The 288358-nt window shown below is 43.2% G+C and overlaps 5 protein-coding genes across 17 annotated transcripts; 4 read left to right on the top strand and 1 right to left on the bottom strand.

Annotated features, from left to right (window-relative positions):
- Positions 1-32667: 32667 nt before the first annotated feature.
- On the bottom strand, positions 32668-38870 carry LOC139165814 (flavin-containing monooxygenase 5-like). Its single transcript, XM_070749045.1, has 5 exons — positions 38739-38870; positions 37880-38068; positions 36555-36717; positions 33374-33516; positions 32668-32871 (listed from the first exon to the last, which is right to left on the bottom strand). The coding sequence occupies exons 1-5, from the start codon at positions 38868-38870 to the stop codon at positions 32668-32670; spliced, it is 831 nt and encodes a 276-aa protein (XP_070605146.1).
- Positions 38871-89006: 50136 nt separating this feature from the next.
- On the top strand, positions 89007-120958 carry LOC139164508 (flavin-containing monooxygenase 3-like). Its single transcript, XM_070746721.1, has 9 exons — positions 89007-89265; positions 90042-90179; positions 99321-99509; positions 106704-106866; positions 107712-107854; positions 109199-109398; positions 116322-116680; positions 117144-117216; positions 119967-120958. Exons 2-9 carry the CDS (start codon positions 90048-90050, stop codon positions 120307-120309), a joined length of 1602 nt encoding a protein of 533 aa, XP_070602822.1. The 5' UTR covers positions 89007-89265; positions 90042-90047; the 3' UTR covers positions 120310-120958.
- Positions 120959-136253: 15295 nt separating this feature from the next.
- LOC139164536 (dimethylaniline monooxygenase [N-oxide-forming] 2-like) lies at positions 136254-193884 on the top strand. Of its 5 annotated transcripts, XM_070746806.1 has the most exons (11): positions 136254-136287; positions 144186-144254; positions 145511-145647; positions 149347-149535; positions 152503-152603; positions 153800-153962; positions 166043-166185; positions 170397-170596; positions 172987-173342; positions 174382-174454; positions 175373-175982. In XM_070746806.1, the coding sequence occupies exons 5-11, from the start codon at positions 152520-152522 to the stop codon at positions 175722-175724; spliced, it is 1371 nt and encodes a 456-aa protein (XP_070602907.1). In that variant the 5' UTR covers positions 136254-136287; positions 144186-144254; positions 145511-145647; positions 149347-149535; positions 152503-152519; the 3' UTR covers positions 175725-175982. The 5 variants fall into 5 exon arrangements, with proteins under 5 accessions (XP_070602907.1, XP_070602905.1, XP_070602903.1 ...); XM_070746802.1 differs by lacking the exons at positions 136254-136287; positions 152503-152603 and adding an exon at positions 143858-144032; XM_070746804.1 differs by lacking the exons at positions 144186-144254; positions 152503-152603 and having other exon boundaries at positions 136271-136287.
- On the top strand, positions 193857-237237 carry LOC139164537 (flavin-containing monooxygenase 1-like). Its single transcript, XM_070746808.1, is given in 10 exon segments — positions 193857-193937; positions 201956-202092; positions 203165-203353; positions 203618-203696; positions 203699-203779; positions 208094-208236; positions 213561-213760; positions 215963-216318; positions 225383-225455; positions 233868-237237. Coding segments are annotated over 9 exon segments (1596 nt in total). The 5' UTR covers positions 193857-193937; positions 201956-201960; the 3' UTR covers positions 234211-237237.
- A 4158-nt stretch (positions 237238-241395) lies between these two features.
- On the top strand, positions 241396-288002 carry LOC139164521 (dimethylaniline monooxygenase [N-oxide-forming] 4-like). 9 transcript variants are annotated; one of them, XM_070746773.1, is made up of 9 exons: positions 241396-241506; positions 249862-250031; positions 252816-253004; positions 254049-254211; positions 268583-268725; positions 271073-271272; positions 273132-273484; positions 276562-276634; positions 287170-288002. In XM_070746773.1, exons 2-9 carry the CDS (start codon positions 249900-249902, stop codon positions 287555-287557), a joined length of 1641 nt encoding a protein of 546 aa, XP_070602874.1. In that variant the 5' UTR covers positions 241396-241506; positions 249862-249899; the 3' UTR covers positions 287558-288002. The 9 variants fall into 9 exon arrangements, 8 of the variants coding, with proteins under 8 accessions (XP_070602874.1, XP_070602877.1, XP_070602878.1 ...); XM_070746777.1 differs by lacking the exon at positions 241396-241506 and adding an exon at positions 241933-242084 and having other exon boundaries at positions 287276-287371; XM_070746769.1 differs by lacking the exon at positions 241396-241506 and adding an exon at positions 241935-242084.
- The last annotated feature ends 356 nt before the right edge of the window (positions 288003-288358 follow it).

The raw sequence follows: 288358 nt of genomic DNA, 5'->3' as shown, positions 1-288358 counted from the left end.
CCTCCCCACTCCTGGGGGAAGGATATTGCAAAATCTCCATTCCCTCCCCACTCCTGGGGGAAGGATATTGCAAAATCCACATTCCCTCCCCACTCCTGGAGGAAAGATATTGCAAAATCTCCATTCCCTCCCCACTCCTGGGGGAAGGATATTGCAAAATCCACATTCCCTCCCCACTCCTGGAGGAAAGATATTGCAAAATCTCCATTCCCTCCCCACTCCTGGGGGAAGGATATTGCAAAATCCGCATTTCCTCCCCACTCCTAGGGGAAGGATATTGCAAAATCCACATTCCTTCCCCACTCCTGGGGGAAGGATATTGCAAAATCTCCATTCCCTCCCCACTCCTGGAGGAAGGATATTGCAAAATCCGCATTCCCTCCCCACTCCTGGAGGAAGGATATTGCAAAATCCACATTCCATCCCCACTCCTGGGGGAAGGATATTGCAAAATCTCCATTCCCTCCCCACTCCTGGAGGAAGGATATTGCAAAATCCGCATTCCCTCCCCACTCCTGGAGGAAGGATATTGCAAAATCCACATTCCATCCCCACTCCTGGGGGAAGGATATTGCAAAATCCACATTCCCTCCCCACTCCTGGGGGAAGGATATTGCAAAATCTCCATTCACTCCCCACTCATGGAGGAAGGATATTGCAAAATCCGCATTCCCTCCCCACTCCTGGAGGAAGGATATTGCAAAATCCACATTCCATCCCCACTCCTGGGGGAAGGATATTGCAAAATCCACATTCCCTCCCCACTCCTGGGGGAAGGATATTGCAAAATCTCCATTCACTCCCCACTCCTGGAGGAAGGATATTGCAAAATCCACATTTCCTCCCCACTCCTAGGGGAAGGATATTGCAAAATCCGCATTTCCTCCCCACTCCTAGGGGAAGGATATTGCAAAATCCGCATTCCCTCCCCACTCCTGGAGGAAGGATATTGCAAAATCCACATTCTCTCCCCACTCCTGGAGGAAGGATATTGCAAAATCCACATTCCCTCCCCACTCCTGGGGGAAGGATATTGCAAAATCCACATTCCCTCCCCACTCCTGGAGGAAGGATATTGCAAAATCCGCATTCCCTCCCCACTCCTGGGGGAAGGATATTGCAAAATCCACATTCCCTCCCCACTCCTGGGGGAAGGATATTGCAAAATCCACATTCCATCCCCACTCCTGGGGGAAGGATATTGCAAAATCCACATTCCCTCCCCACTCCTGGGGGAAGGATATTGCAAAATCTCCATTCACTCCCCACTCATGGAGGAAGGATATTGCAAAATCCGCATTCCCTCCCCACTCCTGGAGGAAGGATATTGCAAAATCCACATTCCATCCCCACTCCTGGGGGAAGGATATTGCAAAATCCACATTCCCTCCCCACTCCTGGGGGAAGGATATTGCAAAATCTCCATTCACTCCCCACTCCTGGAGGAAGGATATTGCAAAATCCACATTTCCTCCCCACTCCTAGGGGAAGGATATTGCAAAATCCGCATTTCCTCCCCACTCCTAGGGGAAGGATATTGCAAAATCCGCATTCCCTCCCCACTCCTGGAGGAAGGATATTGCAAAATCCACATTCTCTCCCCACTCCTGGAGGAAGGATATTGCAAAATCCCCATTCCCTCCCCACTCCTGGGGGAAGGATATTGCAAAATCCACATTCCCTCCCCACTCCTGGAGGAAGGATATTGCAAAATCCGCATTCCCTCCCCACTCCTGGAGGAAGGATATTGCAAAATCTGCATTCCCTCCCCACTCCTCGAGGAAGGATATTGCAAAATCCCCATTCCCTCCCCACTCCTGGAGGAAGGATATTGCAAAATCCACATTCCCTCCCCACTCCTGGGGGAAGGATATTGCAAAATCTCCATTCACTCCCCACTCATGGAGGAAGGATATTGCAAAATCCGCATTCCCTCCCCACTCCTGGGGGAAGGATATTGCAAAATCTCCATTCACTCCCCACTCATGGAGGAAGGATATTGCAAAATCCGCATTCCCTCCCCACTCCTGGAGGAAGGATATTGCAAAATCCACATTTCCTCCCCACTCCTAGGGGAAGGATATTGCAAAATCCGCATTTCCTCCCCACTCCTAGGGGAAGGATATTGCAAAATCCACATTCCTTCCCCACTCCTGGAGGAAGGATATTGCAAAATCTCCATTCCCTCCCCACTCCTGGGGGAAGGATATTGCAAAATCTCCATTCCCTCCCCACTCCTGGGGGAAGGATATTGCAAAATCCACATTCCCTCCCCACTCCTGGAGGAAAGATATTGCAAAATCTCCATTCCCTCCCCACTCCTGGGGGAAGGATATTGCAAAATCCACATTCCCTCCCCACTCCTGGAGGAAAGATATTGCAAAATCTCCATTCCCTCCCCACTCCTGGGGGAAGGATATTGCAAAATCCGCATTTCCTCCCCACTCCTAGGGGAAGGATATTGCAAAATCCACATTCCTTCCCCACTCCTGGGGGAAGGATATTGCAAAATCTCCATTCCCTCCCCACTCCTGGAGGAAGGATATTGCAAAATCCGCATTCCCTCCCCACTCCTGGAGGAAGGATATTGCAAAATCCACATTCCATCCCCACTCCTGGGGGAAGGATATTGCAAAATCTCCATTCCCTCCCCACTCCTGGAGGAACGATATTGCAAAATCCGCATTCCCTCCCCACTCCTGGAGGAAGGATATTGCAAAATCCACATTCCATCCCCACTCCTGGGGGAAGGATATTGCAAAATCCACATTCCCTCCCCACTCCTGGGGGAAGGATATTGCAAAATCTCCATTCACTCCCCACTCATGGAGGAAGGATATTGCAAAATCCGCATTCCCTCCCCACTCCTGGAGGAAGGATATTGCAAAATCCACATTCCATCCCCACTCCTGGGGGAAGGATATTGCAAAATCCACATTCCCTCCCCACTCCTGGGGGAAGGATATTGCAAAATCTCCATTCACTCCCCACTCCTGGAGGAAGGATATTGCAAAATCCACATTTCCTCCCCACTCCTAGGGGAAGGATATTGCAAAATCCGCATTTCCTCCCCACTCCTAGGGGAAGGATATTGCAAAATCCGCATTCCCTCCCCACTCCTGGAGGAAGGATATTGCAAAATCCACATTCTCTCCCCACTCCTGGAGGAAGGATATTGCAAAATCCCCATTCCCTCCCCACTCCTGGGGGAAGGATATTGCAAAATCCACATTCCCTCCCCACTCCTGGAGGAAGGATATTGCAAAATCCGCATTCCCTCCCCACTCCTGGAGGAAGGATATTGCAAAATCTGCATTCCCTCCCCACTCCTCGAGGAAGGATATTGCAAAATCCCCATTCCCTCCCCACTCCTGGAGGAAGGATATTGCAAAATCCACATTCCCTCCCCACTCCTGGGGGAAGGATATTGCAAAATCTCCATTCACTCCCCACTCATGGAGGAAGGATATTGCAAAATCCGCATTCCCTCCCCACTCCTGGGGGAAGGATATTGCAAAATCTCCATTCACTCCCCACTCATGGAGGAAGGATATTGCAAAATCCGCATTCCCTCCCCACTCCTGGAGGAAGGATATTGCAAAATCCACATTTCCTCCCCACTCCTAGGGGAAGGATATTGCAAAATCCGCATTTCCTCCCCACTCCTAGGGGAAGGATATTGCAAAATCCGCATTCCCTCCCCACTCCTGGAGGAAGGATATTGCAAAATCCACATTCTCTCCCCACTCCTGGAGGAAGGATATTGCAAAATCCCCATTCCCTCCCCACTCCTGGGGGAAGGATATTGCAAAATCCACATTCCCTCCCCACTCCTGGAGGAAGGATATTGCAAAATCCGCATTCCCTCCCCACTCCTGGAGGAAGGATATTGCAAAATCTGCATTCCCTCCCCACTCCTCGAGGAAGGATATTGCAAAATCCCCATTCCCTCCCCACTCCTGGAGGAAGGATATTGCAAAATCCGCATTCCCTCCCCACTCCTGGAGGAAGGATATTGCAAAATCTCCATTCCCTCTCCACTTCTGGGGGAAGGATATTGCAAAATCCGCATTCCCTCCCCACTCCTGGGGGAAGGATATTGCAAAATCCACATTCCCTCCCCACTCCTGGGGGAAGGATATTGCAAAATCCACATTCCCTCCCCACTCCTGGAGGAAGGATATTGCAAAATCCCCATTCCCTCCCCACTCCTGGAGGAAGGATATTGCAAAATCTGCATTCCCTCCCCACTCCTGGGGGAAGGATATTGCAAAATCAGCATTCCCTCCCCACTCCTGGGGGAAGGATATTGCAAAATATCCGAGTCTTCGGAGTGGGGCGGCATACAAATCTAAGTAATAAAATAAATAAATAAAATAAAAATAAAAATCCGCATTCCCTCCCCACTCCTGGGGGAAGGATATTGGAAAATCTGCATTCCCTCCCCACTCCTGGGGGAAGGATATTGCAAAATCCGCATTCCCTCCCCACTCCTGGAGGAAGGATATGGCAAAATCCGCATTCCCTCCCCACTCCTGGAGGAAGGATATTGCAAAATCTCCATTCCCGCCCCACTCCTGGGGGAAGGATATTTTAAAATCCGCATTCCTTCCCCACTCCGGGGGAAGGACATTGCAAAATCTCCATTTCCTCCCCACTCCTGGAGGAAGGATATTGCAAAATCCGCATTTCCTCCCCACTCCTGGGGGAAGGATATTGCAAAATCCTCATTCCCTCCCCACTCCTGGGGGAAGGATATTGCAAAATCCACATTCCCTCCCCACTCCTGGAGGAAGGATATTGCAAAATCCACATTCCCTTCCCACTCCTGGAGGAAGGATATTGCAAAATCCGCATTCCCTCCCCACTCCTGGGGGAAGGATATTGCAAAATCCACATTTCCTCCCCACTCCTGGGGGAAGGATATTGCAAAATCTGCATTCCTTCCCCACTCCTGGGGGAAGGATATTGCAAAATCTGCATTTCCTCCCCACTCCTGGGGGAAGGATATTGCAAAATCCGCATTCCCTCCCCAGTCCTGGGGGAAGGATATTGCAAAATCAGCATTCCCTCCCCACTCCTGGAGGAAGGATATTGCAAAATCCACATTTCCTCCCCACTCCTGGGGGAAGGATATTGCAAAATCCACATTCCCTCCCCACTCCTGGGGGAAGGATATTGCAAAATCTGCATTCCCTCCCCACTCCTGAAGGAAGGATATTGCAAAATCTGCATTCCCTCCCCACTCCTGGAGGAAGGATATTGCAAAATCCGCATTCCCCACTCCTGGGGGAAGAATATTTCAAAATCCGCATTCCCTCCCCACTCCTGGGGGAAGGATATTGCAAAATCCGCATTCCCTCCCCACTCCTGGAGGAAGGATATGGCAAAATCCGCATTCCCTCCCCACTCCTGGGGGAAGGATATTGCAAAATCTGCATACCCTCCCCACTCCTGGAGGAAGGATATTGCAAAATCTCCATTCCCTCCCCACTCCTGGGGGAAGGATATTGCAAAATACGCATTCCTTCCCCACTCCGGGGGAAGGATATTGCAAAATCCACATTCCCTCCCCACTCCTGGAGGAAGGATATTGCAAAATCTCCATTTCCTCCCCACTCCTGGGGGAAGGATATTGCAAAATCCGCATTCCCTCCCCTCTCCTGGGGGAAGGATATTGCAAAATCCACATTCCCTCCCCACTCCTGGAGGAAGGATATTGCAAAATCCGCATTCCCTCCCCACTCCTGGGGGAAGGATATTGCAAAATCCACATTTCATCCCCACTCTTGGGGGAAGGATATTGCAAAATCCACATTCCCTCCCCACTCCTGGGGGAAGGATATTGCAAAATCCGCATTCCCTCCCTAATCCTGGGGGAAGGATAGTGCAAAATCTCCATTCCCACCCCACTCTGGGGCCAACCAGAGTTGGCATTTGCCAATTCTCTGAACTACTCAACATTTCTGCTACCAGTTCTCTAAACTGCTCAAAATTTCTACTACTAGTTCTCCTGAATCTTTAAGAACCTGCTGGATTTCACCTCTGATTCAGATATATATGATGGGTAGGGATGCAGATATCAATGAGATTTCCCATGCCCAATTTTATCGTTCTCTAATGGCAGCCAAACTTTATCGCCCAAGGAGCCATTTCCCTTTCCCTTAAGATAGAAGGAAGGGTGTCCTGGCCAGCTAGTTTATTAAATTAAGGGTAAACGAAATGGATTAGTCAGGATTGATATCAGATGGCTTTAATTTAATTTCCACTGAACAAAAAAGACTGGGAAAGTGAAGTCCTTTTATAGAAAGATTTGCTGAGAACTACGCTACCAAGGCAAATCACATTCTTTCCCCAGCCAATCAAACTAAACGCAGTTTATAGAAATTGCAATCCTTTTGTCCAAAGATTGTTTAAGACCTAATTTGAAACAAAATGTATTTCTGTAGTGGTCTTGTTTAAAATATTTATCCTTATATTATGTGAATTGCACTAATTAAAAACATTATTGGATGAAGCAGCCACATATCTTTTTAATTTGTGCATCTCTCTCTCTCTCTGTGTGTGTGTGTGTGTTCTCACAACTAACTGTAAATATATGATCCCACGCTCTCTACTTCCAAATGAAAAAACCCTTTCTTCTTCCAGTTACTAATTGTTTAAAAACAGATTGAAATCAAAGTTAGTAAACATTTTTTCATGATGGAGCAAGTTGGCTTTACAAATGTATCCTTTTTTTTTAACATTTAGGCTCTGTAGACATAACTAGCATTAGATTGACACAAAACAGGAAAGAAGCAATTATCTTTCGAGATATTTCTTTTCCCATCTTATGTCCACAGTATCTATTCTGATTCCTGTTGCTTCCTAGCTTATGTATTTATTCCAGATATTTAGTCCCTCCCCATCCCTGATCAGCAATTTTTTGGGGGGAGATTCTCTCAAAACAGAACATTTATGTACTGGGAGGGAGGATCTGAATTAGAGAACCCTGAAAATAACTCCAGTATTGAAATTAAGCATTACATACAAATAGGACCCAATTGTACAATGAATAAATAATAATGAATATTAAATGAATTGTAGAAAAAAAAATAGCACAATTTTAGCTCACTGTTCAACTTGGATTCTTCAGTTTTAGCTCTTTGCTTTCAAATTTAGCTTAGCAAATTGCTCTTTCCAAAGCATAGCAGATGGGCTGCATTCAGTGATGGGCTGCCAAATATTTTACTGCCACCCATGGCTTATTTTGTTGGTGTGGCTTAATGGTCACGTGACCGGGTAGGAATGGCTTGCCGGCCATATGTCCGGGTGGGAGTGGCTTGACAATCATGTGGCTTAAAGGACATGTGACTGGTGGGAGTGGCTTACTGACCAGGATAAGTTTTAAAATAGGTGTTTGGACTCTTTTTCAGTTGATTAAGTCATTGTATTTGAATAGCCACAAAATGGACAAATGATAGACAGCATTATTTATTTAGGAGCACAGTAACATTTTAAGGTTTTGTACTGAACCCACAAAGTTCAGTATAATAACAGATTAGGCAAGTAGCTCAGTTTTCTTTAATTGCTATAAAAGTTCAGTTCTGGATAATGATTAAAATGATTAAATATTTTATGAGTAAAACATACTGTATTTAATTATTTCCTATGTTAAAAGTAATTAAGGATCATAGTAAGGTACTAGAGAAGGAAGGACAATAAAAAAACCTATTACATATTCAATAAATAGTGCATAAACTTACTACCCCCACTGCGCCCCCTCCCATGGGGGCAGCAGCCCATTATTGGCTGCATTACTACTCCTTCATTATCCATTTGCTTTGTTGCCACATAAATTATTTTTCCTTATTGCACACTTAGAGAAAAGTCCTATAGGAGTGTCACAGAAGGAGAACAGACCAAGACTTCTGATCCAAGTATTCTAGTCATGTACAGCAATCCACCAAGATCTTAGTGAACTTTCCATTTTTACTGTCTGCTGAGGACACCACATCCCAGGGAGTGAGTACCTGTGAGCTTGAATTCCTCTATTGGCTCTGTGGGCAAGCTAGTTTTAACCGTCTATACGTGGTAGTCTGCAACTTGCCAAAGCAACCTGACCTCACCAGATAATGGAACATGGAAGGGAGGGAAAGCAAGACTTTTTCAGATGTTATCTAGAAGATATTGGAGGGCAAGAAGAATTGAGCTATTTCTAGGATGAAGGCAACTTGCCAAAGCAGAGGGGTCTATCTGTTTACATTATCATCACAGTCCCTAATGCTTATATAGAAAACTTATTTCACACTAGGTTCTTTAAAAAATTGATTTAAAATCTGATTTAAGGGGATTTATATGGCTATCTGCTGCTGCTGCTCCTGCTTCCACTGGGCCCCTTCCCAAATTCAGCCTGGAAAAGTCCACCCGGGAGACGGCGGACTCTTCCGGGCACCTCAGAATTTCCCAAAATCCCCTTTAGGATTTTCATCCAAGGAATCTCTCCCAAGTTCTCTCTGAGTTTATTAAAATCAGCTCTTTTAAAACTAAGACTCTGGTATCATTGTGTTCTATCGTTGTGTTTGTGTTACGTTGAATTCTAATATGACATGCTCACTCTCACCCAAGGTTCCTACAGTTTCAACTCCCTCTCTCACTTCTTCTCTGTTTGTAAGTATTAAGCCCAGTATGGCTGTCCCTCTAGTGCAGTGTTTCCCAACCTTGGCAACTTGAAGATATTTGAACTTCAATTCCCAGAATTCCCCAGCCAGCGAATGCACACCTCCCTCATTCACCCCATTCCCTGCACGTGTGTGGCAGAGACCCCAAAACCAGCTGGTCAGTGAGAGGCTTGTTCAAGTGCACGATGGAGCTGAACTGAAGCGACAGCTTGTGTGCCCGCAGAGAGGACTCTGCCTGCCACCAAAGTTGTCAGCTAGGTTGGTTAGGAACCTATTTGATCTCTCATTTGGTGCAGATTTCATTTTCCAATTGATATCGGATTGATTCATTTTCACTCATTTTATCAATTTGATTTGGTAAATCAAACTGATTACATTTTGGCCAAACATATTTTATTAATTCTTGTGAGATGTAACCCATCTGAGGTATCATCCATTCATCATCTAATGTCTTCCCTATAATTTAGACAAACTAAAATATGCATACCTACAGTTACTTTTATTAGAACAGCTACTGAAATATAGTCTTGCAAATCTGAATACAGTGATGCCTCGTCTTATGAACCCCTCATCATACGAACTTTTCGAGATACAAACCCGGGGTTTAAGATTTTTTTGCCTCTTCTTCCAAACTATTTTCGCTTTACAAACCTGCTGCCGCTGCTGGGATGCCCCACCTCCGGACTTCCGTTGCCAGCTGAAGCGTCCGTTTTCACACTGGTGGGATTCCCCTGAAGCTCCCCTCCATGGGAAACCCCACCCCACCTTTTGCGATGCTGCAAGGGAATCTCAGCAGGGGAATCCCACCAGTGCGAAAATGGGTACTTTGGCTGGCAATAGAAGTCCGGAGGTGGGGTTTCCCAGCGAGGGAAGCCTCAGCAAAATCGCAGCATCGCAAATGCTGCGATATTGCTGAGGCTTCCCTTGCTGGGAAACCCCACCTCTGGACTTCTATTGCCAGCCAAAGGACCCGTTTTTCTGCTGATGGGATTCCCCTGAGGCTCCCCTGCATGGGAAACTCCACCTCTGGGCTTCCATATTTTTGCGATGCTGCAGGGGAATCCCAGCATCGCAAAAACGGGCACTTCGCTGGCAAAAGGGGTGAATTTTGAGCTTTCACGCATTAATCGCTTTTCCATTGATTCCTACGGGAAACATTGTTTCGTCTTACAAACTTTTCACCTTACAAACCTTGTCCTGGAACCAATTAAGTTTGTAAGACAAGGTATCACTGTATAGTTATTTCTTCATGAGGATTTGGGGTGGAAGTGTCTGAGGCATTTTCACAAAATAGTTTCTTGGCTTGGGCTTGAGTTTCATTTATCTGATTGTTGTCTGGGTAGAGAATCTTCCCTCTGTCCTTCAAAGCCAACCTCTTTATTCGAACCTAAAATTATTCAGACTTTGATCTCAGAAACTAAAATCTTCCCACCAATACCATCAATGTTGCCTATCACTGATTTACTAAATAGCAAACTCCCAGGGGCAATCCATAAGAAAAGAATATTAACTAACAAATAAGATTTCTAAAATTTATTTATTTATGTCATGGATCTTTTGTTTTTATAAACAATTCAAAGTGATGGACATTTTATATGTGTAAAATGTACACAAAATTACCCCTCCATGTGACCTCTGTGCATGTGCCCCCAACCCATGCCCCCAACCCATGCAAGTGGCCTCCCACACGTACTTGCATGCACAACTTCCGCATTCACCCCACCCCACCCATGTGCGGCAGAGACCCAAAAACCAGCTGGCCAGTGAGAGGCACATGCAAATGCATGGTGGAGCTGAGCTGGGGTGACAGCTTGCGTGCCCACAGTGAGGGCTCTGCGTGCTACTTGTGGCACATGTGCCATAGGTTCGCCATCTTGGCTCTAGATTATATTCAGCTTGCAAGCCAAATCATATTTATCAGGATTGCCATAACTAAGGGCTTGTCATTAGCATTGGGCAAACCGAACTTGCAAAGTCCGGGCTTGTGCTGAACTTTGCAGTGTTCGGCATGCCGAACCCAAACCCGAACTTTTGAAAAAAGTTCGGGTAAAGTTCGGGTTCGGCGTTCGCTCGAACACCGCAAAATGCCGTCGCCCAGGAGGAGAGTGGGGAATCCCATCGTGGGATTTCCCACCTCCTTTTGCTTACGGTGCTTGCGGCGGCATTTTGCGCTGCAAGCAAAAGGAGGTGGGAAATCCCATGATGGGATTCCGTGGGCAGGGCTTTGATGTCATGGAGACTACTTCCTGGCCGGCTGAAACGAAGAGGAAGGAGTCTCCGTGATGTCAAAGCCCCGCCCCCAGAATCCCATCGTGGGATTCCCCACCTACTTTTGCTTGCAGCGCTGCTGCAGCATCCTTTTCTGTAAAAATAAAAGGAAGCAAAAGGAGGTGGGGAATTCTCCACCTCCTTGTTTATTTTTACAGAAAAGGACACCGCAGTGGCTTGCTGCTGCTCGGGTTTGGGTTCCAGTTTGGCAAACTCACCCGAACTTCACGACAAAGTTCGGGTGAGTTCGCCGAACTTGAACTTCGTTGGGTTCGCCAATCACTACTTGTCATAACTAATATGTACCAGATACAAGAAGTAGAAAACAAGGAAACCTTTCATATCATAGATATATACTGTTTACAATTCTTCTACCATGTAAGGGAAATACCACTCAAAACAACTTCATTTGCAGGAGAAGAAGCAGTTTTCAGACTGTTACAGGTTTAAATTAGAGAAATGTTAAGATAATAGTGAGAAGTCCCAAACAGATGAATGCTTTAATGAAGAAAGAAGGGACCAGAGTTACTTTAGTGTTGGTAGAAGACTGCAGAAGCCGTGTCTTTGTAGGCTTGATAATCCTTTCTCTCTGGGTCAAGATGGTGTTTCTGGCTCCCTCCCACTTCCCAGGACCAGTGAGACGGAACTGAGTAGCTGTACAAGGTCCAAAATATACCTCCCAGGCCAGCTTTGGATCGGTCAGAAGAAGATTCAGCAGCTTGGGCTTCACTCCTAATATGGAAGCCAGTTCATCCATGTAATCAATATACTGCACTATTAAGGAATTGATGTTGCTCGCTGCATACCTAAGAGCAAAATATAAGTTATCCTGTTGAAGACCAGATCATAGAATCATAGAATTATAGATTAGAAGAGCTCATGGAGGTCTTCTAGTCCATCCCAGTTCCTACCTGAGATCTTGCTTCCTCTCCCCTCTGTCAATTTACAGCCACATATTTAGTATTCTAGTTGAACTGCAGTGGTAAGTGGTTTGTTGTTCTACATATCAATTAATATGTTAAATTCTTTGTTCTATATAATATGTTTAATCTTTCTTCAACTGTATGTAGTGTTAACATTACTATTGTAAAATATTAACTACTAATACTTTAATTATTGTCTTTATTTTATAATCTAAAATTAGATCATTTATGAATTTTAAACTTCAGAGTTTTTGTTCTCTAATGATAGAAGCAATGGCTGAAATAAAGCATTTACAACATAACTTGAATGTTTTTAATTTTAGGATATGTCACACACGCACACGCTAACACTAATCTAATCTATTCTAATTATAGTTGTTGGTCTTTGATGAGATGGATAGCCATACAAATTTCAGTAATAAACAAATAGAATAAAAATCTAATCTAATCTAACCCAATCTATATCCCATTCCTTTCAGCAAGCAGTAAAAAGTTTATAAAATATAAATATAAACTTATAAAATAAATTTAATATGTAGCCTTACTACATTTGTATCCTATGAGTGAATTTGTAACTGTAATTTTGAAATTTATTCACACAGGCATTTTATATACAAGAATAGAATATTTTCAATTCCAACATTTTGTAGAAATAAGCACATTATACAGTATGTACATAGTTTTTTCCTACCATTTTTCATTGTATTGGATCTTCGCAGCAATATCAGTCATCATATCATTTTCTGAAGGTAACTTGTTGAGGCCTGAAAAGCAACATCAGTTTAATTTTCTGGTGCCCCCTGTAGCCTGAGAAATGCAGAACAGTTTGATGACAGGTAATGCAGATATGCAGAACATATTGCGGACTGAACAGAGAAACGTATGTAGACAGTGTCATGCCCCAGCATATAACATATATTGTTGTTGCCATCTAACCCCATCTAGTGGCCAGAGAGACAAATACCAAGTACAGTCATACCTCTACCTAAGAACATCTCTACTTAAGAACTTTTCTAGATAAGAACCAGGTGTTCAAGGTTTTTTTTTGCCTCTTCTTAAGAACCATTTTCTACTTAAGAACCTGAGCCCGGAAAAATTTCCCAGGAAATTTGAGAGCGGCGTGAAGACCTGGCCAGTTTCCTGCCACTCCCCCTTTAATCCTGGCCATCTTGGGCTTTTCTAGGCTAACAGAGGAGCCTTTCAGTGGCACTTAAGGAGGCTTTGGCAGTCCAGAGCGAATGAAGCATTTTCTTTTCTCTGGGCTCTTGGAGAGGGAATAAACCACTTCGCTGTGGTGACTCCCTCGCGCTGCCTCCCATAAACCCGGCACGAGGTTGCCTCCCAGAGCATCTGGGCACGGAAAGGTAAAAGGGGGCATTTTGCCCCAGCCAGATCAACTTGGCTTCAGCCAAACCAAGGAGTCACCACAATGAAGGAAAGTCACTGGCTCCAAAGCGAGTGAGAGGAGAGGGGAACCCTTCAGCATCGGAAGGAAGAGGAAGCCGGTAGCAGCAGCAGCAGCAGTAGCAGCCGCCGCCTTTCAGTTAAAGGAGTGGGAGATTCCCCCCTCTTGCCCACCTGGGTTTCTCTCTCTGGTGCAGTGTATGGGAGGCACTGGGTGTATGGGAGGTGGGTGCTCCTCCTCACTGCCTCAGAGTCCCTCTTTATTTTTAAGCCTTAAAGTTTTGAATATTTTTGATTCCCCTCACCTCACCTTCTTCCTTCAGGACTGACTGTCCTTCTCCTCTTCTTCCTCCTCCTCCTCCCACCCAAATTCCGAGCTTTTATTTCTTTCCTGATAGGTTTGCATGCATTATTTGCTTTTACATTGATTTCTATGGGGAAAATTGCTTCTACTTACAAACTTTTCTAGTTAAGAACCTGGTCACGGAATGAATTAAGTTCTTAAGTAGAGGTACCACTGTATATTATTTGAAGTTGACCCTATCCCTTTACTCATCAGCCTGCACTCTCAAAACAAATATACACTGGGAAACCAGGCTTTATTTCCTTTACCAGTTGGAAAAGGCAAAGCCACAAAGAAGAATCCATCTTAATCTGTGGCACATCCCACACATCACTGGTGAGATTTAAATTGCTTGTATTTATTAATTGTTATGTTCAGCAGTAAGTCTTTGGAGAGGGGCGGCATAGAAATATAAATAAATAAATAAATAAATAAATAAATAAATAAATAAATAAATAAATAAATAAATAAATAAATAAATAAATAAATAAATAAATAAATAAATAAATAAATAAACAAACAAACAAACAAACAAACAAACGAATGAACGAACGAATAAATAAATAAGTAAATAGATAAATAGATAAATAAATAATAGATAAATAAATAAATAAAAATAAATAAATAAATAAAACAAACAAACAAACAAACAAACAAATAAATAAAACAAATAAAACAAATAAAACAAATAAAACAAATAAAACAAATAAAACAAATAAAACAAATAAAACAAATAAAACAAATAAAACAAATAAAATAAATAAAATAAATAAAACAAATAAAACAAATAAAATAAATAAAATAAATAAAATAAATAAAATAAATAAAATAAATAAAATAAATAAAATAAATAAAATAAACAAACAAACAAACAAATAAATAAATAAATAAATTCAGTACTGTCTATCTTGTATTTAGTTCTCATAGTATGTATCCCCTTTCCCCAGTTTCACCATTTCCTGTTCTTTCAATAAAGCATTCAGTTCTGCGAAGGAGGTAGGCAGTGGGGTACCACAGGGTTCAGTCCTGGGCCCTGTGCTCTTCAACATTTTCATTAATGGACTAAATGGGGGAATAGAGGGGGAACAAATCAAATCTGCAGACGACACCAAGCTGGCAGGGGTAGCCAACACCCAAGAGGATAGGTTCAAAATACAGAAGGACCGAAATAGATTAACACTGTGGGCCCAAATTAACAAAATGATGTTCAATGTCGAGAAAAGTAAAGTCCTTCACCTAGGCAAAAAATCCAAAAACCCCTAGACACACATACAGACTGGGAGGAACCTCACTTAGCAATAGTGACTGTGAAAGAGATCGCGAAGTCTTGGTGGATAACCAACCAAATATGAGCCAGCAATTTGCAGCAGCGGCTAAAAAAGCCAACATAATCTTAAACTGCATCAACAGGGGGATACACTCCAAGACCAGGGAGGTATTAATACCACTCTATAATGCCCTGGTCAGACCTGGTCAGTATTGCATTCATTTCTGGTCACCACACTTCAAAAGAGACATAGGAACCCCGGAAAAAGGTACAGAAAAGAGCAACCAAGTGATAAGGGGACTAGAAACCAAACGATACAAAGAGAGATTGCTGGAACTGAGCATGGATAGTCTAGTGAAAATAAGGGCAAGGGGGGACATGATAGCAGTATACAGATACTTGAGGGGTTGCCACAGAGAGGAGGGGGCCACACTATTTTCCAGGGCACCAGAGGGCCAGACGAGGAAAACTGCCTGTTGGTGGCAATAAAAACATGTTGTTGTTGTTGTTGTTGTTGTTCCAACCTTTTTATATATTTTAGTCAACTCAAGATGATGAGCATACCTAATATCCATTCTTCCTATTTCCCTCACAACAACTCTGTATGGTGGGAACAGAACTGGGAACTGAGCAACTGTTTCCTGAACAATATGCAAGCTGTTGGGTGGACATTTGCTGATAACTGGGGGATAGCCAGGGGGAGGAAGAGGGAACTTTCATTTGTGTAGTTTGCATAGAGAAAACTCAGATCCAGCTTTACTACTACTGTAGCCATTTTAGCTTCAGTAAAATATCCTCTTGGCAAAACAATTGACCAGAAATCTTTCTTTGCAAGATGACTGAGTAGTTGACAACTAGGTTTCATGCTAAAGGAATCCTAGAATTCATATTCTCCTGGTTTCCAAACTAGCACCTTCACCACTACATCAAGCTGCTATTGGATTGGATGAATAATAACATTATGATGGGGATAATTCCAAGAAGTTTCCTTGTTAGACTTTTTGCTCTACATATATATTATGTTACACTGCGGGTAGGGAACTATGACTTTTTAAATAATTGTGGACTTCAATCTCAGAATTCCTGAACCAATATTGCTGGCTCAGGAATTCTGGGAGCTGAAGTCTACAAGTCATAAAAGGACCATAGTTCCCTATCTCTGTGTTACATGAACAATAGAATTGGTCACATGCAAAAGTTAGTACAGCTGGTGATTACCTTCATGCAGGCAATGGTTCCCCATCATCAGTACTATCGGTGCTCTCCCGGTGATCAGCGTGGGTGTGTGCACATTCAGCAGGCAGTCAGGCATGCATTGGCATGAGATTAGGCTTCTGTGCAGGTGCTGGAAGCCAAATCTTGCATGAGGATGTTTGCACGTGTGAGATTTTGGCGATTTTCGGCGATTGCTTCCGCACATACGCAGAAGAAAAAGAATGCCAAAAATCAGCAAAATCTCACTCGAGCAGGCATCCTCACACAAGATTTGGCTTCTTCCATATGCACAGAAGCCAAATCTCATGCAGGTGTGCGCACCCACCTGTGGTCATGCAGCTCCATTTTCTCTACCACTCTATAGAGTAGCCCATACCGGCTGCAACCCATTACTGCCTTTATGGACACACAAAGATATATTAGATGGATTTCTTGTTCTTATACAATAGAGGGAGTTGATTATATTAACCAGCAATGCAACCTTTCAACCTTCAAACAAGCAAAACATCAATCATTTCTTTATTTTTTATATTCTCTCTTATCCTTGAAAATTCTTGTGGCCCAGCAAACTTGGAATTCAAATATAGGTATAATGGCTCCTATAGGTTTGATGAAGTCAATCACATCTAATGTGAGCTTCTCCAATTGTTCTGCCAGGCTCATGGCACGAACCCCCAATTAAGTGCAAAGGTAGAAAGTCAGACACACACACGTGAAAAGTCAAGAACACTGTTTTTATCCAAAGTAAAATAGAAGCAAAACACCCTTTTGGTAGTCAAAGGGCTCACCTTCAAAGCAACAGACTTGAATGCGGTGAAAAACAATAAACAAATGCAAATTAACAAGCAGCTGTGAAGACATCACAGCCACTCTCCTTCAAACGTTTTCAAACTCACACATTTGACTATGGTTTAGTTTCAGAGTCCTGGTATCAATGCAAAGAGAGTCCTTGGAGAATCCTGAGACGAAAGCCACTTTCTCTGTCACTGAATGGATAAACTTCCACACTCTGAGGCCAAAACGCTACCAATTTAACGGCAGCCCCAATTAGTTGAACCACACCCAACCACAAGTGAAAATTCCTATATCTCCTGTAGTATTTACGCAGCTGCTCTTTCCTAGTGATTGCCATGCAGCTGCGTACGTCAATGAATGTCTCTTCATCTGAATCCAGCAAAGATAATGAGGATGATGAGTTACTCCCTAATGAACTGTCTACCATGAAGCAGTCGGCAGTAAAACTGGCCTCTGACACTGGGAGGATTCACCCACATCCACCCCCACAGTCCTTGGGGCAGGAGCTGGCCCAGAGCCAACCACAACACCAATTATGGTGGGAAAACATATTTATATAGTGGGAGTTTATTTGTTTGGGTCCTGAGGATAGTATCCTGAGTTTAGAAGAAGTTATTATATTAATCAGCAGTGCAACCTTCAAACCAAGCAAAACATCAATCTTTAAAAAAAAATATTCTCTCTTACCCTTGAAGATTCTTGTGGCCCAGCGAACTTGGAGCTCAGATATAGGCATAATGGCTCCTACAGGTTTGATGAAGCCAATCATAGCTAATGTGTGCTTTTCCAATTGTGGTGGGAAAATATATTTATATAGTGGGGGTTTATTTGTTGGGGTCCTGAGGATAGTGTCCTGGGTGTAGGAGAAGTTGTATCCTGTAGCAAAAATTACCACATCAATATTTTCTTCTGTGCTGCTATCTTCAAAGATCACACCTCTTTCAGTGAACTTCTTCACAAGTGGTTTTATTAGCACCCTGCCAGCAATTATAGCACTTGGTAGATCATCGGCCAGAATTGGTGCCCTTTTTAGGATCCTGCAAAATGAAGGGGGGAAAGCTACACTGTCCATACTCCAGAAAATGTGCTTATTAATTTTAAATATTTTTTATTATTTTCAAAAAGGACAGACAAAAACATACAACATTAAACATTTAAGGAGCTACCATTGCTCCGCTTATCGTAGAAGTCTAACTAATACAGAATATAAAAAAACTCTAGCTGTTACCAGATCTAAGCAGAAATGCCACACTTGCAAAATACATTATCATTAAACTTAATTCTATGTTTTTAGGATTAAAATTATTGATCAAATTTCTTTATGTTTTTTTTTAAAAGAAAAAGATACACTTGTATGTATATATATATATATAAATAAAGAGCAATAAACAAATTATTGGTAGTACAAAAAGAAAACAAAATAAAAGCTTCTAGGTTAGTTTTCATATAAAATATTTAATTCTATCTTATAATTTTTCAAATAATCATTTATTCTTATATATTTAATTTTTAATACTATTTTTAACATTCCACCAATCATATACTTTATCCCATATTTTGTAAAATTCCGTTTCGGTTTGGTTATTCAAACGTTTAGTCATCATGTCTAATTCTGCACATTCTATAATTTTTTTGAATACCTCCGTATCTTTCAGTATCGTCTTTTCTTTCCATTTCTGTGCAAATACTATTCGTGCCGCCACCAATATGTGTATTATTAAATAGTAATATTTTTTTTTATACTTTATATTTGAAATACCCAATAGGAAAAATTCAGGAGATTTTTTAATCTTCTCCTTTGTTATTTCATTTATCCAATTCTCTACTTTATTCCAAAATATTTTTGTCTCTGAACAAGTCCACCATGCATGATAATATGTGCCAACCTCTTTTTTACAACAAATAGGTGATACAGATGGAAACATTTTAGAAATTCTATATGGTGGAAGGTGCCATCTATAAAACATCTTAATTTGGTTTTCTTTAAAAGAAATTGATTTTGTTATTTTCCAGTTATACATCCATATCTTTTCCCAAGTATCTAAATCAATCTCTTTGCCAAAATTTTTGCACCAACTGATCATATTGTCTTTCAATATCCAACCTATCGTTCTATGATTTAATAAATATTTATAAACATTTCCAATTGTCTTTGTTGGATTTTGGAATAATAATTTGCTCAATACATTGTTTTCCTTTTTAAAGATATAAGTCTTTACGTCTCTTTGATATCTAGAACTAATCTGTATATAATGCCACCAATCTAAATCTATACCTAACTCGTGTAACTCTTGTTTTGTTCTTAATTTTAATTGATTATCTAACAAGTCACTATATTTCCAAATCTTACCTTTTCCTTTAAGATTCGGGTGTACAATGGCTTCAAGGGGTGAAACCCATTCTGGCATTACTAAAAAGTGATTTTTCTTTATTTCATTCCACACTTCTATTAATGATTTTCTAATAACATTATTTTTAAAGTATGAGTGAGTTTTTAATTTATCATACCATACAAATGCATGCCAACCGACCATCAAATCGTGCCCTTCTAAATTAAGCAATCTTTGATTTTCTAGTGTGAGCCATTCTTTTATCCATGTCAGGGCCGTGGCATGATAATATAGTTTCCAATTTGGGAGACCTAGGCCTCCTCTTTCCTTACGATCTTCTAATGAGTTTTGTTTTATTCTTGATTTTTTACCTTGCCAAATAAATTTTCTTATTATCTTATTCAATTCGATAAAAAATTTCGTTCCTGGATTTATTGGAATCACTTGGAAAAGAAACAATATTTTTGGAAGGATATTCATTTTAACTGTGGAGATTCTTCCTACAAGTGATAATTGTAGATTACTCCATATTTCTAAGTCTTTTTTAATCTGACTTAATAATTTTAAATAATTGTCATTTTTTAAAGATACGGCTTTGGAGGTCATCCATATCCCTAAATATTTCACTTTTTTCGTGATCTTCATGTTTGATAGGTCTCCTAAATATTTTCTCTGTATTTCAGTCATATTTTTTGTTAATATCTGTGTCTTTTCCTTATTTATTTTCAATCCTGCAACTTTCCCGTATTCTTCAATCACATTTATTAAATTTAAAATAGATTCTATTGGGTCGTCCAAAACAAACACTACGTCGTCAGCGAATGCTTGTGTTTTGTAGATTTCTTTTCTAATTTTCAATCCTTTTATTTCTTTATCTGCTCTTATTTTTATCAACAATGCTTCTAAGGTTAAAATAAATAACAATGGTGATATTGGACAACCTTGTCTTACTCCTCTTTGTATAACTACTTTTTCTGTTTGTTCACTATTTATTATAATTTTAGCAGTTTGTTCAGAATATATAGCGTCTATTATATTAAAGAATTTTGTTCCTACTTGCATCTTATTTAATTGTATTTTCATAAAATTCCAATCCACGTTGTCAAACGCTTTTTGGGCATCCAGAAATATAAGTGCCATTTGCTTTTCAGGATGCTGCTCATAATATTCCAAAGTATTAACTATTATTCTTAAATTATTTTTAATTTGTCTTCCTGGTAAAAATCCATTTTGATCACTATGTATCATATTATTTATAATACTTTTAAGTCTATTGGCAAATATTGATATAAAAATTTTGTAATCGACATTCAACAATGAAATAGGTCTGTAATTTTCAATTTTTTCTTTCTTGGTATCCGCCTTATGTATTAAGGTTATTAAAGTTTCTGACCACGTTTTTGGTAATTTACCTATTGTCAATATTTGATTATATATCTCAAGCATATTGGAAAAAAATATTTCTAGTTCTAATTTATAAAATTCAGCTGGTATTGCATCTGGACCAGTTGCTTTATTATTTTTTTGATTCTTTATAGTTTGTTTTAATTCTATATCTGTAATAGGTCTATTTAATCTTTGCTGTTGTGTTTCGGTTAAAACTGGAAGTTCTATTTTTTCCAGATATTTAAAAATTAAATCCTCACTTATCTCTTCTTTCTTATATAATTGTTTATAAAATTCCGATACTATTTCCTTTTTATCTTCTATTCTATGTTTTATTATACCTTTTGAATCTGTCAAATTTTTTATAATTTTATTTTCCCTCTCTTTTCTTAGTTTGTATGCCAGCCATCTTCCAGGTTTATTCGCATATTCAAAATGGTTTTGTTTTGCTCTCTTTATCTTTTCTACAATTGGTTCTTGTTCTATTAATCTCAGTTTGTGTCTTATTAATTCTCTCTGATTTTTTAATTTGTCATCCTTATCCTCTTTTTGCATTAAAATTTCTAATTTTCTTAATTCTTCTACTAGTGTTCCTTGATATTTTCTCTTTTCTTTATTCTTTTTTGCTATAAATGATATTGTTAATCCGCGTATATATGCTTTAGTTGTGTCCCATAAATTTTGAGGAGTGGTATCTGTATTTTTGTTTATTTTTAAAAAAATCTCTAATTCCTTCTCTATCCATTTCTTATATTCAGGATCTTTTATTATAGTTCTATTCATTGACCAATTCTTTATTCTCCTTTTACCTTTCCAATTGTTGTGATTCCGTCTGAGGCCCCTCAGGGAACGGCTGATCCTCTGCCGGTTTCCTGCTCAGAGGGGGAGGATGAGGAACAGGAGGTTCAGGCAGACGGGGAGGAGGAATCTCAGGCTGAGGGAGAGGGAGGACAGCCAGAGTCCCCCGAGGGGGAGCTCTCCCCAGCAAGCAGCCTGGATTCCTTAGATGAAAATGCACAAGCAATCATCGATCTCCGGCAGAGAAGAGCAACACAACGAAGGGGACAATTAGCCAGGTACTTTCAGCACTAAAGAGGCAACAGCTGGGTTTGGGTGTGGTGCTCTCTGGAAAGGCTGAAAAGGCAGACCCACCCTTCCTGGCTTGTGGAGTATTATCTTTGGGAGTCCTGGGACCTGGCTGTGATCTTTGGTGTCTTGGAATTCTGGTTTGTGACTTTGAATACTGAAACCTTGGGGGGAAAAGGTGTGGGTCTTATTCTCTACAGTGGTGGGTGTGCCAGCAAGAAGTCTGCTGTATTGTCTGGCCATCAGGACTCTGCTGTGAAGTCTCATAGCCTGCCTGTTGGGAAGAACAGGTTTTTCTCTGTGTTTATTTTTCAAACTATAAAGTGCTTTTGCTTTTACTAGCGTGTCTGGCTGCTTTTTCCAGTTGGTGTTGAAGTCTGGGGGCACCCAGACAGAACAGTATAATACTCCACCAACCACCAGACACCTGGTTCTCATTTTGGAGGGGTGGTTTGGTTGTTTATTTTTCTTGCTCTCTGCGGCTGGTTCCTTGTTGGGCATTTTTTGCTTTTTGGCTTCCTGTTTTTGCCTGCCACCATGGACGTTTCTGCAGCTGACATGCAGGCTGTCTTTGCAGAGTTGCGAGGGGACATTGCCCAGTTGACCCAGACGGTCCTGATGTTACAACGCCAGGTGGAGGTTTTGTCCCAGCCGGCCCCACCCCAGGCGGCCCCTGTGGTACCTCCTCCAGCACCTTTGCCCAGAAGGAAATGTTTTGTGGCGATGCCGGAAAAGTTCTGGGGGGACCGGCGGCTGTTTTCTGCATTTCAGAGCCAGGTGCAGCTCTTTATCAACGCCCAGATGATGCACTTCCCGGGGGATGACCACGAGGTGGCGTTTCTGTGTAGCCTGTTGGCTGGCCCTGCAGTGTCGTGGGTGGCTCCTTACCTGGCTCGGGATGACCCGCTACTTCAGAACTATGCTGCTTTCTGTGACCTGCTGCGGCACCAATTTGCGGACCCGGTGCAGGAGCAGACGGCCACGCGGGCGCTGAAGCAACTGCACCAGGGTTCGTGTCCCCTGGCGGACTACATGGCTGACTTTCGGTCTCTGGCCGGGCAAGTCCAGTGGAATGAGGCTGCCCTGATCGAGGCCTTTCAGGACGGACTATCGGACACTATGTTAGATGAACTAGTGCATGAGGTGCTGCCCGGCACTTTGGACGCTTTGGAGCGGCATTGCTTGGCCATAGAGGCCAGGCTGTTGGCCAGGGAAGTCCGTCGAGCGGGACGGTCCAACCCCCCTGCGTCAGGCGTCCCGCCGACACCTGTTCCGCGGCAGGGGTTGTCGACCGTAGGCACCCCGGCTCCGGTCCCTGCGCCCCGATGTTTTTCACCAGCGCTGCCTCCACGCCTGATGGATCGTGTTGCCGCCGGGGAGCCGATGGATGTGAGTTACGCACGACCCCGACAGACCCCGGAGGAACGAGGGTGTCGGCGGGCAGCAGGGTTGTGTTTTTATTGCTGTCGTTTGTCCCCACAAGAGGCAGAGCACGGTGGCTGCCGTCGTTCCCGTACCCTCCAGCTCTCCCGTGCTTCCCATGGCGTCCCCCGTGCAGTTCCAGGAGACAACCCCTTGTGTCCCCGTCCCTGTCATGAACTCTCTGATGGCGGGGCCTTCATCTGGACGTACTCCGTCGCCGGAACGATCGGGAAACGAGGGAGGCCCGGCTTGGTGGCAACACTAGGTCAGGCGGGGATCCCACTTTCTCCTGACTCCATGGCTACCGACTCCGGACCGTTTCGACACCTGACGCTTGCGGTGACTCTGCATATTGCGCAACGGACTCGGACTTATCCAGCGTTGGCCCTTGTGGATTCAGGGGCGACGACGAATTTCTTGGACGAAGCCTTTGCCCAACGCCATTCCTTGCCCCTTTGTCCTGTCATCCCACCATTAACTGTGGAGACCATCGATGGGCGGGTATTGCTGGCTGGTCCCATCTGTTTCCAGACCCTGCCGGTGCGGATGTGCATTGGAACTCATGAGGAGGCCCTGCAATTTTATGTTACCAAGGGGCTTCATTTTCCCCTCGTGCTGGGGTTGTCGTGGCTGCGCGCGCATGACCCGCATGTGGTGTGGTCCCAGAACCTGGTCACATTCTCCAGTTTGCAGTGCGTGGACCACCACCGACATGTGTGCGCAGCCCACGGCCCAGTAGTTCCCGTGATCCAGTTACCCCGTTGCCTCGAGGAGTTCGCCGATGTGTTTAACGAGAAGGAGGCGGATCGGCTACGTACGACTGTGCCATAGACCTGCTCCCTGACGCCAAGCTCCCGGCTGGTCGTTTGTACTCCATGTCAGAGCTGGAGCTTGTGGCTCTCAAGGAGTTTGTTGAGAAGAATTTGGCCAAGGGATTTATTCGGCCATCCAAGTCCCTTTTGTCTGCCCCTGTTTTGCTCGTGAAAAAGAAAACGGGCGATCTTCGCCTCTGCTGTGACTATCGGCGCCTTAACGCCATCACGGTGCGGAATAGGTACCCCTTGCCCTTGATCCCTGAACTCATGGACCAGTTGCAGACGGCAACAGTGTTCACCAAAATCGATTTGCGCAGTGCGTACAATTTGGTCCGGATGCGGGCCGGAAATGAGTGGAAGACAGCGTTTGGCACGCGTTACGGCCACTTTGAATACACTGTGATGCCATTTGGCCTCACCAACGCCCCGGCCGTGTTTCAACATCTGATGAATGACGTGTTCCGGGACATGTTGGACCATTTCGTGGTGATTTACCTTGATGACATTTTAGTGTATTCCCCGAACCATGCCTTGCATTTGGACCATTTGCGCCGGGTCCTGCTCCGGTTGCAGGAGCAGCATTTGTATGCCAAGCTGGAGAAGTGCCAATTCTTCCAGACTACCGTAGAATTCCTTGGGCACATTTTGTCTCCAGGTGGCATTTCCATGGACCCGGGCAAAGTGGCCGCACTTCAGTCTTGGCAACCTCCATGACGGGTGAAAGACGTACAACGTCTTTTGGGGTTTGCAAACTACTATCGGGCTTTTGTTCCGGGGTATGCCACGTTAACCACGCCCTTGACTCGGTTGTTACAAAAACAAGTCCTGTTTGGTTGGGGGGAGGCGGAACAGCGGGCTTTTGATGCCCTGAAAGCGGCGTTCATGGCGGAACCGCTTCTGCGCCATCCTGATCCCGCTTGGCTGTTTGTGTTGGAAACAGACGCCTCAGATGTAGCGGTTGGCGCAGTGCTCCTCCAAGCCCATCGTCCCGGTGACATGCTGTTTCCGTGTGCCTACTTCTCCCGCAAATTGTCTCCCTTGGAAAGGAATTATACTATTTGAGAGAAGGAACTCTTAGCGGTGAAGGCTGCCTTTGAGCATTGGCGGCATTACCTGGAGGAGGCCTGTCACCAAATCGAGGTACGGACGGACCACCGGAACCTCGAGTATCTGCAGACGGCTCGGAAATTGAACCAGAGACAGATCCGCTGGTCCTTCTTTTTCGCGCGGTTCAATTTCCGCATCAGGTACACTCCCAGCGCCCAGAACCCTCGAGCAGATGCCTTGTCGCGCAAGCCAGAGTACATGCACCTGAAGGAGCCAGCTCCTCTGCAGACGATTCTACCCCCTGCAGCTTTGGCTGCGACTCAGGACCCAGTGGACTTGCGTCGCCGTTTACGGGAGGCGCAGCGGGAGGATGGGTTTGTAGCGCAGAGGGTGCGGGAGTTAACACCCAATTCCCCCTGGACATTTCAAGACGGTCTGCTTCGGTACCGGGGGCAGCTGTATGTTCCCGCTGGCCCAGTGAGAGGGTTGATTATGACCCAGTGTCATGACTGTCCAGTGGCGGGGCATTTTGGCCTGTTCAAAACATTGGAGCTGGTCTCTCGGACATTCTGGTGGCCACGCATCCAAGATGATGTGCGTTCCTATGTGGCCACCTGTGTCCAGTGTCGTACGGCCAAGGGGGTGACTGGAGCCCCGCCAGGATTACTGCAACCTTTGCCCACGCCTGAGAGACCCTGGGGTGCCATGTCCATTGACTTCGTAACTCATTTGCCTTCCTCTGCTCGCTTCACGGTAGTCATGGTGGTGATGGACATGCTCACCAAGATGGTCCATTTTGTACCTTGCACTAGGGTGCCCACTGCCCAACTCACGACCCAAATGTTTATCAGCCACGTGTTTAGGTTACATGGGCTTCCGGATCGGGTGGTCTCTGACAGGGGAACACAATTCACAGCCCGGTTTTGGCGGGAATTGATGTCGGCCCTGAATGTGTCCGTGTGCCTCGCATCGACGCAGCACCCCCAGACCGATGGAGGCACAGAAAAGGTCATAGGGATACTGGAGCAATACCTGAGGTGTGTAGTGGCGGATCGCCAGACTGATTGGTCCAGGTTCCTCCCTGTAGCGGAGTTTGCTTTCAACAACTCCCGCCACTCATCGACCCGGGTCACGCCCTTTTTCGCCAATTATGGCTTCCATCCTCGCTTCTTTCCCTTGACCCTCCTAGATTCCCCGGTGCCTGCTGCCGAGGACTTTCTCTCGGAGCTGCAGGCGGTCCACGAGATGGTGAAGAGGTACCTGAATAAAGCCAAGGAGGACTATAAGAGGGTGGCTGACCGCTCCAGCCGCCCCGAGTCTTCGGAGAGGGGCGGCATACAAATCTAAGTAATAAATAAATAATAAATAAATAAAATGTGCCCACCTTGGTGGTGGGGGATCAGGTGTGGCTGTCCACGAAATACGTAGCTTCCGAATTACCCAGACACAAATTAGATCCCCGGTTCCTGGGTCCTTTTCCCATTGAACGGGTGATCAATCCGGTGGCCTACCGGCTCACCCTGCCGGCCAACTTGCGGGTTCACCCTGTGTTTCACCGTTCGCTGTTAGTCCCTGTCCCTCCCGATTGTCCGCTCCGTCCTAACGTTCCCGTGTTTCCTGCCCGGTGTGTTCGTGACCACCTCCCTGAAGCTATGGTACATGACATTTTGGATTCCCGTTGGGTGGACGGTTGCTTCCAGTACAAGGTGCAATGGGTGGAGGGGGACCCTGATGATTGCTCCTGGGGGGAAGCGGCGTTGTTGGACGCTCCCGACCTTATTCGGGATTTTCACGCCCAGTTCCCTCAGAAACCACGTCCTCTCCGCTGGCAGATGGGGAGGGGCCTTCCGCGGGGGGATGGTGTTGTGATTCCGTCTGAGGCCCCTCAGGAAACGGCTGATCCTCTGCCGGCTTCCTGCTCAGAGGGGGAGGATGAGGAACAGGAGGTTCAGGCAGACGGGGAGGAGGAATCTCAGGCTGAGGGAGAGGGAGGACAGCCAGAGTCCCCCGAGGGGGAGCTCTCCCCAGCAAGCAGCCTGGATTCCTTAGATGAAAATGCACAAGCAATCATTGATCTCCGGCAGAGAAGAGCAACACAACGAAGGGGACAATTAGCCAGGTACTTTCAGCACTAAAGAGGCAACAGCTGGGTTTGGGTGTGGTGCTCTCTGGAAAGGCTGAAAAGGCAGACCCACCCTTCCTGGCTTGTGGAGTATTATCTTTGGGAGTCCTGGTACCTGGCTGTGATCTTTGCCGTCTTGGAATTCTGGTTTGTGACTTTGAATACTGAAACCTTGGGGGAAAAAGGTGTGGGTCTTATTCTCTACAGTGGTGGGTGTGCCAGCAAGAAGTCTGCTGTATTCTCTGGCCATCAGGACTCTGCTGTGAAGTCTCATAGCCTGCCTGTTGGGAAGGTTTTTCTCTGTGTTTATTTTTCAAACTATAAAGTGCTTTTGCTTTTACTAGCGTGTCTGGCTGCTTTTTCCAGTTGGTGTTGAAGTTTGGGGGCACCCAGACAGAACACCAATATATGGATATAGGGTTATGGTCCGCCCAAGTATTTGTCTCTATTTCTATTTCACTTATTTGTTCCATTATGTGAATAGGGGCCCAAGCCATATCAATTCTAGACCATGTCTTATGTGGGTTGGAATAAAAAGTATACTGTTTATCTTTTAAATGCTGTTCTCGCCATACATCTTTTAATGATAATTCTGAACTCATTTTCCAAAATGATGCCGGTAAGATTACCTTTTTCTTCTTTTCTTTTCTTTTTCCATTATAATCCATTTGGTCATCTGAAATTGCATTGAAGTCTCCTATTATTATCATATTTTCAATTGATAACTCATTAATTTTTTCATGTAAATCTTTATAGAATTGTTTTTGATTATCATTTGGTGCATAAATTGAGACAATTGTTAATGGTTTTGTTTCTGAATCTAATTGTACTATCAAAATCCTTCCATCCCCATCATTGTATATTTCTTTTGATTCAATTAATTCATCAATATACATTGCTACACCTCTTTTCTTTTGATTGGCCAAACTAGTGTATAATTTTCCCAATTTTGAGTTTTTAAGGAGACTTCTTTTTGATTTCTTGATATGGACTTCTTGTAGAATGTTTATCTGGGCTTTTTGTTTCGTGAGTTTAGTTAATACTTGGTTTCTCTTCCTTGGGTTATTCAATCCATTTACATTGACTGAAAATATTTTCAGATCATGCGTCATCTTTATTTGTAGTACCTTTTAGGTTCTTTTGGTTCTCGGAGTCGGGTGTCCAAAATTAGGTCCTGTGAGATCTGCAGTTGTTTGTGCCTCACCACCAACGCTTCTTCCCCTCCACCACCTGTGGCTCCCATCGTTTCGTCACTAGGCTTTGGTTGAATCTGAATTTGTGCGATGCTGTCCAGCCCACTGCGTGCTAAAAAAGATCGTGCTTGTTCTACGCTTTCTATTTTCACTCTCGTTGATTGCCATGTTAGGGTCAAACCTTCTGGTATCAGCCATCTGAAAGCAATGCTCTTGCTGATTAAAATACTTGTAAGAAAGTAATATTGTCTTCTAGTCTCTCGGACTCTCCTCGGAACTTGTTTCAGAATCGTGATTTCTTTTCCATTACGTTGAAAGGACTCGTTTTTTGTGTATCTCAGTATCGCGTCTTTGACAATTCTTCTTGTGAACTTAATGTGGACTTCTCTAGGTAAATTGTGCTTATTAATTTTAAAAGATCATTTGAGAGGAAGGGACATGGCCAACAGCATAGCAGCATGGAATCCCCTGCGCTCCGTGGGGAACACCAAATCCCAGCTGCTTGGAGACCTGGAACCAATTGATTTTAGGTTAGAGCCACCTTAGAGGGCAAAGAGAGGCAGCTGTTGGTGGACTGGGGGTGTGTGTTGCAAACCCCCCAGGGAGCCAGCGCTAGCCGCTTGGCCAGGAGCTGAAGAAGATAACTTAAATGTCATCATTAGCTGTGCTGACTACAAATAGAATGATTGATTGATTGATTGATTGATTGATTGATTGATTGAAGAGATTGTGGATCGCCAGGGTAACAATATCAAAGCATACATGCTAGAGACAGGTGGAGAAGTACCGAAGCTAGTGAGTGTGTGGCAAATTTTAATGATTAAAAAAAGAAAACTGAAAATTTAAAGGGGGACAAAAAATTTCAAAATGGAGTGAGTGACTATCTAGCAATAGGGAAAAGACCACAGAGAGAGTTAAAGGAGCTTGACTAAAAGCCCAATTTTGAGGACATTTTTACAATAGATTTGGTGGAAATTAAAGTGACTGGAAAATAAGAAGTTGAAGAGAACATTTTACAATTATTAAGTGAATTTAAAATACAGAGAAATGTTTTCTCAAGAAAAGAATTGATTTGTGATATTGGGAATTGACAACGCCATCTGCTGGTTAAAAGAAATATCACAATGGACTGTGGAAGCAGGTTTATGTTAGCAGCTGAGACTGACCTTGACCAGAAAGGGTTATCTAAGAGTCTGCAAGAACTAAAAGTCTTGTTATTGTGCCTGGTGATATATTTTAAACTGGATTGGACTGGACTGGGCTGCAATATAAGGAGACTATATGGATTCAAGACTCAAATAGAAAATTTGTGAACTTTATGAATTGGACTAGACTGAAACATAGAAAGACTATATGGATGTGAGCTTCACTTTGTGAAAATGCTACTTAAATGGATTTAAAATACAGAGATTTATTTGCGTAAGAGACTAGCCTCTTCACAGTGGGAATTAATAATGCTATTTGTTGCCTAAAAGAAAATACCACAAAAGATTGCAGAAGCAGGCCCATGAAAACTGTGAATGGTGATCTTGACAATATGGAGATGTGTGATTATGAGGAATTGGTTGGGATCTTAAAGTATATTGGTTAAGATTTTTGTGTTTTTTGGAAATTAAACGTGGAAAGAAAATGGAAAAGAAGCTTAACTAACATCTAGAAATAACAACGGTAGGGGGGAAAATGTAAAAAATGAAGAACAAGAAGACTACAAAGAGGAAAGGAAACTTGAAAAGAACAAACAGATTGATGATTAGATTGGGATTTACAGTGACAAGAAAAAAGAAAAGGAAATTGAAAATAAAGGACTGACTGATGATTATGATGGGATTTATAATGATTACACTGGGATTTACAGTGACAAGAAAAAAACAAGAGAAATATTGGTATCAGAAGAAACAATTTAAAAACGGGGGTGTAACAGGGAGAATTAAAAGGAATTGAGAGTAGATCTACACAAATAATATACTTAAAGGGAAGAAAGGAGTCTGGGAAAAAATAAGTTATTGGTACAAAAATAAAAGAAAAAAGAAGAAACTAAGAAAATGGGGATGGAAAAGAAACATTTATAAGAATGGAATAATTGAGGGATTAAAAGAGAATGGATGATTGATGGCTGAGTGTTACATATTTTTAAAGAATTACTCTATTATATTTAATTGTGATAATAATAATGTATAAGTTTTGTATAATTAATCAATATAATTATTTAGCTAAAAGGTTTTTTCTATATGTTAGATCAGTACATGATTGGTTGCATTAAATTAAATATTGATGCTGATAAAATAGGTCAACTGCTAGAAGAACACATAGTTTGAACAATTATAACCCTCCTCTATAAGAATTGTTTGATATAAGATTTGTATAATTTACAAATTTTATGTAATATTGAAAGGATTTAATAATTATTGATGATGCTGGAATGATATAAGATTTTAATAATTAATACTAGTACTAGGTTTTTATATAAGATTATGTAATTAATAAGTTGGATTTTTCATTGTGGGGAAGTTAGAATGTTTTTAACCAATGAATGGAATAGTAATGAAAAGGATTGTATTGGTTTAAATATAGAGAATGAGTCAAAATAGAAAAAAATGAGTAAGAAAGTTGGAAGGGATATATGTAAATAAAAAGAAATTAGAAATTTAGGGCATTTAGAAATGATAGCACTTAAAAAAAGAAAATTATGAGCAAAGATCTTAATTGAGGAGAGGAAGCATTACGAGATAATGAATATTTTTTGAAAATAAGCTAAAGCGGTTAATTTGGAATTTTTTTTTGAAAATTAGAGGTGGTAGGAGGAATGGGAGGAAGAAATAGGAGGAAGGAGGCAGCATTAGAATAATAGTAGATATACCTGGCATAATATATTAAATATATAAATATAGATAAAGGGAAAGATATAAGTTTAAGAAATAGTTCCGATGTTAGAATGGAGTTAGGATTTTTTAATTTCTGGTCTGCTAACCATGAAATGGATTATGATAAGATGTACTCAGGGACGGATAAGAGGGAGAAAGAGAAAGTAGAAAGGAAGGTGGAGGGAGAAGAGGTAGGTAGGAAAGAGGTAGAGAGGGAGAAAGAAGATAGAGGGAAAAGAGGGAGATTGAGAAGAGTAGTATGAAATACAGGAGGAAAGCAGACTGGAGATAAAAGGATAAAAGGAGCAAACTGAGGATAGTGATGGCGAACTAGGGCACAGGTGTCACAAGCTGTTGCCCTAGCTCAGCTCCAATGTGCATGTGTGTGCTGGCAGCTGGTTTTTGGTTTGCACACAGGCTCTAGGAGGGCATTTTTGGCATCCAGAAAGCCTCCGGGGGGATGAGGGAGGGCATTTTTACCTTCCCCTCGCTCCAGGGATGCCTTTGGAGCCTGGAAAGAGTGAAACACGACCCTACTGGGCCCACCAGAAATTGAGAAACAGGCTGTTTTTGGCCTCCAGAGGGCCTTCAGGAAGCTGTTTTCACTCTCCCCAGGCATTGTATTATGATTGTGGGCACTCACTCACGCATGCGTGATAGCACACACTTACACTCTTTCGGCACCCAAGGAAAAAAAGCTTTGCCATCAATTATATATGTTTCTGATATTTTGGGTAGCAATATATTACTATGGACATTTTGATGATGTAATTGGTGAAAAATCTTTTAAAAAAAAGATTAGATGAAAAAAAAAAGGGGGAGTTAAGTAAGCTACTGTAAATAATCATCTTAGATGTTTTTCAAACAGGCTAAGAAAGCACAGCCTTGGTAAAGCAAAGCTCATTTATGTCAGAGTTGTAATTCAGTGTATGATGTATTTTTTACCCATGTATTTATACCAAGTATAAAGTATATTATTTTTGGCTTTCCATTTTTATAACAGTTTTGTCCAATTGTTTTCTGTTTTTACATTCTTGTTGACTTCTTTTTTGCATGCAATGCCACATTTTGGGAATATATTTTACTGCAAAATAATGAAATGACAGGTACAAAATGGCCGAAAATGAAGCTTCAGTCTAGAGATCCTGTAAGTGCATTTTTCTCACGGAACCTCTGAATAACATCAACTTTATCTTCATAACCACCATAGCTAGAATCAGAAGAGCTGAAACTGGCAGAGTAATTTCTATGCAGGCTTTCAGCTTTTTTGTAAAAGGCATAAAGTTTTTAAAAAATTATGACTGAAGAAAAATCACAAGATGCAGAATTAGGTACAGAAACCAGAATGGCAGGCTTCAATTTAAAAAAAAAATGTTTCTAATCTTTGAGGCTATAACTAAATATTGAAATATATGTGGGAAAGGGGACATTACAGATGCGACAGGAGCTACAGGATATTTCCAGATTTCATAGCTGAGACTATTACTTTTTCTCCACTTTTAAGTTGCTCTTAAAATAGAGTTATTCCTCTTACCTGTGCTGGGACTTTACACCATAGTTCTCGTGGTTAAATTTCATATTCACCTTATTTTCTCCCCATTGGTTTATCAGTGCCGCAGGAAGTTTATGGAAAAGGAGATTTCTGAAACGTGTAAAATGCACTACATCGAAAGGATACCCACCATCAGAGACTCGATTGATCACCCAAGCACCAGATCTAGTGCTCAGAAAGACCTGGGGGAGGAGAAAGGGAAATCAGCACTAACTTCTTCCCCAGCCTTGTAATACAAAAGATAAACCTAGCGAAAAAAGAAAAGAAGACTGAACCCCTTTCCTGCCATCTTTTGGATATAACCAAGGTCATATCCAGTTCTTCACTTTGCCTAATCCCATGAGAACCAAATCGAACTGAATCTCATTCTCAACCTTTGATGTTGCTTTTCTCCCTGGTTTCCAAGCCACTAGGACTACCTTTCAGTAAGGAAAGCATATTTGATGAAAAGTATTGCAAAGCCTTCCAGTCTCACTGACAAAAGTTTCACTTTCATTCATAGATATTACTAACAATTTAATTATTTAATAAATAATTTAATAATGAATTCATGTGCATTACTAATTGATAGAATTAGTCTCTGAAATGCTATCCCAAAACAACAAATGAACCCCAGTAATATTTGAGCTCAGAACCTGAAAAAAATCATCAGATTCAAACAAAACTTATTTAAACACACTATACCTGTTTTGTACTACGGCTGAGGTCAATAGCAATTTCTGTTCCAGAATTTCCAAAGCCTATGATGAGGATTCGTTGGTCCTGGTATTTTTCAGGATTCTTATATGCTGAACTGTGAATAATTTCCCCCTTAAATTTCTCAACACCTGGAAAAAAAAAGAAACCATATTCGCAATACTGAGCAAAGCAAATCTTTGTTGGAAGACTGAAAAAATATCAATATAGGTGCTGGATCTGGGATGAACTTTACGAATTGTCATGATTAGATGATTAGATTATTATTACTGTCACATTGTTGCCTGAGAAGTCCTATTCTTGATACTTGCTCATACAATTGCCAGAAATAACCCACAGATATTGGACAGAATTACGATGATTCTTGTAGCTTTAAAATAATAACGAAGGATTACTTTCAAGGTTGAGATGAGAAATATACTAAAGCCCAACTATTTTTGCATTCTTGTTATCACTATATGATGTTAATATGGGTGCTCTATCTAGGCTGTAGTAATCTGGATTCAGAAATCCTAAATAATATATACTAAATAAAATATCTCTCTCCCTCTCCCTCCCCCCTCACATCTTGTGCCAAAAATTAGCACTCTAAGTCAAATCAATAATGCTTTTCTGAATGCCACAAAGATTGAACTGGCCTACAAGAAAGTCAACATTGCTGTGTGGATGAAGAGCCCTAACCCGGCCTCTAGGAAAAAAAACTACCATATTTTTTGGTGTACAAGACACAGTGGTGTATAAGATGCACCTAGATTTTAGAGGAAGAAGACAAGGAAAAAAGTATTCTGAACCAAGTGGTGTAGTATTAAATAGTAATAGTAATAGTAACCTCTCCAGCCATGAGGGGCTGGGTTTGTGGCTCCCGGTGTTTTCTGTGGGAAATGTTTCCCTTCCTTCTTTCCTTCCTTCCTCTCCTCCCTCCCTCTTTCCTTCCTTCCTCTCCACTTCTCTCTTTCCCTCCCTCTTTCCCTTTTCTTTCTTTCTTTCCACTTCTCTGTCTCTCTTTTCCATCTCTCTCATTCTCTCCCTCCAGGTCTCTCTCATTTCTGTGTACCTCTCACTCTCTCTCCCCCTTTTCTCTCTCATTTGTTTCTTTCTCTTCCCTTTTTTCTCTCATTTATCTTCCTTTCATTTCTGTTTTTCGCTCTTTCCTCTCCCTCTCTCTTTTTCTTTCTTTCCCCTTCTCTCTCTCATTTGTTTCCCTCTTCTCCCTTTCTTATTCTCTTCCCACCTTCATCTTCACGATTATCAAAAGACAAAGGGTGTTAAAAGCATGGTCTTCTCAAGACCTCGATGCAGGATACATCTCAGAGCAAGATGCACCAAATTGTGCTTTCATAATCTTAACTCCCCTCCTCCATCGCCGCCTACACCCCCCCGCAAGGTCTCTGTTGGGGTGTTATTCAGGGAAATCTGAGCTTTGCTGTCTGTGCAGGGCACTCTTCTCTCAGCCCCCATTGTAGGATGTAGTAGTGCCTGGCCAACCAAAGGTCAGTTCCCACCAGGAGAGAAGGCCCATGGCTGGCAGCCTGGAAGAGGAGTCCAGAGGCTGGCCGTCCACCCGCCCATGGGGAAGGAGTCGGGTGTTCTGCCAAGGGCAGAAAGGCCAGCCAAACTGATGCCAGGAGGCAGAAAGGGAGGGAATGAGTTCCTTCTGGCGACAGCTGCCGAAAGCTCCTTCCACAGGGGACGGGCAGGGATTGCGGGAAAGTGATTTTCCCAGGAGCAGATCAGCCCGGGTTGGAGGGGATGGGGAAAGGGCGCCGTATGGGATTTGGAAAAAGGAATGAAAGTTATAGTCAGGCACCTTGGCCTGCCAGCAGCCTACCCCACTTCTAAGCTTATCCTCTGGTTTCACGCAGAACTGCACCACTTCTGGGTTTTACAGCCAGCCATCAGCTCTGTGCTCCAATCTCTCTCTGGCTGGGCTCCACCCCACAGGTCTGGCTGAGGGGACGCCCTGCCTGGTTCTCTGCACCTACATGCGGGGAATCTTCATGAGGGGCTCCCAGAGGCTCCACTTCACACCCAGCAATGCGTCACATTCCAGACGGCTGCACAGGGCCTCCGGGTGGCAGGGACAAGGTGGGCATGCCACTGAGTTAGCCAGTCCCAGCGGAGACAGTGGCAGTGGTGGTGGCAGCGGGGACTTAAGGCATAGACGTGACATTCCCGCGCTGCTGCTCCTTGAAGAGAAGCCGCTGGAGTCACCTTAGCAGTTGCCGCCGCCGCCTCTGTCACTGTCTCCAGCACGACTGGCAAACTCAGCAGCATGCCCGCCTTGTCCCTGCCACCTGGAAGCCTCGTGCAGCCACCTGGAAGGTGACACTTTGCTGCTGGGTATGGAGTGGAACTTCCAGGAGCCCCTTGTGAAGATTCCCCATATGCAGCTGCGGAGAACTGGGCAGGGCATCCCCTTGGCGCATCCAGCCGCAGAGGAGGCCTGCGGTGCAGCACTGATCGTCCCATGGGAGGGGGCTCGGCTCCTTCAGCCCCCACTCCAATTTCCCATCTTTCAGGGCATCCCCAGGGCCGAGTTGTCAGCCTCCCGCTGAGGGCTGCGGGGGGGGGGCAACATTCGGTGTATATAATGCAACCAGTTTTTGACACACTTTTTTGAAGTAAAAAGATGGGTCTTATACACCGAAAAATACAGTAGGTTTTTAAAAAATGATATAGGTGCAAGATTAATTAGACATATTTATACAAAAACAAGAAAGTTAATGACCATGCATTATGCTTTTCACTCAAGAAGTGATATTGGCAGCCTCACTTTGCTAGAAGTAAAGATGAGAGGAAATTACTCTAAGTAAAACAAACAAGGTAAGAAAAAAAATACTGCTTGAGTTATTATACTCACTGCATCAAGCGTAGTAAGATGTTTGTAGAAATAAACACACAAATTAAGACTACAAAATTTTTAAAACATTTTTTATGTCATGCCATATATACTTTTATATATGTATACATTGAAAATCAGAAAAACCAAGCCAGGAAGACAATACAAAACTCTGAGTATATGTCCAGGAAAATACTAAGTGTTGAACTCAATTTAAAAGAGTTCTGAGTTTACTCCTAATGAATAATGGAATGAAACATATTATTGTTTTACAAATTATGCTTGAATCAGGATTCTCAATTAGCTTATAAGAAAATCACAATTGCCTACCTAGAAATGAATCCAGAGGAAAATAAGGTTGCATATAGAGGCCTGTGCAAAGTAGAACAGCATCAAAGACAGATGATTCTTTCCTCCCGTTTATTTCTGTTACAATTTCCCATTGTCCAGTGATGGGGAAATCTGTGTGTTTCCTTAAATGGCAGACTTGAGCCTTAAAATAAAATAGATACTTCTTTTTAGATTCAGATTTATGATTTGTTTGATTTTAAACAGTGATAAGTGAAACACTTGAAGTGAAGATAAGATAGAGATCAAGGCTAGTTCAGAATATGCAGAAATAGAGTTGCTTAATTCTCACTGCTAATGCCCCGAGTCTGCGGAGAGGGGCAGCATACAAATCCAATAAATAATAATAATAATAATAACTCCTCTTTGGACTTCATCAGTTCTAGAATAGAGACCAGCTTGATGCACATTCTCAAATGGAGCATGGAATCAGGTGCCCCTTAGGAATCAAGCCTATAAATATTTGGATGATCTAGTAACCAAAAACTGAAAGTCACTGTTATCTCTGATATCTACTACAAGGTCTCTTGGTGACTCCTGGATGATCTGTATCTTTTGGCCTGCTTGATCACATCTGTCGCCTTGCACATAATTATAGTGGTTCAATGGTTCTTAAACCGGGGATTAATTACCGAAGGGTTTAATTTGAGTATATCATGGGGATAATGGAACAGTTTATAATAGCTTATTTGTGAATTGGGCTATTGAGATGCTTATATAAAACAACAAAGGCTGAGTTACTTTTGCTTTTTAACAAATAATGTTATTCAGACCAGAAAAAGAGTAATTTGATCAAACAATTTAAGGACCCCTTCTCTAGAAGCATTGTGATAATGGCTTGTGTTGTTACTTACTTGTTAATGATTAATTATAAATAATTGCAAATGAACTTCTTATAGTAAGTTTACAGGTAAGAGAAAACTCTAGATCAGGGCTGTCAAAGTTGCGGTCCATGGCTTGGATGTGTCATGTGCTGGCCACAGCCATGCCCAATTTATCAAAGGAGAGAAAAGTCCCAATACATTACGTGATGATGCCATGACAACGTGAGTTTGACACTCCTGCTCCAGAAACAAATGACTGCAGGTTCAATCTTTTTCTCTTGGGTTTACCAAAATCTGCGTTAGGATTAGACAGAGTTTTATCTTCTGAATTTTCACTGTTACACTTCACTAATTCCATTTTATATGACATAGCTGATTGAAGGACTCTTTATAGTTACCTCTGCATTTTGTATTCTGCAACTACATTTACTACCAAAATGTTCACTCATCCTCCCAGCAAAATCTTGATTCTCAGTTTCTTACCTTGAAATGTATGTACTTAATTAAATCAAACTGCTTTGCATACATCTTAAAGTACTCCATCATTTTACTATGATGCATGTAGTTTGGGTATTCCTCAGGAATAGGACAATCACTAAAACCCATCAACTCCTTTGAACTATTTGAAGTCAATGATTTATAAATGCTGCTGTGGCCTTCAGTGACATGTTCCTGTAAAAAATTTGTCGTATTAATAATAGGGGCTTTACAGGCAAGATTTTTGAAATATTTATCTTGTAGGCAGATCAATATGGCCATGGCCTAAATTTTTAAAAAAGGAAATACATTTGATCAAATAGCATTGTGTTAAAATAATCCGAAGAAGCTGCTGAAAACTGTTTACTTAAAATTTAGAATGAGATTTGGGGCACAAAAGGTTTTCTTTAGGAAAGGTTCTGAAACTTCCAGTTTTCATGCTAAATATAGTAGTGAAAAATGCACACAATCTGAGCACAAATAGTTAAAACAGTCAAAAGCTCCTCAACTATACAAATCTTACATCAATGTTTCCTTTTCATCTTATTGATGTTGCACCGATGATCAATTGGTAGCCCAGCGCTACCTCATATTTGGATATTACAAGGTAGATAATTGTTTTTTATTTACAATCTATCTATTTCTTTTCTCTCCCATCCATATAATTAATAATTAATCAACCAATGAGATATCTCTTGATAAAAAGGGAAAATGGCACCCTGATGAGCAGAGTCCAAAGTAGGAGATTCTTGAAGAAACAGTTCTTTGCTGAGAGAAAAAGGAATACTGTACTTGGTTGTATTGTATTGAGGCTAGTATATAGGTTAGTTACAGAACAATCAGTACTGCCTATGAGAAAACATACCTGGAATCTCCATAGCCCCCCTATAGAGTCACTTCTCTCAAAACATGATGGCTGAAGACCCTCATCCAAACAGCATTTAATGGCCGTAAGGCCACTTGCACCAGCTCCGATGATGGCTACTCTTTTGACCATTCTGTTCTGCCAGAGAGAGGAACAAACCATTATATACAGTATATATATACAGTAATACCTCATGATACGAACTTGATTGGTGCCAGGAGGAGGTTCGTAAGGTGAAAAGTTCGTAAGACGAAACAAAGTTTCCCATAGGAATCAATGGAAAAGCGATTAATGCGTGCAAGCCCAAAATTCACCCCTTTTGCCTCATTTCCGCCGGCATTTGGATTTTGTTTGGGTGTGGGTGGAGGGGGGGAGATGGGGGAGACAGCGCAGGCTGCCCGGAGGGAGCCTCGTGGGTGGATTAACGGAAAAGTCAACAGTTACTGTCCGGCTTGCAATGACTGGAAGGGAAGGGAGGGAAATGCACGGGCGGTTTGTACGTGCCTCTTCTCTGATTTCCTCCCTCCCTCCTTCCCCCTCTCCCTCCTGGCCTCCCTCCTCCTCCTCCTCCTCCTGTATTTCGCCTCCCTCCCAGCCTCCGGGCCACATTCTCCACGCCGCCGGCCGGCTGTCATCTTCTAAAGAAGCAAGAAGAGGAGGAGAAGCTGGGCGCCTTCCTCCACCACCACCGGCGCCCAGCTCCTCCTCCTCTTCTTGCTTCTTTAGAAGATGACAGCCAACCGGCGGCGCAGAGGCTGGGGATGGTGTGCGTGTGTGGAAAGGGTCAGCAGGAGAACTGGGGGGAGCCATGGCCACTGCCCCGTGGAAGGGACCCGGCTGGGAAGCTCCCGAAGGTGTGGGCTGGGGTCTTTCCGGGAGAGCAAGCAGCAGGCATGGGCTGGGGTCCCCCCAGTTCTCGCACGGATCTCTCCCACACATCCCGACTCCTGCAGCCTCCGTGTTTTTCTTTCAGCTTCGGGCTGGACAGGAGGAGCTAAGCCAGCCCAGCGGCTTTTTACATTGGGGAGATGTTGCCAGCCCAGCGGCATTGATTACTCCGGCTGCTTAGCTCCTCCCATCCACCCAGAAGCCGAAAGTTCTGGCCTTTGTTCACCAACCTCCACATTTTTCAGGTCTGCATCCTGGGCGGGCGGCGACTCGGGGCTGGCGGCACCCAACGCAGCGGGGAAAGGGGCCGTGGCTGGATCCGCTGAGCCTGGCCGGCCCGGGACATAGCAGCGCACGTTGCCTGCAGTGCGCTGCTCCCGGCTTGGCTTCCCTGGCCGCCTTGGCTTCCCTGGCTTCCCTGGCCGCTTCCCTGGCCGCCTGGCGCTGCGATCTTCCGATCTTCCTTTGGCGATCTTCCGATCTTCCCTTGGCTTCCCTGGCCGCTTCCCTGGCCACCTGGCACTGTGATCGGAAAATCGCAGCGCCAGGCGGCCAGGGAAGCGACTAGGGAAGCCAGGGAAGATTGGAAGATCGCCAAGGGAAGATCAGAAGATCGCAGCGCCAGGCGGCCAGGGAAGCCAGGGAAGCCAAGGCGGCCAGGGAAGCCAAGCCGGGAGCGGCGGCAACGCTGCTCCAGTTGCCTGGTCCTCTCCTGCCTCCCACGCTGATGTTCCCCGCTGCGTCAGGTGCCGCCAGTCCCGAGTCGGATGCACTCTCGCCGCCGTGCCCAGCCGCTGCCCGCCCCGTCCTAGCCGGAGCCTGAGCCGGCCCGCTCGGTCGCGCCTCCTCGCCCGCTGCCCGCCCACCCGCCCAGGATGCAGACCTGCTGCCTCTCCCTGCGCCCGCCACCAGCCCGATCCTGCGCCTCCTGCTTCCCCCCCCAGCCAAAAATACAAAGGCGGTCTGCCGCTGCCCGCGGAGCAATGGGAAGCTGAAGCCGCTGGCGGTTTCAGACTCCCTTTGCTCCACGCTGCTCCGCCCTGCCTGTCATGCGGCGGCAGACCGTCTTTGTGTTTTTCGCTGAGGGGGGGAGCAGGAGGACCTTCCTGACTCCCTCCCAGCCAAAAAGCCAAAGCGGCCTCTTGAACGTTTTCCGTCTTACGTACCTGCCGCCGCCGCCGAGAAGCCCCGCAGCCCGGCTGTCACATTTTAAAACAGCCGGGTGGCTTCCCAGCAGCCTCCCGAAGCTGAACGCCAAACCCAAACTTCCGGGTTTGGTTTTGGGAGGCAACTGGGAAGCCCCCTGGCTGTTTTAAAAGGTGACAGCCGGGCTGCGGGGCTTCCCAGCAGCCTCCGGAATGCCGAACCCGGAAGTTCAGGTTTGGCGTTCGTAACACGAAAAAAGTTCATAAGAAGAGGCAAAATTTTTCTGAACCCCGAGTTCGTATCTCGGGTTGTTCATAAGACGAGGGGTTCGTATCTTGAGGTACCACTGTATTTACAGATTCTTAAAGGTTATATAAATTTGACCAAGTCAAATAAATACACAGCGAACAACATATAACCACAGCCTGTTCAACTAACATATGTAATACAAATGGGAAAATTATTATTTATTTATTTATTTATTTATTTATTTATTTATTTATTTATTTATTACTTAGATTTGTATGCCGCCCCTCTCCGAAGACTCGGGGCGGCTCACAACACGTGGAAACAAATCATAAATAATCTAACAATTTAAAATATTAAAGATTTTAAAAAAGACCCCATATACTAACAGACATACACACAAGCATACCATATATAAATTAAACATGCCCAGGGGGAGATGTTTCAGTTCCCCCATGCCTGACGGCAAAGGTGGGTTTTAAGGAGTTTACGGAAGGCAGGAAGAGTAGGGGCAGTTCTAATCTCCGGGGGGAGTTGGTTCCAGAGGGCCGGTGCTGCCACAGAGAAGGCTCTTCCCCTGGGGCCCGCCAACCGACATTGTTTAGTTGACGGGACCCGGAGAAGGCCCATTCTGTGGGACCTAATCGGTCGCTGGGATTCGTGCGGCAGGAGGCGGTCTCGGAGATATTCTGGTCCAATGCCATGAAGGGCTTTAAAGGTCATAACCAACACTTTGAATTGTGACCGGAAACTGATCGGCAGCCAATGCAGACTGCGGAGTGATGGTGAAACATGGGCATACCTAGGTAAGCCCATGACTGCTCTCGCAGCTGCATTCTGCACGATCTGAAGTTTCCGAACACTTTTCAAAGGTAGCCCCATGTAGAGAGCATTATGTTTCCAAAATAGATTACAGCTGTATTTCCATTAGTGAAAGTCTGGAAAAATCATGCACGATTCTATTTTTAATCAATGCACACACTTGGAAAATTCTTCATTTTGATTTAGGAGCAGCAGTGGCACATTTGGGTGGCTCTGTAAAAATAAAATCAGTCTATATTTAAATCAGCTTAAAGTTTTGCTGCCATATTTGTCATATTCTCAACTTACAACCACAATTGAGACCAGAATTCCATTGTTAAGTAAGACAGTTGTTAGCGAGTCACACCCAATTTTACAAACTTTTTCACCATGATTATTAAGAAAATCACTTGTAGTTAAATTAATAATACTGTTGTTAAATGAATCTGGCTTCCCCCATTAACTGCTTGTTGAAAAGTGCCTTGGAAGGTCACAATGACTATCCCATGAGTCTGGGACACTGCAGTAGTCACAAATATCTGCCAATTGCCAAGTGTCCAAATTTTGATCATGTGACTGTGGGGATGCTGCAATGGATGTAAGCGTGAGTGCCAGTTGTAAGTCCATTTATCTAGCAGTATGTAACTTCAAACAGTCACTAAATGAATGGTTGTAACTGAAGTCAAGGCTATTTATATATTGATCTTTTCCCCTAAGAGAGTGTTTTCTACACTCTCCAAGCAAGCAGATTGGAGCAAATCAATTGTCTTCCTTCAGCTTCAGTGGCGCAGTGGTTAGAGTGCAGTACTTCAAGCTACTTTTGCTGATCACCGGCTGCCAGCAGTTTGGCAGATACAATCTCAGTAGGCTCAGGGTTCACTCAGCCTTCCATCCTTCCAAGGCCAATAAAACGAGGATCAAGATTGTTGGGAGCAATATGCTGACTCTCTGTAAACCGCTTAGAGAGGGCTGTAAAGCATTGTGAAGTGGTATATAAATCTAAATGCTAATGCTATTGCTATTCTTTTAATTCAATAAGAGCAACCTCTGAGAAAGATTCAGAGCTTTGCTTAACCTCAAATCTCTGGGAGAAACAGAATGTTGAATTCTTACTGTTGCTTTGCAACTGCTCCCAACTGGTCCTTCCTATGTTGCTTCCCAAAAAACAGTTTTTTCACAAATATAAATCCTTAACTCCTCAGTCTCAGCAAGCTTACTTATATGGTATATGGGTATCACACAGGCATTTCCTGGCTTATAGAAAAGGTATAAGAATGTGACTTTGGATAATACAAGTGGAAACACAGGGTGCAATGGTCAAAGGTGTTTTTAACCAGGATTGATAGGCTTTAGTACCCAGCCGACTGATTCTGTATATTCCATCCAGAAACAAAATCAAGTTGAACCAGAAAACAGGTAAATATATTCACATTTCTTGCCAATGTTTTCAAACCAATTCAGCAATTACCCCCTGCCCCCATACTATTAGCTCACTTGTGTAGGATATTTTGCCCAACATCCCACCTCCCCAGCTCCTAAATCTCAATTTCTGCATGCAGAAAAATATCCAAGCCCATCTTTCCCTTGGGTGAGACACCAGTGATCGGTGCAGGGAATTCCAAATTCTAAAGTTTGTACAATATTTTATATTTTTTCATATTATCTTTCTACCATTTTATATATGATTATTCCGTTTATTATAATATATTTTACTGATTACCCATTTTCCAGAGAACTCCTGGTATTCAAATATAATATAGATCACGAAGGAAAGGAAGGCATAATGGAGGGAAAAGACACATAGCTTCTCTGCAATAAGTAAGGCAGAGGAAGGGAATACGACAGCAAGTCATGGAAAACACATTACCATACATACATGCAGTGATAGAAGGAGTCTCCAACAGCTCTGATGGTGTTCCTCAGGAAGAATGAACCAGTCAGAAGAAATCCAAGGACTTTTGTTAAGTTGTATTTATGAAGTAAGACGCAAAGAACTTCAGAATCTGCTGTAAACAGGATGAATCAGCATATGTTTTTGTCTCTTCCAAGTTGGGACAGAAATGAAAATCCCTTGCAGAGTTTTGCATACATTATATTGCATTTTGTAGTGTCCATTTTACAAATTGCTTTGGGAAGAAATATAACTAGTTTCCATTCTTTCCTTCCTTTTATAACGAAGTACAATTGTTTATACCTGTGATGACAAACCTATGGCAGTATGCCACAGATGGCACAAGGAGCCATATCTGCTGGCATGCAAGCCATTGCCGTAGCTCAGTGATGGCGGACCTTTTTTTCCTCGGGTGCCGAAAGAGCATGGGTGCATACTATTGCACATTCGTGAATGCCCACACCCATAATTGAATGCCTGGGGAGGGCAAAAACAGTTTTCCTCAACCCCCGGAGGCCCTCTGTAAGCCCTTTGGATGTTGGAAATGGCCTGTTTTCCAACTTATGCTGGGGCCAGTAATGATCTGAGATTAAGGGGCTTAGAAGTGTTGCCTTTGTCGTGGTCAGATCATTTCCTACTGCGGCTTAACTTCCTGGCTCCAATCCTTCCCCGCAGGGAGGCGGAACCAATTAGGAGGTTCCGCCCCAGACGCCTGATGGATCCAGAAGGCTTCCAGATGGTGCTTGGGATTATTCCAGATACACTTGTCCACAGTTCGGCAGAGTCTCTTGCTGAGGCCTGGAACAAGGCTGCAGGGGAGGCTCTTGACCGGATTGCGCCCTTGCGACCTCTCCGCAGCACTAGACCCCGTAGAGCTCCATGGTTCAACGAGGAGCTCCGGGTGTTGAAGCGCCAGAAGAGACGTCTGGAGAAGCGATGGAGGAAGAGTAAGTCCGAATCCGATCGAACACTTGTAAGAGCTCATATTAAGACTTACAAAGTGGCACTCAAGGCGGCAAGATGCGCGTATCATGTCGCCTTGATTGCATCAGCGGAATCCCACCCAGCCACTCTGTTTAGGGTAACCTGCTCCCTTCTTAATCAGAGGGGAGTTGGGGAGCCCTTGCAGAGTAGTGCCGAGGATTTTAACACGTTTTTCGCTGATAAAATCGCCCGGATCCGAGCGGACCTCGACTCCAATTGTGAAACAGAGTCGACTGACAATGAGTCAGTCGAGGTAACTGGGGCTAAACGTCTTTGTCCATCTGTCTGGGGGGAGTTTGACTTGGTGACACCTGATGAAGTGGACAAGGCCATTGGAGCTGTGAGTTCTGCCACCTGTTTACTGGATCCGTGTCCTTCTTGGCTGGTTTCGGCCAGTCGAGGGGTGACACGGAGCTGGGTCCAGGAGATTGTCAATGCCTCCTTGGGGAGGGGGTCCTTTCCGCCCCTTTATAAGGAGGCAGTTGTGCGCCCCCTCCTCAAGAAGCCTTCCCTGGACCCAGCCGTGCTTAATAACTACCGTCCAGTCTCCAACCTTCCCTTCATGGGGAAGGTTGTCGAGAAGGTGGTGGCACTTCAACTCCAGCGGTCCTTGGATGAAGCCGATTATCTAGCTCCTCAGCAGTCTGGATTCAGGCCCGGCTACAGCACGAAAACTGCTTTGGTCGCGTTGATGGATGATCTCTGGCGGGCCCGGGACAGGGGCTTGTCCTCTGTCTTGGTGCTCTTTGGCCTCTCAGCGGCTTTCGATACCATCGACCATGGTATCCTTCTGCACCGGCTGGAGGGGTTGGGAGTGGGAGGCTCTGTTCTTCAGTGGTTCTCCTCCTACCTCTCTGGTCGGTCGCAGTCGGTGTTAGTGGGGGGTCAGAGGTCGACCCCGAGGTTTCTCCCTCAGGGGTCGGTCCTCTCCCCCCTGCTATTTAATATCTACATGAAACCGCTGGGTGAGATCATCCAAGGGCATGGGGTGAGGTATCATCAATATGCCGATGATACCCAGTTGTACATCTCCACCCCATGTCCAGTCAACAAAGCAGTGGAAGTGATGTGCCGGTGCCTGGAGGCTGTTGGGGCCTGGATGGGTGTCAACAAACTCAAACTCAACCCAGACAAGACGGAGTGGCTGTGGGTTTTGCCTCCCAAGGACAATTCTATCTGTCCGTCCATTACCCTGGGGGGGGGAATTATTGACCCCCTCAGAGAGGGTCCGCAACTTGGGCGTCCTCCTCGATCCACAGCTCACATTAGAAAAACACCTTTCAGCTGTGGCGAGGGGGGCGTTTGCCCAGGTTCGCCTGGTGCGCCAGTTGGGGCCCTATTTGGACCGGGAGTCATTGCTCACAGTCACTCATGCCCTCATCACTTCGAGGCTCGACTACTGTAACGCTCTCTACATGGGGCTACCTTTGAAAAGTGTTCGGAAACTTCAGATCGTGCAGAATGCAGCTGCGAGAGCAATTATGGGCTTCTCCAAGTATGCCCATATCACTCCAACACTCCGCAGTCTGCATTGGCTGCTGATCAGTTTCCGTTCACAATTCAAAGTGTTGGTTATGACCTTTAAAGCCCTTCATGGCACCGGACCAGAATATCTTCGGGACCGCCTCCTGCCGCACGAATCCCAGCGACCGGTTAGGTCCCACAGAGTTGGCCTTCTCCGGGTCCCGTCGACTAAACAATGTCGTCTGGCGGGACCCAGGGGAAGAGCCTTCTCTGTGGGGGCCCCGACCCTCTGGAACCAGCTCCCCCCTGAGATTAGGATTGCCCCCACCCTCCCTGCCTTTCATAAACTCCTTAAGACCCACCTTTGCCATCAGGCATGGAGGAACTAAAACACCTCCCCCTTGCCCATGTTGTTTTGTTGATTGATTGACTGTGTGCCTGTTTTTTATATATACTGTTTTTATGAGATTATTAATTTTAAATTGTAACTAGATGGGTGGGCATTGGATTTGGTATTATGTACTGTACTGTTTTTTATTATTGTTGTGAGCCGCCCCGAGTTTGCGGAGAGGGGCAGCATATAAATCCAATAAACCTAACCTAACCTACTGGCTTTGGTTTTGGTTTTGGCCTCCCCATGCTCTAAAGGCTTCCCTGCAGCCGGGGGAAGGTAAAAGCACCCTCCCCCATCCCCCAGAGGCTCTCTGGAAATCAAAAACGCCCTCCCAGAGCCTCTGGTCCAGCCAAAAATAAGCTGAAAAACACAGTATTTAAAGAAAGCTAATAAACTGGCAATTTATTATCTTATACATTATTAAGAGAACAATAGAAAATGATTTTTACTGCAATTGGAATGGAAAGTGGTATATACCAACTACAAAAGAAATTATAAATCTATTTACTACAATACAATAGAATATATTTTATTGACTAGTAAATTGACCATATCAAGCAAGAGAATCAGCCACACCAAAATACAATAAATTGAGTTAAGATAGGATATACAAGAGGCCTTCCCTGGATCCAGCTGTATTCAATAGCTATTGTCCAGTCTCCAACCTTCCCTTTATAGGGAAGGTTATTGAGAAGGTTGTGTCGCTCCAGCTCCAACAGTCCTTGGATGAAGCCAATTATCTGGGCCCTCAACAGTCAGGATTCAGAACCAGCTACAGCACGAAAACTACTTTGGTTGTGCTGATAAATGATCTCTGGTGGGCCTGGGATAGGGGTTTACCCTCTATCCTGGTGCTTTTATTATTATTTATTAGATTTGTATGCCGCCCCTCTCCGAAGACTCGGAGCGGCTCACAACAACAGAACAGTACAAATCCAATGATTAAAACAATTTAAAGCCCTTAATATAAAAACAATCATATATCTCATGCAAACCATACATAAAGGGGAAACGGCCTAGGGGAATCAATTTCCCCATGCCTGATGACAGAGGTGGGTTTTAAGAAGTTTGCGATAGGCAAGGAGGGTGAGGACAGTCCTAATCTCTGGGGGGGGGGAGTTGATTCCAGACGGTCGGGGCTGCCACAGAGAAGGCTCTTCCCTTGGGTCCCGCCAGGTGACATTGTTTCGTCGATGGGACCCAGAGATGGCCAACTGGGATTCATGTGGCAGAAGGCAGTCCCAGAAGGCAGTCCCAGAGATATTCTGGTCCAATGCCATGAAGGGCTTTATAGGTCATAACCAACACTTTGAATTGTGACCGGAAACTGATCAGCAACCAATGCAGACTGCGGAGTGTTGGTGTAACATGGGCATACCTGGGGAAGCCCATGATTGCTCTTGCAGCTGCATTCTGCATGATCTGAAGTTTCTGAACACTCTTCAAAGGTAGCCCCATGTAGAGAGCAGTAGTCAAACCATGAGGTGATGAGGGCATCAGTGACTGTGAGCAGTGACTCCTGGTCCAGATAGGGCCGCAACTGGTGCACCAGGCAAACCTGGGCAAATGCCCCCCTTTGCCACAGCTGAAAGATGGTTCTCTAATGTTAGCTGTGGATTGAGGAGGATGCCCAAGTTGCGGACCCTCTCTGAGGGGCTCAATAATTCCCCCCCCCAGGGTAATGGACGGACAGATGGAGTTGTCCTTGGGAGGCAAAACCCACAGCCACTCCATCTTATCAGGGTTGAGTTTGAATCTGTTAACATCCATCCAGACCCTAACAGCCTCCAGGTACCAGCACATCACTTCCACTGCTTCGTTGACTGGACATGGAGTGGTAATGTATAACTGGGTATTATCAGCGTATTAATGATACCTTACCCCATGCCTCTGGATGATCTCACCCATCGGTTTCATGTAGATATTAAATAGCAGGGGAGAGAGGATCAACCCCTGAGGCACCCCACAAGGGACAAACCTAAAGGTCGACCTCTGACCCCCCACTAACACCGACTGTGACCGATTGAAGAGGTAGGAGGAGAACCACTGGAGAACAGTGCCTCCCACTCCCAATCCCTCCAGCCGGTGCAGAAGGATACCATGGTCAATGGTATCGAAAGCTGCTGAGAGGTCAGGAAGCACCAGGACAGAGGATAAACCCTGTCCCGGGCCCGCTAGAGATCATCCATCCATGCAACCAAAGCAGTTTCCATGCTGTAGCCGGGCTTGAAACCTGATTGTTGAGGGCCTAGATAACTGGCTTCTTCCAAGGACCACTGGAGCTGGAGCTTCCTGATCTCTCAGCACCTTTCGATACCATTGACCATGGTATCCTTCTGTGCTGGCTGACTAGGAATGGGAGGCAATGTTTTACGGTTTACCTCCTACCTCTCGCATTGGCAGGGGGTAAGAGATCGATTTCTAGGTCCCTCCCTTGCAGGGTTCCTCAGGGGTCAGTCCTCTCCCCCCTGCTATTCAATATCTACATGAAACTGTTGGGTGAGATCATCCAAGGGCACAGGGTAAGTCATCATCAATATGCTGATGATACTCAGCTTTACATCTCTATCCGGTGTCCACTCAATGAAGCAGTGGGAGTGATGTGGCGGTGTCTGGAAGTTGTTAGGGTCTGAATGGGTATTAACAGGCTCAGATTCAACCCTGACAAGAGGGAGTGGCTGTGGGTTCTGCCTCTCACGGACACCTCCATCTGTCTTTCCACTTCCCTGGGGGGGATTTGACCCCCTCAGAGACGGTCTGCAACTTGGGCGTCCTCCTTGATACACAGCTGACTTTGGAACATCATATTTTGGCTGTGGCAAAGGAAGCATTTTCCCAGGACCACCTGGTGCACCAGTTGTGGCCCTATTTGAACAGGGAGTCTCTACTCACAGTCACTCATGCCCTTATCACCTCGAAGTTTGACTATTGTAATGCTCTCTACATGGGGCTAACTTTGAAGAGTGTTCAGAAACTTCAAATCATCCAGAATGCAGCCACGTGAGTGGTTACGGGTCTTCCAAGGCATACCCATATTTCTCCAGCACTCTGTGGATTGCATTGGCTGCCAATTGGTTTCCAGATGCAATTCAAAGTGTTGCTTATGGCCTATAAAGCCCTACATGGCATTGGACCAGATTATCTCTGGGACCGCCTTCTGCCACACGAGTCCCAGTGACCAGTTAAGTCCCACAGAGTCGGCCTTCTCCATGTCCCTTCAACTAGACAATGTTGTTTGGTGGGACCTAGGAGAAGAGCCTTCTCTGTGGGGGCCTCAGCTCTCTCCAGAGATTTGCAGTGCCCCCACCCTCACATAAAAGTTTAAAGACCTATCTGTGCCGCCAGGCTTGGGGCCATTAGACCCCTAGACCCCTGGCTGACAAGTGTAAGTCTGTCTTGCTGTGTGAATGGAAATGAATGATTTTAAATGTTATTAGGATTTTTAAAGATTATTTAGCTATACTAATTGGATTTTTAGATATGTATACTGTATGTTGTTTTTTATATGTTGTGAGCTGCCCTGAGTCCTTGGAGAGGGGTGGCATACAAATCCAATCAATCAATCAATCAATAAACAAACAAACAAACAAACAAACAATCTAATCTAATCTAATCTAATCTAATCTAATCTAATCTAATCTAATCTAATCTAATCTAATCTAATCTAATCTAATCTAATCTAATCTAATCTAATCTAATCTAATCTAATCTAATCTAATCTAATCTAATCTAATCTAATCTAATCTAATCTAATCTAATCTAATCTAATCTAATCTAATCTAATCTAATCTAATCTAATCTAATCTAATCTAATCTAATCTAATCTAATCTAATCTAATCTAATCTAATCATTAGATTTATATGCTGCCCCTCTCCGGAGACTTGGAGCAGCTCACAACAATAGATTTATATGCTGCCCCTCTCCGGAGACTTGGAGCAGCTCACAACAATTACAATATAACAAATCCAATAATAAAAAGACATCTAAAAACCCTTCATTAAAACCATACAACACAATCATACCATACATAAACTATGTGGGTCCAGGGGTGTCTCAGTTACCCCATGCCTGGCGACAAAGGTGAGTCTTCAGTAACTTACGAAAGGCAAGGAGGGTGGGGATGGCTCTAATCTCCAGGGGGAGTTGATTCCAGAGGGCCAGGGCTACCAGAGAGAAGGCTCTTCCCCTGGTCGACAGGACCCGAAGAAGGCCAACTCTGTGGGACCTTATCGGTCACTGGGATTCGTGCGGCAGAAGATGGTTCTGAAGGCATTCTGGTTTGATGCCATGTAGGGCTTTATAGGTCATTACCAAGACTTTGAATTGTGACAGGAAACTGATCGGCAGCCAGTGCAAGCCGGTGCAGTCGATGCAATGCATAAATATAATGAGATAAAATACCTATGGTGAGATAAAATAGAATAAGTTATAGTAGGTAAGATATAGTAGGCAAGTGAAAGTGAAATAGGAGGATAAAAGAGTATAAGGTAAAATAGAAGAATACTATGGTTGATTACAGGGACAAAGGTATCACATTTGGAAAAGAAGAATTTTTTTTTAAATGCACACAGATCATAAAAAGAAGCTCTCAAGAAATCATTCACATAAATTTAACCAAAGTAGCAATACAGAAATTGATATCAAACAAATTCCCAGAAGCAGATATGGTGGAATTTATTTCTGATTAGATAATGCTCTTAATTATACATTTACTAAAACTCTTTCATGATGTTAAATGCTGCTATTTTAGGAATTCTCTTTGCATCCAAATATTTCTTGGTATCCCTACTTATTTCGGCATTCTAAAAAATAAAGTTTCCCTAGTAAGACAATACTTTTTTTAATCTCTTTTAAAAAATAAAAATCCCAGATGTGCCCATCAAATAAGAATTTTGTCTTTAAATCCTATCAGGGGACACTTTAGATTATCAACAGGAATCAGAATAGGATCAAACATGGTAAAACAATTCTACTTGAAGACGTGGAGGGAAAATCCATTAAGCCCGGAGACGTGCAGAAGGGGCTCCCCCTTCAAATGCAAGTATTCTTGGACAATATTTGCTGTTTGTCAAAGATAATCAGTCTGTATTTCAAGGACAGTTGCTGATCAGAGGGCAGTGTGTGAAGTGGAAGCAATATGCATGACAACAGTAGCAAAACTAGGTAGTGAATACAATATGGAAACTGAAGGAAAAAATGTCCTTTGAGGAATTAAAAAAGCAACATGTATTACAAACCAAAATCATAGGCTTTTGCAGAAGAGTAACTAAACTATTGAGTGAAAGCAAAGTGGCAGTAGTGACTAAGGCATCAGGCTAGAAACTAGGATACTGTGAGTTCTAGTTCTGTCTTAAACACGAAGCCATTCTCTGCATCTTAGGAAAGAAGCAAGCACAAGCCATTTGACAAAAAATCTTTGCCAAATAAACTGCAGAGAATGCAGTAGTCCAGGTAATTGCCAGATGTCAAAACTTGACCTGATCATCTATTTATTTATTTATTTATTTATTCATTTATTCATTCATTCATTCATTCATTCATTCATTCATTCATTCATTCATTTATTTATATTGTCCAGTTATTTTGTACATTAAGCCCAAGGAAAAATCAGGTCATGAAAGAATAAAACAAGAAAGTTGTGCATTATATATATGAGTTTATAAAGAACAATTAAATAGAGAACTCAGCTGGATAGTGTAGTGGTCAGAGCATCAGCCTTTGGTGTGGAAGACCAGGGTTCAAAACCTTGCTGGTACCTACTTTACCAGTAGAGTTCCTTGGATAAAGTCTTATTAACACTTCTGCTCAAAAACAAGAGTGACAAGTATTAGGAAAGTCATATCAACTCATCTGGATTAACAAGTTCTATATCAGCTGTTGGAGAACCAGGACAACCTAACAATAAACGGGCTATTAGAACAAGCAATGCATGGATAAGACAAGAGAACCTGGAAGTGATGGAATAGCAGGTCTAATGAGAAGAGATATGGTTGAACCAAAGTCGTATGTCCACACTAAATGAGAAACAGCTACTTATGCAATGCTTCAACATTGTAAAGAGGAACCTGTCCTCACATGAGATAGAACAATTACTATGTGAATGCCTAGTGCTATACAAAGTTAACAACATATAAAGCACCCTCCTCAATAACTCAATGAGATTATAGAAGACAAGTTTGGGAATCAATTCAAGACAGTTCATATAAGTGGCCATCGAGTGTGGTGTATATCATGGTGATGAATTTTCCCTGCCACATAGTCAGCCAATTACAAGGACGAGATGCAGATACAAGTTCAAAAGTGGAATTACCATCAGACACTTCCTCTAAATGGAGGAAGTGTATACTAAAGGTGAATGAGACATCAACTTACTGATTCATATGGGTCTGCAATGAGGACATTGGGATGAGCATTCAGAGACTTCAGCTAATCCAGAATACAGTCATACAAGCTGCTGTGGATGCTGCCAAGTACACCCACATCACACCAATGCTCCATGAGCTGTACTGTTTTGCAATTGGTCTTCAGATGCAATTCAAGGGGTTGGTTATCACCTATAAAGCCCTACATGGCTTAGGGCCAGACTATCTGCCGCATAGCTCCAAGCTCAAAGGTTTGGCCTTCTCTCGTCAACTAAGCAGTATTGGTTGGTGGGGCCATGTGGAAATAGGCCATGTGGAAATAGGAACTGGAATTTCAAAGCTTCTCATTGTCCTTGTGCAATGAGATAGTCATAAAGCCCTGTCTGGACAGATTATGCTGAATCAGGCGGGCTCCATGTTAGCAAACCTGTGAGGTAGGACTGTATCAGTAGTGGGCATATGCACAGAAGCATCCCCAGGCAGGTGGGTGGAGCCTCCTGCCTCCGGCGCTACTGGTTCTTAGAACCGAGCTGAACTGGGAGCAACCCACCACTGAACTGTATGGTCTCCCCTTATTTATTCAACCGAAATGCAAGATATAAAGTATATTTAGGAAAGGTGGATTAGTAAAAGATTAGCATGATTTTAAAATTAGAACCCTTAATAACCTGCACCATGTTGATAGCTGAAAATACAAATTACCTCCAAGCTCTAGTAATGAAAGTGAAAAAGCATAATTGAAAAATGAGACTATGATTAAATATAAACATGGTCAAATTAATGACAAAAGATACAGCAACCAGCTTCAAAATTGACAATGAAGATTATTTTTTTAATAAAAGGTTTTTTTTAATATATAAACATTTCATCTTCCCTTAAACAGTGTGTTGCCTGGGTACAAATATCTCTGTGCAATAACTATCAAAATTTACAACAGTATTCAGAATACATTTTCTTTCAGCTGAGAGGAAATAGATGAAACTAGCTTACTCTATTTCAACTCCTAATAAAATTCCAATTCCACTGTTTTTCTACACAGACCTGTCAAACGGGCAGCCACCCCAGCTCCATAAAGGCAAAGATATGTCATGATACATCACATGACACGATTGAGTTTGACACCCATGTTCTACAGCTTTAGTGTGCTAAAAATAGTGACATCATAGGAGCTGTACCTAAATGAAGAGATCAGGATCCCTTCAGGGTTATGGTAAAATACCAGTTATACTAATGTATGAATATATGTAGGTCAGGGCCAAATTGTCCTTGGTGCTCTCTGAGTTCAGTTGTTTACTGGCAGGTGTTCCATTACTCAATTGAGTAACATCTTCAGTGCTAGAAGGAAATGGATTTTGCCCTCTCTCTATATATACAATAGCTTGCCCTTTTAGTACTACATCTTGGCAGTTTATTCATTAGACAAACTGCTTGATTGTTTGTCTAGTATTAATCCCTAAAGTAACTTATTAAATCCTTTAATCAGCGGTCCCCAAACTACGGCCCGCGCGACGGATGCGGCCTGCTGAGGCCATTTACCCAGCCCGCGGCAGCGTACAAGATTTTACCATCTATATATTAAGCTCCTGAATCTCCCGTCCACTCTGCTGCTGAGCAGCAACAGAGCAGCTGTTGAGCAGCAACAGAGCAGCAACAGAGCAGCTATGGCAGAGCAGCAACAGTTCCTCTCCCTAAAGGCAAGAAAGAAAGGGGCCAATTGCAGGCCCGCTTTCCTCCCTGCCCCCTGGCTTTCCTCCTCCTCCAGACACTCAGCTGCAGACCGTCTTGGTCCTTCCAGTGCCGCTTTTTTGCTTTTTTTTTTTCTTCAGGGATTTTGCACTAGTGAGGTTTGCGTGCGTTTGGGCACTTTTGCTGTTGGGGGGGGTCTGCTACAGAGAGGGAGAGAGAGAGAGAAAGAGGGAGAGATAGAAAGGGAGTGAGTGAGAGAGAGAGAAATAAAGCAAGAAAGAGAGGGAGGGAGAGAGCGGGAAAGTGCTGCTTTTTTGCTTCTTCGCCGCCCTGCGGGGAGCCTGGAAACCCTGCAAGAGCGACTGGAGGGGGCCATAAGCAAACCATCAGGACCCCCCACGCACTAACTTGTTGACGGCCATGCCGTCCCGGATCGCAGGGAGGGGAGCTCTTCCCCGGCCAGGCGACGGCGAGGCCCTCCTGATGCTTGCCCGCCACCCAGGCCCCGCGCTTGGAGCCGGGGGCAACGGGCCTAGCCTTGGCTTACTTGGCCCCGGCACAGTCAAAGCGCGGGGTGGAGTAGGTGGCGGCGGCAGCTGCTCCAGGCCTGCCCCCAAGCTGAGCTTCCTTTGGCTTCCTTCGAGGCAAAGCTGCAAAGCTCACCTGCCGCCTCGAAGGAAGCCAAAGGAAGCTCAGCTCAACGAGGACCGGCTGTTGGTCCCTTGAAGCCACCGCCGCCCACTGCGGAGATTCCTTCACCCGAATGGAGGTGGTGGCGGCGGCTTCAATGGACCAACAGCCGGTCCTTTTTGGGGCTGCGTTGCTGCAGCCTCCAAGGCCGCCCACTGAGGAGATCCCTTCGCCCGGAGGCGGAGGCGGTCTCAGAGGCTGCAACAACGCAGCCCTGAGAAAGACCGGCTCTTGGTCCTTTGAACCCGCTGCCGCCGCCTCCGTTCAGGTGAAGGAATCTCCGCAGTGGGCGGCGGCAGCAGCAGCTTCAAGGGACCAACAGCCGGTCCTCGTTGAGCTGAGATTCCTTTGGCTTCCTTCGAGGTGGCAGGTGAGCTTTGCAGCTTTGCCTCGAAGGAAGCCAAAGGAAGCTCAGCTCGGGGGCGGGCCTGGAGCAGCCGCAGCTGCCGCCTACTCCGCCCCATGCTTTGGCCACACCGGGCAGCTCTGGCAGGTGTGGAGCAGCAGGGCAAGCCACAAAGGTGGTGCAGCCAAGCATGGGTCAAGCGGGAGGGCACTGAGCAGTAGCCGATGGGGCGGCAGCAGGGCAGTTGGCTGCAAGGCACCGGCGGCGGCTGGATGTGTTGCAGGATGCCGTACATTGCTGGTGCTGCACTGGGCATGGGGCTGGCACCTCCATCCCAGCCCAGCCAGCAGGCCAGTGCCAGCCCCATGCCCAGCGCAGCGCCAGCAATGTACTGCGACCCGACGTCGGTGCCACCGTCTTGGAGCTCCTGCTTGCAGCCAACTGCCCCGGGGCATGTTGCAGGCCAGAAAAAAAAAGAAGAGAGGAAGGAAGAGAGAAGAAAAGGAGAGAGAGAGAGAGAGAAAGAAAGCAAGCAAGAGAGAGAGGGAGAGAAAAAAGAAGTGAGAGGGGGAGGGAATGTGAGAGAGAAAAAGAGAAAAATGAGAAAATGATGGAGGGAAAGAACGAGAGAGAGGGAAACAAAACAAATGAGAAAGAAGGAAAAAAAGGAGAGGGAAGAGAGAAGTGGAAAGGAGGGAAGGAGGGAGGGAGGGAAGGAAGGAGAAATGGAGGGAAAAGGAAGGAAGGAAGTAAAGAAAGAAAGAAGGAAGGAAGGAAGGAAGAAGAAATGGAGGGAACAAGGAAGGAAGGTAGAATGAAATAAATGGAAGGGCGGAGGAAGGAAGGACTTTTTTTGGGGGGGGTAAATTTTTTTAAATTTTTCTCTCAACATACATTCAAACAATACAATGTACCAACTAATTTTCCCTGAATAAAATGCGGTATTTTGTCAGTAACTAATATCAATCATCAAAAAAATGTCTAATGTTGTAATCCAGATACATTTCTTTTAATTAAATTCCCTCCTTAATGTTCCTTCAAAAAGTACAACACCAATTATATTTCTAACTTATTAATCATTATGCCAAAGTGCTTCCTTCTTTATATATTTTTCTATAAATATTTTATACATTTTTCTATAAACCAAGAAAACCTTGTATAGCCAATCAGATGTTAACAAAAGAAAATGAAAAACAAAACATAAACATATATGAATTTCAGACTTCTTCCCCTCCTCTAAATAGTACATTCCCATTTTGTTTTTTACGTTAAAAGAAGGTATGTGCAGTTTGCATAGGGATTTGTTCATAGTTTTTTTTAATAGTCCGGCCCTCCAACAGTCTGAGAGACAGTGAACTGGCCCCCTGTGTAAAAAGTTTGGGGACCCCTGCCTTTAATAGTAAGAAAGAAACTTATTAAATCCTTTAATAGTAAGAAAGAAACCCTACTAGATATTTGTTCTTAGTAAATCAATTTGATATGCAGATGCTGAGAAATTAGTGGATTAAAGAATTATAAATTCCTATACACATAGTCCTTGATTTACAACCATTCATTTAGCGATTATTCCAAGTATTGGCACTAAAAATGACTTATATTGTTTTTGACACAACCACTGCAGAATCCCCATGATCATGTGATCAAAATTTGGATTCTTCGCAACTGGCATGTATTTATGGCAGTTGCAATGTCCTACGATCATGGAACATCTGGCTTTTGACAAATAAAATCAAAGGGGGAAGCCAGATTTGCTTAATGACTGCATGATTTATTTAACAACTGTAGTAACTTAATAATGCTGAACAACAGAAATTTTGGGCTTAACTACAGTATGTTCATAAGTCAAAAACCACCTATATGCACTTGTTTTGTAAGAACAGGATGAGTTCAGTTTTCAGCTTTTTGCAAATTATTGGTGATGAAATAAAATATAGAATACTGTACTTTTCTGAGTATAAGACACATCTTCCCTCACCCAAAAGAGGCTGAAAATAGTCCAGAGTCTTATACTTCAAATGTAACTTTTTTGAAGCTTCCCCACCCCCACCTTAATGAGGTGCTAATGATCTTCCTGGCTCTTCCCTGCTTGCAGGCTTGTTTTCATTGCTACTCCCTCTGAGAAAGGTATTTTCAACCCTAACGAGGTGCTAATGATCTTCCCACCTTCCCAGGATTTTTTCATTGCTACTCCAAAGAAGTTTTTTCCTAGTCCTAAGTCTTTGCAGGCTTGTTTTCATTGCTATCCCCGCATCCTCTGACCATTGAAAGTTATGTGTGGTTATGGTTGTGTAGTATCGATTGTTTTTAAGGTAATGGGTTTTAGTTACAGTTTAGATTTGTATCTGTATTGTTCCATTGTTGTTGTGAACAGCCACGAGTCTTCAGAGAGGGGCGGCATACAAGTCTAATAAATTATTATTATTATTATTATTATTATTATTATTATTATTATTATTATTATCTCCAAAGAAGATTTTTTTTCAGCCCTAACCAGGGGATAAAATAATGTGCTGAAACTGACCAGATTAAGGACACTAGCCAGATGAACACCTAATAGGTAGGTTTCCTCCCTATTTTCCTCCCCCAAAACTAAGGTGCGTCTTATACTCCAAAATATGGTATATGTTTGAAGATAATGTTCAATTAATATATGTAGTTAAGCCACCAGGCTAGAAAGCAGGACATGTGAATTCTAGCCATGCATTACACATTAAAGCTTACTGGGTGATTTGGGGCCAGTCACTCTATCTCAGTCTAACTCACATCGCAGGATTGTTATTGTGGAGAAAATAGGAGGAGGAAGGTGTGCTGGATATGTTCTCTACCATGAGTTATTTGTTAAATGGCTTATTTGTAATAAGGTAGGATATACATACATACATACATACATATTCACTCATTATCAGGACTTACTTCAGCAACAACAGTTTTTTCAATCTTCAAAATGTAATCGCTGTTACTCCCATTTTTGCATTCCCTTTATGATTAAGTATCATTTGAATAGTGTCAGTGATCAGATAAATAGATTTACCCAACCTCTGCAAACTGTTCTTTCAGGCCTTTCAATGGATCCTATGAAAGCTGTAACTGAACCAATCCATCTAGCTACTCATTATTTTATTCTCTTCTTGTTCCACCTTTCCCAGTATTATGCCTCTATGCAACGTGTCCAAAATGTGATAATTTGAGCTGTGATATTTGTGCATTGAATAAGAAGTATTTTCATTTCATTCTTTTAATCAGTTGTTGCTTTTGTAAAATTCTTGGCAAATCCTAATTCAGATACAGGCAATTCCACTGAAATAAGCGACACGGGCTGCTTTCTTTCAATGGTCTTCAGAGGTGGACCAGTGACATAGAACATAAAACACTAGAGTTGGAAGGGACCTCAGAGGTTTCCTACTCAAGCAGGAGACCCTACACCATTTCAGACAAATGGTTATTCAGTCTCTTTTTGAAAGCCTCCAGTGATGGACCACCCACAACTTCTGAAGGCAAGCTTTTCATTGGCTGATATTGTCATTGTTAGTATTAACAGATTAAAAGAGTTGGAAGGGACCTTGTAGATCATCTAGTCCAACCCCCTGCTTAAGCAGGAGACCGTAACCCATTTCTGACAAATGACAGTCCAATCTCTTCTTCAAAGACTCAAGTGATGAAGATCCCACAACTTCCAAGAGCAAGCTGTTCCCTTGGTTGATTGTTCTCATGGTCATAACACGCCTCCTTGTTTCTAGATTGAATCTCTCCTTGATCAGTTTTCAACCATTATTACTCTTTGTGGCAGCCCCTCAAATATTGGAAGACTGCTATCATGTCTCCCCTAGTCATTCTCTTTGCTAGACTATCCCATGCTCAGTTCCTACAACTGCTCTTCATATGTTTTAGTCTCCAGTCCCCTGATTGTCCTGGTTGCTCTCTTCTGCACTTTTTAAAGAGTCTCAATATCCTTTTTGTAGTGTGGTGACCAAAACTGGATGTGATACTCCAGGGGCGGTCTATCTAAGGCTTTGTAGAGTGGTGATAGTATCACCCTTGATCTAGGATTGCTTTAGCTTTTTTGGCTGCTGCTGCTCACTGCTGACTCATGTTTAGCTGGTCCACTAGGACTATTTCTCCTTAGTTCCAGGTTGTTTCTCTACTTGATTGTCTCCAACCATTGTCTTGTCTTTTAGTGGTTTGGAAAATAGTTTGACCCTCCCTCATCTTTTAAGAGCCCCTCAAATATCAGAACACTGCAATTATGTCATTCTTAGTCCTTTTTTTCATTAGACTAAACATATCCAATTTCTGTAACTGTTCTTCATATGTTTTAGTCTCCAGCCCCTTAATTACTTTTGTTGCTCTTCACTGCACTCTTTCCAGAGTCTCAACATCTTTTTTGTATTGTGGTGACCAGAATTGGATGCAGTATTCCAAGTATGGTCTTACTAAGGCTTTGTAAAGCAATACTAGAACTTCATGTGATCTTGATTCCATCCCTCTGTTAATGTAGCCTAGGATTGCATTGGCTGTTTTGACTGCTGTCACACATTATTGGCTCATATTTAAGTGATTGTCCATTAGGATTCCAAGATCTCTCTCATAATTACTGGCATTAAGCCATTTTTCACTTAAACTTAGACTATATATTTGACGTTTATGTCTATATTCCTACAGTATAGACCACCTCGCATCTATCTGCCTGCCTGCCTGCCTAGGAGTTTAAAGCCTCTTTGCTTGACAGAGATAGTTTGCTCTGAGGTGACTGAAGACGGCATACCTACAGGATTTTCCAGTGGAATTACCAATAAGATTTGAACCTGTCTGTTAGACAGGAATGCTGTTAACCAATTGTGTAGTAGTCCATGGAAACTCCAGGATTTGAGTTTCAGAAGAAGTTTGTTGTGGACAACTGAGTCAAAGGCTTTACAAAAGTCAATATAGATCACATCAATTGGATTACCTTGGTCAAGTTGAGTGGTCCAAATGTTTTTACAGTGTAAGAGTTGTAGATTACAGGATATTTTTTTTCTGAAACCAAATTGTTTATTGGAAAGTAGGTTATTTGTTTCAAGGTGGAGTGTAATGGATTGGTTTATGATTGATTTCATAACTTTGCAATTGACACAACACAAAGTGATAGGTCTGTAATTTTCAATGTTGCTTTGATCTCCTTTTTTGAAGATAGGAATGACTGTGGCAAGTGACCATAGTGTGGGTAGGGAGCTAGTACTGAAAGATTTATTAAAAATTATGCTCAGAGGTTCAGCCAAGGTGGAGGAGAGCTTTTTTAAGAAGTGTGCACATAGTCCATCTGGTCCAATAGATAAAGATGGTTTTAGGTTGTGTAATGCCTTTCTAACATTATCTTCTGTAAAATCAATTTGTGTAAGATCATTGAGGTGATTTGTGGTGCGGTTAGGAAATGTTGGGCATGAGCCATTGTTGTTAACAAAGATTGCAACACTACCTCCTCTGCGGGATTCACAGCCAGAATGGTAAACTTGATAGTCACTTACTGTGATACTGTCATCTAACCATATTTCACAGATAAATATGATGTCGAATTTAGCAGTTTGTAGTAAGAGAAGTAGTTCAGGTATTTTATTAACAATGCTTCTTGAATTCATCAGTTTACATTTGAGAATAGAAATAGATGTTGTTGAGGAAGTAAGGGGCATGCATACCTAGTCTTGGTTTATTGAGAGTTGGTTTTGAGTAGTGATGGATTGGAAGTTAGGTTGGTTGTGGGTGATGGTGGTTTGAAGGTAGTGGTTAATGAGGGGTTGATATTGGTTGACGGTAGATTGGAGGTTGGGGTGGTTTTGGTTGATGATGGTTTGGGGGTTGGTTAGTGTTCTGTCTGGGTGCCCCCAGACTTCAACACCAACTGGAAAAAGCAGCCAGACACGCTGGTAAAAGCAAAAGCACTTTATAGTTTGAAAAATAAACACAGAGAAAAACCTGTTCTTCCCAACAGGCAGGCTATGAGACTTCACAGCAGAGTCCTGATGGCCAGACAATACAGCAGACTTCTTGCTGGCACACCCACCACTGTAGAGAATAAGACCCACACCTTTTCCCCCCAAGGTTTCAGTATTCAAAGTCACAAACCAGAATTCCAAGACGCCAAAGATCACAGCCAGGTCCCAGGACTCCCAAAGATAATACTCCACAAGCCAGGAATGGTGGGTCTGCCTTTTCAGCCTTTCCAGAGAGCACCACACCCAAACCCAGCTGTTGCCTCTTTAGTGCTGAAAGTACCTGGCTAATTGTCCCCTTCGTTGTGTTGCTCTTCTCTGCCGGAGATCGATTATTGCTTGTGCATTTTCATCTAAGGAATCCAGGCTGCTTGCTGGGGAGAGCTCCCTCTCGGGGGACTCTGGCTGTCCTCCCTCTCCCTCAGCCTGAGATTCCTCCTCCCCGTCTGCCTGAACCTCCTGTTCCTCATCCTCCCCCTCTGAGCAGGAAGCCGGCAGAGGATCAGCCATTCCCTGAGGGGCCTCAGACGGAATCACAACACCATCCCCCCGCGGAAGGCCCCTCCCCATCTGCCAGCGGAGAGGACGTGGTTTCTGAGGGAACTGGGCGTGAAAATCCCGAATAAGGTCGGGAGCGTCCAACAACGCCGCTTCCACCCAGGAGCAATCATCAGGGTCCCCCTCCACCCATTGCAACTTGTACTGGAAGCAACTGTCCACCCAACGGGAATCCAAAATGTCATGTACCATAGCTTCAGGGAGGTGGTCACAAACACACGGGGCAGGAAACATGGGAACATTGGGACGGAGCGGACAATCGGGAGGGACAGGGACTAACAGCGAACGGTGAAACACAGGGTGAACCCGCAAGTTGGCCGGCAGGGTGAGCCGGCAGGCCACCGGATTGATCACCCATTCAACGGGAAAAGGACCCAGGAACCGGGGATCTAATTTGTGTCTGGGTAATTCGGAGGCTACGTATTTCGTGGACAGCCACACCTGATCCCCCACCACCAAGGGGGGCACATCCCGTATGAAGCGGTCAGCCACCCTCTTATAGGCCTCCTTAGCTTTATTCAGGTACCTCTTCACCATCTCGTGGACCGCCTGCAGCTTCGAGAGAAAGTCCTCGGCAGCAGGCACCAGGGAATCTAGGAGGGTCAAGGGAAAGAAGCGAGGATGGAAGCCATAATTGGCGAAAAAGGGCGTGAGCCGGGCCGCTACAGGGAGGAACCTGGACCAATCAGTCTGGCGATCCGCCACTACACACCTCAGGTATTGCTCCAGTATCCCTATGACCTTTTCTGTGCCTCCATCGGTCTGGGGGTGCTGCGTCGATGTGAGGCACATGGACACATTCAGGGCCGACATCAATTCCCGCCAAAACCGAGCTGTGAATTGTGTTCCCCTGTCAGAGACCACCCGATCCGGAAGCCCATGTAACCTAAACACGTGGCTGATAAACATTTGGGCCGTGAGTTGGGCAGTGGGCACCCTAGTGCAAGGTACAAAATGGACCATCTTGGTGAGCATGTCCATCACCACCATGACTACCATGAAGCGAGCAGAGGAAGGCAAATGAGTTACAAAGTCAATGGACACGGCACCCCAGGGTCTCTCAGGCGTGGGCAAAGGTTGCAGTAATCCTGGTGGGGCTCCAGTCACCCCCTTGGCCGTACGACACCGGACACAGGTGGCCACATAGGAACGCACATCATCTTGGATGCGTGGCCACCAGAATGTCCGAGAGACCAGCTCCAATGTTTTGAACAGGCCAAAATGCCCCGCCACTGGACAGTCATGACACTGGGTCATAATCAACCCTCTCACTGGGCCAGCGGGAACATACAGCTGCCCCCAGTACCGAAGCAGACCGTCTTGAAATGTCCAGGGGGAATTGGGTGTTAACTCCCGCACCCTCTGCGCTACAAACCCATCCTCCCGCTGCGCCTCCCGTAAATGGCGACGCAAGTCCACTGGGTCCTGAGTCGCAGCCAAAGCTGCAGGGGGTAGAACCGTCTGCAGAGGAGCCGGCTCCTTCGGGTGCGTGTACTCCGGCTTGTGCGACAAGGCGTCTGCTCGAGGGTTCTGGGTGCTGGGAGTGTACCTGATGCGGAAATTGAACCGTGCGAAAAAGAAGGACCAGCGGATCTGTCTCTGGTTCAATTTCCGAGCCGTCTGCAGATACTCGAGGTTCCGGTGGTCCGTCCGTACCTCGATTTGGTGACGGGCCCCCTTCAGGTAATGCCGCCAATGTTCAAAGGCGGCCTTCACCGCTAAGAGTTCCTTCTCCCAAATAGTAAAATTCCTTTCCGAGGGAGACAATTTGCGGGAGAAGTAGGCACACGGAAACAGCATGTCACCGGGACGATGGGCTTGGAGGAGCACTGCGCCAACCGCTACATCTGAGGCGTCTGTTTCCAACACAAACGGCCGAGCGGGATCAGGATGGCGCAGAAGCGGTTCCGCCATGAACACCGCTTTCAGGGCATCAAAAGCCCGCTGTTCCGCCTCCCCCCAACCAAACGGGACTTGTTTTTGTAATAACCGAGTCAAGGGCGTGGTTAACGTGGCATACCCCGGAACAAAAGCCCGATAGTAGTTCACAAACCCCAAAAGATGTTGTACGTCTTTCACCCGTCGTGGAGGTTGCCAAGACTGAAGTGCGGCCACTTTGCCCGGGTCCATGGAAATGCCACCTGGAGACAAAATGTGCCCAAGGAATTCTACGGTAGTCTGGAAGAATTGGCACTTCTCCAGCTTGGCATACAAATGCTGCTCCCGCAACCGGAGCAGGACCCGGCGCAAATGGTCCAAATGCAAGGCATGGTTCGGGGAATACAGTAAAATGTCATCAAGGTAAATCACCACGAAATGGTCCAACATGTCCCGGAACACGTCATTCATCAGATTTTGAAACACGGCCGGGGCATTGGTGAGGCCAAATGGCATCACAGTGTATTCAAAGTGGCCGTAACGCGTGCCAAACGCTGTCTTCCACTCATCCCCAGCCCGCATCCGGACCAAATTGTACGCACTGCGCAAATCAATTTTGGTGAACACCGTTGCCGTCCGCAACCGGTCCATGAGTTCAGGGATCAAGGGCAAGGGGTACCTATTCCGCACCGTGATGGCGTTAAGGCGCCGATAGTCACAGCAGAGGCGAAGATCGCCCGTTTTCTTTTTCACGAACAAAACAGGGGCAGACAAAGGGGACTTGGATGGCCGAATAAATCCCTTGGCCAAATTCTTTTCCACAAACTCCTTGAGGGCCACAAGCTCCGGCTCTGACATGGAGTACAAACGACCAGCCGGGAGCTTGGCGTCAGGGATCAGGTCGATGGCACAGTTGTACGTCCGATGCGGTGGTAGCCGATCCGGTTCCTTCTCGTTAAACACATCGGCGAACTCCTCGAGGCAACGGGGTAACTGGATCGTGGGAACTACTGGGCCGTGGGCTGTGCACACATGTCGGTGGTGGTCCACGCACTGCAAACTGGAGAATGTGACCAGGTTCTGGGACCACACCACATGCGGGTCATGCGCGCGCAGCCACGACAACCCCAGCATGAGGGGAAAATGAAGCCCCTTGGTAACATAAAACTGCAGGGCCTCCTCATGAGTTCCGATGCACATCCGCACCGGCAGGGTCTGGAAACGGATGGGACCAGCCAGCAATACCCGCCCATCGATGGTCTCCACAGTTAACGGCGGGATGACAGGACAAAGGGGCAAGGAATGCCGTTGGGCAAAGGCTTCGTCCAAGAAATTCGTCGTCGCCCCCGAATCCACGAGGACCAACGCTGGATAAGTCCGAGTCCGTTGCGCAATATGCAGAGTCACCGCAAGCATCAGGTGTCGAAACGGTCTGGAGTCGGTAGCCGTGGAGTCAGGAGAAAGTGGGATCCCCGCCCGACCTAGTGTTGCCACCAAGCCGGGCCTCCCTCGTTTCCCGATCGTTCCGGCGATGGAGTACGTCCAGACGAAGGCCCCGCCATCAGAGAGTTCATGACAGGGACGGGGACACAAGGGGTTGTCTCCTGGAACTGCACGGGGGATGCCATGGGAAGCAAGGGAGAGCTGGAGCGTACGGGAACGACGGCAGCCACCGTGCTCCGCCTCTTGTGGGGACAAACGACAGCAAAATGTCCTGGGGCCCCGCAATAAAAACACAACCCTGCCGCCAGCCGACGCCCTCGTTCCTCCGGGGTCTGTCGGGGTTTTGCGTAACTCACGTCCATCGGCTCCCCGGCGGCAACATGATCCATCAGGCGTGGAGGCAGCGCTGGTGAAAAACATCGGGGTGCAGGGACTGGAGCCGAGGTGCCTGCGGTCGACAACCCCCGCCGCGGAACAGGTGTCGGCGGGACGCCTGACGAACGGGGGTTGGACCGTCCCGCTCGACGGACTTCCCTGGCCAACAGCCTGGCCTCTATGGCCAAGCAATGCCGCTCCAAAGTGTCCAAAGTGCCGGGCAGCACCTCATGCACTAGTTCATCTAACATAGTGTCCGATAGTCCGTCCTGAAAGGCCTCGATCAGGGCAGCCTCATTCCACTGGACTTGCCCGGCCAGAGACCGAAAGTCAGCCATGTAGTCCGCCAGGGGACGCGAACCCTGGCGCAGTTGCTTCAGCGCCCGCGTGGCCGTCTGCTCCTGCACTGGGTCCGCAAATTGGTGCCGCAGCAGGTCACAGAAAGCAGCATAGTTCTGAAGTAGCGGGTCATCCCGAGCCAGGTAAGGAGCCACCCATGACGCTGCAGGGCCAGCCGACAGGCTACACAGAAACGCCACCTTGTGGTCATCCCCCGGGAAGTGCATCATCTGGGCATTGATAAAGAGCTGCACCTGGCTCTGGAACGCAGAAAACAGCCGCCGGTCCCCCCCAGAACTTTTCCGGCATCGCCACAAAACATTTCCTTCTGGGCAAAGGTGCTGGAGGAGGTACCACAGGGTCCGCCTGGGGTGGGGCCGGCTGGGACAAAACCTTCACCTGGCGTTGTAACATCAGGACCGTCTGGGTCAACTGGACAACGTCCCCTCGCAACTCTGCAAAGACAGCCTGCATGTCAGCTGCAGAAACGTCCATGGTGGCAGGCAAAAACAGGAAGCCAAAAAGCAAAAAATGCCCAACAAGGAACCAGCAGCAGAGAGCAAGAAAAATAAACAACCAAACCACCCCTCCAAAATGAGAACCAGGTGTCTGGTGGTTGGTGGAGTATTATACTGTTCTGTCTGGGTGCCCCCAGACTTCAACACCAACTGGAAAAAGCAGCCAGACATGCTGGTAAAAGCAAAAGCACTTTATAGTTTGAAAAATAAACACAGAGAAAAACCTGTTCTTCCCAACAGGCAGGCTATGAGACTTCACAGCAGAGTCCTGACGGCCAGACAATACAGCAGACTTCTTGCTGGCACACTCACCACTGTAGAGAATAAGACCCACACCTTTTCCCCCCAAGGTTTCAGTATTCAAAGTCACAAACCAGAATTCCAAGACGCCAAAGATCACAGCCAGGTCCCAGGACTCCCAAAGATAATACTCCACAAGCCAGGAAGGGTGGGTCTGCCTTTTCAGCCTTTCCAGAGAGCACCACACCCAAACCCAGCTGTTGCCTCTTTAGTGCTGAAAGTACCTGGCTAATTGTCCCCTTCGTTGTGTTGCTCTTCTCTGCCGGAGATCGATTATTGCTTGTGCATTTTCATCTAAGGAATCCAGGCTGCTTGCTGGGGAGAGCTCCCTCTCGGGGGACTCTGGCTGTCCTCCCTCTCCCTCAGCCTGAGATTCCTCCTCCCCGTCTGCCTGAACCTCCTGTTCCTCATCCTCCCCCTCTGAGCAGGAAGCCGGCAGAGGATCAGCCGTTCCCTGAGGGGCCTCAGACGGAATCACAACAGTTGGTGGATTGCGTAACTTGGTTTTGATGCAGCAGGCGCGGTAGTCGATATAAAGGTCAGTTTGGCCTTGGTCTTGATGTTTTTTTAGATCTGCTTGTAATTCACGGGATTGGATACGCTGGCAGAGGTTTATTCCCTCTCCAAGTGCCCATAGAAAGGAAAATGCTTTGTTTTCTCTGGACTGCCAAAGCCTCCTTAAGCACCACCAAAAGGCTCCTCTGGCAGCCCAGAAAAGCCCAAGGTGGCCAGGCTTCTTTTGCCCTCAATCTTTCCCAGCATTAGGCTCTTCTCCAGTGAGTCCTTCCTTCTCATTAGTTGGCCAAAGTATTTGAGTTTCATCTTCAGGATCTGGGTTGGTCTCCTCTAGGACTGACCAGTTTGATCACCTTGCAGTCCAAGAGACTTGCAGGAATCTTGTCCAACATCATACGTCAAAGGTCTCCATTTTTTGGTGCTCAGTCTTTCTTATAGTTCAAATTTCACAACCATACATTGCAAGTGGGAAAACCATAGCCATGACTATATGCACCTTTGTTGGCAGGGTGATGTTGCTGCTTTTTAATATGCTATCTAGATTTGCCATAGCTTTCCTCCTTAGGAGCAAGTGTCTTTTAATTTCTTGGCTGCAGTCCCAATCTGTGGTGATCTTGGAGCCAAGGAAAATAAAACCTATCACTACCTCCATTTGTTCCCCATCTATTTGCCAGAAATTGAGAGGGCCTGATGTTATGATCTTAATTTTCTTAATCTTGAGTTTCAAGCCAACTTTTGCACTCTCCTTCTTCACCGGCATCAAGAGGCTCTTTAGTTCCTCTTCACTTTCTGCCATTAGAGTGGTATCATCTGCATAGCTGAGGTTGTTAATATTTCTCCCAGTAATCTTAATTCCAACTTTTTTTTCATCTAGTCCCACCTTTCTCATGATGTGCTTTACATATACGTTAAATAGCCAGAGTGTCAGTATGCAGCCTTGCTGAACCCCTTTCCCAATTTTGAACCAATCAGTGGTTCCATGTTCAGTATTCACTGTTGCTTCTTGACCTGCATATAGGTTTCTCAAGAGACAAATAAGATGGTGTGGTATTACCATTTCTTTAAGAACTGGCCACAATTTGTTGTGAGCCACACAATCAAAAGGCTTTAGCCTAGTCAATGAAGCAGAAGTAGATGTTTTTCTGGCATTCCCTAGCTTTCTCCATGATCCAGCATATATGTTGGCAATTTGATATCTAGTTTCTCTGCCTCTTTGAAATCCTGACTGTCCTTCTGATACTTCTTGATCCCCATATTGCTGGAGCCTAGCTTATAGGATTTTGAACATAACTTTACTAGCATGTGAAATGAGTGCATTGGTGCAGTAGTTTGAACATTCTTTGTCATTGCCTTTCTTAGGAATTGGAATGTAAACTGACCTTTTCCAATCCTGTGGCCACTGTGGAGTTTTCCAAATTTGCTGGCAAATTGTGTGTAGCATTTTTACTGCATCATCTTTTAAGATTTTGAATAGCTCAGCTGGAATACTTTCACCTCCACTAGCTTTGTTGTTGCTCAGATTTCCTAAGGCCCATTTGACTTCACATTCTAGGATGTCTGTCTCAAGGTCAGTGATCACCCCATTGTGGTTATCAGGGATGTTAAGCTGGTTTTTGTACAGTTCTTCTGTGTCATGGTGGAGATGAGCTGTGCCAATGGCTTGTATGCCATCAGAGAAGGGTCCTATGTGCCATGGGTTTGCCATCAATGGTACAGAGATTCTTAAGCGTTGGCTCCCATAAGCATAGAATAGCTAGTGTTCCTTATTTATTTATTTATTTACTTACTTACTTACTTACTTACTTACTTACTTACTATTTAGATTTGTATGCCGCCCCTCTCCGAAGACTCCATAAATATCCATTTGTGAGCTGGAATTTTCAGGGAGGAGCACTCTCAGAATTCTGTGACAGCTGTGCTCTCTTCACAGAATGCTGGTTCCTAGAATTGGGAGAGGGCGGTGAAAGTTAATCCAGGGTATTAGTGAAAATAGAATGCATTCCCAAACATTTTTCTGTCCTCCATAAGGTGGCGACAGATATCTACATTGGACCCATTTAGTTTATATTTTCAACCAGACTCTGAAAGTAGCTCTACCTAATTGTGCAACATATGGCAGGCAGAGATCCAGCCAAATAGCTGTTAAATAAAGCAACACCTTCAGGACGGATTTTTATATGCAGCCACCACCCCATTTGAATGTCTATGCCAGATAATGAGAGCCTCATCAGGATTTATAACCATTTGTACTTGGTGGATATTTCTGAGAGACACATTTGATAGCAATAACAGTATTTAGACCTATATGCCACCCCACAGTGCTTTACAATCCTCTCTAAGTGGTTTACAGTGTCAGCATATTGCCCTTGACAATCTGGGTCATTGACCTCAAAAGGATGGAAGATTGACTCAACTTGAGTCAGTGAGACTCTAACTTCAGAACTGCTGGCAATCAGCAGTCAGCAGAATTAACCTTCATTACTGCATTCTAAGCACTGTGCTACCATATCTCTTAAGTCTCTGTAATGGGATACTTGGAAAATTCTTAAATGGACTTTGAACAATCTAATTCCAACAGCGTGATTAAATATTCTTGGACAAAACTCACTGTGTCTAATTGAAAATGTGGAAATAACTGAACATGAACAGGGCATTTTCCATTCACAATTCATCATCATCATTTAGCTGTCCATCCACTACAGCCCACAACCTATTAGATGTCAAGGTCCTCTTCGAACATGATGGATGAACATCATCCACTGCAGGGTGAAGGCCTCTTCCACATGTTTCCAGCAAATACGATCCTGAGCTTTCTTTTGCCAATTGGGCCCACAATACTTGCTGATGTAATCGATCCATCTTGTTTTAGGACTCTTTTGTGGACACTTTATATCAAGACGGAATGGAAATGAAAATGGGTTGGTCACATAGCAAGAAGAACTGATGGCAGGTGGACCAAGGTAGTAATGGAAAGGATCCCATTCACAGTTGAGTAGCCATAATTCACCCAGTTTTTAATAAATCTAAGAAGTGCAGATTTCTCAGCAGATGGCATGTATATCCAGAAGGTTTGATCCAAAAGAGTTTACTTGTACTTTCCCCTTAAAAATATAAGACCCTGCCCATAAAGGATGTTTAAATGGCTCTTGGGGGTGGGGCATAGTGAGAGCAGCACACTGCTATCATGTAGGAGATTTTGCAAGAGTTGGTTTGGATAACACCTCCTGCATTCATTTCACAGTTGAGATGTACTCCGTGAGAATATTCATAGACTTCCTGGATCTAGCAATTAAACTTCTATACTTTATTATGTTTACCTGGTAAAATCCATAATTAAGTAATTTGATCTCTGGTGAAGTAATAAAGCCTCTTTTTGCAGCAAGCCCTTAATAATTCTTTCTTCAGCTGTAAAGATTCTTATTTTACAAGACAAATACTCTATGAGTCCCATGATCTTACATGGTTCAGAGCACTAATTGCTGGCAGGAATGGTTTTAGAGAGTTTATGCCTTCCACCAATGATGACAGATTAAATATAGAACACATCATTGTTTTAGGGCCTTAACATATTATATTTCTTTCAAAGAGTATTAAAATGTGGTTGTGAATCTATTGAAAGCTAATTGAACAGTGACTTCAGACATTTGAATGTAAGCATTTTATCTATATCAATGAGGATACTTGAATAAGTTGTCTAAATACTGTATTCACCAGATGAATGGAAAATAACAACCTTAATCTGATTTTATAATTCGTATAAACAAGAAAAACCACCTGGAAAGATTATGCATTTACAGTGTTCAATGAATTTGGAGAGCAAATTGGGAATTTACAATGGAGTACTAGTGCTTTGGTGTACTTAGGAGGGTGCTGAGTTTTTGATCCTGCCCTATCTCTATTTCTTGGGGAAATATATGGGAAAATCCCATTGAGGTACAAATCTATTGAGAAGTAAATATAATTGGAGTTAGGGTTAGATCTCTAATAATTCTGGATAGCAAAACAGACATCACCAATGGCTTTGCAGCACAGTATATTTAGGGGGGCACAGACTTTTCAAACCTGTCTTATCTACATTTCCTGGGAAAATCCCACTGGATGGTAAATTAACATAGAGTTAGGAATAGGTCTGCAGGAATTTGAAATGAAAAAGGTACATAGTAGTTGTATGTTAGAATGTACAACTATGACATCCTAATCAATATCGCAAGCTTCCTAACAGACAGAAAGCAGCAGGTGAAGCTAGGAAAAATCACATCAGATACATGTACAATTAGCACAGGTGCCCCCCAAGGCTGTGTACTCTCACCATTTCTCTTCTCTCTATACACTAATGACTGCATCTCAAACAATCCGTCTGTTAAACTACTGAAGTTTTCAGATGATACAACAGTGATCGGACTCATTCGCGACAATGATGAATCTGCATACAGACGGGAAGTTGAACAGCTATCCTTGTGGTGTGACCAGAACAATCTAGAACTGAACACACTCAAAACCGTAGAAATGGTGGTAGACTTTAGGAGAAACCCTTCGACCCTTCCACCTCTCGCAATACTAGACAACACAGTATCAACAATAGAGACCTTCAAATTTCTAGGTTCTATCATCTCAAGACCTAAAATGGTCACCTAACATCAAAAACATCATCAAAAAAGCACAACAAAGAATGTTCTTTCTGCGCCATCTCAGGAAGCTCAAACTGCCCAAGGAGCTACTGATACAGTTCTACAGAGGAATCATTGAGTCTGTCATCTGCACTTCTGTAACTGTCTGGTTTGGTGCTGCAACCCAACAGGACCGACACAGACTTCAGAGGATAATCAGAACTGCAGAAAAAACAATTGCTGCCAACCTGCCTTCTATTGAGGACCTGTATACTGCATGAGTCAAAAAGAGGGCGGGGAAAATATTTACTGACCCCTCACATCCTGGACACGAACTGTTTCACCTCCTACCCTCAAAACATTGCTACAGAGCACTGCACACCAAGACAACTAGACACAAGAACAGTTTTTTCCCGAACGCCATCACTCTACTAAACAAATAATTCCCTCAACACTGTCAGACTTTTTACTAAATCTGCACTTCTGTTCTACTAGTTTTTCTCATCATTCCTATCATCCTTTTCCTTCCACTTAGAACTATATGACTGTAACTTGTTGCTTGTATCCTAAGATTTTTATTAATATTGTTTCTTCATTGCTTGTTTGACCCCTATGACAATCATTAAGTGTTGTACCACATGATTCTTGACAAATGTATCTTTTTCTTTTATGTATGCTGAGATCATATGCACCAAGAGCATATGCACCAAGACAAATTCCTTGTGTGTCCCATAAAATTCTATACTATTCTATTCTAATATATCCTGAATATTCTACAAATACAGTGATCCCTCGAGTTTCGCGATCTCGATCTTCACGAAACGTTATATCGCGATTTTTCAAAAAATAATAAATTAAAAATACGTGCGCGTGCGCGGTTTTTCCCGCCCGATGACGTCACGCGTCATCACCAAACTGACGTCTACCATTGCTGGTTGGCCGAAATCTCGGCCAATCAGCTTTGCCATTGCAATAAGTTTGCCCGGCAACGGTGATACAGCAAAATTTCAGCCAATCAGCGTTGTCATTGCAAACATTTCGCCCAACAATGCTGATGGACAGAAATCTCGGCCAATCAGTGTTGTTTGCTCAGCGTGCTTTGCTTTGAAACTTTTGGAACTTTTGGAGCTGTTTGTTGGAGCTGTTTGTTGGAGCTGTTTGTTGGAGCTGTTTGTTGGAGCTGTTTCTTGGAGATGTTTCTTGGAGATGTTTCTTGGAGATGTTTCTTGGAAGGAGGGAGGGAAGGAAGGAGGGATGGAAGGAGGGAGGGAAGGAGGGAGGGAGGGAAGGAGGGAAGGAAGGAGGGAGGGAAGGATGGAGGTAGGGAAGGAAGGAGGGATGGAAGGAGGGAGGGAAGGAGGGAGGGAGGGAAGAAAGGAGGGAAGGAAGGAGGGAAGGAAGGAAGGACGGATGGAAGGAGGGAGGGATGGAAGGAGGGAGGGATGGATGGAAGGAAGGAGGGAAGGAAGGAGGGAGGGAGGGAAGGAGAGAAGGGAAGGAGAGAAGGGAAGGAAGGAGGGAGGGAGGGAAGGAGAGAAGGGAAGGAGAGAAGGGAAGGAGGGAGGGAGGGAGGGAAGGAGAGAAGGGAAGGAAGGAGGGAAGGAAGGAGGGATGGAAGGAAGGAGGGAAGGAAGGAGGGAGGGAAGGAAGGAAGGAGGGAGGGAAGGAGGGAAGGAAGGACTGTATGCTTTCATTCAAGTCACTTCTCTCTCCCTTTCCTGTCATTCTCTGTAGATGAAGGTGCTGGTGACTCTGAAGACCCCCAGCCATCAACATCTTCTGCTTCTTCAGCCCCAACCACATTCACAGCAAGCAAAGGGTGGTTTGAGAAATTTCAACGGCGCTATGGCCTGAAGAGTGATACAGGTGCAGCCGAAAACTTTGTCCAGCGCACGTTTAAAGATCTAATTGCAGAAGGGGGCTACCTTCCAGAACAGGTGTTCAACATGGACGAAACAGGCCTGTTCTGGAAGAGGATGCCTTCACGGACTTTCTTGATGCAAGATGAAGCCAAAGCCCCTGGCTTTAAGGCCATGAAAGATAGAGTGACTTTGATCATGTGTGGGAATGCAGCAGGCTTTTTGATGAAGCCAGGGCTAATTTATAAGTCACGAAATCCAAGAGCACTCAAGAACAGAAATAAGAATGCATTGCCAGTGTACTGGATGCATAATCCTAAAGCATGGATTACAAAACCCCTCACGCGGGACTGGTTTCATCAGTGCTTCATCCCACAGGTGAAGGATTATTTGGCTGCCAAAGGACTCAATTTCAAAGTGCTTCTCCTAATGGACAATGCTGGAGGCCATGATGACCTGGCACATGAACATGATGGGGTGCAAGTCGAATTCTTGCCACCAAACACCACATCGCTTATCCAGCCGATGGATCAAGGTGTTATCCGCGCATTTAAGGCACTGTACACGTGCAATTCTCTTGGAAGCATCGTGGAAGCAATGGATGCTGATGAAAACTTCACATTGAAGGCCTACTGGCATCAGTACACAATTGCATCTTGTCTGAAGAACATTCAGAATGCCTTAATGGATATGAAGTCACAGACAATAAATGCCTGCTGGAGGAAATTGTGGCCAGAAGTGGTGCCTGATTACAGGGGATTTGCTCCCGAAGAAATTCAAGATGCTGCAGTCCAGAACTCTGTGAAGCTGGCACAGGCACTGGGTGGAGAAGGCTTCGTTGATATGACACCAGAGGAAGTCAATGGTTTGCTTGATGAGCATGGCCTACCGCTGACAGACAGAGATCTGGAGGAGCTGACCAGGTCAGCGAGTGAAGAAGATGAGGAAGAGGAAGCTGAAGAAGCTGAGGAAGAAGAAGATGTTGGCCTAACGCTTGAGCGGCTTTTAGAAATGAACAGAGCTGCTGCAAATGTACAACGCATGGTGGAACTTTGGGATCCCAACATGACTCGCTCTATACAATTTAAGGCCTCCCTTGACAACACCTTTGCACCATACAGAGCCATGTTAGCCAAGAAAAAGAAAATGCGCCAACAACTGCCCATAACTATGTTTGTCACAAAAACCATGAAGTCTGTCACACCATCACCTGCAGCGTCCATTGTAGACATGGTGATAGAAGAAGATCCCGATTTATCCTAGTTATGCTAACCCCCCCCCCAAAATGTAAAAATGTAAATAAATATTGTTATTGTTTCTATCAGGATGACTAAGTGTGTTATTCAATGTGTACAGTACAGGTACAGGTAGAGGTACAGTACAGTACATTAAGGGGATGGGAAATGGTAATTTGTGGGTTGAAAGTGTTGGGACTGAGTGGCATACAGAAGAATGAATGAATGACTGAGTGAATGAAATTCAAACACAGGTGAGGGCTGGGGGTTTTTATTCTGTCATTGTTTAAGTGCTTTTTACGAAAGGAAGGAAGGAGGGAAGGAAGGAGGGAAGGAGAGAAGGGAAGGAAGGAGGGAAGGAAGGAGGGAGGGAAGGAGGGAGGGATGGAAGGAGGGAGGGATGGAAGGAAGGAGGGAGGGAGGGAAGGAGGGAGGGATGGAAGGAAGGAGGGATGGAAGGAGGGAAGGAGGGAAGGAGGGAAGGAAGGAGGGAAGGAGGGAGGGAGGGAAGGAGGGAGGGATGGAAGGAGGGAGGGAAGGAGGGAGGGAAGGAGGGAAGGAGGGAAGGAAGGAAGGAGGGAGGGAGGGAAGGAGGGAGGGAAGGAGGGAGGGATGGAAGGAAGGAGGCGGGCATTGTAAAAGCCGAGAAGCCGTTGCCACAAGCGCTGCTGAAGGAGGACTCGTGCCCCAAGAAAGCCGGTGAGAGGGGCGAATCGGGCGGGCGGGTGGTAGCGGCGAGGAGCCCGGAGGCGCTGGGGGGGGTGGCCGGCATGAAAAACAACCATTGCCAGCCTCCAAACTGTCGTCGCTCCACCATCTGCGCATGCGCAGCCATGGAAAAAGGGCGCGCATGCGCAGATGGTGTTTTTACTTCCGCACTGCTATATCGCGAAAAATCGATTATCGCGAGGGGTCTTGGAACGGAACCCCCGCGATAATCGAGGGATCACTGTACTTTATAATTTGAAAGTATGTCAATTATTGCTTTGCTATTTGTTACAGCACTTGGAGTCAACTAGATTTGATTGATTAATTGATTGACTGGCTGACTGACTGGCTGACTGATTGATTGATTGATTGATTAGACTAACAACTAGCCTCTTTGTTCAAGAGCTAAAGATGATGCATGGGGTCCTGTGATTTCCACCCATTTGCCATTCAGGCAGATTTAGTGTATTTCAGGTCCCCTTTATTTAGCGTTATCATCATCTAGAAAAGTACTCTTTTGTGTCACAAGACCTGTCCTCTGGATTCACCTGACCCAAGAATTCAAAAGCTCCTATCCAACACTCCTTCAAGTAATACATGAATATTGGCCTATTCCTCAAGCCATAGGCAACCTTATGAATATGAATATATAGGGAAATGTTCCTCCCTCCTATTTTTTTTTCACAACACCCATATTCATTAAGTTGGATTGAAAGAGGAAGACTTGGGATGGATGAAGATGAGGTAGAACCAATGTCAATCCAGAATTTTGACCACTATGACACAGTGGCTCTCAGTCACAATTGACTCTAGAGTCAACAGAGGGAAGACCCAATACTTGGTTGCTTGGAAACATTTGCCCTCATTGTTAATATACTATAATGGACTTTTGTTTATATCTTTCATAGGTGAACCCTTTTTTTTCTAAGAGGGCAGTATGTCAGAGTCCCAAAGAGTGACTCTGCCATTCAGTCAAGAGAAGGGGGGGGGTCTTGGGTTTGGTTTATTAGCATTGCCTGTATAAAATAATGTTTTACAACGTATATCCTGGCACCAAGCTTTTCACCTTGGGGGAATGGGGTTGGGATATTTCCATGGGGGGTGGGGTTGGGATATTTCACTTGAATGGAAAATGGAAAATGCTTAGGGAAATGTTTGTTCTTCTGGTTCCCAGGGTTGTGGATTAAAGGGAATTTTTCACACTTGTATATTGCTGGCTTCTGCATTCTAATGGACTAATGGGAAGGGGTCTCTACGCCTTTAAATCTACTTGTTTTCCTTAAGGGCATTCAGACTTTGCTTTGAATGGAATGCTTTCACTACCTACCTAGCTCAGAGGTTTGTCCTTTCTTAATGCCCATCTTTCAACATTAACCTGGAAAACTTTATTCTCTAATTGCAATTCTATGGATGACCTCTACAACACATTCTTGCTTGAGATGAAAATAATCATCAGACTTTATGTACCATTTGCGTCTGCCTCAACCAAGAAAAATAACCTCCCCATCTCAATAAGAAAATTACCAAAAAAAAAAAATCTCTGGCGTAAAAACAAAAAAGGACAAGTAGTAAACTTCAAAAGCCATTATAAAAGCATATGCAAACAAATAAAAGCAGAATGTCTCAACTACCACAGCATACAAGAGGAAAACCTTCTACGCACCAAATCCAATCGTGCCTTCTACAACTTTGTCAACAACAAACTCAAAGACTCTAAACCTATCCCACCTCTCAAAGGACCCAACAACAAAGAATACCATGATGATTCATCTAAAGCTAACCTTCTCAATTCATTCTTTGGCTCTGTCTTTGTCAACAGCAACGGCTCATCCCCCAAATTCATCACTCACACCTCAAACACTCTCAATGACCTAACCCAAATAGACTTCACTGAAGATGGAGTCGAAAAAGCATTACATGACCTTAAACCTTCCCTATCAGTCGGTCCAGATGGTCTATGTGCATACTTCCTAAAAAATCTCTCTTCTTCTATAGCTAGACCACTAAGCATAATTTTTGAAAAATCCTTCAGTACCAGCAAACTTCCTAAGATATGGTCAAAAGCAATGGTCATCCCCGTTTTCAAAAAAGGAGACCCCTCTCTTGTCGATAACTACAGACCAATATCACTATGATGCGTCCCATGTAAAGTTATGGAATCAATTATAAACCAATCAATTATCTAGAAACTAATAATCTGCTCTCTAACAAACAATTTGGATTCAGAAAAAAACTATCCTGCAATCTACAGCTCCTTCACTGCAAAAACATATGGAAAACTCACCTTGATCAAGAAAAATCTATAGATGCAATCTATAGCCTTTGATTCAGTGGTCCATGACAAACTACTTCAAAAACTTAAATCCTATGGCATCTCAGGATCCCTCCACGCTGGATTACTGCATTTCTGTCTAACAGGCAATAAGTGGTCAAAATAGGAAGCTCCATAACAACACCCGTCCCTGTTAAAAGCGGTGTCCCCCAAGGTAGCGTACTGGAACCTACACTCTTCATTCTCTACATCAACGACCTTTGCAACATCATCACAAGCAACTGTGTTCTTTTTGCAGATGATGTAAAACTCTTCTACACCACTGATAACACAACTACCCTACAAAAAGACCTAGACTCAGTTTCTGATTGGTCCAACACATGGCAACTCCAAATCTCAACCAGCAAATGCTCTGTCCTACACATCGGCAAAAAGAATCAGAACTTCAAATACAAACTTAAACAAATTATCACAGATAATCCCCACTCGGTCAAGGACCTCGGGATACTAATAATTAAAGATATAAGTGCCAAAGCCCACTGCAACAACATTGCTAAGAAGGCCTCAAGAGTTGTTAATTTAATCCTACCTAGCTTCTGCTCTGGAAATCTCACACTACTTACCAGAGCTTACAAAACTTTCACCAGACCCATCCTCGAATACAGCTCATCTGTTTGGAACCCATATCACATCTCAGACATTAACATCTCAGACATTAAGAGCCCTTCATTCCTACACTAGAAACAGAATACCCTACGAAACTAGACTTACAATCCTGGGTCTTGAAAGCTTAGAACTACAACGCTTTAAACATGATCTAAGTATTGCCCACAAGATCATATGTTGCAATTTCCTGCCTGTTGGTGACTACTTCAGTTTCAACCACAACAACACAAGAGCACACAACAGATTCAAGCTTAACATTAACCGCTCCAAACTTGACTGTAAAAAATATGACTTTAGTAATCGTGTTGTTGAAGCGTGGAACTCATTACCAGACTCCATAGTATCATCCCCTAACCCCCAACATTTTACCCTTAGACTATCCATGGTTGACCTCTCCAGATTCCTAAGAGGTCAGTAAGAGGCGTACATAAGCGCACTAGAGTGCCTTCCGTCCCCTGTCCTATAGTTTCTCTTATATCTCGTATTTCTTCTCTACTATATCCTCTATAACCTTCATTGTGCATTATTGTGTATTGGACAAAATAAATAAATAAAAAATAAAATAAAAAGCTAGATGGAGAGGTAATCTTTACAGAATGCCTGCCTTGCAAAGTAGTCATTAGGTTAGAGAGCCTAGTTTATGAAGTATAGTGTGAACAACTTTAGGGTATAACTTTAGGGTAATATTGATCTGATTGTGCTTGTGAAATCCTGGCCAAAATGTTCTAGAATAGATTGGTACTGTCCTAACCATTTGCTACAAGTGATGGGACCATTTTTGTTTACTAAATCTGATGCAATTGGAACTAGTGGTTTAAAGCTACTTATTTCAAGTTAGTCTGATTCTCAAAGAGTACTGCAGTATCTATCTGTCTATTGAGTATTTCAGCTACTGACCCTCAACACTTTTAGGTTTTTATACATTATATTTAGACATATTGAAGTTTCCTTACTTGAAAATTAAGTAACAAGGATAGAACAAAACTAGAAACAATGATAAAATCATCTACCAAGTCAAAAATTTAGTGCTCTAAGGCTTCAAAGAGGATTGGATTAATATGTAATACAATTCAAAGTAAAGGTCAAATTCCCAGCACATTTTCCCTTGAGCAAGAATCAATCAATTCCTCTGTGCTAATCAAAACATTACACAAATCTGCTTTAAGTGCAGGAAGATCTTGCTATCAAAACCAGTGTTTTATTTTCAAGATTTCCTTCATAGCTGAAACTAAACAATTTAACTAAATTAAATTTGTTTATGTGTTATTTAAATAAATGCATAATTGATTTATCCTCACTTTATCCAAGGAAAACATCCAAAGAATAATTTTGCACTGGGTTACCTGCCCTAGTGAAAGGATGGGGGCCGACTTCCCATTACCCCTTGCCTCTGCCTTTTTCTGAGTGTCCTCTCACAGCCATGACAGGGCAAAGTTAACTTAAGGTAAGCCTTCCTCAGCAAATGTCGCTTTTTGCTCATAACCTGCCTCAAGACCCTGTATGCAGGCAATGAGCACTGAATTAAATTGGTGAGGCAATTTGAAAAGAAGGACTCCATGCCAGCACTTTTGTGGCTCTATTTGGTTCTGCTGGTTTCTTGGGAGAACTGCCCCTTCCTCTGAGTCCTGAATAGTTCAGATATTTAGTTTTAGTTTAGTTTTATTAGATTTGTATGCCGCCCCTCTCTGAAGACTCAGGGCGGTTCACAACAACAGCAATACAATATACAAAGTACAAATCCAATATAAGTTAAAAGCAATTTAAAACCCCTAAATTTATTTGTTTGTTTGTTTGTTTGTTTGTTTGTTTGTTTATTTATTTATTTATTTATTATTTAGATTTGTATGCCGCCCCTCTCCGCAGACTCGGGGCGGCTCACAGCAACATACAGCAAATCATGACAAATCCAAATAAATTTAAAATATTTAAAAAGATTTAAAAAGAACCCCATTTATTAACAAACACACACACAAACATACCATGCATAAATTGTACATCCCCGGGGGAGGTGTTTCAGTTCCCCCATGTCTGATGGCAAAGGTGGGTTTTAAGGAGTTTACGGAAGGCAGGGAGAGTAGGGGCAGTTCTAATCTCTGGGGGGAGTTGGTTCCAGAGAGTCGGGGCCGCCACAGAGAAGGCTCTTACCCTGGGGCCCGCCAACCGACATTGTTTAGTTGACGGGACCTGGAGAAGGCCCACTCTGTGGGACCTAATCGGTCGCTGGGATTCGTGCGGCAGAAGGCGGTCTCGGAGATATTCTGGTCCAGTGCCATGAAGGGCTTTAAAGGTCATAACCAACACTTTGAATTGTGACCGGAAATTGATCGGCAGCCAATGCAGACTGCGGAGTGATGGCGAAACATGGGCATATCTAGGTAAGCCCATGACTGCTCTCGCAGCTGCATTCTGCATGATCTGAAGTTTCTGAACACTTTTCAAAGGTAGCCCCATGTAGAGAGCATTACAGTAGTCGAACCTCGAGGTGATGAGGGCATGAGTGACTGTGAGCAATGAGTCCCGGTCCAGATAGGGCCGCAACTGGTGCACCAGGTGAACCTGGGCAAATGCCCCCCTCGCCACAGCTGAAAGATGATTCTCTAAGCTGTGGATCGAGGAGGATGCCCAAGTTGCGGACCCTCTCCGAGGGGGTCAATAATTCCCCCCCAGGGTAATGGACGGACAGATGGAATTGTCCTTGGGAGGCAAAACCCACAGCCACTCCGTCTTATCCGGGTTGAGTTTGAGTCTGTTGACACCCATCCAGGCCCCAACAGCCTCCAGACACCGGCACATCACTTCCACTGCTTTGTTGACTGGACATGGGGTGGAGATGTAAAGCTGGGTATCATCAGTGTACTGATGATACCTCACCCCATGCCCTTGGATGATCTCACCCAGCGGTTTCATGTATATATTAAATAGCAGGGGGGAGAGGACCGACCCCCGAGGCACCCCACAAGGGAGAGACCTCGGAGTCGATAAACCCCTGTCCCGGGCCCACCAGAGATCATCCATCAATGCGACCAAAGCAGTTTCCGTGCTGTAACCGGGCCTGAAACCCGACTGCTGGGGACCAAACAGTAGTAACAATCATTACTACACAATCATACCATTCTCATATATTACAGTCAGAAAAGGGTGGTGCTGTGGGGACAAGATAGTTATTCCCGCCATGCCTGGTGACATAGATAGGTCTTCAACATCTTGCGGAACGCGGGAAGAGTAGGGGCAGTTCGAATCTCTGGGGGAGTTGATTCCAGAGGGCCGGGGCCGCCACAGAGAAGACTCTTCCCCTGGGTCCTGCCAAATAGCATTGTTTAATCAACGGGACCCGGAGAAGGCCAACTCTGTGGGACTAGATTGGCCACTGGGATTCGTGTGGCAGAAGGCGGTCCCGGAGGTATTCTGGTCCGATGCCATGTAGAGTTTTATAGGTTATTACCAGCATTTTGAATTGTGACCGGAAACTGATCGGCAACCAGTGCAGGCCACGGAGTGTTGGCGAAATGTGGGCAGATCTTGGAAGCACCACAATAGGTCTCGCGGCCGCATTCTGCATGATCTGAAGTTTCCGAACACTTTTCAAAGGAAGCCCCATGTAGAGAGCATTGCAGTAGTCAAACCTCGAGGTGACGAGTGTGTGAGTGACTGTGATCAGTGACTCCCGGTCCAAATAGGGCTGCAACTGGTGCACCAGGCGGACCTGGGCAAATGCCCCCCTCACCACAGCTGAATGATGGTGCTCTAATGTTAGCTGTGGATCGAGGAAGATGCCCAAGTTGCGGACCCTCTATGAGGGGGGGTTAATAACCCCCTCCAGGGTAATGGACGGATAGATGGAATTGTTCTTGGGAGGCAAGACCCACAGTCACTCCATCTTGTCGGGGTTGAGTTTGAGCCTGTTGACACCCATCCAGACCCCAACAGCCTCCAGGCACTGGCACATCACTTCTACTGCTTCGCTGACTGGACATGGGGTGGAGATGTACAACTGGGTATCATCATATAGTTCTGCTTTATTTAAAGAGAATTTTGTATCTCATAAGCAACATTCAATACACTCTCCTCATTTTACTATGAAATGTTGCAGTTTGAGGTTGTTTGTTTATGATGCAGAAAACATCATTTGTATTCTCAGGAACTTTTTTAAGCATCTAGAAGTCACATATAAATTCATTCCTGCAGAATATATGTAGTTTGTGGATCAAACGGTTCTTCAAATTATGGTTCTTGATATAATATCAGGCAGAAACGAAGAGTATACTAAAACCTACATATGCTTACTATATATAATTTAGATGAGTTATCTGTTTCTTTCGCTTTGTGGCATTTTGGTGGAATGCAGCCATTTTATCAAGGCCAACTGTGTCAGCCTTGGATGTGTTACATCCTTCAACTGCGCTTCAGCTGTCATAAGAAATGGGGGGTGAGGTGGGGTGTAGGTGTTGGGATTTGCGAAGGGGAGGTTTGCTGGAGGAGCCCAAGTAAGTTTCGTTTCTTCTGGTGAAAGCCAGGGGAGTTTCATTTCTCCTGAGCAGAGGTGATAAGGGCTATGTTAGTGGCATGCATTCCAAAAGCATGATGCAATGGTGAAGATGCGTCCACCAGATACAGATGGACAATGGGAATTGGTTGTCTTGCCAAGGGGGGCATTGGGGTTACTTTGATATGGGCAACTATCGCGCCTTTTTCCTCAGACTTTGCTTTGCTTTCGATGCATTCACTTCTGATTTAGTAAAGTGCACTTTTGAAGTTCAAAATGGACTCTACGTTTTACTTTTCCTAAATTCTGAGTGTAGCCACCCTGACAGACCGGATCTGGACAGTAAAAATCTGGATAGCCACAGATTCACAAAATCACAGGAACTTTTGCTGCTATCTTAGTGAGACTCTAGATTGCTGCAGTCCAGATTTGATTACGTTTACATTATAATCACCATAACCAGGGGTGTCAAACTGGCTTTTATATCTCAAAATGGCAAAGATATTTAATACTCCTTCTTCTTATTTTTCCCACAATAGGCATTTTTAGAATGTGAATCCTAACTGAATATTGAGAATCTTCAAAGGTGACAAGTACTAAAAAAACATGTTATCTGTCAGATCCGTGATCTGCCATTCTTCAGGAAAGGGGAAGATTCAATTCCTGGTACTCTATAACTGTATTATCCTTCCCAGGTATCCCATATCCTGCCTTGCATTCTTTTATAACCTTTAACCTGATTTATAACTGTTGCCTGGCACCTAACTGCCAGATACTTTCTCACCTGTTGGGGAATATGAGGGGAAAGTGGCCATGTGGGCTGTAGCACTGGAGATGGCCCCGGGAAAGGCTTCTTATCTCTTCCTTGGAGTGACCAGTAAAATAACATACCCACACCAGTGGATTGGTTGAATCACATTGGACTGTTGGGAGGGATCTCTAATTTCCTTTATCCTCTGCCTTGATTTTGCCTTGTTTTCACCTCTTTCCAATAAAAGGTTTCTTTTGAGATAACAAGTTTCAAGAGTCTTTACTTTCTTGGATAAGGGGGAAAGGCCGGACCTTACATTATCTTTATGAGAATTGCTGTACATATTCAATGAAAAGGGACTGTTTTTGCTTTGATTACTAGAATTTTGTGATAATTGCTTTTGCACACATACTCTGGCTTGTTGGGGAGGGGGTGCAGAGAAGGAGATAACATTTTACGCATGAAATGTGTATTCATATTTCTTATATCTTCATTCCTTGCAAATTTTTCTTATCAGTGACCTGTAATGCACAAAAATGTCCAAGTGATGGTGGAAGGTGGGTTTAAAAACAACAACAACAACCTGTTCTGTACTTTTAAAAGCAGTTCTGTCTTTGTATCTTCTTCTGTCACAAGATAACATGGATTGGACCAACAGCTGATAAGAATTCAAGAGGATTTTCAATTCTGTTGACCTTCTGCTATACATGACAGCAATTATACACCCCTTTACTTTCATCGATCCTTCCAAGGGATGTGAAAAACCAGAAGGGGATATAACAAAAGGGAGGAAAAATCAATCACTCTCCACTAAATGTGAAGAATTTGAGGTAGTTGCACAATGTTCTTGGATTTCTGGAACAGTATGTTTTCTTTCCTTATAAGGTTGGGAAATACTATGCATTAAGTATTATTTCAGCTTCATTGAAGTAGTACAGATATTGTAAAGGCTCTCCTGTGCAGCTGCACAGGAACTGTGTAAAAGCATCACCATTTATTATTAACTTTTGTGCTTTATTTTGCATGCTTTCACAGAATTGAATCCAGGTAATACCTGCTATTTCATGTACGTTGTGTAATGCTCTCCCCCTCAACTTCTGTCACAAAAAACTCTTCTCCAGCTTCTTCTGTGCTTCTTTCTTTGACTTAGTTCACTGCTTCAGGTTTTTTAGGCACATTTCTATATACTGTTTCCACCACTGCAATTCCACATCTTGGACAGCTAAAGCTATTTTCCTTTCTCTTATCTTTCCTAGCAGAGAATGGAGCAATAGAAACTCTGGACAATTTTCCTGATGGTATTTGCGTCAATTATAGTAGAAACTAAGGGCTTCAGCAGAAATAAGCTCTGACAAAACCTCTCGGGTACATGCTGATACAAATCACCTCCTTTATACAGAGGGAAGTACTAGAGGCTTGTAGATTAAAGAAATAAATAATGGTGGCTGCAGCATTTGTAGCTTTTAAGAAGGAATTTCAGCATGCTGTCTAAAGTTCCCACTGAAATTTGCCTTGATGCCACCTAGTTTCTTAGATCTCTCTACTTTGCAATTGTCTTTCAGTTTTGATTTTGATTTTGAATGCAGTTCTGAAGGATGCTGGCATGCCACAAAAGCAAAGGCCACTTTCTAGAATTACATTGGTTTTTAACTACCTGATTTTTCGGTGTACAGTATAAGACGCACCCTTTTACCTTTAAAAAGTGTCTCAAAAACTGGGTGCATCTTATACACCAAATGTTGCTGAGGCTGCCTGGCAGCCCTCAGTGGGAGGCTGGCGGCTTGGCCCTGGGGATGCCCCCGAAGGCAGGAGATTGAGGTGGGGTCTGATGGAGCTGATGATCAGGGCCGCACCGTGTGCCTCCTCCACCAGCTGGATGGACTGAGAGGATGCCCTGCCTGGTTCTCCACAGTTGCATGTGGGGATTCCTCCTCGTGAGGGGCTCCCAGAGGCTCTGCTCCACACCAGGTTAAGCCCCAGCAGCCAAGCGCCTTATTCCAGGCAGCTGCCGGGGCTTCCAGGTGGCAGGGACAAGGCGGGCATGTCGCTGAGTTAGCCGGTCCTGGCGAAGACAGCAGTGGTGCTGAGGCAGCTCTGGTGGCTTCCCTTCAAGGAGCAGCAGCACCAGGAATGTCACGTCCAGGCCCCCGTTGCCACCAATGTCTCCGCCAGGACCGGCTAACTCAGCAGCGCACCTGTCTTGTCCCTGCCACCTGGAAGCCCCAGCAGTCACCTGGAAAGCAATGCTTTGCTGCTGGGGCTTAACTTGGTGTGGAGCAGAGCCTCTGGGAGCCCCTCACGAGGAGGATTCCCCACATGCAGCTGTGGAGAACTGGGCAGGGCTTTCCCTTGGTGCATCTTGGGAATCCCAGTAGCAGTGGCTGAAATTAGAGCCATAGGGCAGAGCCAGGCCAGTGAGAGATCAGAGCGTAGAGCACAGGAAAGGAGCCAATCCTGCTCGGCCAGCTGTAAAACCAGGAAGCAGTGCAGTTCTGTGTGAAACCAGAGGATAAGCTCAGAAGAAGTGGGGTAGGCTGCTGGCTGGTCCCCAGAGACACAGAGACAGAGGGAAAGAGGGAGGGATGTGAGAGGGGGAGGGAATGTGAGAGAAAAGGAAAAAGAGAAAAATGAGCAAATGATGGAGGGAATGAACAAGGGAGAGGAAGAACAAACAAATGAAATAGAGAAGGGGAGAGAAGGGATAAGAGAGGGAAAGGGAAGAGAAAAACAGAAATGAAAGGGAGAGAGTGTGAGAGAAATGAGAGCAAAAAGGGGAGAAAAAGAGAGAAATGAGAGCAAAAAGGGGAGGAAAAGAGAGAAATGAGAAAATGATGGAGGTAGAGAATAAGAGGAAAGATTGGGAAACAAAAGAGAGAGAGAAGTGACTCTTGATTTAAATCATATGGTAAAAAGCACCCAAAAAAGAAGAGGAGAGAAAAAAACCCCAGCCCTCACCTGTTTTTATAAATGTAAACACACACAAAGGGGGGAGGAGACAGGGATGGGAAAAGAGAGGGGGGAATTAAGAAGGGGGGAATGAGAGAGAATAAGGGAGAAAGAGACAGAAATGAGAAAGTGATAAAGAATGAGGTAGAGGAAATAGAGGCAATTGAGAGAGAAGGGAGAGAGAAATGGGAGAAAGATTAAGAGAGAGGGAGAAGAGGGAAACAAATGAGAGAGAGAAGGGGAGAGAAAGAAAAAGGGAGAGGGAGAGGAAAGAGAGAGAAAAACAGAAATGAAAGTGAGAGAAATGAGAGCAAAAGTGGGGAAGAGAAACAAATGAGAGAGAAAAGGGGGAGAAGGAGAAGTACACAGAAATGAGAGAGACCTGGAGGGAGAGAATGAGAGAATGGGAAAAGAGAGAGAGAGAGAAGTGGTGAGAAAGAAAGAAAAGGGAAAGAGGGAGGGAAAGAGAGAAGTGGAGAGGAAGGAAGGAAGGAGGGAGGGAAAGAAGGAAGGCAGGAAAAAAGGAAGGAAGGGAGACATTTCCCACAGAAAACACCGGGAGCCACAAACCCACACACTCGTGGCTAGAGAGGTTACTATTACTATTACTATTTAATACTACACAATTTGGTGCAGAATACCTTTTTCCTTGTTTTCCTCCTGTAAAATCTAGATGCGTTTTATACACCAGTGCGTCTTATACATCGAAAAATACAGTTAGTTAGAAAATAAAAATGTTGCAGGTGTTACAGCTCAGTTTGTAAATGGCCTCTTCTCTGCCAAGAAAGACTGTTCAAGGGGAATTAGCTACAGGAGTTTTCTATAAACCTTGCCTTACATTTGCCTTACATTTTCTTTCACCCAGATTGTCACACGAGATCCCAATTTTTTCAAATTTGCATCAGTGTTCAAGTTGCTGAAGCAACTTGCTTATCATGCAACCTGTTCAAACATTTTGAATTCAGTGCCCCTTTGCCCCTTTCTCTGCATATATCTCTTGGCTAATAATCATATAATGCTGCCTTAAATTCTAGTTGCAATGGAACTACCTTCTATTTGCTAAGTGGGAATAAAAATCTGCCATTTAGCAATTTCTTTCATTATAACCTTTCTCAGAATAATTACCTTTAAGTAACTTGAATTATAGACAGTGGATTCAAGAGGTCAGGCATTGAAGAACTTCACTATATCAAACCTTATTTGGGCCAGCATTCTGCTGAATTGAAGCCAGCCAGATGCCAAACCCTTTATTGCTGCCACAGCTTGTAGTAAGAGTTACACAATTGACCCTGAGGTCATATGCTTGCATAACTGTCTCTCCCCCCCCCCCCATTCACATTTGAACCATTCCAAGTTGGCCATCCCTTCATGTTCTTCTAGCAGATTCCATAGTTTGGCCCTGCATTTTTAAAAAATGTAGTGCCTGAATTTCTCATTGAAATCTGAACATGAGAAATTTTCCCATTTCCTTTTTGAAGCTTGTTTTCCTTTCCCTGCTATTTTTTAAAAAATACTTAAATGGATGCAAACAGCATATTCCTTTTCTAATTAAAAGTTGCTCTGGGTTTTCAATAACATTAAGTTCTACTTTCTGACATTTCACTAGCTGTATAGTAGGCTTCTGGAGGTACATTGATTAAAAAGGTTTGCAGTATTTGAAATGTGCGAACTTTGGAAGCTTTCCTAATGATTCCTATCATGGGATATATTTTTTTGGTAACAACCAGTAACTTAAATGTTTTTAATCATATAGTGATCACAACACACAACTCCTTTATGAGTTTCAGTCATTATCACCTGAACATCAGTATATCAGATCTAAACTGATTTGACATTTAACTGTCCTAGCTTAGTTAGTAGCCATTTCTTAACAAACCTGACCAGCTCATTCCTAACTCTAATAATTTAGCAAGTTAAGTTGATAAAAGTCGGAAATAAGTTAAAAATCAACCATCCACAAACAGACACCTGAGGAGTCAAGTAGTTCGCTGTTCATTTCCCCTTTGTGTAGTGCATTGCACTTTCCCAAGGGCTGCAAACACTTAGGAACCACAATCAATTCACAAGTTATGTAATCTTGCTCTAAAGGAACTCCTCCTATCTTTCAGAGCCAACCTCCAAAACAAATACATTTGGTTTTTCTTGCCGGGGTCACTTGTGGACTATAAAGAAGCTGCCAGAACAAGAAGGGCGACAGCTGAAAGAAATAAGGTGATGTGTGTGTGTATTGTGTGCAAACAGAATGCCAAATATAAGAATAACTGGTCAAGAGCTGAAAAGGAGGGGGTGGTGGTGGTGAAAAACTATACCAATATTTCTGTTTCTGATTCTTGTTCTGTATTCCTTGGAAAAACATTCCTGAAACTGGAGAGTATAGGAAGGGATGGGCATGCAAGATCTAAACTTCGGGACAATGCCAAACATATTTTTCAAAAAGATTCTTCTTTGCAGAGGCATTTTCCAACTGAAAATTCCAGGTGTATCTATTTGAATTATGAGGCTCTTAAAAGATTATTGATCCTTATTACCTTAGAGGCTAAGGTAAATGACTCACAAGGTGTAAATTGGCATCATTGCTGAGGAATTAAAGGGCAACAGTGGATATCTAGCTGTAATCAGTGTTTGGTTGCTGTGATTTTGTTGTACCATTTTCATTTTTTAACAGCAATAGCACTTAGATTTATCTATTGCTGTGATTTTGTTGTACCATTTTCATTTTTAACAGCAATAGCACTTAGATTTATCTATTGCTTCACAATGCTCTACAGTGCTAATCAGTTTACAGGGTTAGCATATCACCCCCAACAATCTGGGTTCTCATTTTACCGACCTCAGAAGGATGGAAGGCTGTGTCAACCTTGAGCCGGTCAGAATTGAGCTCCTGGCAAAGAACAATGAGGTAGCCTGCAATCCTGCATTCTGACCACTGTACCACCATGGCTCTTAATATAAAATAAGGTTGGTTCAAACAATTCCTTTTCTACTAGGTAACCATGGTACGCCGTATAGCCATTATCGGAGCAGGAGTGAGTGGCCTCGGATCCATCAAATGCTGCCTGGATGAAGGACTGGAACCAACATGCTTTGAGAGGAGTGAGAACATTGGTGGATTGTGGCACTTCATGGTGAGATCCAAATATTCTGCTTGTGTGACAAATGTACTGGGCTTGAAACCTGCTTAGGCATGCTGGAGTTCTTATACCTGGTGCATCTCTAGTCTGTTTCCTTGATTGGCAAAATATTTGCCATCTTTTTTGATCTTACTTCCAGATTTATTTTTATTTATTTATTTATTTAGTCCAATACACAATGAGGGTTTTAGTGGGTATATATATATACATACACATACACATAGTAAAATACATGATGAAGGTTATAGGGGAGATAGTCATAGTAAAATATATATAAGAAAGAATAGAAAATAAGATATAGTAATAGAACATATCAATGAAAGAATAGAAGAAGAGATATAGGAATAGAAAAAAGGAATAGGAGATATAGGAGAGCAATAGGACAGGGGACGGAAGGCACTCTAGTGAACTTGTACTCGCCCCTTACTGACCTCTTAGGAATCTGGAGAGGTCAACCATAGATAATCTAAGGGTAAATTGTATGGGGTTTGGGGATGACACTATGGAGTCCAGTAATGAGTTCCATGCTTTGACAACTTGGTTACTGAAGTCATATTTTTTACAGTCAAGTTTGGAGCGGTTAATATTAAGTTTAAATCTGTTGCGTGCTCTTGTGTTGTTGTGGTTGAAGCTGAAGTAGTCACCAACAGGTAGGACATTGCAGCATATGATCTTGTGGGCAATACTTAGATCTTGTTTAAGGCGTCTTAGTTCTAGTCTTTCTAGGACCAGGATTGAAAGTCTAGTCTCGTAGGGTATTCTGTTTTGAGTGGAGGAGTGAAGGGCTCTTCTGGTGAAGTATCTTTGGACATTTTCAAGGGTGTTGATGTTTGAGATGTGATATGGGTTCCAAACGGATGAGCTGTATTCGAGGATGGGTCTGGCGAAAGTTTTGTAAGCTCTGGTAAGCAGTGTGAGATTGCCAGAGCAGAAGCTACGTAGGATTAGGTTTACAACTCTAGAAGCCTTCTTGGCTATGTTGTTGCAGTGGGCTTTGGCACTTAAATCTTTTGTTGTTAGTATACCGAGGTCTTTAACCGAGTGGGCATTATCTGTGATAATTTGATTATTCAGTTCGTATTTGGAGTTCAGATTCTTTTCCCCAATGTATAGGACAGAGCATTTGCTAGTTGAGATTTGGAGTTGCCATGTGTTGGACCACTCAGAAACAGAATTCAGGTCTTTTTGGAGAGTAGTTGTGTTATCGGTGGTGTTGAAGAGTTTTACATTGTTGGCGAAGAGGACACAGTTGCTTGTGATGTAATCGCAAAGGTCATTGATGTAGAGAATGAAGAGCGTTGGTCCCAGTACACTACCTTGGGGAACACCACTTTTAACTGGGATGGGGGTGGGTATGATGCTTCCTATTTTGACCACTTGTTGTCTGTTTGACAGGAATGCTGTAATCCAGCTGTGGAGGGATCCTGAGATGCCATAGGATTTGAGTTTTAGGAGTAGTTTGTCATGGACCACTGAATCAAAGGCTTTGCCGAAGTCGATATAAATTGCATCTATAGATTTCCCTTGATCTAGATGAGTTGTTCATATATTTTTCCAGTGGAGGAGCTGCAGGTTGCAGGATAGTTTTTTTTCTGAGAGCAAATTATTAGTTTCTAGATGGAGAGTAATTGATTGGTTTATAATTGATTCCATGACTTTGCATGGGACGCAGCATAGTGAAATTGGTCTGTAGTTATCGACAAGAGAGGGGTGTCCTTTTTTGAAGATAGGGATGACTATTGCTTTCGACCATAGCTTAGGAAGTGTGCTGGTTCTGAAGGATTTTTTGAAAATTATGCTTAGTGGTTTAGCTATGGCAGAAGAGAGCTTTTTTAGGAAGTAAGCACAAAGACCATCTGGTTCGACTGATAGAGAAGGTTTAAGTTCACGCGATGCTTTTTCAACTCGGTCTTCAGAGAAGTCTGCTTGGGTTAGGTTGTTGAGGGAGTTTGAGGTGCGATTGATGAAATTGTGGGATGAGCCATTGCTGTTAACAAAGACAGCCAAATAAAGTGTTGAGGAGGTTGGCTTTGGATGAATCATCGTGGTATTCTTTGTTGTTGGGTCCTTTGAGAGGTGAGATGGGTCTAGAGTCTTTGAGTTTATGATTGACAAAGTTGTAGAAAGCTCTATTAGATTTGTTGCGTAGGAGATTTTCCTCTTGTTTGTTGTATTAGTTCAGGCATTTTGCTTTTATTTGATTGCAAATGCTTTTATATCGGCTTTTGAAGTAGGAAACTTGTCATTTTTTGTTTTTCCTCCAGAGATATTTTTTTCTTGTTTGTAATTTTCTTATTGAGATGAGGAGGTTATTTTTTTTTTTTATGGTACATGTTAGAGGTACATGAAGTCTGATGATAATTTTCATTTTGAGTAGGAATGTATTATAGAGGTCATCAGTAGTGTAGCATTCAGAGAATAGAGTTTTCCAGTTTAATGTTGAGAGTTGGGCTTCAATGAGTTTGTGGTTCGCTTTTTTGAAATTGAATTTTGGTGTTGTATTATTTTGGTGGTTCATAGTGTGGCTTAAGTTGAGACTGAAGTTTATCATGCTGTGGTCGCTGTTGGAAAATGGTTCTGTTATTTGTAAGCCATATATTGCACTTTTGCTATTGGTCGAGTCCCAGATAGTTGACGGTATTATATATAGTAGAATGGATGGGTTCCGTGCTGCATTCATTTAAGGACCAGTTAATGTGTGGTAGGTTGAGGTCTCCGAGGAAGATAATGGGATATAGGCAGTTGGTTGCCCATGTTAGTAATGTGGATAATTTGTTAGCATGTTCGATGTCATAGTCCGGGGCTCTATAGCAGAGTAAGAAGCGAATTGTGGTATTTAGGGATAAATCACAGACAATAGTTTCAGGTACTGATAGATCCTGTGCAACTTTGAGGATTTTTAAGTTCAGCTATTTTTTGTAGAATATAGCTACTCCGCCTCCTTTGCGGGATTCACGGTCAGAGCGGAAAACATGGTAGTTTTTGATGTGATAATGGAGTCTGGGTAGGAAGCATTTAGCCATGTTTCACATATAAAAATCATATCGAAGTTGGAGGTGTCAAGTAGAAGGAGGAATTCAGACATCTTGTTGACTAAACTTCTAGCATTTAATAGTTTACATTTGACACTGGTCTTGTGTTGGGGATTGGTTTTGGGGTGGTTAGACTAAGTAAGCGGCATGCTTTCCTATTCTTTGTTTGAGGTGGTAGGGATGTCCATTTGTTGCTGTGGGATGGTGGTCTGGCAGGTGTCAGTTTGATGTTGTGAGATGGTAGATTGGGAGAAGTTAGACCGGAAGATCTAGGGAGGATTATGGGGTTTTGGTTTGATGCATTCTGTGTGGTAATATATGTAAAGGTTTGTTTCACCAAGTTCATAGTGTCTCTTGAGTTCTGCCCGTAGTTCGCGAGAGCGAATACGTTGGAGGAGAGAACGATCTGGTCTGGATCTGAGTTTCTTGAAAGACTTGTTATTTCTGGCAATGTGGTTAATGGTCTTGATGAATTTCTGTTTTATTTGTTCATTTTTGCATACCACTTTGCAGAAGCGGGGAGCTATTGAGCCATCGTGCTCTTGGATTTTGCAAGGATATATTTGCAAATCTTGAATTTGCAAGGATATTTGAGGTGTTTATAGTGGGTAGTGAAACACTTATATAATCTTATGTTGGAGTTTATGCAGAAGTACTGACTGGAGTTTTATTCAGTTTGTGGTATATTTTAAATAGGTAGAGTAGTGTTTTTCAGCCATGGCGGCTTGAAGATGTATAGACCTCAATTCCCAGAGTTCACCAGACTTGCTGGCTGGGGAATTCTGGGAGTCAAAATCTACATATCTTTAGGTTGCCAAGGCTAGGAAACTGATGTAGAGTATAGGTGTCATTTTTGCTGTATTTCTTTACTCCATCTCTACTCTTTACATTGAGCAGTCTCAGATCACACAGAGCTATAGTAGAATTTAAGAAAAAATGGCACAGTTCCTCTTCAGACTTACAGCTTCAATGTATGTATGGAATTGATAGATAGATGACTTGGTCAGTCCTGGAATATGAAAGAAAGAAGGGGTGAGGGAGATTAGTACTTAAAAATTCACAGTCAAATATGAGGTAGTGTCATCAAAGGATGATGATGTCATGGTTTTGCAAAAATACTCCCTACTCCAGTGATGGCAAATATATGGCATGTGTGCCACACGTGGCAAGTGGAATGATATTTATTAATTGGATTTGTGTGCCTTCCCTCTCTGATATCTCAGGGCACATGAGACGTTGCCCTATGTCAGCTCCAAAGTACATGTGTAAACTGGGCAGCTGATTTTCGGCCTTCTTTTCAACCATTTTGGCTCTCCCCAGGTTTCAGGAAGTTCAGGTTTCCAAATTTCCATTTGGCCCATTGGGGCCATTTTTTGCTGTCCCCAGGCTTCAGGAGGCTTTCCTGAAGCCGATAAATGGCCCCACGGGTCTACCTGAAATCCAGAGGCTTCAGCGAGGCCTGTACGCACATACAGGGGGTTGTACACATGTGGTCGTTGTACACATGCACAGAGGGAGGGCATTGCATTATGGGTGCAGGCACACGCTTGTGCGGTATTGCACGCATGCATACCCTTCTGGCACCCGAGCCAAAAAAGGTTTGCCATCATTGCCCTACTCCAATGTGTAAGATATTGCAATTAGAGATTTTTGGGGTATGATTTGAAATGCTAGCCCATGAGATTACTCCCTAGTACCTACCTACGTACCCTTCCTTCCTTCCTTTCTGTTTACCAAATAGGTCCTTTGTATTTTTAATAAACCTAATTACATATTGCAGTGAAAGCACATTGGGCTGACTCCAAATACCCTTCATCAGATTTCTCTCCAAATGGAATACAATTGTATGAGATATTAAAGCAGACTTTGAAAATGGAAAAGGAGTAATATTTCACATAGTTTATTTCTCTTGAGTTGGCTCTTAAAATTAGTTGACTGGCTAATGGATTGACAAATTTGATTGTATGATTTATAGTGTGAACAATTTCATCTGATTAAGTGAAAATATTCATAAATCTTGGTCCCACTGGGTGAGCCATAAATCTCTTGTTCTAGGATTCAGCAAGAGCATAAACAAAAATTATCTCCACCTTCAACATTTTTTTTCAAATTTTGTGGAGTTGTGGAATTGTATAATTACCATTCTTTTATATAAGATATGTTTGATATAGAATTGTTTAATCCAAAAACTTGATATAATACTGAAAGAATTTACATGATTATGGATGTCATTGGAGTAATATAAGATGTTAAATGTTATATGTTAAATATAAGATGTTAAATGAATAATTATTATGACTATGAGATCTTAACATAAATTGGCAATTGCAATGTCGACTTTTTATTGGGCGTTTAGAAATTTTGGTCCGGGTCTATATGACCCGAAACAGAGTCAACGTGATTTTTTTTTTGCCCAGAAAATTTTTTTCCCCACCCCCACAAATATTTTTATGATGATCAGGCATGTTAAAATGAGTAAATGAATGCCTAAGATATTTAAAATATTTCAGATTTGAAGCATGCGTAAATATAAAGTGAAAATGTTTGCAAGCAGCCAAGGGGGGGGGGGGAAGGGCTTATTTATGATTGTAAACAACCAATAAGAAACATTTATTTCAGTTCATTTATATTTTTCTTATATTCAGAAATGTTCAAACTACCAATCCCACACCAACTTTAGTAAAATTGAACACATTTTGCAAGCAAAACTATCCATAAATTGAAAAATATTTCACAAAAACGGGGGGGGGGCATGCATTCTATCAGCAAAATAAACCAATAAGAATTACTTTTTTCATTTCAATTTTCATATCATTGTGTGCAGAAATGTTCAGACTACTTTCCAAGTGAAAAAAGTATTCAAATTGACCAAACATAAGCACTTCAAATGAAGAGTTTTCGGTCCGGGTCAGGGTGACCCGGGAACATAACAAGTGTGACTTTTTTGTTTTCAGCAAGAAACCCCCCACCCCCCCAAAAAAAATTCTCATAGAGAGAACCCCTGAAATGATGAAAAGTCATGAAATTTCAAGTTTCAGATATGCAGGGAAATTTTTTTACAGGGACTCAAACTTGGCTTCGGGTCACATACGACCCGAACAGAACAGCAGGGTTAAGTGGCAGCGTTAGATTGATAACATATACCTAGACAAAGGAGTAATATACATAGAAATGATATAAAAATAATAATTTTAGGAAAGGCACTATTAGTTTAAAAGTTTGGCATATATCTTCAGTCTGTAAAATATGAGAAGAGTTGGGATAAGAAGCACTCGGAAAGGTTAAGAGGGAGGAAGAGAGAGTAGAAAGATGAAGGGAGAGGGGAAGGAGTGGAAAGAAATAGAAAGAGGAGAGAAGGATAAGAAGGTAGAAGGAAGAGACAGATTTTGTGGAGTTCTTGGTGCTGTTTCTGCTTGGTTGTTCACTTTCATGTATTTCATTACCTGATTAGGTAACTTCAGCACTGATTATATCTGTAAACAAACAATTGAGTTCAGAGAGCAGTGAGGACTCCACAGTTCAACCCAGAGCTGCATATACAGTACTCTGTTCATTGGGTCCATCAGGCTTTATCTCCTATCCCCTTCCCACCTCCCACCTGTCATACAGCTATCTCTCCCTCTGGCTCTAGTAAAAGAAGGCATAAGGGACTTCGCTTAACTGAGAAATCATTTATGGCTCTTGTTGTAGCCTAGATTAAGAAGTGGCCATCATGAAAAATGTAGGAAATCCCTAGGAGTCAAGCTTAACTTTAAAAAAAATGTTATTATATTATCATCTCTTTGAACAGTTTCCATTTCCAATTTGCAAAAGCATGAAATGTTACAGTTAAAATTTTAAGATGTTTAAATAATTGGGTATCTGAATGTTCATGTTCCACTTCGCTTTGCTTCCACTAACTTGTTTGGTTGTATATTTTATATTGCGAATGTGTGAGTAAGGATTCCAAAGGTGGAAGATTAAAGCAAATTATAAATACATCTGGTAAATATTTTTCAAGAAACTACTATTACTACAAATAGTATTGTAGCTTGCAACTGCTATTATATATACTTACATTACATGTATGCTTGCAAAATGTAATGCAGTAGTTAATGCAGAAAATAAGTATTCAAGTTAATAAGTGTTATTTGATAGGACTTTGACATCTGTCTTTTTTTGTTGCCTGGAAATAAGCTGTTGTTTTTTGTCATGGTTATACAATCTTTCATAGCCCTCTGCAGAATATTAATCCAAGTGAAAACATGTTGTGTAATGTGAAGGGTTACTCAAGGGTTTTGGAAACTTCACAGGCTGCTTGACTGAATATTGAGCCTTCTTATTCTTTTGGATTGCATTGAAGCCAGCAAGGTCTTTGTGAAGTCTGTAGCGTTAAACTGAAGGACTCCTAAAAGTAAACCAGCTGGAAATGAAGTTTTAAGAAGTCCATATCCAGATTTCAGCTGATTTGTCCTTTGGGCAGATATTCTGTCTGGATTGCATTTTCCACAGCTTCTGATTGTAGAATTTCCTGGTTTTTTAAATACCTCCTGGTGGAGCAGGAAAAGAAAAAGACAAAAACACAAGTGTTATTGTTTTTCCTGCCACTCAGGCTACAGGGGGAAAGTGGCTGAAATCTTGTCAATCTGGAAATAAACTGTGCTCTAAACTTTGAAATTTGACATTCCATGGTAGTTAGGTGGCTCACATGTCACTGATTGCTGATCCCTCTTCTGACATTTGAAAATGTTTTTGATAGAATTGCAAGTATAATCCCCATCCCTATTAAGAACAATTTGTACTCTCAAGAACCTGCCTGAGGCAAGTGCAGTTAAGTATTTCCCAGCCTCACCAAAGAGTCTTCTTAAACAAAAGAGGCTTATTCTATTAAATAGAATCTGTAAGAGGAAACTGCCACATTTCCTCCTGTCTTGACAAAATATCATTTTGGGTGTGTGTGTGATGGAGCCAATACTAATGGCAATCACAAGGATGAGACAAATAGGAACAGTTGCAGGAGCCAATTTGGGTCAGTCACTAGGACCAGAGGTTTAGTCTTCTGACTCGTGCTGGAGCCCATCCTCAGGAAACTACTCTCTTACCAGAATGTGTGCTTTGGGCTATTCTATACATAAGTGGACACCTCATGTGCTGTGAAGGATTCCCAAAGCCGAACTGTTTGAAGCACTAGTATCGTCCCAATCCAATTGACTGTCAGGCCAAAGCCTTCATGTGGAGTTAGAAAGTTCAGCCTGTCACAGCATAAGGAGGGTTGGGATGGGTAGTGAGTAGTCAGGGGGAAAATTACTAGACACAACCAAAGATTCCTTTCTCCAAGCCAAGGTCACCATTTGTTCTGCCTCAACTGAAGAGAAGAGGAAGTTGATACCCCTGCACATGGACTGGCTCTTGTGATGAACTTGTGGGTGTGGGGATGTAAGATGAACCTTAACCTAGGTGGGATTCTGGGAACTATTCAGAATTGGAATGCCTATGGCGTAGCCAACATGGTTCTGTAAATTGAGCTCTGATTGAGAGAATTGGACTGGGACTTGATTTATTTCTCAGGTGCTATTTGGAACGCTGACATTGACATTCTAATTTCCATTTCTATTTGGCTACTGGCACATACATACTATGTTTAAGCTGCAACAATGAAAGACTGCTCCTCTTGGAGCTTTCCATACTAATTATCTACAGTATTATTTACAATGGCTCTAGAAAGTTCTGTCCTTTTTGATAGAGATAGATATCTTGTTTCATGAGTATTGCTTGCTTCATGAATAATGCATTTCATTTGTGTCAATCAGCTGTTTTAATTGCTTCTGGTACACCTTTTATTTGGGTGTCCTTATGGCTGATCTAAGAACTTTTTCCTTGCCATGTTGTTGCAAACAAATAAAATTGGGATCGGAAGTCTAGACTTTATGGACAAGTTCAAAATGATCCATCAGTTCTCTCAATGGAAAATACCACCTACCCTGCCACTTTTTATTTGTACGATAAATAGAGCTGAGAAAAATCTAGCACCTCAAATTTCAAGTTAACTGAAAATATTTCCACTTTTTGCAGCCCTGTAAGAAATTTCAAATATCATTCATCTTTGATTTGCTTTCTCTGCCAGGAGTCACCAGAGGAAGGCAGGGCCAGCATTTACAGATCTGTTTTTACGAACTCAAGTAAAGAAATGATGTGCTATATGGACTTCCCTTTCCCAGAGAATTTTCCTAACTATATGCACAACTCCAAACTTCAGGAGTATATTGAACTATATGCAAAGCATTTTGATCTTGTTAAATACATACAGTTTAAGGTAAGTGATTATAAGCTGATTGAGAAGGGATTTTCAACAATTGTCTTTCGTTGCTGGTATGTGGACCCCCAAAATACTGATAGGTGTTGCTTCTTATGGCTTGTGGATAACTATCAAAAAAGACATTTTATTATTTATTGATTCATCAAATTTATATGGCCAGGAAGTGATTCTGGACAGTGCAGAGCAAAAACAGTGTAAAACAATATGCATGTTATACACAGTCATATTAAAAAGTTACAAAAAACTAAACTTCACACAAAAGCTTTGATTAGCAATGGAGACATCTCAAGATCTCACTAGTTCCTTGGGGCAAAGCTAGGTCTTGAGAGACTTATAGATGGAAAATTGATGGAAGAAGAGAAAAATAATGAGAAGATAACAAATGAAAGGGGGAAAGTATATCTAGGATTCTCATAAAATTCTGTGAGTAAGGCAGGGCGATAGGATTAGAAGAACAAACAAAAATGGCTGCTGTTGACTCAGTTCTTGTTTGAACCAGCATAAATAAACTTCAAGACTTGTCAATTTCAACTCCCAGAATTCTCCAGCCAGCTATGAAGACCTCTAGAGCAGTGTTTCCCAACCTTTTTTGAGCCGCGGCACATTATTCATATTTTCAAAATCCTGGGGAACACTGAACTGGGGGGGAGGGGGGGGGGCTAAAGAAAAGTTTGGACAAAAAAATCTCTTCCTCCCTTTCGCTCTATTTCTCCCTCTTTCTCTCTCTTCCTTCCTTCCCTTCTTTCTCTCTCTCCATCCCTCTTTCTTTCTTTCTTCCTCTCTTTTTTGCTCTCTTTCTCTCTCCCTCCCTCCTTCCCTCCCTCTATGTCTTTCTCTCTCCCTTGCTCTCTCTCTCTTTCTGTCTCTCTTGCTATCTCTCTCTTGCTTTTTTCTCTCTCTTGCTCTCTCTCTCTCTTTCTCTGCCTCTCTTGCTGTCTCTCTCTCTCTGTCTCTCTTGCTATGTCTCTCTTTCTTTCTCTGCCTCTCTTGCTATCTCTCTTTCTCTCTCTTTCTCTGTCTCTCTTGCTAACTCTTTCTTTCTCTCTGTCTCTCTTTCTCTTGCTATCTCTCTTTCTTTCTCTCTCTCTCTTTCTCTCTCTCTCTGTCTCCCTTTCTCTCTCTCTGCCTCTCTTGCCATGTCTCTCTTTCTCTCTCTCCTTCTGTGTCTCTCTTGCTATGTCTCTCTCTCTCTCTGCCTCTCTTGCTATGTCTCTCTCTCTGCCTCTTGCTGTCTCTCTTTCTCTCTCTTTCTCTCTTGTTATGTCTCTCTTTCTCTCTCTTTCTCTCTCTGTCTCTCTTGCTATGTCTCTCTTTCTTTCTCTCTCTCTGCCTCTCTTGCCATGTCTCTCTCTCTGCCTCTTGCTGTCTCTCTTTCTCTCTCTCTCTTTCTCTCTTGCTATGTCTCTCTTTCTCTCTCTGTCTCTTTTGCTATGTCTCTCTTTCTCTCTCTCTCTCTGCCTCTCTTGCTATCTCTCTCTCTCTCTTTCTCTGTCTCTCTTGCTGTTTCTCTTTTTCTCTCTCTTTCTCTCTCTCTGTCTCTGCCTCTCTTGCTATGTCTCTCTTTCTCTCTCTCTTTCTCTTTCTCTGTCTCTCTCTCTCTGTATCTCTTGCTATGTCTCTCTTTCTTTCTCTCTCTCTGCCTCTCTTGCTATGTCTCTCTTTCTCTCTCTCTCTCTGCCTCTCTTGCTATGTCTCTCTTTCTTTCCCTGTCTCTCTTTCTCTCTCTCTCTCTCTGTCTCTCTTTCTCTGTCTCTCTTTCTCTCTCTGTTTCTCTTGCAGCACGTACAACTGCCACTGTCAGGGCCTCCACCCTGGAGCTCCCTCTCGCCACCGCCATCTCTCTGCAACTGCCTGGGGCCGCTGCAGCTGGCACCCTCCCGCTCCCACTGCCAGTGCCCTCCCGCCGGGCTCCAAAGGACACTTGCCGCCGACACCAGGGAAGCTCCAGCTGGGCGGGGCGCTGCCGGTGCCGGTGCCTCCGACCTGGAGCTCCCATTCACAACTGTCCCCCGGCTAGTGCCCGATGCCGCTGTTGCCAGCGCTCTCCTGCTGGGCCCCAAAGAAGGAAGGCAGGAAAAAGGAGGCGCAAAGAATGAAGCTCTCCTTTTTCTCACCTTCCTTCTTTGGGGCCCAGCAGGAGAGCACTGGCAACAGTGGCATCGGGCAGTAGCCGGGGGACAGTTGCGAGTGGGAGCTCCAGGTTGGAGGCACCGGCACTGGCAGTGCCCCGCCCAGCTGGAGCTTCCCTAGGAGCTTCGTGGCACACCTGACCGTGTATCGCGGCACACTAGTGTGCCGCGGCTCACTGGTTGGGAAACACTGCTCTAGAGAATACTATATGACCACTGGAGAATACTATGAAGACCTCTAGAGAATACTATAGCCATTCGGAAAGGAGGGGGAGGCAGAAAACTAGATCACATAGAATTAATTCCAGATCTTATCTCCTTATACTTTTCATAGACACTTTTGTTTATAGCAGAATTGCTGGCTTTGAGGTTTTTAAATGCTTTCAGGAAGAACGCAGAAGCTGCCTAAAGAAGACACCCTGCGTTTTCTTTCAACATCTTTCAGTGCAAATTGGGTGCTCTGAGGTGGAGCTCCATTTTTACTACCCCACTGCGTGCACACACACACACCCCATCCAGGCAACAGCCCACCCCTGTCACTATTTTGATACAGCTTTGCCCCCATTTTTTAAAAAAAGAACTTGCCTGAAATATCATCCCTAAAATCTCATAATTCTTTACTGTTTTCAGCAGATAACCTGCAAGGGTTACAAATCTTACAATAATTTTTGCCACTTAAAATAAAATTTAAGAATAATTTGGAGATATTTATACATGATCTGAAGCATCATGGGTACTTTAGCATTATTGAGTGCTGCATTGTCAATGATTGATTTAACATATTGCACAGATTAAGACATAGACATTACAGGTTGCAATCCTACATTCATTTATTGGGGATTGATTGATTAATCAAGTCACTTTCAATTCTTAACAATCACATGGATAGATATTAGGGATAAATTTTATTACATAACTAAACTTGTATAGGATTGGATTACATGGTTCTTTTGTCAATTTTTTTAATTCCACTGAGAAGAATTATAGATATATACCCATACATAATATCTATGTATCTCAGTGGTCGATTCTTCCTGGTTCGGATTGGTTCACCTGAACCAGTAGCAACCCACTAGTGATGTCATGATGCCAATCTGTAGGCACCACCATCTTTTTTGAATTTCTTTTGATGGTTTTTTGGGGAAATTTTTAAACTTTTTTTCTTCTGAGCATGCGCAGAAGCTGAATTCCTGGCACTGTTCACATGGTTGCCATATTGTTTTTGGCTTTTAAAAATTATTATTATTATTGGATACTGTGCATGCACAAGCACCCACATGGCATGGCCACGCAGTGTGGGAGGAAGCGAATCAGCAGCGAGATAAGTTAGAACCTACCCCTCTCCTTTGCTTGTGTTTTGCATTTGGAACAGATTTCTTTTCAGGTGCATAGTGGGAGTAGCATCAGAGGGCTGAGCACCTAGAAGCCAAGAGAAACTTCAAGTTTGTAAGCCTTTAATAGATTAACAGAGTTGAAAGGGACCTTGTAGTCTAACCTCTGACTCAAGCAGGAGACCTGACGTCATTTTGTACAAATGGCAGTCCAATCTCTTCTGAAAGTCTCAAGTGGGGTAACAACCTGTTGTCTCTGCTATGAAGAACAATGTCTCTCTTCTCAAATCTTGAGAAAATACTATGAAAATACCCACATCTGTAGTCGTGGGGGCTTTGAAACAACCTCAGTGATCTCCAGAAGGCTTCCTATTGGCATTAATTACCACTTGGAAGTCCTTGTGGCCCTTAGGAACAGAATCAATAGCAGTCTTAAGTTCCAGAATATACTTGTTGTATTCACAAAGCAATTTCCGCAGTTAGCTAAACAGTTGTGGATTAATGCCTGGGTATATTCCACAATGGATATCCCTCTCATTGTCATTATCGCCAACAAAGTAGTATATCTAGAGAAATAAGGCTGCTGCTGAAGCCATGCCATGATACTCTATCCTGTGGTAGACTTGCCCCTGCACTTTGAATGTTGGCATAAACTTTCCCTCCTTCACCTCTCTGGCTCCAAAATATGTCATTTGGAAGCATCCATTGTACTTCTGGAAAGAAAGTGCTTTGCCATTGGATGCTGGTGGGTAAGAAGGCTGTATAAGGGTTCAGGGGTGGACTGAAGGGGAGAGAGGGAGTCTCATCCTGCCACTTTAGAGCATGGCAACAGATACAGGAAACCAGGGTCTGAGATCAACAACCTTGTCCCTGGAGTAATCAATCTGAGATTCATATTTTAACCCTGGTGCCCTGTTCGATAACACTATTCACTTGTACTGTTTTCAAGTCTGTGTGACTCGAACCGAAAATTCTTTATTTTAAGTGCTTATATTTGGTCAATTTGAAAACTTCTTTCCCCTGGAAACTAGGTTGAACATTTCTGCATACAATGAAATGAAAATTGAAATGAAAGAATTAATGCTTATATTTTTATTTTGCTCATAAAAGCCCCCCCCCCCATTTTTGTGAATTTGTTTTCAATTTATAGATAGTTTTGCCTGCAAACAATGTACAATTTTACTACATTTGGTGTGGAATTACTAGTTTGAACATTTCTGAACATAATGATATGAAAATTGAACTGAAAAAATGATGCTTATTTGTTTATTTTGTTCATAAAAGGGCCACCCCCCGTTTTTGTGAATTTGTTTTCAATGTATAGATAGTTTTGCCTGCAAACAATGTACAATTTTACTACATTTGGTGTGGAATTACTAGTTTGAACATTTCTGAACATAATGATATGAAAATTGAACTGAAAAAATTATGCTTATTTGTTTATTTTGCTCATAAAAGGGCCACCCCCTGTTTCTTCAAGCATGTCACTTTATAAATTTTTCTAGGCCCCTAATTCCAAATATTTTCAATAACTTTGGCATTGAATTACCAGTTTGAACATTTCTGAACATAATGAAATGAAAATTGAACTGAAAACATTGATGCTTATTTGTTTATTTTGCACATAAAAGCCCCCCGCTGTGTTCAATTATTTCAATTTATATACAAATTATGCTGTTACTTTCAAAATTACATACTTGTTTTTAGTAAAATGGTTTTCTTTCATAAAATTAGTTGTCTGGCTATCATTTGCTTGCTTTTCAAAAACATATTCCCAATATTTCTAGCCAAATCTATATAAAAAGTGAAAATAATGGCACACAGCAAGGCCGAGGGGGGTGGCCCATTTGTGAGCAAAATAAACAAATAAGCATAGTTTTCTTCAGTTCATTTCTATTTTTCTTATGATCAGGAATGTTCAATTTAGTATATCAAAACTTTTGTGGGAAAATTCCTTAGAGATTTGTAGCCTAAAAAAAATATAAACTGACACAAAATGCTAAAAAATGGGGGGGGGGGCTTTTTGATCAAAATAAAAATATAAGCATCAATCCTTTCAGTTCAATTTTCATATCATTATATTCAGAAATGTTCAAACTAGTTTCCCAGTGAAAACAGTTTTCAAAAAGACCAAATTTAAGTACCTAAACTCTCTATAAATTGAAAATAATTCACAAAAAAAAAGGGGGGGTATTTATTTTATTTATTTATTTATTTATTATTTAGATTTGTATGCCGCCCCTCTCCGCAGACTTTATGAGCAAAATAAACCAATAAGCATTATTTTTTAATTTCAATTTTTATTTCATTGTGTGCAGAAATGTTTAACCTAGTTTCCAGTAGAAGAAACAAATTCATCTGAACCGAGGAGGAAAATAAATGAAAAAATTCTGCCTCTGCTTACCAGCATCCATCAGTATTCCTGTGGCTAGTGTTCTGTTAGTGTGTGAGAGAGTTGAGGGGTGTTTGGAAACTCAAACAATATTTGCTGTGTGAGCAAGGAGACAAGAAACAGCTGTGGTGTGGCTTAGCTTAGCTGTTCTGTAGTAAAGGTGCTTGCTACTATGAAAACAAAAGCAAAACCGAAACTCCTCTGCTTGTGTTTTGAATTTGGATCAGATTTCTTTTCAGGTGGGGAGGGGAAGTAGTATTCCTTAGCATCAGAGCATGTTAATAATAATATAAGAAATACTGATGCTCCAATTGTCCTTTTGAAAAACCCTTTCTTGATTTGCACCTAGAAAGCAAGAAGAACACACGTGAGAAATTTCAAATTTTTAGACTTTATGATCCTGGAGATTTTGTGATTAATGCATGAGTTTTATATATACATACAGTGATCCCTCAATTATCGTGAGGGTTCCGTTCCAAGACCCCTTGCGATAATCGATTTTTCGCGATGTAGGGTTGCGGAAGTAAAAACACCATCTGCGCATGCGCGCCCTTTTTTCATGGCCGCGCATGCGCAGATGATGGAGTTTGCGTGGGTGGCGGGGAAGACCCAGGGAAGGTTCCTTCGGCCGCCCAGCAGCTGATCTGCTCGGCAGCGCAGCGAGGAGCCGAATCGGGGTTTCCCCTTTGCGTGGGCGGCGGGGAAACCCCGATCTTCGTCTGCTCGCTGCTGCTGTGGCCGCCCAGCAGCTGATCTGCTCAGCAGCGCAGCAGCAGCGAGCAGACGAAGATTGGGGTTTCCCCGCCGCCCACGCAAAGGGGAAACCCCGATTCGGCTCCTCACTGCGCTGCCGAGCAGATCAGCTGCTGGGCGGCCGCAGCAGCAGCGAGCAGACGAAGATCGGGGTTTCCCCGCCGCCCACGCAAAGAGGAAACCCCGATTCGGCTCCTCGCTGCGCTGCTGAGCAGATCAGCTGCTGGGCGGCCGAAGGAACCTTCCCTGGGTCTTCCTCGCTGATGCCCCTGCTCGCCCGCCCGCCCACCGCCCGCCCGCCGCCCGCCAGCAAGAGGGGGAGAGATAGAGAAAGAGAGAGAAGGAAAGAAAGAGATGAGAGAGGGAGGAAGAGAGTGTGAGAGAGGAAGAAGCAAGATAGAGAAAGAGAGAGAGAAAGAAAGATGAGAAAGGACGGAAGAGAGTGACGTCATCGGGTGGGAAAAATCACGATATAGCGTTTCGCGAAGAACGAGATCGCGAAAATCGAGGGATCACTGTATATATAATGTATATATACATTATTATAATGACATAAATAAATGTATCATTGAATGTTTCTTCAAAGACACATGTGATCAATATTAAGAAGCATTCAGATTTCCGTGTTTCTGGCCAATGGGATATTGAGATACAGAAAGATGGCAAGCTGGAATCAATTACTTTTGATGCTGTCATGGTTTGCTCAGGACATCATGTGTATCCAAGTATTCCAGTTGATAGCTTTCCTGGTAAGTGACAAATATATTAAATAGATATGGAAAAATAGCAAGGAGACATGTTCTACTTAGGATTTATTAAAATCAATGGAAGCTATTATCTGACTTGTACATAAATGTGTTATTTTCCATGCTAACCCTGATCCTGCATATCAGGTTTTGTGCTCACATGAAATCCAATTCACATACAATAGTAGATGTAAGGTATTTGCTGTACAAGCATCTATATTGTGGTAAACATGCCTGTCTCTGATTGAATCAGCACAGCTTAAAAGGGACACCACTTTTCCACTCTTAATATGGAGAGTTTTATATTTTTCATAGTGACTAAACAGAACAACCTTTGATAAATCACAAATGATGAACGTAAATTGTTTCTATGAGTGATACAAGAGATTCTCATACTCTTTTTGGTGCAGCCAAAGTGCACTGTATCTTCTTCCTTATTTCAAAGCAAAACTGAGCTTAAAAATGCATGACTACATTAATATATCAGCTTTACTTTTAACAGTAGTTGCTAGCAGTGGGAAACTGAACTAGAATATGGCAGATGAAAAAGAATTTTAAAACCATTTTCTCCTATGCCACTATCCTGTTTAAAATCCTTCCCTCCGAAGCTATAAAGAAAATCCCATTAGCTAACAGTCAGCTTCATTTTTAGGGGCAGTGGGGCATTCAGACCAATTACTCTAGAAAACAGTAATAGTAGATAGCTGAGATGATAAGAACAGTATCAGTGGGAAACTCAAGATGTACATCCATATCAGATCTCCATGTGCATCAGTGGTTTTGCTTTGATGTGCTGGAAAATTTCAATTGTTACAATCATAATTTGTTTTCAAACTTTTTTTACACAGGGTTTGATAAATTTCAGGGGGCCTTTTTCCACAGCCGGGAATACAAAGGCCCTGAAAAGTTCAGAGGAAAGAAAGTTCTGGTAATTGGCCTAGGCAACTCTGGGAGCGACATTGCTGTTGAGCTCAGTCACATAGCCTCTCAGGTATTCCCTCTATCCTGATAGTCTTCAGTTCTAGTTCTAGTTGTTCTAGTTTTCAGAGTAACCTGTCCAAAGCTGTGCCATTTCCTAGAGCAGTGGCTCTCAATCTTTCTAATGCTGTGACCCCTGAATACAGTTCCTCATGTTGAGCTGACCCCCCAACCATAAATCTAGTGCCAATTCTCCCAAAAGAGCTTTAAGCTGATTGGCAGGAAGGTCAAAGGGACACCCTACTGTAAACACCTGATTGGTCGGATTGTAAAAATATGTTCTAAAGCACCAGAATAGAAGCTTTAGTTCCTAACACCATGGGAAATTTGTCTTGGTCTTAGGCGACCTCAGTAAAACGGTCGATCGACCCCCTCCCCAAAGGCATCCTAACCCCCAAGTTGAGAATCGCTGTCCTAGAGAGTATATTTCAAAAAATCTTACAAATCTTATAATGTTTACACTGATATGCACATAGTGTAATGAGAAAATATAGGGATTATAATGAGCTAAATTAGGGATTATACAGATGAATTACAGGCAGAAGGATTCAAGTTCAATTTCTAATACATTCATGTGGAGAAATTTTTCCTTAGTACAATATGGACACTTTGTTTTAAAGCAGCGGTGGATTGCTCCCAGTTCAGCCTGGTTCTATGAACTGGTAGTGTCAGTGGTGGGGGGGCTCTGCCTATCTGTGCAGAACACTTCTGCGCATACACAAAAGCGCATACAAAACACTTCTGCGCATACACAAAAGCGCATACAAAACACTTCTGGGCATGCACAGAAGCGTTGCAAGCATGAGTGCAAACCAGTAGCAACAGGTTTTAAAACCCACTACTATTCTAAAGCGTTGCAACACCTTTACCAATCTGTCATAGTGATCTAAGTGTGTTAAACCATTGTGTTAAACCATATCTTAACTGGAGGTATACATCCAATATTAATCTATAGTCAGTGAAGGGCTACCAAACCTTTTACTACCACACTGTGGGCGTGGCTTATGCAGGATGCCCTGCATTTTTCTTTCAACATCTTTCAATGAAAATTGGGTGCTCTGGGGTGGAGCTCCATTTTTGCTACCCCACTGTGTCCCCCCCCATCCAGCCAGTTGCCCACTCCTGTCTGTAGTTGATAGTTACAATAACAGAGGCTGAGTTCACATAATATATTAAGTCATAATGAAACCTAATTGTTCTGCAAACAGAAAATGTTTGTACACTCTGGTTTTTCACAATGTCAGAAGCCTCTCACCATGATTAAAAATACCTGTACACGGAAGGGAGTTGAGATGGTGGCATGCATGGCCCCAGAACATGGATTTTATACTTTAATATCCTTTCCTTGTTTTTAAAGGTTTGCATCAGTTCTAGAAGTGGATCCTGGATAATGAGTCGTGTCTGGGACAAAGGCTACCCTTGGGACATGCTGATCATAACTCGCTTTAAAACATTGCTCAAAAACACCCTCCCAACAGCCATTTCTGACTGGCTGTATGTGAGGAAAATGAACAGCCGGTTTAAACATGAGAACTATGGCCTGATACCTGTGAATGGGTAATGTATGAACAAGAGCTTATACTGAGATCCTGTGAAAACACATTTCTTTCTGCCAGATCCACACTGAGGCAAATTTATTTATATTCATCTTTTGAGTGATTTTTAATACAGCTTTCATAACATTATAATAAACAAACTAATATAATAATCCAAAGCTCATGCAACAAAAAGCTTTAGCTAATTCCTAATGAAGTCAGAGTAGATAAGCTGGTGGAAAAAAATAGAAATAATTCTAATATATCTGATGATGGATCCAAGAATGGGGAAACTGCCTTAGCATATTAATAAGCCATTTGTAAAATGATACTAGGAGACAATTGTTTAAATGTATGACTAGAGTAACAGTATTGAATATATTTTATTTAATTCTAATCTTGATGTAAATACAACTAAATCAAATTCAATTTTCTTCTGTCCTCTGATTCTGGTAGTGTAAACTTGGCCACTTAAAAACCAAAAAGCTTTTGGCCATAAAAAAGTTGTACACTCTTGATACAGACATTTCTCTCTTTTTTGGGGTGGGGATGAGAAACACCTAAAATCAGAAAAATTCCACTCCTATAATGACACCATTTTGTTCAATGCTAATAATAAAACACTAACATTGGTGTCCTCATATCATTTTATACATGATATCTACAGAGGCGTAGAGGGATCCTCCTTTTTGATGGTACTGAAGTAAATTAACTTTTAATAAATTTGTGCTTTGGATTACAGTGATCTCTCGATTAGCACGGGGGTTACGTTCCAAGACCTCCCGCGCTAATCGATTTCCACGTTATAGTGGTGCGGAAGTAAAAAACACCATCTGCGCATGCGCGCCATTTTTTTCATGGCCGCACATGCGCAGAAGGTGGAGCGACGCAAGTTCGGAGGCTGGCAATGCAATGGTGATTTTTCCGGGCTCCTTGCCGCTACCCCCCGCCCGCCCGATTCGCCCCGCTCACCGGCTTTCTTGGGGCAGCGCTGGCGCCAATGGCAACCTTCCCTCCTTCCCTCCTTCCTTCCTCTCACCGGCTTTCTTGGGGCAGCGCTGGCAGCAATGGCAACCCTCCCTCCTTCCCTCCCTCCCCCCTTCCTTCCTTCCTTCCTCTCACCGGCTTTCTTGGGGCAGCGCTGGCGGCAATGGCAACCCTCCCTCCTTCCCTCCCTCCCTCCCTCCTTCCTTCCTCTCACCGGCTTTCTTGGGGCAGCGCTGGCGGCAATGGCAACCCTCCCTCCTTCCCTCCCTCCCTCCTTCCTTCCCTCCTTCCCTTCTCTCCCTCCCTCCTTCCCTCCTTCCCTTTTCTCCCTCCTTTCTCAAAAAGCACTTAAATAACTATGTACTGTGTAATGACAGAATAAAACCCCCCAGCCCTCACCTGTGTTTGAATTTCATTCACTCAGTCATTCATTCATTCATTCATTCTTCTGTACAGTATGTACAGTACCTGTATGCCACTCAGTCCCAACACTTTTAACCCATAAATTACCATTTCCCATCCCCTTAATTACCATTACTGTACACATTGAATAAGACTCTTAAGTTATGAACAATAACATATTTATTTACATTTTTTGGGGTGGGGTGGGGGTTAGCATAACTGGGATAACTAGGGATCTTCTTCTATCACCATTTCTACAATGGACGCTGCAGGTGATGGTGTGACAGACCTCTTGGTTTTTGTGACAAACATGGTCATGGGCAGTTGTTGGCGCCGTTTCTTTTTCTGGCCTAACATGGATCTGTATGGTGCAAAGATGTTGTCAAGGGAGGCGTTAAACTGTATAGAGCGAGTCATGTTGGGATCCCAAAGTTCCGCCATGCGTTGCAGATGTGCAGCAGTTCTGTTCATTTCTGCAAGCCGCTCAAGCGTTAGGCCTATATCTTCTTCTTCCTCAGCTTCTTCAGCTCCCTCTTCCTCCTCTTCTTCACTCGCTGACCTGGTCAGCTCCTCCAGATCTTTGTCTGTCAGCGGTAGGCCATGCTCATCAAGCAAACCATTGACTTCATCTGGTGTCATATCAACGAAGCCTTCTCCACCCAGTGCCTGTGCCAGCTTCACAGAGGTCTGGACTGCAGCATCTTGGATTTCTTCGGGAGCAAATCCCTTGTAATCATGCACCACTTCTGGCCACAATTTCCTCCAGCAGGCATTCATTGTCTGTGTCTTCATATCCATTAAGGCATTCTGAATGTTCTTCAGACAAGATGCAATTGTGTACTGACGCCAGTAGGCCTTCAATGTGAAGTTTTCATCAGCATCCATTGCTTCCACGATGCTTCCAAGAGAATTGCGCGTGTACAGTGCCTTAAATGCACGGATAATACCTTGATCCATCGGCTGGATAAGCGATGTGGTGTTTGGTGGCAAGAATTCGACTTGCACTCCATCATGTTCATGGTCCAGGTGATCATGGCCTCCACCATTGTCCATTAGGAGAAGCACTTTGAAATCGAGTCCTTTGCGAGCCAAATACACCTCCACCTGTGGGATGAAGCACTGATGAAACCAGTCCCGCGTGAGGGGTTTTGTAATCCATGCTTTAGGATTATGCATCCAGTACACTGGCAATGAATTCTTGTTTCTGTTCTTGAGGGCTCTTGGATTTCGTGACTTATAGATTAGCCCTGGCTTCATCAAAAAGCCTGCTGCATTCCCACACATGATCAAAGTCACTCGATCTTTCATGGCCTTAAAGCCAGGGGCTTTGGCTTCATCTTGCATCAAGAAAGTCCTTGAAGGCATCCTCTTCCAGAACAGGCCTGTTTCGTCCATGTTGAACACCTGTTCTGGAAGGTAGCCCCCTTCTGCAATTAGGTCTTTAAACGTGCCCTGGACAAAGTTTTCTGCTGCACCTGTATCTGCTGAGGCAGCTTCTCCATGCAATGACACACTCTTCAGGCCATAGCGCCGTTGAAATTTCTCAAACCACCCTTTGCTTGCTGTGAATGTGGCTGGGGCTGAAGAAGCAGAAGAATGACAGGAAAGGGAGAGAGAAGTGACTTGAATGAAAGCATACAGAGTAAATGCCCACCTCCTTCCCTCCCTCCTTCCCTCCTTCCTTCCTTCCTTCCCTCCCTCCTTCCCTCCCTCCCTCCTTCCCTCCCTCCTTCCCTCCTTCCTTCCCTCCTTCCCTGCTCCTTCCTTAAAAAACACTTAAATACAGTATGTAATGACAGAATAAAAAACCCCAGCCCTTACCTGCGTTTCCCTCATCTGCATCGCCTTCTTCTGTGTCTTCAAGACGGTTGTACAATTGTTGTGCCTTGGTTCTTATGGTGTTGGTATCCAAAGCAATGCTCTTTCTGCGGCAGTCTTGTACCCACAGGGACAAAGCAGCTTCCATCTTCATAAGGCGCTTGTTTCTAGGCGTCACCATTCTTTTTGCAGCCTTGTTGAATGCCATCAGAGTACTTTGCCTTATCTTTTTCTCGTCGTTCCGAATGGTTCGCACACTCGATTCGTTGATCCCATACTGCCGACCAACATCTGCATAAGAGCGTCCCTCTTTCAGCATGTCCAAAATGTCAATTTTCTCTTTAATTGTGAGTATCCTCCTGCTCTTTTTAGCGTCGCCGCCTCCACTCCGTGTGCAACGTTTAGGAGGCATCTTCCAACAAGTCTGAACAAGTTCCAACAGTTGCAAAGCTTTTTTTTGTGTTTGCAACGATTGGTCGAGATTTTGGCCAATCAGCAATCAGTATGACGTCATCGGGCGGGAAAAACCGTGGTGTAGAGAAAAAAACGCGGACTTATTTTTTAATTAATATTTTTTGAAAAACCGCGTTGCAGCGTTTCGCGCTAATCGAGACCGTGCTAATCGAGGGATCACTGTATATGAAATAACAAATATAATAGAATTTTTTATAATTCTAATAACATTAGGATTAATATAAGTAAAGATGTATTCTTACAAACTGAATTTGTAAAGCTGAACAAATTATGTTCCATTCCTTGAAGCAGAATAAAAAAATTGCCAAATCAACAATACTAATGGGCAAGAAAAAAAGCCAAGTACGGTATGTACTTTGGATGCAACAGTACCCTTTCATAATCTCTGGGGGGAAAGCCTTAAAATGTCAATCTGGTATCCTGCTGGAAAGAAATTAACTTTTTAACTAAAACTATTTCTAGATAAAATAACTATAACAGCAATAATTTGACTTTTCTAAGAAAGATACCATAAACTGCAAGAAGAAATCTATAAATAAATCACAGTCTCTCTGAATTGTGAAATAGTTTAAATATTCTTCTGAAGTGAGTTTGATTTGTTCAAGACACACACTTCACTTAATACAAACACTGAGATTAGAAGAAAGTGGTCAAAGTTCAGAAAAACTATTATTTTCTCATTCATATCAATTCAAAGCTAAAATCCAATCCAGAAAATGTTTAATTAAATATAAACTTTTGTGTCAATCCCAATAAGCTAACATTATTTCATTCCTTAACTTTTTCTTTAGGAGTTGGTTTTGAAAGCTTCAGAATTTTTAGCAAAAACTTGAAGAATTTTAAACATTTTTTCTGGGGAGTGTAAGTCTGTTCAATATAATAATCCCTAGTACAGCTTTGTACTATGATGACTGTTTTGTAACAGTCATGAACTGTGATATAGGGCTGATTTAAAGAATTTGGAATACAAGATTTGGAGACTTCCCAGATACAACCCTAATTAACACTATATATTGATTCCTATAAAACAAGGTGAGGGGGGGATGAAGAGACAGTCTGTATTGGAAGAAAGGATCATGATTCGGGAAGAGAATAGTATCACTATGCAGGTCAATCTAGTTAGGATGATCAGTTGATCTAATTTACTGGCAGTACCTAAAAGGATGGACTAGTGTAAAAAAAACCCATTGGCCTGATTTTTCTACAGTAATGGCTAATATGGAGAGGCATTAGCCAGGTGATAAACGTGCCTTCTCATAAATCTGTTGGCCTGATCTGTCCATTGGTTCATTCAAAGCTGTGTTAATACCTGCTTGCCTGAAAATCCCGTTCATAGGAAGCCAATATCTTTTTACCATTTAAGCTGCTGTTGTCCCATGCTGCTTGTCCAGATTGTGTCACTTGGTGACATAAACTTAGTCCAAACTGCAGACTACTACAATACCCCATTGGACAATTTTCTTGATGTTGGCTATATCTATATATCTACATACTTTACACACACACACACACACACCTCTCTTAAAAATCCAAACACCAAAATAAATATAAATGAACAATGAAAACAATACAATGGAACATTGAGAAAGATGCGTTTATTATAATAATGCACAACTAAAAAGTTTTTCACACTTCTCCTGGACAATGCCTGCACTTCCCCAAGAGAGGTAAAACTTATAATTTGAGAAATCTTCTAAGAGAAGCTGTCAAGAATGCAGAATATGGATGTCCAACCTTTTGCCTTGCATGGGCCATATGTAAAATATTTAATGTTAAAAGTTTATGATCTTGTGGGGAGCCACAGTATTAGTTGTCCAGGGCAGCATGAGGCACAAGGCCTGCAGGTTGGACATGCCTGCTATAGATCCTGAAGTGAGCAGATTTACATATTTACCAAAATCCAATCTTATAACTAAGAACAAAAAATGTTTCATGCAAGGTGGCTGAACCATAAGATGGAAATGGCTGCAAATATGGATCGGTTGAATCTGAAGGGCAAGACAGAACTATGAGGGAACTCCCTGGATTTGGTCCACCACCCAAATATTCCTCATTACTGTTTTAAGATATGACATATTCTTTGATGCCTTTTTTTCTCATGAGCTGGTTTTTATTCATATTACAAATTATTTATGCTTAAGTGGCTTCAATGGCAAGTCAAATACATATATATATAGCTTTTCAGGACCAAAAGCCACACTTGGCCATACAGTGGTGTGATAAGTCATATCCCAAAAGTGATGAGGCTAAGACAGGAATTGAAACTCCGTCTCATTAAAATTGTAATTTGGTAGGAACACTTGGAGGTGCCCTAGGACCATATTTACAAAAGACTTCCGAGCCTGTGGTTTTCCACTTTGGCCCAGGTAACACTTAGCATCATTCATGAATGTACTTAGGTAAACATATGCACAATTTTAAAAGTAACAACTGGCTAAGAAAATCAACACGGACAATTTCTCTTGAAGCTAAGATGAAATTCCAGGTGGAAGTCTTTTTCTTTCAAATCTGCTCTGCTGAATAAAAAATGAAGTTTGTATGTTTGAATGGGTATCAAACAGTAGAACAGTGCAATGTAAATAAACATGAAAAAAAGAAAACTGGGGAAGAATAAAATGGCTGAGAATTTATATCATAAATCCATGTATCATAAAACATGCAAATGCATTTGATAAAATTGTTTAAAAAGAACAATAATGTTGATAAAGAGCATGTATCAACATTCTGTTGCTGCAGATCAGATAGAAAGGATGAAGCAGAAAAAAATGAAGAATGGTCCCCCTACTTTCTTTCTGTAGGAGAGAGAGTGGCAGAGTCAGGGTGATGAGTTAAATGAGACATCGGTTTAGAACCCTTATAAGTCCAAACTTCCTTGAAAACTGTTGACCCTTATCTAGTTATTTTCAGGTGCAGAATGTTAATCTAAAACACGGGTTTCAAACTTATGTCATCATGGTGGCATCATGTGATGTATTTGGACTCCCCCTCCTTTGCTAAACAGGGCATGTGTGTGGCCCATGTGTGACACTCCAGTCTGCGGGCTGGGAATTTGACAGCTGGTATAAAAGATCCCTGGTCATAAGCTTTAATAATAAATCAGTAGTTCAGAAATTTGACATACAGACCTTGTTTTTTATACCTGACATATCCTGAGACAGTAACTATATAATATACACTATATGTTATATAAATATACGGTATAAGCCTTTTTAAAAAGTGATATATGCCAACTTAAAGGTCACCCTCTCTTCTCTTTCTATCTAGGACTCTGCGAAAGGAGCCTGTCTTCAATGATGACCTCCCGAGCCGCATTATCTGTGGCACTGTTGTGGTTAAACCCAATGTGAAACAATTTACGGAAACCTCTGCAATATTTCAAGATGGGACTGTGATGGATGGCCTTGATTATGTCATCTTTGCTACAGGCTACACCTTTGACTACCCTTTCATGGATGATGAATCCATTATAAAGAGTAGAAATAATGAAGTCACCCTATACAAAAGTATCCTCCCGCCTCTATCGGAGAAACCAACCATGGCAGTTATTGGCTTAGTCCAATCTCTTGGATCAGCTATCACAACTGCTGAGCTCCAGGCTCGCTGGGCTACAAGAGTATTTAAGGGTTAGTGATAACACTGTACATCAGGATGTCCCCTGTTTCACATCTTACTTGACATTTTCATGTCTTCAAATTAATATAATTACTAGTCCTAATTTTACATGAATCATACAGAGCTGGCTTTTAGTCAGAATAAAATGTAACATCTGATATGAATGATCCACGACCAGAATCTGAATTTTTGCTTGGGTAACTGCAGTTACCTTGTCAGACCAGGGTCAAAATATTCTGAATGATCATCCATATATAATATTTTATTTTGTTTTTTAAAAGTTCTTTTTGATAATTCTTTGCCTATATCCTGCTTCTCAAATCATATTGAAAATCCAGGTGGTATATTCTGAAGCCATTTCACTTAAAATAAAGCAGAATGTATGGATAAAGAGATGGGTAGAAGGATAAACTTATCGTATCTGTGAAAAAGTGATTATCAAGAAATCATAGTCAATTCTTCCTTCTTCTACAGGATTATGTAAATTGCCTTCAAAGACCACCATGATGGATGATATAGATGAGAAAATGGGGAAAAAGCTCAAATGGTATGTATTAATTGCAGATATGATCTTTTAAATCTCTACCCATGTAAGAAATTTTAATACCATCACTTCAAGTCCTAAAAGTCTTTTTAACTTTTGGGACGATTTACTAAAATAGTAAAAGTACTTTAGAGACAATCTATTACTATCTTTGTCTTTAGTCTATTTTATTTTATTCAAAAGAAAGTTGAAATACAAATCACTTTTACTGCACTTGTATCAAGAGTGCAGTGCAGAAACCACAGGCTGCCCGCAAATAGCTGAGGAGATTTTTCTATCCTTATATGAAGAGACTCCAAACTTAAAACAATATATTCTTAAAGAAGAGAATCTGCTCTCTCTAATGGTGCTAAATTGAGAGAATCCCACAGGATCAAACAGGGCATCAAAGATAGCCAAAATGTGGCAAATATCCGTTAAGTACCAACTTTGAACTCTTATATATTTTCTACAACTTGAAGGAAAGTGCTGCAAATTGGAAGTCCTCATTGCAGCTGTGTACTTAGTACATCTGCCAAAAAGCAACCTGAAAGGCCAAGTAGTTTTGAAACTACAGCAGCCTGAAGTTTGCTGTAAATTCATTTTTCAGGGTTTTTTTTTTTTTGCAAAGTTTGAGCCTGAACTATGTAAAAAGTAAGAGAGCTAGGTACATGGGTTTTTTCAGTTTATAAAGCCATACAAGGTGTGCAGGTTGTCCAAATGTCTCCAACATACTACTGAAACTGCCGTGTTTACAGCTTCTAGAATGGCCCAAAATGTCATTTTTGCTGACTCGGCATTTTGCAACCCTTTATTTGAGGTCTCCTAGAACTCCCAAGTTTTAGTCTTTTGAACTAAACTTTTGCACAGCATAGTTTTATATCATAAAGAATCTATGTGCCAAATTTCATCAAAATCTGAGATGGTAAGGTGGGGACCACTGGTCCACTCTACACGGAATGACCCATATACTGTCTGGATATTTCAATCCAAGGTTAAAAGAAAAAATTAAAAGAGATAAACTTCAAATATTTTGTGAATTCAAAAAGTACAAAAATCCTGTGGTGAGAAGCCAGTATTAATGCAAATCAAATAATAGCACTCTACCATCCAGAAATATGCCATGCTTCCTTAAAGAGAGAACAAAGATTGTTCAAAACAACAGAGCTCCTATTCAAATCCAGAGAGCAGCATTGTCAGAGAACCAGCTTTGGCAGCAAAAACACCAGATTTTCAGTAAGAATGAAAAAGCCTCTTAACGTTCAGTAGCCACCTTAGGGAGCAGTCTTTTGTCTTGATGCTCTTACATTTGAAAAGGAACAGAAAATAAAATCTCTGCTTCTTGTAAAAATTCTAGAGGAGTCTGGTAGCATTTTTCTACTACAATGTTTTATTTAAAAGACATAAGCTGTCATGACCTACATTTTGCTTCATCATAATGAAAAATGACAGAGTTGAAAGCGATCTTAAAAGTCTTCTAGTCCAATCCCCTAATTCAGTGATTTTCAACCTTTTTTGAGCCGCAGCACTTTTTTTACAATTACAAAATCCTGGGGCACACCACCAACCAAAATGACACAAAATGTATATCACCACTACGGGGGCCTCTTATAAAAGGAAAAAAGGTCAAATATCTATATATACCATCAGGATAGACATAACCAGCTGAGGCTGAGGCTTCATCTAGTGGGGGCAACATTTACCTCCAGTCCTGACCAGGATTAGAAATCGGAACCATGGGGAGGAGTAGCAGCTTCAACTACTTGCCACGGCCACACAATGACAAGTGTGCGGGCAGCCCGAGTGGGGACCTTCCTGGGTGTGGATGAGAGGCGGCCTGCTATTGGTTCATCACTAGTGGTCGGGATGAATCCTAGAAGGTGATTGGTCAGTGAGCATTCCCTGTGCCTCCACTCTTCCTGTCGCTGATAACTGGAGGGATTGTGAGGGAAATGTTTATGTTCGGATGGAGGCGGCTGCCAGCAGGTTGGATAAATGGCCTCCGCGGGCCATATCCAACACGCGGGCCATAGTTTGGGGACCCATGTTTAATTTCCCCATGGCACACCTGACCATGTCACACAGCACACTAGTGTGCCAGGGCACACTGGTTGAAAAACACTGCCCTAATTCAGTGGTTCCCAACATGGGGCCCATGCCCCACAGGAGGGACAATTTGATTTTTAATGGGGGCAATTGGAACCTTGTTTAAACCAAGTTATTGGCCTTTTTAGCTTGCTCTACATGAGTAGGATTTACTTTTTAAATAATAAGAATTCTATGTCACGGTGTGTGTGTGTGTCAGGATTTTAGAGATGCTTAGGTGGGGAACCACTGCCCTAATTCAAGCAGAAGATCCTATATACCCGTGATGGCAAATCTATGGCATACAGGTGGCATACAGAGCCTTCTCCCCAGCTCAGCTCAATTGCGCATGTGCATGGCCTCCCCCCAGCCAACTGATTTTTGGGACTGCCGTGCATATGGGGGAAGGGGGGCAGGGTGAGCATGGGGGTCACATATGTACAGGGAGGCATGGCATGTGGGGGGTTGCATTGCGTGCATTGCATTATGGGATGGCTTTTGGCACACTGTGACAAAAATGTTAGTCATCACTTCTATATTCCATATTATATTGTAATATTATTTCCTTGCATATATTTCACTCGTGACTTTAAACCAACATTAAATAAAGGAGAGTGAGGCTTTTTTTAGTTTTTCCTGGTTTTCAGCAATGCTTCTACTAAACTTTCTCCTTTCTTTTTTCTTTGAAGGTTTGGCCAGACTGACACCCTGCAAACAGATTACATTGTCTATATGGATGAACTCTCCTCCGACATAGGTGTCAAACCCAACATCCCACTTCTCTTTTTGACAGATCCCTGGCTGGCACTGAAAGTCTTCTTTGGTCCCTGCAGCCCATATCAGTTTCGCCTCACTGGGCCAGGAAAGTGGGATGGAGCAAGAGATGCCATCCTAACCCAGTGGAACCGAACATTGAAGGTCACAAGGGCACGAACTGTACCAAACTCTCAGAAGTGTTTCTCCTTCTCTGTTTTGCTCAAAATCCTTGTAATTCCATTTCTCCTGGCTGCTATTTTTATAGTGTTGAACTAGTAACTTCAATGTCAAATTAAATAATGTCATGGGATTCTAAACTATGTTTTATTGGAAAGCAAAATAATCTCAGGTTTTATAATAAAGTCTTCAAAAGAGTGCTGAAAACCTGCATATACAGAGTCCACATAAAATTTGACAAACATTTTAAGAGATCATCAGCCAAGTATTACATCTGCAGATTCCTGTGCAGAAGCCAGATGTCTGGCCTCTCCTACAGCCTAAGCCGGAAATATCCTGGAGAATTGTGGCCAGTGGCCCAAAGGGTTCTACATGACAGCACTTCAGATATTGAAGGTAGTTGCTATCCCTCTGTAATCTTCTCCAGTCTAAACTTCTCAATGCCTCCATCCATGCCCTTTATTCAGCTTGGCATTTTTTTTTCTTTAAAAGTATTCCAGTAGTAATGTTGGGATTGGTCTGGGTTCTTTTCTTTCCAATTATGGGGGTATCGGGTTAAGCCAGAAGTAGTAAGGTCTGTTGCCAACCAGGAGCATATTTTAAAATCTGCTAATGTATTGCTATTTTGGCTCCTCCAAGTATCCTGCAATTACAAGAGTTTTGTCATTCTATCGGGAAAGAATGCATATTTTGTACTATTCCACTTTAATAGTATTCTGAAAAATAAATGTATCTTTAGTTGCAGCAATTCAACTTTCCGCAATTTTACTGTCCAGAAAATAATGAGAGATGTTGAATCCAGGTTTTGTTGTTTATTTTTCAGTGTTAATCACTACCACAATCTTGTAAGGGACAAAATTTATTTTTATTTCTCCCTGAGTCAGTAGAAATGAACAAAAGGGAAACAGACATCTAGACCTTAATAGGAACTCCCCCACATACAAATATTTATAACGACAAAAGGAGTATGCATTTTTCCAGTTCAGAGATGAGGACTGTACAAGGAAAGTAGAAAAGTAGTTTTCCATAGGTGTCCAAAGACCTGGGTGTTTCTTTGTTTGCTCAAATTATCCACTGGTTTGCTCTTTACACTGTGCAGCCAGCAGAGTTACATATAACATCAGAAATGTGGTCAAAGCATTGGGTTATATTGCATAATTTACATAGGGTCAGAGTTGGCTCACTGTCGGGATTCCAATGGATGCCCTAAATAAATCATGGGTTTTGAGTCACGCTTCAAAAGAAATCCAGTTATTTATTAGGAGCTTCCTGTTGGTACATTCCCAAGTGGAGCCAACTCTGACCCTACATAGTTTATACTCCAATATGACCCTATTTTCCCCTCCTCCCAGGGCGTATCATTAATCACATTCACTAATGGAGCAGTTTCACGGGTTGTAAAGTCCACTCTGCTCACACTGCTGTATGTAACCCTGAAATACAATCTTGAGTGAGATAAGGGTGAAATGTGCTTCAGTCTTTGGCTGCTTTGCCATTTCACTGGTTTCCCATCCCCTCTGGCCTATGGCAATCCAGGGATGCTTGTGAGTTGACACAGCACTCTATAACAGCAAGGATGAGGGTCCAGAGGACCTGATGGTAAGCCAGCCCACTCATTGTTCCTGTAACTATAGTGGAGTTCCGCTTGGGATGGCGTGGGATGTACCGGGTGATGATTGACTCAGGATGTACCCATTGCCTAGTCAGTCAAGCGATAGTCATTGCCTTAGGACTCCTGGTACAGGAGATGGCCAAGCCTATATATTCAAGCAGGCTGATAGCTCATTGTTGGGCGGGACCCTAGCAACCCATGTCACAGAGCCTATATGACTAGAGATGGGACAGAATTGGGAAGTCATTTGGTTCATAACTGTGGCAAAGATGACTGAGTCCATTATCCTGGGTTTAACTTGGTTAGATAAGTGGGGCCCCACAATATGGTGGGAAGGTGGGTATCGAAAGCTGAAGATAGTTATCAGACCCAGACCATCTCTGGATGAATAGGTACAGGGAGGGGCCAAGAAGGAAATGTGGGGGGAAGTCTGGAGAGGCTCCAGAGCTGGGGATTACTCCTTTCTCCCAGTCTATGCAGATCTAGTGGGTATCTTTAGTGAGAAAGATTGTGAGATACTACCTTCTCACTGCCACAGATTGTGCCATCAAAATTACCCCCAGAGGCAAACTACCAAACCAAAGTTGTACTCTACAACACCAAAGGAGATGGGAGACCTGCAATAGTATATTGACAAAAACCTGGTTAAGATTGGCTTGCTTGCGGATTGCAGCTCCAATACTCTTCAGGGAAAAGAAGGATGGAACACTGCGTTTGTATGTTGATTCCCAGGGGACTAATGGGTTTTGTGTGGATAATATGTACCCCTTCTCTGTTATGAAAGACATGCTTGCCCACTTAGTGAAGGTCCAGTTTTTCAGCAAATTGGATTTGTGGAAGGCTTATTGCCAGGTCCCTATTATACCAGAAGATGAGTGGAAGATGGAGTTCAACTGTCCTTTAGGGAGCTATCAGTTTTAGGTGATGCCATTCAGTCTCCAGGGAGCCCCAGATGTATTCATGCAGCTGATTAACAATGTGCTACATGACCACTGTACCCAGGAATAATGGTGTACATGAATGACATATTTATCTTCACCACCACTATGGAGGAGCATACCCAACTGGTACAGCAAGTGTTAAAGAAACTCTTGGCATCAAATTTATACTCTCCAAGTGTGAATTCCACCGGATCTACCTGGACTATTTGGGCTACCACATATCCAACACAGGGGTGGAAATGGATCCACATAAAATCCAACTGCAATGGCAGGCACCAAAGACATACCAGCAATTACAAAGCTTCCTCAGCTTTGTGAACTTTTATAGACAGTTTATCCCGGCATTCATTAGTGTGGCATTGCCATTGACCAACTTTCTAAAAACTATGATTAAGCCTTGTCCTTGCCAGTCCCTCCAGTGTATGATAGACTGCCAATGAGCATTCAAACTGCTAAAGGGATTGTTTGCCAGGAAGCCTGCCTTGAAACAAACAGACCCTGGATGGCTGATTGTCATACGGTGATTGATACCAGTGACATGGCTGTGAGTGCCATCCTACTGCAATTAAATAAGCAAGACCAGATGCAATCTTGCACATACACTTTCCTCAAGCCCTCTAGGGGTCTTGCACCTATGGCTGACCCCACCTGACTATGGGAAGATATAGCCAATGACTTCATCATGGAATTGACAGGAAGCAATGACCACACTGAAATAAACCCAGAGGCAGGGTTAGGTGAGAACGGTACCTTTATTCAGCTCAGAAAAGGTAAGTGACTTTCAGCTAGTACTGTCTGCTCTACCTGGGAGAAACAGCTCCTTTTATACATTTGCGGTTCCCGCCAAAGCAAGAGCAGCCGCGTCTGAGCCAATCAGGAGCGACTTCCTGATTCTAGCTCAGACAGCGCTTTAACAAGGAACAAACTATTTACAGAGATACAAGGTAGCCATTACAGGATATAACACCCCTCCCTCCCTAGTTTGGATACATCCATCACGAAAGCCATGTGACAAAGTCGTCCAATCTGCCGGGTCTCCGCAAGGCTCGCTCCGACCTGCGCAGTTCAGTTGCGTCCTCGCTACCGACGGTGGAGGTCGGCTCGCTGTTGCTCCCCCGGCGCGGCTGGAGCCTATTTTGGGCTCCGGCCTGCTGATTTGGCCTGGTAGGCACAACGATGACTTCGGAGGAGGAAGATGGTTCGGCGTCGCTGGAGGATTCTCTCTGACCCGATAAGTCCATTTGAATGTCTAGTAAATCGGGTTGCGTGTTAAAGTCTGTTGAAATGGGAGAGTCTGTGTCATCGGTTTGCTCCAGGGAGTTTTCCATGCGTTTCCTTACGTGGTCAATGTGCCTCTTCCACATTCGACCATCCTCCAATTTTACAATACAGTGGTCCCTCGATTATCGCGAGGGTTCCGTTCCAGGACCCCTCGCGATAATCGATTTTTCGCGAAGTAGCGGCGCGGAAGTAAAAACATCATCTGCGCATGCGCGCCATTTTTTTTCATGGCCGCACTGTGCAGATGGTGGGGTTTGCGTGTGGGAGGTGGGGAAGACCCTGGGAAGGTTCCTTCGGCCGCCTAGCAGCTGATCTGCTCGGTAGCGCAGCAGCAGCGAGGAGCCGAAGATTGGAGTTTCCCAGCCGCCCACGCAAAGGGGAAACCCCATCTTCGGCTCCTTGAGCTACCGAGCAGATCAGCTGCTAGGCGGCCGAAGGAACCTTCCCTGGGTCTTCCCCGTGGCCTCGGATCCTCGCTGATGCCCGCCCGCCGTTTGCCGCTCGCCTCGTTCGCCGCTCGCCTCGTTCGCCGCTCGCCTCGTTCACCCGCCTCGTTCACCCCCCGCTCGCCTCGTTCACCCCCGCTCGCCTCGTTCGCCCGCCTCGTTCACCCCCCCGCTCGCCTCGTTCGCCCGCCTCGTTCGCCAATCGCCTCGTTCACCCCCCCGCTCGCCTCGTTTGCCCGCCTCGTTCGCCACTCGCCTCGTTCACCCCCCCGCTCGCCTCGTTTGCCCACCTCGTTCGCCACTCGCCTCGTTCACCCCCCGCTCGCCTCGTTTGCCCGCCTCGTTCGCCACTCGCCTCGTTCACCCCCCGCTCGCCTCGTTTGCCCGCCTCGTTCGCCCCCACCGCTCGCCTCGTTTGCCCGCCTCGTTCACCCCCCGCTCGCCTCGTTCACCCGCCTCGTTCGCCACTCGCCTCGTTCACACCCCCCGCTCGCCTCGTTTGCCCGCCTCGTTCGCCACTCGCCTCGTTCACCCCCCGCTCGCCTCGTTTGCCCGCCTCGTTCGCCACTCGCCTCGTTCACCCCCCGCTCGCCTCGTTTGCCCGCCTCGTTCGCCCCCCCCCCGCTCGCCTCGTTTGCCCGCCTCGTTCACCCCCCGCTCGCCTCGTTCACCCGCCTCGTTCGCCACTCGCCTCGTTCACCCCCCCCGCTCGCCTCGTTTGCCCGCCTCGTTCGCCACTCGCCTCGTTCACACCCCCCGCTCGCCTCGTTTGCCCACCTCGTTCGCCACTCGCCTCGTTCACCCCCCGCTCGCCTCGTTTGCCCGCCTCGTTCGCCACTCGCCTCGTTCACCCCCCGCTCGCCTCGTTTGCCCGCCTCGTTCGCCCCCCCCGCTCGCCTCGTTTGCCCGCCTCGTTCGCTCGCCCCGTTCACCCGCCGCTGTCGGGACACCCCCCACCCCAGTACTTTGAATCCCGCCGCTTCTGCTGGATACGGGCGATGGGGGGGCGAGCTGCCACAGCCCTGGCTTCCGCGCCGCTGGTCCCACCCACCGCCCGTATCCAGCAGAAGCGGCGGGATTCAAAGTGCTGCAGTGGGGGCGGCTTTCGGGACAAGCCGTGCACAAAGGCCGAGGCGAGGCTGAGCAGGAGAAGCCAACCAGCGAGGCGGTGGGCTAGGAGCCGCAGGCGAAAGGAGCTCGGGCATCGGAGCGCGGCGCCAGGCATTGTTCTCCGGACCCCGCCCGCTTAGCCCGGCTGCTGGATTCAAAGTGCTGGGGTGGGGTGGGGCTGTCAGGACAAGGAGCGAGGGGGCTGCGAAGGGGCGCACGCGGCAGAGCTCCGGCGGAGGAGAGGTGGCGGGGAGAAGCTCTCTCTCCCTCCCCCCCCCGGAAAAAATAAAGCAGCCCCAGCCAAAGACGCCCAGCGAGAAAGAGACCTCCGAGCCGGACTTGTTGCTTCTGCCTGCCAAGAGAGCCGGGCGTGGGCAGCAGCCGAGAAAAGTCGGCGCGGAGGTCTCTTTCTCGCTGGGCGTCTTTGGCTGGGGCTGCTTTATTTTTTCCGGGGGGGGGAGGGAGAGAGAGCTTCTCCCCGCCACCTCTCCTCCGCCGGAGCTCTGCCGCGTGCGCCCCTTCGCAGCCCCCTCGCTCCTTGTCCTGACAGCCCCACCCCACCCCAGCACTTTGAATCCAGCAGCCGGGCTGAGCGGGAGGGGTCCGGAGAACAATGATTCAAAGTGCTGGGGTGGGGTGGGGCTGTCAGGACAAGGAGCGAGGGGGCTGCGAAGGGGCGCACGCGGCAGAGCTCCGGCGGAGGAGAGGTGGCGGGGAGAAGCTCTCTCTCCCTCCCCCCCCCCGGAAAAAATAAAGCAGCCCCAGCCAAAGACGCCCAGCGAGAAAGAGACCTCCGCGCCGACTTTTCTCGGCTGCTGCCCACGCCCGGCTCTCTTGGCAGGCAGAAGCAACAAGTCCGGCTCGGAGGCCTCTTTCTCGCTGGGCGTCTTTGGCTGGGGCTGCTTTATTTTTTCCGGGGGGGGGGAGGGAGAGAGAGCTTCTCCCCGCCACCTCTCCTCCGCCGGAGCTCTGCCGCGTGCGCCCCTTCGCAGCCCCCTCGCTCCTTGTCCTGACAGCCCCACCCCACCCCAGCACTTTGAATCCAGCAGCCGGGCTGAGCGGGAGGGGTCCGGAGAACAATGATTCAAAGTGCTGGGGTGGGGTGGGGCTGTCAGGACAAGGAGCGAGGGGGCTGCGAAGGGGCGCACGCGGCAGAGCTCCGGCGGAGGAGAGGTGGCGGGGAGAAGCTCTCTCTCCCTCCCCCCCCCCCGGAAAAAATAAAGCAGCCCCAGCCAAAGACGCCCAGCGAGAAAGAGACCTCCGCGCCGACTTTTCTCGGCTGCTGCCCACGCCCGGCTCTCTTGGCAGGCAGAAGCAACAAGTCCGGCTCGGAGGCCTCTTTCTCGCTGGGCGTCTTTGGCTGGGGCTGCTTTATTTTTTCCGTGGGTGGGGGAAGAGGGAGAGAGAGGTTCTACCCACCACCTCTCCCCACCGCCTCACGGGGGTCGCGTGAACGTGCTACATACATACAGTACTGTATTGCATAGGAAGCCTAGGAAGACGAGGCGACACCGGCCGCCGTCGAGATAGAGGAGGAAGCGGATCGGCGCTCCGCCCCGCCAGGGTTCCTCTCCATGAGGGTGTTCGCCGAGCTGCCCGTCTTCAATTCGCCGTCTCACCCGGGCTCCCGATCCTGCTAGGCGGCGGGGAGACTCGGCGGGGAGCGCGCGCGTCAGGGACCCAGAGCGCCCTTGTGGCCGCCCATTCATGCTGCTCCGTCGCTCGCCATGCCGGTTTCCCCTCAGAAGACGCGCCTGAGTGGCCTTTTTGCTGTTCCTCTCAAGAGTTCTTGCGGGGGAAAAGCCGCTAGCCGGCTTTCGGAGCTCCTCCGCCATCACCCGGCTTCTGGTAGAAAAAAAAGAGAGAAGGCTTCTACCAGAAGCCGGGTGATGGCGGAGGAGCTCCGAAAGCCGGCTAGCGGCTTTTCCCCCGCAAGAACTCTTGAGAGGAACAGCAAAAAGGCCACTCAGGCGCGTCTCCTGAGGGGAAACCGGCATGGCGAGCGACGGAGCGGCATGAATGGGCGGCCACAAGGGCGCTCTGGGTCCCTGACGCGCGTGCTCCCCGCCGAGTCTCCCCGCCGCCTAGCAGGATCGGGAGCCCGGGTGAGACGGCGAATTGAAGACGGGCAGCTCGGCGAACGCCCTCATGGAGAGGAACCCTGGCGGGGCGGAGCGCCAATCCGCTTCCTCCTCTATCTCGACGGCGGCCGGTGTCGCCTGGTCTTCCTAGGCTCGCCACCCTCCCACGCGCTCCCGAGGCCGGCGGGGAGATCCTTCATGCCCCTGCCCGCCGTCCCCGGCTTCTGGTAGAAGCCTTCTCTCTTTTTTTTTGTGCGCTTGGCGAGGAAAGGCAGGCGGGGAGGAGGCAACGGGGCCAAAGGTGGCCGAGGGAAGCTCGGCTGCGGTCGAGAGAGGAACGGCTTGGGCTCGCCGCAAGAAAAAAAAGAGACAGGCTTTGAGTTTTGGCTGCGGGGGGAGGGAGTTAGGAAAGTCCTACGTACTTCTCCCCCCGCAGCCAAAAACTCAAAGTCTGTCTCCTGCCGCCCGGTTTAGCCAGGACACGAGCGGCGAAGTGACACCCCGCCCGCCCACGCTGTTGCCAGCTCCGCTTCCCAGCTGGGAAGCTGCCCCAGCAACGCGCGCGGGCTTGGGGACACCCCACCTCCGCTTCCCAGCTGGGAAACGAAGCTGGGGTGTCCCCAAGTGCGCGCGCGTCGCCCGCCCGCCCACGCCTTTGCTGGGGCCGCTTCCCAGCTGGGAAGCGGAGCTGGGGTTTCCCTGCGCGCGTGCCGCCCGCCCACGCAGTTGCTCGCGCCGCCGACCCAGGGAAGCCTCTGCCCGGCGGGGAAACTCCACCATCTACGCATGCGTGGAAGGGCACGCATGCGCAGATGGTGGAGTTTACTTCCGGGTTGAAAACTCGCGATATAGCGTTTCGCGATGATCGAGATCGCGAAAATCGAGGGATCACTGTATATGTTTTAGGAGCAGTTTGTTTAACAATAATTCCCTTCATCCAGTTTACACCCCCATCAAAATTTTTTACAAACACATTTTGTCCCAAATACATTTGTCTTTCAGGGTTTACATGCATTGGTTTATTTGTACAAAACCTTGGGTGTAACCTATCTAGTGGGGACCTTAGTTTCCTTCCCATTAGTAACTCAGCAGGGCTTACGTGCGTGTGAGTGTTTGGGGTAATGTGCTGGGTTAGCAAAAACTGGTCCAAATTCTGTTGTACATCTCCAGGGCCTGACCTGCTCAATGCTTCCTTTGCCACGCGAACGTAGCGTTCTACCAAACCATTAGCCCAGGGCGAGTAAGGCGAGATGAGTGCATGTCTGACTCCTAGATTATCTAAGAACAATTCAAACTGCCTGGCCGTTAATTGTGGCCCATTGTCAGACACTAGGATATCAGGGCAACCATGGGTAGCAAACAACCTGCGCAGCACCTTAATGGTGGCACTTGTGGTTATGTTGTTCATTGCTATGATTTCCACCCATTTGGAAAATGCATCAACTACAATTAAGAAGTATTGTGACCCCACTGGCCCTGCAAAATCAATATGGACCCTGGACCATGGCCCCGCAGGTTGCTCCCACTCTGCTGGAGTTGTTTTGGGGGGTTTAGGCCGTGATTCTTGGCATGGATCACATTTGGCTACCCAGTTTTCAATATCAGCATCCAAACCTGGCCACCATAAGTGCCCTCTAGCTAGGCCCTTCATCCTGACAATCCCAGGATGGCCCACATGTAACATTTCGAGTACCTTTACCCTTAGGCTTTTAGGAATGATCACTCTATCCCCCCACAACAGACAACCTTTTACATATGACAATTCTAGTCTTTTGGTTTTGAAGTCACACAATTCAGGTTTCACAGAGTCATTTTGCCATCCCTTAAGTACACAGTTTACCACCTGTTTTAGGATTGGATCTTGCTGCATGTGTGCAGCCACCTCCTTTGCAGTAGTTAGTGGGTTGTCTTCGAGCTCTATTATTAAGACATCAGCAGATGGGGCAGGGTCCTCCACTAACTCTGCCATGGGGCACCTACTGAGACCATCTGCGTGGTTGATGGTTTTACCCCCTTTATGGATGAGCTCGTACTGGTATCCTGAGAGGAAAAGAGCCCATCTGATTAGTCTTGGGGACATGAATGGAGGAGTGGGCTTGTTTGGGGCTAAGAGACCTAGCAAAGGCTTGTGGTCGGTAACCAATTCAAAACTTCTCCCAAAAAGGTAATTATGAAACTTCTTCACCCCTGCCACTAAAGCTAGAGCCTCCTTATCTAGTTGGCTATAATTTCTTTCTGCATTGGTCATCGTTCTGGAAAAGAAAGCAATTGGGGCCTCAGTATTATTAGGCAAAACGTGAGCTAAGACTCCTCCCACGCCGTAAGGGGAAGCGTCGCACGTCAGCCTGATGGGTAGCGAAGTACTATACTGGACTACCACACTTTTAGACGTTAATAATTGTTTAATTTGTACAAAGGCTTCGTGTTCAGTTTTCCCCCATGTCCAAGGGGTTTCTTTCTGGAGTAAGCGGTGTAGAGGCTCTGCTGCTGTTGCCTTCTGTTTTAAAAAGACGGAGTAAAAGTTAAGAAGGCCTAAAAAAGCTTGCAATTCTGTCTTATTTTGTGGCTCTGGGGCTTCTCTAATGGCTCTCAGTTTCTCAGTCGTGGGGTGGATGCCTTCCTTATCGATTTTATAACCCAGGAATTCTACACTGTTGGTTCCCCAGACGCATTTATCAGGCTTAATTCTTAACCCTTTGTCCTGAAGTCTCTGAAGTACTTCCCTTATTCTGTTGTTGAGCTGTTCTTGGTTTTCCCCTGCAATTAAGATGTCATCAAAATAGGGAATGGCCCCCTTTATCCCAGATAACAAACGTTCCATTATGCTTTGGAATATCCCTGGGGCTATGCTTACTCCAAACTGTAATCTGGTACATTTAAAGGCACCCCTGTGGGTCACAATTGTTTGCGCGTTTGCTGTCGGTTCATCGACAGGTAACTGTTGATAAGCTTGCGCGAGATCGATCTTTGCAAACCTTTTTCCTTCCCCCAGGGAGTGCAGGAGTTGTTGTACCACCGGAATGGGGTAAGGGTGATGTTGGAGGGCTTTATTTAGTGTAGATTTATAGTCAGTGCAAACTCTTAAGGAGCCATCTGGTTTTAGAGGCGTGACTATGGGTGTTTCCCATGGTCCCTGCTCCACAGGAACTAAAATGCCTTGGCTTATGAGCTTATCCAGCTGCAGGTCAAGTTTGGGGAGGAGTGGAAGGGGTACCCTGCGAGGTTTGAGCCGGACAGGCGGGACCTTGGGGTCAATAGAAAACGAGATAGGGGGCCCTTTATACGATCCCAGGGTGGGGCTAAATACAAGGGAACTCTTGTAAAAAGTTAGGCATGCTATCAGAGTTAACAGTACAAATACCAGAAATTTCAATTCCCAAAGGTTCCATCCAAGCCAACCCCAGGAGAGAGTGCTTAGCCCCTGTAACAACAATCATAGGCAGGGTACATTTAACATTCTTACACACGATAGGTACATTCACTTTGCCCAGAACAGAGATTATCCCCCCTTGAAAATCTCTAATTACCAATGAGGTTTGCAATAGCTCAGATTTAGATAGGCTAGGCATGTACAATTTAAGCTTTTCCCACGGCATAATGGTGTATTTAGACCCCGTGTCAAGCTCCATAGAACATGGCTTGTTGTTTAGTAGTAGTGAAATTACAATCTTGCCCCCATTTTTTGTTGCCGTGTTATTCACGGAAAATTGAGTGTTACCTCTTGAGTAGTCATGGTTAGCGGCGGAGTAGTTCTTTCGGCCCGAAAAATGGAAAGGTCAGTTTTCTCGTGGTTGAGGTGTTTGATTCTGGGGTTGTTGATGGCGCGGAGTGGAGAAGGTTTCCTCCGGTTCAAATGCTCTGCAGGCTTCGGCGATGTGGCCGCGTCGGTTGCAGCGGCGGCATATGGCATCCCGGAAGGGGCATCGTTGGCGCTGATGGTTTCCTCGGCAGGGGGCAGTGGGGTGAGGAAATCTGTGTTGTCTCGGCTGGTCTTGCAGCAGGAAACAGCTGTCCTCGTTGCGAGCTGGTGGGCTGAGGTCGTCTGGGTCCTCGGCGCGGGAAAACGTGGAGTCTATCTTGGCGATGACTTCTTTCCTTTCGTGTTCAATCAGCTCTTTAGCAGCGGTGTCGGCGACCTCTGCGGTTTGTGCTAGCTTAATCACTGTTTGTAGGGTCGGTTCGTCTTCGGTGAGGAGTTTGTTCCTGACCGAGGCGTTTCTCATGCCAAAGACTAAGGCATCGGTGAGGCGAGCTTCCAGGTTGTCAAACTTGCATTTCGCAAGCACCGTTCGAAGTCGCGTTGCAAATTGGTTGATTGATTCCGCTTCGCGCTGAGCCATTCAGGAGAACTGGTGCCGGAAAACCATGGCTGGTTTTGTTGGCTTGAAATGGCTCACGAGCTTGGCTTGCAGGACGTCCCAAGCGACGGATCTTGCTGGCAGTGGGTCGGTGAGAGTCTGGGCGAGGGCGCAGATTTCTGGACCGCAGTAGTTTAGGAAGATGGCCCGTCTCCGATCGGCGTCGGCGTCCCGTATTCCTGCTGCCTCGAGGAAGATCTCGAAGTTGGCTAAGTAGTCGTCCCAGGAAGTCTTCTCGGGATCGAAGAACTCAGGAGCCCGGCCGATTTGGAGGTTGTTCATGTTGCACGCGTGGTTTCTTTCGTCCGTCGTCGCCAGTGAAATAAACCCAGAGGCAGGGTTAGGTGAGAACGGTACCTTTATTCAGCTCAGAAAAGGTAAGTGACTTTCAGCTAGTACCGTCTGCTCTACCTGGGAGAAACCGCTCCTTTTATACATTTGCGGTTCCCGCCAAAGCAAGAGCAGCCGCGTCTGAGCCAATCAGGAGCGACTTCCTGATTCTAGCTCAGACAGCGCTTTAACAAGGAACAAACTATTTACAGAGATACAAGGTAGCCATTACAGGATACAACACACACCATGATATGAACAGTTGTTGACCTTTTCTCCAAACATGCCTATTTTGTGCCACCCCCTGGACTCCCATTAGCATGACAATTGGTTAAAATGTTTTTATGCACATATACCACCTCCATTGAGTGCCATGGTGGATCATTTCAGATTGAGAGGTACAGTTCACCACAAAGATTTGGTGGAAGTATTTCCACATGATTGGCTCCTCCCAAGGCCTTAGCTCAGCTTTTCACCCAAGCACAAACAATGAAGTGGAGAAAGTGCAGTGGTATCTTAGATGTTATATCACCTATCAGCAAAACAACTGGGCAGAACTTCTGTGGTGGCAAACAATTCGCTGAGGGGTCATACAAGAATGCAGTGCACAGCAGCACTGGTTTCACCCCCTTCTGGGTGGTTAAGGGGGGGGGAGTTCATGCCCATTCCTGAGTGCTCCAAGGACTCCCCTATTCTGAGCAGCCCAAACAAGTGGATTAATCCAGTTACTGTGGAGCTGAAACTTCCCTGGCTACTGGACCAGGTTCATTCATTGTTTCACAGCAGCCTACTTAAGCCACTGGAAGAGGCCCATATCTGCCCCCCTCTCCTCCCCAGGTCCTATGGTGTGGGACTATTATGAAATTGACTGAGTTTTAGATTCCCGACTCCATAGGGGCAGGTTACAATCCCCAGTATAGTGGAAGAGATACCTCTCTACAGATGCTTCAAGGGTAGGGGACAAGGACACAAGGGCAGCAGGACTCCATAAGAGGTTCCATCAGTAGTATCTCCACAAACCTGGGGGAAGGTAGCTGGCTGCACACACCGGAGGAGTGCCCAGCCAGCTAGAGGGCATGGGCGTATGCCATTTCCCCTTGTCTCTTGCATGCTTTTATTTCCAAAGGCCCTCCCCCAACTCCAGTCTCTTTCCCTACAAAATGGAGTTCTTGGTAAGAAGCAATTGGTGAAAGCAAGATTTAAAGGAAAGGAAGATTTAAATGAAACGAAACTGAGCGCGATTGTAAGGAAAACAAGAAGTACTGTTAAGGTTAGTGCAAGCCAACATTCTAGTAACATTCCAAACTAATGAGTCTTAATGTCTGGTTAAAATGCAGTACTTCCATTTAAAGAAGAAAAAGCATAGCTCAGACTATTGCTATAATTTTTTGCTCCTATATTCTGTTGTTTAGATATAAATTTTGTTAATGTAGACATTTTATTTAGAGCCTATTAAACAATGGATCTAACTAGCTGCCTGCAATCATGTGTATTTAATCTATTGGGAGAGGTGGGGAGGGAAAAAAGAATAGCCGAAATCTCGCTCTTGTATCTCACTCCTTTTTGAGCAGGGGGTTGGACTAGATGACCTGCAAGGTCCCTTTCAAACAAACAAACAAACAAACAAAACTCACACAAATAAATAAATACATAAACAAACAAACAAATAAATAAATAAAAGATGAAATCCATGGGAGACCATGAGGTGTTCACATCTGTGACTTTGCCACAGGGTACCAAAGCTATAGGATGTAAGTGGGTATACAAGAAAAAGGTGTTACTCAATAATGAACTACAGTATCCGGCAAGGTTAGTGGCACAAGGTTTTCCACAACTAAAGAATATACACTATGATGAAGTGTTCGTGCCAACTGTAAAAATTGAAAGCATAAGATTAGGACTGGCATTAGCAGCAGCTTATAAGCATAAAATTTGGCATTTTGATATAACCACTGGACTCCTCAATGCTGATTTTTAGAGGAAGAAATTTATATGGTTCAAGCACCAGGGTATGAAAGTAGAAAACCTAATGAGTCCTCGGAGAGGGGCGGTATAGAAATCCAATTAATTAATAAATAATAAACATGGTGTATAAATTGAACAAGGCCATTAATTACCCAAATAGTCAGCCAGAAATTGGAATATCTCTTTAGATACTGCATTGAAAGGTCTTGGTTCAAAGAGTTGCAAAGCTGATGGTTACATATACACTGGGAAGTTGCAAGGTGAGAATTGTCTACTATTAGCATTTGTGGATGATCTTTGTTTCACTGCAAAGGATGCATTACAAGTAAAAAAAATTGCTAATAAGTTAGAAAAGAAATTTGAGTTAAAGAATTTGGGAGAAATAAAGAACTATCTCAGTGTAGAAATAGAAAAATTTGGAAAAGGTGGTTATATTCTCAGTCAAAGGAGAAAAATTGAACAGTTATTAGAGAAATATAATATGAAGGATTGTAATATTGCTCCTACACCTATGAGCACAGATTTTTTACAATAGTTTGAGTGAGGACAAAAGTGAAGCCTGTGATCAGGAGATATATTACTCAGCAATAGGAGGTCTGTTATATCTGTCACAGTAGTTCAGACCAGACATAGTTTGTGCAGTAAGCATTCTAAGTCGCTTTACTGTTGCACCTACAAAATTACAATGAATGGGTGTGAAGAAGATTCTCAGGTGATTGAAGGGAACTGTGAATTTGGGTCTTCAAATACAAGACACTGAAGAATCAAAACTGAAATGTTATGTTGATAGTGATTATGCAAATGATGTAAAAGCCAGAAAGTCTAATTCTGGGACTGTAATATTGTTTTGGAGGGGCTTTAATTGGTTGCAAATCCAGAAAACAAACAATGATTGCTATTTCAATTGCGGAAGCAGAGTTTATTACATTGTCTGAGTTATGTTATCTCCCTGGGGATAAAGCAGGCATTGCTTTGAAGGTATTACTTCTGGCTCCCTCCCCCACAATGTTATTCCTCTCCCTTTTAGGCACACACGTACATATTGCCTCCTCTATATACTCAATACTTTTCCAGGCAGTAACTGGGGGGGGGGGATTTCTTTTCTCTTATTCTTAAGGCTTCAGAAGACAGTAACATGCCCCCCTTCTTCCCTTATGCTGAACAGATTAGAGCAATACTTTTCCAGGCACTAACTGGGAAGCGGAAGTGAGGGGGTTACTTTTCTCTTATTCTTAAGGCTTCAGAAGGCATTAACATAGCATGCAGCAACTTTCCACAGTCAGATAACTCAGCACAATGAAATATCACAGATCATTTTATTACAGGCATTCTCATTCTCACAATAACTCACAGTTATGATGCAATTCTTCTGCAATATAATCTTTCCCATTGTGCAGGTAAAAAGAGGTTGAATTGACCCGGGCTCTAGGTGTAGCATCTACATGTTGGCTGGCTTAGTGGGTGAAGACAAAGACCCTCTGGAATGTTCTCTCCAATTACCCCTCATCGCGAGTCAGAGCCAATAGGAATACACAAATGTGGTCACATGTAGAACTACATTACCCAGAGTATAATGTCACTACATTTCTCCTAATGCAATATCTTAAAGAGACATGCCTAAACACAGTCCAACTATCTCTGTCTCTTGGGACAGCACAAAAACAATAAAGAACTCTGGATTTAGCAAGTGATAGTGTGGTTGGAATACCAGAGGAGAAGCCATAGGACTGCAAACATCAGAGAATCTTATAGATTTGGACTGGAGAATATTTGGACATTGGATTTTGCTTGAATTTTAAAAAAGGGAGGGACTTAAAAGACAGTAGATATATTGAGTGAAGAAGAGATTAAAAGACTGATTGGAGGTAGGACAAGTACTAACAGGACTGATTAATGATTAAGCAAATTCTTACTGAAACTGGGACAGAACTGGGACAGGCAGAGCTTTGATAAGTACTAAATTTTCCTCTTTCCTTGTACTATTGTTAATTAATACTTTATTAGTATATTTTGATTGTTGTTATAAATATATATTTCTTTGAAAATTTTTATAATTGTATGTTTAAATAATAATAGTTAAAGTTAAAAACTGTCAGAACATATTTTATAAATTATAATATAAGTAATTGTTAGAGTGATAGCGATACATGAAAAATTGTGTAAAACATAAAAATGGCTAACTCAAATGTGATGACTTATGGAAAAAATATCTTAAATCCATTTATATCTTTACCTGTAGAAAAACTGAAAGAGACAATAACAAAAGTTTAAAAAGAATAACTTAGCAGTGAATATGCAAACTATGCAAGTAATATTGCAGAGTATCCAATATACCATTGATACAATGCAAGAATCCATAAGCAAAACACAGGAAACCATTGCTAATAATCATGAAGAAACAAAACTACACTATGTAGAAATTAAGACAGAGATGGGAGAGATAAAAGAAGAGATAAAAATATTAACAAAACAAGGAGAAAGGTAGAAAAAAACTTCCTCCATTACATTTCAACTTCACAGAATCTGAGGGTGGAGCTGTTAGTTGAGAGTTGGGAGTCTGAATGAGAGATCAAGGAGAAAGACAGAAAAAATTTCCTCGATTACATTTTAACTTCACAGAAGCTGGGGATGGAGGTGCTGGCTGAGAGCTGGGAGTCAGAGTGAGAGAACAAGGAAAAAGCCAGAAAAATATGTATTTGTTTATTTATTTGTTTGTTTGTTTGTTTGTTTGTTTCTTTATTTCTTTATTTCTTTATTTGTTTGTTTATTTGTTTATTTATTTATTTGGAGTTGGAAGGGACCTTGTAGGTCACCTGGTCCAACCCTCTGCTCAGGCAGGAGTCCCTATACCATTTCAGACAAATGGCAGTCCAATTTCCCCTTGAATGTTTCAAGTTTTGGAGTTGGGAGACTGCGTGTGAGAACCAGGAGAAGGTAGAAAAAAACTTCCTCCATTACACTTTAATTTTACATAAGCCAGGGTTGGAGCTGCTGACTGAGAGTTGGGAGTCAGAGTGAGAGAACAAGGGAGAAAGGTAGTGGCCCACACATCTGATGGTGTGCCTATCTGATAACTATAAACCAAAAATAGTAATAATACATTCAACATTAATGCACTTGAGATTGTGATTTTATTTTATTTCAAAATGACTGGTTTAATTCAATACTTGTTTTACAGATGTGTTTCGAAGTACTTTTTTCAAATTTGGATACTGTCCTCTTTGTAAATGAATTACTAGTCTACATATACATATTAGAATCTAGAATCTCTAATTTGTGCTCTCCAAACAGAAATTAGATGCCTAATCCAGCCATTCCATTCTATTGAGCTGCCATGTATCAGCTCCCTGTACCACAAAGATCCTGCAGAAGAAGGACAGTACAGGGGTACCTCTACTTACGAAGTTAATTCGTTCCGTGACCAGGTTCTTAAGTAGAAATGTTTGTAAGAAGAAGCTTTCCCATAAGAATCAATGTAAAAGCAAATCATGTGTGTGATTGGGGAGGGTGGAGGCCTTGTTTCTTCCCAGGAGATTCCTAGAGAAGCCCCATGGAGGCTTCTCCCTGCCTTCTCCGGTTACAGTTTTGGAGGCTTGGGTTTGTAAGTGGAAAATGGGTCTTGAGAAGAGGAAAAAAAATCTTGAACACCCAGTTCTTATCTAGAAAAGTTCATAAGTAGAGGCATTCTTAGGTAGAGGTACCACTGTATGGTCAACTGTGGAATCTGGCAGGGTGAACCATAAACACAAAGTTTTTGCTGTGTCCTAGCATAACAGATATAAATGCCTTTGCTGATCTTAATAGAGACATTAAAGCAACAGGTCCAAGTAGTTGTGATAATGATAATTCAAATAAGCAAAGGATAGTGGTCCGAGATGAAGAACGTACTTTGGAAAGGGGTACCTGAATCAGGTACTACATTGAAAAACAAAAAGGACAAGTATAAAAAGTGGAAAGATGGGGAAATAACTAAGGCAGAATATCAGCAAATAGCCCGAGCCTGTAAAGAGGAAGTGAGGAAAGCTAAGGCTCACAATGAAGAAAAGTTTGTGACAAAGGTAAAAAGTAACAAAAAAGCTTTTAAAAAGAAGAAATAACTCAAGGAAACAATCAGTCCATTGCAGGGAGAAAGTGGCAAGAAAGTGACAAGCAACAGGGAGAAAGCAGAGCTACTTAACATGTTTTTTGCATCTGTCTTTACACAAAGGGAAAAAAACAGTCCAGCCTATGAAAAGCAGCACCACAAAAAACAGATTAGGAACACAACTTAAAATAGTAAGAAAATGGTAAGTGAACACCTGTCTAGATGAGTTTAAATCACTAGGACTGGATGGATTACACCTCAATGTTTTGAAGGAACTGGCAGGCAAGATCTCAGAACCATTGAATTTTATCTTTCAAAGATCCTGGAGCCTCAGGGAGGACTGAAAAAGAGCTGATGTAGTTCCCATCTTCCAAAAAGGGGGAAAATAGATCCAGGAAACTACAGACCCATCAGCCTGACCTCAATATCAGGGAAGATTCTGGAAAAGATAATCAAGCAATGAATCAATAAACACCTAGAAGCAAACCAAGCAATAACCAAAAGCCAAATGGCTTTGTCAAAAACAGATCATGCCAGTCTAAATTTATTGTATTCTTTGATGAAGTGAGAAAATTAGTGGACTAGAGGAATGCTGTTGATATAATTTACTTGGTAAGGTATTTGATAAAGTAGATCATAACCTACTAGATAAAATAGAAAAATGTGGGCTAGACAGCAACACCACCAGATGGATTCAAAACTGTCTGACCAACCACCCTTAATGTATAGTACTCAATGGAACGGCATCTACATAGGGGACCAGGGGAATGCTGTCAATGTGATTTATTTGGACTTCAGTAAGGCTTTTGACAAAGTAGACCATAATCTACTACTAAACAAAAAAGGAAAATGTGGGATAGATAGCAACACCACCAGATAGATTCAAAACTGGCTAACTAACCACACTCAATGTGTAGTGCTCAATGAAGCTTTATCTACATGGAGTATGCAGTGGAGTACCCAAAGGTTCTGTTTTAGGCCCAGTACTCTTGAACATCTTCATCAATGACTTGGACAAGGGCGTAGATGGTGAACTTATCAAATTTGCAGATGATACCAAATTGGCAGGAATAGCCAACTCTCCAGAAGATAGACTCAAGACACAGAAGGATCTTGACAGACTTGAACATTGGGTTCTATCCAACAACATGAAATTCAGCGATGAAAAAAGTAAGGTTCTAGGCAAGAAAAACAAAATGCACAGTTACAATATATGTGGTAGTAGTAACTGTGAGAGGGATCTTGCAGTCCTGGTGGACAACCATTTAAATATGAGTCAGCAGTGTGCAGCAGCTTCCAAAAAGGCAACACAGTTCTAGGCTGCATTAAGAGAGGAATGGAATCAAGATCACATGAAGTGTTCATACTACTTTATAATGCCTTGGTAAGGCCACACTTGGAATACTGCATTCAGTTTTGTTGCCACAATGTAAAAAAGGATGCCAAGACTCTAGAAAGAGTGCAAAGAAGAGCAACAAAGGTGATTAGGGGATGGGAAGCTAAAACATATGAAGAATGGTTGCAGGAACTGGGCATGTCTAGTTTAATGAAAAGAAGGACTAGAGGAGAAATGATAGCAGTATTCTAATATCTTAGGGGTTGCCACAAAGAAGAGGGAGTCAAACTATTCTCCAAAGCAACTGAGAGTAGAAAAAGAAGCAATGGGTGGAAATTAAACAAGGAGAGAAGCAACTTAGAATTAAGGAGAAATTTCCTGACAGTTAGAACAATTAATAAGTGGAACAGCTTGCCTCCAGAAGTTGTGAATGCTCCAACACTGGAAGTTTTTAAGATGTTGGATAATGATTTGTCTGAAGTGGTGTAGGATTTCCTGCCTAAGCAAAGGGGTTAGACTAAAAAACCACCAACATCACTTCCGACGTTGTTTATTTATTTATTTATTTATTTATTTTTATTTATTAATAGAGTTGAAAGGGACCGTTAGGTCATCGAGTCCAACCCCCTGCCTGAGCAGGAAACCCTACAGCACCCCAGCCAAATGGAAGTCCAATCTCCTCTTGAAGGTGTCCAGAGTTGGGGAGTTCACCACCTCCCCTGGCAGGCAGTTCCATTGGTTGATCGCTCTGACCATCAGGAAGTTCTTCCTTATTTCCAGGTTGAATCTCTCCTTGGTCAGCTTCCAACCATTGTTCCTCGTCCGGCCCTCTGGTGCCCTGGGGAATAAAGAGACCCCCTCCTCACCGTGGCAACCCCTCAAGTATCTGTAAACTGCTATCATGTCCCCTCTAGACCTTCTTTTTTCTAGGCTGTCCATGCCCAGTTCTCTCAATCTCTCTTCATAAGTCTTGGTTTCGAGTCCCCTAATCATTTTGGTTGCTCTTTTTTGCACCTTCTCCAGAGTTTCGATGTCTTTTTTGTAGTGAGGTGACCAGAATTGGATGCAGTACTCCAGGTGGGGTCTGACCAGGGCATAGTAGAGTGGTATTAGTACTTCCCTGGTCTTGGAGCGTATTCCTCTGTTGATGCAGCTTAGGATTGAGTTGGCTTTTTTGGCTGCTGCTGCACATTGCTGACTCATGTTTAGTTGATTGTCCACCAAGACTCCAAGATCTCTTTCGCAGTCACTACTGCTGAGTGGGGTATCTCCCAGGCTGCATGTATGTCTAGGGTTCTTTTTGCCGAGGTGGAGGACTCTGCATTTGTCGGTGTTGAACCTCATTTTGTTGGTATGGGCCCACTGTGATAGTCTGTCTAGGTCTTCTTGTACTCTGAGCCTGTCCTCAAGGGTGTTGGCTACCCCCGCCAGCTTGGTGTCATCTGCAAATTTTATTAGTTCCCCTTTTATTCCCTCGTCCAGGTCATTGATGAAGATGTTAAAGAGTACAGGACCCAGGACAGAGCCCTGTGGTACTCCACTTGTTGTTGTTGTTGTTGTTGTTGTTGTTGTTGTTGTTGTTGTTATTATTATTATTATTATTATTATTATTATTATGTTAGTAGTTTTGAAGTGTGCAATTAACCCTGTGAGATGGGGTTGAGAGAGAATGAATGGCACCAAATCAACCAAGAGCTTTCTGTGGCCAAGAATAGACAAGAACTTGAGTCTTCTCAATGCCCCTCCAAAGGCTTATCTACCCTTTCCTACTTCTCCATGTCTTATGTCCCATTTCTCAGTCCATGTATCTGTTAGAAATTATTTCTCTGGTGGGGCTGGGCAAATGAGGGTTTGGGGAAAACATGCTGTTCCTTGTGGTTTGTTCTTCTTGCACAATCCCTGCTCTCTATGACCACTTGAGCTACAAAGGAAAAGCATTTGCCAGGCAAAAGGATGATTAATGAATTGCTGAACGAAACACAAGAAGAGGGAGTCCAAAAAGCTGCCAAGAGGATTGAAAAGAAGAAGAAATGCTTGTTGACTGCTGAAAACTCTTCAAGAGGCCCAACACTGTTACAGTACTGGAGAGCTAGCAAGGGCTCTGTCCAACTGAACAAATGTCACTTCTTGATCCCATAGAAAGAAGTCAGGATTGATGGTGAAGAGTGCAGAATATTGGCTGATTTTGTGGCACTTTACAATTTGTTTAGCTGAAAAGGGCACGGTGGCTCTGCATGCTCCTTGTATGTACCTTTAAGTTTTGACTCCAGGTGACTGCCTGGACAAGTCTCTGCAGTATTCTTGGCAGATTTTTAGAAGAAGATTGCCTTTTTCTAAGGGCTGAGGGGGCCTGGCCCACAATCATACAAATGGCTTCTTGTCAAAGGCAGGAATACTTTCACGATCTGATTTGAAATTTAAAATTAGAGTTGAATATGGAGGACATGATTGAATAAAAGAAGAAAAAAGATACATAAAATCTAATTAGAACAATCCTATTAAATTGGGAAGCTGCCTTATTGAGCCAGTTTGTTCCCTAAAGCCCTGGTGGTACATTGGTTAAAATGTAGTATTGCAGGAAACCTCTGCTCACTGCCAGGAGTTCGATCCTGACTGGCTCAAGATTGATTCATTTTCTGCGGTCAATAAAATAAAATAAATAAAATTAAAGATCCAGGTTGTTGGGGGCAATATGCAAATAATGTTTCTACATTGTAAACCGCCCAGAGAGTGTTGAGCCAAAAATCTGTTAGATCATTGGTAAAAGATTCCGTAATAGAGAAGGGTATGAATAGGCATTACATAATGGTGGCTTTGCTTCTAGATAGAATTTGCTTAACCTGAATGTCCAGTATAAAACTGCTCTAGGGGTTTTCTTCCGTAATATAATAACTGTCCTTCTGGGTTGAAAAAGTTTGAACTATTGTCTCGGGGAAAGAAAACAGAATTTTCTCACCCACTTGTTTTAGCTGCTGCTTTATAAACAGATTTATTCTAATATTTTTGGCTATTCAATGGTTCATGGGAGAAAATTGTTAAATAAGCAAGAAGATTATTTGAAGGAAACCAGGCAGGCAGAATGCAACATCTGGGAGTATGGCATCTAGGGATTTAAAGGTGATAAGTTCTTTATGTTCAAGTTCCCAAAAAAAATTTTTCTGGCAAGCCCATCTCCCTCTCCTGTCTTCTATCTATATAATATTTTTGTTCTTCTTGGCATTGGTTTTTTATGTGATGGGTAGTTACAAAAGAATGGATCTACAGATTCATATTGCTTTCATGAACACTGCATCAAATACCCTAATATTTTCCTAAAATAAGAACTTGCAAAGCTGGGATGAAGAAATCTATAATCAGCATTGAAATTTATTCAGTGAATGGATTGTTTCCAGAACAAAAATTTGGTAAAAAGATTTTGCATGTTTTCAGTTAGATCATGTAAGTTCAAGGAGGCTCTATTAAATGTTTATCCTAAACCTTGTTTCCCTTGGGATATTGAACGTTGTTCAAATCTCATTTCCTGTTGGAATCAACTTTATCAAATATTATCCTAAATATTTTTCCATCCCCTCACTATGTTTCACTCTTTGCCCAAGTTTGTTGGGAAAGGAACACTACAAAGGCTTTGATGGCAAATCACATTGGAGATATTACAACCTTAAATTCCATGAAAACTTTCAGAAGAGAGAGAGAAGGAAAGAACAAAAAGCAAGCTGTAAATGGGTAAATGGGAAGATAAAACACATAAACACCAACCCCCACCCCACCCCAAATTTGCAAAATTATCCTTTCAGCTTGGAATTCTTTTAAGCAGAAGGTAAATGGCCATTTAGAAGGAAGACTGTAATAGGAATTGAACTCATAGTGCTCTGGTCTATGAAAAAAGATTTTTAGCAAGTATTTTCTCCCTTCTCCATTTCTGCACCAACCAAAAGTACCACCTCTAAACAATTTCAAAAGTTTAATGTCCTATTTTCACATTTTATTTCATCATTTATTATTAAATATTTCCTGAGTATTTAAAAAAAACACCCCAAATGTTAGATACTTATTGCTTCTTCATTCCAGAAAGCATTTCAACTTTGATTCCTGGTTAAATTTGCATTTTTGAAAAATCTCCCTCCCAGAACACATACGGTGCATTTTATATGACAACTAAACTCTATTTTCTCCAATTATCATTTAATTAGTGCAATGTTTCAATGAAAAAGACAGAGTAGAAGGGATCTGGCTAAGTTCATAGCTGTCTGGGTCTTTGCCAATGGAATAGAAAACCACGTGAGTTTTTGCTTGTTCATTTAAAGTTCCCTGCACTTGGCTTGTCAGTGTCAATTTCCCTCCAGATACTAAAGAGACAATTAGCTTATTTTAGAAGACAGACACCAGATAAGAACTGTGCCTTCTCTACTATACTTTTTCTCTTCAAAGCAGCTCGTCCTGATCAAAAGAAAACAAGTCTAGAAGGAGAGGCCAACAATTTCTGTTTCATGGAAATGGCAGGCAAGTGCAAGAAACAGTAAAATTTTGTTTCTTACTTACAGATGCATGCACACTACTGGGTGAATTGAAAGCTTCCCAAGATCCTGGTGTCTCTGTATTCAATTAAAAACAGACATGGTGGATCCCAAATTTCCAAAGTTATGGTTTATTTAACTCAATTTCTTTCTTTCTTTCTTTCTTTCTTTCTTTCTTTCTTTCTTCCTTCCTTCCTTTCTTTCTTTCTTTTTGTCCTGAATGCATAGTTGTTGACTGTGTTATATGGTGATAACACTAATTCATATGAATTAGTGGCAGCCTGAAAACAAATATTGCAAAGATTGACAAGTTGATATAACAATAATGCATGGATAGCAAAATCTGATATTTAATCTTAACCAAAAGTAGTATATGTAAGATATTAGCTGTAGAACTCTATCTTGCAGACTATTTTATTGAATATTTCTGTATGCTTTTCCTCTTTCTTCCCTATCTACCTAGTTTTGAACTGGTCAGTTAATATTTAGCATTTCTTAGATAATATTTATTCTTTAATACAAGCACAGGGAGATGAAGTGATTGGATTTTTTTCCCCTCCTATTTGCGAAGTTTTCTTTTTATATAAAACCACAAACCTTCTCAAACTCCAATGCCACTCTTTTAGTATTTGACTCTTTCTCCCTGGTTCTCCAGAAATGGCGAAGAATTTTTAAAGTCTTCTTTTTCTGATTTTCTATTTATCTTAACTCAAGTCAAATTAAAGTTTTCATATCCTGCAGGTTCCTTGACAGGCAATGTATCTGTGTTTTCCAAACCTCTTTCCACTTGACTCTTTGTGATTAGCTAAAGATATCCAGAGTAGGAGGTTCAAATCACATCAATTATCTGCAAGATCTGTTGAAGGAGGGAAGGGATAGAAGTGGAAGAAATTAAATTATCTGGACAAAGGAAAGGGATATGAACTTTTATGAAGCAAAAGTCCATGCTTAAAGCATGGATTCAGTGATTTTTTTTAAAAAAAATCATGTTGTTTCTGACAAAAGCAGACATCTTGCCTTATTGAGGGCTTTCTGAGTGTTAAGAAAAAATATTAATAGAATTTGTTAAATGGAAATTCCCAAGATAGGTTTTATAATTTCTATCCATTATTAATATAACAAATTAGCAAAGATACTATCTTGAGTTAAATAACCTGTATTGGAGGTCTTTAGATGTGAAGGAGGGAATTGAGTAGAGATACCGTGCTCTTGAAGAATTCTCCTGATCATTCTGTATTGTAGGGACCATGTCAAAGAGAGTAGCAGTTGTTGGTTCTGGAGTAACTGGGCTGACATGCATCAAGGCTTGCCTGGAGGAAGGACTTGAACCCACCTGTTTTGAGCAAAGCAATGACATTGGTGGGCTATGGCGATTCACAGTAAGTAGACAGATTTTTAAAAATTGCTTCCTTATAGAAACAAGTATCTCCGGGACCGCCTTCTGCAGCACGTCGACTAAACAATGTCATTTGGCGGGACCCAGGGGAAGAGCCTTCTCTGTGGCGGCCCCGACCCTCTGGAACCAGCTCCCCTTGGAGATTAGAACTGCCCCCACCCTCCTCGCCTTTCGTAAACTTCTTAAAAACCACCTCTGCCATCAGGCATGGGGAAATTGAGACATCTCCCCCGGGCCTATACAGTTTATGCATGGTATGTTTGTGTGTATGTTTGCTTTTAATAATGGGGCGTCATACAAATCTAATAAATAAATAATATGCAGGAAAAGTTTGAAAAAAATGAGTTTTGAAATCCTCTTAGGAATTTTCCTCTTCAAAAGAGAAAGAATCCTACACAGAGTATTCCTCTAAATCTGACAGCAATTCTGGCGGCTAGGAAAAATGTAGTTGTGCAAAATCTTTTATGAAGTGAATTTTGAGATTAATTTAGCAATTTGTATCTTTTAAACAACATTCTAAGGCCATATGCAGATAAGATGGGTAAAAAAATTAAGGTGGCCATAACTGCATGATTGACCTTGTTTAAGTGGATTAGATGTATGATGCATGTAAAAAAGTGTAAAGTCCTCTCTTATCAAGATAACATTCATCAACAATTGATCCTAAGAGCCAATCAGGCATGATGTTAACTGTGCATAAACAATTAAATTTTTGGCAAAAAAGAGAGACAGAGAGTGCAATTGAATGCTGTGCATAATTCTAGTTTGGCTGTGGGCCAAACTTCAATGCAGTAGAATTGAACTAATGATATTTTGTGCATTGCATGAAAAAACCTAAATGAACCTTACAGCCCCCCTCCCCCTGATGAACTGCATACTAGTAGTACTTTCATTTCATTGCAGTAATAGTTTGATTATGTAGCATTAAGCCATAATTTACCCTTAGTCAACCACATAGATATATCTGTTCCATGATGTATCTATGTATACATCTGTCCCAGATCAATAATCTGATCTTTCAGCTCTTCACCATCACATAGTGAAACTTGCTTAAAAATTCTCAGTAAATATTCCCTCACTAGGCAAATCTGTCTGGAGACCTATAGCATAAAAATATTGTCTCAGAATAAGATAATAAGAAAATAAGATTCGGTGTTACTAAAGATTTAATGCATCTTTTTCCACATTGCAACTCAGTTAATGTCCTAGTGCTTAATAAATATCACCTATTATTACTGACAATTACCATTGAAATATTCTAGCTTCTCATCCAGAATTGAATATATGACTAGTCTGTGAGTTACTTGCTGCCTAGTATGCTTTTTTTTTTAACCCTGCTGTTCTGTTCGGGTCGTATGTGACCCGAAGCCAAGTTTGAGTCCCTGTAAAAAATTTTCCCTGCATATCTGAAACTTGAAATTTCATGTTGGTTCATCATTTCAGGGGTTCTCTCTATGAGAATTTTTTTTGGGGGGTGGGGGGCTTAGTTTTTGCTGGGCAAAAAAAGTTACAAATCTTATGTTCCTGGGTCACCCTGACCCGGACCGAAATTGAAATCTTCATTTGCAGTGCTTATGTTTGGTCTTTTTGAAAGCTTTTTTCACTTGGAAAGTAGTCTGAACATTTCTGCACACAATGATATGAAAATTGAAATGAAAAAAGTAAATCTTATTGGTTTATTTTGCGGATATAATGCACGCCCCCCCCCGTTTTTGTGAAAATTTTTTCAATTTATGGATAGTTTTGCTTGCAAAGTGCATTCTATTTTACTAAAGTTGGTATGGGATTGGTAGCTTGAACATTTCTGAATATAAGAAAAATATAAAGGAACTGAAAAAAATGATTCTTATTGGTTTTTTAACATCAGAAATAAGGCCTCCCCCCCCCCTTGGCTGCTTGCAACCATTTTCACTTTTTATTTTTTTATGCTCCAAATCCGAAATATTCTTTAAAATCTTAGGCATTCATTTACTCAATTTAACAATGCTGACCATCAAAAAAATATTTGTGGGGGTGGGGGAAAATTTTTTTTTCTGGGCAAAAAAAAAGTCACACTTAGTCTGTTCGGGTCATATAGACCCGGACCAAAATGATTTTTTTTAGGCACTTGAATTTGGTCTTTTTGAAAACCTTTTCAACTGGAAAACTAGTTTGAACATTTATGAACATAATGATATGAAAATTGAACTGGAAAAATTGAGACTTATATTTTTATTTTGATCAAAAAGCCCCTCCCCCCATCCTTTTTTAATTTCGTGTCAATTTCTATTTTTTAAGGCTACAAATCCCTAAGGAATTTTCCCCCAAAAGGTTTGATATACTAAATTGAACATTTCTGAATATAAGAAAAATATAAATGAACTGAAAAAAATGGTTCTTATTGGTTTATTTTTGCCACAAAAGGGCCACCCCCCCCTCGGCCTTGCTGTGTGCCATTATTGTCACTGTTTATACATATTTGTCTAGAAATATTTGGAATATCCTTTTGAAAATCAACCACATTGTAGCCAGAGAACTAATTTTATGAAACAAATCCATTTTACTAAAAAAAAGTATGTAAGTTTGAAATTAACAGCATAATTTTTATATAAATTGAAATAATTGAGGCATACTTTATGTGCAAAATAAGCCAATATGCATCAATTTTTCCAGTTCAATTTTCATATCATTATGTTCAGAAATGTTCAAGCTACCAATCCCACACCAACTTTAGTAAAATAGAATGTATTTTGCTAGCAAAACTATCCATAAAGTGAAGACTATTTAAAAAAAACGGGGGGGGGCGTGCATTTCATCAACAAAATAAACCAATATGCATCAATTTTTCCAGTTCAATTTTCATATCATTATGTTCAGAAATGTTCAAGCTACCAATCCCATACCAACTTTAGTAAAATAGAATGCATTTTGCAAGCAAAACTATCCATAAATTGAAAAAAATTTCACAAAAACAGGGGGGGCGTGCATTATATCCGCAAAATAAACCAATAAGATTTACTTTTTTCATTTCAATTTTCATATCATTGTGTGCAGAAATGTTCAGACTACTTTCCAAGTGAAGAAAGCTTTCAAAAAGACCAAACATAAGCACTGCAAATGAAGAGTTTTCGGTCCGGGTCAGGGTGACCCGGGAACATAAGATTTGTTACTTTTCTTAAACAGAACAGCAGGGTTAAACCATTTTCTCTGATGGCTAAGAGAACTATGAGTAATGGTCCATATTGTTTCTAAAACAACATACTATACTTATAGTTAAATGGCTTTCCATCTGAAGGAAAAAATATTCTCTTATGTAGTGTGTGTTCTCCATACATCAGATTTTCAATTTCTGAATAACAACAACAACAACAACAACAACAATAATAATAATAATAATGTTGTTGTTGTTATCATAGTTAAATGAAACAAAGCTCAGATTCTTGCAATTTTGATGATAAAGAATAGATTTAGACTGATTTTGTTCTAAGTTCATTTTTTTATAGGAAGAATGCAGATAAATCTGAGCAATCAACTCAAGTCAAAATTTAGGCTTGCAATCAATATTTGTTTGGAATGCAGAATGAAGCCTGGCTCTTGTTTATTGCCAAGAATTGAGATACTAAAGAACCAGTATTACAGGTCTTACATGGTGGCTTTTTCCTGTAGAGAATTTTAAAGAAAAAGTTATTTTTATATCCTTTAGGAAACTGTAGAGGAGAGAAAAGCAAGTATCTACAGGTCACTCACCAGTAATTCCTCCAAAGAGATGAGCTGCTTCAGTGATTTTCCAATGCCGGATAAATTTCCAAACTTTCTGCACAATACTAAGTTCCTGGAATATTTGCAATTGTATGCAAAACATTTTGATCTACTCAAATATATCAGATTTGAGGTGAGTAGAACTGAATTCCCAAGTGGCCATATGGATGCATAATACAAGCACTGCTTAAATCAGTGTATTTCCAAACTTGACAACTCTAAGATGTGTGAATTTCAACTACCAGAATTTTCCAGCCAGAATTTGAAAAACACTGATTTAAATAAAAGAAAATGGAAATCATCTCTATAATAGCAGTAAGCATAATGTATATATCAGAGGACTTACACAACATGTGCATTGTACACTGATTTACATTGACATGTACAGTGATCCCTCGATTAGCACGGTCTCGATTAGTGCGAAACGCTACAACACGGTTTTTCAAAAAATATTAATTAAAAAATACTCCACGGTTTTTTTTGCTATACCACGGTTTTTCCCACCCGATGACGTCATACGTCATCACCAAGAGTCACTTCTCTGTCTCTTTCTCTTTCTTTCCTGTCATTCTCTGCTTCAATCATTTTCTCATTTCTCTTTTTTTCTCCCCTTTTTTCTATCATTTCTCTCTCTCTTTCTTCCTCTCTCACACTCTCTTCCTCCCTCTCTCATCTCTTTCTTTCCTTCTCTCTCTTTCCTTCTCTCTCCCCCCCTCCACTTGCCCACGAGAAGAAAAAAAGCAACCTCTGCCGGGCAGCTCCCCTTGTGCCCCCGCTTTGTGCCTGCCTCTTGTCCCTCTCTTTTGGGGATTTTTTTTTCTTTTCTGTCTGAGTGCGTCTGTGTGAGCGCGAGAGAGGGAGTGCGTGTATGTGTGTGTGTGTCTGTTGCGGCTTGGGCTGGTCGGCCTCGGAGGCGGGAGAAGGCGAAGAGGTAGCAAGCGGGGAACCCGGCGGGGTGGATGGCGGCGGCGGCGTGTGTGTGTGTGGTGGCCGCCTTCAGCTTGGGTTCGCCGCCAGCGTGCTCGAAGGACGCGCCGCCGCCCGCCTTGGAGCCCTCGAAAGCCTCGTCGTCTTCTGTGCTCTGCTCACTGCTGCTCTCCAAGCGGGGCGCAGCGGCTGGGAGCGCGCGCCTTTTCTCCCCTGCGTGGATCCTGGCTAGCCGTCGCGTCTCTCTTGAAGATGGGGAGCCTGGCGAGGCGCTGTTTTCCCCCACCGAGGAGAATCGGGATAAACTCTTTTGATTGGGAACCAACCGGCCCGGTGCTCTTTTGGCTCTCTTGGGGTTTCCCCTTTGCCTGGGCAGCAGGAAGACCCAAGGAAGGTTCCTTTGGCCGCCCAACAGCTGATCTGCTCCGCAGCGCGGCAGCAGCGAGGAGCCGAAGATGGGGTTTCCCCTTTGCCTGGGCAACGGGGAAACTCCATCTTCGGCTCCTCGCTGCTTCCGCGCTGTGGAGCAGATCAGCTGTTGGGCGGCCAAAGGAACCTTCCCTGGGTCTTCCCCGCTGCCCACACGCAAACTCCACCATCTGCGCATGTGCGGCCATGGAAAAAAAAGGGCGCGCATGCGCAGATGGTGTTTTTACTTCCGCACCACTATAACACGGAAAATCGATTAGCGCGGGAGGTCTTGGAACGTAACCCCCGCACTAATTGAGGGATCACTGTATATCAATTTACCAGTTTAAATAAATCAAGGCAACCCTAAATAGAAAGAAATACTCTATTAACCAGATAAAACATAACTGAGAAAATAATCATTTTTTTATACAGAGGAGCAGTTAATGAAATAATCAGAACTGTAAAAGGCATATTTGATGGTACTGTATATTTGTTTCCCATCAACCCCAGACACAGCACTTGAACTCTGTCCTGTTCTGCTTGACGATCTCCATCCTGATTGGTAAACTTCCCAGTCTAGATTGATTCCACTTAAATTAGTTTATCTATCTAATTACTCTAAAGTTGAAGGCGCCAAACTAGAACTCAGGAGTCAGGACACTTTAAATTCTAGTTCCACTTTAAGATTAAAGACTAACCATGTGACTTTGGGCCAGCCACTCTCTCTTGGGTTTGTTTACCTTCTTGAGTTATTTTTTTAAAAAGCAATAAAGATGGGATAAAAATAAATACAGATACAGTAGTCCCTCGCTATACCGCGCTTCACCTACTGCGGCTTCACTTTATCGCGGGTTTCTGAGGAAGCCGATCGGCAGATTTAAACAGCCCGCCGAACTTGATCGGCAGTTTTTTTTAAAAAAAATATCTAAAATTGTAAATACTGTATTTAAATACTGTATCTAAAATAAATACTGTGTGGGAAGGGTTTATAAACACTTAAAACAATGAAAACTTACCAAACAATTACAATATAAATACTTAAATAAGTACTATCAGTCGATAAATTCCCCATCGCGGATTTCACCTATCGTGGCCAGGTCTGGAACGTAACACCAGCGATAGGTGAGGGACTACTGTAGTTCTACGCTTATGACTGTAATGGAGACTGCCCATGAAAGTTGCAAGTTGCAACAGTCATTAAGAGAAATGTCAAGCCTAATACCCTCCCATCCCTGCTCTCCCCAATGAATCATTAAACGAATGTACAGGTTGTTAGGTGGAGAACTGGGTGTATCAGGAGTGGGGCCGACCCTTGGAGGTCTAGCGCAGACTGACACCCACCTGCTCCAGGCCTCTCCCACCCTCAAGAGACTTGATGCTCCTGTCCCTTGGGATACTGCCAGGCTGAATCCTGCTAGCAAGCTGGATTCAGCCATGCAATGGAGCCTAAAGGAGCTATCAACGCAGGTAGGAAAGTTATAGCTTGCATGATGTAGCCAACAGCTGCCCATCCAGTCACCTGAGGGACCACTCACTTCTAGGGCCAAGCAGCATCCAACTTACCTTTGGAGCCTGGGCCAGGTGAGGTGAGATGAGGCTTTTGTTGCAGATGCCGCCAGCATTTTGCCAACCTTATGCTAATCTTCTAGCAAGAATCTGTGGGAGGCTCTGTTTTTTAAGGAGGTTCCCTTTGTGGAGGCTCTATTATTTTTAAAAAGGTCCTGTGAGTTTGCCCCCTAATGTCTCAATAATTTTTTCACAGTGCCCCTCACTTCCAAAATGTGCACTGATGCAACACTCAAAAGTCTCTGCTTCATCCAGTCCACAGGAAGAACGATTGGTGTACCATATTTATTCCTCATGGCAAGTGAAATTCGTTGAGAGATAAAACAAAGCTAGGGGAGTTCACCTTAATAGTATAGAATATAATTTTTTATTGGCCAAGTGTGATTGGGTGCACAAGAAATTTGTCTTGGTGCATATGCTTTCAGTGTACGTTAAAAAAAGTACTTTAGTCAAGAATCATATGGTACAACACTTAATGGTCCGGGTACAACTAAGTAATCAAATCATATTAGGAACCAGTGCATATAAATCATAAGGATACAAGCAACAAAGTTACAGCCATACAGTCATTAGTGGGAGGAGATGGGTGATGGGGATGATGAGAAGATTAATAGTAGTGCAGACTTAGTAAATAATTTAACAGTGGTGAGGGAATTACTTGTTTAGCAGAGTGATGGCATTCGGGGGAAACTGTTCTTGTGTATAGTTGTTCTGGTGTGCAGTGCTCTATAGCATCATTTTGAGGGTAGGAGTTAAAACAGCTTGTGTCCAGGATATGAAGTGTCTGTAAATATTTTCACTGCCCTCTTTTTGACTCATGCAGTATACAGGTCCTCAATGGAAGGCAGATTGGTAGCAATTGTTTTTTCTGCAGTTCTGATTATTCTCTGAAGTCTGTGTCTGTCTTGTTGGGTTGCAGAACCAAACCAGCCAGTTATAGAGGTGCAGATTATAGACTAAATAATTCCTCTGTAGAACTGTATCAGCATCTTGGGCAATTTGAGCTTTCTAAGTAGGCAGAGAAAGAAAATTCTTTATTGTGTTTTTCAGATGAGGTTTGTTAAGTGTCCATTTTAGATCTTGCGATATGGTAGAACCTAGAAATTTGAAGGTCTCTATTGTTGATACTGTGTAGTCTAGTATTGTAAGAGGTGGAAGTATGGGAGGATTTCTCCTAAAGTCTACCACCATTTCTATGGTTTTGAGTGTGTTCAGTTCCAGATTGTTCCAATTGCACCACAAGGTTAGTTGTTCAACCTCCCGTCTGTATGCGGATTCATCATTGTTTGTTCCACATAATATCTATAAAGACAACTCCAACCCATCAGCCTTGTCATTTCTCCTGGCTGAAGAAATGCATATCAAACATGACAATTGTGTAAATCCCAGATTTGTTCTTTAACTTCATTCAAAAAAAGAAAATGAGACAACTATTTTAGCAGCCAACAATTACTGTGTATAATAACTTTGTCCCTTCTCTTTCTTTATTTTAGTCTTCAGTTGTCCATGTAGAAAAATGTCAAGATTTCTCAACTACTGGCCAATGGAATGTGACTATAGAGAAAGATGGAAAGCAAGAATCCTTCACCTTTGATGCTGTCATGATCTGTACAGGACACCAGATAGAAACCTATATTCCACTAAATTCTTTTCCTGGTATGGCTTGGCTTAACAAAATATCAAAGCTCTGAATTTATATATTGTATAGTACATAGTATGTAGTGTGTAGTATGTTGTATGTTGTATGTCGTACATCGTACATCATATATCATATATCGTATATCGCATATAGCATATAGCATATAGCATATAGCATATAGTATATATGTGGATTTTTGTCGAGTCACCCTGGTATACTGAAGGAGCTTCCTTTTTGCCTCCTGGCCCTACTAGGGGCCATATTCCAAGGCAGATAGGTTTTTTATAGCTGACAACTATAATCTATAAGTGTAATATATTTTGCTGATAATGAAAACAAAGGGAGACTACTATAGATCTATTTCAGGCTTATTTGCCTTGCAACTTTCAGGTTCAACAGATTCAACAGGTTCAAATCCCAGTAAGGATGTGGCTATTTGATGATGGCAAATGTCAATTGTCAATTGATGTCAAATGTCAATTATCCCACCAGAGGCAATAATACCTTAGACCACTGCTACACAACACTAAAGATGCTTATCGTTCCTTACCAAGAGCAGCTGTGGGCCACTCTGATCATTGCATGATTCACCTTGTACATGCTTACAAACAAAGATTTAAAGCCACAAAACCAACAATTAAATCAGTGATGACTTGTATTGAAGAAGCAAAGTTAAAGCTACAGGCTTGCTTTGATTGCACAGACTGAAATATTTTTAAAGACACCTCTGCAGATCTAGACAAACTTATAGATACCATAACATCATATGTCATCTTCTGTGAAGACCTATATGTACCAACCAGGGAATTGCAAATATACAGTAACAATAAACCTTGGTTCACAGCCAAACATAAGCAGTTATGTCATTCCAAAGAGGAAGCCTACAGAAAAGCGGATAGAATGCTGTACAATCAGGCCAGAAATGGATTAACAAGGGAGATCAGAACAGCAAAAAGAAACTACTTTGACAAGCTAAATAATCAATTCTCAACAAATCAACTAGAAACATGTGGAAAACTCTCAAAAACATCACCAGTTACAACAAACCACCTTCCCAAACTGAAGGAAATCAGCAACTGACAGATGACATGAATGTGTTCTACTTCAGGTTTGAAAAGAAACCACAACCACCTATCTCCACAACCTCCAAATCTTCTACAACTGAACCCATCCCATTGGGTTTACAATCCCTAGCAGTGTTCCCTCTAAGGCACGCAGCGCACCATAGCATGTTGGTTTTTCTCGCTCAGCGCAGGAATTTAAAATTCCCATGCAGATGACCTTCTCCTCTCCTCCCCGCTTTGGTGTTGGTAGCCAGGGCCGAGGCTGCCCTGGCTCTGATACCCACCCACACAGCGTCGGAGGAGGCGTTGGCCTCCTTCCCCGTTGCCGTGCTGCGGGCTGTCCCCTGGAGATGGGGCGATGGGCCCGGGCTTGGCCCTGACCTCCGCCTCTTCCTCTGCTGCCATGCTGGCCAGCAAAGTGGCATGCTTTTCAAATGCACTGCTTTCCTGCGCTGCCAGCTTTCCTGGGTAGCCGGCGCTCAGATCCGGGAGGACCTTGACTCCGATTGGATAACAGAGTCAACTGACAATGAGTCAGTCAAGGTGACTGCGGCATATACTTCTCCATCTGTCTGGGAAGAGTTTGATCTGGTGACACCTGATGAAGTGGACAAGGCCATTGGAGCTTTGAGTTTTGCCACCTGTTTACTGGATCCGTGTCCTTCCTGGCTGGTTTCGGCCAGCAGGGAGGTGATACGTAGCTGGGTCCAGGAGATTGTCAATGCTTCTTTGGGGAGGGGGTCCTTTCTGGCTCCCTACAAGGAGGCACTTGTGCGCCCCCTCCTCAAGAAGACTTCCCTGGACCCAGCCATTCTCAACAACTATTATCTAGTCTCCAATCTTCCCTTTATGGGGAAGGTTGTTGAGAAGGTGGTGGCACTCCAGCTCCAGCGGTCCTTGGACGAAGCCGATTATCTAGGCCCTCAGCAATCAGGATTCAAGCCCGGCTACAGCATGGAAACTGCTTTGGTCGCTTTGATGGATGATCTCTGGCGGGCTTGGGACAGGGGTTTATCCTCTGTCCTGGTGCTTCTTGACCTCTCAGCGGCTTTCGATACCATCGGCCATGGTATCCTTCTGCGTCAGCTGGAGGGGTTCGGAGTGGTATTTAATATCTACATGAAACCGCTGGGCAAGATCATCCAGGGGCATGGGGTGAGGTATCATCAGTACACTGATGATACCCAGTTGTACATCTCCACCCCATGTCCAGTCAACGAAGCAGTGGAATTGATGTGCCGGTGCCTGGAGGCTGTTATGGTCTGGATGGGTGTCAACAGACTCAAACTCAACCCTGATAAGATGGTGTGGCTGTGGGTTTTGCTTCCAAAGGATAATTCCATCTGTCTGTCCATTTCCCTAGGAGGGGAATTACTGACCCCCTCAGAGAGGGTCCGCAACTTGGGCGTCCTCTTTGATCCACAGCTCACATTAGAGAACCATCTTTCAGCTGTGGCGAGGGGGGCATTTGCCCAGGTTTGCCTGGTGCAACAGTTGCGGCCCTATCTGGACCAGGAGTCACTGCTCACCGTCACTCATGCCCTCATCACCTCAAGGTTCGACCACTGTAACAGTCTCTAAATGGGGCTACCTTTGAAGAGTGTTCGGAAACTTTAGATCATGCAGAATGCAGCTGCGAGAGCAATCATGGGCTTCTCTAAATATGCCCATGTTATTCCAACACTCCGCAGTCTGCACTGGTTGCCGATCAGTTTCCGGTCACAATTCAAAGTGTTGGTTATGACCTATAAAGCCCTTCATGGCATCAGACCAGAATACTTTCCGGACCCCCTTCTGCCGCACGAATCCCAGCGACCAGTTAGGTCCCACAGAGTTGGCCTTCTCCGGGTCCCATTGATTAAACAATGTCATCTGGCGGAACCCAGGGGAAGAGCCTTCTCTGTGGTGGCTCCGACCCTCTGGAACCAGCTCGCCCCAGAGGTTAGGATTACTCCCACCCTCCTTGCCTTTCGTAAACTCCTTAAGATCCACCTCTGCTGTCAGGCATGGGGGAACTGAGACATCTTTCCCAGGCCTATATAGTTTATGTATGGTATGTTGTGTGTATGTTTTTAAATTATGGGTTTTTAGGTTTTTTTAAATATTAGATTTGTGTTTTACATTGCTTTCTACTATTGCTGTGCGCTGCCCCGAGTCTATGGAGAGGGGCGGCATGCAAATTTAATTAATTAATTAATAATAATAATAATAATAATAATAATAATAATAATAATAATAAGTCATAAAATGCATTGACTCCAATGACTTCCAGGCATTTTATGATTCATTGCCACACAGCTGGATCATAAAATGCCTAGAAGTCATTGGAGTCAATGAAAACATCAGGAAATTCATAGAAAAGGCGATGAAATATTGGAAGACTGAGTTTTTTGTTGGGAATGAAAGCTATGGACTGATCAACATCAGAAGGGGCATCTTCCAGGGGGACTCTTTGTCCCCATTGCTATTCATCATCGCGATAATCCCGCTGTCACTCATCCTACAGAAAACAAACCTAGGCTACCAAACTGCTAGGAATTCACCAAAAATTTCACACCTGCTGTATATGGATGACCTGAAGTTGTACGGAAAATCAGAAGCTGAGATCCAGTCACTAACCAACACTGTGCGAATCTTCAGCAATGACATCAGCATGGAGTTGGGCCTGGATAAATGTGCCACAGTGGCACTGAAAAAGGGGAAAATCACTGAAAGTGAGGGCATTGAAATGCCGAATGGTCAAACCATCAAGTGCCACCAGCCAGAAGCCTACAGATACTTGGGCATCTTGCAACTGGATAATATCAAGCATGGCCATGTGAAAACTGTGATCAGCAAAGAGTACATCCAGAGGACCAGAAAAATTTTAAAGAGCAAACTGAATGGTGGCAACACTATCAAGGCTATAAATACATGGGCCATACCTCTCATTAGATACACAACTGGCATAGTGAACTGGACTCAAGCAGAGCTGGACAACCTGGACAGGAAAACCAGAAAATTAATGACGATCCATCATGCACTACACCCCCGCAGTGACATTGACAGGCTGTATTTACCACGGAAAATAGGCGGCAGAGGACTTTTGCAAGTGAAGCAGACAGTAGAAGAAGAGAAGCATGCATTAGCTGACTACGTGAAGGGGAGCAAAGAGTCAGCATTGATGGAGGTCAACAATAGGAAGCCTCTCAAGGTGAAGCAAACTAAGGGCCAGTACAGAAAAAATGTAACTCAATGTCGTATGGACAGTTGGCAGAACAAAGCATTGCATGGACAGTTCTTGCAGAAGATTGAAGGCAAAGTGGATAAAGAAAAGACCTGGTCATGGCTTACAAGTGGAACACTCAAAAAGGAGACAGAAGGACTAATACTGGCGGCACAAGAACAGGCCATTAGAACAAATGCTGTCAAAGCCAGAATTGAAAAATCAACAGACGATCCAAAGTGCAGACTCTGTAAAGAAACAGATGAAACAATCGATCACATACTCAGCTGCTGCAAAAAGATCGCACAGACTGACTACAAGCATAGACATGATGCTGTGGCACAGATGATCCACTGGAACTTGTGCCAGAACTACCATTTACCAGTGGCAAAGAACTGGTAAGATCATAAGCCCAAAAAAGTGGTCGAAAATGAGCAAGCAAAACTACTGTGGGACTTCTGACTTCAGACTGACCGAATTCTGAAGCATAACACACCAGACATTGTAATCATGGAGAAAAAGAAAGTATGGATCATCGACATCGCAATCCCAGGAGACAGCAGAATTGAGAAGAGGCAGCTAGAGAAATTAGTGAAATACGAAGATCTAAAAATCGAGCTGCAATGACTGTGGCATAAGCCAGTGAAAGTGGTCCCAGTGGTACTTGGCACGCTGGGCGTAGTACCAAAGGATCTCAGCGGACATTTGAAAACCATCAGAATTGACAAAATCTCCATCTGTCAATTGCAAAAGGCCGCTTTACTGGGATCGGCAAACATAATTTGCCGCTACATCACGCAGTCCTAGGTGCTTGGGAAGTGCCCGACTGGTGATGAAATACGAAATCCAGCATAGTGATCTCGTTTGCTGTGTTGTACTGACATAATAATAATAATAATAATAATAATAATAATAATAATAATAATATCAATCATCCAATTTCTTAATATACTTTAATTTTCATGTGATAAATATTTAAGAAATTAAGATTTTAAAGCATCGATTTATTAATAGTTGTGTTTTTGGTTTTGCTGGTTGTTTTAGTTTTAATAGTAATAGATTTTGGTTTTGTTTTATTATTAATTTTTTTTAATAAAAAAGAAGGAATTTTTTTTCCTATTTATTTATTTAGACTTCTATGCCGCCCAGTCCCAAAGGGACTGCTGCTCAGACACTATACTTTTCTGCCCACACCGAAAAAAACACTGATCTCTAGTGATCACAGAAAAGGAAGTGAAAGGTCTATTTCACAGACAGAAGCCTGGAAAACACCAGACCCAAACAAGAAAACACCTTCTTGCTTAAAAGTCTGTGCTGACCAATTAGCCCCCATCTTCACCCGAATCTTCAACAAATCACTAGAGATGTGCTATGTTCCTTCCTGCTTGAAACACTCTACTATCATCCCAGTGCTGAAGAAGACCTCCATCAAGGAACTGAATGACTACAGACCAGTTGCTCTAACATCTGTAGTTTATGAAAACCTTTGAAAGGCTAGTGATGTCTCACTTGAAAACCATCACGGATCCACTTTTAGACCCCTGCAGTTTGCATACCGAGGAAATAGATTGACAGATGCTGTTGTTAATATGTCTCTACACTACATCCTACAACATCTTGAATCTCCAATGACCTATGCTAGGGTCCCCTTTGTATACTTCAGTTCAGCATTCAACACCATCATACCGAACATGCTCTTAACCAAACTAAATCAGCTAGCGGTACCTGAACACACTTGTAAGTAGATCACAAGCTTCCTAGCAGACAGGAAGCAGCAGGTGAAGCTAGGAAAAATCACATCAGATACATGTACAATTAGCACAGGTGACCCCCAAGGCTGTGTACTCTCACTACTTCTCTTCTCTCTATACACCAATGACTGCATCTCAAATGATCCAGGTGTTAAATTACTGAAGTTTGCAGATGATACAACAGTGATTGGACTCTTGAGACAATGATGAATACATAGAGGAGGTTGAACAACTAACCTTGTGGTGCGACCGGAACAATCTAGAACTGAATACACTCAAAACTGTAGAAATGGTGGTAGACTTTAGGAGAAACCCTTCCATCTCTCACAATACTAGACAACACAGTATCAACAGTAGAGATCTTCAAATTTCTAGGTTCTATCATATCTCAAGACCTAAATGGTCACCTAACATCAAAAATATAATAAAGGCCTCAGGTAAACTCAGTAGTTTATTACAGAACTCATGCCAGGCCTGGCAGGTACAGACTTAAGCAATAATATACACACAGGCTTATATATAACAAGCTGCCTGAGGCAGCACCCAATCCCCGCAGAGAGAAACTTCCCGCTTACATTGTAACTACGGGCTGGCGGCCAATCAGCACCCTGGATAGGGACGCCTATCGCCCGGCTCTAATCTGCGGCTGTAACTGAGCAGATATAACACTCCTATCCCTTTCGTTAGCACACACGTAATCTTTCAAATATTCCGGTCTCTTACACAGACGTCCAGATCTCCGTGGCTCTATTGTTTGTTCCTCCCTGGTCTCCGGACTCGCCCCTCTGCTTTCCTCGCTTACAAACGGCGAGGCTTCTTCCGAGCTGTCAGTTCCCACATTGTTTCCGCCCCGGTTTAGGCTTTCCTCCAGGGCATTCCCGGGGTGGCCGTGACCCCTTTCCTCACCAGTATTCATTCCCTTGTCTAACCGAATCTGGTCCAAATGTCTCCTCCACACTCGGCCATCCCTTAACATGACCTCAAATGACCTGGGACCCAGCTCCCTGCTTATTTTACCTTCTGCCCAATTCTGCTCTCCTGAATACGAGCGCGCAAACACCCTATCTCCCACTTTCACCTTCCTGACCGGGGTTTCTGGCCAAGGCACCGACTGTGAATACCACGGATGAAGCCTGTCCAAAACTATTCGAAGTTTGCGACCCATTAATAGTTCTGCAGGGGTCTTGCCAGTGGCCACGCAGGGGGTAGTGTGCTGTGCTAATAACAAGTCTGCCAACCTCTTCTGCCATGAACCCCCATTCATCTTCTTCAGGGACTCCTTGACTGACCTAACGGCCCGTTCCGCCTGGCCATTACTGGCCGGATGCCAAGGCGAGGTCAGCACGTGACGGATGCCCACCGATGCCAAGAACGACTGGAACAGCACCGCTGTGAATTGCGGGCCGTTGTCAGAAACCAGGAGGTCTGGGAAACCCTGTGTGGCAAATACTGTCATCAATGCCTCTATAATCATTTGTGACTGTGTGGATTTTAGGTGCACCACCTCCACCCATTTAGAGTGTGCGTCCACAATCACCAGGAAGGATTGCCCCATGAAGGGGCCGGCCAAATCAATATGTATCCGGGCCCAAGGGCCCGCAGGCGGCTCCCATGCCAATGGCTCCCCCCGGGGAGGGAAAGGCCGGTGCTCCTGGCATGTCCTACACTCTGCCACTCTTTGCTCTACCCCCTTATCCAGCCCCGGCCACCACACATAATCCCTCGCCAGGCTTTTCATGCGTACAATGCCTGGATGGCCATCATGCAAGAGAGCTAATACCTGGCTGCGCTGTCTACTCGGAATTACCACCCTGCAACCTCTCAGCAGAATTCCTCTTTCCACAGAGAACTCGGTTCGACACCTGAAGAAAGGCACATGCTCCTCGGCAGGGGCTGAGACAGGCCACCCCCTTAACACCCATTGCCTCACTTGGGACAAGATGAAATCCCGCCCCGTTTCCCAAGCTACCTCGGCTGCAGATAAGATAAGACCCCCTTCTGACAACGTAAATACTGAACATGCAGGTGCGGGGTCCACTAAGACTTCGGCCAGGGGGCATCTGCTAAGGGCATCTGCATGAGATATATGGCGCCCAGGTTTGTATAATAAGGTGTAATTATAGTTGGCAAGGAAAACGATCCAACGTGACATCCTGGGGGATATTACTACAGGGCTTTGACGGGAACCAGACAATAACCCCAATAACGGCTGGTGGTCGGTCACCAGTTCGAAGTGACGGCCATAAAGGTACTCGTGGAATCTTCGGACTCCCGCAATCAGAGCCAGCGCCTCCTTGTCGATGTGGCCGTAATTTCGTTCCGCTTTAGCCAACGTGCGGGAGAAGAAAGCCAGGGGAGCTTCTGTACCATTTGGCAGTCTGTGGCTTAAAACTGCGCCCACCCCATACTGAGAAGCGTCGCAGGTGAGCACCAGAGGCAACCCAGGTGAGTATTGAGCCAGGATATTGTTAGAGGTAAGTAGCTCCTTAACCCCCATGAACGTGGCTTCCTCCCTCTTTCCCCAATGCCAAGGGGAATGCTTGTCTAGAAGTCTGTGCAAAGGCTCAGCCACCGATGCCTTATGCGGGATGAAGACCGCATAAAAATTTAGTAAACCCAGGAACGCTTGGAGCTCCCCCTTGGATTGTGGCCTGGGGGCATCCCTGATGGCTCGAATCTTTTCAGGGATCGGATGTATTCCCTGTCCATCCACCGTGAAGCCTAGAAACTTGACCTGGGGCACACCAAACACGCATTTCTTAGCTTTCAGTTTAAGCCCAGCCTCCCTGAATTTAACCAAAACCTTCCTCACCCGTGCCATTAATTCGTCTGTGGAACTCCCCAACACCAGAACATCATCGAAATACGGCACAGTTCCTTCAAGCCCATATAACAAACACTCCATCAAACCTTGGAAAATCCCTGGGGCGATGGAAACCCCGAACTGCAGCCTGTGGCATTTAAATACCCCCCTATGGGTGATGATCGCCTGGGCCTCGGCTGTCAAGGAGTCTACGGGAAGCTGCTGGTAAGCTTGGGATAGGTCGAGCTTGGCAAACACCCGACCCTCCCCCAGAGTGTGTAGCAGCTGTTGCACTACTGGCAAGGGGTATGAATGGTGGGCCAATGCACGGTTCACAGAGCACTTATAATCCCCACACAATCTGATTCCCCCATCCCCCTTGAAAGCAATCACCACAGGGGTCTCCCACGCAGCCTGATCTACCGGCTCTAAAACCCCCTGGGCAATTAATCTGTCCAATTCTGCATCTACCTTAGGACGGAGGGGAATAGGGACACGGCGGGCCTTTAAACGAACTGCTGGGACTTTTGGATCTAAATTGAACGAAATGGGGGTGCCAGTATAACGACCCAAGTTACTGTCAAAAACGGCAGGGAACTCCCGAGCCAGCTGCTCAAATCCCGACTCCCCCTTAATTGCATTTACCCCCTCCAAAGAGAGTCCCAGAGAAGAGAACCAGTCCAGTCTGAGCAGGCTTGCAAAGGGTCCATCCACCACTACGAGAGGCAGTCTGCCGGCGAAAGTTTTAAAGCGGACTGCAAAACGGCCTTCTCCGATGATAGGAATTGCAGCTCCTTGGTAATCCCTCAGGCTCAAAGCACAGGGCAGTAGGCGACTCTTCTTCCATGCGGGGAAACAACGCTTGAGGGTGGCCCATGAAATTAAAGAATGAGCTGAGCCTGTGTCCACCTGCATGTTACACCGAGAACCCCCCAATTGAACTACCACAGAAATTTTCTCAGCTGAGCCGGCGGTCTTCCTGACATAAGAAGAAACAGGACGAGGATAGCTGTACACCGCGTTGCAGTCATCTCTTCTAGTGGGGGGAAATCTTCTTTGTCCCCGAGGATTGAAGCCAGAGAACTCACGCTGCTCCCGGAACGGGGCAGCCGGGGATCTACGAGAACGGCAGACTCTGGCGAGGTGACCTTTAGCACCACATCGCCAACACGCCACATCTCGGGACGGGCAATTTGAGCGAAAATGACCCCCCCCCCCACAACCACGGCATGGCGACAAAGGAGGATGAGGACGTCCCGCCGGTGTTTCTCTAGCCCGATTCGTAGCCAATCTGCAGACTTCTTCTTCCTCACCCCCTAAATCGCCCTCCTCCTCCGGGGCCAGCTTGGGTTTATCCAACACAGTGGCTGCCTTTTGTGTGACATTAACCGAGCTGTCCATAGAAGCCAAGGATTGTGTAGATAGCTCGAAAGCACGAGCCTCCGCCACCGCTGCTTGAAAGGTTAAATCCCGGATTGCCAGGAGGCGCCGCTTGAGGCGACCGTCTCTGACTCCGAAAACTAATCTGTCCAAAAGGTAGTCATTTAGGTCCCCAAACTCACAATATAACGCCGCTCTACGGAGAGCAGCCAGAAAGTCATTAATAGACTCCCCTTCGGCTTGATTCCGCTGATAAAAAGTGTAGCGACGAGCACACCTCGAAGGGGCAGGGGCATAATGATCTTGTAACGTTTTCAAGAAATCCTCCCAAGACACATCATGGATGGACACTGGGGCAAACAGGGCACGAGCTGTTTCAAACATATCGGGGCCACAAAACCCCAAGAAATAGGACCTCTTCCTATCCCCCGAAATGTCCTGGTATCCATTTGAGATCAGGAAACAATCAAAACGGGTGACATAGGAGTCCCACGTCTCCCCTTGTGGATCAAAGGGGGCGAATGTTAATTGTACAGACATCCTGACTTACTGTCACAACTGTCAATCTTCCGCATAGGCTCGCTACCTCGTCGCCAGTATAATAAAGGCCTCAGGTAAACTCAGTAGTTTATTACAGAACTCATGCCAGGCCTGGCAGGTACAGACTTAAGCAATAACATACACACAGGCTTATATATAACAAGCTGCCTGAGGCAGCACCCAATCCCCGCAGAGAGAAACTTCCCGCTTACATTGTAACTACGGGCTGGCGGCCAATCAGCACCCTGGATAGGGACGCCTATCGCCCGGCTCTAATCTGCGGCTGTAACTGAGCAGATATAACAAAAAACATCATCAAAAAAGCACAAGAAAGAATGTTCTTTCTGCACCAATTCAGGAAGCTCAAACTGCCTAAGGACCTGCTGATACAGTTCTACAGAGGAATCATTGAGTCTGTCATCTGCACCTCTATAATTGTCTGCAACCCAACAAGACTGACACAGACTTCAGAGGATAATCAGAACTGCAAAAAAACAAATAACAATAACAATAACTTATTAGATTTGTATGCCGCCCCTCTCCAAGGACTTGAAGCCAATCTGTCTTCTATTGAGGACCTATATTCTGCATGAGTAAAAAAAAGGCTGTGAAAATATTTACTGACCCCTCACATCCTGGACATAAACTGTTTCAATTCCTACCCTCAAAATGTTTCTACAGAGCACTTCACACCAAGACAACTAGACACAAGAACAGTTTTTCCCTGAATGCCATCACTCTACTAAACAAATAATTCCCTCAATACTGTCAAACCTTTTATTAAGTCTGCAGTTCTATTTCTACTAGTTTTTTCTCATCATTCCTATCACCCTTTTCCTCCCACTTAGGACTGTATGACTGTAACTTGTTGCTTGTATCCTAAGATTTTTATTAGTATTGATTGGGTTTCTTCATTGCTTATTTGACCCCTATGATAATCATTAAGTGTTGTACCACATGATTCTTGACAAATCTATATTTTCTTTTATATACACTGAGAGCATATGCACCAAGACAAATTCCTTGTGTGCCCAATCACATTTGGCCAATAAAGAATTCCTATTCTATTCTATTCTATTCTTGTAACTTTTTATCCTGAGTCCAAACAAAATGTTACAAAAAGTTACAAATTTTGCAACATTACCTTTATGTCGAGTTGTGCAAACAAAATGATGAAAGAAAATCATTTAATACTCTTTATTTTTATATTATAGCAAGCTTACGTTTTGATTTCTTTAAAGAAGGAAGGAATTTAAATTGTACATGGAGGAGAAAGGACCAAAATCTGGTATATCAAAACCTATTTTTGCAGCTTAAAATTATTGTACTATAGTTGTGTTTTGCTTCATGGCAGGTTTAGAAAAGTTCAAGGGAAATTCATTCCATAGCCAAAATTACAAGGATTCAGAAGGATTTGAAGGGAAGACTGTTGTGGTTATTGGAATGGGAAATTCAGCTGCTGACATTGCTGTGGAGATCTGCAAGAAAACAAAGAAGGTAACGGTATAGTAGGTTGTTTGAGGGAGGTTACAATTTATTTATTCATTTGTTTGTTTATTTGTTTTGTCTAGTACATAATATAGGTATGTGGAGATATAATCATATAAATATACATGAATAAATGATTAGAAAAACATTAGAAATAATAGCATTCATATGCATGATGCTAGTAAAACATAAAGAGACAATAGGACAGGGGACGGAAGGCACGCTGGTGCACTTATGCACGCCCCTTACTGACCTCTTAGGAATCTGGAGAGGACAACAGTGGACAGTCTAAGGGTAAAATTTGGGGGGTTAGAAGAGTCTATGGAGAGGGGCGGCATACAAATCTAATAAATAATAATGACACTAAAGAGTCTGGTAGTGAGTTCCATGCTTCGACCATTCGATTACTAAAGTCGTATTTTTTACAGTCGAGTTTGGAGTGGTATACATTAAGTTTAAATCTGTTGGGTGCTCATGTGTTGTTGAGGTTGAAGCTGAAGTAGTCATTGACAGGAAGGACGTTGTAGCATATGATTTTATGGGCTATGCTTTGATCATGTTTTAGGCGACGTAGTTCTAAGCTTTCTAGACCCAGGATTGTAAGTCTAGTTTCGTAGGGTATTCTGTTGTGAGTGGAGGAGTGAAGGGCTCTTCTGGTAAAGTATCTTTGGAAATTTTCTAGGGTTTTTATGTCCGAGATGCAGTGTGGGTTCCAGACTAATGAGCTGTATTCAAGAATGGGTCTGACGAAAGTTTTGTAAGCTCTGGTTAGTAGTGTGAGATTGCTGGAGCAGAAACTACATAGGATTAGGTTAACAACTCTTGAAGCCTTTTTGGCGATGTTGTTGCAGTTGTTGGGCTTTGGCATTTAGGTCATTTGATATGAGTATTCCAAGGTCTTTTACAGAGTGAGGGCTGTCTGTAAGGTCTTGTTTATTCAGTTTATATTTGGTGTTCTGATTCTTTTTGCCAATGTGAAGGACAGAGCATTTGTTGGTTGAGATTTGGAGTTGCCAAATGTTAGACTATTCAGAAACAAAACCTAGGTCTTTTTGGAGAGTAGCTGTGTTATCGATGGTGTTGAAAAGTTTTACATCATTGGCAAAGAGATCACAGTTGCTTGTGATGTGATCACAAATGTCATTAATGTACAGTATGAAGAGTGTTGGTCCAAGTACTCTGCCTTGGGGAACGCCACTCTTAACAGGTACAGGGTTGGATATGGCACTCCCTATTTTGACAACTTGTTGTCTGTTTGATAGGAACACAGTTATCCAGCTGTGAAGGGATCCTGAGATGCCATAGGATTTGAGTTTTAGAAGTAGCTTGTCATGAACCACTGAGTTGAAGGCTTTGCAGAAGTTGATATAAATTACATCTATAGATTTTCCTTGATCGAGATGAGTAGTCCATAGGTTTTTGCAATGAAGGAGTTGCAGGTTGCAGGATAATTTTTTTTTTAATCCAAATTTCAGGTGTGGTCTTAAGATTTTGCAGCAGGCCCAAAACATAAAAGTAGATGACTCAATTCAAAAAGAACATGCATCGACACACAGGGGAGAGCAGGAATAGGGGAAGTCAAAGGGATACAGAAAAATATAGGTATAAATATAAAAATTGCATACCATACTCATGGGTTGTTGTTTTTTACAAAAGCAAATAGTTAGAAGGGATCCTTGAAACAAGAGTAACATGATACTGGATCCTGCATCTATCAGTTTCTTACAAACAGAACAAATTCCCTAGGCCTTCTCTTCATTTCTTGAATTATGGAGTCTCTTTGCCAAAACATAAAACCCAGTCTAATTATTGGAAACCAAACAAATTCATTCCTGGGTTCATCAAAACCACCTAGAGTGGATACATGACACACTTTTCAACTGTGCAAACACTTTGACTCATGTAATAATTCTGGAATAAACTCAGAATTTGCCAAATTAAAATAATCCCACCTATTCTGTACCCAAAAGGATTACCAAGAAAGGAAGGATGATTCCCCTTCTATCTCTAATTTCAGTGTGCCAGAAAACAGATAAACCACAGAAAAAACAATGCAAACAAACAAGTTTTAAGTGTCTCAGGACAAACACCATAGAAAAAGGAAAAAGTGATTTGTCAAATTCAAATGAATAATATTCCAGCCCAATTCAGAGTGCTAATCTTGCTCCTGAATTTTCCCTGCATTTTGAATAATATTTACTGCTTACTTCACAAATCTCACATATTTTTTAAATTTGTTACAACAGTTGAATATTATGATCTTCATTAGAACCAGATAAACTTTCCAACTTTGTAAGTGTTTGAATTGCTAAGAAACTTATTTCAATCTAATTCAATGGTGAAGATATTTTCAAAGACATAAGAAAGTTTAAGATCTCTGAGCATTCACTGATCTTATAGCCACATTAAATGCTCTCCATTTCTGAGCTTTAGGGTGCTAACATTTTCTTTTCTCAGATCTTCAGATATTCGTTGGAAATTGAAATCTTAACAGTGTGAAAAATGAGTCTCTATCCTTTCTTCCTCAAATTTGCTAGGTTTTATATACATTGTGTTGTGGCCTGCCTAACAGCCTGTGCAACCAAAGCCTTTGGAATCCTGCGGTGCCTCTTGGCAGGGCTGAGAAAGGAGGGGCTACTCCTTTGTCTGAATGAAACAGCCGGCAGGAACTGCCAAAATGCAATAACTGCCAAAATGCAGTAAGGCTTACTCTCATGGAGGTATACTTGAGAGTAGAGCTGCAGGCTAATTAGCTATGCCCTTAAGACTACTTAAGGTCTAACCACGCTAAGGCAAATTGAAGGGAACAACACCAATCCGGAATTTTGACTTTCCAGGTTGTAGCATGAATCTTGCATTCAGTTCCTGAATATTAACCTCTGTGTTTCCAGTTGTATCGTTGTAACTTGGCTTCCATGGTTCCAGTTTTAAGAAAGTCTGTTCATAGCCTGCTCCATGACTCTAGTTTCCTTTCTTAGCTTGGCTTCAGGTTTTCAAGGACTAATTTCTAGGAACTATGCCAACTCTTGGAGGCTAAGTAAGATAACCAGACTTCCTTGTTCTTTGTCTTTGTCCTCTTTGAACTGTTTGTAAAATAATGTGTGCTGTTTGTTTTATGCTCTTAAGAAGTTATTAACAGAATCTGCAGTTTATGACTAAAACAAACTATGTTTGTAAGTTTGTGTGTTGCATAATTATTTGGGGCTTTGGCGCAGGGACAGAACACATTGGCACAGAAATTACAAAAAAAAGAGCACAGAATTACAATATAATCAAAAGCTAAACTCTATAGTACCCCTCCTGTAACTACAGCATGAGTTTGAGGTGTATGTTGAAAAAAAGCTGTTTCCTTGAGAATCAAAACACTTCTAATTATAAATTAAATGATTAAAAATAACAGAAGACTATAGAAAAGTTTATACTTATAGAGTGGGAAATGATCATGACAGCATCATGTACTTATACTCAAATGTTGTAGTATTTTAAGGAAAAGAAAGTTTGTTTCAGGAAAAGGTGTTGTGGCCCAGCAGTGGAGCTGGCCGCAGACTCAGACAGTGAGGAGGTCAAGGAGAAACAGGGGCCAGTCCTAGAGTTTAGAGAAGGCTCTGATGAGTGCTCTGCATCAGAAGCAGAAAAGGGGCCAGGGCCATCCAACAGTTATCAGCTACCTTTGGAATCAGAGATAACTGGGGCAAAAGAACAGCTGGAGCCTGTTTCCAATGTGTGCATGTTCAGAGCTTCAGGAGAACAGAACAATCAAGAAATAGTGGTCAACTCGGGAGTAAAGGCAAAAGTGAATGCTGAATGGCCCCTCCCATAGAATAACTAGGAGCAAAAGGGGAGTGATGTTTGCAGGAGACAAGGAGTTTGTTTATAGTTATAGTTTATTAGATTTGTATGCCGCCCCTCTGAAGACTCACACTTATTAGTGTGAACATTTGCTTATCTGAGTTAGTGCCTCACTAACTCTTTGACAAGTATTTCATTATACAGTCTTGTGCCTGGAAGCTATTGGCTTGGCAACTATTCAAGGACTGATAAGGTCTGTTGTTGCAATTCACCCTTGAAAGGCTTATGTATGTAAATACTAGGAATTCATATTAGCCATAAAAAGAGGTTTTTTCGTGACAAGGAATCTGTTTCATGATTTTGTGAAACCTAGATCAGAACAAAAGAATATCAAAATAGATATCTCCAACCCTTCTCTTGTGGCTATATAGGTGGTCCTCAGTGCCAGGGGAGGCACCTGGGTGATGAGTCGAGTATCTGACAATGGCTACCCCTGGGATACCATCTATCACACTCGCTTTACTAATTTTATCCGAAATTCTATCCCGTGGTTTGTTTTGAAATGGATGACAGAAAAGAAGATGAATCAATGGTTCAATCATGAAAACTATGGATTAGTGCCTAAAAACAGGTATATGAGGAGAAATGTATGTATTATGTATTTGTCATGAGACTTCTTTATATTTATTGCTAGTTATTACAACAATCACTTGCAAAATTAGTAATTTAACCTTAAAGCTACTCAAGATTTTGAATTGTGCTGAATTTCGCCGCCTGTACCATTCTGCAAAACTAAGCAAAATTGAATTGACATGTCACTTAAAATAATTTTTTATGAGTAAAGTTAAATAATCTTTGACTATCAGTATTAGCTTCTATTTATTTCAATTTTGAAAAGGCATATGAAATTCCCAGTTTAAAAATCAGATATCTGTAAAAACATGTTTCTTATTGTGTCCCTTCATGGATCACTTTTGTTGTGTTGCTGATCTCCAGAGTGTCAGGGTTCTGATCAATGCCCTAATTAAAACATGAATCTCAAGCCAAGATTAAAAAGAAATCCAAGTACCTCTACTTACAAACTTAATTCTTTCCGTGACCAGGTTCTTAAGTAAAAAAAATTGTAAGAAGAAGCAATTTTTCCCATAGGAATCAATGGAAAAGCAAATAATGTATACAATTGGGGAAACCTGTTTCCTCCCAGCAGCTTCCTAGAGAGGGCCCATGGAAGCTTCTCCCTGCCTTTTCCAGCCCTGTTTCCTCCCAGGAGATTCCTAAAGAGACCCCACGGAGGCTTCTCCCTGCCTTTTCCAGTTATAGTTTTGGAGGCTCGGGTCTGCAAGTGGAAAATGGTTCTTGAGAAGAGGCAAAAAAAAACCTTGAACACCCGATTCTTATCTAGAAAAGTTCATAAGTAGAGGCATTCTTAGGTAGAGGTACCACTGTATTAGGAACATCATGTTGGCACATACCTAGTGAAACCAACTATGACCTCACTTAATTCACACCTTGGCTCTGACCCAGTTTTCCCCTCACCCCCAAAATGTGTCATCAGTCACATTCCCAATAAAGCAATTTCACGGGTTGTAGAAGTCACTCCCTCTGGCCACTGTGGATCTCCATGGAGATGGTCTTGACATTTGCTGGTCGGAACATGCTTTGTTCTAACTGAGGTTCAAACTCCCTGATACAGCTGTGATGTTCGAGTCCCCATCCCCCTGACGATGGCAACTCGAGAAGGCTTTGCGAGTTGCCATCGGAGATCACCAATACAGAGATTTATTTAGCAATAGCATATATCCCTGAAAACCCTTTCATTTCTTCAGTATCAGTTTCCTGAGTGTTTTTGTAATACAATATGAGGACTCTAATTAATACAGCATGGCCTTTACTGTATTGTACAGACATGTAGGAATTAAAACCAATAGCAAAAATCAACACTCCAAATGTTTGAAGTTGCAGACAACATTCCAACTCCAACAGAGACAAGAATAATAAAAACCAATCAAGAGTAGAGCTCACTCAACACCCTCTACCTCTTTCTGTCCCCACCCAAAATGCCAAGTTTTTATTAACTTAGAGTCTGTACGAGAAGCAAGTATGGTGTCTTTCAATGATTTAAGGGTCTTTTAATCATCTTAACTGCAAGTGTATTTATATACTACAGTTGTGCAGGCTTCTTTGTGTGGGAAATCAAGCCTTCCAGTATCTAGTTTCCCCTTTTAATTTCTTTTTAAAGAACATTAGCAACATATGCAATTTCTCAGATATGTACAGTACAGATGCAGGTTTAAAATAGTGAGTTATTCATATCTATGCAGCGACAAAGTGAGAAATATCCTTTTAAAAATGTTTTATCTTTTCAACAAATCCCTCCCATCTCTACTTACAGAATTAAAATGGGAGAAAATGTTGCAAAACAAATTCAAGAGTTCCTCTTCCTATTTTCCCCATAACAACAACTCTATGAAGTGTATTGGGCTAAGAAGTTGTGACTGGCCTAAAGTCACCCAGCTGGCTTTCATGCCTAAGGCAGGACTGTAACTCACAATCTATTTATTTATTTATTTATTTATTTATTTATTTATTTATTTATTTATTTATTTATTTAATTTATTCATTTGTCCAATACAAATTGATTTCTAGCCTGATGCCTTAACTACTAGACTAAATGGCTCTTTTCAATTTTTTAATTAATTTTCAATTAAATATTTTACGATTTAAAATTAAGTTTAAAACTACCGGTAGTTTAGAAGAAAATTGGAGAGGTCATCAAATTTTAGTGGTGAAAACTGTTTTGTATAGAGTGAGAGTTGTTACAAAACTGGGGAACAATGTTAGTGTAGATTGGCTTAAGAAAACTAGAATGAGTTCCTGAGGGAAGATAATGTTTACCTTCTGGGAAATGTTCTTCTCTTCTTTGAATATGACAAAAATGAATTGTACAAAGTATTATGAAAAGTCAACTGGTGATATTATATTTTTCTTACCAGTGTTTTCCATCTATTTTGTACATTTTAGGTACTTGATGAAAGAACCAGTATTCAATGATGACTTGCCAAGCCGTATCCTGTGTGGATATGTAAACGTGAAACCACTTGTCAGGCAATTCACAGAAACCTCAGCCATATTTGAAGATGGGACAGTGGTGGAGAATGTAGACATTGTCATCTTTGCAACAGGGTACAGTGTTGCATTCCCTTTTGTGGACAAGTCAGTTCTTGAAGTAGAGGATAATCGTGTCCCACTGTATAAACATGTCTTCCCTCCTCATCTGGAGAAAGCAACCTTTGCTGTTATTGGTCTCATCCAGCCCCTTGGGCCTATTATGCCCACTTCAGAACTGCAGGCACGCTGGGCTACAAGAGTCTTCAAGGGTAAGATTATAAAGAGGATGAATATTTTATATGAAGTGATGCCAATAGTAGCCATCATGACCTGCAGACTATAGAAGGATAACATGCTGACTTAAGAAACTTGAAATCTAAAATTTGACACAGGATAATGATAAAGGATATGAACCCTATACTTATTCAAGGTACAGGTAGTCCTGAAATTATAACCATTTGTTTAATGACAGTTTAAAGTTACAATGGCTGTGGTGAAAGTGACTTATGTTTTTTACTCACACTTAAAACCATTGCATCATTCTTGTGATCATGAGATTGCAATTCAGGCATTGGAAACTGGCTCACATTAACAATGGTTGCAGGCACGTGATTGCTATTTGCAATCTTTTTTTTTTTTGCTGATTTCCAACAAAAAATGACAAAAATGCCAATGGGAGAAACTGAATTTGCTTAATGACCACATGATTTGCTTATGTACTTAATGTCTTCAGTAAAAATTGTTGCAAGTAAGGTCCGTCTTGATTCACCACCACAAAAATTGATTACAGTTATCCCAATTATGTCATAAGTCAAGGATCAGCTGTAATATATATTATTCACTTATATAAACAAACCAGCATTTATTTAGAACCAGAGCATAAATCAAAGCAAAAAGCAAAAAGACAATAGCTAAAGTCCAAAAGGGGGTTGAAATAAATTAGCATTCACTCAGCTGGTCTCCTTTTAAAGAGAAAAGGCAAAATAAAAATTAGAAAATTGAAACTAAAATGGAGGCATGCTTTTAAAAATACTTGAAATGGCCACAGAAAGATGGATGCCCAAGATTTTTTTACCACTCCCAAATGGAACTGGAATCTTCAAGATTCCCCTTAATAATAATTATAACACTGATCACTGACCTATATTATTTTGATTTCAGGTAGTCCTTGTGATACAACATTAAGCTTTTGCATGTGTATACCTTATGTAAAATTGGAATGAAATATACTGAGATGACTATCCTGCTATGATGTCTTCTGAGAGGTATAAGTGGCTTGTTCAGACTCAAACGTTTCTCTTCCACTAGGGTTAAGCTTTCTGCCTTCAGAGCATGCCATGATGGCTGATACTGTTAAAAGGAATGAGAAGAGGATTAAATGGTAAGAGAACTCTCCTAAGCATTGGCATATGTAGAGAGAGTAGCAGCCAGCAAGTAATGAAACTTGGGTTGTAACGGTTACAATGCAAACATGGTTACAATATCATCATGCAAGTAATAAAAGTCTTCGAGTCTTCGGAGAGGGGCGGCATACAAATCCAAATAATAAATAAATAAAAAATAAATAAATAAATAAAAAACAGAAATTGCCTTGTTACATCATAACACACTTTGGACATTTGGGTCATCATGGTTAGAACTGGATAGTTACAGTATATTCCTAAAGAACATTGCTCTTCCTTATTTGGAGACACTTCTCCATCTTACAAAGCTTCCCAAATGGGAACAAACTTGAAGGGACTAAACATGATGATATGTTAATAATACAGTATCTGCTATAGATCAGTGGGCAATGATTTTTTAAAAATAGTTTAACGAGAGAAATATCAGGAAACATGTTTTGGCATGGATTTATAACAATAACACTTTTTCAGATCAATAATGTAAAACCAAATAACAGCAGTTTATCAGATGATTAGTGAGGGGAGCTGGATAGTAGCATTTTTATTTAGGGTTTTTTTTTTTTGTTTCTAACTCTATAATCTAGAATTTTATTTAGCAATTACTGCATTTCCCTTCTGATGTAAAATGCTGCAGGGAAGAAAGAAAATACAAAATTGTAGGATTGAGGATTTTTACTTTTTAAAATAGGAATAGTCCAATCATGTGACCAGAACCTGGCATTTCAACATTACTTTTAATAACATTCCACAATATTTTAATTCACTTCGTACTAAGAATATGTGGTGAATGGGAGGGGTAGAACTGACAATCTGCTGTTGAAAGTGGAATAATTATTTCCACCACAGAATTGTAACACCTCTCAACTACTTTTTCTTTATTTTCCCCACCCACAAAGGTTTGGCAGCAGCCGCAGTCAGTCAATCCAAACCAGTTTCATTGATTACCTGGATGAGCTTGCTGCAGCCTTGGGATCAAAGCCAGATCTATTCTCACTGCTGTTGTGGGATCCCAAACTGGCTTGGGCCATGTTTTTTGGACCTTGCAGCCCTTTCCAGTTCCGTTTGAAAGGGCCAGGAAAGTGGATTGGAGCCAGGGATGCCATCCTCACCCAGAAGGAACGGATCATTAAACCCACAAAAACACGAGTTGTGAGCAGCTCTTCAAACCACACTCTGTTCTCCCTGCTCACATCCATTGGTCTCCTTGGTATCTTGGCTGCATTTTTCCTTTTCCTTGTTCAGCACTGATGTTCGTTAGTGACAACTGATTATGTCAAACCATGCTTTCTATTCCTCTAATGATCACCACCACAGGTTTACTATCTATTACACCTTAGCTCTGTATGCTCACAAACATAAAAGAGGATCTTCTGAACAACTTCCTGGGAAATTATGAATGAGAAAGAGATGTGGAAAGGGGAGGGGGGAGATGCAATAAAGAAAAAGGGTTTTTTTTAAAGGAAAGGAAGTAAACATGCCAAATAAAGCTTTAAGGTGCACCTACAACATGGCTATTTTTCTGATTCCTTTTAGCTGGCAGTCCAGAAGTACAGGGGAGGATCATGGACATTGGGAGAACCAATGTGGTTCATATGAGGAACTTGTGGGTGTGGGGACAAGGGGTGAACTTTAACCTGGGTGGAGAACTGTAGGAAAAGTTAGCTTTGGGCTGCCTACAGTTCGCATTTTGTAGAAAAGTCTTGTCATCATAAAATCCTTTCAATCTGAAAATATTCAGAGTTGCTTTATCTGTTAAAAGAAAACCCTCAGAACGAAATTCTATTGAACTATACAAAAGTATAGTGTTTACTCCAAAACTTCAAAAAGATGTTGGTGTGTATTTTTTTGGAATGGGGGTTGTTTCCTGGGAGGAAGAGAACATAGAAATTGCATCTGGACTTACATTTCAGATGTATAAAGTGATATTCTGAAATTTCCCATTAAACATCGTTGACTGGATGATAGATTTCTATTCAACATCAATCTCTCAACTGTTGATTGACTGGTGGTTCTTGGTGACTCAATAGACTCACAAACATGTAAACGTGTCTATGTCTACAACATATGTTATCTTAGTGGTAGAAGTTGTAAGAAATAGGAAATGTATTTTGTTTCAAACTTAGAACAAAGTATGCTGCCCAGAAACATTCTGCTGAAATGTTCTGATTTGGCTGTGTTCTCGTGGAAATAAAATCACATGGGAGCTCTTCAAAACAAAGCATTCTAGCCACATTTGGAGGGGCGGGGGATGAAAATTGGCTTGTCTTTCATCCAGGGGCCATAAGAGTAGGTGACTTTTACTAGTTAGTCAACTTGTAAATAAAATAGAGTATAGTATAGTATAGTATAGTATAGTAGAGTAGAGTAGAGTAGAGTAGAGTAGAGTAGAGTAGAATAGAGTTGAAAAGGAACATGGAGGTCCTCTAGTTCAAGCCTGTTAGGGGATGGGTTCCTCTTACCTTCCTACAGGTGCGCTGGGTGTACATCGCAATGTTTTATGCACGTATGCATCCCTTACCGCAATTTTGCTTCCATGCATGCTCAGAAAGCCAAAAAACCACAGCAACTTAGAAAAAATGATGGCAGTGCGCACGGGCCTGCAAAGACAGCACTGGAGCCATCGAGCCAAAATTGCACAATCAGGGAGTCACTACCGGAGCAGCATACCAGACCTCACCAGTAGGAACCCACCCCTGCTGAGGCAGTAAACCCAATGCCACTTCAGACAAATTGTTATCCAATCTCTTCATTAAAATTTTAAAACTTCCAGTGTTGGAGCAGTGTTGTTCCACTGATTAATTGTTCTGTCAGGAAATTTCTCCTGATTTTAAGGTGACCAGATGTCTCGCTTTTCACCCATTGCTTTGGAGAATAGTTTGACTCGCTCTTCTTTGTGGCAGTCTCTGATATATTGGAACATGACTATTATGTCACCCCTACTCCCTCTTTTCATCAGACCAACATACCCATTCCAGCAATCCTTCTTTATATGTTTTAGCTTCCAGTCCCCTAATCATCTTTGTTTCTCTTCTCTTCACTCTTTCTAGAGTCTCAACATCTTTTTTACATCATGGCAAACAAAACTGGATGTAATATTCCAAGTGTGGCCTTACCAAGGCATTATAAAGTGCTATTAACACTTCACATGATCTTGATTCTATCCCTCTGTTAATGCAGCAGCACACTACTGGCTCATATTTAAATGGTTGTCCACTAGGACTCCAAGATCTTCTCACAGTTATTACTACTTAGCAAAGTACCACATATAACCTACTTGTGCATTTTGTTTTTCTTGCCTAAATGTAGAACCTTACTTTTTTCACAATCAAGTTTCATTTTGTCAGATAGCTCCCAATGTTCAAGTCTGTCAAGATCATTCTATATTTTAAGCCTATCTTCTAGAGTATTGGCTATTCTTCCTAGCTTGGTGTCATCTGCAAATTTGATGAGTTCCCCATCTATCCCCTAACCAAGTCACTGATGAAGATAGTGAAGAGTACTGGGCCTATAACAGAGCCTTGGGGTATACCACTGCATACTGCCCTCCATGTAGGTGCAGTTACATTGAGAATTACACATTGAGTGTGGTTGGTCAGTTAGTTACAAATCCATCTTTTGGTGATAATGTCTAATTCACATTTTTCTATTTTATCAAGTAGTAAGTTATGGTAAGTTACCTTATAAAATGCCTTACTAAAGTTCAAGTATATATCAAGTATTATATCAACAGCATTCCTCTGGTCCACTAATTTTGTCACTTTGTCAAAGAATGCAATAAGATTAGTCTGGAATGATCTGTTTTTGGCAAACCCATGTTGACTTTTGTTTATTAGTTTGTTTGCTTTTAGGTCAGTTATTCTCAACCTGGGGGTTGGGACGCCTTTGGGAGTCGAACAACCATTTCATAGAGCTGCCTAAGACCATGGGAAAAGACAAATTTCCCATAGGGTTAGGAACTAAAGCTTATTTTCCGGTGCCTTGGAACATATTTTTACAATCCGAGCAATCAGGCATTTACAGTGGGGGTGTCCCTATAGCCTTCCTGCCAATTAGCTTAAAGCTCTATTGGAATAATTGTGCTAGAATTATGGTTGAGGGTCACCACAATATGAGGAACTGTATTAAGGGGTCGTAGCATTAGAAAGATTGAGAACCACTGTTCTAGGTGCTCACTGATTTGTTGCTTGATTATCTTTCCCAGAGTATTCCCTGGTGTTGAGGTCTGGCTGATACGTCTGTAGTTTTCTGGATCTATATATTTCCTTTTTTGAAGATGGGAACTACATCAGCTCTTTCCCAATCCTCTGGCTGTTCCCTGGTGCTCCAGGATCTTTATAAAAGGAATAATTCTTAAAAGGTTGACAGTGCATGTAGGCAAAAAATAGCCCAGACATTTCTATCTGACAACAGTACCATAAATTTAAGACAAAAAGCTAATTATTTCATTAATCAAATGCCATGATCCCAAACCCTTTACCCACACTGATACCAAACAGCACCAGTTCAATTGGAGCAACACAATAATCATTGGCCATGCTACCAATCACCATGCTCATGAGTTCATTGACACCTGGCACTCCACAAGCCATTCCAACAACAGACACATTGATTTACAACCAGCCTATGAACCGCTCAGAATCCTAACCAACCACACAGCTAAGCAGAGACAGCATCGACTCTCTAACCCATGCAAGCACCTCCACCTGCACTTCACCTCTCAATGACCTTCACCTGATCTCCTCATCACAAGACCCATCAAAAGACTTCCACTGATGATTCCCACCTGACCCATCACAAGACTCATTACAAGAACCTCACTTGACATACTCACACCTGACCTATCATAAGACTTACTGAGTACATGATGCCCAATATTAAAAAAATATTGACACCCTTTCAATTTTGCTGAAGATGTTTCTAAGCCTGATATTTATTTATTTATTTATTTATTTATTTATTTATTTATTCATTCATTCATTCATTCATTCATTCATTCATTCATTCATTCATTCATTTATTTATTTATTTAGATTTGTATGCCGCCCCTCTCCGAAGACTCGGGGCGGCTCACAACAAGATATAACAAATCATAAATAATTCAAATAACTTTAAAATATTTAAAAGATTTAAAAGAACCCCATATACTAACAGACACACACACAAGCATACCATGTATAAAATTGAACATGCCCAGGGGAGGTGTTTCAATTCCCCCATGCCTGACGGCAAAGGTGGGTTTTAAGGAGTTTATGGAAGGCAGGAAGAGTAGGGGCAGTTCTAATCTCTGGGGGGAGTTGGTTCCAGAGAGCCGGTGCCGCCACAGAGAAGGCTCTTCCCCTGGGGCCCGCCAACCGACATTGTTCAGTTGACGGGACCCGGAGAAGGCCCACTCTGTGGGACCTAATCGGTCGCTGGGATTCATGCGGCAGGATGCGGTCCCGGAGATATTCTGGTCCAGTGGCATGAAGGGCTTTATAGGTCATAACCAACACTTTGAATTGTGACCGGAAATTGATCGGCAGCCAATGCAGACTGTGGAGTGATGGTGAAACATGGGCATACCTAGGTAAGCCCATGACTGCTCTCGCAGCTGCATTCTGCACGATCTGAAGTTTCCGAACACTTTTCAAAGGTAGCCCCATGTAGAGAGCATTACAGTAGTCGAACCTCGAGGTGATGAGGGCATGAGTGACTGTGAGCAATGAGTCCCGGTCCAGATAGGGCCGCAACTGGTGCACCAGGCGAACCTGGGCAAACGCCCCCCTCGCCACAGCTGAAAGATGGTTCTCTAATGTGAGCTGTGGATCGAGGAGGACGCCCAAGTTGCGGACCCTCTCTGAGGGGGTCAATAATTCCCCCCCAGGGTAATGGACGGACAGATGGGATTGTCCTTGGGAGGCAAAACCCACAGCCACTCCATCTTATCCGGGTTGAGTTTGAGTCTGTTGGCACCCATCCAGGCCCCAACAGCCTCCAGGCACCGGCACATCACTTCCACCGCTTCGTTGACTGGACATGAGGTGGAGATATAAAGCTGGGTATCATCAGCATATTGATGATACCTCACCCCATGTCCTTGGATGATCTCACCCAGCGGTTTCATGTAGATATTAAATAGCAGGGGGGAGAGGACCGACCCCTGAGGCACCCCACAAGGGAGAGACCTCGGAGCCGACCTCTGACCCCCCACTAACACCGACTGCGACCGGCCAGAGAGGTAGGAGGAGAACCACTGGAGAACAGTGCCTCCCACCCCCAACCCCTCCAGCCGGTGCAGAAGGATACCATGGTCGATGGTATCGAAAGCCGCTGAGAGGTCAAGGAGCACCAGGACAGAGGATAAACCCCTGTCCCCGGCCCGCCAGAGATCCATCAACGCGACCAAAGCAGTTTCCATGCTGTAACCGGGCCTGAAACCAGACTGCCGGGGACCTAGATAATCGGCTTCTTCCAAGGACCGTTGGAGCTGGAGTGCCACCACCTTCTCTCTCTTTTTTTTTTAAATAAATTTTTATTGGTTTTTTGATAGTTTACATACAACAGACATATAACAGTGCCCAGTGCATGTGCCCATCACCTAACAACAACACACCCCCATCACCCCCACCACCCATACAAGAGGATTCAAAAAAATTTAATTGTTTATCTATTATTCCTTGGCTCTATCTTGTTCTAGTATTACTAAAAGAGTGATTGCAATTTATTTTTCATATTTACATCACAGATTCTACTTAACATATAGTCTTTTACCTTGTTCCATTGCACCATCAGCTTCTCCAATTTATTCTTATCAAAATTATTTAATCTTATTTCCATAATTTCAAAATGTATGTGATCCACCATATACCAGTACCAATTTTGTAATGTCCATTTTGTAGAATCTTTCCATCCTAATACCATCACCGCTTGAGCACTTTCCAGTGCTGCGGTTTTTATTTCCTTAAATTCTCCTAATTCTCTATATTTGATTAAAATTGCTATTTCTTTTGAAATAATCCAGTTAATGTTTAACATTTTATTAATTTCATTCTGGATTACATTCCAGAATTTCTGAATTTCTGCACACTCCCAGATCATATGCATAAAAATTCCTTTTTTCTGGCATCCATGCCAACATATGCCCTTCTCTTTCCCCTGGAAGTGTGCAATTTGTGCAGGTGTATAGTACCATTTATGTAAGATTTTTCTTCTCATCTCTCTAACTCTCGTATTTTTAATCTTGTATATATTTTCTATTATTTCTTTCATTTCTCTTTCATCTATTTGTAAATCATCCTGCCAACATCTTGTTAAACTTTTTGTTACTTCTTCTTCAATTTGTAATAGCATTCTATATATACTACCGGCTTGTGCTTTACTTTCATTTATCTTCTCACTTATTATTTTTTCTACACTATTTTCTTCCCATAAGAAGGCTTCTTTATTCTCCCTTTTGTTTAAGTATGTACATATTGCATTAATCTGCAACCATTTCTGTTTGCCAATCCACCATTCCAATCTAGTTCTACTAACTCTTCCATCTTTCTCATATAATTGCTCAATTCTCGTTATTCCTTTACTCTTTAATATTTTAATAATTCTACTTAGATTAACGTCATCCCCTATATTCAATACATGTAACGTTGATAGCCTGGATACCTTTATTCCACTTGTCCTCTGCCATTTAAGCCATATTTCTAAACCTGCTTTAAAAGGATCACTTAAGGTACTGGTTTCAATTCTACTCCAATTTTTAAATAATAGTTCTTTATTGTTTATATTATTAATTTCTTTTTCTATTCGTACCCATTTCTTTCCCCCCCCATAATTGTAGCTCCATTAACCTTCCATTTGAAATGCATTTCTATATAATACTAGACTTGGGCTGCCCCACCCGCCCTCTTTCTCTTGTGCAATCTGCCAGTGTTTCCTTATTCTGGGTTTTTTATCTCCTTCAATCCAAAAATTTAGTCTGTTATCCCATTCTTTTAATTTTGCCTCAGGAAAACTACCAGGTAGAACCTGAAACAAATACATCATTTTTGGCATTATCATCATCTTAAGAGCCCTAATCTTAGCCATTCTTCCTAACTTTTTACCCTTCCAATTTTTAATCTGCTTCTGGATTTTTTTCCATATTGGGTTATAATTGACCGTTGCTATTTTTATTGGATTTTTGAATAACCAAATTCCCAAATATTTCATTTTTTTACAACCTATTTCAGTTTTGAAGATTTTTGGATTTCGATTTGCTCCTTAGGGCCTGTATTTAAACATATTATCTCTGACTTGTCTATATTAACCTTCAGTCCAGATTGATCTTTAAATTCCTGAAGTAGTATCATTATTCTTTTCATCATTTCAATTGGGGTTTCAGACATCACTATAGCATCATCTGCAAATAAATTTAGTTTCAATTCCAATTCCCCTATTTGATAGCCTCTCCATTCCTTATCATTTCTAATTTTGTTTGCTAGGGTCTCAATTGCTAATGCAAATAACATTGGGGATAGTGGGCAACCCTGCTTAGTTCCATTTTGAATTTTAACCATTTCTGTTCTATTGCCATTTACTCTAATTTGAGCCACATTATCCTTATATATTGTTTCTATAACTCTACAAAATGTGTTTCCCATATTTAAATCTTTACATAATTGAAATAGGTAGTCATGGTTAACTTTGTCAAAAGCCTTATAGACATCTAATTTTAAAATGCATAGTTTTCTTTTGGTACTGGTAGCATGGTGTAAAACATTGACCACATTTCTTATTGGTTCATAAATTTTCCTTCCTTTCACAAATCCATATTGATCTTCTCCAATTATTTTTGGTAATATATTCTCCACCCTATTTGCCAATATTTTCATAAATATCTTATAATCTTGATTTAATAGGCTGATGGGGCGATAAGAGCTCGGATCCATAAAATCACGATCTGGTTTTGGGACCGTTATAATTTCTGACATTTTCCACGTCTTTGGAGTTTCAAAAGTCTCCAATACATTATTGAACAATTTCTCCATATGCGGTAATAATTCATTCATATATACTTTATAATATTCAGCAGTAAAACCATCTGGACCTGGGGCTTTGGCCAGTTTCAATCCCTTAATAACTCTAGATATCTCCTCAGTTGTAATTTTTGCATTTAGCATTTGGGCATCTTCTTCCTCTAATTGCTTTTTAACCTCTGAGGTTTGCGAAACAACATACTCTTTTTTATATAGGTCCCCATAGAAATCTCTCATTATTTTTTCCATTTCTACATTACTACGTTTTATTACACCATCCTTATCTTTTAAAGCAGAGATGTAAGATTTCTCTTTTCTTTTTTTCAAATAATGTACCATTTGCTTCATTGATTTATGACTCCAACCTCTAATTCTATGTTTCATAGTCATATTCATTTTATTCCATCTTTCTTCGTCAAGTAATTGCAGTTTCTTTTTCTTAAATGATAATAATAAATTCCATTCTCTATTTCTTGTAATTTTTAAAGTTTCTTGGATTAAATCTATTTCTTTTAATAAATTATTCCTCTTAACATCCCAGGATTTCCTAATAAAAGCTTCAGTACTAATGCAGTTACCCCTCATTACTGCTTTATGTGTATCCCAAACTGTTGTTTGTTTAACTTCACCTGTTGCATTAATACAAAAGAATCCATTAAGTTCCCTTTGTAATTTAATTCTACTCTCCTCATTTGCTGAGACAATGGGGTTATACCTCCAAATTCTTTGTTTGCTACGAGCCTCTATCTCTATCACAGCTAACAGAGGAGCACGATCTGATAGCCAGATAGATTTTACTTCCGCTTTCTTAAACTTTACCTTATCTGTTTTGTTAATTAACATATAATCTATACAGCTAAATTTATTATGTCTTGCAGAATAGAAAGTGTCTCTATTAACCACGTTTTCATGAAGGTCCATCATATTGAGTTTATTTAGATGTAATTTTTTCTTATCCCCCTTCCCTGCTGTTAATTCCAGATTAAAGTCTCCTGCTAAAATCACAATGCCTTCCGCAAATTCATCTAATTTCCGTTTTACATTTATTATAAATTGTTTTGCATTTACATTGGGAGTATAAATTACTGCTAAGGTTACTAGCTTGTTACTTATTTTCCCCTTAATGAATAGCATTCTGCCATCTTTGTCTCTTTTAATATTACTTAACTGAAAATGCACTCTTCGGTGCAACAAGATGGCAACTCCTTTTGCTTTATTCGTAGCTCTCGACTCATAAACTTCCAGCCACTCTGCATTTGTGAGTAATCTGTCTGTTTTTTCCCTTCCCTTATGAGTTTCAGATAAAAATAAAACATCTGCCTTACTGTCCTTTGCCAACTTCATGATTCTATAACGTTTTTTCTGTGATGAGAGACCATTTACGTTCAGCGATAATAATCCTATATCACCCATTTAAATAATTTAAATACATTTCCTCTTCCACCAAAACAGAGCCTACCGGAAAAATATTTTTTCATTACAATGAATCCCCACCCTGGTGCCCCTATCCTGACCTCCCCTCCCAGGGGGAGGCAATGAAAAAAACTTCCATTACTAAGAGGCACTCCTGGATCTGCATTCCCTCAGAAAGCCCCCCTTTCTTCCCCATTTTACAACATAACAAAAGATTCCCCCCTCCTTCCCTCCCCTCCCCTTGTTAACTAGCGTGAACAACCAAAAAGAAATACAGAAAAAAGATTAATTAGTTGAAAAACTTGATACCGTGTTAGCAAGTCAACTCAGTTCAGTTTATTTTATTTTTTTTCTGTCGAGTGACTCTTGGCTCGTCTTTCTTCTCTGTTTGAAGCGAAGCCAGCTCTCTTTGAAGTGCAGCAATCTTCTCCTCCTTACTTTGCTCTGCCTCGCGAAACGGTTGGAGAGACAACTCTTCTTCTGCCACCGATGCCTGGCTCTGAGTTGCTCCCTCTGGATTTAATCCCAATTGGAAAAGCAGCTTTCTTCCTTCTTCTAACGATCTCGCCTGGAAAAACTTGGTATCTTTAAACACAATTATTGTAGCAGGATAATGCCAGGAAAATTTGATTCCATTTTCATACAGCTGGGAAGATACCTCTCTCATCTGGTTTCTCATCTTGAGGGTCTCAGCAGACAAATCTTTTAAAACGCGTATTGGAAAAGCTTTGTAACGTAAGTTTAAAATCTGCTTCAACTCTTTAAAGATTTCTACAGCTCTTCTTTCTGAAGCAAATCTGACAACAATGTCCTTTGAGTCTCCTTTACGAGGTCCAAAATCCCAATGCGCTCTTTCAAATTCTTGCAACTCACATTTAACTTTGTTCTCAATGAACCACTGAAGGATTTCTTGAATGAGTTGTTTACTCCCCACAAAATCTTTGGGGAAACCTCTCAAGCAGAGATTAGCTCGATGCTGTCTGTCTTCGAGATTTATGATGCGAAGTTCTTGGCGAGATTTTCCCACCTCCAGCTTTCCAATTCTTTGATCTTGCGTTTTGGATTGTTGTTTCAATTCTGCCATTCCAGTTCCCAGTGCAGATAAATCCTTTTTCATATCTTGGAGCAGCTTGCCCATGTCAGCAAAACCTTTAAGCAGTGAATCCATCTTTCCCTCCAACTCCTCAGTAGACGCCATCTTCCCTTTGTTCTCGCTTCTTCACGCAAACATGTTAAAAAAAGTTACTTGCTTCAACTTTTAACTCCTTCTAATAAAGTTTTCCCACAGCTTGTTCAGTTCGTTCTCCTCTCAATCCACTTTTGCCAAGCTAGAGAGGTTGTTAAGGGTTAACTTTTACTTTTCCTTCTTCATATGGGGGAGCTTTCACTCGGTGCGTCTAGCTCGGGCGACGCATGTGCAGATCGCCACCACCTTCTCAACAACCTTCCCCATAAAGGGAAGGTTGGAGACTGGACGATAGTTATTAAGTACGGCTGGGTCCAGGGAAGGCTTCTTGAGGAGGGGGCGCACAAGCGCTTCTTTATAGAGTGTTGGAAAGACTCCCCTCCCCAAGGAAGCATTGGTAATCTCCTGGGCCCAGCTCTGTGTCACCTCCCTGCTGGCCGAAACCAACCAGGATAACAAAATGTTTGGAAACTAACCCACAAGCTCAAAGAATCAACCTCTTTCTTTCATCAGTATCCTTCAATTGGCTATAAGAAAATTCAGGGTGTCCTGCATAAGCCACGCCCACAGTGTAGTAGTAAAAATTTTGGTAGCACTTCCCTGTTGGTTCTGCTTCCTGTGCCGGCATTCCACACTTCCTTCCAGGTCATCCCATTCAACCTCAACCAGCAGTACTGGTTTTTGCTTTTATTCAAAGGTCAAATGAACTTTCCAGAACAACAAAGAATGCTTATACATACCTATTTAAAAGGAATAGAAAATAATCAGAACAGTTCTGCCAGCCCAAGTTACATTTTAATTATTGTACAGGGTAATTTTTGTGAGTAGCATATGAGTAGAGGCAGATTGCAAATACCCTAACCGTACAGATAATAGTCACATAGTGGGTTGAAAGAATCACTACATTTTATGTAAACAACCCCCATTCCCAAAGTTGTGCTATTTGAAAACAGCTTTCATTTTGGTTAAGAATTATGGGAAATGCAAATATGGTCATGAACCTATTCAAGGAATAGTCAGGAGACAAGATAAAGTCAAAGTCATTTTTTAAAAAGTACTGAAATGTTAAACTGTTTTAGCTGCAGAAAGTTACAGTAGAATTGATTATGCTGTAGTTACTCCTCATGGAAAGTTTCTGCAATATAAAAATATTCTGGTGAAGTGTTTATTTGTATTCTAAATAGCCTAGAAAAGTGAGCTAATGTACAGTATTTTGTTTTTACTTGAGAAGTGAAGAGTGATCTTAAAGCACAGTTCCATTAAGTAATTCCTACCGTCACATTGTCCAAGCTCCTATGAATGCAGAACTTGGTATTTATTGAAAAGAACTGCCAAATAGAAAATAGCATTTAATCCTTCCTGCACTCATCAGTATGCCCATTTAATGCCTCCAAGGCCATCACACCTGACAAGTTTATTTTAATTATTAAATGGGGGTCTATGAATAAAGGGTAAAATGTATAATTATGAACTCTGTATGATGTACACAATATTGGAATTTGTATTTGTGAAGGTGGAGAAAAATTTTAAAAAAGTATTTTTTAAAAAAGTTTATTTAGTCACCTGATCATTTGAAGAATAACAAAATGTAGAGATTCAGGTCACCAATTCTCACCCAACTGTTCTTAAGTGCCCCTTATCCCCTTATCAGTGGTTTGAGAGCCAGCTAACATCTCAGATATGTTAGGTATGAAACTTTCAAAATTCCTAGCTAATATGGCCAAAGATATTGATCTATTGTCAACAAAGCTCTCCTCGTTCATGATCTAATCATGGAGGAGGGAGCCAACCTGGCATGTATAACTGAGACCTGGCTCAGAAGGGGGGGGGTGTCCCCCTCTCAGAGATGTGCCCAGATGGGTTTCAAGTATGGCATCAGCCACGACCCCAGGGAAGGGATGGAGGAGTGGCAATTATAGCATGCAAGTGTCTTCTTGCCCAGAGATTGTTGGGTTTGAATCTCTCCTGAAGGTGGACTCAGGGATTCAGATGGGTCTATTTCTGCGTTATAATGGCCAGCTCCCAGCTGTGTTATAATGGCCCTGCCTGCGCTGCTAGAGGCTGGCGGTGGAGTTCCACAGGCTCATGGTGCTGGGGAGCTTTAACTTGCCATCACTCAGTGAATCCTCTGATGCAGCACAGGAGTTAATGGCTTCCATGACAACCATTGACCTGACCCAAGTAGTTCAGAGTCCAACTCATAATGGGGTTCACATGCTTGACCTCGGAGCATTGGAGAGATGATTTGAGATTAAGGGGCACAGTCGTTTCTCCCTTGTCATGGTCAGATCATTTCCTGCTGAGGTTAGACTTCAAGGCAGTACTCCTCCATCACAGGGAGGAGGAACCGATTAAGTGGTTCCACCCCAGATACCTAATGAACCTGGAAGGGTTCCAGAAGGCGCTTGGGGAGTTATCCGAATCCCTTGTCCACAGTCCATCTGAGTTCCTAGTAGTTGCCTGGAATGGGGCGGCATCTGAGGCACTGGATCAGATTGCATCCTCTGTGATTATAAGTGGGTGCAATAAGTGATTGCATGCAGTTATTGCATCCACTGACTCATGTCCAGCTGCCCTTTTTAGGGTAACTCCCTCCCTCCTTCAGGTAGAGGGAGTGAAAGAGCCCTTGCAGGACAGAACTGATGAATTTCCACAGTTTCTGTTGGATTAAGTCACTCAGATTTGGATGGACCTAGACTCTGATAGGGCAATGCAGTTAGAGATGTCAGGGGCATCTCTACCTGCATTGTTAGTCCTATTGTGTGGGAAGAGTTTGAGCCCGCAACTCCTGAGGAAATGGACAAGACTATGGGAGTGATGAGTTCCTCCACTTTTTTTGTTGAACCCGTGCCCTTCCTAGTTGGTTTTGTCCAGCAGGGAGGTGTCATGAGGCTGGCTCCAGGTTTTGGTCAATGCCTCCTTGAGGGAGAGGTTTGTCCCACAACCATTAAAGGTGGTGGTTGTGAGGCCCCTCCTCAAGAGGCCTTCCCTGGAGGCTTTAGCAGAACTAAACAACTTTCATTGAGTCTCCAACCTTCCCTTTGTTGGAAAGATTGTAGAGAAAATGGGCGTGCTCCAGCTCCTACGGTTGTTGGAAGAAATGGATTGTTTTCTTTCCCATTGGGCTTCAGGCCTGGCTACAGCACAGAAACTGCCTTGGTCTCTCTGATGGATTATCTCTGGCGAGCCCAAGATAGGAGTCATTCCTCTATCGTAGTGCTACTTGACTCTCTGCTGCTTTTGATACCATTGACCATGGTATCCTTCTGAGCCGACTGAAGGAACTGAGATTGGGAGGCACTGTATTATGATGTTTATCTTCCTAACTCTCTGGTTGATCGCAGTTGGCGTTGGTGGGAGGGCAGAGGTCGACCCCTAGACCCCTCATTGCAGGGTGCCTCAAGGTTTGGTCCTCTCTTCCCTACTATTTAATATCTACATGAAACCTCTGGGTGAGATCATCTGATGACATGGGGTGAGGTTTCAGCAATATGCTGATGACATCCAGCTATATATCTCCACCCCATGTCAATTCAGTGAAGGAGAGGATGTGATGTGCCGGTGCCTGGATGAGGTGAGGGTCTGGATGGGAGTCAACAGGCTCAAACCTAACCCTGACAAGACTGAGTGGCTGTGGATATTGACTGCAAAGGACTATGTCAACTGTCTTTCCTTGACTCTGGGGGGAGAGACATTAACCCCCTCAGAATGGGTTTGCAATTTGGATGTCCTTCTAGACTCACAGCTAAGATTGGATCAACACTTGACAGCTGTAGCTAGGGGGACTTTTGCACAGGTTTGACTAGTGCACCAATTGTGACCTACTTGGATCGAGAGGTTCTTGTCACTGTCATTCATGCCTCTATCACCTAATAGTTGGATTATGCAATTACTCTTGAAAAGTGTTCAGAGACTACAGTTGGTCTAGAATGCAGCTGCGCAAGCTTTAGTGGGTCTGCCCAGATATATCCACACTTCACCAATTCTTTGCAAGCTGCACTGGCTTCTCATCAGTCTCTGGTCACAATTCAAGGTGTTGGTTATTACTTTTAAAGCCCTACATGGCTCAGGGCCAGAGTATCTTTAAGACTGCCTTCTACCACATACCCCCCAGCAACCAGTTAGATCCTATATGGTTGGTCCTCTTTGGGTCCCGTCAGCTAAATAGTGTCAGCTAGTGGGTCTGCAGGGGAGAGTCTTCTCTGTGGTTCCCACAACTCTCTGGAATCAGCTACCTCATGAGATCTGCACTTCCCCCACCTTATTGGCCTTCTGGAAGGCTGTAAAGTCATGGCTTTCCTGACATGCCTGGGACCATTGATCTCAATGCCTCCCAGCTGCATTGCAACAGCCCTGCCTGTGCTGCTCGAAGTGGTAGCCGAGTTAGCAGTAGAGTTCCATGGACTGATGGTCTTGGGGCACTTTAACCTGCCGTCACTCAATGAATCCTCAGGGGCAGCACAGGAGTTCATGGCTTCCATGACAACCATGGACCTGACCCAAGTAATTGAGGGCCCGACTCATGATGGTGGATACACACCTAGTTTTTCTCAGGGCAGTGGACACATGATCTGAGTTTAAGGGGCATAGACACTTTTCCCTTATCATGGTCAGATCATTTCCTGGTGGGGCTTGACTTTAAGATGCTAATCCTTCACCGCAGGGAGGCAGAGTCAATTAGGTGTTCCACACCAGGTACCTAATTGACCCACTCAGGTTCCAGAGGGAGCTTGGGGAGATACCTGATTCTCTTTTCTGCAGCCCGGCAGAGTCCCTAGTGTCTACCTGGAATACGGCAGCATCTGGGGATTTAGATCAGATTGTGCATGTGGGACCTCTCCATGGCAGTGGGTCCCGAAGAGCTCCTTGGTTTAGTTTGGGAGATAAAACTTTGGGAGATGAACTTCAGGAGATGAAATGCCAGAAGAAATGTCTAGAGCAATGCTGACAGGTCAGTAAATCCAAGTCTGACCAAAAACTACTAAGAACCCATATTAGGTCTTATTTAGTGGCAATAAGGCGGAAAAATGTGTGTCTACAGATTCTCGCCTGGTCACCCTGTTTAGGGTGACCTGCTCTCTTCTTGATTTGGAGAGAGCAGAGGATCCCTTGCAGGGTAGAACCAAGGAATTTGTTCAGTTTCTGATGGACAAAATCGCTCAGATTCGGGTAGACCTGGACTCCAATTGGGCAATGTCAGTCAAGGTGACTGGGGTTAGTCTTAGTCCTGTTGTATGGGATGAGTTTGACCCTGTGAGCCCTGATGAAGTGGGCAAGACCATAGGAGCGATGAGCGCCTCCACTTGTTTGCTGGACCCATGTCCCTCTTGGCTGGTTTTGGCAATAGGGAGGTGACATGAGGCTAGATCCAGGTGTTAATCAACGCTTCTTTGAGTGAGGGTTTTTTCCCCCACAACCTTTGAAGGAAGCAGTTGTGAGGTCCCTCCTCAAGAAGCCTTCCCTGGATCCAGCCTCATTGAATAATTATCATCATTGAATAACTAAACGTTGTTGAGAAAGTGGTGGCGCTCTTTTCCTTTTCTCCTTTCCATCACACTACAGAATAATAGAGTTGGAGGAGATCTCAGATGCCATCTAGTCCAACCCCCTGATCATGCAGGAAACTGATACAGAAACATAAAGTTGGAGGGGACCTCAGAGGCCATCTAATCCGACCCCCTGTTCAAGCAGGAGGCGACTACAGAATCATAGCATTGGAGGTGACCTCAGAGGTCATCTAGTCTGAATCCCTCCTCAAGCAATCCCCCCTAGAAGGAAACATGGAAAAATCTAAAAAGGCTATCATGGATGCACACAGAACTCCATAAAAAGAAAAGGTGATATGTAAATAGAGGGAGGAGAATATAGCCAAAGAATGGTATAAGATCATCTTCAGAAACTGTAGAAACTCTGTCAAAAATATAAAACTTCAGACGGATTGATGTCTGTGACAGACACTAAAAATAAGGAGTTGTTTGAATGTGGTAGGGATGAAAGGAAAGGCAAATAGACTGTGGCTACATTGCAAAAAGATGGTGGTGAAACAATAATAGTTGATGATGAGAATACCCAATCTGTTAACTCCTATTTTATATCTGTCATCTTTCAGAAAAGAAATGGAATCCTGGTTGATCATGGTTCTGTTACTGGAGAAGAAAAAAAAGTGCAGCTTATAGCAGAGAATGTAAGAGAAGAGCTTAGCTAATTTAAATGAATCCAAGTATTTAAGGCCAGATAAATTGCACCTCAGTGTAATGGAAAAAACAATCACATTATCTCATGGTAATCTTTAAGAATTACTGTAGAACTGCTATCCCAAAAGATTAGAGAAGAACATTTACCATATTCAGAAAGGAAAAAACCTGGGCAACTACAGGTTTCATTTTGACATCTCTTCTGGGAAAAGTCCTTGAAAAGCAGTTCATCTGTGACTAGGATTGGCATACGACAATTAAGAGGAGACAATATGAGATTGTCACAAACAATTCATGTTTGTTGAAACTTATCTTTTTCTCTGATAGACTTGTCAACTAGGTAGACTGGGGAATTCTGTAGAACTAGTATAATGTCAAATCAACCAAATGTTAGATTCAGCCTTCAGTAAATTAAATCATGCTATCCAATGATGTGTTCTAAATCCCATTGCTACCAGTTCGTGCATGTCCGAGGTGGGTTAGTGGAGCCGCCCACTGCTGCTGCTACCGGTTCGTAGAACCAGACTGGTAGCAACCCACCGCTGATGTTATCCCAAATAGACAGTGTTGTATCCTATGTAAATAGTTGGTTCCATGAGAAACGCTGTCTGAGCTGGAAACAGGAAGTCGCGCCTGATTGGCTCAGATGTGAGCTGCTCTCTTTTGGCGGGAGCCGCAAAGGTATAAAAAGAGCGGTTTCTCTCCAGGTAGAGCAGACGTGTTCCGCTGATTGTCACTTCCTTTTAAGAGCTGAATAAAGGAACCGTCTTTACCTAATCCTTGTCTCTGGACTCTTCACTGGCGACGACGGACGGAAGAACCACGCTTGCAAAATGAACAACCTTCAAATTGGCCGGGCTCCTGAGTTCTTCGATCCGGAGAAATCCTCCTGGGACGCCTACATAGCCAAGTTCGAGATCTTCCTCGAAGCTGCGGGAATAAGGGATGCCGACGCCGAACGGAAGCGGGCAATCTTCCTGAACTACTGCGGCCCAGAAATATTCGATCTCGCCCAGACTCTCACTGATCCGCTTCCAGCCAAATCCGTCACTTGGGACGTCCTGCAAACCAAGCTTGCGAGCCAAAGCAATATAATAGGAAAAAGTAGAAGAAAAGAATGAATCTTGAGATCACTTTGAGAGTGTTCAGCTCTCAGGCTCAAGATGAGCAGGGGATTGAAAGAAGGTGACATCATTCATTTAGGCCACCAGAAACAGTTGCTTACCCGTTCTGTTGATGGGGCAACGTAGCAGTCCAGGTAAATCCTTAAACAAAATATTTAAATGTGGAATGTTGTTGCTACTGTCTGCAACAAAACTTTCAGGTGTTAAACTCTAGCTAAATAGGTGTTTTTTAAAAAAAACCTGAAGAAATGCCCATGCTTATCATTTCTTTTCTTGGCTGAAATGTCAGAGATTCCTCTGATCATTTTGAATCTCTTTAAACAGCTTCTTTCTACATGCTGATCATGTCAGTTTACAAAATTTTGTTGTGTAATCCAATCTTAATCAAAAGAATGTTTATTTTTCCTCTCAGAAAAAGCAGTTCCACCCTTCCAGAGTCTTGCAACATACTTTACGCATATCAATTGCAATACTGTGCATTTCAAAGCAATTCTTTCAAAGCAACTTATGTAAGCCTGCAAAACTGAAGATTTGAAGAGGACTTCTGAAATAGGGTAAGATTGTGACAATCTGTTAGTCTTCTGCTAGAGACATTCCAAAGTAGAAAAATATGCATAATGAGAATAAATAAAATTTTGCTGCTGAATGTAGCCAGGGATTAATTTGTCCCTAAAAGGTTTTTCTATTGCTTTTTAGAATTATGTAACACAGGGAGGATTATATTTTATCAACTGTCCAGAGTAACTATAATTTGCCTTTACAGCAATTTTGCATACTGAAAGTATGGAAATCTTATATCTGCTTATGGTAATGTACTGAACATTTTGCGGTGATACTATATGTATTGTCAATCAATTTCAGCACATGTTCATAGCATTTGTTCTGCTTAGTTACAGGCTTTTTTGTCTTCCCATTGTACTCACTTAGTTCTTACAATGAAGCTTATGATGATTTTCCAACCAGGAGGTCACAGATCCTGAAGCTAATTAGGGCTAAGAGGGCAAAGCATGACCAAAGTAACCGACCTACTTTCATTTTTATTCATTCATTCATGCATTCATTCGTTTGTTTGTTTTTGTCAAACATATATAGGATAATAGTTTGTATAAACATAACATAAGTAAAATGTAACAATAAAAGAGGACAATAGGACAGGGATGGTAGGCACAATGGTGCATTTATGCACTCCCCTTACAAACCCCTGGGGAAGAAACCACAGAGACAGGTAGTTCATTCCAGTCATCTATCACTCTATTGCTGAAGTAATATTTTCTGCAGTCAAGTTTAGACAGTTTACTTTTAGTTTGAATTTATTATGTGTGCGTGTATTGCTGCAGTTGAAGGTGAAGTAGTCATTAACAGGAAGGACTTTTTGCTATATGATTTTATGAACTACAGTTAGATCAGACCGGAGGTGACATATTGTAAATTGCCTAATTGCAGTATTTCAAGTCTAGTCGAATAAAGTATTATCTTGTGAGCAGAGGAGTGAAGAACTCTTCTTGTGAAATATTTCTGGACACTCTCGATTGTATTAATGTCTAATATGCAATGCGGTTCCAGACTGGTGAGCTGTATTCTAGAATTGGTCTTGGTTTTGTATGCTCTGGTTAGTAGTGCAATGTTGCCAAAGAAGAAGCTACCTAAGATTAGATTAACAACTCTTAGTGCTTTTGGCAATGTTGTTACATGGGCTCTAGCACTTAGGTCATTGGATATGAGTACTCCAAGGTCTTTGACAGAGTGAGGGTCATATACAAGTATATTTACTCCAAGTTTGTATTTTGTATTCTGATTCTTTTTGCCAATGTGTAACACAGAGCATTTGTTGGTTGAGATTTGAGGTTGCCAGTTGTTTGACCATTCTGCTACATCATCATGGTCCTTTTGAAGGGTAGTAGCATTGCTGGTGGTATTAAATAGTTTAACATCATCAGCAAAGAGAACACACTTGCTTGTAATGTGATCACAAACTCATTAAACTATCTCACCCTATTGGCTGTCCACATATTTCTGTACTTGAAATCAATAAAGGCTTTGACTGAATATATTAGGCTGCAACCCGGTGCAGTAGCTTAAAGTTGTACCCAGAAAAGGTAGCCAGTGAAGTCCCCAAAATAAATTCTGTGGAAACTCTAGATGTCTGTATGTGGACTTGTTCTCTACTTCTTTGCAAATCATTCACTTTTCACATCCTAGTAGAAGTCCAGTACTTTAACCTTTATATCCTTTTAATGATACATTTTGAATCCAGATTTAATTCTTAGCAGTGCTTGCTCATAATTGGAGATATAAGCTAAGACAAAGGTAAGCAACCAATTAAGAATCATGACTCTTTTCCTTGAAGGTCTTAAAATCTCTACCACACTTTTTAATGGATGGATAAATAATTGTATTTTAAACTGGTTTGTAATATTTGAATTTTTCAATACAATAAAAATATAAAAATTAAAGGAAAATAATGGGGGGGGGGAAAGAAAAGGAAAAAGAAAGCATAGAATTATGATTTCCACCTTTCTACTAAGTAATTGCCTCTTAGTCTTGTCTCTTCGTCTTCAGCCTTCTTTAATTCCCAAATCCATAAATCATCAGCTCAGGCTTTTTTTTTCTTTCAGCAAAACTTCCATATAAAGTTTCCAAACCTTTAAATGTCTCTATTGTATTTTTCCAGACCAAATTGGTCAGTTTTGCCTTTCTCATTCATTTTATAATCCAATCTTCTAGTTTGGGCAATTTATTATTTTCCCAACTTTGTCTGTACAATAATCTTGCCATAGTTGCTACATACAGTACTACTTTCTCATAGTGCATTTTCTAGCTTAACAAATAATTTAATTATGAAAATAATTTGACACTACATATAGCATTCAACAAAATCTCTGATATCATGGACGTAATAAAAACAGAGAGAAGGCTAATCTAATAGTGCCTTGTTTGGAAGCATACACTGCTCAGAAAATAGGCAATGATCGTATTGGAAGTATTTAAGGGAATTAGAAAAAGTAGAACCTTCTTTGTGTATTGTGCCAGCCATTTTATGAGCAGCTATCCCACCCATTCACCTCATATTTTCAAATTTTCAAATGGATGTCCAAGAACAAAAAAGTTCCCTATGACAGCTAAGAAATAGAAATTTCACTTCATATCTGTCTTCTATTAAACAAATTGGTTTATTTTAAGATTATATGTTTGTGGATAAGCCCATCTGTGGGCTCCTTAAAAATTTAACCAAAATATCATGAAACTGTGCCACCATACCATGTGTAGATTTATGTTTATCATCATTATTTTCTCCACTTTATCTACTAATTGCTGGGTTTACAGTCTGCTAATATTGTGTATTTCCCTTATGATTTCCCCTTATAATTTCATTTATAATCTCAATATATATATGACAATATTCTGCTAATTGCTTCTTTTCCCATGTATAAAAACCGCTTACACTTTACATCAAAATGTTAGGATTATTACAATATACGCTCTCTTTTCCTGCAGCTTATAATCAACCCTAATCCTGTTACTGGGAAAAATTTGTACTAGCAACTATTTCTCTAAACTATTTTTTTCCCCAAACTTGGTTTTAAGATTATGCACTTTGGGTCTAGACATATTAAATTGCCACTGCTGTAAACCAAGCCTGTAAGTATTGCACTTGGCATTTAGAAAGCAAAATCTCTTTAAAGAATGGGAAAGATATGTTATTCTATCTCAATGTTAAGAATAAATGTATCTGCTGTGCAGAATTCCATTTAATTTCAATACAGGAAAAACTGCCATATCTTTCTAACAATTAATACAGTTTCCTAGCTACGAGTTTTGATTAACAAGTTGATAGACATCTAACTGAAAGTTTAAATGCAAACTCATTATCAGTTAAAAGTTAACAGTGAGAGAATTTCCATTTCATGAAGACTGCAGCTGATCCAAGTGATATTTTAAATGTACAGGTTTAAGTCAACACTGCAGGAAAACTTCAAGGTCTTGAAACTCAATTAATTTTGTAATGGAGTGATTTCCAAATGGTTGGAAACAATCCATTTTCAAAAAGTTATACAATATACACAAGATAAGAATTTAAATGTTTCAGCAAAAAGAAGCAGGAAAGCAAACAGAAGTATTAAAACCACTAGTTTTTACAAGCTGAATGCTTTATTTCACCATATTACCATATCATGTGAAGGAGTGCTTCAATTGCCAATAAGATGCCATCAGTGGTATGGCAATTGGTGCAAAAGGGGAGGAATCTCCCATGCCTTATAGAGTTGTGAAGAGGAATGTTGAGGAATCATTCCCAGTGCTACTGGAACACGCCAGGAGCAAGGGATCATGTGTGTTCCCAGTGCACGCACGCACGCAGTGCATGATTTGAATCTTGTGCAAGGATGTGTGGAAGTGCTCGCCCCACTGTGCCTCTTACAGCGACTCTATCATTCACCCGCTCCATTCGTCCTGTTCGCTCACCCACTCCGCTACCATCCGCAAGTAAGTTGACAGCTGCTGGTCACCCTGTCCGCTTACCTGCTTTGCTCCCATCTGCTCACCCACTTCACCTCACCACTCGTTCCATCTGCTTGCCCGCTTCGCTCCTGTTTGCTTGCCTGCTTCACTTTGCTGCTTGTGGTGGCTCTGCCATGCAGCGGCCTGCCCTCTCCACTGCGCTGCCACCCAGCTACCAACCCTTATATTGAATGCACTGTCCTCCTGCCAAGAAGATGGGCCATTGCGTGGGGCCCAAACTCCAGCCGCCTGGCCTGTTCTATTCTCTCAGGCATCTCTCAGCACGGTGATGGTGCCCTGAGTGAGTTCTGGTCTTTGGGTGCACAGCGCTGCTGTTTCAAAGGTCATGATTCACTCGGGGTAGCATCACTGCGCCAAGAGGTGCCTGCGGCGCGGGAAAGCAGAAAGCAGGGCAAAAAACCATGCCAAAATCATCAGAATCAGTGTATGTATTCCCAATGGCAATGGAGCGAGGCTATGTGCTCCATTTCTGCTGCCGGAATGGTGTTCCTGGCATTCCGTGGCATCACACATCCCTGAATGTTGGCCACACTTGGCATCCGGGAGATAGAAATACTGCACTTGAATATTCTCAACAATGCATTTCTTAATAGGAAAGGAGCTGACCACAGTTATCTTGCCTCCTCTATCTCTTCATGCCTCTTGTCCTATAAGTTGTGAGTGGTCCACGTCCGGCTCAGCTGGTTATGGATTTCAAGGACCAGGAGATGGATGAGTACTGGCATTGCAGGCCAGTGTTCTTGCCATCTGAATCTAATAGTGTGAGTGAAGGGGAATTGGAGACTGAGGAACCACCAAAAACTGTATTACCCCCAGTTATGGGACTTAGTGAGTCAGAGGATGATGGGGAATCAAAGGAGGGAGACCCCCTGTTAACTGCAAGGGTCAAAAGAATGTGGTCCAGACAGGAATATCTTAAAAGGAGGGGTTCTTTGCGTTAATAGACCTGTGGTACATTTGGCTATGCCTTGCCAGTATATAAGAGACAGCTTTAGGAAAAGGCAAACAGCGTTCGTGATCATGGTTGGGTGAGATCCAGAGAAAAATGAGTACTACTGCTTTAAATCCATCTCTGAACCCATGTAATCATCATCTTAGCAAAGTAAGTGCTGTTTGAAGACCAGAAAACACTTAAAAGGGGAATTAATTGGAGCTGTGGAATGTAGCTTGTCTCGAGCTTATCTGTGAGGCAATTAGCTCAGAAACCCTGCTTGAATGGACTAGAAAATGCATATAGCCTTTTATAATGGGACTTTTGTACAGAATATACATCTTAAAGTTTGAGACATTATGTGTGCAGTGGTGGGCTGCTAGCCAAAATGCCTAATTGGGCTCACCTCCGCGGCTCTGGAGGTACCCAGGAGTTCGAACAGAATTATGCTTCTGTGTCTGTGGAGGTAGCAAAATCATGCACAGAGACACAATTGCACCTGTGTTCTGGTAAGGCTTGGCATGCACGTAATTAATCCACAATTAAGACTTTGATGCAAAGACAACCTTGTACAATTGTCTTTATAAAGAAAAATGCTAAAAAACAGAGATGAGATAATCAGAATGCCATGCTAACTGCCAATTCAGCCATTATCAGCAAAGTCCAGGAAGCCAGCCAAAATAGGTTCGTAAATTCTCAGTCATTAATTCTCGGCTCTGACAGTTTACTCACTCAGCTCCAGTCAAAGTCAGGATTCAGAATCCAGGAGGATTAGGAGAGGTTCTCTGTTGCAAGTCCTTGCTCTCCATTTTAGGAACGTTAATCTTCCACACCCACTTTCCCATGTGCCTCCCTTTTTATACTACCAGGGATGGCAAAATATACATAGAGATATTCAATGTCTAAATTTACGTCTATAGAGATATTCCTGTCTGTCCCTCATTCTTCTAACATTGGGTGCTCAATGTCCCCTCATCCTCTGACTCAGACATTACCATAGCTGGGAGTTCTACAATCTTTGGTGGCTCCCCAGGCTCTCCAGATTCTAACTCCCTTTCACTCTCACTCTCAGACTCAGTTGGCCAAAAAACTGGCCCAGGATACCCTGCTGCCTCAAAAGTATTTGTTAATGTTGGTTAGATTGACTGTTCCTGGGAATCATACAATTGCTGCTTATATCTAGTTATCTCTTTCTTTCAGGCTAGAGTATCCTGGTCAGTTCCATTTTCAGCTTTTCAGTTAATTATATTTATCCACACAATTCCTTTATTTATATTTTCATGACCTGTGACTTTTACCTATTCTTCTGCCTCCTATAAATTTTTCTATTTATATTCCATTTATGCTCAAAAATGACTCTGCTGCATTTAGGTTATACTAGAGATAATCAAAATATGAATACTCAGTACAGTTAATCATAATATCTGAATGTTTGCATCATTATAAACAACCAGAATACATATACTACTCTTATCGTATGGGTGATTCACCACGGTTTGTCTCACAAGGTCATGTACCAAGCTTGGGCCGGGGTCTGAAGAGCAGACATGATGAAATAATTTATCCTGTTCCACTTTTGGTTGGTTTTTTTGCAAGAATGCTAGTAAATGATAATCTATTAATAGGCTATCTGAATTTGACCAACAATCCATTGATGAGATGTAACTTTCTGCAAGATATAATCTTCTGTTCAATCATGCACTCTTTTTATCATCTACATAGTGATATCAAGCTTGGTGATACTGGGAAAAATTTGTTTGTTTGTTTGTTTGTTTGTTTGTTTGTTTGTTTGTTCGTTCGTTCGTTCATTCATTCATTCATTCATTTATTTATTAGATTTGTATGCCACCCCACTCCGTAGACTCGGGGCGGCTAACAACAATAATAAAACAACATATAACAAATCTAATATTTAAAATAACTAAAAAACCTTATTAAAAAACAAACATACACACAAATACACCATGCATAAATTGTATAGGCCTAGGGGGAATGAATATCTCAATTCCCCCATGCCTGACAACAGAGGCCAACATTCTAGAACATGGGTGTCAAGCTTGTGGCGTAACATTGGCATCACGTGACATTTTATGATGTTTTTCCCCTTCACAGAGCTGAGGTGGACATGGCCTGTGCGCGAACGCATCTGGCCCATGGATTGCCAGTTTGACACCCTGCTCTAGAAGATAGACTTAAGATTCAAAAGGATCTTGATAGACTTGAAACATCCAACAGATTGCAGTTCAACAGTAACAATTGAGAGGAATCTGGGAATTCTAATAGACAACAATGTGAGCCAGCAGTATGCTGCAGTTGCCAAAAAGGCCAATACAGTCCTAGGCTGCATCGAAGAGATATAGTATTAATAATGTGAAGTGTTAGCACTGTTTTGTACTGCATTGATAAGATTACACTTGAAATACTGCATCCAGTTTTGGTCACCATAATGGCAGAAAATGTTGAAATTCTAGAAAGAGTACAGAAAGATCAACAAAGATAATTACGGGACTGGGGGCTGAATAGTTGCAGAAACTGGGATTGCCCGGTTTAATGAAGAACTATGGGTGACATGATAACAGTGTTCCAATATTTGAGGCGCTATCACAAAGAGAAGGGGATCAACCTATTCTCACTAGCATCTGAGGGCAGGAAAAGAAGTAATGGACAGAAGCTTAGAAAGGAGAAAGGCAATTTAGAATAAGGAGAAATTGCAGGTCAGTGAGAACAATTAATCCATCGAATGGCTTGCCTTCAGAAATTGTAGATATTCCATCACTAAAAGTTTTTAATAAGGAACTGGGCAACTGTTTGTCTGAAATAATATGGAGTAGGGGGGTAGACTAGAAGATTTCCAAGGTCCCTTTCCAACTGTGTTATTCTGTAATCTGAAACAGACAGAGGAATGCTACTTAAAGGAAGCTACAAACAAAAGTTGGGAAATAAAAGTACCTTGAATGAAACCTTCTCTGTAAGAAAAGCAAATTTCAGAATTCAGACTTGAAAGTGTACATTAAACACAATATTTATGAAAAGTACAAACAGCTGTCATGACAAGTTGAAACAGGAAGCTACTTTCCTTTTTTTAAATAGTAACCCATATATTTCTGCTCTTCTTGCTGCAAGAAACCATGGTGAAAAAAGTAGCCATTGTTGGAGCCGGTGTGAGTGGACTGACCTCCATTAAGTGCTGCTTGGAAGAAGGATTAGAGCCAACCTGTTTTGAGCAAAGTGATGACATAGGAGGAGTGTGGCGATTCACAGTAAAGTTATGACAGTAGAGTGAAGACCCATCTCTACACGCCCATGTTTTATGTTGCTTAACTATGAAAATAGTCAACTGAATGTTTGCATTAATGTGAGGTTGGCTTTTATTACAAGTTTTTTCATTTAAACCACAAAGTAACTGATTAAAAACGTATTTTTCCCTAAGCAGGTTCTGATGAAAAGTATTTGATATATTTACCTTACCAATAATTTCAAATATTCACAAATATTTAATAATTGTACAATATCTACTTTCCCAATCTTTCTTTAAATAGCAAATTTAAATTACCCACCTCAGAAGGCAGTGAGAATTGAACTGCTGAACTGCTGGCAGCCAGCACTACTGCCTTCTAACCATTGCATCTATGTAGATGAGAAACAGAACAACCTGTATAACACATGCACACGCACGCACACACACACACTTCATATAAGGAAAAAGGATGATACTGCAAAATAAGGGCAAAATCCCATAATTTTCTACATATGTTAGTGTCTCATTAATGTCAATGTTCTCCAGGCGTAATCTTATGAGAAGTTATGTCATGCAAACAGTAATATCAAATCATTTAATTTATTTCTTTTTACTGATATGCCCTTTATTGTGCAAAATAAGTTCCATAGTTTATTCACAGTGGACAAATCATGAAAGAATATACATAGCTTCCAAGTATTGTACAGTATTTGATGTATCTGCCATCTTCCAGTTGTTTTGGGTCTAAATCTTTGTATTTTAACAGATATGGCCTACAGGTACCAGTAACAGAATCGCAGTTAGCCTTCTTTAATCACCTCAGATATCCTTTTCATAACAAGTACTGTGCTTAATCTGAAAATGGCATATTTTATGTCTATTAAATGGCAAATATGCCTGAAAAATGTTACCTGAATCTGTCTAAACTCAAGAAAATTGCATTTTACCCTTTTTTAAATTAAGAAGTTAAGAAGCTTAGATTCCAAATTTCTTTTGGAATTCTGCCCAAGGATTCCTGGTTTCTAGCCTGATGCCCTAACAAACATAATCTTGTAATATTTTTAATACATAATCTTGTAATATTTTATTAATAGAACTATGTTGAAGATGGAAGACCCAGCACGTACAGGTCAATGGTTAGTAACAGCTCTAAGGAGATGTCTGCCTTCACAGATTTTCCATTTCCAGAAAACTTTCCAGCCTTTATATCCCATCACCAATTTCTGGAATATCTGAGGATGTATTCAAAACATTTTGATCTCCAGAAATACATTCAATTAAAGGTAAGGTTTAAATGTATTAGCTGAATGTTTACATTTTTAAAAAAGTAGTACATTTATTTCTAGAGTTTGGTTCAGTGAAACTCAAACCAAAATTGTAAATTTTCCAGAGCAAATATATCATTTTGACTTGTTCACTTTTGTTCATATTTGTACAATCATCTATTTGTAATCTAAAAAGGTGGCTATGAACTCAAAGCCAGATGTATTTGCAAGTTCAGTCCTTTTTGAATCATTAGAACTTATTATTTTCTGGAAATGTTTCAGACAAAAGTAATCAACATAACAAAGTGTCCTGATTTCTCAAACACTGGCCAGTGGGAAGTTGTTACAGAAGCCAATGGAGAGCAGAGTTCAACTATTTTGACGCTGTGATGGTTTGTGTGGGCTACCTTACTGAGCCTTTATTGCCACTCAAGACTTATGCAGGTATATCTATTTCCAAATATATGTTTAATTTAGAAATGCATGATCAGATACTCCAGGTCTAATATTTACTTTCAAAATGCATGAGGAGAATTCTTAAGAAGTGATCAGTTGTAACTCTGCTGAATTTGAGTTCTCTAGAATACTTCATGAAACAGGCATTTTTGCCATTAATACATCTGTAATTTATTTGTTAAATTACAGGTTGTAATACTTAAGGAAATGATAATGGAATATGTATATACATACACACTTAATTATCTTTGTAAAACATGATGATGATGATGATGATGATGATGATGATGATGATGATGATTCTATCTGTTCAGTCAAGTCCGACTATGGGCCAGGTCTCTTCACATCTTCCAGTCTTGCACTATTTCTTTTTTCCATGCTCTGGCTGGTGTCATCTTCAATAGTGTCCAGCCACCATGTTCTTTGATGGTCTGGTTTCCTATTATTGATAACTCTTCCAAACGTTATTGTTTCTCCAATGAAGTCCAATAAAGTAAGAGATACAGTTTCATGATTTTGCCTTCTAGCGATGTATCTGGTGTCATGTGCTTCAGTACCTGCTTGTTAATTGCCTTTGCTGTCCAAGGACTTTATAAACATAAGAGAGCAATATTAAGACGAGGAAAGGTGTAACAGCTAGTTCACAGACCTTTCCAAATTCAAGCAACCTTTAAGTAAACAAACCAGCTGCCACAAACGTCTCCATTTTTGGTAAAGATACCTGTACCATAGGGCTGTGAATAATAGGTTCAGAAATTCTCCCCTTAATAGACACCGAGAGATACTGGATCTAAGTTGGACATTAATTCATTTACTAGAATTCTCAAAAGCATTACACAATCATTTTAATAAACCATGCTAAAGAAAAGTTGGAATTATCTTTTAATTTTAGCTTTTGTAATCAGAGCTGCATTTGTTGGAATAGTAGAGGAGCTCCGTTGCATTTTGGTTTCTTAATGAAGCAGAAAATGTAGGGAAGCAGCACTATCTGATGGGAAAGGAGAAGTCTGATCGAACAGTATAAATTGTTATACTAAAGAGTGTACATTTTACTAAAGAGATTTAATACATTTTGGGCACCCAAAATTAATACCTTTGAAAATTATAATTTTGCTGCAGTCATGGGAGCTCCCAATAGGGGGCACAAAATGGACTCTAAATCCTTCTCCTGATCAGTTTCCACCTCTCCATTTTAATGGACTGATTGTAATTAAGTATATTTATACATAATGGACATCAAAAACCCCTATTTCTTAAAAAAAAGAAAGAAAGGCAAGCATTATTAGGAGCCTTGCTGCATCCTGTTCAATATCTGCATCATTATCTTTGGCTCTGGTTTCCCTGTTAGCTTGTACATCCCCTCTTTATTATTATTTATTATTATTATTATTATTATTATTATTATTATTATTATTATTAATTGGGGCCGGCTCACAACAATAATAAAACAGTGTACAATGAACAAATCTAATATTAAAAGAAAATATCTAAAAACCCATTATTTAAAAAACATACAAACACAAGCATACCATACATAAAACTACATGGGGGAGATGTCTCAATTCCCCCATGTCTGGTGATATAGGTGGGTCTAGAGCAATTTACGAAAGGCAAGGAGGGTAGGGGCAGTTCTGATCTCTGGGGGGAGTTGATTCCAGAGGGCCGGGGCCATTACAGAGAAGGCTCTTCCCCTGGGGCCCACCAGAGGATATTGTTTAATCGACGGGACCTGGAGAAGGACAACTCTGTGGGACCTATCGGTCGCTGGGATTCATGCGGCAGAAGGACAGTCTCGGAGGTATTCTGGTCCGATGCCATGTAGGGCTTTATAGGTCATTACCAACACTTTGAATTGTGACCGGAAACTGATTGGCAGCCAGTGCAGCCACGGAATGTTGGACAGACGTGGGTGAACCTAGGTAACCCCACAATAGCTCTCGCGGCCACATTCTGCACGATCTGAAGTTTCCAAATACTTTTCAAAGGTAGCCCCATGTAGAGAGCATTGCAATAGTCGAAGTTCGAGTGATGAGGGCATGAGCAATTGTGAGCAATGACTCCCCTGTCCAAATAGGGCCGCAACTGGTCCACCAGGTGAACCTGTGTGAACGCCCTCCTTGCCACAGCCAAAAGATGATGTTCCAATGTTAGCTGTGGATCAAGGAGGATGCCCAAGTTGTGGACCCTCTCTGAGGGGGTCAATAATTCCCCTCCCCAGGGTAATGGGTGGACAGATAGAATTGTCCTTGGGAGGCAAAACCCACAGCCACTCCATCTTGTCGGGGTTGAGTTTGAGCTTGTTGACACCCATCCAGATCCCAACAGGCCTCCAGGCACCGGCACATCACTTCCACTGCTCACTGACTGGACATGGGGTGGAGATGTATAACTGGGTATCATCAGCATACTGATGATACCTCACTCCATGCCCCTGGATGATCTCACCCAGTGGTTTCATGTAGATATTAAATAGCAGGGGGGAGAGGACCAACCCCTGAGGCACCCCAAAAGGGAGAGACCCTAGAGGTCGACCTCTGACCCCCTACTAACACCGACTGCGACTGACTGGAGAGGTAGGAGGAGAACCACTGAAGAACAGTGCCTCCTACTCCCAAACCCTCCAGCCGGCGCAGAAGGATACCATGGTCAATGGTATTTAAAGCCAGTGAGAGGTCAAGAAGCACCAGGGCAGAGGACAAGCCCCTGTCCCAGGTCTGCCAGAGATCATCCATCAGCGCAACCAAAGCAGTTTCCGTGCTGTAGCCGGGGCTGAATCCTGACTGTTGAGGGCCTAGATAATCGGCTTCTTCCAAGGACTGCTGGAGTTGGAGCGCCACCATCTTCTCAACAACCTTCCCCATAAAGGGAAAGTTGGAGACTGGATGGTAGTTATTAAGCACGGCTGGGTCCAGGGAAGGCTTCTTGAGGAGAGGGTGCACAAGTGCCTCCTTATAGGGACTGGGAAGGACCCCCTCCCCAAAAATGAGATGATGAGATGGTTTCATTTCTGCCAGTTTAGTTTTTATTCTGTTTTACAAAATTGTTTATTGAATTTGCTTTAAATTTACAAAGCAGGATCTCTTTGAAAAATTAAGTCATCCTAATTTTGCTGTCTTGCTTTAAGGACTGGCATAGACAATTTGTGGCCTTCCAAATGTTGATCAACTGCTAATTTTAGCAATTTTCATCTTGGGCATACTGCAATTGCTAGGAACTGAAGCTTGAGAACAATTAAAACATTTGTCTACTTTAGAATTAAAGAATAGTTTTGCTGGATGACCAAGCTGTAAGTAGGCTAACATTCTTCAGAGTCCCTTGGTAGTTGGGCGGCATACAAATTCAAACAAACAAACAAATAAATAAATTATTCATAAGAAACAAAGAAAGTTATGGCTTCAAAGGTATTCTCTTTTGTCCTCTTCTAAAAATCTTCTCCTCAAAAAGCCAGAATTAGGTTACAACAGAGAACAGCATTAGAGAACTATAGAATAATTTATGTGACAGTGTCCAGCAAAGACTGTTAGCATCAACTCTATTCCAGAAACCTATTATTGAATATTGTTTTAGGAAACTCAGATATGGTCACTAAATGGAGGAATATCAGCAGCCCTTAAAATTCCACCAAATGCTATCCATCTTTGCTTTTTTTACAGGAATATTGAAGAAAGCACTTTATGAATTTCTTAGATAGTATCTAGTTGGCAAGCTAAAGTTTAGATTTCTCATCAACACTACAGCAGTGTTGGTGAACCTTTTTATCCTCAGGTGCTGAAAAAATATGTGCGTATGCTATCGCACATGCTCGAGTTCCCACACCCATAATTCAATGCTTGGGGAGGGCAAAAACAGCTTCCCCAGCCCCCCAGAGACCCTCTGGAGGCTGAAAACGGCCTATTTCCCAACTTCCGGTGGACCCATTAGGCTTGTGTTTCACTCTCCCCAGGCTCTGAAGTCTTCCCTGGAACTGGGGGAGGGTAAAATTCCCTCCCCCATCCATCAGGAGGCTCTCTGTAATCAAAAAACCCCACCCTCCCAGAAATCAGCTGGCTGGCACACACATGCACATTGGAGATGAGCTAGGGCAACAGTTCATGTGCCAGCAGATATGGCTCTGTGTGCCACCTATGGCACCTGTACCATAGGTTCACCATCACTGGGCTACAGTATACTTTGTTAGGCTCATGTATAGGTAACTGGGAATTATTCTATATAAATGCTACCATGCTATCAAGATGGAATCTGCCATTATTTATTATAAGTTTTATTTGAAAGTTCATTGGATTTGTCTTTGTTTCCCCACAGGTTTAGAAAAGTTTAATGGTCACTATTTTCACAGCCGGGAATACAAAACCCCTGAGATATTCAGAGATAAAAAGGTACTTGTGATTGGCATGGGGAATTCTGGAGTTGATATTGCTGTAGAAGCCACTCAAACAGCAAAAAAGGTAAAGCACTTCAGAACTGCTTCACTTTTGGGAACCTGACTGGGATATCTTTTAGCCTTGATTTTGGAAGAGAAGCTCCTCACACTTTAGAACAGTACTGATAAGAGAATAGTCAGACAAGGAGGATGGGGGCAGTTCTAATCTCTGGGGGTTGTTGATTACAGAGGGCTGGGGCAGCCACAGAGAAGGCTCTTTCCCTGGGGCCCAACAGACGACACTGTTTAGTCGACGGGACTCAGAGAAGGTCAACTGTGTGGGACCTTATCGGCCGCTGGGATTCGTGCGGCAGAAGACAGTCCTGAAGGTATTCTGGTCCGATGCCATATAGGGCTTTATATGTCACTCCCAACACCTTGAATTGTGCGGAGTGTTGACGAGGCATGGGTGAATCTAGGAAGCCCACTATTGCTCTCGTGGCTGCATTCTGCACAATCTGTAGTATCGGTGGCAAGGAGGGCTCTTCAAAGGTAGCCCCATGTAGAGAGCATTGCAGTAGTCGAACTTCGAGGTGATGAGTGACTGTGAGCAATGACTCCCTGTCCAAATAGGGTTGCAACTGAGGCACCAGGTGAAGCTGTGCAAACGCCCTCCTTGCCACAGCTGATAGATGGTGGATCTGTGGATGGAGTAGGACACCCAAGTTGTGAACACTCTCTGAGGGGGTCAGTGATTCCCCCGCCCAGGGTAATGGACGGACAGATGGAATTGTCCTTGGGAGGCAGGACCCACAACCACTCTGTCTTGTCAGGGTTGAATTTGAATCTGTTGACACTCATCCAGACCCTAACAGCCTCCTGGCACTGGCACATCACTTCCACTGCTTCACCGACTGGACATGGGGTGGATATCTATAACTGGGTATCATCAGCATATTGATGATGCCTCACCCCATGCCCTTGGATGATCTCACCCAGCAGTTTCATGTAGATGTTAAATAGTAAGAGGGAGAGGATTGACCCCTAAGGCATCCCACAAGGGAGAAACTTAGATGTCGACCTCTGACCCCCCTACTAACACCGACTGCGACTGACCGGAGAGGTAGGAGGAAAACCACTGCAAAACAGTGCCTCCCACTCCCAAACCCTTCCAGCCAGTGCAGAAGGACACCATGGTTGATGGTATCGAAAGCCGCTGAGAGGTCAAGAAGCTCACCAGAGATCATCCATCAGTGCAAACAAAGCAATTTCTTTGCTTTGCCGGGCCATAAAGGGAAGGTTGGAGACTGGATGATAGTTGTTAAGTATGGCTGGGTCCAGGGAAGGCTTCTTGATGAGGGGGCATACAAGTGCCTCCTTGAAGGGAGCCAGAAAGCCCCCCCTCCCCAAAGAAGCATTGACAATCTCCTGGACCCAGCTCCGTGTCACCTCTCAATTGGCCAAAACCAGCCAAGAGGGACACGAATCTAGTAAACAGGTGGTAGAACTCACAGTTCCAATGGCCTTGTCCACTTCATCAGGTGTCACCAGATCAAACTCCTCCCAGACAGATGTACAAGGACGGGCCCCAGTCACCTCGACTGACTCGTTGTCAGCCGACACTGCTATCCAATCGGAGTCAAGGTCCATCTGGATCCAAGTGATTTTATCAGTGAAAAATGTATTAAACTCCTTGGCTCTGCTCTGCAACGGCTCCCCAACTCCCCTCTGGTTAAGAAGGGAGCGAGTCACCCTAAACAGAGCGGGTGGGTGGGATTCCGCTGATGCAATCAAGGCGGCATGGTACGTGCATCTTGCCGCCTTGAGTGCCACTTTGTAAGTCTTAATATGAGCTCATACAAGTGTTCAATCAGACTCGGATTTACATTTTAATTGTGCATGCAGTAATAGCTGCCAGAATAGTGTATGTGCAAAATTGGAAATTGAACAGAATAGATTGACAATGAAAATTAAAGATAAGAACGATTCAGAATTCCATAATGTTTGGGTGAAATTTTATGATTGGCCTGAAAAAGGATAAAGACTCAATTACTAAATTTAAAATGGATGAGATGAAAGAAATTCAGAAACAATTGGTGTAACTCAGATGACAAAAGTAGACAGAGGAGGAAGCATTAGATAAATAACATATACTTAAGGATAAAATATAAATAGAATGAATATAGCAATAAGAAGTTAAAACTATGATTATAAAAAGTTAAAATTTAGAGTAGCTTTTCGACGTAATTGAATTAGAATTATCCACTCGGGGAAGGATATAGAAGGTGTAGGAGGAAGTAGGACAGAAGGAAAGAAAGGAGAGAGATTAGAAGGGGAGGTGGGAAGAAAGACGTGGGAAGGAAAGAAGGAAGAAGGAGGAGAAGGGAGAGGGAGAGGGGAAAGAAGGAGGAAGAAAGTAGGTGTTAGAGCTAGAGTAGCCACCTGAGATAGAAAGAAGGGAGTGGGGAGAGGAAAGTATGTGATAGACTGAATATTATAAATTAGAATTTGAATATAAATTAGCTTATTCTTTTAATGTATCTAAGAGATAACACATGCTTATTGATTTGTTTAGAAAGTATATGTAATGTTATGTATGATATTGATGTGGGAATTTTTTTTAAAAAAACCCAAATAATCTCAAGTGCTTATTTTCAAGCCCAAAAGAAAATAATACTGGGTCTTATTTTCATAGAAATACGGTAGAACCTAAAATTTGAGATATTTTGACAGAATTACATCTCTTGTCCTTCATACAAATGCAATGGCATGTTTTATTTGCAGACCATATGTTCAGCGTGCAAAGAATTATAACCCATCCTTTTCCAGGATAGGTTTGGTAAATCATCTATTGGTCAACAACTATATTGATCAACAACATTGATCAACAACTATAAATAACAACTGGATTGATACAACTGTTTGATGTAGAAAAATCTTTTTTTCTTCATACAGTATGTCTCAAAACAAGATACGGAGGAATTGATTGAAATAAGGTTTAGGAAATATTCTGATTTTCTGTATTATTATCTGAAGCTTTAAGTGGAATGGTAGCTCCATCTTGTGTAAAAAAAATATGTCCAGATTTCCAGAATATTTTATTTCTGTAGCCAATGGAGAGATTCTTCATATGCTATAAAATACATTAACTATCTTCAGAGCTTAATGCTCTCTCCCCCCTCTCTCTCTTTCTCTCTCTCTCTCTTCACTATGAGCAATAGTGAAAACTCTCAAAATTAGACCAGATGAAAATTGAACGGAGAAGCCTAAGAACAAAAAATATTATATTCAGATGCCAACTACACAGAGCAGCAATTGCAAGCTTCCCCAAAAAACCAACCTGTAATCTGAACACTTCAATTTCCCCCCCTGAGAATACCACCTTATATCTTATATAGCAGCAAAATCAGGGACCACTGATGACTAACTTGACTTATGGGTAAACTTAAGACCCTTCAGATATTACAAGACCGCAGTACTCCAATATATAAATGAAACTGCTGAGTGTATCATCAGGATCCTAAAGGCATTGAGTTATGCATCTCTGCCCAGGATATCCAAGTGATGAAACTAAAATGTTCTCCCTGTGCCTAGAGACTGTCTAGTCTGATCAGGGAAGAACCAGCTTTGGCTCAACCCTGACAAGGCTTTAGGAACCTTGGTATCTAATGATTTTCTACTTTTAACCCTGCCTGGGGTTACAATCACCCGGTTAGAGTTGATGCATCTGGGGATGCTACTGGACTCAAAGCTCTTGTTCACAGAACAAGACAGCCTTTGCAGAAATACATCTTGTCTGGTTACAGCCATTCTTGAGCTTTGAGGCACTGATCTCTGTCACATGTGTCAATTCCCACTTCCACTACTGCAACAGGGCTGCCCTGAACAATTTTTGGAAACGGGGGCTGATCTAAAAGGCAGAAGCACATACAGTTCTGAGGGCATCACAGCACACTCATGTAACACCACTATTGCATCAGCTGCACTGGCTGTCAATTTTTAAACCATCCATTGCATGGGGCCAGGATGTTTTGAGGGACTGCCTATCCTTGATATTTTCACTACATTTGCCACAGAGGGAACATTCTGGGTCCTCTTGATGAAGTATTGACTTTCAATGATTCGTTTAGTGACTGATGATCACTTTTTACACTTACACAATTGTTGCAGCATCCCAGGGGGTCATATGATCCCCTTTTATGACCTTCTGACAAGCAAAGTCATTAGAGAAGCCAGATTCATTTAACTTAACAACTGCAGTGGTTGATTTAACAACTGTGGCAAGAATGATCAACAGACATTTTAAATTCAGTTGTGGTCAGAAGTTGAGGATTACCTGAAGTATTATCTGGTGAGTCCTGGAAAGATGTCTTCTCTGTCACAGCCTTTGCTTTATAGAACAGCCACCTCTTAGAGTAGGACTGTCAAATTTGCATGGGCTGGATGCATCACACACTGGCCTCACCCATGCCCGGTATAGCGAAGGGGGGGAAAGTCCCAATACACATCATGACACTGTGAGTTTGACACCCCTGTCCTAGATATATGAACAGCCTCTAGTTATTTCTTGCTGACCAGGCACATTAAGTGCCCTCTGGGTCCCATTGATTAAACACTGTCATCTTGCAGGGTACAAGACAGATGCCTTCTCCACCACATTGCCTTCTCTCTGAAATGCCACTCACCCCTAAAATCTATACACTCCAATGACATTCAGAAAAGCCTTTAAAGCCTGATTATTCTCCCAAACATTGTAATGCAGCAATTGTAGAATCCGCATAAATTGGTTTTTTAAAAAAAATTGGTACCAAGTTAATCTTCCTGTCATGTATTTCTCTATATCAGTTTTTCTGTACATGTTATTTCTCTTTTGTAATTATAAGCTGCCCAGAGTTGTTAAATTGGGCAGCATACAAACTGAAATCCATTTATCAAAATACTGGCCTTTCAGAAAACCATGTTTTGGCTCATCTCCCAGGCAACAGGGCCTGGATGTTAATTTACTTTACTTTTGTTGCGTATATAGAAATTACATGGGAAAAAATTGATGCATGCCTCGGAAACCCAATGGCCAGCTGGCTGAGAATGGGATATGAGAGAGAAATAATGAGTGGACGCATGGGCGCATGCATGGACAGATGCATGGATGGATGCAGGGACGGATGCAGGGACAGATGCATGGACGGGTGTATGGACGGATGCAGGGACAGATGCATGGACGGGTGCATGCATGGATGCATGCGTGAGTGCATGGGTGCGTGGGTGCATGAACGAATGCAAGTTTTCATGGTAAGAGTCCCAAAGCTAAACTGAGACAATACTATTAAATATTTTTGTGTGGTGAAGTATAGATATGACTTGAGACTCTTGCTTATATCAGATTGCTGCTCTGTTTTCTTCTATTTTTAGGTGATGATCAGCACAGAAAGAGGTGCTTGGGTACTGAGCCGTGTTTTTGATAATGGCTATCCCTGGGACATGGTGTTTCTAAGTCGTTTTTTGAATATTATCCGAAATAGCCTTCCTGGGCATATCACAGCATGGTTGATTGCAAAGAGAGCCAGCCAGTGGTTTAACCACGCAAACTATGGCTTAATTCCCCAAGACAGGTACTGGGAATAAATTAAAGAGTAAAGATGGGTAGATAATAAAGTTTTTGTTTGCTTATGAAATTTATATTGTAATGATATTGAATTCTACTCTATAATGCAATATTGGGTTTTCAATTCAATTGTATAGTATGTGTGTGGTTGTGTTTTATTTTTATATTTATAATCTATACTAAAGATGGCATTTAATTTCTTTGTACAAAGTGCAATGATATTAAAGTAAAGTAAACTATTGCTGCCTATTCACACATGGCAACCCAGTGCTTGGCAATTATTTTCTGTGATGCCCGCCTGGGAAGAAGTAAATGTTTCACGCCCCCCCCCCAACTCTCTGATCTGAGCCCCAATGGAATTTTAGTGTTAATATTTATTATATTACTTATTATAAGTTGCAAGCAAACTATTTGCTGGGGAAGGCTGCTCCCACTTATCTAGGAGTAAGTCCCACAGAACTCAGTTGAGCCTGTTTTCGGTTATGGGAATCAATTGAGAAGGACCACGCATATTCCTGGGGTCAAACGTGCCATCCCTGGCATCTCTCCATGCCCCGCCCCACTATTTGGGAAGCACTGTCACAAGGTGGCTTACAAGAATATAAGAACTCAAATTTAAAAAATGATAAAACTAATAAAAGAGGGTATCATATAATAAATTAATAAAATTATATAATAAAATATAAAATTATATAATATAATAAAAATAAAATAACCCCCCATTCCGTGCCCCACTGCCATTCCAATCCTAGGAAGCAGGCAGTGGCAAACTACTTCCAAAAACTCTTGCCAAGAAAACGTCAGGCACGCTGCAGGTCTCCCAAACCCTCTACACCAGTGTTTTTCAACCAGTGTGCCGTGGCACACTAGTGTGCCGCGAGACATGGTCAGGTGTGCCGCGAAGCTCAGAGAGAGAAAGAAAAGAAGAGAAAGAAAGAAAGAGAAAGAGAGAAAGCAAGAGAAAGAGAGAAAGAAAGAAAGAGAAAGAGAGAAAGAGAAAGAGAGAAAGCAAGAGAAAGAGAGAAAGAAAGCAAGAGAAAAAGAAAACAAGAGAAAGAAAGCAAGAGAAAGAGAGAAAGAAAGCAAGAGAAAGAGAGAAAGAAAGCAAGAGAAAGAGAGAAAGAAAGCAAGAGAAAGAGAGAAAGAAAGCAAGAGAAAGAGAGAAAGAAAGCAAGAGAAAGAGAACAAGAAAGAAAGAAAGCAAGAGAGAGAGAGAGGGAGGGAAGGTGGGAGAGAGAAAGACATAGAGGGAGGTAGGGAGGGAGAGAGAAAGAGAGCAAAAAAGAGGAAAGAAGGAAGAGAAAAAAAGAGGAAGGGAGAGAAACAGAGCGAAAGGGAGGAAGAGAGAGAATTTTTTTGTCCAAACCTTTTTTAGACCACCCCCCCAAATGTGCCCCATGTTTTTGTAAATGTAAAAAATGTGCCGCGGCTCAAAAAAGGTTGAAAATCACTGCTCTACACAATCCATTTTGCAAAGAAATGGGCCCTTTTTGGAGGATGTGGGGGTGAGCAGTGTTCCCTCTAATTTTTGAGGTGGGTGGGTGGGTGGAAAAGTATAGTGTCTGAGCGGCAGTCCCTTCGGGACTGGGCGGCACAGAATAAATAAATAAATAAATAAATAAATAAATAAATAAATAAATAAATAAATAAATAAATAAATAAACAAACAAACAAACAAACAAACAAACAAACAAACAAACAAACAAAAAACCCACCCTGTTTTGCCTCAGAGAATTTCAAAACAAAATACTGTACTGTGTCTATAACAGTGAGCTCATAATAAGGCAACTCTATCAATATCAAAATGCCACTTAAATAGTTGAGCTAGTTTCAAACTAGATTTTGATTTTCTTTCTCTCTTCCTTACTCCCATTCTTTTTCTTTCTCTTTTCATTCCTCTCTTTTTTCTATCTGTTTCTCTCTCTTCCTCTCTCTCTCCTTCCCTCTCACTCTTTCCCTCTCGGCTTCTGGGCAGGTTTGGAAAACTCTGAGTTGATGATGATTTTTAAGTGAGCGATTGCTCACTGCTCAACTTAGAGGGAACTATGGGGGTGAGGCTTTGGGAAGTAAAAAATAGTTGTATTCAGTGTATAAGACGCACTGACATTTTCACCTTCTTTTAGAGGGGGAAAGGGTGAATCTTATACTCCAAAAAATATGATATCTCCTTTGCCTGCTACTTAATAATTGCATTTATTTTTCTTCCTAGGGTTGTGATGAGAGAACCTATAATAAATGATTTACTTCCTTCATGCATTATCACTGGGAAGATCTCTATTATGCCTGCAATCAAAGAGTTCAAAGAGAATGCTGTTGTGTTTGTAAATACTCCCAATTCAGAGGAAGTAGATATTGTTGTCTTTGCCACTGGATACAAAGCTTCTTTTCCTTTCATTGATGAATCAATCCTCAAGGTTGAAAACCGTCATGCGTCCTTGTACAAATACATCTTCCTTCCTCAACTGGAGAAACCAACACTTGCCATTATGGGCTTCATCAGGGCATTTGGTGCAATCATGCCAGTTGTGGAAATCCAAGCACGTTGGGTCACACGAGTCGTTAATGGTATGTAGATTGAGTTGCAACCCCCTAATGCAGGGGTCTCAAACTCATGGCCCATGGGATAGATGTGTCACGTGCTGGCCCCATCCCCACCTGGTTTAGCAAAGGGGGGGGAAAGTCCCGATACATCACATGATGCCACAGTGACGACATGAGTTTGATACCCCTATAATCTAATGAGTCCTTGAGCATATCTATTTTATATGTAAAATGCTGCTGTGTCATGTTCCGGGTTTTAGCAAGAAATTCAGAGACAGCCAAAGATGGTTTACTGACCAACTTTATTCAAAATGCTGTAAACAACTGGTACAGAGTGACAAACAGCAAACAGGCAAAATCAGTTCTAACATGGTTAATTTCTCCACCTTTTAAATAGTGTCCGCTCCACCCCAACAGCTCCACCCCTTGGGCCCACCCCTATAATTCCCTGCCCCTCACTTGTTGTCCTTGGGTGATGCCATTGCAGCTCAGCATGAGAGCCATGAATGCTGCTGCCGTTCTGTGCAGGCCTCCCCCCCCATCCAGCTGTAGCAGGCTTCAGGGAGTCCTGGACCCACCAGAGCCATCTCACAACCTCATAAGTCCTCCTTAGCCTGCAGAGGCCCTGCACTGCTCAGCTTTGCAGCGCACAGGATGAAATGCTAGCAGGTGCGGTTTCCGGTGTGGCGAGTGAGCATGGCAGATGCACCACTTAGTTGGCATCTCCTGGTATGGTGAGCAGTCATGGCTGCTCTGCTCAGACCAGCTGGCAGTTCCCAGTGCTGACCCAAGGACTGATAAGTAGCCCCCACCACTGGAATGACATCTGGAAGGCAAAGGACACTGTTAGCCCCATCCTGTGTGCCAGACTCCCCTCCACCTGGTTTCCTTAGATTGTGGCAATGGATCCAGTGCACCAACCAGGGAGCGCTAACGTCCTCAGCTCAGACCCACAAGGCCTCCAACAGGGGCTATGTTTTGCACCAGCTACAAACCACAAAGAATGCAGCACACACAAATTTTGTCCAAACCTTTGCTTACCAAATTAAAGACTACTGATGAGCTTTCTCAGTAATCAGCAAACACAAATACAGTCTTGGTTGAACACTGGTTGTAAATCCAACTTCATTAACAGCCAGCAAGGTCCATGAAATAATAAATCAAGTGTGAGCAAATAGTCTTAGAGATTTCAGGAAGATTACATTGGTTGGCAAAATCACCCTGAAGCAATTTGCAGGAAGAATGCCAAGAGAAAGAACAAGAGCTGAGCACACGTTTCTGAATTCAAACCACAAAAGTGTCAGGCTGAAGCCAGAATGCTTGGAAATTTTGGCCTGCCACATTATGTTATGTTCTTTTGGAATTTTTCTTGCTGTGGGAGGAGGTGAGGGGCAGCTGCATGAGGAATTAGAAGTAGACAAAATAAATTCCTTTTAGAATTTCAAGCTCATCTTTTGCCAACACCAGGCCAGAAGAAGATTGGTGTGTATGGACCTGGTGGCAGAAAATTAGTGGTCCATTTGACAGACTTGTATATGTGGGACAGTACATAAAAACATAAGAATAGCCATGCTGAATCAGGCCAAAGCCCATCGAGTCCAGCATTCTGTGGCCCACCAATTGTCCATGGGTATCTTGAGCAGAAAGAGAAGGCAAGACCCTCCATTTCCCATGATCCCCAACAAATGGTACTCAAGGGAATCCTGCCTGCCTCAATAACCACCAATACACTTGGCATCCATGAATCTGTCTAATCCTGCCTTGAAGCTATCAAGGCTGACAGCTGTCATGACCTCTTCTGGAAGTGAATTCCATAAACAAATGACCCTCTGGGTGAAGAAATATTTCCCTTGATTTGTTCTCACTTTCTTACCTATGAGCTTTAGGGAGTGTCCCCTTGTCCTAGTATTGTGTTAGAGAAAATATTTTTTTTTATCCACCTTTTCTATCCCATGCATGATTTTATACACTTCAATCAAGTTACCCCTTAAACGCCGTCTTCCAAGGCTGAAGAGACCAAGGCGTTGCAACCTGGTATCATAAGGGAGCGGCTCCATTTCCTTTATCATTCCTGTTGCCCTTTTTTGTACCTTTTCCAGTTCCATTATATCCTTCTTGAGGTGTGGTGACCAGAACTGTACACAGTACTCCAAGTGTGGTCTCACCATCGATTTGTACAGAGGCACTTACTGACTTATTTTCGATTCCCTTCCTAATCATGCCAAACATGGAATTTGCTTTTTTTACTGCTGCTGTGCACTGGGTTGACATCTTCATCCACAGGAGAATGAACTGTAACCTGGAAGTAGAAATCCTGGGGAAAACAGATCCGGGTTTCTCCAAAGGCATGCCAAGATGTCTCTAAGCATATATTGGAATTTTGAGGAAATATTTGCCTTGGACTCTGATTTAAATTTAGATGTTAGTTGGAATGCTGACATTAGGCATATGAAAAAAAGTTAATCCCTGCAAGTTGTTGCCTGTGTTGTCATCCCTTAAATAGGCAAGCCTACTCTCAAGGAGACCTCCTCCTGGGGAACCGCTCCTGCCTTTTGGCAGCTCTCTGTGCCCGTGCATTAAGAATAGGCTACTCCTCTTGTTCCTCGTCTCTAATGGGAGGTTCAGGAGGCTCTGAAGGCCCTGGCTGAATCTCTGCCTCTGGCACTAAGTCCTATCCAGCTTCCTCACTGTCTGACTCAGGTGACAGCTGCACAAGCCACTGGCACATCTCCACACCAGTCTCTTCTTTGGTGGAATCCACTACAAGCTACACAGGCTGCTGGTGGACCACAACAGGGTCCACTGCATCAGGTATTATAGTCAGCCCCTGTACTTATCAGAATATAGAATCTGGTCTATCTCATAGTGCCATTTCCCTCCCACCCAGATAGGATGGGGTGCCTGGACTGGGAGGCTGCTATGGGTTGCTTTTGCCTAACAGTGGAGGGAGTTTGAGTTTCACTGTAACTGGGTGGATGACTCTTATGATTGGGAATGGCCCTAGGAACTTTGGGGCTAGTTTCCGGCAAGTACCTTGAGCTTCGTGTATTTCATGGAAAGATACCCTTTGTCCCCCATCTGAAATTTCTTGTCAGCTTGTATTTTGTGTCAGCCACCACCCATAAGGTTGTCTGAATGTTTTCCCACACCTGTTGCCATTCTTGCAGACTCATTTCAGTGGGCGGCTCCCATGGGCACTCAAGTATCAGAATGAAGTCAATTCCATTTGCTACTCAGAAAGAGGTGTACACTGTGTTGTTATACACCATTTTGGCAAATGGCACTAACTCAGCCCACTCTTTTTGTTGATATCAGACAGAGCAAGAGAGGTACTCCTCCACCATTGTGTTGGCTCTTTCAACTGCCCCATTGGTGGTTTGGAGAAACGTGGAAATCAGGCCTTGGGAGGACCCCACCATCTTCAGGAAGTTGCACCAAAACTGGTTGTGAACTGTACCCCCCTGAATGGAGATTATTCTTCCTGATATGTCATGCAGGTAGTATTTGTGAATCAAAAACAAATTTGTTAGCCTCCTAGCTGAAGGGAGGCCAGTTAATCCCTTCACCCTTTAAATGGTTCCTGCTCTACTGCCACGGCTCCACTCTGGACAACAGAGTGATGATAAAAACTAAACTAGGTATTTTTTGATAGTAACTTCCCACCAAGAGTAACCAGCTTGCTTTCAGTACCATCATAGACAAACAGTAGATAACCAGCTCGACCAAGGCCATTACTGACAATGGTATTACTATCATATCTCAGAAGTTAATAATTACCGTATTTTTCAGAGTATCAGATACACCTTTTTCCTCTCTAAAAGAGGCTGAAAATTTGGGCTCTGAATGTAGCCTTTTTCAGCCCTAACTAGGTGCTAATTATCTTTCCAGCTCTTACTTGCAGGCTTTTTCATTGTTACTTTCTCCGAAGGCTGTTTTTCCAGCCCTAAGTCATTGCAGGCTTTTTTAAATAGCTCTACTTTCTCCGAATAAGTTTCTTTCTAGTCCAAACAAGGTGCTAACGATATTCCCAGCTCTTGCAGGTTCTTTCGTTGTTACTCTCTCCAAATAAGGTTTTTTAAAGGCTCTAATCAGGAGATAAAATAATGTGCTGAAGCTTACCAGACTAAGGAAACTAGCCAGATGAATATCTGACAGACAGATCCCACCCCCATTTTCCTCCCCCAAAATTAAGGTGCATCTTATACGGTGCGCCATATACTCCAAAAAATACCCCCTTCTGAAACACTAACTAGATAGATACTTACTTGTCCTTAGTGGTTACATCCTCTAAACCTGTGACGGCAAACCTATCACATGCATGCTAGAGGTGGCTTTCAGAGCCCTCTCTGCTGACCATCACCCCAGGTCAGATCTCCATGGCATTTCTTTCATGATCTTCTGTTTCCATAAAAATGATGAAACACAAGCACATGAAAGAAAAAGATCTTACCTCTTGCCATGCTGCTGGTATTGTTGATGTCCCAACTCCCACCAGCCAGCTGATCTTTGAGTCTCTGCTGCGCATGCGTGCAAGTATGGGCAGCAGGGGGGACAGTATGGAATTCAATTCCATCACTGCTGAGTGTGCACGCACCAGGCATGCACTAGAATCAGCAATTTTTGCCAAACTCCCAAGGTGTGAGGGACATTTGTGTGAGATTCAGCTTCTGTGCATGTTCAGCAGCCGAATCTGACCACCCCAGCCAGCAGCACCAGCGCCCCCCACCCAGTTCTGGCTCCACAGCATGCTGCATTCTCTTGGAGTGGTGATGGCAGCTGCCCCAAGAACTCGTGGCCTTTGGGACCACAGCGCTGGAGGCCCAGCCCAATGCCACTCTCCACCAAGCCCAGACCCGGGTGAATTGGCTGCTGCTCAGAGGGCGAGGGGAGCAGATAGAGTGCTCCTCCACCGAGCCAGATCTTCCCTCAACCCATGCCCACTTCTGCAGGCTGATGGCCTGATGTGGTTTGACGCATGGGCTGCCCTCCTTCCCATATCCCTACCCTGCTGCTCCATGGTGGGGAAGGCGGTGGAGGGAGCCCCAGGACCATGCAAGCTGCCGGCCACTGGGCTGGCGCTTCTGCTTGGCCTGGCTCTGGACTCCCTCCATGGACCCCGATGGTGCCATCCATGGCTCTGCCCAGGTGCCAAGGAGGATGCTGAGCTTTGCTGGTCAGGGCCCAGGAAAGCCTGCTGAGAGCAAGATGGCTGCTGGTTGGGCAGAATGGGGCCTGGGCAGTGGCCAAAGCAGCAGAGAAAGATCTCCAAACCATCCAAGCCCGCCTCTCTTTCGCCCCACTCTTGGAAGAGACAAGTGCCGCAGGAATCCCGGGGGCTGTGCCAGGGAGGGCCGAAGCCTGGAAATGGAGGGGCTCCAATAACTAGGAGAAGGGCTGGCCAGTGACACTTCTGAGGAGAAGGCAAAGCAAAGGGAGCTGTAATGGAGTCCAGCAGCTCAGGCCATGGCAATGGGATGGGTGAGTGAGTCTGAGTTGCCTGCTGCAGCACGAGAAAGCACAGCAGAGCTTGGGCCAGCTGCCACAGTTGTTGGAGCTTCACTTGGCATTTTCTTGTTTCCACCATGGAAGCAATGAAATGCCGAGTGAAACAACAGTGGCAGCCAGCCTGAGTTCCACTATACTCTCCCGCACTGCAGCAGGCATCTCAGGCTGCAGCGATAGGGTGGCCGAGTGAGTCGTCCCATCTCCACGGTGAGAGATGCCTGCTGCTGCATGGGAGAGCACAGCTGCATGGCCAGAGCAGGAGGGGGAGGTGCCATTTTTCAGTTGCTTGACTTTTCTGCATGCGCAGAAGCAAGGAAATGCCAAAAATTGGAAAAATTGTGCATGTGCTTCAGCATCTGTGCATGCACAACAAGCTGAGGGGCACACGTGCGCACCCACACATGTGCGCACACACCCCCTCCTCACCGGAGCATTCCAGTAGGGCCGTGAAAACCTGCCCTTTACTGCATGCGTGCATTATGGTGCATGTACGCATTCAGACACACACCTTTCAGTTTGGAGATGCACACACATGAAGTTTGGGCACTCGGTGTCTAAAAGGTTCACTATCACTGCTCTATACATTTTTATATTTTTGACTTAGAGGATTTTCTCTTGTTGTTTAGTTTTTGAAATTATCCTACTTTATTAATCTATTAAATACAAACTTGTGTTCATCTTGTGTGCTACTTGGCTCTGCTTACTCAAGCGAGTTCACCTTTTTCTGCCTTTAAGGGGGCTATTCTAATTTCATATATTTCCATTCAATTTCCAGAAAACCTTCCTTTCCAAGGAAGTTGCACCCCAGTGGTGGGTTGCTACCAGCATGGTCCACATCCCCAAACCAGTAGCAGAGATGGTGGGAGGCTCCATCAACCTGCCCCAGACACTTCTGCACAGAAGTGTTATGTGTACGCATGAGCACACACGTGAATTAGTAATGATGGGATTTGCCACACATTACTGTTGCACCTATTACATACTTCAGATGCCGATATAAAAGCATTTGCAATCAAATAAAAGCAGAATGCCTTAACTACTACAGCAAACAAGAGGAAAACCTCCTACGCACCAAATCTAATAGAGCTTTCTACAACTTTGTCAACAATAAACTCAAAGACTCTAGACCTATCCCACCTCTCAAAGAACCCAACAACAAAGAATACCACAATGATTCATCCAAAGCCAACCTCCTCAACTCTTTCTTTGGCACTGTCTTTGTTAACAGCAATGGCTCATCCCCCAATTTCATCAATCGCACCTCAAACTCCCTGAACGACCTAACCCAAGTAGACTTCACTGAAGACCGAGTTGAAAAAGCATTACGTGACCTTAAACCTTCTCTACCAGTCAGACCAGACGGTCTATGTGCTTACTTCCTAAAAAAGCTCTCTTCTGCCATAGCTGAACCACTAAGCATAATTTTCGAAAAATCCTTCAGAACCAGCACACTTCCTAAGCTATGGTCAAAAGCAATGGTCATCCCCATCTTCAAAAAGGAGACCCATCTCTTGTCGATAACTACAGACCAATTTCACTATTCTGCATCCCATGCAAAGTCATGGAATCAATTATAAATAAATCAATTACTCTCCATCTAGAAACTAATAATTTGCTTTCTAACAAACAATTTGGTTTCAGAAAAAAACTATCCTGCAACCTGCAGCTCCTCCACTGCAAAAATATATGGACAACTCATCTAGATCAAGAGAAATCTATAAATGCAATTTATATCGACTTCTGCAAAGCCTTTGATTCAGTGGTCCATGACAAACTACTCCTAAAACTCAAATCCTATGGCATCTCAGGATCCCTCCATAGCTGGATTACAGCATTCCTGTCAAACAGACAACAAGTGGTAAAATTAGGAAGCCCCATCCCAGTTAAAAGCGGTGTTCCCCAAGGTAGTGTACTGGGACCAACGTTCTTCATTCACTCCATCAATGACCTTTGCGATTACATCACAAGCAACTGTGTCCTCTTCGCCGATGATGTAAAACTCTTCAACACCACCGATAACACAACTACTCTCCAAAAAGACCTGAACTCTGTTTCTGAATGGTCTAACACATGGCAACTCCAAATATCAACTAGCAAATGCTCTGTCCTACACATTGGGAAGAAGAATCTGAACTTCAAATATGAACTGAAAGACCTCGGTATACTAATAACAAAAGATTTAAGTGCCAAAGCCCACTGCAACAACATAGCCAAGAAGGCTTCAAGAGTTGTAAACCTAATCCTACGTAGCTTCTGCTCTGGCAATCTCACACTGCTTACCAGAGCTTACAAAACTTATGCCAGACCCATCTTCGAGTACAGCTCATCTGTTTGGAACCCATATCGCATCTCAGACATTAACACCCTTGAAAATGTCCAAAGAAACTTCACCAGAAGAGTCCTTCATTCCTTCACTCAAAATAGAATACCCTACGAGACTAGACTTTCAATCTTGGGCCTAGAAAGCCTAGAACTAAGACACCTTAAACAAGATCTAAGTATTGCCCACAAGATCATATGCTGCAATGTTCTGCCTGTCGGTGACTACTTCAGCTTCAACCACAACAACACAAGAATACACAACAGAGTTTAAACTTAATATTAACCACTCCAAACTTGACATATTTTACAAAATATGACTTCAGTAACCAAGTTGTCGAAGCGTGGAACTCATTACTGGACTCCATAGTGTCATCCCAAACCCCCAACACTTTACCCCTAGATTATCTACGGTTGACCTATCCAGATTCCTAAGAGGTCAGTAAAGGGTGAGTACAAGTGCACTAGAGTGCCTTCCATCCCCTGTCCTTTTGCTCTCCTATATCTCCTTTACCTTTCTTCTATTCCTATATCTCTTCTTCTATTCTTTCATTGATATGTTCTATTACTAAATCTTCTTTTCTATTCTTTCATAGATGTATTTTACTATGAGTATCTGATCTATAACCTTCATCATGTATTTTACTATGTGTGTGTGTATGTATATATATATATACCCACTAAAACTCTTATTGTGTATTGCAATAAATAAATAAATAAATAAATAAATAAATAAATAAATAAATACATACATACATAAACAAACAAACAAACAAACAAACAAACAAACAAACAAACTGAGGCACCAACTTCTAACTTCTATCTCCTTAAAGCCATTTGTTTACTTTATCTCTTCACTCTTGTTTACAGAGTTGAGATGCAGGAAGGGGAGGCCAATTCACCAAATCAGAGGCTGCAACTAGTTTCACTTGTCAGTGTTTGGATGGTGGTTTTTTTTTAAGATTAAGGTAAAATTTGTAGTAAGAAGCCTTGGGGTGGCAACTTACATCTATTTCAATTCTCAGAATATATCTGTAAGGAAAATAAACACACCTTCAAGTGTCATTTTAATCCAATTACATGATAATGTATCATTATCATTTCCATTTGGGCATTTTTTTTATTTTCTACATCTTTTTTTGAAAGACAGCCTGTTTTTTGTTTGGTAATAATATTCCATTAAGGTTATCATTTACTTGCTTTGGTGCAAAAAAAATAACAACACCTTTCTGAAATATTGCTGAAACATTGTCTTTCCTTTCAGGTTTGTGTAAATTGCCTCCACCCAAAACCATGATGAAAGAAATCAATGAAAAGAAAAAAAACAAAGTCAACCCGTAAGTCTTTTTATGTAATGAAGACCATATTGAACCAAATCTCCTTGACAGGGAAAATAATGCACTGCAATTATTAGCTGGCCAGCTTCCAGCTTATGTTTGATCTTTGGAAAACACTAAAAACTTTATACAACGTAAATGTTGATTGCTGATATTTTTGTACTGTATGCCTGATAAACAATCTAATCCAATGATGATTAACTTTTTTGACAACAATATAATACAAAATATTAGGACAGCTGAATTGATGGATTGATTCTGTTTACACTGGCTAGCGTTACAGGCTGAATGTCTAGTAGCCTTTACCAAGCTGACTTTCACTATGTCAAGGGGCAAACAAAGCCATCTTTAAAAAGGTTTTACAAAGGAGCACAGTTCTCACTTTTAACAGAGAAGCAGCCTCTTGTCTTCATTCAGAGCTGCTCCAGGGCCTCCCTCACAATCTGGACTAATATTTTGATGGCTGGAAGATGTTCTATGTGGGCACAAGAGCCCCTTTCAGATACTGGAAATATTGGTTTAAATTGTGCTGCCTTCATACATCTGTGAGGTGAATTGTGTCGCGTCTGCTGTATGAGGCAAATAATAGTATCTCACACATTGCTAAGTTTTTGCAGGAGAGGCGGAGTAACGACATGGACACAAGAGCTGGATTTAACTGGGTCATTTTTATTAAATTAAATTAGCATAATTTATTCAAATAAATTAGCATAAATCAGCATAAAATTTGCATAACCACTATGACCCAAACAATGGACCTGCAGGGTCAAACAATTGCTTCCGGGGCGGAAAAGTTACATCACATAAACTTCCTGGGCAACTTATGGGCGTAGCTCGATGCTAGTCCAGGTGAGGGACCCTCACCTGAGACCCTGCCATGCCTTGCATGAGGGGGGTCACGCCGGCTAACCCCTAACAGGGGACTTAAAGGTGCGTGACCCAAATACAGGTTCCCCCCCAATTGCTCAGGTCGCTTCCACCACAAGCTTGGAGAGAACCTGTCAATCATCCCCAAAGATGCCCAAGGGAGAACACCAGTTGCTAGACCACCACCCAGTTTTCCGCCCCTAACCTGCCTACCCAAATGACCAAAGGTAAGCCAATCAGCCTAATAAATGCAAGCACCCCCTAACCACACATCCATCATCCCAGTGTGGAATGGGCGAAAAAACAGCCCTGCGAACAGGCAGAGCCGCAAAAAATTCCCATTCGGCCCCCCTATGGGCGACCCACCTTAGCACACTGTAAAATAGGGAGGGCAGGCAGGTGTCTGCTCGTGGCAATGGTCTGGGCGAAAAGGCAGAGCCTCGGGCCCGCTCGCCCTTAAATAGGGCGAGCAGGCCCCGCCCGGACCAATCAGCAGCCGGGCCTCAGCAGGCCCAACTCTCGGGCGAAGTCTTGCGTCGCGAGACTTCGCCCGAGAACAAAGATGGCGGCCGCAATGGGGTCCGGTGTCTTCCCGGCCCCTCCCGCAAATGCCGCCGGCGGGTAAGTCCTCCGGCGCTATTGCAGGAGAGGTGGAGTAACGACACGGACACAAGAGCTGGATTTAACTGGGTCATTTTTATTAAATTAAATTAGCATAATTTATTCAAATAAATTAGCATAAATCAGCATAAAATTTGCATAACTACTATGACCCAAACAATGGACCTGCAGGGTCAAACAATTGCTTCCGGGGCGGAAAAGTTACGTCACATAAACTTCCTGGGCAACTTATGGGCGTAGCTCGGTGCTAGTCCAGGTGAGGAACCCCTCCCTCACCTGAGACCCTGCCATGCCTTGCATGAGGGGGGTCATGCCGGCTAACCCCTAACAGGGGACTTAAAGGTGCGTGACCCAAAGACAGGTCCCCCCCAACTGCTCAGGTCGCTTCCACCACAAGCTTGGAGAGAACCTGTCAATCATCCCCAAAGATGCCCAAGGGAGAACACCAGTTGCTAGACCACCACCCAGTTTTCTGCCCCTAACCTGCCACGGAACGGGGGTTAGATCTCTATCTTGGCCCCCAACTCCCCCCTCTAGCTGCGCCAGCTCACGCAGAGACCGCTGCAGGTCCTGTAAGAAAATGGCGTTCCCCTGTTCTGACAGGTGAACGCCATCGGCCCGGTAAAGCCACGGCCGATCTACAGTGATGAGGGGATGGGCCACTACAACCCCACCTGAGTCCCTGACTACCCTTCCCAGGGCCTTATTGCCTCTACACCTGACCCGGTGAATGGCCCTAAGGGAAATGGCGACCCACAAAGATCCCCGAGAGGATTGAAGACCGCACCACATGCATGGCGGGCCACACAGCGTGAAGCCACCGCAGGCTTCCGCAAGCCTGGCAGGTCCCCTACAGACCCCCAAGCAGGTACCGGTCCTTGCCCGAAGAGCAAGACCAGCGACTGGGGTGCAGCAATGGGATGCCGCCCTCCCCGAACAACTGGGCGTAGCCATGGGATGCCACCCACCCAGCACCGCCTGGGCGCAGCAATGGTATGCCGCCCTCCCAGTACCACCTGGGCGCAGCAATGGAATGCCGCTCTCCCAAGACCACCTGGGCGCAGCAATGGGATGCCGCCCTCCAAGTACCACCTGGGCACAGCAATGGAATGCCGCCCTCCCAGGACCACCTGGGCGCAGCAATGGGATGCCGCCCTCCCAGCCATAGCGGTAGAAACACCCGTCCCACCGCACACCCCTCCTCCCCAACCAGGCAACAATGACCCAGCCACCGCGACGGCAGGGTCCCACTTCCCGGCGGTACCTAGTTGCTGAGTGGTCAGTGGAGCACAATGACCCAAAGCAACACCGTCGGTCGCGTCCTGGCGGGGTTGAATAGAAGGGGACCAAAGGGAGCCCTGGCCTAAGATCTTACCTCAGACCCTCAACTGGCCGTTCGTACCCTAAAACAGGCCGTCAACCGCCGGCGGTCGGCATCCCCGAATCCTCTGTATCGAGAACGCCGTCACCGCACTAGAGGCGGCGCCACCACGGAACGAGCGTTCCCCAAGCGGCGGGATCCACGCTTGGCCTGGCCAAACCCTGTACTCCAGAACCCACCCGACTAAGGCAATGAGATGGAAGGCCAAAAGGACCTAGCAACCTGCGGTCAGGCCCTGGCCCAGCCTTCCCGCATCTTCACCATGCGGAAGTCACCATAAATCAACAAACCAGCCCCCGCTTTAGACAAAAGGCGAGGCCGGCCAACCTGGGCCTCAAAGTCCTAACTGAAAGGCCACACTGCCTAAGCTGGACACAAATATGGCCAGGTACACAACTGGGGCAGGCAAGTTATAGGGGTAACCCGTATCCTGCCTGAACTCCCCGAACTCTGCACCTGTCTGCTGCTAAGCCTCCAGAGTGCCAGGCACCACAGAGAGGGCAGTAGCCCAGCAGACCTTTACACTCCACTGCTCGGGAGCCCCCCCAGACTCCAAAGGTGGCCGGGGAACGCCTCCGGCGACTCTCGAGCCCACGGGGCCAGGGTCCGAAACCTGGACAACTGACCACGGGACAAGGCGTCAGCGACCCCGTTATCCAACCCGGGGACATGCCTAGCCAAAAACAACGTGTTTAGGGACAAGGACCTGTGCACAAAATGGCGGACAAGCTACATGACCCTGTCGCTCTTAGAGGACAGGGCATTCACCACATGGACAACCGCTAGGTTGTCGCACCAAAAATGCACAATCTTGTCCCTAAACTGCTCCCCCCAAAGCTCTAAGGCCACTATCAAGGGTAAGAGCTCTAAGAAAGTTAGGTCCTTAACCAGAGAAGAGCACTCCATTCCGGAGGCCACGCCGACCAGCACCACTGGTCACCTAACACTACCCCAAAACCGCAAGTCCCCGCAGTATCGGAGCAGAGCTGCAACTCCGCTTCCAAAAGAAGCTCGTGCCTCCAAAAAGACAAGCCATTAAACCTGTCCAAGAACTCCTGCCACACGCGGAGGTCAGCCCTGAACCCCGCGCAGAGGCGGGTACGATGATGGGGCAAACGGAGCCCCTTCATCGCGTTGTACAATCTCCTTGAAAAAGCCCTGCCTGGAACCACAACCCGACAGGCGAAATTGAGTATCCCGGCCAGTTCCTGGAGCTGCCGGAGAGTGACCTTCCGGCAGCCAAGAACCTCATCAAGCTTCCCTTTAATTTTAAGTAACTTATCGAGGGGCAATCTAGAAGATTGCTCCTCTGAGTCCAATTCAATACCGAGGAAGGTAATCTTGGTAGCGGGGCCTTCGGTCTTCTCGGAGGCTAAAGGCACCCCCAACTGAGCACAAAGGGCTGCGAAGTCCCGCATTAGAGCAAAACATTGCTCCGAACACGCAGGCCCCACCAACAAGAAATCATCAAGGTAGTGAACGACCGAACCCAGACCACTGTGTCTCCTGAGCGCCCATTCCAAGAAGGTACTAAAGCTCTCAAAAAGAGAGCACGAGACAGAGCAACCCATGGGTAAAGCTCTGTCCACCTAATAACCTCCCTCAAAATGGAAGCCCAACAGCTCAAAGTCATCTGGGTGTATGGGGAGGAGCTGGAATGCCGACTTAATGTCACATTTACCCATAAGGGCTCCCACCCCACACTTCCTAACCATAGCCACGGCAGCATCAAAGGATGAGTACCGGACTGAACAAAGCTCGTCAGGAATGCAATCATTCACTGACTCCCCTTTTGGAAAAGACAAATGGTGAATCAACCTAAATTCACCACTCCCCTTTTTGGGGACCACACCTAGGGGGGCACCCTAAGATTCGGGAAGGGCGGCTCCGGGAAGGGCCCAAGGACCCTGCCCTCGGCCACCTCCTTCCGAATCTTTTCTCTAACAATGTCTTCATGTCCCACAACCGACCTGAGGTTGTCGGACATGAAGGCCTTCCTAACCCCCACGTAAGGGATCCTAAATCCCTTAGAGAATCCTAGCAAGAGAGCGGCCGCTCTCGAGCGAGGGTGGTAGTCTTTTAACCAACCCTCCAGCACTTGTAAATTAATTGGGCTGGGCCCCTTTACCCCCAGCTGGTGGGGGAGGCTTTGGGGGACCCCAAAACTTCTTTTCCGCCCCCTTCTTGAGGCGGGGACACACGGAAGAGGCATGGTTCCCCCCACAATTACCGCATGCATGCTTAAACCTGCAAAAGGGACGAAAACACGCCCCCTTTGCGGCAAACTCATGGCACGCCTGGGAAGCCTTTTTTATTATTTTTATTTATTATTTGGATTTGTATGCCGCCCCTCTCCGAAGACTCTCCCCGCCCCCCCGCAGCCGCCTTGGCTGGCGTGGAAGACACGGGCTCCTCTTCCATGAAGTGACCGCTGTCGGTCCTGTCACAACCTTCCTTGCCGGACATATAAGTGGCCTGGAACCACACGTCTGGGACCACCATATCCCAGGGCAAGGAAGGGTCATGGACTATGCGCATCCGAAACCCCTTATCGTAATGCCTCCAAATGGTACCACCGTACTCGAAGTTAGCCCTGGCAATTAAATCAATGTATTTAAGCAGAGCAGCAGCCCTAGCCGGCTGCCTCTGAATCACTACAGATGCGAAAGTCAAGAAAGCGTACAGCCAAGAGCTGAAACACTTTGTGACTTTCGTTTTCTTCACCTTTTCCCTGGGCACGACATCTTTGTCCTGCTTGGGGACCTCCCTATTTAATAGAGAGAAGAGGTCCACATACTCCCCCCGCCAAATTGCCTCCTTCACCGATGGGTGGAGGTGGTACCCTAACGGTGTAGCAGGCAACCCACAAGGGATGGCCCCGGGCTTGATGCTGGCGAACGGGTCCCACACGGTGGAGACCCCCGTTCCCAGCACCCCTAGTCCCGGTGGATACACTAAAGGGGGCGGGGGCATAATAGCAGGAGCAGGAGGGATCCAACCCCCCACCCCTGCCCCAGGTGGGAAAGCCACCCTCGGAGCTACAGCCGGCGGGGCCGGCAGGGCCCAAACTTGACCACATGTGCCTAGAGCGGACCCCAAAAAACTACTGCCACTTCCCAATGCAGGCGGGCTAAACCCCGGACCCCGCACGGGGAGGAGCGATGTATTGGCTAAGTGTGGTGCAACCTCACCTGCCCCAAATGGGGTGGAGGACATCCACGGAGGGCCCATACGAGCGGGGCCCTGGAATGTCAACATCTGCCCCGACTGGGCCATCTGCCCAGCCTGGGCCATCTGCCCGGTTTGGGCCATCTGCCTGGTTTGGGCCATCTGCCCGGTCTGGGCCATCTGCCCGGTTTGGGCCATCTGCCCGGTCTGGGCCATCTGCCTGGCCTGGGCCGCCTCTTCTTCTGGATCCCTTCCCCAGGCCGCCGATGCAGCCAGGGGGAGCCCGCCTGGGCCCGTTCCGGACCACCAGCGCTCCAGGTCATCAAGCCTCTCCAGGACCCTGACCCAAGAGAGAGAGGGAGAAACCTCGGGTTGAGGGGCTGTGGGCATAAATCCCACCGCCCCTTCAGACGGGACCACCCCATACCAGCCCAAGCCCGGGCAGAAGGCCTCAAAGCCCTCCTAGGCCGCACCACCGGTTGGGCCGGGGGGGCCCGAGCTTGCCTCTTCTTTGGGGCCATACCTTCACAGTTAATATAACACAATATTATAACCTGACCCAAAAAAGGCCTGAGCCGGGAGCAAGGCCGGCCTAAGCACAGTAGGCCTAACACGAAAAAAGGCCAATCCCCCCCCCCCAGCAGTGGGAGCAAGGCCTCACTGCCCACCGCTACAGCAAGGGGGCCTGGAGGAACTAGCCTACCCAATGGCCCTTATGGCGCGAAACAACACCCCCCCAACCACGAAGGGGAGACCAGGCCGCACCCCCCCAAAGGGCACCCCCCACACGCCCCCGATCCCGGGGACAACCGGAGGGTCAAACCGGAGCAGAGCTCAGCCGATGCTGGCTCCGCCACTTGAAAAAGCAGCTCCTGCCGCCCACGATGCCGCCGACACTGCGAGAGGCCTTCTCGCCCACCAAGACAGGCCACAAAATGGCGGCCGCGCACGAGGCCGCACACAAAATGGCCGCCGCGAGCAGAACTGACAAGCGTCTGCTCGTGGCAATGGTCCGGGCGAAAAGGCAGAGCCTCGGGCCCGCTCGCCCTTAAATAGGGCGAGCAGGCCCCGCCCGGACCAATCAGCAGCCGGGCCTCAGCAGGCCCAACTCTCGCCCGAGAACAAAGATGGCGGCCGCCATGGGCCCTGCAAACGCCGCCGGCGGGTAAGTCCTCCGGCGCTATTTTTAAAATCAGAAAAACAAATAAGTGGTAAGTATTTTGGTTCATCTAAATTAAATCATAACAATTACAATACAGTGATCCCCCGCTCGTTGCGAGGGTTCCGTTCCAGGACCCCCCGCAACGAGCGGGTTTTCGTGAAGTAGCGCTGCGGAAGTAAAAACACCATCTGCGCATGTGCAGATGGTGTTTTTACTCCCACAGCGCTAGCGAGGAGCCGAAGATTGGGGGCGGCGCGGCTGTTTGCCGCCGGCATGGAGGGCTTCCTAGCAGCCCCCCAAACCCGGGTTGGGGGTCCGGGGGGCGCTGGCTCTCGCCGCTTTCGAGCTGAGTCCGGGAGCAAATTCGCTCCCGGACTCAGCTCGAAAGCGCCGAGAACGAACGGCAAGGAACGGCTTTTCCACGCCGTTCATTCTCGCCGCTTTCGAGCTGAATCCGGGAGCGAATTCGCTCCCGGACTCAGCTCGAAAGCGCCGAGAACGAACGGCAAGGAACGGCTTTTCCACGCCGTTCATTCTCGCCGCTTTCGAGCTGAATCCGGGAGCGAATTCGCTCCCGGACTCAGCTCGAAAGCGCCGAGAACGAACGGCAAGGAACGGCTTTTCCACGCCGTTCATTCTCGCTGCTTTTGAGCTGAGTCCGGGAGCGAATTCGCTCCCGGACTCAGCTCGAAAGCGCCGAGAACGAACGGCAAGGAACGGCTTGTCCACGCCGTTCATTCTCGCCGCTTTCGAGCTGAGTCCGGGAGCGAATTCGCTCCCGGACTCAGCTCGAAAGCGCCGAGAATGAACGGCGTGGGCGGGCGAAGGGCGGGCGGTAGCGAGGAGTTTGCGTGGGCGGTGGGGAAACTCCTCGCTGACGCCAGCAAGAGGGGGAAGACTCAGGGAAGCCACCCAGCAGCTGATCTCCCGGTTGCCATCTACGCATGCGTGCCCACGGGCACGCATGCGTAGATGGTATTTTGACTTCCGGGTTGAAAAATAGCGAAGTACCCTGTTCGCAATGGTTGGGGACGCAATAAACGGGGGATCACTGTATATTGTCTCCAAACAGATTTGTAAAAAATTTAAGTTTTGGAGGAAACTAAATATTAAAGATTCAAAGAAAAAGGACAAAAATTTCCAAGCCAGGCTGTGTATTTAATTTACTAACTGTACATATTTCCTGTCCCTTCCTTTGTGCTATTTGATTAAGGTTTGGCTTGTCCTTTGATGAAGTCCTGAAAACAGATTGCATTGTGTACTGTGATGAACTTGGTTCTTTCATTGGTATAAAGCCTAGTGTGCCAGCTCTACTTCTCAAAGATCCCATACTAGCAATGAAGATTTTCTTTGGCCCCTGCACTCCCTACCAGTATCGTCTGACTGGACCCGGAAAATGGAATGGGGCCAGAAATGCCATCCTGAACCAGTGGGAACGAGTTCTGAAGCCTATAAGAACCCGAGTTGTGGAAGATTCCTTGAATTGCTTCTCTTGCCTATTGAAAGGACTTGCCGTATTTGTTATCTTGGTTGGAATTTACCTTTGTTTCAATTAGTTTTTGCATTCCACTTTGGGACAACCAAGGTGCAATTTCTCTTTTTAAAAAGAACATGGTACTCCAAGTACCTCTACAAAAAATTAGAGTTCCCTAAATGTTACTACAAAATATGAATTTGAATGTATTACTTGACCAGATAGAAATCAGATTAATTACTATTACTATAATTAATCATTTGGAAGGCTCTCATGCAGGAATTAACTTTTTCTTCAGAATATGTGACCAATAACTGTACAAACCTCCCTCCACCATTAATGTCTTGTTTTGACTGCAAACATAAGAAAACTAAGCTAAGAGGTTTGTTTGAATGTTGCCTTTATTTTAATTTTGCTTTAATGAACATAATAGTGTCTATTTACAGAGCTGATTAGAGAATAAGTATATAAAAAAGTTAATTGTGTGACTTGACATACTCTAACCAAGTCAGCCTCCCCAATCTACTACTCCCCAGATATTTTAGACTATACCCCAAATTATCTTATATGGCTAGAAGCAAAGGATTGTAATCATTTAGCATTTTGGTAGCAATATCTTCCTACTTTAAGTAGCATACCTATTGATGCTCTATTTACACAAAAAATGATTGCATATGTTTGCCTACCATATGTATATATGGTAATAGATACATATAGCAATAGCACTTAGCAATAGCACTTAGACTTATATACCGCTTCACAGTGCTTTACAGCCCTCTTTAAGCGGTTTACAGAGTCAGCATATCACCCTCAACAATCTGGGTCCTCATGTTGTCATGTGGGTCACCCACCTTGGAAGGAGGGAAGGCTGAGACAATCTTGAACCTGGTGAGATTTGAACTGGTTTACTATAGCCAGCAGTCAGCAGAAATAGCTTGCAGTATTGCACTCTAACCACTGCGCCACCAAGGCTTTGTTTTAACACACATATTTTTTATTCCTTCCCGAGATGTTTGCAATGCCAGGGCATTAATTTACTCCATTGGACATTGTACTATTTTTTAAAATATTGGAAACTTGTCGAGAATATAAGATGACTCAGAACTTTCAGCATTGCTGAACCTGGTCCCTTGGGAAATGGAACATGAAAGTAATATGATTCCTTAATCTGGCAACTAAATTCAGAGTTTCATTTTACTGTGATGAGTAATGGATATTGGCATATGCATTTTAGCTATAATTTTCTCAAGGTTCAGTCATCACTGTTAGTAATCATATATAATGGGAACTATATTCTTAAAAAATGTGAAAGAAAATTGACAAAAATATCAAGCTTCAGAACTCTCAACTGAAATTTCATAATCATATCTTAGATAAACTAATATTCATGATATCAGTTTTAATAGCTATGCTTATTAAAACCATTTTTCTATTTCCTTTTATGTTTACCATATATTGGTGTCTTCTCCAAAGAAATTTGCACTACATTAAAAATATTTAAACTTTAATTTCGTTACTAGTGCTTGCAGTGAGTAGTATAGTTTTGGTACTGAAAAATTTATTCTTCTTAAGAGTATTCTCAAAAACTTTATCCACTGTCATAATTCAAAGGTATTGATTTATTAGCCTTTTTAATTGTTAATTTAGTTTTTATACGTTAAATTGATAAGACTATGGCCTTGACAATAGGTACCGTTGTTGTCAAGATATTATGCCTTGCAAATTGCACTATAAATGTTTTAAATAATATCATATGAAATATATGTTTAATATCACTGAACCCTTGCTGTCAGGTATGCTATAATAAACAAATTCTACACTTTAAATAATTACAACTACATTAACAATTTTAAATGCCATTGCATAATAATTAGCAACAATTTCTATTTTTATTCATGATAACAATTATGGTGTGGAATAGATTGCAAATTTCAAAAGAAAAAAGTTTAAAATGTTAGATATAAAAACATGGTGGGTGAAATAATCCATAAGAAAATGGTGACCTACAAGAAGAAAGAAGAAAATTGATTGTTCTCTCTCCTAATACAAAGGAAAATGCAAGGCAATTCAGCAAGAAATATAACTGGGGGACCATGATACTTGATGATGACCTTTGAACATGGATAATGTAACTCGTGAACTTAATGGATTTCTCAATAGCTTTTGATAGCCTCAACATAGAAAGAATAGTGGTAATCATATCTATCAAACTAACCTCTTGGTCCAAGGAGGAATGGGGAGAACTACTTTATAATAATGTTTCTTTTTGAGAGGGAGATTTTTGGGGATAAGAAAAGAGATTATATCAAAAGTCTTCCACTGTGTTACACCATAGAGGTCAACGCTAACATCCTTATTTAGCATTTACTATGAAGTTAATTGGTATCATTGGTTAGCAGGTAATATCCAGTTGAATATCACAACCTTGGACCAAGACAAAAAATGCATATAGTAAGTTCTGCCTGACAAGACAGCTAAGCAGTAATTAAGTTTGAAGTAAAACACACAGGCTGGAGTTTTAGTAACACAAAAATATATTTCAATTAACAAGTTGGCTGAGAACCGTAAGTATGGTTTATTACCAAAGAGTCTGAGTTATCTTGTTGGTGTTAGTGGGGAGTCAGAGGTCCACCCCTAGGCCCATACATTGTGGGTGTCGCAGGTGTCTGTCCCCCCTACTATTTAACATTTACATGAAGCTGCTGGGTGAGATCATCCATCAACATGGGGTGAGATATCAACAGTACACTGATGATACCCAGCTATACATCTCCACCTTGTGCCAATTCAGTAAAATGGTGGAAATAATGTGCCAGTGCCTTGAAGCTGTAAGGGTCTGGATGGGAGCCAACAGTCTCATGCTCAACCCAGACAAGACCAAGTTGCTGTGGGCATTTCCTCCTAAGGACCATTCTATCTGTCCATCCATTTTTTTTATTAATATTGCTTCTTCATTGCTTATTTGACCCCTATGACAATCATTAAGTGTCGTACCACATGATTCTTGACAAATGTATATTTTATTTTATGTACGCTGAGAGCATATGCACCAAGACAAATTCCTTGTGTGTCCAATCACACTTGGCCAATAAAATTCTATTCTATTCTATTCTATTGCTCGGGGGGGGGGGTTGATCCCCTCAGATAAGTCCTCCTGGATCCACAGTTGAGTCTTTATGACCATCTCTTGGCTGGGGCCAGGAGGACCTTTGCCCAGGTTCACCTGGTATACCAGTTGTGGCCCTTTCTGGATCAGGAGGCTTTATTCACAGTCACTCAGGCCCTCATCACCTCCCATCTTGACTATTGCAATGTGCTCTACATGGGGCTGCCCTTGAAGAGTGTTCGGAGATTGCAAATAGTCCAGAATGCTGCCGCACGAACTGTCTTGGGTGCACCTCTGCACACCTATATAACACCTATACTCCACGAGCTGCACGGGCTACCAATTGGTCTCCAGTCACAATTCAAGGTGTTGGTTATTATCTATAAAGCCCTACATGGCTTAGGGCCAGACTATTTACAGGGCCATCTCCTGCCGTATACCTCAATATGATCGCACAGGGTTTGCCTTCTCTGGGTCTCGTCGACTATGCAATTCAGGTTGGTGGTACCATGGGGGAGGGCTTTCTCTGTGGCTGCCCTGGCTCTATGGAACCAACTCCCCCCTGATGTCCATACTGCTTCCACCCTGCTGGCCTTCCAGAAGGCTACAAAGACCTGGCTTTGCCAGCAGGCCTGGGTGCCATGAATTGTACATCTTTCATGGCCAAATTGTATTGAATGGTATGTATATTTTGATTGGATTGCTGAGTTGTGGGTTTTAACTTGGGTTATTGTTTTAATTTGTACTTGACTTCTTTTTATTGTTAACTGTACTTTTTATATTGTTGTAAGCTGCTCTGAGTCCTTTGGGTTTGGGTGGCATAGAAGATAGATAGATAGATAGATAGATAGATAGATAGATAGATAGATAGATAGATAGATAGATAGATAGATGATAGATAGATAGATAGATAGATAGATAGATAAACCAATAAACCAATAAACCAATGAACCAATAAACCAATACATAAACAAATAAACAAATAAATAAATCTTCAAGGCCAATAACAAATGTCCAAAAAACCCCAAGGTTTGTATAATAACTGAGGCCTTATTCAAATATGAAGTTTTAATAGGAACACATGCCAGCAGAGGCAGGTACAGGCTTACAGATAAATTCAATACACAGGCTTTTATACAGCTAGCTGCCTGAGGCAGCCACCAATCAACACAGAGAAACTTTCCCGCTTACAATGTAACTGGGGCATACGCGCCCAATCAGCACCCTGGATAGGGACCAGCGAACATGGCTCTAGCAGCCAGCTGTTACTATGCGGACACTTCAGTTTGTAAATAATGTCTCCGAACTGGGCTGAAGCAAAGGTACTCACTATGTTTGCAATAGCTGCAGTCTTTCATAAAGCAATTTCCCAAAGGCTAGGTTTCTCCAAGAAAGCAGGGATATTGGATTAGAGAAAACTCTGGATCTGTTTCTCTTTCTCTGTTAAACCACTAACGATAACTCCTGCAAAGAACACTCCCACAAATCTCCCCTTTTATGCATGCTGCATAATTCCCTATTACTCTCAGCTGTGATCAAGATCTCCTCCTGCATTTGTGCATCTGTTCCTCTCTCCCCCTAATCCTTTGCACACACACATTCAGGATTGCATCATTAATCACCCCCTCCTCATCTGACTCAGCAAGATCCTAGCTGGGGGTTCCAATGGCATTGCGAGGGCCTCCACCTCTATCTCTCCAGAACCTTCAGCGTTCATCTCTCCTTCCCCCTCACTGTCTGAAATATCCGATAGCCACACGGGTCTCCAATGCTCAGACAGACCTGGCTCATCTGGCTCAAAATCCATTATCAGAGGAGCTGGCTGTGATCCAACCACAACACAGTAGATGTCCTATTCTGGTGTCTGGAAGCAATTTGTTTCTAGATTGGGAAGAAACAATCAGATTTAATCCCAACACTACAGAATTCCACTAATTCTGGGGGTACAGAAATCTTGCTGTTCCTGGGATTTTTCTTTTAAAGTAGTGTGGGAAGCACATATGCCTACCCGAAGAATGAATTATTTTAGGAGATATTAAAAAGGCAAGATAGAATATTTCCCCTAAAGGAGAAATGGGGGAAAAACCTTAATGGAGGAAGAAACCAGTCCCCTTTTCCCTGCCCCAAGCAGAAACTGAGAAGGACAGTTTATAGAAATGCAGGAAGACCAAGTCAGGCAGAAACTTTGGATAAGCAACAACATCAAGCTAAAGGTTGAGAAAATTAGCTCAGACAAACATCTAGAATTTGCATTTTCCCCTTTGCCTATAGAGCCAGCCATGACCCCTACATGACCCCATAGGAATCTAGAAGATATAAACCCCACCCACTCTAAACTCCGTTTTGTCAGCTGTTTCAGAATCACATGTGGTTGATGGTGGTTCTGCTTTATCAATCAAGGGAACCTTTCTTTCCAATCAGCCTCCAGTCTCCATTTTATTTCCAGTGCTTTTCTCCTGGCTTAGAACTGAACCTGTGATTTTTCTTCTAACAATAGCATTTCCCTTCTTTGTGTGAAATGTTCATAATCTGGGACTTGCCCTGGAACAAAGCCATTGGAAAGACTGAGGACAATCACTCATTTCCAACGAACCAACTCATCTGTTTCCAGGAGTCACAATATCTGAGGATTGCAATTAAACCCACTGACATTACTCAGATAATATCTGCCTGCTGTAAACATTTACAAGAGAAAAGCCTTTTGTGGGTACTGAAAAGCCTGAATTATTTCTCAGTTTGGGGCTGTTAGTCAAGTCAAATGCAAGTTACAACTGGTGTAGTATTCAAGGGGGAAAACAATGCATGTCTTTATATAGATGCTACTGGAATTTCCCCTAGGGCCATTCACCGCAGGAAAAGAATGAATAAGGCTTCGGGTAGGGCAATCAGAGAGTTAGGTGGGGTAGTGTTGCCCTCATCCCCACGTCACCATAGTTCAGCCATGGCTTTACCGGGCTGTCAGTGTTCACCTATCAGACCCAGGGAACACCATCTTCTTACAGGACCTGCAGAGGTCACTGCGCGAACTGGTGCAGTTAGAGTGGGGAGTCAGGGGGCCAAGATAGAGATCTGACCCCCACTCCGTGGGAGGTTAGGGGCGGAAAACTGGGTGGTGGTTATGCAAATTATGCAAATTTAATTAATAAAATGACCCAGTTTTAAATCCAGCTCTTGTGTCCGTGTCGTTACTCTGCCTCTCCTGCAATACCGCTGGGTGTCTTCATCCCCCAGTGCTTTTGCGGGAGGGCTGGGGGACACAGCTGCCGGCATAGCCGCCATTTTGGGAGAAGGGCCGAGATCTCGCGAGGCTTTGCGAGATCTCAGCTGAAATATCGGGTGGCTTGGGCCTACCCGGTCACGAGTCCGGGGAGGAGCCTGCGAGCCTTATATAAGGGCTGGCAGGCTTGGGCTCTGCCTTTTCGCCCCGGACTCGGCTGAACAACAAACACCCACCTGCCCGCCTTATCTTGCAGTGTGCCACTTGGGGTCGCCCTATAGGGCCGAATAGGAATTTTTGGCGTTTTTGGCATTTGCCAAGATCGTTTTTTCGCCTATTCCACACTGGGGAGAGGGATAAGCGTTTAGGGGGTGCTTTGCCCCTGTTTAGGTTAATTGGCTTACCTTTGGTCATTTGGGTAGGCAGGTTAGAGGCGGAAAACTGGGTGGTGGTTTAGCAACTGCGTGTTCTCCATTGGGCATCTTTGGGGATAATTGACAGGTTCTCTCCAAAGGCTTGTGGTGTGAGCGACCTGAGCAATTGGGGGGAACCTGTCTTTGGGTCCCACACATTTAATTCCCCTGGTAGGGGTTAGCCGGCGGGACCTCCCACATGCAAGCGCATGGCAATGTCTCAGGTGAGGGAGTGGTCCCTCACCTGGATTAGCATGGAGCTACGCCCATAAGTTGCCCCGGAAGTTTATCTGACGTCATTTTCCACCCCGGAAGCAATTGTTTGAGCCTGCGGGTCCTTGTTAGGGTTATAGTTAATTATGCTAATTATGCTAATTTATTTAAATAAATTATGCAAATTTAATTAATAAAATGACCCAGTTTTAAATCCAGCTCTTGTGTCCGTGTCGTTACTCCGCCTCTCCTGCAAACCTCTCCACAAACTTTCGCCTAACTGTGGATTATGCAATGCTGCTTTCTATAAAGCTGTGTGAAGAGAGTCTGCCGTTTACAGCGAAGTTAGTGAATTAAAGAGGAAAAAATAATTAATTTAATTTATGAATTAAAAAGGAGAAAACATTCCTCTCATACCTCCTATTTAAGGCATGTACAATAATTTTCTTTACTTCCCCCACCCCTAAAAAAGCTCTGTGAAAGCAGCTACTGGAGGGAACATTTTAACTCTCTTCTCTAAACTCTCCCCATTTCTTCTCTCTCTTAATTCCTGCCAGATGAGTCAAAATATTTGGACAGCATAAACATAAGTGATTTATCTTTTCCTATTTAGGTCCTCCTCCACACTAAAACTTCTTGAAATACTGCATTTATGCTGCTGCAGAAAAAGATATCTGAAGCATTTTTGTTTCTTAATCACAGTTGTAACAACAAATTTTAACTCTTGTTCCTTTGTTTGCCCTGTGCTTGTGATTTTTGCCTCAAGTCAAATAAATTTGCACACGTAAGTTCTGCAAATGTTCATTAATCAACAACTCAGTTACATAAATATTGCACAGGGGTATCCTGCAGGATGCAGATATCCTTGTGATCACAGAACAGTGTGGGCAAAAACTTTTTAGGAAGCAAAATAAAGGAGCTGGCTGCTATGAAAACAGGAAATAGTGTGAAATGAATATGATTTTATTTGCTAAAAGTATGCTCAGAAAGCAACTTCAGAAATACTGGTAAGTTATGGGGAAAATGTAAGGAATATCCTTCTGGTTCGGTTCCAAGTGGGGAAAAACACTGGAAGCATGGTGAATGCTTGGAAAGATGGTTTATTGATAGATAGCAGGACCATATGGTCTGAAGTCTTGGGAAAAAGGAGAATCACATGCCTTGAAGATGTTGAAGGGGAAGAGAAGGGCTGAGATGCTGGGAGTGCCCTAGTTTAATACCCTCGGTTGGGCCCCATCTTAAGAGTTTCCTATTCCCGTGTAAGAATGACGGCGCCGGACTTACCCGTCAGGCAGGCTTTGCTGGAGGGACCGGAAGACACCGGACCCTCATGGCGGCCGCCATTTTGGATCCCGAGTGAAGTCTCGCGAGGCGAGACTTCGCTCGGGATTTCGGGCCTGTTTGGCCCGGCTGCTGATTGGTCCGGGCGGGGCCTGCTTGCCCTATATAAGGGCGAGCAGGCCCGAGGCTCAGCCTTCTCGCCCGGACAGCAGCCTCGAGCAGACACATGGCTGTCTGCTCGTGGAGTCCTTTCGGCAGCCGCGTGGGCGGCCGCCTCTTTTGGAAGCCTCGTCGGAGGCTTGAGGTGGCTGCAGCTACTTGGAGCAGCTGGGCGAAAGCCCCATCCGTGGCCGGCGGTCTGCCCCTCTTCTCCCGCTTCGTGAGAGGCGGCCGAGGGTTGCGGCCGCCATTTTGGAAGCCTCACCGGAGGCTCGTGGAGCGGTCTGGGGGGCTTTGGGTCCGGCGTGAAGGCCGGGTCTGTTTCGGCCCTCTATTTTGCCCTGGGGGTGATCCTTCTGGTCGCCTCCTCGGGACCGTGGGGGATCGGGCGGGGGGGATCGGGTGGCACCCCCCCCGTTTTGTGGCCCCAGTATAGGGGGCAGTTAGGCCCTTGGCGGCAGCTCCTTGCTGCTGCGCTGCCTGTGCGGGCAGAGGCCATTTGCTGCCCTCTTGGCATTACTGTGTAAAAATAAGAATGAGATAACACATTAATAATAATAATGAAACTGATTATATTGGTAATTTTGGTTAACGCGATTAATATATTTATATATATATATATTATGAGCAGACAATTATTTAAATATTTATATAGAAACATAGAAGTCTGATGGCAGGAAGAGACCTCTTGGTCCATCTAGTCTGCCCTTATACTATTTGCTGTATCTTGTCAGGATGGATATGTGTTTATCACAGGCATGTTTAAATTCTGTTACTGTGGATTTATCTACCAAGCTGCTGGAAGTTTGTTCCAAGGATCTACTACTCTTTTAGTAAAGTCATAGTCCAACTTCAGTCATGTTATAGTCAAATATTGATTATTTCATATTATGGTAGCCCCACGGTAGCTGTGCCTTGGAGGGTGCTGAGGCCCTTGGCCAGGGCTAGCCAGGAAGGGGGCCCCGGTGGGTCCTGCTGTGGGGGGATACGGTTGGTGACACCCGGGCCCAGTTTCTTGGGGGGGGTTTGGGGGGGCACCTGTAACCAGGTCTGCCCCCCCCTCACCGGCTCGTACTGCAGGGACACAGGCCCCTGGGGCAGCTCTTTTGCTAGGGCCTGGTGTGTTGGGGGCGGGGGGGGGGTCTTGGACCCCGCCAACGCTGGCAGTAGTGCCTCCGCCCCTTTTGACAGCTTACCCGTAGGGGCCAGGGGTATTAGGTATGGGGGCCACCACAGTGTGGGACCCGTTCGATGCATGTCAGGGCTTTGCTGCAAAGGGGCTTCTTTTCGCCCCCTTTTGTAGGTACAGCCGTGCGTGAGGGAGGGCGAGGTGCCCATGCCACTTCGGTGTGCCCCTGCCCCTAAAAGGGGATGGTTAAGAGGGGAGGGGGTCCAGGGAACAAACCCCACCTACTGGGAGAAAATGGGTCCAGCCCAAGTATTTAAGCACGCTCGAGGGTTGGTTGAGAGACTACCACCCTCGCTCGAGAGCGGCTGCTCTCTTGCTAGGTTTCTCACAGGGATTTAGGATCCCTTACATGGCGGGTAGGCAAGCCTTCGTGTCCAACAACCTCAGGTCGGTTGTGGGACACGAAGACATTGTTCGGTCCAAAGTAGCGAAGGAGGTGGCCGAGGGGAGGGGCCTGGGGCCCTTCCCGGAGCCGCCCTTTCCGAATTTTGGGGTGTCCCCATTAGGGGTGGTCCCCAACAAAGGCGAGTGGTGAATTAGGTTGATTCACCACTTGTCTTTTCCTAAAGGGGAGTCAGTGAATGATTTAGTTCCTGACGGACTTTGTTCAGTCCGGCACGCATCCTTTGATGCAGCCGTGACTATGGTTAGGAAGTGTGGGATTGGAGCCCTTATGGGAAAATGCGACATTAAGTCGGCATTTCGGCTCCTCCCCATACACCCAGACGACTTTGAGCTGTTGGGCTTCCATTTTGAGGGAGGTTATTACGTGGACAGAGCTTTACCCACGGGTTGCTCTGTCTCGTGCTCTCGTTTCGAGAGTTTTAGCACCTTCTTGGAGTGGGCGCTCAGGAGGCGCAGTGGTCTGGGCTCGGTCGTTCACTACCTTGATGATTTCTTGGTGGCAGGGCCTGCGCATTTGGAGCAATGTTTTGCTCTAATGCGGGACTTCGAAGCCCTTTGTGCTCAGTTAGGGGTGCCTTTAGCCTCTGAGAAGACCAAAGGCCCGGCCACCAGGATTACCTTTCTGGGTATTGAATTGGATTCAGTGGAGCAATCTTCCAGATTGCCCTTAGAGAAGTTGCTTAAGATCAGAAGAAAGCTCGATGAGGTGCTGGGCTGCCGGAAGGTTACCCTACGGCAGCTTCAGAAATTGGCAGGCATTCTTAATTTTGCCTGTCGGGTGGTTGTTCCTGGTAGGGTTTTTTCCAGGAGGTTGTACGACGCGATGAAGGGGCTCCGTTTGCCCCATCATCGTACCCGCCTTTGCGCTGGGGTCAGGGCTGACCTCGACGTGTGGCGGGATTTCTTGGTCAGGTTTAATGGTTTGTCTTTTGGAGGCACGAGCTTCTTTTGGAAGCCGAGTTGCAGCTCTGTTCTGATGCCGCGGGGACTTGTGGTTTCGGGGTAGTTTTAGGTGACCAGTGGTGCTGGTCGGCATGGCCTCCGGAATGGAGTGCCTCTTCGTTGGTTCAGGACCTTACGTTCTTAGAGCTCTTCCCCTTAGTAGTGGCCTTAGAGCTTTGGGGGGAGCAGTTTAGGGACAAGACCGTGCACTTTTGGTGACAACCTAGTGGTTGTCCATGTGGTGAATGCCCTGTCCTCTCAGAGCGACAGGGTCATGCGGCTTGTCCGCCATTTTGTGCACAGGTCCTTGTCCCTAAACACGTTGTTTTTGGCTAGGCATGTCCCCAGGGTGGATAACGGGGTCGCTGATGCCTTGTCCCGTGGTCAGTTGTCCAGGTTTCGGACCCTGGCCCCGTGGGCCCGAGAGTCACCAGAGGCGTTTCCCGGCCACCTTTGGAGTCTGGGGGGGCTCCCGGGCGTAGGAGAGTAAAGGTCTGCTGGGCTATGGCCCTCTCTGTGGTGCCTGGCACTCTGGGGGATTAGCAGCAGACGGGTGCAGAGTTCGGGGAGTTCAGGCAGGATACGGGTTACCCCTATAGCTGGCCTGCCCCAGTTGTGTACCTGGCCATATTTGTGTCCAGTTTAGGCAGTGTGGCCTTTCAGTTAGGACTTTGAGGTCCAGGTGGCCGGCCTCGCCTTTTGTCTAAGGCGGGGGCTGGTTTGTGGATTTATGGTGAGTTCCGCATAGTGAAGATGCGGGACGGCTGGCCAGGGCCTTATCGGTGGTTGCTAGGTCCTTTTGGCCTTCCATCTCATTGCCTTAGTCGGGCGGGTTTTGGAGTACAGGGTTTGGCTAGGCCAAGCGTGGATCCAGCCGCTTGTGGGAACGCTCGTTCCGCAGTGGCGCCGCCTCTAGTGCGGTGACGGCGTTCTCGATACTGAGGATTCGGGGATGCCGACCGCCGGCGGTCGGCGGCCTGTTTTAGGTTACGAACGGCCAGCTGAGGGTCCGGGGTAAGATCTTAGGCCAGGGCTCCCTTTGGTCCCCTTCTTTCAACCCCGCCAGGACGCGACCGATGGTGTTGCTTTGGGTCATTGTGCTTCTCCGACCACTCAGCAACAAGGTACCATCGGGGGTGGGGACCCTGCCATCGTGGCGGCTGGGTCCTTGTTGGCTGGCGGGGGAGACGTGGTGTGCGGTGGGACGGGTGTTTCTACTGCTATTGCTGGGAGGGCGGCATTACATTGCTGCGCCCAGGTGGTCCTGGGAGGGCGGCATCCCATTGCTGCACCCAGGCGGTGCTGGGAGGGCGGCATCCCGTTGCTGCGCCCAGTTGGTCTGGGAGGGCGGCATCCCATTGCTGCGCCCAGGCGGTGCTGGGAGGGCGGCATCCCATTGCTGCGCCCAGTCGGTGCCAGGGGCGGCACCCCATTGCTGCGCTCAGAGTTGTGCTGGGAGGGCGGCATCCCATGGCTGCGCCCAGTTGGGGCTGGGAGGGCGGCATCCCATTGCTGCGCCCAGTTAGTGCTGGGAGGGCGGCATCCCATTGCTGCGCCCAGTTGGTGCCGGGGCAGCATTCCATTGCTGCGCCTGGATATGTGCTGGGAGGGCGGCATCCCATTGCTGAGCCCAGTTGGTGCCAGGGGCGGCATTCCATTGCTGCGCCTGGATGTGTGTTGGGAGGGCGGCATCCTATTTCTGTGCCCAGTTGGTGCCAGGGGCGGCATTCCATTGCTGCGCCTGGATGTGTGCTGGGAGGGCGGCATCCCATTGATGCGCCCAGGTGGTGCTGGGAGGGCGGCATCCTGTTGCTGCGCCCAGGTGTTGCTGGGAGGGCGGCATACCATTGCTGCGCCCAGGCGGTGCTGGGCGGGTGGCATCCCATGGCTACGCCCAGTTGTTCGGGGAGGGCGGCATCCCATTGCCGCGCCCCGGTCGCTGGTCTTGCTCTTTGGGCAAGGACCGGTACTGCTTGGGGGTCGGTTGGGGACCCGCCAGGCTTGCGGAAGCCTGCGGTGGCTTCACTCTGTGTGGCCCGCCACGTATGTGGTGCGGTCTTCGATCCCCAGGGGATCTTTGTGGGTCGCCATTTCCCTTAGGGCCATTCACCGGGTGTAGAGGCAATATGGCCCTGGGAAGGGTAGTCAGGGAATTTAGGTGGGGTTGTAGTGGCCCATCCCCTCATCACTGTAGATCGGCCGTGGCTTTACCGGGCCGATGGCGTTCACCTGTCAGTACAGGGGAACGCCATTTTCTTACAGGACCTGCAGCGGTCTCTGCGTGAGCTGGCGCAGCTAGAGGGGGGAGTTGGGGGGCCAAGATAGAGATCTGACCCCCGCTCCATGGCAGGTTAGGGGCGGAAAACTGGGGGGGGGGTTTAGCAACCGCGCGTTCTCCCTTGGGCATCTTTGGGGATGATTGACAGGTTCTCTGCAAGCTCATGGAGGGAGCGACTGCCTGAGCAGCTGGGGGGAACCTGTCTTTGGGTCCTGCACCTTTAAATTCCCGGATTCGGGTTAGCCGGTGGGACCCCCCTCATGCAAAGCATGGCAGGGTTGCAGGTGATGGAGTGGTCCCTCACCTGGACTTGCATCGAGATACGCCCATGAGTTGCCCAGGAAGTTTTTGCCCTAACGTCATTTCCGCCCTGGAAGTGTTTGTTTGACCCTGCAGGTCCATTTCCGGGTCATGGTTGATTATGCTAATATATGCAAATTTATTGAATAAATTATGCAAATTTATGTTAATAAAAATGACCCAGTTTAAATCCAGCTCTTGTGTCCGTGTCGTTACTCCGTCTCTCCAGCAAATGTCAGACTCCCAAGGTGCAGGGGTCTTAGCTAATCCTGTAGGTTTTGTCTGTGTCCCAGACAAGTTTGAGAGCTAGACCTTTGTTATGTAGAATAGACTGGCACAGCTGGGCCCATTCCTTGATGGCGGGGGGAGGGGCTACTTAAAAGCATGTTTCTCCATTTTCTCATCCAGGGATATTCTAAATAATATTCTACTTTTAAAATGTTTTCTAAAATATGTTATTCTTCTGGAAGGGGAGTAGGTGCTAACTTCCTACAATCCTTCCTCTCTTTTTTAAAAAACACATGAATGCAACACACATTTTTTGACAAAAGATTAAAATTGATCGGGTCAGGAACACTTGATGAGTGCTTTTAATTTTTCTGAGGCAAAGGGGAGGCATTGATAGAGGCAGCAGAAGGATTCCTTCAATGGCTCCCAAAAGGAGAACTTTCAACCATGAAGGTCTAGCAACCAGGGCAAAAGTTCTGAAAGAAATCTACAGTACCCAATATTCCATGCCAATTATTTTCAGATGTTTGATATCACTTTCTGTGAGCTTCCAGACAGGTTTCAAGCAAGCACAGGTCCCAAAATATTTTTCACATAGTTTCCCTTTAAATTACAGGCTGCTGATTTCCAAGGGATGGTTCTTGAACCTGCCCTAGCTTTTACTTTAGTGAATCCAGGATATGTGAGTCCAAATTGAGGTTAGCCAGTGTACAATCCAGGCCTTTTTAGTATTTCCAAAATTACACACAATGAGCTGTGGAGCTCCTTACTCATGAAACTACGGGTGCAACATATCCAGCTTTATGTGGGTAAATTCTGCATTTTTTTTTTGCTGCACCCTTTCCTAATTCTGATTGATTTTATGTTGCAAAATTCAAAATGACTTTAAAATACTTCTAAATGTGTACAGATACATGTAGACTAGTGTATCTAAATGTATGGCATGTAATTCGCTCTGCCTTTCTCAAAATGTGTAGGGTGCAGTTTCATTATGAACTCCCCTACTCAAGAGGCAGGGAAATGCACAAAAGAAGGAACTATCAGTGCTTTGCTTTCAGAATTATTAGAATCAAAACTTTGTCTTTGGGCATATCAATTATCTCTCAGGTTAATTGATACATCATACTAAGTGAAATGTAATTTATTTGATGTGGCTCATCTAGAACTCTAACATATACTCAAATGCAGAACTACCCAACTCAAGAAATAATGAAAGCACAGTTCCCAATTCAAGCTGAGGCTGGACTATATACAATATTCCTCCGGGTCACGGAAATTAATCCAGAATCTACTAAGTGTTGTCTGGATTTCTCCCCAGAGAAAATTGATGCTTACAGAGAATACACAGGAATGGGAGAAAGACTAATGGGTAGGAGTGCAGGAAAAGTCATGCAGATCTTCCAGGAGTAGGTCTGCTGCAAAGTCACACACAAATAACAGAGGAACTATGCTACCATCAGCATTTAACTCTCTGCCTTCCTTTCTGTCTATATTACCAGCAACTATCTGCTAATGCTAAATGGCTTGTAACCCTTCTTGGATAGAGTTTTAGTCACCCCAATACAAAAAAGATATTGAGACTTTGTAAAGAATTAAGAGAAGAGCAACAAAAATTATTAGGGTCCTAAAACATATGAATAATTGCAGGAACTGGGTATAGTTTAGTGAAAACAAGGCACATCCATGACATGATAATAGTATTCCTAAACCTGAACGAAGTCCACAAGTCTTAAAGTTGCCAAATTTGAAAACCTCTGTTCTAGTGTTAAAAGAGGCAAGGGGGAACAGTAATTTGTGTTCCAATATACAATATAAACAGTGCTTGAATTTACCAGACACTTACTGGCAAAGAAGGAGAGAATGCTTCCTGCTTATGCAACTTTACAAGGAAATAATAAAACTATTGCTACAGAATTACAACCTTTGCACTACTAGTAGTGGGTGAGGTTGTCTGTGTCTAACAGATAGTAGTGGGTGAATTAATACTCCTGCAACTTTCTAGGTGCCTCTTCAGAAAAGCCTCTATCCTGACACCAAGGTATGGGACGAAAAGTGGCCATTATTGGGGCAGGGGTGAGTGGGCTAGCCTCTATCAAGTGCTGCCTAGAGGAAGGACTGGAACCTACCTGCTTTGAAAAAAATGATGTCATTGGAGGACTTTGGCAATTCACAGTGAGTAGCAGTAATTGAAATTTAAAATTCTGAATAACAATCCCCCCCCCCCCATTAAACTGTAGTAATTATCCAAGCAAAAACAAAGAAAAACCTCACATGAATCCAAAGACTTTGGAATTTGGGGAGAGGGTATTTCAGTGTGTTGTCGGGCCTCTTTTACTTGTTCAAAGAAAATTTGGTCCCATTAAACTAAAATACAGGACATCGTTGACTTTGGAGACCATTCAAAATTACAACTGCACTGAAAAATGTGATTTGTAACCTTTTTTGATAGATACAACCTTTGCAGCATCCCCATGATCTTGTCATCAAAATTCAGGTGCTTGGCAACTGGCTCATATTTGTGATGGTTGCTTTGTCCCAGGATCATGTGGTCACTGTTTGCGACTTTCTGACAAACAAAGTCAACGTGGAAGCCACATTCACTTAACAACAAGGTTACTAACTTACCAACTGCAGTGATTCCCTTAGCAACTCAAAGTTGTAAAATGGGGCAAATGTCTCACTTAATAACAAAAATTTTGGAGTCAATTATGGTTGTAAGTTGAAGACTATCTACAACTGCTTTGCCCTCCAGAAATTGTGTTGCAATGATTAACGTATTTTTTTAAAACAACACCCATGAAACAATAGGAAGATTCTATAGACCAAAAAGAAAGCAAGAGATAATTTTGCTCTGAACAACAATAAGCTACTGTTGTTAAGTTGTAAGCTAACTTGATTGTGAAGGAAAGAGCTTAGGTGGCACAGTATTTACTGTGCAATACTGCTGCTGACTGCTAATTGCAATTTGGCAGTTCAAATCTCACGGGCTCAAGGTTGACTCAGGCTTCTATAATTCTGAGAGGGGTAAAATGAGGACCCAGATTGTTGGGGGGTAACATGCTGACCCTATAACCTGCTTAGAGAGGGCATTAAAAGCACTATGAAGTGGTACATAAGTCTAAGTGCTATTGCTATATATACAAGAAGCAATATCTAACTACCGACACTGATGTCAGAAGGGGGATACCAAGGCAGGCAGACTAAAGAAAAGGAAATAAGTAAAAGATGAAGCTATAGGAAATATGCAAAAAAAAAAAAGCTGGAGGAAGTATTATAAGCAATTCATTTAGAAAGCTGCCCTTATGCCAAATGCAATCAAGATTTCTGTGTGTCTTTCTTGGATGGGAAGTAAAATATATGAACCTTGTCCAAAGAGCAGATATCTATCACTTCCACCTGGAGACCGGCCCAATCCTTCCAGCTGAACCAGAGCAGAAATGAATAAATGGCCCAGCCCTTCAGAAGATTCTCATCCCTACAGGGCAGTTTGTCTTGGATTTTGTTTACCCCAGACATCACAAGTTCAGAGGCAGCAGTCAGAGATTGTGGGCCTCTTAGAGGGAGGGCTCAAGTGAAAGCTGGTTGAGAATCTGACAATTTCCAATGTTAGCAGGGAGATAAAAACCCTGAATTGCTTACAGGCAGTATGTAAAAATTAGGAGACCTTTCTTTAATTAAGCATTGTTGAGAAACAATGAGAAAAAAAATGCTCTTCATATTGATAATTCCCATGGACTTAGCACCTTCATGCTAAATTTTGTTCATATATGGTTTGGCCAGAGGTGGGTTCCTCCTGGTTCAGACCAGTTCACCTGAAACTATGGTAATACCATGATGGTGGCATAGAATAGGTTTGGTCGATGCCAATCGGTGGAAGACACCATCTTTCTTACATTTAAAAAAAAAATTGGGGGGAACTTTTTTTATTTTGAGCATGCACAGAAGCCAAGGTTTCCAACACTATGCGTGCGGTCACTATCATATTTTTTGCTTTTTTTGGATTTTTTTGGCACTGCGCACACACATGCGTGCAAGGCGCACATGTACCCATGTGGCATGCCCACGTGACACAGGAGGAAGTGAACCTGCAGCAAGGTAAGTTAGAACCCACCCATAGGTTGGAGATATAAAAATTAAATAGAAAATAATAATTAAAATAATAATTATTATTAATTAATTTAAAAGCATCATCCGAAAGACAGATTAAAGGGACCACTAGATCTTTTTCTGCTGTCAGTTTTCTATGTTACTATAATTAATTTCAGGATATACACATTTAACTGGTTGTATGCACATCATTACATGTGGTTGTATGACTTCATTACACAGCTGTTTTTTGATAAATTGAGTGCCACACACATATGAAGCTGTACATGTATGATATATTGTACACTCTCAGATGATGGTGCATCAGTAGAAGGTATTAAAACTTCCTACCATCATATTTTACTAATGTAGCTTAGATATATTAAAACTCCTTTGTAACCTTTCCTGTTTGATGAAGAACAAAGAAACCAGGCATTCTCCACACAGTTTTACAGATAGGAAGCATGTCTATAGACAACAGTGTGTCACAGATATAATTTATGTGTTCTTAAGACTCACTGTACCAAAAAGTGTCCTTTGGAATGTTAAAATGAAACAAATGAACACATAAGCACATATCTAATTAAAATGTAATTGTAGAATATGATGAAAATGCAATGTGATTTTATTTATTTATTTATTATTTACATTTATAAGCCACTCTTTTTGTTATTTAAAGCTGGACTGCTAAGGTAATTAAAATAAAAGTAGCTTATACCTGTTAGTGGTCATCAGAATTAAGCAAAACCAGATTTATCCCGTGGCTAAAGCATATTACATATAAATAGTAAGTTGCATTGCAAAACACTTTCAAAATTGTTTTTAAAGGTTTGTAAACATTTTACTATATTATATACAACCATTTTACAGGACATTCCTGAAAAGGGAAGGACCAGTGTTTACAGATCTGTGATGAGCAACACGTCCAAGGAAATGACCTGCTTCAGTGACTTCCCATTTCCAGAAAGCTGTCCTAACTACCTACATCATTCCTTATTCCTGGAGTATCTCAAGGATTATGCTAAACATTTTCACCTTCTGGACTGCATTCAGTTTAAGGTGAGGGAGGAAATAAATACTTCTGCAATAGCCATAGTAGAAAAGGGCTGTAAATGTTAAGTAGCATCTCAATCACGATTAGAACTCCACTATATTAGAGAGATTCCATAGAACTCTAGAATCATAGGGCTGGAAGGGACCTGCTCTAACACCTAGGCAGCTACCTCTGGGAAACTCTCTACAGTCTGCCTCCTACTCCTATACAGTATTTATTTATTTATTTGAATTTTATTCCAATGTTATCCCAGAAATATAGAATAGAATAGAATTTTATTGGCCAAGTGTGATTGGACACACAAGGAATTTGACTTGGTGCATATGCTCTCAGTATACATAAAAGAAAAAGATACATTTGTTAAGAATCATGTGGTACAACACTTAATGATTGTCATAGGGGTCAAATAAGGAATGAAGAAACAATCAATATTAATAAAAATCTTAGGATACAAGCAACAAGTTATAGTCATACAGTCCTAAGTGGGAGGGAAAGGATGATATGAATGATGAGAAAAACTAGTAGAATAGAAGTGCTGATTTAGTAAAAAGTCTGTCAGTGTTGAGGGAATTATTTGTTTAGTAGAGTGATGGCGCTCAGGGAAAAACTGTTCTTGTGTCTAGTTGTCTTGGTGTGCAGTGCTCTGTAGTGACGTTTTGAGGGTAGGAGTTGAAACAGTTTATGTCCAGGATGTGAGAGGTCAGTAAATATTTTCCCCGCCCTCTTTTTGACTCGTGCAGTATGCAGGTCCTCAATGGAAGGCAGGTTGGCAGCAATTGCTTTTTCTGCAGTTCTGCTTATCCTCTGAAGTCTGTGTCTGTCCTGTTGAGTTGCAGCACCAAACCAGACAGTTAAAGAGGTGTAGATGACAGATATACACATATACAACACTCTTTAAGCGGGTTATATCACATCTTGTAAAAACCTGGAGTTTACACTTTAGATTGGATTAGATAGAAAAGGGGACACACAAAATAATAGCAAAGAAGGGGATGTCATCACTCTATAATGATGCCAAGTTATTTTGCTTTGTTTGCGGGTTATACAAGACTACAGTTTACAGCATCAGAAAACATCCAGATTTCACAACTACTGGACAATGGGTGGTCTACACAGAGGCTAACGGAAAAAAGGCATCCACTGTTTTTGATGCAGTTATGATTTGCAGTGGCCATTTTACAGAACCTAATCTACCCTTAAATTCTTTCCCTGGTGAGTTTTGATCAAATTTGCTAAATACAAATAAGCTAATGTGATTATGGTTCCAGCTATTTTTTAATGGTCTTGCTTTTTTATAATGCCAGGTTGATTTAAAATAAAATAGATAATCCATGATTTGATCATGGGTGAAAAAGTCAAGTGCATTCTTTGTGGAGGGAGGACAAAAATGACCTTTAAATAGTACAGGACACATGCTGGTGACCTTTAGACTTAACAAAGGTAACATGCTGCAAGTTGTGTCTAGTCTAGAAACTTCAGTTTATATATACAGGGGGTGGACAAAACAACGGAAACACCTTGAAAATTCATCAAAATATCTTTTAATATGGTGTTGGTCCACCTTTTGCGGTAAATACAGCCTCAGTTCTCCAAGGTATTGATTCATACAAATTGTGAATTGTTTGCAAAGGAATTTTAGCCCATTCTTCAGTTAAAGCACCCTCCAGTTCTTTTAGAGACGATGGTCATGGAAATCGACTTCTTACTTGAATCTCTAAAATCGACCATAAATGCTCAATAATATTGAGGTGTGGTGATTGTGGTGGCCAGATGAGATGCTGGACTTCATTAGAATGTTCCTCGTGCTATTCTTTAACAATTCTTGCTCTATGGATTGGTGCATTATCATCTTGAAAGATGGCATCCCCCTCTGGAAACAGTTCTTGAACCATAGGATGAATTTGGCCGGCCAAAAGTCCTAAATAGTGATGACTGTTAATTCTTCCATGAAGGGAAATCATTGCCCGGCAGATTTCCAAGAAATAGCACCCCACTGAAGTCTCTTGGCAGTTTATAATATAACAACTGTCTTGATTTTAGACAGTTAAATTAACAATTAAAAGCCAGAAGACAAGTTAAACAAATAAAATGAATTATTAATAATTAAGCAACAGTTATAAACAAAAGTGTGTTTTAAGGACTTTTTAATAAGTTAATAAAAACATCAGGACCCTGAACTCTGTAGAAAAACATTCCACAGAATTGCAGTGTCAGCAAAGATGGCTTAACCTGAGTCAATGCCAAATCAACCCCTGGAGGTAAGCATCATCACTGCTCTCGGCATGATACGGGCTCTTTGCACTTCTCCCAAACCAGTTTTGCTCTTGATATATACACAGGATGGACAAACAAATGGAAACACTTGACTTTTTGGCATCATGTTTGAACATGTTCAAATCAATCAAAACTTGACAGCTTGACAGCTTTAAGAACGTGCTGGAGGGAGCCTGCTTTTGTCAGCTGTAAAGCCAAAAGACTCTTGAAACGCCTGGAAACACCGAGGCACTTGGGGAGGTGGCCAGTGGGAGTGGCTGCTGTCTTGGGGGGGGCGCCCAGCAGAAGCTTTAAGAACGTGCTGGAGGGAGCCTGCTTGTGTCAGCTGTAAAGCCAAAAGACCCTTGAAACGCCTGGAAACACCGAGGCACTTGGGGTGGTGGCCAGTGGGAGTGGCTGCTGTCTTGGGGGGGGCGCCCAGCAGAAGCTTTAAGAACGTGCTGGAGGGAGCCTGCTTGTGTCAGCTGTAAAGCCAAAAGACTCTTGAAGCGCCTGGAAACACCGAGGCACTTGGGGCAGTGGCCAGTGGGAGTGGCTGCTGTCTTGGGGGGGGGGCGCCCAGCAGAAGCTTTAAGAATGTGCTGGAGGGAGCCTGCTTGTGTCAGCTGTAAAGCCAAAAGACCCTTGAAACGCCTGGAAACACCGAGGCACTTGGGGCGGTGGCCAGTGAGAGTGGCTGCTGTTTTGGGGGGGAGCCCAGCAGAAGCTTTAAGAACGTGCTGGAGGGAGCCTGCTTGTGTCAGCTGTAAAGCCAAAAGACCCTTGAAACGCCTGGAAACACCGAGGCACTTGGGGTGGTGGCCAGTGGGAGTGGCTGCTGTCTTGGGGGGGGGCGCCCAGCAGAAGCTTTAAGAACGTGCTGGAGGGAGCCTGCTTGTGTCAGCTGTAAAGCCAAAAGACTCTTGAAGCGCCTGGAAACACCGAGGCACTTGGGGCAGTGGCCAGTGGGAGTGGCTGCTGTCTTGGGGGGGGGCGCCCAGCAGAAGCTTTAAGAATGTGCTGGAGGGAGCCTGCTTGTGTCAGCTGTAAAGCCAAAAGACCCTTGAAACGCCTGGAAACACCGAGGCACTTGGGGCGGTGGCCAGTGAGAGTGGCTGCTGTTTTGGGGGGGAGCCCAGCAGAAGCTTTAAGAACGTGCTGGAGGGAGCCTGCCTGTGTCAGCTGTAAAGCCAAAAGACTCTTGAAACGCTTGGAAACACCGAGGCACTTGGGGCGGTGGCCAGTGGGAGTGGCTGCTGTCTTGGGGGGGGAGTGAAGATTAGTGAAGATTGGACTTAATCCCTGGATAGTTCAATGGATTTGCAGCTGACTGAAGCATAGACATCAGAGAGTTATTGTTAATGGCGAGTATTCTGAGCAGAGTCAGGTTACAAGCGGTGTGCCACAAGGGTCTGTTCTGGGTCCTATTCTTTTTAATATGTTTGTGAGTGACATAGGGGAAGGTTTGGTAGGGAAGGTTTGCCTATTTGCCGATGACTCTAAAGTGTGCAATAGGGTTGATATTCCTGGAGGGGTCTGTAATATGGTAAATGATTTAGCTTTATTAGATAAATGGTCAAAGCAATGGAAACTGCAGTTTAATGTTTCCAAATGTAAAATAATGCACTTGGGGAAAAGGAATCCTCAATCTGAGTATTGTATTGGCAGTTCTGTGTTAGCAAATACTTCAAAAGAAAAGGATTTAGGGGTAATGATTTCTGACAGTCTCAAAATGGGTGAACAGTGCAGTCAGGCGGTAGGGAAAGCAAGTAGGATGCTTGGCTGCATAGCTAGAGGTATAACAAGCAGGAAGAGGGAGATTATGATCCCGCTATATAGAATGCTGGTGAGACCACATTTGGAATACTGTGTTCAGTTCTGGAGACCTCACCTACAAAAAGATATTGACAAAATTGAACGGGTCCAAAGACGGGCTACAAGAATGGTGGAAGGTCTTAAGCATAAAACGTATCAGGAAAGACTTAATGAACTCAATCTGTATAGTCTGGAGGACAGAAGGAAAAGGGGGGACATGATCGAAACATTTAAATATATTAAAGGGTTAAATAAGGTCCAGGAGGGAAGTGTTTTTAATAGGAAAGTGAACACAAGAACAAGGGGTCACAATCTGAAGTTAGTTGGGGGAAAGATCAAAAGCAACATGAGAAAATATTATTTTACTGAAAGAGTAGTAGATCCTTGGAACAAACGTCCAGCAGACGTGGTAGATAAATCCACAGTAACTGAATTTAAACATGCCTGGGATAAACATATATCCATCCTAAGGTAAAATACAGAAAATAGTATAAGGGCAGACTAGATGGACCATGAGGTCTTTTTCTGCCGTCAGACTTCTATGTTTCTATGTTTCTATGGAGCCCAGCAGAAGCTTTAAGAACGTGCTGGAGGGAGCCTGCCTGTGTCAGCTGTAAAGCCAAAAGACTCTTGAAACGCCTGGAAACACCGAGGCACTTGGGGCGGTGGCCAGTGGGAGTGGCTGCTGTCTTGGGGGAGGCGCCCAGCAGAAGCTTTAAGAACGTGGAGCTACGAAGGGGCGATGGAGATAGAGATGTTATCAAGTGGGACTGAGGACTACTGGAGATTGCCCAGGGCACCTGATGGAAACTGGAGCCCCCAGAGAGGAAGAATTTGGGACATTCTCAATTGAGGCAAAGAGACAGAATTTTTACAGTACTGGTCACCGATCTTGACCAGTCCTAGAAAAACCAAACTGTATTTAGACCCTGTGCCCCAATGGACAATTGATTATACCATCAAACAAAATTAATTTATATTAACTTACAATTTTTATCTTATATTTTATATATTTATAATTTTAATGTTTTAGTGTTTTAAATTGTTATTAACTACTATTTTACACTGTTACTAATTTAATTGACTTTTAACATAATTGGGGTTCTAAAGTAATGGATGACTGGGATAAATATACTTGTGGGTATGAGTGGAATGACTGGTATGATTGGTGGGTGGGGGTGGGTGGGGTTATGGTATGGATGAGTTGAGTGATAGTAATGTGAATGATAGGTCTGGCCCACCTGATGCTCGGGAGACAGGAGAGAAAGGGGCATCGATCTCTGGGGTGGCAGGGGGTCGGAATATCCCTGTGTTGCTGGGGAGAGGCAGTTATGGCGGGGGCCACAGAGTTAGCCGTTCCATGGGAACGAGGGATCGTTGCTTAATAACAGTCCCTTGTTCTGGCTCTGTGAGCCCAATCTTGGGTACTGGTGGTGAGTGTAACTCTGGCCCTGGGCTCAGGTTGCTGCTGCTTAATGCCAGGTCGGTGGTAAATAAAGCTCTCCTCATCCGGGATTTGATCCTGGATGAGGAGGCCGACCTGGCATGTATTACTGAAACCTGGCTGGGCCCAGAGGAAGGTGTTCCTCTCTATGAAATTTGCCCAGCCGGGTTTCAGATATGGCATCAACCTCGACCCCAGGGAAGGGGGGGAGGAGTGGCTATTATAGCCAGGGAGAGCCTTTGCCTGCGTAGACTCATTGCTCCGGAAATTGCGGGTTGCGAGTCTCTCTTGTTGAAGTGGGACTTAGGGGTTCAGGTGGGCTTATTTCTCACGTACCTGCCTCCCAGCTGCGTGTCAAAAGCCCTGCCTGTGCTACTCGAGGAGGTAGCCGGGTTGGCGGTGGAGTTCCCCGGACTCATTGTCCTGGGGGACTTCAACCTGCCGTCACTCGGCGAAACCTCTGGGTTGGCACAGGAGTTCATGGCCACCATGACAGCCATGGACCTGACTCAAGTAGTACAGGGTCCGACTCACGAGGGAGGGCACGCACCTGACATGGTATTCCTTTCCGAGCAACTGAGTAATGGTCTGAGACTAAGGGGCTTAGAAGCATTGCCTTTGTCATGGTCAGACCATTTTCTACTACGGCTCGACTTCCTGGCTCCAATCCTTCCCCGCAGGGAGGCGGAACCAATGAAGATGTTCTGCCCCAGACGCCTGATGGACCCAGAGGGCTTTCAGACGGCGCTTGGGGTTATTCCAGAGGCACTCGTCCACAGTTCGGCGGAGTCTCTCGCGGAGGCCTGGAACAGGGCTGCGGCGGAGGCTCTTGACCGGATTGCGCCTTTGCAACCTCTCCGTGGCGTTAGACCCCATAGAGCCCCATGGTTCAACGAGGAGCTCCGGGAGTTGAAACGCCAGAAGAGACGTCTAGAGAAGCGATGGAGGAAGAGTAGGTCTGAATCTGATCGAACACTTGTAAGAGCTTTTATTAAGACTTACAAAGTGGCGCTCAAGGTGGCAAGATGCGCGTACCATGCCGCCTTGATTGCATCAGCGGAATCCCACCCTGCCGCTCTGTTTAGGGTGACCCGCTCCCTTCTCAACCAGGGGGAGTTGGGGAGCCCTTGCAGAGTAGTGCTGAGGATTTCAACATGTTTTTCGCTGATAAAGTAGCTCAGATCCGGGCCGACCTCGACTCCAATTGTAAAACAGAGTCGACTGACAACGAGTCAGTTGAGGTGACTGGGGCACGTACTTGTCCACCTGTCTGGGAAGAGTTTGATCTGGTGACACCTGATGAAGTGGACAAGGCCATTGGAGCTGTGAGTTCCGCCACCTGTTTACTGGATCCGTGTCCCTCCTGGTTGGTTTCGGCCAGCAGGGAGGTGACATGGAGCTGGGCCCAGGAGATTACCAACGCTTCTTTGGGGAGGGGAGTTTTTCCAACACTCTATAAAGAAGCGCTCGTGCGCCCCCTCCTCAAGAAGCCCTCCCTGGACCCAGCCGTACTTAATAACTATCGTCCAGTCTCCAACCTTCCCTTTATGGGGAAGGTTGTTGAGAAGGTGGTGGCACTCCAGCTCCAGCGGTCCTTGGAAGAAGCCAATTATCTAGGTCCCCAGCAGTTGGGCTTCAGGCCCGGTTACAGCACGGAAAGTGCTTTGGTCGCGTTGATGGATGATCTCTGGCGAGCCCGGGACAGGGGTTTATCCTCTGTCCTGGTGCTTCTTGACCTCTCAGCGGCTTTCGATACCATCGACCATGGTATCCTTCTGCACTGGCTGGAGGGGTTGGGAGTGGGAGGCACTGTTCTTCAGTGGTTCTCCTCCTACCTCTCTGGCCGGTCACAGTCGGTGTTAGTGGGGGGTCAGAGGTCGGCTCTGAGGTCTCTCCCTTGTGGAGTGCCTCAGGGGTCGGTCCTCTCCCCCCTGCTATTCAACATCTACATGAAACCGCTGGGTGAGATCATCCAAGGACATGGGGTGAGGTATCATCAATACGCCGATGATACCCAGCTTTACATCTCCACCCCATGCCCAGTCAACGAAGCGGTGGAAGTGATGTGCCGGTGCCTGGAGGCTGTTGGGGCCTGGATGGGTGTCAACAGACTCAAGCTCAACCCGGATAAGACGGAGTAGCTGTGGGTTATGCCTCCCAAGGACAATCCCATCTGTCCGTCCATCACCCTGGGGGGGGAATCATTGTCCCCCTCAGAGAGGGTCCGCAACTTGGGCGTCCTCCTCGATCCACAGCTCACATTAGAAAACCATCTCTCAGCTGTGGCGAGTGGGGCGTTTGCCCAGGTTCGCCTGGTGCACCAGTTGCGGCCCTATCTGGACCGGGACTCATTGCTCACAGTCACTCATGCCCTCATCACCTCGAGGTTTGACTACTGTAATGCTCTCTACATGGGGCTACCTCTGAAAAGTGTTCGGAAACTTCAGATCGTGCAGAATGCAGCTGCGAGAGCAGTCATGGGCTTACCTAGGTATGCCCATGTTTCACCATCACTCCGCAGTCTGCATTGGCTGCTGATCAATTTCCGGTCACAATTCAAAGTGTTGGTTATGACCTTTAAAGCCCTTCATGGCATCGGACCAGAATACCTCCGAGACCGCCTCCTGCCGCACGAATCCCAGCGACCGATTAGGTCCCACAGAGTGGGCCTTCTCCGGGTCCCGTCAACTAAACAGTGTTGGTTGGCGGGCCCCAGGAGAAGAGCCTTCTCTGTGGCGGCACCGGCTCTCTGGAACCAACTCCCCCCGGAGATTAGAACTGCCCATACTCTTCCTGCCTTCCGTAAACTCCTTAAAACCCACCTTTGCCGTCAGGCATGGGGGAATTAAGACATCTCTCCCTGGGCATGTTTAAATTGTGTATGGTATGCTTGTGAGTGTGTCTGTTAGTATATGGGGTTTTCTTTTAAATCTTAAATGTTTTAAACTTGCTCGGATTATTTATGATTTGTTTTCTCTGCTGTGAGCCGCCCCGAGTCCTCGGAGAAGGGCGGCATACAAATCTAAATAATAAATAAGTAAAATAAATAAATAAAATAAATTTTAATGTCTTGTCTTTATCGTCTTGGTCGACCTGTTTGGAGCAAGTTTGACCTGGTGACACCTGATGAAGTGGACAAGGCCATTGGAGCTGTGAGTTCTGCCACCTGTTTGCTGGACCCATGTCCCTCCTGGCTGGTCTCCGCCAGCAGGGAGGTGACATGGATCTGGGTCCTGGAGATTACCAATGCTTCTTTGAGAGAGGGGTCCTTTCCAGCTCTGTGCAAGCAGGCACTTGTGCCCCCCCCCCTCCTCAAGAAGCCTTCCCTGGACCGAGCCATATATAACAACTATCGTCCTGTCTCCAACCTTCCCTTTATGGGGAGGTTGTTGAAAACGTGGTATCGCTCCAGCTCCAGCTGTCCTTGGAAGAAGCCGATTATCTAGGCCCTCAGCAGTTAGGATTCAGACCTGGCTACAGCATGGAAACTGCTTTGGTCACAATGATGGATGAACTCTCAGCAACTTTCAATACCATTGATCATGGTATCCTTCTGCGCCGGCTGGAGGGTTTGGGAGTGGAAGGCATCATTCTATGATGGTTCTCCTTCTACCTCTCTAGTCGGTCACAGTCGGTATTAGTGGAAAGTCAGAGGTCAACTCCTAGGTCCCAACCTTATGGGGTTCCTCAGGGGTTGGTCCTCTACCCCCTGCTGTTTAATAGCTACATGAAACCACTGGGTGAGATCATCCAAGGGCACAGGGTGAGTTACCATCAGTATACTGATGATACTCAGCTGTACATCTCCACCCTATGTCCCCTAAGTGATGCAGTGGAAATAATGTGCTGGTGTCTGAAGGCTGTCAGGCTCAAGCTCAATCCAGACAAGACGGAGTGGCTGTGGTTACTGCCTCCCAAGAACACTTTCATCTCCCAAGAACTTACCCTGGGGAGGGAATTACTACCCACTTAGAGAAGGTCTGCAACTTGGGCATCCTCCTCAATCCACAGCTGACCTTACAACACCATCTTTCAGCTGTGGCGAGGGGGGCGTTTGCCCAGGTTCGCCTGGTGCATCATTTGCGACCCTATTTGGACATAGAGTCTTTGCTCACGGTCACTCATGCCCTTATCACCTCGAGGTTCAACTACTGCAATGCTCTTTACATGGGGCTACCTTTGAAAAGTGTCCGGAAACTTCAAATCATCCAAAATGCAGCCACACAAGCGGTATTGGGCCTTCCAAGGCATGCCCATATCTCAAGATCACTCCATGGACTACACTGGCTGCCAATTGGTTTCCGGACACAATTCAAAGTGTTGGTTATGACCTATGAAACCCTACATGGCATAGGACCAGATTATCTCCGAGATTGCCTTCTGCCACACGAATCCCAGCGTCTGGTGAGGTCCTACAGAATTGGCCCTTTCAGGGTGCCATCAACCAGACAATGTTGGCTGGCGGGGCATGGGGGAAGAGCCTTCTCTGTGGGGGGGGGTGGCCCTCTGGAACCAGCTCCTGCCAGAGATTCACACTGCCCCCACCCTCCTTGCTTTCCGAAAATGTTTGAAGACTTATCTTTGCCACCATGCCTGGGGTCACTAGATCTCTCCCCCCTGACCAATGAATGCGTTTAGAATAAATTATCGATTGAGTGAATGAAAATAGAATGTTTTAGTTTTTAGGATGCTTTTCAAGTTTTTTAAAGATTTTTTTAACTGTTATTAATTGGATGAGCTGCCCCGAGTCCACAGAGAGGGGTGGCATACAAACAAACAAACAAACAAATAAATAAACCAACCAACCAGCCAACCAACCAATCAATCAATCAATCAATCAATCAATCAATCAATCAGCAAAGAAATAAACAAACAAACAAATAAATAAATAAATAAATAAATCTGGAAAGGAACTTGGAGGTCTTACAGTTCAACCCCCTGCTCAAGCAGGAGACCCTATACCAGTGATAGTGAACCTTTTTTGGTTTGCATGCCAAAAAGCAGGCTCTGCGGGGGATCGTGTGCATGCATGCCCACACTCATAATCCCAAGTGGCTCCATACGTGCCTAACCCAGATCTAAGCTCACATGTCCAATAAGGCTCCATGTGTCACTTGTGGCACGTATGTCATAGTTTCACCATCACGTCCTATACTGGTGGCTATCCAGTCTTTTCTTTAAAACCTCCAGTGATGAAGAAGTCATAACTTCTGTAGGCAAGCTCTTCCACTAGTTAATTGTTGTCACTGTTAAGAAGTTTCTTCTTAATTCCACATTGCTTCTCTCTATCAGTGCCTCAAAAAGCATCTGAGAAATAAATCAGATCCCAGTCCAAATCTCTCATCTAAGGTTCAATTTATTAATACAGCCATGTTGGTCCCACCGTTGCCATCCTGATACTAACTTCCTTCCAGTACCCCACCAGGTTAAAGTTGATCCCTTCATCCCCACACCCACAGTTCATCACCAGTCCAAGTGAAGGGATTACATCGACCTCCTCCTTACATCTGCTGAACATAGGATTACCTTGGACTCTAAGAAAGGAACTTGATGTGGCTAGTAACTTTTCCCCTCATGCAACTACCCCTCCCAGTTCCCCTAATACTATTCTACTGTGGCAGGCCAAAGTCTCTAATTCTAAATGATGGCTTTGGCCTGACACACTCCTTGATTGGTTTCTTTCCATTTTTTCTTGTCTTGCCTTCTGGTGCTTTGGAAAATAAGTTGACCTCTCTTCTTTGTGGTAGCCCCTCAAATACTGAAATACTGCTATCATGTCACCCTAATTCTTCTTTTTTCAAGACTGGCCATATCCAATTTCTGAAACTGTTCTTCATAAGTTTTTGTCTCCAGGCCCTTAGTTGTGCTTTTCTGCACTTTTTCCAAAATATCAACATCTTTTTTGTAACGTGGTGACCAAAACTGGATGCAATATTCCACAAGTGATTTTACTAAGGATTTATAAAGCAATATTAATACTTCACATGATTTTGATTCTTTGCCTCTGTTTATACCTCTGTTTATACAAGGATTGTATTAGGTTTTTTGGCTTTTGCTGCACACTGCTGACTCATGCTTAAGTGATCGTCCACTAGGATTCCAAGGTCTTTCTCACAGTTAGTATTTTTGAGCCAGGTTTCACCTAATCTGTACTTGTACCTTTGGTTTTTCCTGCCTATGTGTAAAATTTTGCTTTTCTCCACAATAAATTTCATGTTGTTGGATAAGGTTCATTGTTCAAGTTTGTGAAGATCTTTTTGGATCCCGAGCTTGTCTTCTGGGGTGTTAACTATTCCTGTCAGCTTAGTGTCATCTGGAAATTTTATGAGTTCCCCTCTTATTCCCTTATTTAAGTAATTTATGAAGATATTGAATAATAGAAACATAGAAACATAGAAGTCTGACGGCAGAAAAAGACCTCATGGTCCATCTAGTCTGCCCTTATACTATTTTCTGTATTTTATCTTAGGATGGATATATGTTTATCCCAGGCATGTTTAAATTCAGTTACTGTGGATTTATCTACCACGTTTGCTGGAAGTTTGTTCCAAGGATCTACTACTCTTTCAGTAAAATAATATTTTCTCATGTTGCTTTTGATCTTTCCCCCAACTAACTTCAGATTGTGACCCCTTGTTCTTGTGTTCACTTTCCTATTAAAAACACTTCCCTCCTGGACCTTATTTAACCCTTTAATATATTTAAATGTTTCGATCATGTCCCCCCTTTTCCTTCTGTCCTCCAGACTATACAGATTGAGTTCATTAAGTCTTTCCTGATACGTTTTATGCTTAAGACCTTCCACCATTCTTGTAGCCCGTCTTTGGACCCGTTCAATTTTGTCAATATCTTTTTGTAGGTGAGGTCTCCAGAACTGAACACAGTATTCCAAATGTGGTCTCACCAGCATTCTATATAGCGGGATCATAATCTCCCTCTTCCTGCTTGTTATACCTCTAGCTATGCAGCCAAGCATCCTACTTGCTATCCCTACCGCCTGACTGCACTGTTCACCCATTTTGAGACTGTCAGAAATCATTACCCCTAAATCCTTTTCTTTTGAAGTATTTGCTAACACAGAACTGCCAATACAATACTCAGATTGAGGATTCCTTTTCCCCAAGTGCATTATTTTACATTTGGAAACATTAAACTGCAGTTTCCATTGCTTTGACCATTTATCTAATAAAGCTAAATCATTTACCATATTACAGACCCCTCCAGGAATATCAACCCTATTGCACACTTTAGAGTCATCGGCAAATAGGCAAACTTTCCCTACCAAACCTTCCCCTATGTCACTCACAAACATATTAAAAAGAATAGGACCCAGAACAGACCCTTGTGGCACACCGCTTGTAACCTGACTCTGCTCAGAATACTCGCCATTAACAATAACTCTCTGATGTCTATGCTTCAGCCAGCTGCAAATCCATTGAACTATCCAGGGATTAAGTCCAATCTTCACTAATTTATCTATCAGCTCTTTATGTGGAACCATATCAAAGGCTTTGCTGAAGTCCAGGTAGGCAATATCCACGGCACCACCTTCATCCAACACCTTTGTGACATAGTCAAAGAAATCAATGAGATTAGTCTGACATGATTTGCCTTCAGTAAAGCCATGCTGATTTGGGTCCAATAAGTTATTGTTTTTTAGGTGCTGATTTATCCTCTTTTTGAGTAGAGTCTCCATCATTTTAACTACAACTGATGTCAAGCTAACTGGCCTGTAGTTACCAGCTTCTTCTCTACTGCCCTTCTTGTGAATAGGCACAACACTGGCCATTCTCCAATCCTCAGGAACTTCTCCTGTTAACAAGGATTGGTTAAATAAATCAGTCAGGGGGGTAGTAATGACAGATCTGAGTTCTTTAAGAACTCTGGGGTGGATGCCATCTGGACCCATTGCCTTATTTATCTTTAATCGTTCAAGTTCTTCTAAGACATCGGCTTCTAAGATCACTGGAGCTGAATCCGTACAGCTGGAAGCAATGCTATATCCCTCTATAGTATTAAATACCCCATTGCTTACTTCCCTACATATAGATGTGGTACCAATAATCTAACAAATAAGGACTACACATTGAAAATGGTTTGTCACTATTAATTTTTGGAGCTATCCTTGATCAGACTAAAATCACCTTTCTAGTTTTGGCATGTATAATTTGAAAAAGAAATAGCCAGTGGTAAAGGACGGAGTGTTATAGGGTAACACTCTGGGCAAAAAGCATTTTTATTACATGTTCTTGCAATATGAGAATTGCTATCCTCCCCATATCCTTGCTTATTTTCAATGGGAAGAATGGTGTTTTTTAAAAAAAAAAAAAATTCCCATGAAGAACAGCAGATTCAGAAAGCAGAGAGGCAATTATAATAGGAATTACAGTAGGGATAAAGACCTAAAGCCACCTTATTTCACCTTTTGTCTTAGAGTATCCCATTTTCCCCCATGGTAGCCATTTATGTTCTCAAAATTGCACAATTCCTATCACATCTTTTTGGATTTCAATCTTTTCATAGATGAGAGATGGGTCATTACAATAACTATTTGAGGCAGAATTATTAAATGGTATTAGAGACAATAAAACAAGTTGCCCTGTTACATGGAATGAAAACAGAAAAAAATCAGTCCCATTTACAATTGAATAAATTTAAGACCAGGACTATTTAGCCCTGCATGATATTGCCAATAGACTCAATCAAGTGCTTCTCTTATGCAGAATATCAAGAGCATCAATATAGAAAAGGACATTTTAAGATGTTGCAGAGAGGTACTATATTTGCACAGATAGAAGCAGGGGTGAGCTACTCCCTGGACACGGGGGGGGGGGTGCAGTGGGGTAGCGAAAATGGAGCTCCACCCCAGAGCACCCAATTTTCACTGAAAGATATTGAAAGCAAATGCAGGAAAGCATGCATAAGCTACACCCACAGTGTGGTAGACAAATATTTGGTAGGCCTTCACTATACAGAAGCCCATTTGAGAGGATAAATGGGCAGCCATTTTTGCATACAATTTAAAAATGGGGCTGTGTAGCTGTCTCTTGCTATAGTACACTATTTCCCCTAACTCTCTTGGTAGATAGCCTCTGAAATATATAGATACACAGATACCCATGTGTGTATGTGTGTGTGGATAAACATTGTAAAGTTTTATTGTCAGGGAGAAATATCTCATGAAAACTGACACTGTCTTCTCTGTCATTTTACAGGAATTGAAAATTTTAAAGGTCATTACATGCATACATGATACTTGGTGTTGGGAATCATTTTGGATTTCAATTTTTTTATAGATGAGAAATGGGTCATTACAATAACTACATACTTGAGGCAGAAGAATTAAATGGTATTAGAGACAACGAAACAAGTTGCCCTGTTACATGCAAAGAAAACAGAAGAAAAGCAGTCCCATTTACAGCTGAATAAATCTGATAATGTCAGGGCTTCAGTAGACTAGGACTTTTTAGTCCAGCATAATATTGCCAGTAGATCCAATCAAATGCTTTTAAAAAGCTCTTATGCAGAATATCAAGGGACTCAATGTATGTAGAAAAGGATATTTTAAGGTGTTGCAGAGAGCTGCTATATTTGCACTCACAGATGCTTTGAAGCCCATTTGAGATGATTTTATCCAAGGTTTTGGGCAGCCATTTTGCATACAATTAAAAAATAGGGCCATGTAGACATCTCTTGCTATGGTAAGTATTTCCCCTAACTCTCTTGGCAGATAGACTCTAATAGATAGAGATAGATAGATAGATAGATAGATAGATAGATAGATAGATAGATAGATAGATAGATAGATAGATAGATAGATAGATAGATAGATAGATAGATAGATAGATAGATATGGATGGACGGACGGACGGACGGACGGAGGGACGGACGGAGGGACGGACGGAGGGACGGATGGACGGACGGACAGATATATATGAATAAACACTGAAAAGTTTAATAAAGAATCATTGGCACTGTATTGAGTAGCTGATAATAATGAAAAGAAACTGTTTTATTGTCAGGGAGAAATGTCTCATGAAACGCGACATTGTCTTCTCTGTCATTTTACAGGAATTGAAAACTTTAAAGGTCATTACATGCATAGCTGGGAATACAGAGATCCCAAAGGGTTGGAGGGTAAAAAAGTTCTGATCCTTGGTGCTGGGAACACTGGAGGCGATGTTGCCGTGGAAGTGAGCCGCACAGCTGCCAAGGTATCGTTTGCTGAATCAATGACTGCAATGCTCCTACTTTTTAGTAGGAAATAAGTGGTTTTATCTTGGAGTCACCATCATCATCGCACAATATCAATTTTTAAAGAGCAGAGTCAGAAGCAGTGAAGTATGGTTTTGCCATATCTTTAGTGCCTACTTGATGTTCTTTCACTCTTCCTTTCATGAGGAGTCATGTGCTAAGTGCATGACAAGTAAACATTAAGTAGAACTTTTATTACTACAGTATTTTCTTCTGAGTTGTTGACTATGACTGGCATAGCTATTTCAACAAAGTTAGTCTAAGCACATGCATCTCCTGAAATCTTTCGTTTTATTTGTTTCTATGGTGTTACTTTAGTTGTTTTCTATTTCCTCCAAGTATAGGTCTAAAGGCTTTGTTCAGAAAACTAACAAAAGGCCTGGTAGCTGATAGATATCACCAAAATGTTCCTGTTTTAAAACATCATAATGATGCAATCAAATGTTCCTTGACTTACAACCATCCGTTTAGCGACCATTCAGTTACAATGGCATTGAAAAAAGTGACTTATGATCATTTTTTACACTTATTATCATTGCAGCATCCCCATGGTCACATGATCAGAATTTGGATGTTTGGCAACTGGTTCATATATTTATGATGGTTGCAATGATCAACTTTTACAGAGAAGCAAAATCAATGGAGAAGCCAGATTCACTTCACCACCTTGTTACTAATTTAATAACTGCAGTGTTTCATTTAATAACTATAGCAAGAAAGATTGTAAAATGGGACAAAACTCACTTAAGAGCTGTCTCACTTTACAACAGAAATTTGGTCATAAGTCAAGAACCAGCTGTAACTTATTTCAGAATTATTGCCCCTCCTGCACTGCTTTCTAATTATTTCTTGAAAATACAGTGATCCCCCGTTTATTGCGTCCCCAACCATTGCGAACAGGGTACTTCGCTATTTTTCAACCCGGAAGTCAAAATACCATCTACGCATGCGTGCCCGTGGGCACGCATGCGTAGATGGCAACCGGGAGATCAGCTGTTGGGCGGCTTCCCTGAGTCTTCCCCCTCTTGCTGGCGTCAGCGAGGAGTTTCCCCACCGCCCACGCAAACTCCTCGCTGCCGCCCGCCCACGCCGTTCATTCTCGCCGCACGGGCCCGTCCACGCTGTCTCTCGGCGCTTTCGAGCTGAGTCCGGGAGCGAGTTCGCTCCCGGACTCAGCACGAAAGCGCCGAGAGACAGCGCCAAGGAACGGGCCTGTCCACGCTGTCTCTCGGCGCTTTCCAGCTGAGTCGGGGAGCGAGTTCGCTCCCAGACTCAGCACGAAAGCCCCGAGAGACAGCGTGGACAGGCCCGTTCCTTGGCGCTGTCTCTCGGCGCTTTCCAGCTGAGTCGGGGAGCGAGTTCGCTCCCGGACTCAGCACGAAAGCCCCGAGAGACAGCGTGGACAGGCCCGTTCCTTGGCGCTGTCTCTCGGCGCTTTCCAGCTGAGTCGGGGAGCGAGTTCGCTCCCGGACTCAGCACGAAAGCCCCGAGAGACAGCGCCAAGGAACGGGCCTGTCCACGCTGTCTCTCGGCGCTTTCCAGCTGAGTCGGGGAGCGAGTTCGCTCCCGGACTCAGCACGAAAGCCCCGAGAGACAGCGTGGACAGGCCCGTTCCTTGGCGCTGTCTCTCGGCGCTTTCCAGCTGAGTCGGGGAGCGAGTTCGCTCCCGGACTCAGCACGAAAGCCCCGAGAGACAGCGCCAAGGAACGGGCCTGTCCACGCTGTCTCTCGGCACTTTCCAGCTGAGTCGGGGAGCGAGTTCGCTCCCGGACTCAGCACGAAAGCGCCGAGAGACAGCGCCCCCCGGACCCCCAACCCGGGTTTGGGGGGCTGCTAGGAAGCCCCCCATGCCGGCGGCAAACAGCCGCGCCGCCCCCAATCTTCGGCTCCTCGCTAGCGCTGTGGGAGTAAAAACACCGTCTGCACATGCGCAGATGGTGTTTTTACTTCCGCATCGCTACTTCGCGAAAACCCGCTCGTTGCGGGGGCTCCTGGAACGGAACCCTTGCAACGAGCGGGGGATCACTGTATTACCCAAAATTTTTATCTTGCCATATTCTGTAGCCTCTATGGATTATTAGGTCTTATTATTCTCACATCCTTAGTCGTAAGCCTAAGATAATATTGCTCTTCCATACTATGTGTCTCCATTGGATATTATTTTAATGTTTTTGTTTTAGTAACACTGTCTACCTTACCAGAGGATTTAACCTCCTTTTTGCTTTTTACTTCAAGACTAGATCACTTCCCACTCATCATTATTTGGAGTGGTCCTAGGAATGCTCTTTTCAGTTTTTCGCCCCTTAGGTCTTTCTCAGCACCAGAAATGGAGCCTGGGTAGTAAGTCGAATGTCACAAGCTGGCTGGCCTGGAGATATGATCTCCCAAACTCGATTTCTAAACTTCATTCTAAGACTTCTTCCTATCAGCATTAGAGACAAGTTATTGGCAAAGAAATTCAATCAATGGTTTAACCATAAGAATTATGGATTGATCCCTATTAAAAGGTAATCTCTTTTACTATGCATTACAGTATATTTGCAAAAATGCTTAGAAAAGATGAAGTCTGCTAGTAAGTAAAAACTAATTTGCTATTTGCAAGACAGAGGTCTGTTGTCAAATTTTCTTTTCCCAGTGCTTTTTTTAACAAACTTTCTTCTTCATATACTGTTAAAATAGCTAGTTATTTGCTGATTCTTGAGCATTTCCCCAAAGTGTTCTGCGAGCTATGTTTCTGGAGAATTCTCAAATCCATACTTGCTTGTGATACACACAATTATTTTTGCTTTTTTAGAAAAACTGAGAACTGGACACTAACTCAGTTATAGGAGACATTAAAAGCAGGTTATCATTTGCACATTGATAATTTTAAAAAATGAATGTAAAAATTTTAGAACTGATCTCACAAAGAAGAGATTGTATCTATAGGCTCCTGTATCAAATTTATCACCCAAGCTGATTCAGGCTGATCTCTTAACAACTTCATTGCCCATCTGCTGATTAACTAGTCACTCAACTAATTAACTAGGGTTACTTCTCATATCTCATTTGAAGGATAATCTATGACTAGCCATATATTTTATATATTTCAATAAAATTTGAAATAAAAATAAAAGGAGAAAAATTTCTGTGGCACTTAAGTTGATAGCAAGTCAGACAGGGTAAAAATTCTGCTATCTTCTCTCTACTATCTAATTCTAACAATTGAAGAAGTAGCCAACATTTGGAAGTATTTAATATCCAGGCAAGCAGATAAGGGAGGTGGTGGAAGTAAAAAGGTAATTGAAATAAATGAGCTTCAGACGCTAAAAGATTAACTGTTTTATTCGCTGAGGTTCAGTAATAACATTGTCTCCAAGCTGCTACTAAGTATTTAGGCACGAACTGGGTGCAACACTTGGGTTCCTATCTTTTTCCCTGCCCAAGGCTGGGTTGACAGTTAAACAATTCTCCTGCTCAAACGTAACAACCAATCAACTTCAAACATTCAAATTCAAACTATTTGCATTCAACTATTTACATATTCAACAGTAATGCTGACATTTTTTTTGTCTGTGCAGTGTGAGTCAATATAAATCTTTCAAAAGCAAAATAAGTTTGCTGCCTGAACAGCTGCCCTTAATTTCCCTCTCACCTGCTGTGTTTGTTTTGGGGTTGATTTTATGGAGGAATGGCTATTTTAAATTTTTTGCATTGTTTTAGTAGTTCCTGGCATTATGCTTTTGGGGGTGTACTTTCTCACTCTTTTTGAAATCTAGTGATGGAGCACACACAACTTCTGAAGGCAAGCTATTCCATTGGTTGGTCTCACTCAGGAAATTTCTCCTTAGTCCTAAATTACTTCTCTTTTTGGTTAGTTTCTATCCATTGTTTCTTGTTGTGCGTTTTAGTTCTTGGGAAATTAGATTGATTCTCTTCTTTTTGTAGGAGCCCTTCAAATTTCCTGACATAACAATTAATCAGTGGGACAACTTGCCTCCAGAAGTTGTAAATGCTCCAACACTGGACGTTTTTAAGAACAGATTGGATAATCACTTGTCTGAAGTGATGTGGGGATTCCTGCCTAATCAAGGGGTTGGACTAGAAGACCTCCAAGGTCCTTTCCAACTCTGTTATTTTATTCTAATATATATGTTGCAACAGTGCCATTTTATTGTGCTATTATATTGTGAGTTAGACTAAGGAGAAATTTCCTAAGGGTGAGACCAATCAAGTTAGCCACACCCACCCAGTAACATGACCCATTTCCCACAGAAAACAGTAAAAATAATTGAATCTGACCACTGGTAGTACCTGCAAATGGGACTAGACTAATGGGGGTAATTGAGCAAACAGTGCTTCTTTCTACTTTTGTTCTTTCCAACAGTTCATTGGCATACGTCATTTTAAATGATGAACTGCCCACCTGCATCCTCTGTGGTTCAGTGGTTGTGAAGCCAAATGTGAAAAGGTTTAGTGAGACTTCTGCCATATTTGAAGATGGAACTATAGAAGAAAATATAGATGTGGTCATTTTTACTACAGGCTATGCTGCTTCATTTGTCTTCCTGGAAGAATCGGTTCGCAATGTTTGCAAAAGCAGTACATTCCTTTATAAACAAATATTCCCTCCTCAATTGGAGAAGCCCACACTTGCCTTCATAGGTTTTATATCAGTAACAGGATCTATTCTACCACCAGTGGAACTTCAGGCTCGCTGGGTTACAAGAGTGTTTAATGGTAAGACTAGTCCATAAACAGTACATTTCAACTTAAATTTGCTTTCCACTTTAATATTAACAGTACATTTAATGCTAAAACATTCTCATGTTTGTCTGCACCCATGTGAGCTTTAAATTTTATGAAGCCAAAAATCATAGAAATCTCATCACAATACTATTGTTAAGTTTCCTAATTGATTCAGGAGCCATGAGCCAAAGTCCAAAAGAAATACAAAGATTTATTAGAAGCGGCATTCTGGCAATACAGTGATCCCTCAATTTTCGCGATCTCGATCTTCACGAAACGCTATATCGCGATTTTTTAAAAAATAATAAATTAAAAATACTCCCCGTTTTTTTTGCTATACTGTACCATGGTTTTTCTCACCCGATGATGTCTTTTTTCTATCATTTCTCTCTCTCTTCCTTCCACTCTTCTCTCTCTCTTTCTTCCTCTCTCACACTCTCTTCCTCCCTCTCTCATCTCTTTCGGGGGGGGCGGCGGGCGGGCGGGTGCCTACGGGGGACGGTGGCTGCCAGCGCTGGACTCGGCGGTGAGAGGGGCGGTAGCGGCGAGTGAGCGGGGCGGGTGGGCGAGTGGCGGGCAGGTGGGTGCTTACGGGGAACGGTGGCCGCCAGCGCTGCTGCAGGAGGACTCGGCGGTGAGAGGGGCGGTAGCGGCGAGCGGACAAGCGGCGGGCGGGCGGCGGGCGGGAGGGCGGTGGACAAGCGGCAGGCGGACAAGCGGCGGGTGGGCGGGCGGCGGACAAGCGGCGGGCGGGCAGGCGGCGGACAAGCGGCAGGTGGGCAGGCGGCGAGCTGTATGTAGCGGAAGTAAAAACACCATGGAAAAGTGGCGCGCATGCGCAGATGGTGTTTTTACTTCCGCACCACTATATCGCGAAAAATCGACTATCGCGAGGGGTCTTGGAACGTAACCCTCGCGATACTCGAGGGATCACTGTACACCGATGCAGCCAGAACTGAGTTCTGCATGCCCCTGTGACCCTATTTTCCCCTTGTCTCATTGGACATGTCATAAATCCCACTCTCCAATTAATCACTTTGGTGGTTGTGAACCCCACACCCCACCTTCTGACTATAGCAGCCTAGGACACAATCAGTAAAAGAAACATTGTGGAATGTAGTTTCAGTTAGGGCAGTAAGCCACTCTTCTAAGAGTAGGGAGGGAGTGGAGATTTTACAGTATCCATTTATAGGTGTTTGCAAAATAGGTGAAAAAGAAAATTTCACAGAAAAATGCAGGATATAGACCCATGATGGTGAACCTAAGGCACATATGCCCGAAGTGGTACACAGAGGCATATCATTAGGCATGCAAGCTCAGGTCTGGCATGCATGTACTCGCCGGGCAGTTTATTTTCAGATCTTCTGGTGCAGTGTTTCTCAACCTTGACCGCTGGAAGATGTGTGGACTTCAACTCCCAGAATTCCCCAGCCAGCAGAGTCCATACATCTTCCAACAGCCAAGGTTGAGAAACACTGTTCTGGGGTCACTAGAAGTTGGGAAACAGCCTGTTTTCAGCCTCCAGAGGGGATGGGGAAGGTTCATTTTTTGCCCTCCCCAAGTTCCAGAGCCTTTCAAGGAGCCTGGGGAGGGTGAAAATGCCCCCCCCCCCCCCCGAAGTCTACAGAAGCTGGAAATGTTCTGTTTGCCAAGTTTCTGTTGAACTGGAAGTTCCATTTTTGGTTTGAAGAATGGGCCATTTTTGGCCTTGGGAGGACCTTGGGGTGTGAGGAAAAGCCGTTTTCGCACTCCATAGACACCTAGAAAGGATCTGAAGGCTGGAGAGAGCAAAAAATGGGCATGTCATTGCATGCCAGGAGCAGGGTGGTGTTATGCTTACATATGTGGGGTCCCTGCATGGAATTAAGGATGTGGGCATGCACGTACGTGCCTCTCCATACCCCCCCTTTTCTTGGCACGTGAACCAATAAAGGTTCACCATCACTGATATAGACAAATAAGATGATAGTCATCCAATTATTATTATTATTATTATTATTATTATTATTATTATTATTATTATTATCATTATCATTATTATTTAGATTTGTATGCCGCCCCTCTTCGAAGACTTGGAGCGGCTCACAACAAGCATACAAACTACAAATCCAATTATTAAAAACAGCAGAACAATTAAAATCCTTAATTTAAAAACACTCATACAACCCAAACAAACCAAACATAAAACAAAACAGCCAGGGGAAATCAATTTCCCCATGCCTGGCAGCAAAGGTGGGGTTTTAGGAGTTTGCAAAAGGCAAGGAGGGTGGGGGCAGTCCTAATCTCAGGGGGGAGCTGATTCCAGAGGGTCGGGGCCGCCACAGAGAAAGCTCCTCCCCTGGGTCCCGGCAGATAGCATTGTTTTGTCGACGGGACCCGGAGAAGGCCAACTCTGTGGGACTCAGGGCGGCATACAAATCTAATACATTTGTTTATTAGGACTTTAGTTTGTAGCAGAGATTATAGTTACAAATCGAAGAGATTTTAAAAGATATAGATATTAATTAGTAGCACAGAAGAGCTATGATTGATGTATAATCCAACATAAGTATTAACCAATATTGTACGCATAAATTGAACCCATATAGAAAGATTATGTGTTTTGTGGATGTTTAATATTGTTGTTTTTTTATCTATAAATCGGTGCAAGATAACAGAAAAACAGTACTTAGTTAAGATCTTCAGTTCACATAGTATTGTTTTTCACATACATATCTTGTGTGCTTGGTTGTGAAAACAATTTGAATGAGAAACTGATTTATTTGTATTACACATGTAGTGGCACATGAGTGAAACTTCAAAAGTTGCTGGGATGGATGAACGGAAAAGGCAGACAGGCAGAATGCTAGTGGCCAGATTACTTAGAAATTTGCTCCCTACATCAGAGGTTGTGAACACTTTGGTTAAACATCTGTAATATGATTAATAAGATGACTATCTTATAGTTAACATTGTGACTAGCCACAGAATGTGAGCCTAACAGGGCATTTCTCTTAAAGAAATTCAAAACAACCGCTGAAGTTGTCATGGTCAAAACTCATTCATGCTGTTTCTTTTTTCCTTACCAGGATCTAATAAGCTGCCTCCAATGAACAGAATGATGAATGAAATTGCTAAGCAGAAGAAAAGGCTCCTTAAAAAGTATGAAATGTTATATATTATTTTAAAAGCTGTAGTTGGTACTTTTTGCCTCTCTGCTTTAGTGAATTAGAAAGGAGAATGTTAACCCAGAAATTCAACAAACATTAATTCAAGGTATCCTTCTGGTAAATACCCTGAAAGATATATGCAAAGTTCCTGGGAAGAAGTTAAGAGACAGAAACTCTATAAAGAGAGGACATGATGCTCCTAAAATAAGATGAGGCAAAACAAATCACAAAAATGAAATAAATTGGAAAGGGCATAACAAAGATCCACACTGGGTTTTTTTTTAAAAAAATTAATATCTAGTTCTACTTATCTCAACTCCTGGTAATTTCAGCAACTGGTCCTCTATTGACATTGAGTGGTTTAAGAAGAAAAAATGAGCTTAAGGTCTTAAGCTCATATTCCTCCTAACCACAGGATGAACATGTTCCAGTTTTTAAATAGCATGTCCTGATGACATTGCCTTCATTTCATCTTCAAACCCTAGCTCAGTGATCGCAAACCAATGGCACATGTGCCACAGGTGGCATGCAGAACCATATCTGCTGGAACATGAGCCATTGCCGTAGCTCAGCTCCAAAGTGCATGTGTGTGCCGGCTATCTGGTTTTTTGCTCACACAAAGGCTCTGGGAAGGCCTTTTTGGCTTCCAGAGAGCCTCTTGGAGGATGGGGGAGGGCATTTTTATTTATTTTATTTATTTATTGGATTTCTATGCTGCCCCTCTCCGAAGAGGGACCTCCCCCAGCTCCAGGGAAGCCTTTGGAGCCTGGTGAGTGCAAAACATGAGCCTATTGGGAGCACCAGAAGTTGGGAAACAGGCCATTTCCGGCCTCCAGTGGGCTTCAAAGGGGTGGGAGAAGCTGTTTTTGCCCTCCCCAGGCATTGAATTATGGGTATGGTTACTCGCACCTGTGGGATAGCATGCCCACATGGTCCTTTGGCATCCAAGGAAAAAAAGATTCGCCATCACCTTCTAGTCTAATAAAAAGGAAGACTAGGAGTGATAGGATAATTACCTGCCAATACTTGAACAGCTGTCACAGAGAAGAGGGACTCACTTACTGAGAGCAGGACAAGAATTAATGGGTGGAAGATCATTAAAGAGAGTTTCAATTTAGAACTAGGGAGAAATTTATTTACAGTGAGACCAATTAATCACTGGAATGGTTGCCTCTGGAAGTTGTGGGTGCTCCATCACTGTAGTTTTCCAAAAGAGGCTGGATAGCTATCCATCCAGAAAGATCTAGGACAGTGATGGCGAACCTTTTCAACACCGAGTGCCCAAATAAGAATATGTGTGCATGTGCGTGAATATGCATGCATGTACGTATGCTGGAGCACTGGAAACCCAAGACCAGTTGGCATGTGGTCTTGCCTTTTGGGGGGTGGGCATTTTTCAGGCCATTTTCTGGTTCTCCAGCACCAGCAAAGACCAACTGGCACATGTGCGCCGGAAACCAGAAGAGCAGCGGGCAACAGTGTGCGGGTCCACAGAGAGGGCTCTGGGTTCCACCCCTGGCATGTGTGCAATAGGTTTGCCATCACAGATCTAGGATCTGCTGCTATAGGCAGGAGGTTTCACTGGAAGATCTCCAAGATCCTTTCCAATCCTATTCTTCTATATAGTTTTCAGTGTCATGTTAGGTAACTTGACAGATTGCTAAATCAGGCATTCTAATCAGCTGCCTATCCTGACCCATTCGTACATTAGTGACTACAATAGAAGGTTGCTTTTTCCTGCCTGCAGGGGTACACAATGAGAAGGGAAGCTGGGAGAATTTACCAATAACTTTCTTTAATTTATCCTATATTGAAACAATAAGGGTAGAAGCCTTCTTGCTACTGCAGCATTCTAAAGATCAAAATTGGGACAAAACATTTTATCTTTGCATACTGCTTTAGATATTAATTAATTAGGAAGGAAGGAAGGAAGGAAGGAAGGAAGGAAGGAAGGAAGGAAGGAGAAGGGAAAGAGGGAAGGAAGGAAGGAGAAATGGTATTACTCTGGAAATGTAAAACTATTAAATATGAATCTCTCCCCTTTTATGGAAAGCAAACAAGTTCCTTGATAGATAAAAATAGAAGTAGAAAGAAACTAGACAACTTTAGGATTTTTTTTAAAAAAAATGAAATAATCAGGTAGAATTATATGGATTGAATGAATTATTAACTTAAAATTGGATAAAGGAACTTTCCAGGATAATAATGTTTCATAATTTGGAATTATAGTGAAGTGATAATGACCAAATGATTTCAGCTTTTTTCATTTAGCATACAAATCTAATAAAGAAGATTTAGAACCAGCATGTGTATACTATATATTGGGGTGGGCAATTAAATTATAATTATAATTATAATTATAATAATATAGTATAATATAATATAATATAATATAATATAATATAATATGATATGATATGATATGATATGATATGATATGATATGATATGATATGATATGATATGATATGATATGATATGATATAATATAATATAATATAATATAATATAATATAATATAATATAATATAATATAATATAATATAATATAATATAATATAATATAATATAATATAATATAATATAATATAATATAATATAATATAATATAATATAATATAATATAATATAATATAATATAATATAATATATAATTATAAATTAATTTTGCCATAGGGATGGTTTTAGAGGGCCGGATTAATATAATTAACTCAGTTCTACCCAATAATATACAGTACTGGATACTGTTTCTCATGTGGCCCTATGGCAAAATTAATTGCCCACCCCTGCCTTAAAACCATTCAATCACATTCATCCATATCTCAGTCACAGTGTAGGCTGGAACAGAATATCTATGTTTGACAGCCCCAAGCCTTCCACCAAAGATGTGTCTTCAGTGTCTTCCAAAAGGCTGGGAGAGTGGGAGCCATGAGAATCTCTGGCGGGAGTTGATTCCAAAGGATGTGGGCAAATACAGAGAAGGCCCTTCCCCTAGAGCCTGCCAGCCAGCATTGCTTGGCTAACAGGACCTGGAAAAGGCCAACTCTGTGGTCCCTGACCAGCCACTGGGATATATAAGGCAAGAGATGGTCCTGTAAATAATCTGGTTCTAAGGCCTGTAGGGATTTACATGTAACAACCAACACTTTAAATTGTGTTCAGAGACTAATTGGTAGCCAATGCAGCTCATAGAGCAATGACAAAACATGGGCATACCCAGGAAGGCCCATGACATCTCACACGGCTGCTATATAACCTGTGGCCTAAGAGTTGCTGCTTCAATATATAGGTAAAAAATCTAACAGGTACAGAAGTGTGTGTAATTCTTCCTGGCTGTTTTAATATTCTTTATCAATAGATGCTGAATGTATTCAGCATAAATAGGTGCTGAATGTATTCAGCATAAATAGGTGCTGAATGTATTCAGAGCTATCCAATGTACCCTCTTAATAGAAAGGTGATATATACTAAACATAAAAAGAAATCTTTTAGGATCCTTGAGGCAGAAGGGTTATGGTGATCTGCAATACTGATCCCAGTCCTTTAATGGCGTTAGAGAACACAGAACATATTTAAAAAATTATTGAAGCCTTAAAACCATGGGAAAAATATTGCATATATTGTGTAGTGATATTGTGATCCAAGATGGCGCCGGCAAAGACTGCCTCGGTGAAATGCTCTTTCTACTAGTTTTTCTCATCATTCCTATCACCCATTTCCTCCCATGTTGACTGTATGACTGTAACTTGTGGGATTCTGCTGATGCAATCAAGGTGGCATGGTATGTGCATCTTGCCGCCTTGAGTGCCACTTTGTAAGTCTTAATATGAGCTCTTACAAAAGAATTCTCTCTTTTCCTTTGAGTTTCGATTAGGATAAGAAAGATACAGAGAGAAGGTGTTATAATGCTCACCCATTTTAACGTAAAATTCTGTGGATGAGGCACAGTGCAAATCTGACCTAGAAGCATCTGAGTTATTCAATTGTGGTTTTTCTGTGTGGTTAGACACTTCTAATTAGATATTTTTGATTCCAGGTAACACTTGTTATATGTTTGGTTTGCATATACTGTATATAACAATAGAAGAGTTTTTTGTTGTTTTCTTTAAATCAGAAAAAACATCAAGAAAAGCAAATAATATCCCATTGAGTTGTTCTTGTGCTAGACAAAAGAGAGATAAACAGACCAGGGATGGGTTCCTTCCTGTTCAGACCAGTTTGACCGAACAAGTAGCGACCCGCTGGTGACGTCACTATGATGTCACCGAACTGGATTGGTCGGTGCTGGTCCATGGGTGCCATCATCTTTTTTTTTTAAATTGAATTTTTCTCTTCCTTTTGAGTATGCGTTCCAGCACTGTCCATGCTGTCACCAACTTTTTTTCAGATTTCCCCCCCCAGGTTTTTTTAAAAAAATTCCCCACGTTACCTCATATATACAACATAACATATATACCAAAAACATATATCCATTCAATTAATAGTTTACTTTAGCTTCAAGTCTTACTATTAGCCAATCTGTTCTTTCCTTCTCTCTTCACTCCCTTGCTTCTCTCCTCCTCTCCCATCTACTTTCTTACACCTTCTCCCCCCTTTCTTCTTTCTCTCCTCCACCTCCCCTCTCTCCTCTTCTTCCCTTCCTTTCTACTTCCTCTTTCTCCTTCTAGTGAGAGTGAAATAACTCTCACTAAGTAAATAACTCTATTCTACTAGATATTTAATATGACAGTCTGGTAATTTATTTCTATACTTCTCTAAATTTTCTGCCTCTATTATTATGCTTTTTATTTTCAACTTCGTATTCATAAACATCTTAGGTATATGTCATTTATCTAATGATGCCTCGTCTAGTTTTGTCATCTTGGTTATCCAAGTTATTTCCATATTCTTTTCTCTTCCTTTATTCACTCTGTATCTATATTTCCCCTGTAACTAGTCATAGAATTTCACCCATACTTTATAATATTCGGAGTCCTCTTTATCTTTGATTTTTATTGTTAGTCTATTCATTTCTGCACAGTCCAGTATTTTTTTAAAACTTCTCCTTCCATCGGTATCACATTTAATTTTCCATTTTTGAGCATATGCTATTTGGGCAGCTGTCACCATGTGCACTTTGTTTGTTGCACATGTCTTCTTTGTTAAATTTCTCCAGTAGAATGCCCAGTAAGAATATCTCAGGCTTTATATTTAAAAAAACATATATTAAGAAATTCATTGATGCAAATTTGGCGAGAAATTAAAAAACACACTGTCCAAAAATACCAGAGTGGATCTCACCAACAGAACTAAAATACCATCCAAATTTAATACGATCAGAAAATACAATTAGATATAAAGAATTATTGAATGAACAATTAAATTTGAGATCCAAGGAAGAATCGGAAGAAAAAGGCAAATCATTGGATTGGTGGACTTTCAAATAAAAGATATCTTCCAAAAAGATAAGAAACGACAAGGATTTCAAATGGGAAAGTGAGGCCTAGAAACGATACTCATGGAAAGCAAGGAAAAATTAATTGGTAAAACATATAAATGTTTAATTAGAATTGAAACAGAGATGGATATAGTAAAAGATAATGTGATTAGCTGGGGGGGGGGGGTTGGGTACTCAATAGAACTAGATAAATGACAAAAACTTTGGTCTGTTAATTGGGAAATTACTCGATCTAATACATTCAAGGAGAATTAGTGCAAGATATTTTACAGATGGCATTTAGCACCAGAAAGACTATCAAAAATGTTCCCAAATCTGTCTTCCAAGTGTTGGAAGTGCAAAAAGGTAAACAGAAGATTTTACCATCAATGGTGGACCTGCCCAGAGACCAAAAGATATTGGGACATGGTAGGGGGATGGCTAAAAGAAATTACAAAAGAAGAAGTTGAGAAAAAAACCAGAATTATTTTTATTGGGTATTTTTAACAAGAAGTATAAAAAAGAAATCCAGTATTTGATTATCCATATTCTGACAGCAGCAAGGATCATATATGCCCAGCATTGGAAAAATGAAAATATACCGGAAGAAGGGATAGTAATTAAAAAGGCGATGGATTGTACAGAGATTGCTGTCAAGAAAACTAGAAGGAAGAACTTTTATAATTGGAAGAAAGAAAGAAAGAATAGAAATTGTACAGAAAGACAGTTCAAAGATAAGAATCTAAGTTTGTAAAAAAGTAAGCAAATATGTAAATATGCAAAGCAATACATTAATCAAAATAAGGTAAAAATGCATACATCTCCAACCAAAATTCTGAATGAGAAGGGGATGTAAATATCCCAAATGTATGTTTTATTTATGTCTGGTTTTTTTTTCTTTTCTGTTTTTGTTTTTTCTTTCCCTGTTTTGTTCTTCACTTTGCTTATTTTCATTATGTCTATACAAATTTATTGAAAGTTTAACGTTGTTGCTGTTGTTTTGTGTTTGCTTTTGTTTTTAAAATTCAATAAAAAAATTTTTTAAAGAGAACATCTCAGGCTTTAATTCAACACTTTGCTTTACCATCTCCTCTATCCATACTTTAATCATAATCCAGTATTTTTTAGCTTCACTACATGTCCACCATATATGGTAAAAGGACCCTGGCATCTGTTTACACTTCATAGATTTATCTTTAAAAATTGTTGCTATCCTTTCTGGTGGCATATGCCATCTATAAAGTATCTTCTACATATTCTCCTTATGTGCTGTTGCCATAATTATAATTTCTTTCCCAAAGTTGCTGCCATTTTTATAATTCAATCGTATGTCCAACATATTTCATTCATTTTATCATTGTTTCTTTCACTTGTTCAAATTCTAATTGTACGGAAAGTAAATAGTTATATAATTTCTTTATCAATTTGTCTTCCCTTCCTTTATTTCACCTAACTTGATTGCTTTTAAGTTAATGCCTTCTGTTTTGTTGTCTGTCTCAAATCTTGATTGTAGCTGCATTCTCATAAACCAGTCCATTTCTATTCCTTGTTTCTGCAAGATTTGTGCAGATTTTAACTTGCCATCCCCTGTCAAAATATCATTATATCTTGGTATATTATCCCAAATTCACTCTACCTGGGTGTGTTAGTGATTCAATTATTGATACCCAGTATGGTATATTTAAATAATGTTTAGCTTTTATTTTTCCCCATACTAGGTATAATGAATTTCTTATTGAATATCTCAGGAAGTAGCTGTGAAATTTATTTTCTCCAGTGGGTGGAGCTATCCTCCAATAGATTGGGTTATGACAGTCTTGTGATGTAATCAGGACTGAATCGATTATTTTTAAAAGGAGGACACCCCCCAAGACCAACCCCTCTTCGATTCAGTCCGTGACTTAGGATGCATGCTTTTTCCTTCACTGGACTACAGGCTTAGGCCTAACTTCGCATTACTTTCTCAACATTTCATTTGAACCAGCTACCACTCAAGGATATGTTATTTGGATCAGAGGATTCTGAATATCAGGCATAATCAGGGCCGCCATCAGGAATTTTGGAGCCCCATACAGCCTCAGTGTCTGCCCCCCCGCCGCCATTTTAAACTACTTTATTTTGCAACATACCAATTATGTATTAAATTTACCTTTCACAAAAAAAATTTAAACCCTGCCACTACAACAAGGTACACTTGTTTGACAGATTAATAATATGAGTCATTTTGTTAAATCTTTTAGTCAAGTATGTTTATTATTATAGTGCAAATATGACATCATAAAGGAAAGCACAGTGAACTGTAAACATATACAAATATTTACTAGACCAGCGTTTCCCAACCGGTGTGCCGTGGCACACTAGTGTGCCGCGAGACACCGTCAGGTGTGCCGCGGCGAGAGGCGGTGGAGGAGAGTGGGCGGATCGGGCGGGCAATGGGGCAGGGCGGAGAAGCCAGGGGCGCGTTTGGCCGGAGGCACCATGGGGAGACAGGGGCAGCCGCGGCTCCCTTTACTCCTACTGCCGCACCTCCCTGCCCCTGCCTCCCCACGGTGCCTCCGGCCAAACGCGCCCCTGGCTTCTCCGCCCTGCCCCATTGCCCGCCCGATCCGCCCACTCTCCTCCGCCGCCGCCTCCTGCCTTGGGGCAAGCAATCCGGGAGTCCATGACTGTGTGGCTTTGCGCCATGAAGAGAAAACGGCCGACTTTTCGCTGCTGCCGTTTTCTCTTCATGGCGCAAAGCCACACAGTCCCGGACTCCCGGATCGCTCGCTTCTCCGGTCAGCAAAGCCATCTGCCCAGGAAAGCGCCGCGCTGGACGGAGAAGCGAGCGATCCGGGAGTCCGGGACTGTGTGGCTTTGCGCCATGAAGAGAAAATGGCAGCAGGGAAAAGTCGGCCAGGCTAACGGGAGGCGGCGCGAGGTCGGGCGCTGGGGACGTCTGGGAGGGCGAGGAGGCTGATGGCTGCTGCGCACTCCACTCTCTCTCTGGCTCTCTCTGGCTCTTTCTTTTTCTCTCTGTTGCTGGCGTGGTGAACGAGAGAGAAAGAGAGAGAGAGAAAAAGGAGGGGAGAGAGAATGAGAGAAAGAAAGCAAGAGAAAGAGAGGGAAAGAAAGCAAGAGAGAGAGAGAAAGAAAGGGGGAAGGAGGGAGAGGGAAAGACATAGAGGGAGGGAAGGAGGGAGAGAGAAAGAGCAAAAAAGAGAGGAAGAAAGAAAGAAAGAGGGATGGAGAGAAAGAAGGGAAGAAAGGAAGAGAGAGAAAGAGGGAGGGAGAAATAGAGTGAAATGGAGGAAGAGATTTTTTTTTGTCCAAACTTTTCTTTAGCCCCGCCGCCCCCCCCCCCCTTCAGTGTTCCCCAGAATTTTGAAAACATGAATAATGTGCCGCGGCTCAAAAAAGGTTGGGAAACACTGTACTAGACAACACAACATATAACAAATATAACATTATAAAGTGCAGCTGCTAGGGCCACCAGTTCTGTCATATATTCAGCTTTAGTAAAGCAGCACTGATTCCACATGTCTCTTCGGTGGCCTCTTAGTTTTTGACCAATGTGTTAATAATGCAGAAAATATATTCAAGTCACATCAACATATTACATACATATAAATAAATAACCAGAACAGTGCAAATACACCAAATTAACAAAATATTATTAATTTTGCCATCAACAATATTAAAAGCAGCAATAAGATGGCACAAAGGATAAAGACAAAATATTCCTGCACCACACTAGAAAAATATTTGTTTTCACAATAATACCAATAAATACCAGAAGATAAATTATACGCAATAATGTTTAAAACTATACGTGAACTCCACCATAGGTGTAAAAAAAAGTCAACACTTTACAGATAATTAGCACCTATTAAAAAATACCCCTAAAAATTGAAAACATCTTGCGGTAGCATAATCAAAGGGGGGGGGGAAACAAAACAAATAGGATCACCAAATATTGTCCAATTAATCCAATTACAAACCTAATTACTAATTCCTTTATATAAAAAATTAAAAAGAAGAAAGTTTAAAAAATAGAATTAAATCTATAAAAAAATAAGAACACAAAGAGATATAAACAGAAAATAGAAAATTACACTAAGTAGATAAGGTAACTATGAATGTAAAGACACAACAGGATGAAAAGAAAAAACAAGAAAAAGAAAAGCACAGTGCAAGAAAAATGAAGAGAAAGAGGAGGGAAGAGCAAAAAACCCCCTTCCCTCTTCTTCTCATTAACCTCTCCACCTATCTCCTTATAGCATTTTCCAAAGTTTGCAAAATTTTAAAATTGCTTTATAAAAAAGAACATACCCTCATGTATCATCAAATCCACATTATGAAGCAAATGTGCAAAAAATCCAAGATTTTTTCTCATAGATGTACCTACTGTTAAGTTCCATAGCTTAATATATTTAAGCTTTTAAATGTGTAATGTATAATGTCTCTTAATGCAGGGATAGAGGTTTTTATTCATTATGATAAATTGTAATTGTAATAAACTATACTGTACTCCCAAAGGATATTAATCTGATCAAGGATATTTTATTTAATTTCATGTACACTTAAACTGAATTAATTTTGCTATGTAGCATCTTTAATTCATTCTCTACTATATCCTACTATGTATTTTGCTGTTCGCTGCTGTTTTATTTTAACAAATTTTACTTTCACAACTTTCTGGCTTTCACTAATGTCTGGATCTAGAATGCATTTCTTTCAGTGAAACTTACCACATCAAAGTTCACAAGAAATGTTTCTCTGGGCATTGCTGAATCACAATCCTCAGTGCTAAAACCATTGTGGTGTCAAGCATGAACAACAGATCCACACATGTAGAATTCAGTTAGCTACTTTATTACTCATGCTTGTTTCACAGCAATATTCCAGACTAACTGCACTTGGGCCAGACTAGATAATGTTCAATGGCATTCAAGGGGGATGGTAACACTTTGCCTAGTTGTGCCCATGTGAAGATTCCAGACAAATTCACCACTTGACAGATCAAGCTGTCCCCAACACATGGCATGGTAATTGGCCCATAAGTTCCATGTCTTTCTCACCATCTGTAACTACAGAATGCTGATTAAAATTTCCATTTATTTTCTGCTTCAGGGGTACTTCCAGCAATGAGAAAGAAAAGGAACTATTTGTTTACTACATGGATGATATTGCTCTTTGCATAGGGGTTAAGCCCAATGTGCCATTACTTTTACTACAGGACCCCAAACTAGCTTTGAAGATCTTCTTTGGTCCTTGTACCTCTTACCAGTATCGCCTTTGTGGACCTGGAAAGTGGAAGAAAGCTAGAAATGCAATTCTGACCCAGTGGGATCGTGTTCTTGAGCCCTTGAAAACTCGGACAATAGACAATTCTTCTTCAAAACATATCAAGTCATCCCTTTGGGGAAAAATATTTCACTTCACTGCATTCCTTGGAATTACTATACTCATGTTCACATACTTCTGTACTCATTTTATACCAACTAAGGGAAACATCTAATCTTAGAACTTTATTTCATAATTTTACAACATGAATAAAAAACTAATCTGGCATCAAAAGCAGCATTCAAAATGCATACAGTATATATGCATTTTGGACCTGGAAAAATAATCTTGTAATATGCAATAATTTTGGTAAGAAATATTTATGTGCACTGAAACATATTACCTGATATGTTCACCCCATGAAAAAATTGGTTATTTTCCAGATATGCAGGATAGCACCCTGACTTCATGTAAAACTGCAAATTTTGTCTTCTTTTTACTTTTCCATGATCTTCCCCATTTTCTTCAAACTGTCCTAAAATCCCTCTTTATTGACTGATTGTTTTTTCCAATATTGCTTTCTAAGCTGTATCAATTGTTTTAAAATTAAAATGCAATGAAGTATTATAGCCTAAGAATGCTCCATGCAAACTCTAATAAAAACATTTACATTCACTAAATGTATCTTGTATTTTACAAAAAATATACCACGTGATCCTACCTGAACAGAGTCATCCCACTTTATGGAATGAGGAATCTTTCAATAGAAGACCTCTCCTGAAATCTAATCACAAAATTATGTGCACATTCCCATTTTTAAAGGGGGCAAATAACCTTTAAAGTAGGGGGGTTTCAAAACAGTTGTTCTGTTCTAAATTTCTTCCTTTTAGTACTAATATACTGTATTTCAAAACTACTGAAATTTGGCTTCCAAAGTTTCCATTAATAGTGTGTGAATAAATGTCATACTTTTGGACTGATTTTTGAAGCCTTATTTGGAAAGATACCATCACAAAAACAACATATATGATAGGAA

The sequence above is a fragment of the Erythrolamprus reginae genome, chromosome 3 (genome assembly GCF_031021105.1).
Source record: "Erythrolamprus reginae isolate rEryReg1 chromosome 3, rEryReg1.hap1, whole genome shotgun sequence".
Taxonomy (NCBI): Eukaryota; Metazoa; Chordata; class Lepidosauria; order Squamata; family Dipsadidae; genus Erythrolamprus; species Erythrolamprus reginae.
This window is presented reverse-complemented; position numbering and strand designations above follow the sequence as displayed.

Coding starts and splice junctions, on each gene's coding strand:
- LOC139164536 (XM_070746802.1), top strand. Junction 145,648..149,346: donor GTGGGCTATGGCGATTCACA/GTAAGTAGACAG, acceptor TATATCCTTTAG/GAAACTGTAGAGGAGAGAAA. Junction 153,963..166,042: donor TCCACTAAATTCTTTTCCTG/GTATGGCTTGGC, acceptor GCTTCATGGCAG/GTTTAGAAAAGTTCAAGGGA.
- LOC139164521 (XM_070746773.1), top strand. CDS start 249,900: ATGGGACGAAAAGTGGCCATTATTGGGGCAGGGGTGAGTGGGCTAGCC. Junction 250,032..252,815: donor GAGGACTTTGGCAATTCACA/GTGAGTAGCAGT, acceptor ACCATTTTACAG/GACATTCCTGAAAAGGGAAG. Junction 273,485..276,561: donor GGTTACAAGAGTGTTTAATG/GTAAGACTAGTC, acceptor TTTCCTTACCAG/GATCTAATAAGCTGCCTCCA.
- LOC139165814 (XM_070749045.1), bottom strand. CDS start 38,870: ATGGTCAAAAGAGTAGCCATCATCGGAGCTGGTGCAAGTGGCCTTACG. Junction 38,069..38,738: donor GGGGGCTATGGAGATTCCAG/GTATGTTTTCTC, acceptor AATTTTTTACAG/GAACATGTCACTGAAGGCCA. Junction 32,872..33,373: donor TCAGCCGTAGTACAAAACAG/GTATAGTGTGTT, acceptor CTCCTCCCCCAG/GTCTTTCTGAGCACTAGATC.
- LOC139164508 (XM_070746721.1), top strand. CDS start 90,048: ATGGTACGCCGTATAGCCATTATCGGAGCAGGAGTGAGTGGCCTCGGA. Junction 109,399..116,321: donor GGCCTGATACCTGTGAATGG/GTAATGTATGAA, acceptor CTTTCTATCTAG/GACTCTGCGAAAGGAGCCTG. Junction 117,217..119,966: donor ATGGGGAAAAAGCTCAAATG/GTATGTATTAAT, acceptor TTTTCTTTGAAG/GTTTGGCCAGACTGACACCC.